The 244,846-nt window shown below is 45.7% G+C and overlaps 4 protein-coding genes, 2 non-coding genes and 5 pseudogenes across 7 annotated transcripts; 7 read left to right on the forward strand and 4 right to left on the reverse strand.

Annotated features, from left to right (window-relative positions):
* Positions 1–7,071: 7,071 nt before the first annotated feature.
* LOC118574587 lies at positions 7,072–33,439 on the reverse strand (annotated as a pseudogene).
* On the forward strand, positions 9,738–9,900 carry LOC118574931. Its single transcript, XR_004943805.1, has one exon. It is a non-coding gene; the product is annotated as a U1 spliceosomal RNA (small nuclear RNA).
* A 32-nt stretch (positions 33,440–33,471) lies between the features above and the next one.
* On the forward strand, positions 33,472–55,223 carry Utp14a (UTP14A small subunit processome component). The gene is made up of 15 exons (XM_036175353.1): positions 33,472–33,580; positions 34,942–35,017; positions 36,149–36,219; positions 37,151–37,215; positions 39,825–39,967; positions 40,192–40,347; positions 45,474–45,593; positions 45,689–45,783; positions 46,327–46,450; positions 46,536–46,613; positions 47,282–47,669; positions 50,357–50,751; positions 51,497–51,690; positions 51,806–51,905; positions 54,832–55,223. The coding sequence occupies exons 1-15, from the start codon at positions 33,555–33,557 to the stop codon at positions 55,099–55,101; spliced, it is 2,301 nt and encodes a 766-aa protein (XP_036031246.1). The 5' UTR covers positions 33,472–33,554; the 3' UTR covers positions 55,102–55,223.
* Positions 55,224–69,239: 14,016 nt separating this feature from the next.
* On the reverse strand, positions 69,240–69,700 carry LOC118574403 (annotated as a pseudogene).
* A 253-nt stretch (positions 69,701–69,953) lies between these two features.
* On the forward strand, positions 69,954–70,054 carry LOC118574887 (annotated as a pseudogene).
* Positions 70,055–77,289: 7,235 nt separating this feature from the next.
* Positions 77,290–77,390, forward strand: LOC118574883 (annotated as a pseudogene).
* Positions 77,391–99,048: 21,658 nt separating this feature from the next.
* LOC118574588 lies at positions 99,049–99,580 on the forward strand (annotated as a pseudogene).
* Positions 99,581–108,355: 8,775 nt separating this feature from the next.
* On the forward strand, positions 108,356–180,531 carry Bcorl1 (BCL6 corepressor like 1). The gene is made up of 17 exons (XM_036174673.1): positions 108,356–108,433; positions 109,714–109,793; positions 117,113–117,209; positions 129,549–129,678; positions 139,314–139,404; positions 139,665–142,892; positions 143,001–143,060; positions 148,258–148,423; positions 149,796–149,876; positions 151,806–152,195; positions 154,959–155,179; positions 159,857–160,078; positions 162,462–162,628; positions 163,768–163,913; positions 173,253–173,330; positions 174,406–174,556; positions 178,587–180,531. The coding sequence occupies exons 4-17, from the start codon at positions 129,593–129,595 to the stop codon at positions 178,867–178,869; spliced, it is 5,370 nt and encodes a 1,789-aa protein (XP_036030566.1). The 5' UTR covers positions 108,356–108,433; positions 109,714–109,793; positions 117,113–117,209; positions 129,549–129,592; the 3' UTR covers positions 178,870–180,531.
* LOC118574052 (signal recognition particle 19 kDa protein-like) lies at positions 146,864–147,680 on the forward strand. 2 transcript variants are annotated; one of them, XM_036174672.1, is made up of 2 exons: positions 146,922–147,038; positions 147,108–147,356. In XM_036174672.1, exons 1-2 carry the CDS (start codon positions 146,922–146,924, stop codon positions 147,354–147,356), a joined length of 366 nt encoding a protein of 121 aa, XP_036030565.1. The 2 variants fall into 2 exon arrangements, with proteins under 2 accessions (XP_036030564.1, XP_036030565.1); XM_036174671.1 differs by having other exon boundaries at positions 146,864–147,680.
* Positions 180,532–187,376: 6,845 nt separating the features above from the next.
* Elf4 (E74 like ETS transcription factor 4) lies at positions 187,377–226,560 on the reverse strand. Its single transcript, XM_036175130.1, has 9 exons — positions 226,387–226,560; positions 196,970–197,245; positions 194,015–194,186; positions 193,592–193,684; positions 192,024–192,215; positions 191,170–191,253; positions 190,892–191,084; positions 189,957–190,334; positions 187,377–188,703 (listed from the first exon to the last, which is right to left on the reverse strand). The coding sequence occupies exons 2-9, from the start codon at positions 197,039–197,041 to the stop codon at positions 187,938–187,940; spliced, it is 1,950 nt and encodes a 649-aa protein (XP_036031023.1). The 5' UTR covers positions 197,042–197,245; positions 226,387–226,560; the 3' UTR covers positions 187,377–187,937.
* Positions 189,479–189,585, reverse strand: LOC118574854. The gene has a single exon (XR_004943752.1). It is a non-coding gene; the product is annotated as a U6 spliceosomal RNA (small nuclear RNA).
* Positions 226,561–244,846: the final 18,286 nt, after the last annotated feature.

A 244,846-nucleotide genomic window follows, 5' to 3' on the forward strand; every position in this document is an offset into this window, starting at 1 on the left:
GCACACACCTTTAATCCCAGCACTCTAGAAGCAGGTGGATCTCTGTGAGTTCAAGGCCAGCCTGGTCTACAAAGTGAGTTCCAGAACTGCCAGGGTTGTTACACTAAGAAACTCTGTCTCAAAAGACAAAAACAAACAAACAAAAAAGCTAAGTTTTCTGTGTTTTCTTTTTTTAGCTTGGATTCCAAAACAACCAATAAAAGAGTGTTTAGCTTGTAATTATGTAAATATTTCTCAGTATAAAACCTAAGATTGTGTCATGATTGTATTTTCCTCTTTTGCAGTTCCAGCGATACAGCCTCCTCTGCCTTATCTTGGCTACCTTTCAGCTTCTTTTTCATTTTGTTTATGTTTATTTTTAAATGTATTTCATTTGTTATTATTGTGTGTTTGCATACATATATGGTATGTGTGCTTCAGTGTGGACACATTCCTAACACAGCACATACAGAGGACTACTTTGTGTAGTTGATTATCTCCTGTGGTTACCTGCACAAGACCTGCATAAAATCAAGCTGGTCAAAATTCCAGCATGAAAGAATACAACCCTAGCTGAGGAGCTATTTGCAGTTAATGGTTATTCAGGGAAGGAATAACCATTATTTTTCTTTGGAGGTATAACCACTGGTAGTCATGCTCTGGATAGATCTACACTTTTTTTTAACTTAATGTGTATAGCACACAATTGCATGTCAGCACATAGATATTTAATTGTTAAAATTACATTTATTAACTGAATGTGGTAGTGCACAACTTTTTTTTTTTTAGACAGGGTTTCTCTATGTAACAGTCCTGGCTGTCTTGGATCTCACTTTGTAGACCAGGTGGGGCTCAAACTCACTGAGATCTACCTGCCTCTGCCTTCCAAGTGCTGGAATTAAAGGTGTTCACCACCACTGCCTGGCTGGTAGTGCATACCTACCAGCACTCAGGAGGCAGAGGTAGGTAGATCTCTGAGTTCAAGAATAGCCTGGTCTACAGAGTGAGTTCCAGGACAGCCAGGGCTACACAGAGAAACTCTGTCTTCTGTGATATTTTGTGTTCTGACAAATAAAGCTTGCCTGGAGATCAGAGAAGCAGAGCAGCAGCCACTAGAAACTTCTTACCTCCAAGAATCCTCAAACCAAATGGAGAGCATGAGATCTTATCTCCACCCACCTCATATTCCTGTCTTCACCTCCCTAGTGCTGGGATTAAAGGCATGCACCACCACCACCACCACCACCACCACCACCACCACCACCACCACCATCCCGCTCTGTTTCTCTTTTTAGACTGGTGCAATCTTGTGTAGCTCAGGGTGGCCTTGAACTCCTGATCTTCCTGCTTCCTCCTCCCAAATGCTGGGATTAAAGGTGTATGCACCACTGCCTAATCTCTATGGGTAACTAGTAGCTACTGATCTCTGATCTCCAGGAAAGTTTTATTTGTCAGAACACAAACAAAGTATCATATAACACTATCTTGAAAAAATACATTTTTGTTTATGTGCATGCTTATGCATACACACACACACACACACACACACACCACAGCGCATGCATAGAAGTCAAAGGATATCATGAGGAATAGGTTCTCTCATTTCACCATGTGGGTCCCAAGTATTGAACTCAGCTCATCTGGTTTGATGAGAAGCACCTTTATCCACTGAGCCATCTTGCCATCCCTGGAGATTTAATTTTTAAGGAAAATACTTTTGGGTTGATGAGATAGCTTAGCAGGTAAAAGAGCCTGTCATCAAGCCTGATGACATGAGCCGAATCCTTGGGATTCACATAGCAAAAGGGCAGAACCAACTCTCAAACACTGTCCTCTAACCTCCACATGTGCACAGACTCTGACCTACAGACTAACACCCACACATGAACCGACTGATGTAAAAAAAATAATTTAAACTTAAAAAAGTTCTGCCACATAATTTCTAACTCTCCCCAGTAACTATAATGCTGAATATCAATTTTTTAAAAACAGAATTCTCCCCTTTCCAGCTGGAGCCTGTAATATGATACTATATTGACCTCCTGGTCCTCCTGGTCTTGAGAATAACTAGTAAACCTCTGACCATTCCAGGGAAATGTCCTCATTTTGATGTACCTTCTCCAGGCAAATTTAGGATATTGACTTTCATTGACCTTCCACTGATAAGCTCATCCTGCTGTCATCTCCCTACAGATCTTTTTTTTTCATTTGTGTGTGTGTGTGTGTGTGTGTGTGTGTGTGTGTGTGTGAGAGAGAGAGAGAGAGAGAGAGAGAGAGAGAGAGAGAGAGAGAGAGAGAGAGAGAGAGAACACATGCCAATGTATAGAGGTCAGAGGACAATTTGTAGAGTCAGTTCTTCCTCTACATTCAAGATGGTTCCAGGGATCAAACTCGGGTTGTCAGGCTTGTGCAGCAAGTACTTTTACCTGCTGAGCACTCTAGCCAGCCCTTCCCATCACATGTTGTTTCTAACCTTGAATTCATTTGCACATAAGCTAAGCTGAAGAGTAATTGTCAATGGTAATATGATTATGTTTTTTAAAGGATTACAATTATTTCATTTACCTATAGAAATTTAATCACTGTCATTTTAAAATTCAAAATTTTGAAATGTATGAGTAAAAATTTTACTCATACAGGGTTTATTCCCATCTGACAACTTAATTAATTTGTGTATACACATTGAATATTGGCTACAACATAAAACTACATGGCTAAACCAACCAAAATTTTAATTTCTCAGGGTTATAAAAGCTAGACATCCCAGGTCAAGGTGCTACTCAATATGGTTCTTAGTGAAAGCTCTCTTCCATCTTGCTGAGCTTTTGTGACCTTTCTTTCCTTTGTGGTACTTTAAAAGACAGAGATCTCCTACATAAATTAATACATTCCTTGTCAATAAGAGTATTTTTGGGGGGTGGGGTTTGAGACAGGGTTTCTCTGTGTAGTTTTGGTGCCTATTGTGGATCTCACTCTGTAGACCAGGCTGGCCTCGAACTCACAGAGATCCGCCTGGCTTTGCCTCCCAAGTGCTGGGATTAAATGCTTGTGCCACCACTGCCCAGCTCAATAAGAGTATTTTAAAATTTATTTTATATTGATTTATTTTAATGTGTATGGGTGTTTTGCCTGCATATTTGTATGTGTACTACTTGCATGCCTGGTACCTGTGGAGGTCATATGAGGGTGTCAGATCCCCTGGAACTGGAGTTACAGATCAATGTGAGCCACCATGTGGGTGCTGGGAATTGAACTCAGGTCCTCTGGCAGAACAGCAAGTGCTTTTAACCACTAAGCATCCCTCCAGCCCCTGCAAGATTGTTTTTAAAAGACATAGACATGTAAAAGGGCAGAAGGAAATTTACATATACTGTAATATTTATGCACACCACTAAAGCTTTTTTTTTTTTTTTTTTTGGTTTTTCGAGACAGGGTTTCTCTGTGTAGCTTTGCAATTTTCCTGGAACTCACTCTGTAGACCAGGCTGGCCTCAAACCTCACAGAGATCCACCTGGCTCTGCCTCCTGAGTGCTGGCATTAAAGGCATGTGCCACCACCACCTGGCTAGCATCTATTTTTTTTAAGGTAACTGGGAATCTGAACACTCAGTGGCAAAATGTTAGAGTTCTGTCTGGTGAGGACATGCCTGCATAGCCTCCTTATAAGTTCTATATCTAAATACAGTGATGTGGTGGTTTGAATAGGTATGGCCTACATAGACTCATGTATTTGAATGCTTGGCCCATAAGAAGTGGCACTATAGGAGGTATGACCTTGTTGGAGGAAGTGTGTCACTGTGGTGGTGGGCTTTGAGGTCTCATATGTGCTCAATCCATGCCTAGTATCTCAGTCTCCCCCTGCTGCCTGTAGATCACAATGTAGAACTCTCAGCTCCTTCTCCAGCACCATACCTGCTTGAATGCCAACATGCTCCCCACCATGATGATAATAGACTAAACCTCTGAAACTGTAAGCCACCCCAATTAAATGTTTTCCTTTATCAGAGTTGCCATGGTTGTGGTGTCTATTCACAGCAATAGAAACCCAAACATAGATAAGTGACATTGGGCATTAAGATGTAAACCATGTGAAGGGTGGGAGTACAGTTCAGTCCACAAAAACTGGTTTAAGAATAAAGCAGAATTTCTCACTTGTTAATAAATTAGCAGGTATCTGAGATGTATATGGGGTAAATGTGTCTACCTACAAATATACCAAGAGTTAGAACTGGCCTAGCAGACAAATGAGTAGCTTGCTTTATAGTGATGGGAATGATGCATAGAATGCATTTAGATTATCAAGAAGAATGATGTCAGAAATGAATAGGCCAATCACCTGGTAGAAGGGGCAAAGAGGACAGCAGCATCTGTTACTCACAAGCTTTAACCAAGGCAGCAGTGAAAAACTAGCAAAGGCTTTTGTCAATGCAAACCATTCAGTAGGACTAAGTAGGTTTTTTATGAATCCCCATTCTTCATAATATCAGCTGGGTCAAAGCTCTGCCCATCTGACTGGAATACCAACATCACCTAACCTGTATCATCCTGATTACAGGCTCACAGAAAAATGGCAACTATGTCCATTTAACTCACTCACTATGGTATTGTTGGACAGAAGTGCATTTAAACGCTTTTGATGGTGATGATTATAGAGCAAAATGAAATATAAATGGCTACTGGCAAGTTTCATTGTAACAACTTTTATAACCCCATTATTAAGGAGATGAATATCTTCATATTCCTAAACAAGAGGTAATCACATGTCTAAAGCCTCTTTGCCCCTCACTTATTTTGTTAAAATGCTATTCTCATTTATTTTCCATCTTTCCCTCTTGGTGTGCATTAGTTACTATGGAAACATCAGGATATCAGAGTTTGAGTATCTCAACATCCCCAAGATCTATTAGAGTATGAAAGCAATTTCTATCATTGTACTGGGGGAGAGAGTCATTGCCATTACAAATGAATGCAGGACAAAAAAAAATCCTATTACCAGACAACCAGAGGCTTTATTCAGACAACACCAGATAATGGCTAGGGCTCATCATACCTGTCCACACTGTGTACCAAGACCCAAGTAGGGACTGGAGAGATGGCTCAACCATCTCTAAGTATACTTGCTGCTCTTGCAGAAGACCCCAATTGGGTTCACCAGCATCCAGAGGATCCAAAGCCCTCTTCTTGTCTCTATGGGCACCTGCAGATGATGCATATACAAGCAGGCACACATATTTATGCATTAATAAAAATAATTTTTAAAGATTCCCCACTACATTTATCAATGATGTCTCCCCCCCCAAATAACATCTTTTTATAACAACATCAGCCTTGACTCTTTTGACTCAGAACTTAAGAACAGTTTTAAAAATTAGTTGCCAGGCATGGTCATGCACACCTTTATCCTAACACTCAGAAGGCAGAGACAGGCAGATCTCTGTGCACTTAAGGTCAACCTGACCTACATAGTGAATTCCAGGCCAGCCAGGACTATATAATAAGATATTGTTTCAAAAAACTAGTGAAGGATTGACCTAGGCGGTGGTGACACACATATCTTTAATTCCAGCACTCGGGAAGCAGAGACAGGAGGATCTCTGTGAGTTTGAGGCTAGCCTGGTCTACAGAGTGAGTTTCAGGACAACCGGAGCTACACAGAGAAACCCTGTCTTGAAAAACCAAAACCAAAACAAACAAACAAACAAAAATTAGTGAAGAGTAACTGGATCACACTATGGAATTAATTATACATAGACTATGAAGCAATTAACTTTATTATGAAAAAACAAAACATACACATTAACACATACATCAAATATAAAGTCCATATTCCAAACACTAGATTTACAGTTCGGTAGGTAGATAGCTAGATAGTTTGAGTAAACTGTTCTTTCTGCATTTCCTCTTACCAGAATATGTGAGAATCCCAGAAAAACTCTATCATTTACATGATTTCATCACTCTTTAACAGATGCTCAAATATGTATTTTGCCCTCAGACCTCTATCCATTTGCATGTACTATACATCTCTGCCACAATGTCTCACACATTCTTAAAATTGAACCCCTCCATCTGTATTTTTTAAAAAGGCTTTTCAAGGTACCCTAGAAATTATATATGTGTGTATAATATATAACATTGTAGGCAATTGACTCATACAATTATGGACTCTGATAAGTCCCATTATACAGCATCTGCAAACTGGGGACCCAAGAGATCCAATGTGCAGTTCCAATCCAACTCCCAGGTTTGGGAACCAGGAGAACCAATGGTATAAATTCCATTCTGGGGGCTGGAGAGATGGCTCAGTGTTTAGGAGCACTTGTCACTCTTCCAGAGAACCCCGGTTTGATTCCCAGCACCCATATGGTGTCTTACAACCATCTGTAATTCCAGTTTCAGGGGATCCAACCCCCTCTTCTAGCCCTCAAAGGCACCAGGCATACACGTGCTACACAAACATACATGCAGGTTAAATGTCCATCCACATAAGACAAAAATGAATAAATACAAAAAAATGTAATCTTCTTCCAAGTGCAGTAGACAGGTGTCACAGCTTGAGAACAAACAGGAAAGTGAATTCTCCTTTCCTCCAACTTTTGTTCTCTTAGACCTCTAACAGACCAGAAGGGCTTACCCTCACTGAGAATGGCAACTTGCTTCACTCAGTCCATTTTATTCTAGTTAACTTCAAATATTCATTCCATCCAAAACGTTCTCACAGTCACACCCAGAATAATATTTAGTCAAAACCCTGAGCACTTGGAGTTCCAATCAAGTTGACGTGTACAGTTGACCATCTTACCACCTTCCCTACTGGCTGTGCTACTACTCTACAGGCTTTCCTCATTTGCAATCCTGTAGAAACTTAACCACTCAATCTACAAGCCTCCATATTCACAATATTAAATCAGTAACTATGCTGTGCAAAACTTACCTCTGAACAAATTCTTCAGCTGGGTTTTACTTGGGGTTTCGATTGCTGTGAAAAAATGCCCTGACGAAAAAGCAAGTTGGGGAGGAAAGGGTTTATTCAGCTTACACTTCCATATTGATGTTCATCAGTGAAGGAAGTCAGGACAGGAACTCAAAGAGGTCAGGATCCTTGACCTTTAGTTGTTACAGCTTGCTGAACCAAAGCAGCTGAATCTGAAACAAGTTCAGTATCTTTTCTTTCAAGAATGAATGTATCTTTGTGGACTTGATCAACGGAAAAGGCAACATTTGTCCTCATCTGAACCCTGCAGATACTTTTTTCACCGAAGAAATTTCAAATTCCAACAAGAGACTCTACCCTGAATAATAATATTGATAGAGAAGTAAGTTTACATGGACCTCACCTTGGAACGGAAGTCCAGTGCAACACCATTGATCATATTCTGTACATGGCCATAGATAGCCAGTTCCTTTCTCTTTCCCTATCATTTGTCAACCCAGAGCCTCTTCCTGCTCTTCAATGAGACTGAGCTCTATATTGCTATAATTCAAGATCCTCCAAAGGCTTCCTCTGAGGCAGTTCACTGTAACTTCAGAGTGGTGGCAACAGTTTCTGGAATATCCATGGTGTGATTGCTGAGAATGGTTTCCATTCTCTCTGTAGATATGGCAAAAAGCACACACTAATCATTTATGAGCATAAATCAATTTTTTTCTGGCAAAGGCAGACTTACTTCCGATCAACCATTCCATAGAAAATGAATGTAGAAGATGAATGATTAGGTGTGGAGGGGCTCTCGTGCAATCTCAGAAGCCAGGCAGTTGAAGTAGAGGATCTGGAATACCTTGTTTCAAGAAAAAAATGCTGGAAAGCACATTTTTTTTTTTACTTGATCACACTGGAGGGCCTCCAAGATAGTGAAGAATTGACAAGCTGAAACTCTGGACAGGAAGGAAATGTAGAGCAAGAAATAGATGAGCCAGATAGAGATCTGGTTACATCTTTGCTTCTAAGCAATTTGTCAGTTTGAAATCTGTAGATGAAATGTTAAAAGCCTGTGAAGAGATGGTGAAAAATAACAGTGTTAGAGACTCTCAGAGACGTAAATAGAGTTGAAGATTCATGAAGGAAGAGTAATCATAGTAAATACCACAAAAGTCTCAGCCTATCCACTCCCAACCATTAGAATGTTATTGTTGGGATAAGAGTGAATGGGAACTAGATCAGCCTTATAAAAACTAAAGGCCGGTTCAAATCTCCAATCAGATTAAGATGGTGATTTATCCTTGCCTTGTATTCTTGCCAAAGGAAGAAAAAATAAATACCATCTTGTAGTTGGAGTTTTCCTGCCTGGCCCAGAGTCAGGACAAATCTCTCTCACCCGCCAGTCCCACAGTCTCTCAGACCTAACCAAGTAAGCACACAGAAACTTACATTGTTTAGAAACTATATGGCCGTGGCAGGCTTCTTGTTATCTGCTTCTTCTATCTTAAATTAGCCCATTTCTGTTAATCTATACTTTGCCACATGGCTCGTGGCTTACCAGTGTCTTTACATGTTGCTTCTCCTGGAGGCAGCTGGCGGTGTCTCCTCCCAGCCTTCTACTTCCCAGAATTCTCTTCTCTCTTGTCCCGCCTATACTTCCTGCCTGGCCACTGGCCAATCAGAACTTTATTTACACAGAGCAATATCCACAGCACCATCTAGAAGAAAAGTGTATCAACTGGTAGGTCTTCTACATTTTATATTGTGTTCTACACTTAATTACTAATAATGGCCCATTCAAAAAGACAACCACTAGCCAAAACCAAGAGAAAATGGGCAATAAGCATAGACTTAAAGAAGATCCAGATATTAAAATTCTCAATAATAGATTTTTAAATAATAACAATTAACATATTCTTGACAGAAGGGGTAATTTCAGCAATGTGTGATTGTTACATACTGTATTAGTTACTTTCCTATTCCTATGGTAAAACACCGTGACCAAGGCAATTCAGAGAAGAAAGAGTTTATTTGGGCTGTGGTTGAGAGTCTGTCATGGTAAAGAGTCATGGAAACAAGCAGCAGCTGTGGTGGCTGGAGCAGAAGTGTAAAGTAGAGGAGGCAGGGGGAGTTTGTGCACTAGGAATGGCATGAAGCTTTAAAACCTCAAAGCCCACCCTCAGTGACATACTTCTTCCAGCAAGACCACATCTCCCCAAACAGCGCCATCAACTGGGGACCAAGTGTTCAAATACATGAGTCTTTGGGGAACATTCTCATTCAAATCATTGTACACGCACAAGTATTATATTAAGGAGCCGGGTTTCTTACTGTTAATCCATTGAGAAGATCTAAGAGTAGCAACATACTAATAGCAATGAGAATACTTGGCCCCTAAATCAACATTCTCCACCCAAAGGAACCAAGAATCTTTGCTGGAAACACTAATTCCAAAGTGTTTAGGCACCAAATAAAATGGGCTTGGAACTTCTTTTTGTCCCTAAAAATAAAGAATTGTTCAAAGAATTATGGGAGCCGGGCAGTGGTGGCTCATGCTTGTAATCCCAGCACTCGGGAGACAGAGGCAGGTGGATCTCTGTGAGTTCGAGGCCAGCTTGGTCTACAAAGTGAGTTCCAGGAAAGGCTCCAAAGCTACAGAGAAACCCTGTCTCGAAAAAGAAAGAAAGAAAGAAAAGAGAAGAAAAAACCAAAGAATTATAGGAACATGTTAAAAAGACACAGGAGCCAACTTAAAAGGGTTCCCTCAAGTAAATTTGAACAGACTGAAAAATATTAAAGTAGAAAGCCATGAGTCCACATTGACATGAATGAATGATGAGACACTTAACTTGCAGGGGAGATACCATGATTATAAAGGTTATTTTCTTGGGATGAAGCTCATCTGTTGCACTCTGGGTGTTCTGTCCCCTGCAATTTCCTCAAATGTGGAAAACTTGACTGTATAATTTATGGTAATGGGGAAATATGCTCATACTCTCCCTCAAAATAAAGACAGTAAGTTTTGTGAGTATATGCGTGTGTGTGTGTGTGTGTGTGTGTGTGTGTGTGTGTGTGTGTGTGGTGTCACTCATTAGCTGTAGAAAGAGATGATTGATAGACAAACATAGAGTCAGTTTCCTTCTGCCAGATACTTAAAGTTAACAAAGACAAAATAACTTTACAGTAGAGAAAATCCAGAAAATGTCACCTTAACCAAATGAACAAAGAGAAAATCACCAATAAAACACAGTGGACTGAAGCGATGGCTCAGTGGTTAAGAGTACTTGCTTTTCTTGCAAAGGACCTGCATTTAGTTCCAATCATCCACATCAGGTGGTTCACAATGACCTGACTCCGGTTCCAGAGGATCCAACACCTCTGGCCTCCAAGGGTTTTATCCCAACACAAACACACACAACTACACATAATTTTAAAAATAATAAAAATAAATCTTAAAAAATAACAGTGAAATAACATGGCCCCTGGTAAGATACCATGAAAGAAGAAAGCAATTCCACAGACTTGGAAAGAACAATACTCAACTTCATATGGAAAAACGAAAAACCCAGGATAGCTAAAAGAATCCTGTATAATAAAGCAACCTCTGGAGGTATCACCATCCCTGACCTCAAGCTCTACTATAGAGCTATAGTAATAAAAACAGCTTGGTACTGGCATAAAAACCGACATGTGGACCAATGGAATCGAATTGAAGACCCTGACATTAATCCACACACATATGAACACCTGATTTTTGACAAAGAAAGAAGAAAGCATTATTTCTTTGGTGCTAATGCCCAAATTTCATAGCTAGAATATAATCATGAGGAAATGTCAGAAAGACCTACGTTATGGGGCATTTCACAAAATGACTAGACTATTATCTTCAAGTATTGAAAATTGAAGGACATTAAAACAAAATGCAGTACTTGTTTCTGAATTGGATTATCTGGCTTAAGGAAACTACTGAAAAACTGGCAAAACGTGCATAGGATGGTAGCAGTAGCAGTGTTATAATCTAACGTTGATGGTTATATTAGAGCTTTATAACAAAGCATTCTTATATTTTAGAAAATACACATAGAAATGTCTAGAAATAAGAGGGTATGGGATGGGCAGTGTTCTTTGTATTGTGCTTAAAACTGTTCTGTAGGTTTGAAACTCTTTTGAGGCTTATTAAAATGTCCTATAGAGGAGGCAAGATGGCTCAGGGGTAAAGGCACTTGTTTTTAAGCCTTAAGTCCTCAGTTTGATCTCTGGGACCCACACAGTAGAAGATGAGAACCAATTCCCACAAGCTGTCCTTTGTTCTTTACAAAGGCACCATGGAGCATGCACACAAAAACACACACATGCTAAATAAAAATAAATGTAGGGTTGGGGATTTAGCTCAGTGGTAGAGCACTTGCCTAGCAAGCACAAGGCCCTGGGTTCGATCCTCAGCTCAAAAAAATAAAATGTCTTGAGCAGTATTTTAAATGATGAATTAAAATTTATGACATCAAAATATATTCCTATCAGAACCTCCCACTAAAATACTTTGTGTAATTATAGTTGTAGCTACGGAGTCATACTTCTTAGGCACACCTGTGACCTTGGGTGCAAATTACAATACCAAAAAAATAAGTAATTAATTAACAGAATAGGTAGAATATTCAAAAGAAGATAAGAAGTAAGGATATGGGGAGAAACAAAGAACAGTCAAAGAGAAAACACAAAATAAAATGATAGACTTATAATTGATATAACTATATCAATACTTATATTAAGTATAAATAACCAAGTAAACTGCAAAGACTGTTGGAATACTTTATTTTAGAGACAGGGTTTTATTATATAGTCCAGGCTGGTCTGGAACTTGCAATGTAGACCAGGCTAGCCTCAAACTCACAGAGATCCACTCTAAATCCTGACTGTTGAGATTAAAGGCATGCACTACCACACCTGGCCCAGACTCTATTTTAACAGGAGTATTAGCTACTTTTCTATTGCTGTGATAAAACATTGTGGTCAACTTACAGAAGAAAGAGAGTTTATTTGGGCTTATGGGAGTAGAGTGATAAGCATCCATCGGCTGGGAGGCAGCAGGCATAGCAGCTGGAACAGCAAGCTGAGAGCTGACATCTTGAACCATAAGCAGGAAGCAGAGAGAGTACACTAGGGATAGCAAGGGGCTTTGAAACCTCAAAGCCTGCCCCAGTGACACATCTCCAACAAGGCCACATCTCCTAATCCTACCCAAATAGTGCCACCAACTGAAGACCAAGTATTTAAACATATAAGCCTATAAGGGTTATTCTCTTTCAAGCCATCACAAATTCAATGATTGATGACTTGCTTAGTATGCATGAAGTTCTGAGTTTGATATCCAACAAAATAAAAAATACACCCTTTAAATATGTAAACATATACATTGAAAATAAAACTTAAAATGTATACAATGTAAGCAACAAATATATTAAAGGCAGTGGCTGCATTAATATAAGGCATAGGCACAATGCACTTCAACACAAGAGTATAATCAGAGATCAAAGATAAGAAGAACCATTTCATGACAGTCAATTTATCAGGCTACAGAAGTGGCTCAGCTGGTGCTTTAGGATTAATATTGCTGTGATAAAACATCATGGCAAAAAAGCAAATTGGGAAGGAAAGGGTTTATTTGGCTTACACTTCCAAATCATTGTTCATCACTTAAGGAAATCAGGACAGGAACCCAAATAGGGAAGGAACCTGGATGCAGGAGCTGATGCAGAAGATATGGAGGGGTGCTGCTTAATGGCTTGCTCATTATGGCTTGCTCAGCCTGCTTTCTTATAGAACCCAGGACTACTAGACCAGGGATGGTACCATCCATCATGGGCTTGGCCCTCCCCCATCAATCACTAATTAAGAAAATGCCCTAAGCCGGGAGGTGGTGGCACATGCCTGTAATACCAGCACTCAGGAGGCAGAGGCAGGTGGATCTCTGTGAGTTCGATGTCAGCCTGGTCTACAGAGCTAGTCAAGGACAGACTCCAAAGCAACAGAGAAACCCTGTCTCAAAAAAAAAAAACAACAACAACAAAAACAAAAACAAAAAGCAAAAAAATAAAACCCCAAAAAAACAAAAAAAGAAAATGCCCTACAGTCAGATGTTACGGAGGCAATTTCTCAATTAAAGTTCCCTCCTTTCAGATAACTCTAGTTTGTATGTCAAGTTGACATAGGACTAGCCAGCACAGTTAGCTAAGTGTCTACTACACAAGCATGAGGATATGAGTTTGGGCCCCTGAGAGGACCAAACAGATGCTATAACAGGCTGCTCAGTCTTCTCTCAGTGAAGTTTCCTCAATTTCAGTTTTCTGAGATTGGACAGTTTCTGAGGTCTAAGAGCCACAAACAAAGGGCAATTAATCACTGGTGCCCCTGGCAACAGAGACAAGGGAGATAGGACACACCAAGCCTGGGCCACTGAGCCAGCCCCCATAGTCAGTGCATGCCTGGGCAGCCAGCCTCCATAGCAGTTCAAGGACAAAGCCAGGGACTTGTCCACGCCTGCCCCCAAATGGAAAACTGTAGCCTGGCCAGCCTATAACTATCCCTGGACAATTAGAACACACTGATATGATTGCCATTTGCTTAAGACAATCATATCTAAAGTGACCTAACTGCGTTAGGACCTCCTCTTGGCTGTGCTTAAAAGGAGCTCATACATCTCTCTCAGGGTCTTCGCTATCTTGTCTTTGTGTGGGATGGCACGCCCCAGCATGCTGGAATAAGAAACACTCTTGCTGATTGTATATGTGGGTGGTGGTCTTTTGTGGGACTTCTCCAGGACCCTAAAAATCCCCAGTACCCATGGAAAGAGTCAGGTACAGTGGTGTACCCCTTTAACTCCAATTAGCCAGTGAACCTAGCTAATTCAGGGAGTTCTGAGTTCATTGAGAGATCCAGTCTCAAAAAAAGGAGGTTGATACACAGGCAAGATGTTCCCACTTAAATAGAGGCATGATTTCTATGCGGATAATCAATGACTCTCTGGATAGATTTGAGGCCAGCTCTATGGAAAAGAATTTATCCCTGGTATAGTAAACCTGGCCAAAAAAACCTCTATTTAAGGAGATGGGGAGGTCCTAGTGTGGAATCAACTACTACTATTTTGCTAAATGGATATGTTGTGTCTTTCAAATTGCTTTCAAAATATTTGGGTTTATGTTCATAGAATGATGCTACTCTTAGCACTAGTCAGAGAAACTTGGTTTTGCAGTGGATGGAACTTACTGTAAAGATTCATAACTGGTCCAGGTGCTGGGAAATAACTGACCAGTGACTGCTAAAAAAGGGTAGGAACATTACTGACTCAAAATATTAAGCAAAATATCTGATCAATAAATTGACTGACCACAAAGCTTAACAACTCAGGAGCAAGTCTGTTGTGTGACACTATTTCTGATGTGAACAAATATTTATTCACCCCAGATAGGGAGCCTACAACATACCAAAGTACAGATACCACCAAAGTTCAACTTGGTGAATCAATGAGTCTTACTGGGGTTACTTACAGGAACATGGGTGAGGGGTTACTTACAGGAGCAGAAATGACACAAAGACAGTTGGATCACCAAAGCCCACTCTAGTATGAGTGACAGCTAGAAACTGGAGCACACTGCACAGCCTTTGGGCAGTTCAACAGGTTGGGCAGTGTTCTTTCCTGGTTCCTCACTTGGTCTGACCCTGTTCAAGGTTGCTCAGCTGGTTAAGAGTCTTTCAACAGTCCTTACAGTTTATATGTATTGCGGAGATAGAGGCTTAGTGAATCTGGTCAGCTTCAGGGACTTCCTGGAGGTATTGAACTGTTTACTTCCTGAACTTAACAACTCCCCTGAATATTGGATGTTCACACATATCTATACCTGTTGTTTCACCTCCTGTAAACATCCTGTGTCTTAGCAAGACTTCCTCCAAGTTGGAAGGTTTTGGTCTTGGAGGAAACTACTACACAACAGAGCCCTTGGAAGTTAAATTTAAATATAAAACAAGATTTTGTTAATTAAGCAGAGATACTTGTCACATACTGCAGAGGAATTAAAACTACTTAGTACAAGCATATCACCAAACAAAAACAGTTAAAAAATGTTAAACAGAAAATAAATAAAAAATAAATAGATAACTCTATATACCTTGAAGCAAGAGGAATCTGTAGTTGTTACCAGCACTTGGGAGTCTGAGGCAGGACAATTGCCATGGGTCCAAGGCCAGTCTGAACAATATAACAAGTACCAGTCCAGCCTGGGTTATATGACAGACTGTTGGATGGAGGCAGTTCTTCAACTGAAATTCCCTTTTCCTAGAGGTGTCAAGTGGACGATCAAGATTAGCCACCACATAAGGTTCATTTATGGACTCTCCACTCATTCCATCCATGTTTCTTTCTTTGTGTCGTCATCACATTATCTTGATTACTGAGGGTTTATAGTAAGTTTATTACTATGAAAGTGCAGGTGTCCCATCTGCAAAATCATTTGGCTATTCATTTTGTGATTTTATGTAATTTATATATCACTTTGATGTAAATTGCTGTGTTATCAAAGCTGTTTTTCAATTCATGTAGGTGGAATTCCTCTCCATTTCTGTAGATTTCCTTAAGGAATGTTTCATTCTTTATTTCTTACATTTTCTTATTTATTTGTGTCTATATGTTTGGGTATGGGCCTGCCACAGTGCAAGTGTGGAGGTCAGAGAACAACTTTCTTGAATCAGTTCTCTATTACACCATGTGTGTCCCAAGGATTTAACTCAGATCATCAGACTTGGCAGAAAGTGAGCCATCTCAGTGTGAGGCACACATGGGCTGCAAAGAGGATGCCTAAAGGAAGTTAGACAAATAGAGCTTAAGCTTTAAACTGTTTCAACAGAAAGTAGACACAAGTGATGCTAGAAAAAGTTAGTTTAAGCTGTTTAGTAGAAAGTAGATACAAAGGCTGGCTGAGAGGAAGCTAGCTTGGGTTGTTTTATGAAGATTAGATAGATATAAATGGTGAAAAAAGAAGGTTAGCTCAAGTTATTTATGCTAAGATAAAATACTAAAAGCAAGAAATGATGTCAGGACATAAACAACTTGTAAATAGGGTGACCTTTAAAATGATTGGTTGGTTCCTTCACTTCCTCCTAGGCTTCTGAGGTTTTCTGGTATAAAAGAGGCTTACTGCCTATCAATAAATGAGTTCTTGCTTGACTTGATTTCCTGTTGTGTCTGATTGTCTCCAGGTAAGAGGGAGGCTGGGGCAGCGCCCACTTACCTTTCCTCAGTTCCAGGCCACCTCTTCACAGGTGACCTAAGTTCCCAGTGGGGCAGGTCCCCACATCATAGCCCTCATAGTTTTTGTATACAAGTCTACATTACTTTTTTTGCTAAATTTATTTTAAAACATTTAACTTATTTTGGTATTATTGTGAACAGAGTTGTCTTTCTAATCTTATTCTATAGACATATAATTCATTTTTATATTTAGCTTTTCCTGCACATCCTTTTTTGATAAATTCTGGCTCTTTATATCAATGATCATCAACTAGAAATAAAGTTGGTTGGACTCCGTTCTTTCCAATCTAAGTGGGTTTTATTTCTTTTCTGTTCTGGAAACACTGGCTTAGAATCTATAGTATATGATGCTGAAGAGGTGACTCATGTTTAGGAGTATTTGCTGCTCTTCCAGAGGAGCTGTTTGGTTCCCAGCATCCACATCAGGCAGCTCACAACTGTCTAGAACTCCAGCTCCAGGGGATCCAATGCCGTCTTCTGGCCTCCATGGGCAGTGGATGCATGCAGCGCACAATCAAACACATACAACTGGAACAAATAAATTTCTGTTGTTGTTGTTGTTGTTGTTGTTGTTTTTCTAGACAGGGTTTCTCTGTGTAGCCTTGGTTATCCTGGAACTCGCTCTCAAACTCACAGAGACCCACCTGCCTCTACCTCTCAAATGCTGAGATTAAAGGTGTATGCCACCACCACCCAGGGATCTGTGGTTAGTACGTAAAGTGAATAAAAAAATTTAAAAAAAAAAAGAAAGTATCTGTGAATAAAAATAAATATATAATGTTTGGGAATATTTTTTTAAATGTACATACAATACAAGTAGCAAAAATGAATAACATAAACTTGTTTCCAGTCTTAGATGAGAACACCCACTCTTTCATCACTGAAAAGGCTGATAATGCCATAACAGTTATAGACATTGCTTATGGTCATTCGCACTTTGAAAAACTTTCTATAATAACTTGTTGAGTATCTTTGCAAATTGTGGTAAAATACATGTAACATAAAATTTGCCACATTAACTTTTTCTGAGATATGGAAAAATGAATCTTAGGTTTTGAGAGCCTTTCCATGAAGCCCAGTCTGATATGAAACTTAATATGTAAACCCCCCATACACACACACACACACACACACACACACACACACACAAACAAACAAATTAAAGAAAATTTAAAATTATAAAACATAGGCCAGAGAGATGGCTCAGTGATTAAGAGCACTTGCTGCTCTTGCAGAGGACCTGAGTTTGTTTCTCAGGTTCCATATGGTGGCACATGACCATCTGTAACTCCAGTTCCAGAGGATGTAAAAACCTCTTCTGCTCTCCAAAGGCACATACACACATGCAGGCAATACATTAATATACATAAAAAATTAAATAAATCTTTAAAAAATTAAAAACCCAAAACAGCATAGTTAACCAGGCATGTGACATGGGCTATGTAGTAAGACCATATGAACACAAAACATAGAAACCAAAAATGATTATCAGATAAAGATGCCTGCCACCAAGCCTCATGACCTGAGTTCGATCCCCAGATCCTACATAGGAGAGAGGGAGAACTGACTCCTGCAAGTTGTCCTCTGGTCTCTATAGATATTCTGTGACTTCTGCCCACATGTGGGTTAAATAAATTAAGTAGCACAAAAAGAAACATATCTTAAATATTAAGACATATGGATTATATTTTTAAAAGATGACTAAAGACTATCAGTCTAACACTAATTTTTAAAAATCTCTAGAAGTGATATCAACATCAAAGCAAATTGAAGAATTAAGAGGAATGTCAAGCTTCAGGCTGGCCTGGTTGTGTAGTGAGCAGTTGTCTCAAAAACCCAATGGGGGGGAGCTGGAGAGATGGCTCAGTGGTTAAGAGCACTGAATGCTCTTCCAGATGGACCTGGGTTCAATTCCCAGCACCTACATGGCAGCTCACAACTGTATGTAACTCCAGTTGCAGGGACACCTTCACACCAATGCACAAAAAATAAATTTAAATAAATTATTTTTTTAAAAAACAAAATAGATTTCAAACTCCAGAATATCACCAAGGACCAAATTTAGAATTTGTGATGCTAAAATGGCCAACTCAAGAGAACATAAACTGAAATATTTCTATACTATTATTTGTTTTCTGTTACTGGTTAACAAATTACTACAAACTCAGTGAATTAAAGCAGCATGTTTTAGCCAGGCAGTGGTGGCACATGCCTTTAATCCAGCATTCGGGAGGCAGAGGCAGGAGGACCTCTATGAGTTCGAGGCTACCTGGTCTACAACTAGAGTTCCAGGACAGCCAGTGCTGCACAGAGAAACTCTGTCTCAATAATAATAATAATAATAATAATAATAATAATAATAATAATAACAATAATAATAATAATAATTTTAAAGCAGCATGTATTTAATATTCTTCTGTTTATATGGATCAACAGCCTAACCATGTCTTCTGAGCTAAATTCTCTACTCAGAATTTATTAAGGTTACAATCAAGGTGTCAGCCAAGTTTTGCTCTCCTACAGTAGCTAAACCAGGAAAGAATGTATTTTCAGGTTCCTTCAGGGAGTTGGAGGATTTTATTTCCTTGTAACTGTAGGACTGAGAGCCACACCAACTTGGCCTATTTACCAACTTAACCTAATAGGCATTTCTAGAACACCCCCACAACCCCCCAAAACCCCCCCCCTCCCTTCCCCCCCCCCCCCCCCCCCCCCCTTGTACAATCTTTCCTCTCCTTCCTCAACAAGATTCCCCAGCCTCAGCCCAGTGCTTGACTGTGGATCTCTGCATCTGCTTTGTTGACACTCATGGGAGGCCTGCCCCTTTCTGAACAGAGTTGGAAGAGGGGTGGAGGCACAGGGGAGGTGGGGGGAGAGAAGGAGGAAGGGAGGAAAGGAAGCTGCAGTTGGGAAGTAAAAATAAATGAAAAAAATTAATTAATAAAAAAGCCATATACTCTATAGGTACAGAAAAAGCATTTGAAAAGCCAAGGGGGATTAAAGGCGTGCACCACCACAGTCTGACCTCCTTTGTTCAACATTGTACCACATGCAGGTTCTAGCCACTACAATAAGGAAAAAGAAATAAATAGCTCATCATGAAGATTTAAAAGGAAAAAATAATGTTAGGGATTAGCTAAGAGACAGAATGTTTACTGTGCGAGGCCTTGGGTTCTTTCCCCAGCATTGCAAAAAGAAAAGGAAAAAAGAAGAGCAGATAAGAGAAGACAGACATGAGAGGGGAGGGGAGGGGAGGGGAGGGGAGGGGAGGGGAGGGGAGGGGAGGGGAGGGGAGGGGAGGGGAGTGGAGTGGAGGAGAGAAGAATAAATATATTGTTTTTTTTTCTTTTTAGAAGACATGATTATGCATAATAGAATCCTGGACAGAATATCTAAAAGAAGACAGTAGATCATGACTGGCCATGAAGACACAGACCTTTAATCCCAGCACTCGGGAGGCAGAGCCAGGCTCTGTGAGTTTGAGGCTAGCCTGGTCTCCAAAAAGCGAGTTCCAGGAAAGGTGCAAAGCTACACAGAGAAACCCTGTCTCGAAAAACCAAAAACAAACAAACAAACAAACAAACAAAAAAGCCAGTAAAAAATACTAGAAGACCTAATAAGCAACCTTAAATTATTTCAGGATAAGGCAGGAATAGAGTCACATACCTTTAATTACAGCATTCAGGAGGCAGAGGCAGGTAGATTCCTGTGAGTTTAAAACAAGCTAGCCTGTGTAATTAATTCCAGACCAGCCAGGGCTATACAAGAGCCTGTCTCAGAGAGAGGGTAGGATTGCAGGATAAAAGGTTGATATGCAATTGAAAATTTTGTTTCTATGCATACTAACAGCAAACAACTGGAAATGTAAATTTTAAAAGCAATGCAATTTTAAAGTGTAAAAATAATAAAATGCAAACAAATCTACAAGACCTGGACCATGAAAGAGTAGTGCAATTAAAGAAGACCCAAATATATATAGGTCAATTCATGGTTCAGATAACTTGATCTTGCTTAATAGAAATTGTATCCAGGCTAGATAGAACTACACAGTGAGACCCTGTCTAAAAAACCAAAAGAAAAAATTTATGTCCAAATTAATCTAGAAATTCAACAGAATCCTGATGAATACTCCAAAGCTTTCTTTTTAAACCTGTATTGAAATGCAAAAGCATGAATAACAAAATAATGGCAAAGCACAGAAAAATCATAGTATTCTGTTACATGAAAGGAAGAGCCAGACATCTTAACAAGAATGGCTAATTTTAGGACGGAGACAGGAAAAATACAAGCTCTTACAACATTTTGTGGTGCCAGAAAGTAAGGAAGCGCCCAAACCAAGAAAGACCACTTTGATGAGAGTTCCTGTCTCAAAGAGACAAAAGGACCAGCAGAAAGCATTCTTAGTCATCAAAGGCAAAATAACTTAAGCAACAAACAGTGTAGTGTTGGATTATAATCCAACACTAAAATAAATATTCATGGGTCCATAGTGTTAGAAATTAATAACAAGATAAGGTACTAAACCTCACATTTTTGGAAGAATCCCAAATAATTTTTAGCAATAGTCAATCCTCAAAGAGAGGTAGCATTACTGGACTGTATAGACAGACATCCTTCCAAACAGTACAACAAGGAAAACAAGGGGGGAAAGCCAGTTAACAGTGGATAAAATTTGACAAATTACTACCCAAGCCAGTGGTCAAGGGCTCTCTCGGTAGTGAAAAGTCAAGCTGTAACTGTACCGTGGATATAATAGGATGAAATGGCATTCTACTTCTGTAGTCTAGCAATCCTGGAAGCTATGCATGAGGAAAACAAGAGCTAGGATGTCACAAGCCTGCAGTTACAGGACTCTACAAGCTAACGCGAGAAAGAGGATCACATACTCAAGACCAGGTAGGCTGCATAACAAGTTCTCGCCAGCTATACTATATAGTTAGACTCTATTTCAGAAACAAGAAGAAAGCAACAGCTAAATTCCAATAAAGAGATATTCTACCAAATACCTCATCAGTACTCCTGGAAGTGTCAAGGTCGCTGAAAGCAAGGAAAGTCTGAGAGACTGTCACAAAAAAGAGGAATCTAAGGACATCTGATGACTAAATAGAGTTGGCATTCTGGATAAGAGTCTGGAACAGTAAGTACCAAGTGGTGCATGCCTTTGATCCCAGCACTTGGGAGGCAGAGGCAGGGGAACCTCTATGAGTTTGAGGCCAGCCTGGTCTACATACAGATTTCCAGGAAAGCCAGAGATACATAGTAAGACCCTGTCTCAGAAAAAAATTAATTAATTAAAAATTTTAAAATAAACAATAAAAAAGTGAAGCATAGTGGTGCATTTCTTATTGGTGAACCATCTACTACTGTATAGTTATGTCACATTTTATTTATCAAGTCACTGGTCCTCACACGAATTAAAAGTTCAATCCCACATATGAGAAAAAAATGCTATATTTATTTTTTGGTTTATTTCACTTAACATAATGATCTCCAGTTGCATTCATTTCTGCAAATGCTGTGATTTTATTCATTTATATACATGAATAAAATTCCACTGTGTTTATAACACATTTTTTTACCTACTGATGGACATCCATGCTTGTTGTACACACACGCTCTGTGTGTGTGTGTGTGTGTGTGTGTGTGTGTGTGTGTGTGTGTGTGTATGGGCTATTGTGAATATTGCATCAGTAAACACGGTTATGTAATTAGTTCTAAGACATGCTGACTTACTCTTTTAGGTACATATCCAGGAGTGGAATCTCTGGGTTATTTGGTAGTTCTATTTTTAATTTTTTGAGGAATCTCCTTATTAATTTCCGGAGTGGTTGTACCAGTTTGCATTCCTACCAACAGTAAGTAAAGGTTCTCCTTTCCCCACATTCTTACCAGCATTTCTCTTTTCCAAAATGAGTGGCTTTCATTACTTTTCTTTGCCTTATTGCACTAGTTAGAATATCCCAGACAAACTTGAATTGAAGTAAAGCAGACATCTTTTCTTACCTTCAGTTCTTTTGGAGAAAGATTTAGTAGTTCACCATTAAATATGTTCACTGTTAAGATTTTTCTTTTCTTTAACATTTTATTTATTTACTCTCTCTCTCTCTCTCTCTCTCTCTCTCTCTCTCTCTCTCTCTGTGTGTGTGTGTGTGTGTGTGTGTGTGTGTGTGTGTATGTGTGTGTGAGTGTATGTGTGTGTGTGAGTGTATGTGTGTGTGTGTGTGAGTGTGTGTGTGTGTGTTCACATGCACACTTGCAGCATATATATGGCATTGGTGTGGCTGTCAAAGGACAACTTTTCAGGAGTCGATTTTCTCTTTCTACCTGCTGAGGCAGATCTCTCTCGTTCTTCTGTAGCTGTGCTGTGTACTCCAGGCTAGCTGGCCAGTAGAAGGGCTGGGACTGTAAGTGACTTTTTCTTAAAGACAGCACTAGCTGTCCTGGAACTCACTCTGATATCTATATCTATATATATATATATATATATATATATATATATATATATATATATATATATATGTTTGGTTTTTCGAGACAGGGTTTCTCTGTGTAGTTCTGCGCCTTTCCTGGGTCTCACTCTGTAGCCCGGGTTGTCCTGGAACTCACAGAGATCCGCCTGTCTCTGCCTCCCAAGTGCAAACGCGTGTGCCTCTGCCGCAGCTGCCACCACAAACTGACTTAGAAGTGACTTTTTTTTTTGGAGCTGAGGATCGAACCCAGAGCCTTGTGCTTGCTAGGCAAACACTCTACCACTGAGCTAAATCCCCAACCCCTAGAAGTAGCTTTTAAGGGGGGATCTGGAAATGGTGAACTCAGGTTGTCAGGCTGTGCTGTAAGCACTTTTACTGGCTGAGCTGTCTCCCTGGTCCTATAATATGTTCACTGATTCTTTTTCTGAGGCAGGATCTTACCTTAGCCCTAGACTGATCTGGAACTCACTATGTAGATCAGGCTGGCCTTGAAATTATAGTAGTACTTTCTTGTCAGGTCCACCAGTCCACAAATAATGACATGGAGACTTATTATTAATTATGAAAGCTTGGCCTTTAGCTTAGGCTTGTCTCACTAGCTCTTATAACTTAGATTAATGTGCTTTTATTAATCTATGTTCTGCTACATGACTCCATTACCTTTACTCTATACCATAGGTCTGACCTCTTCAGTGTCTCCCTGGCATCTCGCTGGCATCTTCTACATGCTTAGATTCTTCTCTTTGCATTCCTATCTTTCCCCAGAAGTTCTGCCTATTATCTCCTGCCTAGCTACTGGCCATTCAGCTCTTTTTTTTAAACCAATCAGAAGGAGCCTTGTCAAAGACATTATCTTCACAGTGTACAAATATTCTGCAATATGAAATTGTGACCCTGTCTTCTGCTACCACACCTGGCTCTTTCAGAGATTAAAAAATAATTATTTTATTTTATGTGTATGTGTGTGTGCCTAAGTGTATGTTTATGCACCACATGTATACCTGAGCCTTTGTAGGTCAGAAGAGCTTGTTGGATCCCCTAGAACTGGAGTCCCAAATGGTTTTGAGCTGTCACATGGGTACTAAGAACAGAATCAGGGTCCTCTACAAAAGCAACAAGAGTTCTTAACTCCTCTTGCATGGATCCTTATTATTAGATTTTATATTCCCATCTTGTCAAAATTTTCTAAATACCATGAATGGATATGAATTTTTCAAACATTTTCAGCATTTAATAAAGTGAATATTTGAAATTTTACTTAATTTTCTTTTTCTTTCTTTCTTTCTTTCTTTTTTCTTTTGTTTTGTTTTGGTTTGGTTTGGTTTTTCGAGACAGGGTTTCTGTCCTGGAACTCACTCTATAAACCAGGCTGGCCTCGAGCTCACAGAGATCTGCCTGCCTCTGCCCACTGAGTACTGGGATTAAAGGCGTGTGCCACCACTGCCTGACTTAATTTTCTTAAAGTGATTAATTACATTGAGTGATTTCTTTTTTTGCAAAAAAATTGAGGTCCTGAGTTCAATTCCCAGCAACCACGTGGTGGCTCACAGCCATCTATAATGGGATCTGATACCCTCTTGTGGCATGCAGGTGTACATGCAGATAGAACACTATATGCATAAAATAAATAAATCTAAAAAAAAGAATAGAAAATTCTTAACTGCCCTGGCCATCTCTACAACCCCACACTCTATTTTAAAAAAAAAATTGTGCGGGAGTTGGGGATTTAGCTCAGTGGTAGAGCACTTGCCTAGCAAGTGCAAGGCCCTGGGTTTGGTACTCAGCTCTGGCAAAAAAAAAATTTGTGCTACAGAAGGAACCCAGATGTCCTCATGCATGCTAGATAGGGGCTCTATTATTACTTATACTCTACCCCCCCACTGATTATTATTCCTTTTAATATATTTCTGCATCTGACTTCCTAATATTGTAACACTGAATTGATACATTGTTATTAATCAAAGTTCACACTTTATTCATATTATTTTAGTTTTTGCCTATTTATTATATTCATATCTTCTTAGATTTTATCCTTTTTCTGTTCCAGAATCTTTAAACATCACTTATCTATCTATCTATCTATCTATCTATCTATCTAACTATCTATTTTTGGTTTTTTGAGACATGGTTTCTCTGTGTAACAGTAAGAAAGGAAGTGCTCAGAGCCATGATGTCTTCCAGGCCATGCCTGGGTCTGTGGTCCAGCTGCAGCTAGGGTCTATGTTGATATCTGTGGCCCTCACTACTTGGAGGCTTCATTAGGATTGCCTTCATATATTTTAGGAAGTTTCCACTGCTGTCTCTCCACATTCCCTCCCTCAACCCCTCTCTTCTCCCCACTCCATGCCCTTCTGGCTTTTAGAGTCTCCATTCTAATTGGTCTGTCTTTATATTCACTTGGTCTTTTCCCCTTGTAACTTTTGTTGTTGTTGTTGTTGTTGTGGTTTGGTTTATTGTGGGTTTTTTGTTTTTCTTTTTTTGAGACAGGGTTTCTCTGTGTTCTCTGTGTAACAACCCTGGCTGTCCTGGAACTCACTTTGTGGACCAGGCTGCCCTTGAACTCACAGAAATCCGCCTGGCTCTGCCTCCTGAGTGCTGGGATTAAAGGCGTGCACCACCGCCTGGCCCCCTTGCAGCTTTGAATATTCTTTCTTTGTTCTGTATGTCTAGTCTGACTATTATGTGCCACGGGGACTTTCTTTTCTAGTCCAATCTATTTGGTGCTCTGTATGCTTTTGTATCTTCATAAGCATCTCCTTCTTTAGGTTAGAAAAATCGTATTGTATGATTTTGTTGAAGATATTTTCTGGGCTTTTGAATGGGAAATCTCTTTTTTTCTATTCCTATTATTCTTAGGTTTGGTCTTTTCATAGTGTCCCAGGTTTCCTGGATGTCTTGTGTCAGGAGCTTTTTAGATTTAACATTTTCTTTGACCAATGTATCCATTTCTTCTATCATATCTTCAACACCTAAGATTATCTCTCTTCTAGCACTTATATTCTGTTGGTGACGCTTGCCTCTGTAGTTAGTGTTCAAATTACTAATTTTTCCATTCCCTCAGTTTGGGTTTTCTTTATTGATTCTATTCCCATTTTTAAGTCTTGAACATTTTTTTAAAGATTTATTTATTTATTATGTATACAGAAGAGGGTGCCAGATCTCATTACAGATGGTTGTGAGCCACCATGTGGTTGCTGGGATTTGAACTCAGGACCTCTGGAAGAGCAATCAGTGCTCCTAACCTCTGAGCCATCTCTCCAGCCCCGTCTTGAACAATTTTTATTTCCTTCCATTGTTTGTGTTACCCTGGGTTTCTTAAGAGATTTATTAATTTCCTCTTTAATGTCCTTTATCATATTGATAAAGACTGTTTTAAGGTCTTTTTCTTGTACTTCAGCTATTGGAATATTCAGGGCCTGCTGTGTTAGGGTTGTTGGACCCTAGAGGAAACATATTGCCTTGGCTGTTATTGATTGTGTTTTTATGCTGGCATCTAGGCATCTGGGATTAGGACGATTATAGGTCTAGGTCCTAACACCTGGTTTTGTCTTTGTTGGATGGGTGTTTTCTTCCTTGGTTTCTGTTTCTGCTCTGGAATTTAGAAGAGTGTGTGTGTGTGTGTGTGTGTGTGTGTGTGTGTGTGTGTGTGTGGTGTTTGTTTTTGTTTAGAATGGCTGTGTGTTTCCAGGGAGGAAATTTGCTGTGGACATGATAGGTGTGGCCCACTGGGGGCTCCAGTTAAAATGTGTTTCAGGACATTGAAAGCTGATAGGAATGGGGATAGGTCAGGGCTCTCAAGCAAGTGGTTCACAGGAGGGAGGAAAGCAGAGTGTTCCACCAGGGTCTGCTTGTTTAGTCCCCTTAGAATGGGTGTAGAGAGTGGAAAGGACACCCAGAAGGTCTGCTATGGAGCTGGGGGTGACACTGGGGGATTGTATCTGGAGGGACAGAAGAGAGGGATCTGCAGTCAGCCTACCTGTGTCCATGGCAGGAGTGGCCTGTGGGTTAGCAGGGGGTGTCTGCTGGAGTTGGGAGCTGGAATAAAGCAATGAGTGGAGGGAGGGAGGTTAGGAGAAGATCTGTGGGAACCACAGGAGATGGGGCAAGAGGACAGGGAAGGCTGCAGCAGGTATTCTCTTGCAGAGCTGGGCATGAGACTGGGGAATTGGGTCTGGAAGGACAGATGGAGAGGTGAAGGTCTGCAGTCAGCCTACCTGCTTCCCTGCCAGGCATGGCCTGTGGATTAGCAGGGGGTGCCTGCTGGAGTTGGGAGCTGTTTCCCTAGCCTGCTCAGCTGCTGTGTTTTCCTGGGGGAATTCCTGCTGCTATTGGAGGCTGGGAAAATGGGATGTGTTGGGGGAAGAAAGGTTGGAGGAGTGATCCACTGAGGTCAGAGAGGAAGGAAGACAACAGCAGGTGTTCTGCTACAGCACTGGGGATGAGTCTGGGGGATTGGATCTGAAGGAACAGAAGGAGAGTTGAAGCTCTGCACTCAGCCTACTTGCTACCCTGGCAGGAGTCAATCTAAAACAATTTTTAAAACACTGAGTTGTACACTTAAAACAGAATGAGCTGTAGTATGAATCTTAAAGGTCTTATTAATAAAATCAAACCTGAGGCCAGTTATTGGGGTGAATGCTGGAAGATCAGAGAAGCAGAACAAGCCACAGCTATCTCACCTTGCTAGTTCCTCAGGTGATCCTGTTTCCTCAGGCTGGAAGCTTCTGAGTCCTCCTCCACATGAATCTCAGCTGAACTGTGCTGCTCCAAAGCCTGACTGCTAACCAGCCAAATGCTTAACTAACTAAATGTTTAACTAACTTAGTTCCTGGTCCTCAGGCCTTATATACCTTTCTGCTTTCTGCTATCACTCCCTGGGATTAAAGGCTGGGTTTCTGAGATTAAAGGCAAGTGTCACCAAGCCTAGCTGTTTCTAAAGTGGCCTTGAACTCAGATATCTGGCTAGCTCTGTCTCCCAAATGCTGGGATTAAAGGCTTGCACCACCACCGCCCAACTTCTGCTATGGCTTGCTCTGACCCATTTTCTAGCCACCATTTCTGGCTCTGTTCTAGTGGCTGTCTGTTCTCTGACCCCAGATAAGTTTATTAGGGTGCACAACATTGCGGGGAACACAATACCACAATGAGCTGATACTTGCAATAAGCTGAATTCACAGCAAATTTTAAAATCTCAGTTGCCAAGCCATGTTTTGTGGTGCACGCCTTTAACCCCGGCACTCTGAAGGCAGAGGCAGGCCAATCTCTGTGAGTTTGAGGCCAGCCTGGTCTACAGAGCGAGTTCCAGGACAGCCAGGGCTATGCAAAGAAACCCTATCTCGAAAAACAAACAAACAAAACCCACACAGTTGTGCTATATTACAAATTTTGCTTCTGCCTGGGTCTTCTTTGTGAAACATAAGTCAAATGAAATATAAATCTATTTGTTGGGTGGAGGTATACACACACATACACACACAATGATTTTTGTTATTTTCACTTGTTTGTGAATTTGCTTATATTTTTATTCACTGGCAATCACTAATAATTTAAGAAAGAGCAAACATTTCTCACTAATTACATATCTTCCATAACTCCTATACCCCGTTACACATTTTACCTCTACAATTAAGTACGTAACTCTTGTAATAGTTTGAGTGACATGTCCCCCATAGGCTCAGCTATTGGAACACTTGGGCCCTCATTCGAGGTACTATTTTAAAAGTTTTAGGAGGTGTGGCCCTACTGAAGTAAGCATGTCACTGGAATGGCATTTGAAAGTTTACAGCCTTGCCCTATGTCCAATTCACTCTTGTTTGCATTAAAAGATGTGATCTCAAGCTGGATATGGTGGTTGTTGCCTTCAATTCCAACACACAAAAGGCAGAGGCAGTCAGATCACTGTATCAGGCATAAATAGTCAGTTCCAGGCTATCCAGAGCTACATAGTGATACCCTCAGTGGGGAGGAGGGAGGGAGGGAGGGAGAGAAGGAGGGAGGGAGGAGAGAGAGAGAGAGAGAGAGAGAGAAAATCCCTCAGTCAGTTTCCTGTTCCTGTTTCCATGCTTGCCACTTTGTGCCATGCTTTCCTGCTAGGCTTGATTCTTATCCCTCTGGAACCGTAAGCCAAAATAAACCATTTCTTCTATAAATTGCTTCTGACTATGGCATTTTATCACACTAACAGAAAGGTGACTAATATAACTCTCAAACTACCAAAATATAAGACTGAATTTTCAGTCACACTCCACAATTGCCTCTGTCCATCCCCTCACTATTTTCTGCAGCTGACAGTAAGCAGCCTATTACCCAGTCACTTGATGAAGCCAGTACTTTTGCCTTAATCTTTCTCTTTCCTCCCACATTCTTCTGATAGGTCCATCAATGACTCTGTCTCCAAAGCTGCCACTTATTCCAAACCACCACCTTCTCTTGCTGTCTGCACAATAGATTCCTGGCTGGTCTCTGATTATTTTTCTTTCTTTCTTTCTTTCTTTCTTTCTTTCTTTCTTTCTTTCTTTCTTTCTTTCTTTCCTTCCTTCCTTCTTTCTTTCTTCCTTCCTTCCTTCCTTCCTTCCTTCCTTCCTTCCTTCCTTCCTTCCTTCCTTTCTCTCTCTCTCTCTCTCTCTCTCTCTCTCTCTGGTTTTGTTTGGTTTGTTTTTTCAAGACAGGGTTTCTCTGTGTAACAGAACCCTGGCTGTCCTGGAACTCGTTTTGTATACTGGCCTCAAGCTCACAGAGATCTGCCTGGGATTAAAGGCGTGCCACCACGCCCAGTTTTGTCTCTGCTTCTGTTCTTGCCCATCTCCAATCCATTCTTCACATGGCAGGAAAATGATATTTATAAAATTCAAAATGTCACTCTCCTACATAACTACATATTTGTGACCCATTTTACTTGCTGTAAAATTCAAATTCTTTCATCATCTATGGGGTCCTACATGATCTGAACTCTATCGCTCCACCCTTGCCTGTTATTCCCTTATTATTCACAGTGGTGTAGCCTTTCTGTTTCTAAAATACTGTAAGGTCTTCACAAGCCTGAGTGGCTGTATGTACATTGTTGATTCTGCCCTGAACATTCTTCCCCATTCTTTGCAAAACTGGTTCCTTCTCATCCTTTAGGTTTTAGCGACAATATGGCATTGACATTCCTAGAATTCTACATTAGAGGAAACTGGAAAGGCCAGACATGGTGGTGCATGCCTTTAATTCCAGCATTAGGGAGGCAGAGGCAGGCAGATCTCTGAGTTTAAGGTTAGAGTGAGTTCAGGACAGCCAAAGCTACAGAGAAACCTTTTCTCAAAAAAAAAAAGAACCAAAAAGTAGATGTTTTCTAAAATGCTCATATTCATATTGTACATAAAATATCCTCTATCCATTCAATCATAATTTGAAGTGTCTTGGGGAAATGGCAAGTAATTCAAAGAGGATAGACTAAACTTGTACTTTATTTTTATCTCTTTAATAATAGTCTCTTTGCATCTTTTAAGTACGTAATTGGATGGAGAGACTAGCAACTGAAAAACTGAAACAATTGTCATTATGATAGTTAACAATTATTGCGCCTTTGCTGTATGAGCGGCTAACTCTAAGAGTTTTTCAGTTATTTTACTGTTTCACGTACAAGTTGATTCATTTAGTTTTCACAACTACCTAATGTAGTATTATCCCCATTTTTTGAGAAACTGTCTCATGTAACTCATGCTGGCCACAAAATTCACTATGTCGGTGAGGATGAGCTTCAGCTCCTGGTCTTCACACCTCTACTTTCTTTTTGTTTTGTTTTGTTTTGTTTTTGTTTGCTGGAGCTGAGGACTGAACACAGGGCCTTGCGCACATGTCTGCCTGGCTTTATTATCCCCATTTTAAAGATAAGAAAATAAAGACACAGAGGGTCTTAAGAAGTACCAATCTTAGAACAAGATCAGCAGGTAAAGGTGCTTTCCGCCAAGTCTGACAACCTGAGTTCAACCCTGGAATGCACATGACGGAAGGAGATCTGACTCCCACAAATTGCCCTCTGACTTCCACCTACAGCATGTCATATGTACCCCTAACAAACACAAAATATTTATTTTTTTACAAAATGTATTTTTAAAGATGTTAAAAAGTAGTTATCAAGTTAATAAGCGACAGAACCAAGTTTCTTTTTTTCTTTATTTTAAAGTGTCTTAATTTATTTATTGAACAAATACAAGTGCTAACCTTGTACAAAGCACTTTGAGAATCCTATCACTGAACAAAATAAACTTTAAAAAATGCTTCTCTTGTTATAGGAGGTAGACAGAAAACACACAAAACCAGTATATCATACAGACTTTTTAACATAAAAATAGGATATAATTCAAAAGTCCAGGGTTATATAAAACTGGAAAATATTTTCTCTGTAGAAAATAGTAAAAACGGTAACATTTCCCAATAAGCTGTTTTAAGCCAAATAATAGCTGAGGTATACATATAAATATTGATTAGATTCTGAGATACAGAAGAAACCTACCTTCATCTGTTCAGAGAGCTGTGTTTTACTTAAGTTGTGTAAGTGAGGTTCCTATTCATCTTCCCCGTCACTGTTTGATTTACAGCAGACATTTTTCTATAGGCTAATCCAAAGTCTAAAAAGATTTTAGCCTCCCCTCCTGAAAGTACAGCCAGCATTTTCTTTCATCAGCTTGATACGGTACAAATTCTTATACTAATAGTGAAATGTTTCACTAAAGTTTGCCCAGTGATTGGGCAAAGAATTGTCAGAACCAAGTTTCAAACACAAATAATCTAGCTTCAGAACTCATATTTAAAACGCTACAATATTTCCCCTTTTAATAAGATTACTGCAATACCACAGACTTGAAATTGCAAGAATCTAAAATAATGTAAAGACAATAATAACAGAAAAGTGGGGACATAATTGAGAGAATCAGGAAGTAAAGGTGATGGTATTGGGGGAATAACCACGGAATGGTGAGTCTAAGATGACTCTCAAACATCTAACTTGATTGGAGAGTTTATTGACTAATTATAGAAATGAAGAATATAAGAGAATCCTGGTGGGAAAGACAGAAATCACTCGTCATTTCTATTGTGTTTGTAGGAACAAAGAAGGGAACCAGAGATACTGGTCATAGTTAAGAAAGACATCTAAGCTAGAATTGTAGACCGGAGTAGACACACTACTTTTAAAAGCAATTTGTCCCAGGAAGAAAACGTATGGAACAAAGAGGGCTGAAAGTAGAATACTAGGGAACATCATCATTTAGGGAATAGGTCTATTAGAAGTATCCAGTAGAGAAAATTGAAGATGATCATAGAGCTAAGATACCAGGAGAGAATAGTTAGGGAACTCTGGGATGGAGTTTTAACAACATTAAAAGTGTGCTAAAGCCCACTGGAAAATGGTATTTATGAAGCCATAGAATATATCTGTTTTATTCACCAATATATCAACAACTCCTAAAAGCCTAGCACACAGTCAATGATTTAAAAAATTTTACTGAATGAATAATGAAAAACAAAAATGACTATCAAATCCCATATCAAATTCTAGGAAGACAAAGACTAAGAAGTATTATTTTACTTGAGAATTTTAGCGTGCCACTGATCATCATAAGAAATTTCAGTGGAACAGTTGAGAAAAAACAAAATGGAAATGACCTAAAAGAAATGGCAAGAATGTTTTCATGTAAGAGGTCTCAGACTGGAAATGTAGCTCAGTGGACAAAAGCATTTCACCTCAAGCCTGACAACCCAAATTTAATCCCCTAAAGGCAGACGGTGGAAGGAACTCCCACAAGTTGGCCTCTGATTTTCATATGTGTACAGTGTCGTGTACACACACACAAACCACACACACACACACACACACACACACACACACACACACACAAGTGCACTAATACACAGGTTTATAAAAAACAGAATTATTGTGCCAGATGTGGTGCCATAAGAATGTAATTCCAATAATTGGGAGGCTAAGGCAAGAGAATCACCAATTTAAAAAAAAAATGTTCGCTAATACTGTGAATAGGACCTTGTGCCTCATGCCTGTGAGGCAACACTCTGCCAGTGAGCTACAATCCTAATGAAATAACCTTGTGTGTGTGTGTGTGTGTGTGTGTGTGTGTGTGTGTGTGTGTGTGTGTGAGAGAGAGAGAGAGAGAGAGAGAGAGAGAGAGAGAGAGAGAGAGAAAGGGTCTCACTTTGCAGCCCCTGATGAAATCTAAGATATCTTCCTGCCTCTGCCTTCCCAGTGCTAGGAATAATTTAATAACTCATTCTTGAATGACATCTTGTCGCATAGAAAAAAGGAACAGTTGGAGTGCAATCACAGGTACACAGAATGAAAAATGATTCCCTTAAGATGGGAGGAAACTTGCTATATTCATGTCCCCTCGATCATTCTGGCTCAATGCGGTGGGGGGAGGGGCCGGGTATTCGGGAGTTCAACACAGCCTGGTACTGGCCAGTGATAAGTTTGTGTGACACTGTCCAACAGGGGTTGGACCTGGAGGCTTTGTGGGGGTTTTTTTGTTTGTTTGTTTGTTTGTTTTTTTAGCTTTCAGCAGGGCTAGGACATCCTAGCCCTCACTTCACTCATCTTGGACAACAAAAAAAACGAAGCGCATGAGACTCGCCACAGCTAAACTACAGACCTTCGACGAGAATTGAGAACGCAAAGGCCCGCCCACCGTCAGTGCCGCCTACGGCAGGCAGCTGGGTTTTATGCCAGCCAATCCTAAAAGGATTTCAATTTTCACCAACCTCTCCCTGGACGGAAATGACGCCTATCTTCGTGCGCGATTGGAGGAAGCCAAAATTGCTTTGCCGCTTGCGAGTAACTTGCTCTCTTTCGGGCTTCCGCTCTTGATCCATGTGAGAGACAGCCTACGGTGATGAACGCGACCAAAGCTGCGAAGGGGTAAGAAGTAAAAGGGAGATCCCGGGTCTCTGTAAGGGCAGAATTTCCGGGGTTTAGGGAAGTAGAAGTCACCTTCTAACAATCAGTAGTTAGTTAGTCGCCTTCCAAGACCCTGCCAGTAGTAAATGTAACTGCGATTCATCCTTTAAAGCCCGTTAATTTAAGCTGATTTTGCTCCTCTGTTTGTCGGCTCTTTAAGTGCTTCGCTGTTAGGTCTGATAGTTGCCCATCTGTCTCTTGACAAAGTTAATATTATTGATTTCCCTTTATTTGTCACGTGCCCATTTTCTGCCTCTGCCACGCGGGACCTGCGCAGGCAGTGCCAAATTGTTTGAGAGTCATCCCTGTAATATTTCATGTGTTCCCCCTCAGCGTTAGAAAATCTCAATGTAGTTCATTTGGTAATGTTTGCCTAATAAATACCGAGATTCACTGTTAAGTAATAGTAGGCTCTTTTTAAATACGAATCTCCTTAGTTAAACACCCGAACTCAGTTGGTTTCGATCATTCCGATATCTCACCGCTTCTGGGAACAAATGATCAAGATTACATTTTGAATACGCTGCACTTATCAAAGCACCTGACTGGTAGAAGATGCATAGAAATGCCAGCAGTAGCCTCATTGAGGAATGCAGTGCCAATCACTAACGAGTGTTGTCTTTTTTTTGCGGATTTGAATAATGTCATTGGTTACTGTTATCTTGGAGGTGCTGCCTGACTTCGGTCTAAATGTAAGACCTTGACAAATTACCAAAGATGCTCTTACTGTTGCGCTTTTGCACCTCTTCTCAGATAAGGTTATTCAGATCTGGGAAAACTGAGACAAATTACCGAAGGTGCTCTTACTGTTGCGCCTTTGTACCTCTTCTCAGATAAGGTTACTCAGAACTGGGAAAACGGAATGAATTGGTCTAGAGCAGTGGTTCTCAACCTTCCTAATGCTGTGAACCTTTAATACAGTTCCTCGTGTTGTGGTGACCCCCAACCATAAAATTATTTTCATTGCTACTTCAGAACTGTAGTTTTGCTACTGGTCATGAATCGTAATGTAATTATCGGTGTTTCCCAATGGTTCCGTCGGACAACTTGCGGCGGGTCACGACCACGTGCTGAGAACCGCCGGTTTGGATTTTTTTTTGGGGGGGGGTGGTTTGTTTGTTTGTCTTTGGTTTTTTGTGAAAGTGTTTCTCTGTCCTGGATCTCGCTTTGTAGACTAGGCTAGCCTCGAGCTCACAGAGATCCGCCTGGCTCTGCCTCCCGAGTGCCAGGATTAAAGGCGTGAGCCACCGCCGCCTGACGGAACATCATTTTAATAGGGTTATTTGACGCGCTAATATTTCTATGTTGCCTTTTTAAAACAGCCTTCTGGCTTTGTGCCAGCAGGAAGAACTAATGGATTTGCCAACCAACTACCCCTTGAGTGCCAGTGAAGATGAGGTGGGTGTCAAGTGTTGAACTGACTCAATTAGCTCGAACACCACATTCCTGGGGAGGAAAGGATTGGAGATAGATAGATAGATAGATAGATAGATAGATAGATAGATAGATAGATAGATAGATATAGATATAGATATAGATATAGATATAGATATATGTGTGTGGAGGGGAGGTAACTAAAACTCCAGCATATGCTATCTGAATTTTAAACCTAATTCCCTGACAAAACTACTTAAATTGTGTTTCCTCTTGTGTAAATAGTACCAATTTAATGATAAGGAAAGACCAAGGATGGTGGTAGTCATCCTGGAAGTTGGGAGGCTGAGGCAGGAGGATCTTAAGTTTGAGGCCAGCCTAGGCTTTGAACTGAGGGTTTCTCTTTGTTTTTAAGGTATTTTATTGTGAAGATCTGTGGCACACACCTTTAATCCAGCACTCCGGAGGCAGACTCGGGTAGATCTCTGAGTTCAAGGCCAACCTGGTTTACATAATGAGTTCCAGGCTGGCCAAGGGTACATAGACCCTGTCTCAAAAAGGGGGCTGGAGTACTTTCTCCTGATAGAAAGCCACTTTGAGAACTGTAGTTATGACTTGAACTGTTAGTCAGTGTTTCTGTATGAAAAAAATACTTCATGCAGAAACAGCATATTAAGCTGATTTCTTTTCTTTGTGGGACACTTCGATACAGAGTTTCTCTGTAGACAATAATTAAAATATCAGATACTTGTATAGCCACTAAGTTGACAAAAAAAAAAGACCATGGGGTGGGGCAGTTTTGAGACAGGGTTTCTCTGTAACTACCCTGGCTGACCTAGAACTCAGGCTAACCTCAAACTCTCAGAGATCTGCCAGTGCTGGGATTAAAGACTGTTTTCTTAAAATCAGTTAGGATATTAGCCAAGGTACTAGGATCTAAGTTACTAAGAATCTACATTCCTTATAAAGATAGTGTTTAGATTTTGAAACAATTCCTAATTCCAATTCCAGCTTGGATCAGAATGGTCATATAATATCTCATCTGATTTCCCCTATTCTCTACCAACCATATCCAAAATTTTTATGTGGACTTGTTTCCAAGTTGTCTTTTTCCTCCTCTTATTATCCTAATGGATTTTCCTTTTCTGAGTCTAGGGGGACAGTGATGGAGAAAGAAAGCATCAAAAACTTCTGGAAGCAATTGGTTCCCTTAATGGAAAAAATAGGTAACATCCCTGTCTGTTTGGACAGCTTATAATTAGGTCTGCCTGCCCTCCTCCTCTTTCTTTTCTTTCTTTCTTTCTTTCTTTCTTTCTTTCTTTCTTTCTTTCTTTCTTTTCTTTTCTTTTTTTCTTCCTTTCTCTCTCTCTCTCTCTCTCTCTCTCTCTCTCTCTCCCTCTCTCTCTTTCTTTGTGTGAGGATATACATATGCCACTTAGCACAAGGGGAGGTCAGAGGACAACCTGTGGAAGTTGATTCTTTCCTTCTACCATGTGGGAGATTCAGGGATCAAATTCATTTTGGCTTGGCAGCAATGGCCTTCACTTCTTGGCCCATTTTGCTGTCCCTATAACTAGCTGTTTCTATGAGATGACTCCTAAGATTCACTGGATGATCCTGGTACCTACCTGTGTGTAACATATAGTAAAAAACTATATGATTGTTGTTGGCTGTATTCCTTATTGCTGTTACTGTATTAGAACTCATACATTGGAAATTTTATTTAATTCATACCTACAGTCTTTTGAAGCATTGAACACATGTTAATTAATCCCATTAAAGAAGTTAATTAAAATTTTATCTCCATGGTCAACCATTTATAAGTGGCAGGTCCTGGATTCAAATCCATGTGTGCTTAAATCTTTTTCGTTGTACTACATTATATTTTTTAAGGGCTGAGTCTATATAAAAAGATGAGACTACTAAGTCTAAGTTTAGGAACAGTTTGGTTGCTGTGACAAAGGTGGACCATAAAACCACAGCTGCCTTTGAAGAAGAAAGCATTGTGCTTAAAGATGTAGCTCAGTGATAGGGCACCTGCATAGCATATATGAACCCCTAGATTCCAGAATCTTAGAAAAAACAATGAACCTAAGTGTTTGGTTCCCCCATGCAAATGTATCCATTTCTAGTATATCATTTTCTCCCTAATTTCAGGTGGAAATTACCTGAGAGATCTGAGGCTAGCCTGAAAGTGTCCGAGTTTAATGTTAGTTCTGAAGGTAAGTTTTAAAATCTATTTATGCATGAAATCATAAATATGTACCTATGAGAATGCATTGAGGGTAGTCAGGTGAAGAATGCTAAGGTCAGTATTGCCCGTGGCGCTCAATGGGATGCCCGTTGTATAAAGTGACTTGAGTGATGGTTCCATGCATCTTTTACTAGCTTAGCTGCCATGTTTGTATAGCTTTTAATGTTCGAAATTGCCTTTGTATTTTAGTTCTCTCATGTTGCTTTGAGTTAGGACAGACAGATATTCAGCTTTGTTGGGGCCCTATTAGAACTGTTTGCTGTTGGTGAACCAATGGGTCTATATTGGGGTAACAGGAATGTGGGTGAGCGGTAACTTATAGGAGCTAGAATGACCCCAAAACAGGTGTATTACCAGCAGCCCATTTCAATACTGGTCAGGACTCAAGAATGCTGTGCCCCTTGACCTCTTGCAGGAATTGACCAAGGAAATCTCTGTAGCTGGTTGCTCAGATATCTTCCCCAACAGTTGTTAACTACTTCTATAAAGTTGTGTAGTGGGGGTGGACTTGGATAATTTTGCAAGTTTCAGCTTCCTTAGGAGCCTTCCCCCTCCTGTGGGAATGTTTCAGTTTGAAAGGAAGCAACTGCCATGTAACAGCCCCTCCCTCCCTCTTTCCCAGTGTTCCTGGGACTTGAAGTGGGGAATACAGATAGCATCTATGACTAAGCGTTGTACCATGGCAACAGTCACTTGGGTGATTAAGTCTCTGGTCCAACATCCACTGCAACAGGATGTCTTCCTCCATGACCAGTTTAAAGTTGACAGTAAGCTTCTCCTCTAGCACTTCAGAGTTTCAGGTTTTATGTTGTAGTCTTGAGTGTACCAGGAGTTGTTTGTTTGTTTTTATTTCTGGCTTTCCGAACATCAGCATCTTTGCTGTGGTTCTCCCCAAGGCAGCATGTCACAGGGCAAAGGTTCAAGGTAGAGAATCCCAGGCCTCCTCAGCTGAAAGGAAACATGGTGACAAATCCTTACATGACTGGCAATAAGGTGTCAGACATTTTTTTAGCCCCATCGCCCCCTGTCTAGGATAACTAAAGAATGGACACATGTTGAGTCTTGGAAAGGCACAAACCTTAGGAGTATCTAATTTTTTTTTTTCATGTATCCCCACCCCCTGAAGAGCCCATGGTAAGCCCTGAGTTGGGAGAGCGTTAAAGGACAATATCACCCCTGTTGCATATACCACCACACTTGGTGGAACATGTAATGCCTTTTATTCTCAGAACTCAGGAGGCAGAAGCAGGTGTATCTATGTGAGTTCAAGGACAGCCTTATCTACATAGCAAGTTCCAGGCCAGCAAGAGTTACATTCTGAGATCCTGTTTTCCCCCACCAAAAAAAAAGGTCTATTAAGTGGCATAGTTACTGTCTAGATACCTTTTTTTTCACCCTTTTCTGAACTTAGGCAGCTTGAAAGAATTCTGTGCTTCTAGGAATCACCATTGGAACCTCAGAGCAGTTAGCAGTGTGCTACCAGTAAGCTAATTGAATTGATTCAACAGGTATTTATTGAGTGTCTGCAGTGTGTCCAGCAAAGTAGCTAAATCAATAGCAGGTGCTATTCTAGATAGTAAATCAACAGTGAAGAATAAGGCATGACCGAATGGGCTCTGCAGTCTGGTAATGAAGGGAAGAACTAAAACAGGATGATGGCAGCAGTGGTCCCTGTCTTTAATCTCAGTACTTGAAAAAAAGGTAAGAAGATCAGGAATTGAAGGCTAAGCTTGGCCACACAGTTCAAGGCCACCCTGGTCTACTTGAGACCCTGTGTTAAAAATGAAACAAAAACCATATGGTATAATGACTTAAGTGAATATTTCAGATTGGTTGGTCATGACAGGTCCTTCAAGAGGCAAAGTTGAAGGAAAAGAAAAGCCAACCATACAAAGGTGGGAGAAAGCATTCCAGTCAAAGTAACAGCTAAAGAAATACAGAGCATGTTTCAAAGACTTGGGGAAAGGACATACATGACTAGAGTGTAGTAGACTAATGTTTGTTAGAGGCAGATAAAGGCCAAATCCTATTAGGATGTGTCCTTTAGGGCTATGAGATTCCAGGTTGAATTCATCAGCATTGAATCATTTTCTGCAGGATTATGACATATTGAGATACAAAAACTGACTGGCTGCTATGGGATGAATGAGTGAGTAGAAGTAAAAAGACAAGGACAAGCTGGGTGGTGGCTCACACCTTTAATCCCAGCACTCTGGAGGCAGAGGCAGGTGGATCTCTGTGAGTCTGAGGCTAGCCTGGTCTCCAAATCGAGTACTGGGACAGCTAGGACTACACAAAAACCCTGTCTTGGGGAGTTGGGAGAAGATAGGAAAAGAGTAAACAACTTGCTTTTTGAATAACTGTTTTTCTCCTTACTTCTACCCCTAACATATTTGGAAATGTACAAGATTAGTGGTGTCACTATGGCTATGGATAAAGGATTGAAATAAGAATTATTTGTACTTCCCTGTACATTTTCGAGACTATCAACACATTCTATTCAGGCCACTCCCTACATTATATTGACATTTTTTGGTCTCACTTCCCAAACTGACCAGAAAGTTGGCCTTTCCACAGGCTCTGGAGAAAAATTGGCCCTTTCAGATCTGCTTGGGCCTGTTAAACCTTCATCCTCATTGGCTACTGTAAAAAAGCAACTGAGTAGAGTCAAATCAAAGAAGACTCTGGAACTACCCCTTAACAAAGGAGAGCTCGAACAGGTAAGTTACATGGAAAGTGGTCAGTTGAAGGAGGAGAACTTGAACTGAGAAGGGGAGGTAAAGTAGGGCAGTGGAAGTCTTCAGGAGTAAGCAAGAGTTCATTTCTAAGCATCTGATTATTGGGGAGGGGGTGACTAAGAAACTTTGCCTCCTGCTTTCTTATTCCTTTGAGTTCAATGTGGAATTTCATGGCCCTTTCCTTTTATGTGCATTGCCTGGTTTAGATCCATAGAGAAGTGGCATTCAGTAAAACTTCGCAAACGCTCTCCAAATGGGATTCTGTTGTTCAGAAGAACCGGGAAGCAGAGCAGCTGGTTTTCCCCTTGGAGAAGGAGCCATCTTCCTTTGTTCCCATTGAACATGTGTTTAATGACTGGAAGGTGGGTGCAACAAAATGGGAACAAACCTTGAAAGCTGAGGTGCAGCATGCAGAGTCAGAACCTTCCAGCGGTGTGGATGAGTAAATTAAGCCTGAATGCCAGCTTATGTCATTGTCCTTTAGTGGTCAGAGGAAGAGAGAAGAGACAGTATATCTTAACTGTCAGTCAGGTAATAGCCAAGCTACACAGGAGCTCTGTAGTCATTCTGTCTGTGCTTATGGATTTTAAAAAACATGGTTTTATAAGTTTTTTGGTTTTTTGTTTGTTTGTTTGGTTGGTTTTTTTTTGAGCTGAGGAACCTAGGGCCTTGCACTTGCTAGGCAAGCGCTCTACCACTGAGCTAAATCCCCAACCGTAGCTTTATAAGTTTTAGTGTTAAAATATGTGGTGACAAAGATTGGGATATGGTGATACATACCTATAATCCCACTTGGGAGGTGGGAGCAGAAGAATCAGGAATTTGAGGCCAGCTTGAGCTAGCTACGTGAGACGCTGTCTCAAAAACAATTTTTTTTTTAAAAAAAAGTGTGTGTGTCTGCCAAGATAAAGGGAACATACTGTGTTTTCTTTCTTTTATATGATTTATTTTTTTATTTTATGTTCTTGGTTGTTGTGCCTGCATGTATATCTGTGTGATGGTGTCAGAGCCCCTGGAACTGGAGAGGTGTCAACTGCCATGTGGGTGCTGGAAATCGAACCCAGCTCTTTTTTTATTTGTTTGTTTTTTGAGACAGGGTTTCTCTGTGTAGCTTTGTGCCTTTCCTGGAACTCGCTCTATAGACCAGGCTGGCCTCGAACTCACAGAGACCCGCCTGGCTCTGCCTCCCTAGTGCTGGGATCAAAGGCGTGCGCTGCGGCCACCACCACCCAGCCTCGAACCCAGCTCTTAACCACTGAGCCATCGCTCCAACCCCTGTATTTTCTTTCTTATCCACTAGTTCTATTTTGTTGTGATGCTACCACCCAAAAATACAGTGCTATTTAATGATGAGAACTTTAGCAAGTAACCCATGACACTGACCCCTGCCACTATGCATAATCATGGGTGGGTTTTAATGCACCAAGTCTTCTTTATGATTAGGTATTCTTCCCATTTTAGTGAAATGATGCTGGTAGTAAATGGTGGGGTTTAAGTAGAATGGCATTTACACTCTTGGCAAAATTGGTCCCTAGAGTATCGACTTTTTACTAAATAAACAACTCCTTCAAAGCAGCCAGCCTACTTTTCTAGTATACCATTGGTATGGAGTCTCATCTAGAATGGTCTGTCTTAAAGAAAAATAGTCAAAGAAAGCAGTACCTACACCGTAGATAGATAGATAGGCAGACAGACAGACAGACAGATCTGACCACAAAGGTGTTTTGTTTCTCTGTGCTTTCTAAAAAACCAGAAATGATAGTGTCTTACGTCAGGAAGTTTAGCTAATTAAAGCTAATTAAAATTACATTGCTTGCCACCATAACTAAACAAATGGTCACTTCTTAAGGGATTCGGCTCTGTTCTCTGATAGTATTTTTTTAAGTCACTGCCATTCTCTTTCTAGGATTCTTCAGAAATCAGGTATAAAGTGGCTGCAGGATGAAGGGGGACTTTAGGAAAAAATTGAAGAGGTAATAACAATTTACAGGCTTCAGAAATATGAAGTGGTGCATGTCTACAATTCCTGCACTTAGGAATGTAAGACTCAGGGAGTTCCGGTTGAAGGCAAATTCAAGGGACATAGAGCTGGGCATGATGGCCTAGGCCTGTAATCCTAGCTGTTTGGGAGACGGAGGTGGAGGCTTGAAAGGTTCAGCCAGCCAGGACAATTAGCAACATTCTGTCTCCAACTAAAAAAATGTAAAGTTGAGGGTAGAAAAAAAAATGGCCAAGTTACATTGTGTTTTAAGCTTTTACAAAAACGAAGCACATCTCACTGTTATCTAATGAGGAACATGCCTTGGAAGAGCTGGTCTCCGCTGTGGTTTCTACTGTTCCTCTTCTTCTAGGGCTGCCTGTCTCAACGTTCATTAGCAGTGGGCCCCCAAATTGCCTCATCCTAAGCCCTCATAGCCTTCGACCTGTCTGGCAACAGCATTGGCATACCACATTCTTTTATTTATTTTTGGAGCTGAGGACCGAACTCAGGGCCTAGCAAGCGCTCTACCACTGAGCTAAATCCCCAACCCGGCATACCACATTCTTCAATACTCTCCTTGGCTTCTGTTATCCTTGCTGCTTTATTTCTCCAGCTTTTCATGGGCCTTTTAGCTCTTCCTCCGTGAGTGGGCTGTCACTCACAGTCTCTCCCAAACTCTACTCTCACAGCCTGTGTAACAAAACAGGCATCCCCTGCATCTCCATGTGACCTGCCCTACCAGAGCATCACATTTCTAGATTCCCAAGCCTTAAAGCACCACCTTTATTCAGTTAACAGCCTAACTCCCTATTCGGTCACCTGGATTGAAAACCTGGATCATCTGATCCCTACCCGTCCCCTTAGCTGTCCCCTCCCTAGCACATGTGGTGGGCTAATCTTACAAAGTCTTTTATGGCTCCAGGTGCCTTTTTCTCTTATTTTCATTTTCACTGCCCTTGTGAAGGTCCTCACAACCATCAGGATTTCCATTCTGAAACACAAAATTACTTGTCACTCTCCTACCTGAAATCCATCATGGGCCAGTGAAATGAATGGCTCAGTGCTGACAACTTGTTCTGTCCCTAGGACCCACATGGAAGGAATTAACTGACTCCCAAAAAATGTTGTCCTCTCACCCCCATCTATGTACCATGGCATGAGCACCTACACACACACACACAGTCAATCAATCAATCAATCAGTCAATGTAAAAATTAAAGTCCACCAAAGGCATTCCACTTAGAGAACAAACTAAAAACGCCTAGTGTTTTTGCTGTGCTGAACAACACATTGTTCTCTTACATACTACTTATTTCCTGGTACCTGTGCTTTTGTTTATGCTCATCTGTTTGGACTTTTCCACTCTTGAAAGAATTGTGCTTAAGCCTCAAAGCCTACATCTAAGAGTTATTTCCTTCCCTCTCTAACCCACCCACCTCCTAATCAGAATTAATGGGTCCTATATGCTTACCTTTATAGAATAACATTTAACCCATTCATGTTACATTGTTAGTAGCATGTGTATCTGTAAGCTCTATGAAGACAGGATCTATCTTAATTAATGGTGTTGTCCTAGCACCCCTCACAAGTGCCTGGAATGTAGCTGAAATCAATAAATGTTGGCAAATTGAATTGAATTTGAAGGGCGATTACAACATTGTAATATAAATCACTTTGTAGCCTGTGATTGATCACTTCTGCAGATACTAAAAATGGAAGAACATGCACCTTTACCATTCAGTAGAATAGGTTTATGGCTAAATCAATAGCACCGTGTAACATGTGATGATGTGTATTTATGCATTTGCTCAGATATTTGTAAGTTTAATACTGACCATGATGCATGTGGCTACTGAGGAAAAACATGCATAATATGTGAGGTTTGAAACTGGCAGTTGCCTAAGGCTGTCTTTGTACTGTGTCGGGATGGACCATGGCCTGATTGGCCTGATTATTTTAGTCATCCTCACAGGGTCAGTCAAGCAGCAAATGGGATTTTTGATAGACACATGAAATAACTACTGCACACTTTATTTCATAGATACCACCTGTCATACAAAAGTTAGAAACTGAGTAGAGTTAAATTGGAACTCCAAGAAAGCTGGATGATTATGTGAAAGGGAAGGTAGATGATTACATGAAGGTCATATTTATTTTTAAAAAAGCAATGTCTCTTTATGCTCAGGAAATTAAAACTCATACCCTGCCATATAACAAATTACTAGGCAAAATGTACCTAAGAATGACTGTTCTTGTCTTCTTGGTAATGAATAAAAATATGAGAGCCAGGCATAGTAGCACATATCTGTAATGCCAGCACTTGGAAGGCTTAGGCAGAAAGATTAAAGTTTGAGGCCAGCAAGACCTTATATCATGAAAACAAAGAAGAGGAGAGCTTGAGAATTATAGCTCAGTGATACAGCACTTTCCTCACATACACAAGGCCCTGGGTTCAATACTCAGCACTACCAAAATAAATAAGTACGTTAAAAATTAGAGTTCCCTTCTCGATTGGTTTTCCACTTAATATCATCAATGGCAAATAATGCTTAAGATCTAACCTCTCCTTCCCTGTAGAACTATTCTTTAAAGGATGCTTATGATAAGACCCTGAGATTCCCAACTAGAAGGTAATTGATTGGTGTTTGCTTCAATATATTTCATATGTAATGTGGGTATTTTTTTTTTTGAGTCAGAAGCTTGCTATATCACCCAGCCTGGCCTTGAACTTGCAGCTATCACCCTGCCTTTGTCTCCCAAGTATAGGGATTATAGGCATTCACCATCACTTCTGAAAGTTTTGAACTTTTAAAATTAACGTGACAATTTGGTATTGCTCTCTTCCCAGCATTTGACTTAAGAGTATCAAACTTAGATTCTTAAGAAAATAGAGTTCTGTTTTCTCACAATTGATAAGAGAAGATGATCCCCCCAAGTAATTTTTTTTGGTTTTTGTTTTGTTTTGTTTTGTTTTGTTTTGTTTTGTTTTTGAGACAGGGTTTCTCTGTAATTTTGGAGCCTGTCCTAGATCTTGCTCTGTAGATCAGGCTGGCCTTGAACTCAGAGACCTGCCTGGCTCTGCCTCCCGAGTGCCGGGATTAAAGGCATGCACCACCACCACCACCTGGCCTTCCCCCAAGTAATACTAAAGAGTACTTCAGTTCCCTTGTAAAAAGTTGTCCTAACCCTGTCTCGGGGAAAAAAAAAAAAAAAAAAAAGGTGTCTTAATTAGAATTTTTTAAAAATTCAAGCTAAGTGTAATAGTACCTGCTTATAATCACAGCACTAGGGGAGCTGAAACAGGAAGACACCATGACTTCTGGGACAACCTGGGCTACAGTGAGTTCCAGGCTAGCCACGTCTAGATAGTAAGGGCTTATCTAAGGAGGAAAGGAAGGAAAAAGAAAGAACAAATTTTTAAAATTCAGAATAAAATAAGGCATTGTCTATTCCTCTGAACAGTTAGATAAGAACCTAAGGTTTTTCCTGTTTTGTTACCTCCTTAAGGCAAGAACCCCTCTGGAACAGGAAGTTTTTAACCTCCTCCATAAAAACAAACAGCCAGTGACAGACCCTTTACTGACTCCTGTGGAAAAAGCCTCCCTCAGAGCCATGAGCCTGGAAGAGGTAAGTGTTATAGACCATTCCACATACCCAGGCAAGCCATGGTTCTCCCAGCATGACTTCAGGTCAGGAGTTACTGTAAATGTCATCTGTTGTAGGCTAAGAATCGCCGAGCAGAGCTTCAGAGGGCCCGAGCTCTGCAGTCCTACTATGAAGCCAGGGCTCGAAGAATGAAGAAAATCAAAAGTAAAAAGTAAGGAAACTGTGGATCTTATAGAAGAAAATGGTGTGGTTAATCACAAATTATTTGGAGAGAACTTTTACCATGACAATTAGAGTCATGTAAAAGGAGTCCCAAGTAGGAATGACTAGTCACCTTTTCCTAAACCAACCTCACATAGTTGAGCCTGCTTCAGCAATGCCCTTTCCTCTGGCTTTAGCATTTATACTTGACATTGACATGAGGACTGCTTGGTTACTCTCTCCTTCCAAAACATCATGCAGAGTGAGCTCCGAATTTCCACAGCTGTTGAATCCAGTAGGACTTTTCTTTTGCCTTTTTGCCTCTTTGGAACGTGTTCTGTCCCTTCTTTGACCTATAGAAACAGGAGAGTCTGCTCTGCAGAAGTCCAAATGGTCGGAGAGTCTCGTCCGTCTTCTCAGGTTCCGTATTAACTGTGGTAGCCATTCTAGCACCTGCTTAAGGAAATCCCTTGGATACCGTGGGCACTTTTGCATGTGGTGTTCAGTGTTTCAGCTAAATCTCAGCTCCCATACCTCCTCTCTTACCCTGTAGATACCACAAAATTGTGAAGAAAGGAAAGGCCAAGAAAGCCATCAAAGACTTTGAGCAACTGAGGAAGGTCGATCCAAATGCTGCATTGGAAGAACTGGAAAAAATTGAGAAAGCCAGAATGATGGTGAGATTGCCTTTTGCTTCTCACTCCTTTGCCAATGACTATCCCTGGAAGGGGTTGAAGATCTCATTTTGTCCTTCCTTTCCAGGAGCGAATGAGTCTTAAGCATCAAAACAGTGGCAAATGGGCCAAGTCGAAGGCAATTATGGCAAAGTACGACCTGGAGGTAAGAAATGGACCAGACAACAGGAGATGGAATTGGAGGAAAAAAGAAAATCAGTACACAAGGATGGTAGCAGAAATAGAATTGGGGAAAAGCCACAAGGATGCATGAAAAACCAGGAATATAAAAAGATACCAGAAAAAAATTCAGGCAGAGAGGAAAATGACCAGGAAAAAGATCAAAGGAAAATAACATCAAGACAAATCTAATAAAAGAGGGAGGGAATTTTTTTATCATTGTATTTCACCTGTCGCTTCTTTAAGGATAATTTGTCTTTCTGTTTTATTCTATGGCTACTAAAAAAAAAATGTATGTGTACTCTTTTAACAGTAGATACCAGTAAGAAATAGCAAGTGAAATGGGAAAACTGGGTTTGTAACTCAATGGTAGAGCACTTACCTAGCATGCTAAAAGCTTAGGGTTCCAGCCCAGCACTATGAAGAAAAAAAAGTAAAGGCAGTAGCTTGAGCTTAATGTTGTGACACATAACTTACAAACCCAGTGCTAAGGCAGGACCACCCATTGCAAGGTCAGACTGGGCCACCTAGTAAGACCCTGTCAGCAAAAGGAAAAGAATGAAAGAATGGAGGCCACTTTGAGAACTGAGGGGAAAGCTATTTACTGTGGTCACTGACATCAAAGTTCCTGTGCTGGGGGGCTCCTTCCTCTAGGCCCGCCAAGCTATGCAGGAACAGTTGGCTAAGAACAAGGAACTGACGCAGAAGCTCCAAGTTGTTTCAGAGAGTGAGGAAGAGGGAGGCGCTGAAGAGGAGGAAGCCCGAGTTCCTGATGTAGCGAATGAAGTACAGATGAATGCTCATGGACCCAATCCGTGGATGCTCGGGAGCTGCAATCGTGATGCGAAAGAGGAGGAGATCCAGGCAGACACGGAAGAACTGCCTGAGCCTGTGGCCCATGAGTTTTCTGAAAATGAGGGAAATGAAAAGCCAGTGGCAGAGGAAGATGTTCTGTTGAAAGAATTTGAGGAAAGGAGATCCTGTAGGAAAAGAGCTAAACTCAGCCAGGATGCTGAACCAGTGGGTGGCCAAGAAACAAAAGGTGAGCTGTGATGAAGTGGAAGGGGCAATTTCTTACTGCTCTGGATGGACTGAGAGAAAAAAAGAAATGTCCACCCACACATGCTACATAGTGATTAAACTCTAGGGATTTCAAGAGTGTGTACTAGGTCCCTGAAGTGAAATTAGATTCATAGTAACCATTTTTTTCCTAAGGCATTTGATAAGCAAATCCAATGTGCTTGAATACATTTTCTGCTCTTGGGGCTTATAATCTTCAAAAAGACATTACTAAGTTAGCCTTGAAAAGGTGTGGCTTATCATTCCTGGTACCTACAGACTTGAATCTAGTAAGATGGTAAGTGTCAAAATCTATACATACTTTCAGACATTAGGTAGATTTGTAGAAAATTGTTAAACTGTTCTAAGTGTCTGGAGTCCAATTTTTGTTTTTGTTTTTTGTCTTGCTTATAAAGTGAGAAAGTGGCATTTTTAGCACTTCATAATGCTAGATTCTTCTGTGTCTGTATTTGGGTGACACATCCCCAGAATGAATTGTTCTGTAGGCTACATGTAAGTTTATTTATTGTAGTGCTAAAGTACTGGGGATGGGGTTCAGGGCAATATTCTAGGCAAGTACTGCCTTACTGCCTGATATCTTTGGTCTCTCCACCCACCCTTTGGTTTTTGGTTTTTGTTGTTTTTTCTTAAACAGGATCTCATGCAGCCCATGTTGGCTTTAAACTCACTATGTAGTCAAGGATGACCTTGAATTCCTGATGCTCTTTCGTCTACCTTTGGAGTGCTAGGATTACAAAAGTGTGTCTTGGGCTGTGATGGTGAATGCCTTTAATCCCAGCACTCGGGAGGCATAGTCAGGTGGATCTCTGTGAGGTCAGAGGCCAGCCTGGACTACAGAGATCCAGGACAGGCTCCAAAGCTACACAGAGAAACCCCCCTCTGAGGGAGAGGGGCAGAACTGGTTATCTGGCACACACGTTTAATCCTAGCACTCAGAAGGCAGAGGTGGGAGGATCTCTAAATATGAGGCCAGCCTGGTCTACAGAATGAATTCCAGGACAGCCAGAGCTACACAGAGAAACCCTGTCTCGGTGGGCAGGGGGACTGGTTATCTAAGACAAGTCTGCTACATGCCTACAATCCCAGCACTTAGGAAACTGAGCTAAGAATAAGAAGTTCATGGCCAGCCTAGGCAACATAGCAAATTTGAGGATAATCTGGGATACCTTGTAAGATTCCTAAGGAGGGAGGGGTGCTGATCATTTATCTGGCAGAAAGATAAACCCATCTAGTGTCAGGTAACAGATCACAGAATTTCAAGCCTGGATAACAAATACAGTGAGACCCTATCTCTCACCATTTTTTTTTAAAAAAAGGAGGGAGCCAGATGCCAATCATGGTGGCACATACCTTTTTATATCAGGCAGAGGTGAATATCTCTATTCATGGTCAGCCTGGTCTACATAGCAAGACCCTGTCTCAAAAAAAAAAAAGCAAAAATAAATGAATTATAAAAGGGGTGGTCATCTAGCTAGCTAAATATTTTGAAGCTGATGGTTGTGGTATGGTTGTATAATGGTAGATTTTTAAGAATCAATAAGCGCTTCCCCAAACTTTATAAGGCATATTATAAGAAGTAATGCCTTAAAATATGAGGAAGTCATGGACGTTCCCCCCCCACACACACACACACTATCAAAATGAGCTTGGAAATTTACTTTTGAGAAAGAGTGATGTACCTGTCTCAAGGCCAGATCTGAAATGATACAACAGCTTCAAGCCAAAGCGAGAAAGCAAGGCCCACAAGGAAGGGAGACAACTTTAGTTATCAAAAGGGGCAGTTTAGAAGAACAGTCTGTTGCTGTTGTTTCCCTCAAGGCTCTAAGACTAGAGATTTTGGCAGCAACTGGAAAATGGAAGCTTACCTCTACTCAAAAAAGCAGCTACTTCATTTTTTCTTGGCTAGGTCACATACAACAGGTTATATCATCTGCTTGAGATATGTAGTGAAAGGGAGAGACATGTTCAACATATGACATGTACTTATGAAAACGCAAGTTTAACTAGTTCAAAAGTATGAATTGAGGCTCGCATAGTTGTACACGCCTATAGTCCCAGCACTTGGGAGGTAGGGATAGAAGGATCAGGAGTCTCAAGGTCATCCTCAGCTACATAGCAAGTTCAAGGCTAATATGAACTACATGAAAACTTGTCTCAAAAAATACGTACATAAATAATCAAAAGATTATAAAATGAGGGTTCTTGGGTCAGTCAATACAAAACCCTCCAGAGGAGTTTTTTTCCTAGGCCATGAAGCCTAAAGTACAATACTGTTTCATTCAGATGTGGTACCTGTTAAAATGTCACCTCCACCTTTTTTTTTTTCTTTTTAATTTGGAGCTTTGGGATAGGAGTGGAGCTTGGTGGTGAGTGTTTGCCTGGTATGTACCAGGCCTTGGGTTTGTTCTCCAGTACCACACTTTTAAAAATAAATAAAAAGAACTTCCAGGGATCTTTCCAAGTAGAGTTGACTACACAGGGAAGTTAAGCCCCAGTCCTGGTCATTAGCGGTCACCTGGGAAATAGGACCCCATTTGTCCTTATTAGAGTTATTTCATGGTACTCAGCACTCAGTAGTTGCTTGACAAATTCTCATTAACTGGGAAACTTCCAAGCTTCTTCTCTGACAGCTTTGTTTTTCCCCTCCAGATTCTACCAGCAAGGAGGTATTATCTGAATTGAGGGCATTGTCTCAGAAACTCAGTAAGGAAAATCATTTATCCAAGAAGCAAAAAGAGAGTTCAGTAAAGACTGTTCTCCTGGTCCAGGAAGAGGAACCTGCCCCAGAGGAAGAGGAGCCTCTACTGCTGCAGAGGCCAGAGAGAGTACAAACTCTGGAGGAACTAGAAGAGCTAGGTAAAGAGGACTGTCTTCCAAATAAGGAGCTCCCTAGAGCTGCAGTAGAAGGGGAGCAGATGAGAAGGAACCCCCAAAATCAGTTGAAGGGGAAGAAGAAAGAGCAGATGATCAGTTTACAGAACCTCCTGACTACAAGAACTCCTTCTGTGACATCAGTGGCGGTTCCCACAACAGTAGAGGATCTGGTGAGCAGAGCCAGGGTCTTGGGCTTGTGGGGCTGGAGCTGGAACAGAACAGGTCCTTCTTACAGCACCATCTGTGAAGGTTCATTTTGCCGGGAATACATTTCAGGAGTTAAGAGGTCCAGATTACCATGGTGCCAGGCTGGGCCCAAGTGTCAGTTTAACAGATACAGATATGTGGACACAGCTGAGCCACACAAGCAGCCTAAATTCTGAGCCACTAAAGCTCCCTGGGGTGACTGTGAACCAGCCCTCAATGGAGGCGGTAGTCACTGAAAGCTGACTAGATCTCGGGCATAACAATTAAGTTCAGTTACTGAGTTACTGCCAAAGTTCCGTCGCCTCAATTCCAACCACCAGTGGTCTGCCCTCAACCCCAATCCCAACCCCAAATTAAGTAATTAAAACTAGCAAGACAAAACACCCTATCCGCTTTCCCTGGGACATAAACTGCTGGAAGTTCATTCTGGCCTCACTTGGAACTTCTGCTGTTGACCCAGGCCACCCTTTCTCCCACCCTAAAACTTCCTTATTGAAGGTTTTAAATGGTGTCATATGATGATGAGCTAAAGATATTCACTCCAGAGAAAGAAATGGAGCATGATTGCATGATTGGTTCCTATTGCGAATCAATCATCCTTTTAGCTCTTCCCCCTAGGGGGCGCTAAGATGCCACAACCCAGGATTCGGTCTTGTCATGAAGCTCTGGAAAGACAAGTTTCAGTTCTTTGCACTTGTTTCTTCCCAGGAAGATGAAGTGGAGAGAGACCAAAAGCAAATGATAAAGGAAGCTTTTGCCGGGGATGATGTCATCAAGGAGTTCCTAAAAGAGAAGAGGGAAGCTATCCAGGCCAATAAGCCAAAAGACCTGGACCTGACCTTGCCTGGCTGGGGAGAGTGGGGCGGGATGGACCTGAAGCCCAGCGCCAAGAAAAGACGCCGGTGAGAGGAGGGGGAAGCCTGTCAGAAGAGCACAGTTTCCCCAGCCCACCCTGAAGTGTGCTTCCTGCACTTTTGACTAAGTCCTGAATACTCCTTTTACTATTTGGCTTTCCAGGTTTCTTATTAAAGCCCCTGAAGGTCCTCCGAGAAAAGATAAGAATCTGCCCAATGTGATTATAAATGAGAAGCGCAATATCCATGCAGCAGCTCACCAGGTGAGGTTCAGAGCACTCTCTAATTGTCTGATCTATCTCCACTACCCGCTCCTCTTGCTTGTGAGAACTGTTTTAATAATCGGTGGGGATTGTGATATTTTCCTTTTTTGGTTTGTTTACTTTTGCGTTTTTTGAGACAGCTTACCTCAGGCTGGCCTTGTACTCTTAATCAGCTGTGCTGGGCATGACCTGCACCATTAATTCCTGATCTCAGCACCCCTTAACAGCATACCTGGCTGGGATGTATGAGGATCAACAGAACAAGATTGTCTTTTCTACTGACTGGCTGTGAGAGTAACAAAGCCAGGCAGGCTGTGCTGTTCTAACTACTGACCGGGTTCAGGCTGAAAAGAGATTCTCTGCAAGCACTAACAGAGCCTCTAAGTCACAGTTTCAACTGGTGCTCTGGATCATTCTGCTCTAAATGAGTCTTGCCAAAGTAAAAATTAACCATTCTGCTGTAGGCTTGGATTTGTAGTCAAGGTAACATGCAGAGACCAGAAGGTTTGAGCCATGTGTCAAGAAAAGTGGTGATGAACCAGTATCTGTCCGCAAAAGTGAAGGGATTTTCAATTGAAACATATGCTAATAAGCAAGGGATGAGCTGGGTATGGTGGCACTGCCCTTAATCCCAGCAGAGGCAGGTATGTCTCTGATCTACAGAGCGAGTTGGACAGCCAGAGCTACATAGTGAGACCCTGTCTCAAAAAAAAGCAAACAAGAGTTTATAATGAGCAAGGGATGTTTGCACTATGGGAAACTAGAGCATAGTCATTGTCCTCTGGAATATCACAGGCAATACTGAGTGCTGTTGTTGTAGAGTCACATAAAGTAGAAAGGTTAGAAAATGGGCAGAAGATCCAGAGAGAAATTGGACTTCTCTTGGGGTGAGGACATGACACACAAAAAAAGTCACTGAACAGCATAACCTGCGTGTTCCCTTCAGTCCTGAGGTTTGCCCCTCATGAGTACAATATTGAAATGAGTTATACTTGTCCTTCTAAAAGAGAAAAGAACTATGTACTGGGTATAAAACAGATGAGGGTTGGGGATGTGGCTCAGTTGCTAGAATACTTGCCTAGCATGCACAAGGCATAGGTTCAGTTACTAGCACTGTGTAAAGCTGGACATAAAGCACACCTTTAATCTCTAATCTTAGCAGGCCGGAGGTGGAGACAGGAAGATCAAAAGTTCAAGGTCATCCTTGGCTACCCAGTGAGTTGGAGGCTAGCCTGGGATACATGAGGCCTTCTCAAAAAAAATCTTGAGATAATAAACAGTTCAGTCATATTCTGTTTGATATTAGTTTCAAGCCAATCATTGCAGAAACTGTTGCCAATATAATCCCAGCTGAGACTATGTAACTAGACAATTGGGTATAAATGAGGAGGGAAGGAATACTCTGATAAGACTGGTAAGGTGGTTCAGTAGGTAAAAGCATTTGTTGCCAAGCCTGATAACCTGATTTTAATCTTCAGGGGCCCACATTGTAGGAGGAGAATGCTCCAATGGTCCAAAATTACAGATGACAGCTAAGAGCATGCTTCTCCGAAAGGCTCGCCCAGAGCCTTTCCATGTTTATTGACTATTGTCACAGCAAATTATGAAATGGTTTTCCAGGAATCTTTCTTGACTTTTGATTTGCTTTTTTTAAAAGACAGGCTCTCATGTATAGCTTAGTCTGGCCTTGAACTCACTATGTTCCTGAGCATGGCCTTGAACTTGAACATCTGTTTTTCCTGCCACCTCCTCCCAAGTGCTTAAATTACAAATATATGCCACCACATCTAGCTTATATGATCCTGGCGATTGGACCCAGGACTTTGTGTGTGATAGACAAGTACAACCAACTCTGTCTCTGATAAGTGAAACCTGTGAAAAGGATCGTTCAACCCACAAAGGGGCCATGAGACAGGTTGAGAACCACTGAATTAGCTAGCCACTACAGGAGCAAGAGAGTGAAGTGTGTCAAGACAGGAGAGGGCTCCTGACTGACCTTATTTTTTCATACCCTCAGTAACATGTACAGATAGAGTATCAACCTAAACAAGACATTTACTTAGCCTAAAGGGAAAGGAAGCCTTTTTCTTTCAGTACTGACATTGGGGAAGTGTTTACAGATCTGAGGTAGCACCCTGGAATGGAGAAGAGCATAGAGCAAGGACCAGGAACCCAAGGGTTCTGTTCTCTCACATTGCTTACTTTATATTGCTTACTTTACTTGGGCAAATCATTTCCCCTGTCTGGACACAAGTTGCTGCCAAGGAAGATAACTGATGCTATCAAGTAGGGCCAACCAGCTCTGCATCCTCTGAGCTCAAAAACCTAGAGGCATTCTAGATTCCGAAACATCTTTGGCTTCCTTAAAACATCAATCATGAAGAGGAAAGGAAGGTAGATCTGAGTAGTTCAGGCCAGCCAGAGCTACATAGTGAGACCATGTCTCAAAAAGAAAAAAGAAAAAAAAAAAGGAAGAAAGGAGAGAATAGAGAGCAGGAAGAGAATAAAAGGGTCAGAATCCATAAGGATGCACAAATACTCTGGGTCTTCTTGAAGTGACAGTGTTGTCTACAAGCACCCACTGGTTAGCAGCCTTAGAATTACTATAGCCAAACAGGAGTAGTCTTCTGGGTTTTCAGTCCTAAAACCATTGGCTAAGGCTGAGAGTATGGATACCAAATAACCTCCAACAGATTAGCAGTCCTAAGATTATATGGGAACACTGGGGTGCTTTGACCTCTCCAAAGCTTACCTCCCTTGTGATTGTCACATAAAACTAAACTATGTACACCAGCCTGGCCTTAAACTTGTAATCATCCTGTCTCAGCCCTGGCAAATGCTGAGATTACAAGCATGAGCCATTATGCCTTCTCTAGGCTACCTTAAACAACTATACCTCACACTGAATCCTTCCCTTGCCTTCCAGGTGCGGATGCTTCCATATCCATTCACCCACCATCAGCAGTTTGAAAGGACCATCCAGAATCCTATAGGGTCCACATGGAACACCCAGAGAGCCTTCCAAAAGTTGACTGCTCCCAAGATCATCACCAAGGCAGGCCATATTATCAAGCCCATAAAAGCAGAGGATGTGGGTTACCAATCTTCCCCAAAGTCTGATCTGTCTGTCATGCAGAGCAATCCAAAAGGACACTCCAAACATAAAAAACAGCTGAAGAAAAGCTCTATAGATTGAATTGTCAGAGGAATGTCCTGACTATTCCGCTGTTTGTCCTTGCTGCAAAATGAATTCCAAAACTGGCTTAATACACTGTGTAATTAAGCCATATCTTGGAAATAAAGAATTTTTTACCTTTATAACTTGACTGCGTCTGTGTTATCTCCCTGTTGAATCATTTTTTTTTTAAGTCAGACACTTTGGAAACTCAGGCTTTGTACTTCTCTACTTACCACTTTGTGTTTTGCTTTGTTTTGTTTTTTAAAGGTTTATTTATTTATTATATACACAGAAGAGGGTGCCACATCTCATTACAGATGGTTGTGAGCCACCATGTGGTTGCTGGGTATTGAACTCAGGACCTCTGGAAGAGCAGTCAGTGCTCTTAACCTCTGAGCCATATCTCCAGCCCCTACTTACCATTTTGTAAGGGGACCTTCACCTCCTTTCTTTACCAAGACTTGTAGCTAGCTGGTCATGAAAATGAAGGAAATTTATCCACATCTCTGGTTTTACATACATTACCCATCAATCATGACCCACTGTAAATACCAATTTATATGAGGCATTGATAAAGTACTATGTGGTTTAGCCTCTGAATCTAGAAGCAGCATGTACAAACCACAACTGGATCCTGCCCTTGGAACCAAGCTAAAGTGGGGTCTAACCTCAGGAGTTGTAACTATCTGTGAGCTTCCCAGCTCCTTCAGGTTGCTGTGCAGAGTATCATTTTGGGGAGATGTAGCTCAGTGGGGGATTTTGTTTCCTCCAAGAAACATTCTATCCTGCAGGAGGCTCCAGTAAGCATTAAGGTAACAACCCAGAATAGCTTTAGGAACTCCCTGCAACAGACCAGATTTCACTAGGCCCCCTACCTGCCAGAGTAAGTAGTAAAAGCTGGGAGTCCCTCTCTGATGGAGAGAGGCAGGCTGCTCTCTCCAGACTCAGACTAGACCATCTGCCTGGAGGAGGTTTACATCAACTGAGGCACCTGGAAAAGACACGCTCCAGCTTCTTGAGCTACCTGCAGGCTGTGCAGTGTGCTCCAGCTTCCCAGCTTTGTGAACTGTCACCCATGCCAGGGTGGGCTTTGGTCCTGTAGCTGTTTTTGAGTCATTTCCCTTCTGTAATTAATCCCAATAAAACTCATTGGTTCCCCAAGTTAGTCTTTGGTGGTATCCCTGCTTTGGTCTATCTCAGGCACCCTAGCTGGGGTGAGTAGACATGTGTGCTGGTTGTCTCCCCAGGAAAAGTTGTGTCACAACAGGAGTGTACCAACCTACATACCTAGAAGGCCCAGGTTTGATTCCCCTAAAAATGGGGTCATGGAGGCAAGCATACCAGGTCTGTAGTGTAATCCCCAACACTCCAGAGGTGGAAGCTAGAAAATCGGTAGCATTTTTGTATGCCTCTGTAACAAGACAGTGAAGCTTTATCCTCTCTTTACAAGTACACGTGCAATTTCAGAAGTAAGCCTGTTTCCTTTCCAACCCACCCAGCCAGTTCCTCACCATTGATTCAAGCACTATTTAGCCATATGGTAGCTAACATGGACTTTTGCCTCCTTTTGTATCACAGTACCTGGAAGGCTGGAGGTGTAGCTCAGTGGTAGAGTTAAGTGCTTAGCATGCCTCAGGCCCTGAGCCACACTGCACTTCATGTCCTCCCATGGAGGCTCATCCCTCGTAACCCTATGGTAAGTTTGTATCACAGGATGTAAACGTTGAGAATGTGCTGATAGTCATGAACCCTTCTGAGGAAAACACAAGAGTACACTATTTTGCATAAAGTTTCAGCTTTGGACATTTATAATCACTGGACCTATTGCTACCGTGGTTTTCGGTTTTTATAACCTCTCCTCTCCATCTGAACCACTTTGCCAAGCACGCTACTCCAAATCAGTTCTGAAATGTTAAGAACTGGACAAAAGATTTCAGTGTAGAGTGATTAAGTCCTGTGTTATACAGTGAATTAATAGGAACTAGTACCTTAGGCTAACTTGAAAGCCAAAAGTCACAGTTGTTTGTTTTGTTTTTTGTTTTGTTTTGTTTTGTTTTTCTGAATTTCTGAGTGTTAGCTGTGTGGGTTCTTACCAGCAGTCTTCAGGAAGTACCTGGAACTGGCTGTCAAGGGAAATGAATATAATGAGTAGTGTTCTATGCCCAAAGGGCATTTTTTAAGTTATGCACTGACTTGAGATTGTCCATAATCGGCTCCGCTAGTTGACACTTAAATCAGTAGCCAACGGAGGGAAATGAGGAACCTCTACCTCTTCCTGCCTCCATTTAAGATACCTCAACATTCTTTCACTCTTAAGCACAAAGCTGCCACCTCTGTGCAACCCACTCCCCAAATCGAAGCGCCACCAAAAGTGGACAATTCCCCGTCTACATTCTCGGGACCCTCCTGAGCGCCTTTTGCGCTGCACAGCAGTAGAGTGATGCAAGCCACCCATCCTTCCAAGTAGAGGGCAGACACGGGAACATGACATTATCGACGCCCACTCCCCGTCTTCCAAGCCCCCAAACAGATTCGATTGTTGTTTCGTGGGGCTTTTTTTTTTCCTTTTCTTCCTCCGAACCTCCGAAGTGTTCTTCCTTCCCATTGGCCAAAGCTGCCCCTTGACGCCACCCAGGCTTTGCTTGCTGATTGGTCGGCTCTGGATGTGCCCAAGCCTTTTTCCCAGGGTGTGGCGCCCCCCTCCCGCCCCCAACAGGGTTCTGACCCCTGGCTCCTCCCTTCCCCCCAACCCCCCTTCTCCGTTCCGAATGGTACCGCCCTGGCTCGGCTCCCCCACGGCCAGGCCGCTGCCCTTAGGGCCCCCGGACGGGGCGGGGCACACTGGGGACGGGCAGAAGGCGGTGGTGGCGCCTTCCTGCCGTGCCCGAAGCCACCTCCGCCACGGTACAGCAACCCTCCTAGGTTCCACTTTCCCCTGAGCAGTTTTCGCACTGCCTTGGTAGCCCCGTCCCGTCTGTTGCAGCCCCCACTCGTCTTTTGGTCATCCCAAAGGGCAGCGTTCAATCCCAGTCCTCCGCGCTCCACACGCCCATCCGCCTCCACCCTTGGATTCTCGAAAGGCTCCTTTCTCCCGGAGTCTGTACACCCTTCCCCTCCCGGTCCCTCTTTCTAGCGGACTGTCCATCCATCCCCGGGACCTCCCTCCCTGTGTGTGGCCGTTCCTCCCAGCGGCCTCCACTTCGCGGCGTCCCCTCCCCTTCGTAGCCAGCGTGGTGGAGCACTCCTGCACCCCCCTCTTCTCTGTACCCCCGCACTCTCTTATGTTGTCCCTTCACGTCCCACTCTAAGCCCCTCCCACGCCACCCCCACACACACTCACACCCCTCCCAGCGAGGCGTCCCCCAGCACCCCTCCCCTAGCCCCGCTTGTCTATGCCCCTCCCACACACCCGGTCCTTTTGTCTCCTCTTTGGTCTCTAAGTCCCCCGCCCCTCCCTCCCGCCCGCCCTCGCTCCCCCCGAGCACGCTCTTATCTTCCCCAGGTCCCGGCGCCCCGCCCACTGGCCGCGCCCCGCCGGTCCCCTCCCTCCTGCGGCCCCATCTCCGCCCTCAGCGCTCCGCCTTCCCCCACCTCTCCTCCACCGCCCCCGGGGGCTCGGGCCCTCCAGCCGGGCCCACCGCCCTGGTTCCCTGGTTCGCTCCTCCCGCCAAGGCTGCCGCGGAACCCAGACCCACCCTTCCCGGGCCAGCAGTTCACGCTCCCGCGCGCTCTCCCCACACATGCACTCCTCCCTCCGCCCTGCCTCGCTACCTCGCCCAGGCCCCAAAGCCGTCCTGCCCCGGGCACCATGCAACCCGCCCTCGGGGAAGCGTCTCTCTTTGCTGCCCGCCGCGGGCACCTCACGAGCGGACCCACAGCCCAAGAGCGGGAACCCAAACTGGGCGGGCCCGAGGCGCCTCTACATAGCCTGGCCCTTGGAACCCGCCCGGGACTTGGCGCCCGTCGGAAGTGTATAGAAACCGGCTGAGCGCCACTCATCTGGCCTGCCCGGCGCGCCCAGGGAAGACGATGCGACCAGAATGCCAGGGATGTCCGCCTAGAGCTTCCTCCCAGCTTCTGCCCCAAACCTGTGCCTTCAGTATGCTGCTCCCACCTGAGGACTCGCGCTCAGCGGGCCGAGGTTGGGACGCTGTGTCCAATACACCCCAGCATCAGGGGCTTTAGTTATGGACAATCTGGCCGTGTTAGTGAGAGCCAGTGATACGTCTTGACCACCCAGGGAGACGGAGAATTCACATCCCAGCCTAGTGCTTGAGGAAGGGGGCACCTCCCTGCCCGAGTTCTGGCCCATCAGAGACACCATGCCTCTGGGCTTTGTATCAACCTTCTGCAGGCGGAGGGCTTGGAACTAAACTCTTTCATCTCAGGTGAGGGATGCATCCTAAGTAGAAAGCCCAGCCACAGGCCAATAACTACTTAAAAACATGTCTGTTCCATAATGCCCACGTTGACGGTATCTCCCGCCCGAACCTCTGCTGCCAAGACCTTATTTACTCACCAGACTGGAAGCTCTTTGAAGGAGGTCCCTGTTCCTTACCCTAGCTCACTCAATGGATCTCTTGTGATTGGCAGATAACTGGATGTGTTTGTTAACTGTCCGCCTTTTGTGACTTAAGGTTGTACACTGGCGAGGGCCAGGACCAGATCGGGATTATTAGCTTGTGCCAGGCACAGCATGGTGCCCGAATGGTTTTTGAAAGGGCAATCAATGGTTTTTGAAACTAATGAAAGGAATTATGCTGGAGGCAAATGCCTACCTCTGGATCCCCAGAACTGTGGATGCACCCGAGGGAGAAACTAAGGAAGTTGCTTTGAGCTCCTCTGCAATCCAAAGCAAAGCTGGTGGTGCAGGTATAGCTCCAATCATCAACTGAACACAATGGGTGTTAGTACTCTCCACCACTGGGAGTGGGTTTGCAAGGAGACATAAAGTCATCAATTCCAAGTTTACAACTGAAACCAAAAACAAGTAAGTAGCCAGGGTTTTCTCACTATGAAACAAACTGTCCCATATAAGGAACAAACCTGTAGCTCTTCATCTACTTGTCCCAAGGTTGAGCTGAACCCCAATCTGTCAGAAGAAAAAGGCTGCAAACAGACTGGATTCCATCAACACCAATTACCGCGGGGATGGGGGCCAGGGGGGACAGTGAAAAGACCGTTTCCTCCCCATTTATAGATATATTCACCCTGTGCTTCGTAGCAGCTCATTTGTAACCTGGTCACTTTAGGGTTAGTAAAACTCCCTGCCCACCTCATAACCCCACCCCCAGTTGGTCTGTGTTCTCTGTCCTTCCTCAGCCCTACACTGTCTTCACCCAAGCCAGCCTGCTCTAAATGGACACGGTCAGTGATCCAAGCAGAAACTGAAACAGTAACAATCAGACAGTGTCAAGAGACTCCGGCAGAGATGCCTCGGATGGCCCGGCCTCCTCCTCTGCCTTGGCACAGATGTTCTCATTGTCCAGGAAAGAAATACCAAATTCCCTCTTCAAGCTGGAGAGGGGATATTGCAAGGCTTATCCCCAAGGCCCAGCCCAGTTCCCCTGCCCCCTGATTATTCATCAGCTTGAGACTGTCACTATCTCCTTTCCCCATGCTAGCCAAGATTTTTCTCCCCCTCACCAGAGATTAAGGGGAGTGGGACCGGAGCTGCATGAGATTACTGAACTGTTCTGCAGTTCTCTTCAGGGACTGTTAGCACATCAAAATACATATTTGGAAAATGCTCACAATTAACACTGGGGGAAAAACAGTAAACACAGTGTCACTTTGCCAGGCTCAACAGTTTTGTTTTGTTTTGTTTAAATGCTAATGGCCTCGAATGGGGAGCAGCACCCATCAGTTAAATAAACAAGCCATTAGACTGTGACTAGAAGTGTCAACACATGACTAATCTACTAATTGGGAGAAGCCATAGAGGAGTGAGGAACAAGGCAGCAAAGGAGGCTGGAGGCTGTGTAGTGGACAGCTCAAGCACTTAGCTTGTGGGGCTTAGAGCCAAGAAGACCTGAGTTTGAATCCTGCCCTCAAACAGTTCATAGCACTGTCTTCCATAGTTTTTTGTTTTGTTTTGTTTTGTTTTGTTTTGTTTTTTATTTCCTCCAAGCCTCTCTTCCCCATTCTGTATGGTACCCATATTACAGGATTGTTAGAGGCTGAACTGAGATGATACCAGTAAAGCTGTTGATACTGGGCCTGCCATATCATCAGCATTCCATGCCTTGTTGGCTACACCTGATAACGTGAGGTAACTTGCAACAGTGAGCACTTTTTAAAAAATGAAAAGGAATTGACATTTTGTCTGTAGGTATGCATGTCTCTTGTCTCCAGGTCCCCATACCTCACCATATATCTGACAAGGGGATGCTTTTGGTTGATTCTAACATGTTTGCATTGTTTGATTGAGAGTTTTGTTTTTATTTTTGAGTTAGGATCTTGTATAGTCAGTGTTCTCAAACTCACTATATAGCTGAGGATGGCCTTGAACTCTTGATCTTTCTGCTTCCACCAACCAAACACTGAGATTTTTAGGTCTGTATCACCAAGCCTACCTGATTCTAAGTTCCTTTCTTTGTTTCAGTCACATTACATAGTCCTAGTTGGCCTGGAACTTGCTATGTAGAGCAGACTGGCCTTAAACTCACAGAGATCCACCTGCCTCTGCCTCCTGAGAGCCAGGATTAAAGTCGTGGGCCACCACCACCCAGGATGTATGTGTGTGACTGTACATGCCTCATCATATGTGTGGAGGTCAGAAGACACCTTGAGTCAATTCTTTCCTTCCACCTTGAGGGTTCTGAGGATTGAACTCAGGTCATCAGCCTTGGTGACAAGCACCTTTATCCACTGAGCCATCTATCTTATCAGCCCTGTGTTCTTGCATGGACACTCACATTGCTTTTTCTCTTCTTTTTCTATTCTAGGAGATTTGGGGATTCATTCCTTCTGTGTGATTAATAAATTAAGCTGGCTGTGCATTAACCTGCCTTCCCCTTGCTGGGTCTTGTAGTTGTATGATAATGACTACATCTTTTTACTTGAAAAAAAAAATCCTGTCTAATGGTTCAAGCCTAGAATTCCAGCACTTAGGAGGCTGAGGGAGGAGGATCATTCTGGAGCCAGCCTGGGCCAAAGTGAGACTCTGTCTCAAGCAAAAAATAACAACAGGGATGGAGAGTTGGTTCAGCACCCGTATGGCAGCTCATAACTGTAACGTCAGTTTCAGAAGATCTGATACCCTCACACAAACACACAAGCAGGCAAAACACAAATGCACATGAAATAAAAGTAAATAAATTATTTTAAAAAACAATGACAACAAAAGTCTCTGAAAGTACCCAGAAAGAAATAATAGATTTGAGGGCATTTTCTGGTCTATTAACAGGTGAAGGTGGTATGGAAGAGAAATTTGACCCTCTGGTCCACAATCTTCAATGGTTTATGTAGTTGATGTTTGTTTTTGTCATTGTTAGAATTGTATTGGTTTGGGGAGTTTAGTGGTTTTTCTTTATTTATCGGAGGGACGTGCCCTGGAGGTCAGAGAACAACTTGCTAGAGTAGGTTCTCAGCTTCCATCATGTGTGTTCTGAGAATCAAACTCAGATCGTCAGGCTTGGCAGCAAGCACCTTTACCTGCTGAGCTTTCTTGCCTGTTATTTTAGTTTTCACTTTTTTCTTTTCTAAGGTTTTTATTTTATTTCATGTGTATGAGTGTGTCACTGTATGTATGTATGTATGTATGTATGTATGTATGTGCATGCATATGTGTGGATGTGTGTGGAGCAAATAGTTGTGAGCCTCCATGTGGGTACCTCAGGAACAAAACCCAGGTCCTCTGGAAGGGCAGCAAGTACTAGTAACCACTAAGCCATCTCTCTAGCCCCTGTTTTTGCAACAAGGTCTCAAGCAGCCCAGGAAGGCCTTGAATTCCATATGTAGCTGAGGAAAACCCTGAGCATTTGACCTTCTGCCTCCACCTCCCCAGTGCTGGGATTACAAATTTGTATGCTCCCATACCTGGTTTGGTGAAGTACTAGAGCTAAGAACCCAGGGCTTCCGTATGGGTTGGATAAGCACTCTGTCAAATGAGTAAACATCCCCAGCTTCAGAATCTTCATCTGCTTCTTTGTAAATTCTGCCTTGCATTTAGAGTCCTGAGTAGACAGACTGTCATCGACACCCATGGACATTCTCCCCAGTTCTACAACTGGACAACCCCCACTCTTCTTCAGTTACCCTTACACCTAAGCCTTCAATCAGGCTCCCTCCTGGCTCCACACTTTTGCATTTGCTTTTTTTTTTTTTTTTTTTTTTTTTTTTTTCCAGAAGCCTCACTCTGCAGTCCTGGCTAGTCTCAAAGTCTCCAAAATCCTCCCACCTCAGTCTTCCCAGTGCTAAAATTACAGGCATGCATGCTAAAGTCCTGGCTCTGAGAATACCAAGCAAAAGACAGTGGATTCACTCGGAAGCTCTCCACAGGGATTAAGAGGTTTATGTGTTCTCCTTCTTCCTTCAACAATTCAATTGCACTTCTCCAAGCCCAAGTTCTGTTCCAGAGTCTCAGCTGTTGGCAACTGCATTGCCTATTTGGGCCACCCAAATTAGCCCCTCACCTTGTTCTCTGCCAATCAAATTCTCTTCCTTAAAGGACCAGCTAAATTGACTATGGTGCAGAAAGCTGCCCATAGTCCCCAAGGTGAGTTCAGCTTTTCACTCCCTAGTAGTTCATAACAGGGTATTCCCCCCTTAGAGGGCCTCCTTGCCAACTATCTGGCATATTTTTTTTTCTGTTAGACACATGTAACCTTCTTGAGGACAAGAAGCATTTCAGAGGACATGGTACCACACGCCTTTAATCCCAGCACTCAGGAGGCAGTGAGCCAGCCTGGTCTATGTAGTGAGTTCTGAGCCAGCCAGCCAGTGCTGTTACACAGAGAAACGCTGTCTCAAAAGGAAACAAAATAAAATAAAATAAAATAAAACAAAACAGGAAGACAAAGCCACAACTTGGTGGGAATTGGAGGGTGTTATGGTTTACAGGACAGGCTCCTAGGGGTGACATGGGATGATGGCATCAGGAACTAATAAAAAGTTGGTCATGTGGTACCAGGCATGGTGGTGCACACCTTTGCTCTCAGAACTCTGTGAGTTCAGGGTCAACCTGGTCTACATAGCAAGTTCCAGGCCCATCACTTATGAAGAAAAAAGAAGTTATTCATGCTTTCATTCGCCAATATTTCAGGTGTTCCACAGGTTATCTCACTTCACATTCATCACAACTATGTAGAACAGGTAGTTATTTTCTGTTTTGTTTTTTCTAGACAGAGTTTCTCTGTGCAGCCCTGTCTGTCTTGGAACTCGCTCTGTAGACCACGCTGGACTTCCAACTCAGAGATCAGCCTGCCTCTGCCTCCTGATCCCTAGGATTAAAGGTGTGTGCCACTACTGCGTGGCAAATAGGTACTGTTATTGTGCCCATTTTACAGATGAGTAATGAGATTCAGAGAAATGAAGGAATTTACTTTGGGTTGCCCAGATAAGACAATAGAAGATCTGGAATTCAAATCCAAGTCCAGGGACCTTCACCTTATATCCTGCAGCTTCCAAAAGTGCTCAAATGAGCCCACCACCTTCTCTGCTTCCATTTTACAGCATACAATACATATTTTGTGCATGCCCTTGGAAGTTTGGTACACACACACACACACACACACACACACACACACACACACAGTGACCTGCATGCTCGCACCGTGATTATAAAATACTTGTGCTGATTTCTTTTTATATGAAAATACTCCTAAATCAACTCAACCTGGTGAGGAGTAGAGGATAGATGGGCACAGCCATGTACTGCTCAAAAGGGATATAGAATTTCTTTTCTCATGCTCCTAACTGTAGAGCAAGTTTTATAACGCTACAGTGACCTTGGAACTTGCAAACCCCCCTTTTCAGTCTAACTGGCTTCTTGCTATCTGTCTCATTCTCTGCAACTTCAGTTGTCTTATCTGGGTATTTGTTTGTTTTTGTGCCAATATCTCCAAATCGCCACGCCCCCCACACATACACACATGTGGATTCCTTATGTTCCAATAGCCTGTGGTGCCCACCCCCACCACTCTCCATACTTCAATTCTCCAAGTCAATGTTCCAGTTTCTCCTCCTTCCAGAAACCTTCCCAGACTCTGATCACCTGCCAGCTTTTTGATCTGGTCTGATTTTGCTATGTGTCCACATCTGGCCCGGACCCTAGACCTTCCTGGTCAACCTCCAGAGTGCTGAACTTACAGGTGCGTCCTCACTACAGCCAGCTCTGATGTTTCTTTTAACCCAAATCTCGACTGTCATCTTCATTCTGGGCTTGCACTCACCCCACCCCTTCTCTCATTGCTTCTTGGGAGCTGTTTCCTTGACCACACTTGTCCCTTAAGTTTGAAGTTCCAGGTAGAGAGAAATAAAGGCAAGTCTTTAGGAAAGAAAGACTTCATCAAACAAACCCCTTTCTCTTGCCTATGAACCTTGTGTTCCCTCTAACCTCCACACATATGCGGTGACATGAGTCTCAATACAAGTGAACACAGATAAGTAAATGAATGTGATTTTTTAAAAAGGCCTAGACCAAGCTGGACAGTGGTAGTCACACCTTTAATCCCAGCACTCGGGAGGCAGAGAAATCCTGTCTCAAAAAACAAAAAGAGATAAACAAACAAAAAAACGGCCAAGACCAATTACCACCTTCAAATGCTACTATGTAGGTTCAGTGGATTAAAGCCAGATGTTAAGCCCCTGTGTGCCAACCATTTCACTGGCCCCACGGTAGCCTCCTTGCTCTAGTGTCTTGTAGTGCAGGCAAAGTGAGAATGCAGATAGCAGAAAATGCTTGAAATGTTTCTGGTTTCAGCCTTAGCTAGGAAGTTAGTTGTCAGTAAGGAGAGTTCCAGTTCACCTTTTAATCTTTTGTCAAGGCATTGGAAAGTGGGTAATTGGTCGGTTGTAACTCTGGCTTTGATCTGGCCACTCTGGTTAAAAGATGCCCTTCCACTTGCATATAAGAAAATGCCACCTTTGAAAAAAAAAGGGGGGAAAGCTATGTACACTCCTAAAGGCTCAGATACCACTGCAGAAGAGACTGAAAGAATGCCAGAGTAGCTGGGGTGGGGGGAGTGGCATATGACCCTGAACTGGACTTGGAAAATGGAGGCAGTAAGATCAGCAGTTCAAGGCCCACCTTATCTACATAGCAAGTTCACTGCCAGTTTGAAGCGTATGAGCTGTCTCAAAAAACGAACAAAGGTACCATCTTTGACCCTTAAAGAGGAGCTGATGACCCATATTCTGCTCCCTCCCTAACTACTCCACACACTTTCTTTTGAGTCAGGGTCTTATTTTATTTTATACTGGCTGAGCCAGTACTCACCATGTAGCCCAGGTTAGCCTTGAACTTGAAATACTTCTGTTTCAAACTTTTTGGGATTACAGGTGAGTGTGAGTACCATCACATCAAGCTCCCCATTTCCTTCCAACCACAAATATTTATAATATTGGAGTAAGGAGATGAACAAAGACTTTTTCCACAGCACAGACAAGGGGTTACACTTAGATCAGGTCAGGTTCTAGAAATGGGTCTGTTTATATACTTGAGGACTCCACTGTGGCCTAGAATAAGTTGAAGGTTCAGTCTGTTGTTAAGACCAGGATTAGAAGTCAGGGTGGCTGGCAAGTAAGTCCCTGGGGGCATCCCATTCAAGATAACAATCATAGGGCTAGGAATGTGACAAAGTAGTGGAGTGCTGCCTAGTACAGACAAGGCCCTGGGTTCCATCCCCAAAGTGACCAAGTGTCAGGAACTGTGTTTACTTGGGATCCTTTGTTCTGCGAGGCAGTGAAAGGTTCATGAAATCAGCCTCAGGGCCAACTTCCATTCCAGACTTTGGCATTACTTTTCTCCTGGGGCATTAGACAACTCATTTCTCCTCTCCGATGCAGAGTCCTCATGTAATCAATGATAAAAAGCAGTCTTAATCTCTAGGGCCCCATAAGAAAAGAATTGGGAAAATGTAAAGCAGTAAAGCGAAATGAAATACTGGTTTCCTCCATTAAAAAATGTTCTATGGCTGGGCGGTGTTGGTGCATGCCTTTAATCTCAGCACTCAGGAGGCAGAGGCAAGTGAATCTCTTTGAGTTCAAGGCCAGGCTGGTCTATAGAGTGAGTTCCAGGACAGGCTCCAAAGCTACACAGAGAAACCCTGTCTCATTAAAAAAAAAATGTTCTAGAAAGGACCGAGGATCTGGCTCATTTGGCCAAATGCTTGCTTAGCATGCATGAAGTCCTGAGTTCCATCCCTAACACGGAATAATACAAGTATAGTAGAGCATGATTGTAATCCCAGCATGGAGGTGGAGGCAAGAGGATCAGGAATTCAAAATCATCCTCAACTCTGTAGTAAGTTTAAGGACAACTGGGCTACATGAGTTCCTCTCTCAAAAATGAATATATTTATGGGTATATATGTATGTATACATATGTATGACTGTCACATGCTCATTGCAGAAGTTTTGAAAATACAGGCAACTATAAAAAATCATAAAACTTGTTTGTAATCCTACCAACATAGAGTTTACTACTGTTAACATTTTGGTATTTTATTTATATCTATTACATATTTATTTTTCTTATTTTAATTTTGTATTTATTGATTACATGCAAAATTACCAATAGCATGTTAAGTATAGCACATTGCTTTTAACATTTTTCTCATTTTAAACGTTTTATTACATTTATTTAGTGTGAGTGTAAGCACATGTGTACGCATGGATACATGTTACTGTGTGTGTGTATAAATCAGAGGACAATGTGTGAGAGCTGGTCCCCTCGTTCTACTGTGGGTATTGAACTCAGGTCAACAGCTTTGGTGGCAAGTGGCTTTATTCACTGAGCCATCTTGACAGCTCTTACTATTTTCTTAATTTTATTTATTTTGTGTACATTGATGTCTTGCCTACCTATAGCTCTGTGTGAGGGTGTTGGATCCCCTGTAACTGGAATTACAGTTCTGAGCTGCCACGTGGGTGCTGAGAATTAAACTTCCTTTGGAAGAGCAGCCAGTGCTTTTTTTCCCACCTGAAATTTGAATGTGAAGATGCCTTCACCTTTATTTTTTTTTAATTAAGAAAAATTTTAATTCATTTTACATACCAACCACAGATTCCCCCTCTCTTCCTTCTTCCCACCCCCAGCCCTCTCTCTCCATCCACCCCCTCCTCCAAAAAGGTAAAGTTTCCCATGGCGAGTCAGCAGAGCCTGATACATTCAGAGGTCCCAGACCCTCCCCTGCATCAAGTCTGTGCAAGGTGTCCCACCACAGGTAATGGGCTCTAAACAGCCAGCTCATGCACCAGCCAGCAAGCACTCTTAACCTTAACGGCTGAGCCATCTCTCCAGCTACAACAGCTCTTATTTGATTGATTGATTGAGGAGTGAGTGAGTGATTGTGTGTGTTTGAGTGTGAGCACCATGGCACACTTGCAGAGGTCAGAGTGCAAGTTGCTGGAGTTGATTTTTTCCTCCTACCATGTGGGTTACAGGGATCAGAATGGAACTCAGGTTCTCAGGCTTGGTAGCAAGTACCTTTACCCACACAGCCATATTGCTGGCTCTATGTTTTGTTCCTTTGAGACAGAATCTTGCTATGTATCTATACCTAGCTGGCCTCAACCTTGTAACCCTCCTATCTCACCCTCCCAAGTGCTAGTCTTCTAGCTGTATACCACCACACCCGGTTTACTATCTATTTTAAATGAAAATGGAATAATGCTGTACATACCTACTTTTTTTCTGTTTTGTTTTGTTCTGTTCTGTTTGTTTGTTTGTTTTTCTGAGACAGGGTTTCTCAGTGTAACATTCTTGGCTGTCCTGGAACTCACTCTGTAAACCAGGCTGGCCTCAAACTTAGAGATCCACCTGCCTCTGCCCCCCCCCCCCCCGCCGCCCCCAATGCTGGGATTAAAGGTGTGTGCCACCACTGCCAGGCTACTCTGACATTTTTTTTTTTTTTTTACTCCTCAGAAATCTTTATTCACTAATGGGGTGATACTTTCCCTTCCCAAGCTGCTGCCTTTCCCATTCAGGGTTTCATTGAGCTCAGTATCATCTATCCCGTTACAGGGGAAGGACCTCATCCCTCTCGGGGTTGCTGGTCTTTGTTGTCAGGAACACGGTGGGGAGGGACACTGACCATCAGCACTTAGAGCTCCATGACATCCCCAGCTGGGGATGCAGGGTAGAAGGGACTGGGGGTATCCCCCAGCCTCAGCAGCCTGAGGGCCTCAGGGATCAGGCTCCCAGGATAGCGCCAGAGAAGCAGCTCTGGGCAAGGGCTCCTGAGTGGTGGCAGGGCTCGGGGAAAGTCACAGGAGGACTGCAGTAGGGGTGGTCATTATGTAGGCTGAGTCGGGAGAAGTGGGTGGCCATGTTCTCCTCAGACAGAAACTGCTTGTGCAAGGGTTCCCTGGCGTCCAGGCTGCGAGTCACCCCAGTGGTGGCCTGTGGGTCCCGACTCGGGGGGCCTCGTTCCAGGGGCTGTTGTAGGATCATTACGGTTCGGGGTCCCTTTTCTAGTGGTCCCTGAACCTAACTGTATAATTTAAATGAACTCAGTTGGCTTAGGAGGGTACCTCATAGGTGGAATGCTTTCCTAGCAAGGGGAGGCCCTAGGTATATTTAATTAATATTTTTAGATTTGTTTTTATGTTTTATGTGTATGGGCTTGGGAGGTAGAGGCAGAAGAATAGCCATGAGCTTTAAGCCAGTCTGAGATAAAGTAAGACCTTTCTCAAAAAAAGTAACATTTCTTTTGGTAGCACATATCCTAAAACTGCAATGATAGAGAAGATTAGCACAGTTCCTATGTAAGGACATCACAAAATTTATGAAGAGTTCCACATATGTATATACTTCACAGAAGTCTGTCTACATTAAAAGAACTCTTTTTTTGTTTTTATTATTGTTTTTTTAAATTTTATTTATTTACTTTTTGGTTTTTTGAACAAGGTTTCTCTATGTAGTCCTGGCTGTCTGGAACTCACTTTGTAGACCAGGCTGGCCTCGAACTCACAGAGATCCACCTGCCTCTGCCTCCTGAGTGCTGGGATTAAAGGAGTGCTCCACCACTGCCTGGCCGGAACTCTTTTTTTTATATATTTATTTTATTTTATTTTGTATGTATGGTTGTTCTGCCTCCATATATGTCTATGCACCAGGTGTGTGCCTGGTGCCCATGGAGGCTAAAAGAAGCTATCAGATTCCAAGGTACTGGAATTACAGACAGATGTTAGCTGTCCTGAGGGTGTTAGAAATTGAACCCAGGTCCCCCAATCTGTAAAGACAGTTGTTAGCTGACAGGGCAGCAAGTGCTCTCAACTACTGAGACATTTCTCCAGCCCGAGTTCCATTTATTTTTAAGAAACAAATTGATTTTTTAAAAAGGTTTTCCTAAACACTCTGATACTGTGTTTAAATGAAACAAATAAATATTAGGATGTATAGTTCAGTATTTAAAATTGCACTTCTTGGGCTGGGAGTGCAGCTCAGTTGGTAGTCCTGCCCTGGCATGGATAAAGCTCTGGATTCTGCCCCTAACACTGCACAAACTGGGGGTGGTATTCCACGCCTGCAACCCCAGCACTTGAGAGGGGGAGGCAGGCACAACAAGAGTTCAAGGTCATCTTGGTTACACAGCAAGTGTTAAGATCAGCATGGACTACAGGACAGCCTATCTCAAAAAGCCAAAAGAGAAAGGAAAGGAAGGACAGAGGATAGGTCATGTTGAATTTTTCTTCTAGTTTATTACTCATTTGTTTTTGTTTCATTTTTCAACTTTGTGGTTGTCATGTGATTGTGTGTGTGTGTGTGTGTGTGTGTGTGTGTGTGTGTGTGTGTATGTGTGTACTAGAGTATATGTGTGTGGAGGTCAAAGAACAACTTTGTGGAGTCAGGTTTCTCCTTCCACCTGTGCGAGGGTTCTAAGGATTGAACTTGGCTCATCAGGCTTTCCAATCAAGTGTTCTTACTTGCTTTTGCCGAGTCATTGCACTGGATTTCTTTTGAATTTTTTTTTTTTTTTGAGACAGGGTCTTGCTGGTCTCAAATTCACTGTGTAGCCTAGGTTATCCTTGAATTCAGGATAATCCTCCTGCTTCAGCTTTTTTAATGTCGGGATTATAGGCATGTGCCACCACTCCCAATTTATTGGCTATTAGAATTTATTATATGTTGGGCAGAATGGCACACACCTTTAATTCCAACATTCTGGAGGCGGGGTCTGAAGGATCTTTGAGTTCGAGGCAAGCCTAGTCTACAAAAAGTGGTTACAGGACAGCCAGGGCTACACAGAGAAACAAAAAGCTTAATTTTTTAAATTGCTAATTTGTGTCCTTTGACTGCTTTTTTTCAAGACAGGGTTTCTCTGTGTAGCTTTGGTACCTGTCCTGGATCTCACTCTGTAGTCCAGGCTGGCCTCGAACTCACAGAGATCCGCCTGTCTCTGCCTCCCGAGTGCTGGGATTAAAGGTGTGTGTCACTGCTGCCCAGCCTTTGAATGTTTTTATATGAGGTGCTCATCTTTTCCTGTAAAATTCTAAGTCTTTCAGGATTTTATTTTATTTTTTTTTATTAAGACATTCTGAGCTGGGGAGAGAGCTCAAAAGTTAAGAGCTCTTGCTACTTTTCTAAGAGGACCTGAGTTCAGTTCCCAGCAACGATGGCAGCTCACAACTGTAATGTCAGTTCCCAAAACCCATGGCAAAACATGAATGCATATAAAATTTTTTAAAAATTAAAAAAAAAAGAAAAGATGTTTTAGAGCAAGAAAGATGTTCAGTGATTATGAGTACATGCAGTCCTTGAAGAGGTCCCGAGTCTGGTTCCCTCCACACATATCAGGTGACTCACAACCATCACCTGTATGAACTCTAGCTCCAGGCAGATCTGGTGCCTCTGACCTTCAGAGACAGTCACATACGTGTGTACATACCCACACATGCGTCATACACATAATTTAAAAATTAAAAATGCTTTATGTTTTGGCTGGGTGGTGGTGGTACACACCTTTAATCCTAGTACTTGGGAGGCAGAGGTAGGCAGATCTCTATGAGTTCGAGACCAGCCTGGTCTACAGAGCAAGTTCCAGGACAGGCTCCAAAACTACACAGAGAAACCCTGTCTTGAAAAACCAAAAAAAAAAAAGGTTTATGCTTTTACATAGCCAAACCTACTTCATCCTTCACTGTTCCTTCTTTTACCTTTAAACCTAAAACAACTTGCCCTACTTCCAAGATCAGATCACAAGTACATCACCTATTCTCTTCTAGATTGTTTATGGCCTTGTTTTTGTTTTTGTTTTTTGTTTGTTTTTCAAGACAGGGTTTCTCTGTGTAGCTTTGGCTGTCCTAGAACTCAATCTGTAGCCCAGGCTGGCCTGGAACTCAGAAATCTGTCTGGTGAGGCCATTCTTGATCACTTTAGTCCATAGTAGACAACAACAAGCTTTTATTTAACACAGAGTCTTAAGTAGCTCAGACGGGATTTGAATTCACCAGGCAGATAAGGGTGACCTTGAACATCTGATCTTCTTGTCTCTATGTCCTAAGTGCTGGATTGCAGGCATGCTCCACCATATCTGGTTTATGGGGTGTTAGGGATCAAACTTAAGACTTGTGATGATAAGCAAACACTCCAGACTAAGTTATCTCCAGCCCAAGAATGGCCTTTAAAGTCAAAGGAAGCTGGAACCAAGTCTCTGCTTCATCCTTTACTTACTTCCTAGCTGTGTGATCAAAGGCATCTTCAACTTTGTCTGTAATGGGATAGATACCAGGCCTACAAGATGGCTCTGAAGGTAGAGGTACTTGCTACCAAGCCTGATCTGAGTTCAATTCTGGGGACCCACGTGGTAGGAGAAAACTGACTCCCAAAAGTTGTCCTTTGGTCTTCACATATGTGCTGTGGTACATACACCTCCATAAACAAACAAACAAATAACTAACTAAATAAATGTAATTTTAAAGAGGAGATATGAGCTGAGCATAGTGGTACATACCTGCAATCCCAACACTAGGGAGGTAGAAGCAAGAGGATCAGTTTTTCTCCTTCTTCTTCTTCTTCTTCTTCTTCTTCTTCTTCTTCTTCTTCTTCTTCTTCTTCTTCTTCTTCTTCCTCCTCCTCCTCCTCCTCCTCCTCCTCCTCCTCCTCCTCCTCCTCTTCTTCTTCTTCTTCTTGGATCTGAGGATCGAACCCAGGGCCTTGTGCTTGCTAGGCAAGTGCTCTACACTGAGCTAAATCCCCAACCCCTCTTTTCTTCTTTTTTGTTGTTCTTGTTGTTTTATTTTATTTTATTTCTTTTTTTGTTTGTTTTGTTTGTTTTTGTTATTTTTGTTTGTTTTTTTTTTTTGTTTTTGAGACAGGGTTTCCACATGTAAACAACCCTGGCCATCCTGGAACTTACTCTGTAGACCAGGCTGGCCTTGAACTCAGAGATTTGCCTGCCTTTGCCCCACTAGTGCTACAATTAAAGACATGCACCACCACTGCCCAGTGAGAATCAGTTTTTCAAGACATTTTTCAGCCACATAATGTTTCAGGGCGGCCTGGGCTATGTATGAGACTGTCTCAAACTCACACCCCAATTAAGATATTAATAGTTCCCAATCTATGGCATTGTTTTGTTTGTGTTTTTTAACAAAAACATCAACGTTTAATCCCCCCCCCCACACACACACACTAAACATTGACACGAGGTTGATTTCCCCTATGACATTATTTCTTATAAATATGACATTGCTTTAATGGCTAAATAATGTATGTAGAATAGCCAACCAGACACCTCAGACATAGTGTTTAGGAAACATCAGCAATCTGGACGTGGTTGCTCATATCTGTAATCCAACCACTCTTAAAAGACTGAGGCAAGATGATCTAGAGTTAGTTTGAGGCTGGCTTTTTTTTTTTTTTTTTAACAAAGTCTTACATAGCAAGACTTTATCTAAAAAAGGGAGGGGGCAACTGGCTCTGGCATGGTGGCATCCAATCACTTAAAAGACTGAGGGAAGACCACTCAGAATTAGTTCAAGACCAGTTTTTTGTTGTTGTTGTTGTTTTGTTTTGTTGTTTTGTTTTGTTTTTTGTTTTTTAGACTATGTAAGACTTGGTCTTTAAAAAAAAAAAAATAGCAGGGTAGTGGTGGCACTCCTCTTTAATCCCAGCACTTGGGAGGCAGAGCCAGGCAGATCTCTGTGAGTTCGAGGCCAGCCTAGTCTACAAAGCGAGATCCAGGACAAGCACCAAAACTACACGGAGAAACCCTGTCTCAAAAAAAAAAAAAAAACCACCGGGGGGCTGGAGAGATAGCTCAGTGGTTAAGAGCACTGACTGCTCTTCAGAAGACCTGGGTTCAATTCCCAGCACCCCCATGGCAGCTCACAATTGTCTGTAACTCCAGTTTCAGGGGACCTGACCCCCATGGCAAAAAACACCAATGAACATCAAATAAAAATAAATAATTTTTTTAAAAAAATGAAATTTAAACAAATAAATAATCTTTAAAAGGCAGCAACAGGCCCTGGCATGGTGGCACACACCTTTAATTCCAGTGCTTGAGAGGCAGGTGGATTTCCGTGAGTTTAAGTTCAATGCCAGCCTGGTCTACAAATCGAGTTCCAGGACAGCCAGGACTACACAGAGAAACCCTGTCTCAAAGATAGAAAAAAGAAAGTATATGTGTTGGGGTGTGTATATGTACATGAGGTGCTTTCATAGATGGCCTCAGAGTCTACTGGAGCTGGAGTTACATGTAGTTGTGAGCCACCTGATGTAGGTGTGGAGAACCAAACTCAGGCCTCGTGCAAGAGCTGTTTGTGCTCATAACCACTGAGCAATCTCTCTAGCACTGACATTCCTGGTTTAGATTGCTCACTATTCCAGTGCCCTGATGATTTAAAGTAAATCCCCTGACAGCTAGGTCAAAACGTGTCACCCAGAGCTTGCCTAGCCCAATGCTATAGTTCCCTCTGGACTTTGGGACTTGAGCATTATCTGTGCTTCAGGGGAGAACATCAATAAATCCTGGTGCTATCTGTGTCCAGGTATACAGAATAGCAGCAAGTCTTTGGAGGGGACCCTAATGTCATGGCATCCTAAGCAAGTTAGGCATGTGACATGGACTGTTCCCTTGTTTTGTTTTGTTTTATTTTGTTTTGTTTTTCGAGACAGGGTTTCTCTGTGTAGCTTTGCTCTTTTCCTGGAACTCACTTGGTAGACCAGGCTGGCCTCGAACTCACAGAGATCCCTCTGGCTCTGCCTCCCAAGTGCTGGGATTAAAGGCGTGCGGCACCAACGCCCAGCTATTCCCTTTTTTTTTTTTTTCTTTTTTGAGCTGAGGATCGAACCCAGGGCCTTGCGCTTGCTAGGCAAGTGCTCTACCACTGAGCTAAATCCCCAACCCCTCGACTATTCCCTTTTTCTGAGGCTGACCCTTTATGATTTTTTTTTAAATTTTTGTTTGTTTGTTTGGTTGGTTAGTTAGTTCTGTTTTGAGACAGGGTCTCATGTAAATTAGATTGGCCTCAAGCTTTGTAGATGAAGACAGCCTCAAACTTCTGATTTTTTCTGCCTCCAAATCTTGCTAGAATTAGAGGTGTGTGCCACCACGCCTGGTTCTCTCTGATGATGGTGTTAGAACACAGGACTTCATACATATTAGAGGAGTACATTACTAACTGAGCTATTTCTCGGCCTTGATCTTCACAGTTTTGGTCACAATGAGATCCCAGAGAGCTTTCGGCAAACTCTTCATATGCTTTCATTAGGATTAGATGCTATAGCTTGCAACCAAGAGCTTGACTGAGCAGCTCAATGGTAAAGCACATGATCAGTATGTGTTCAGCCTTAGGATCAATCCCTGGAAGAAATCACTAACTGGTTATCATTATGCCACTTCTACGATTTTCTTTGGTGATGACATGAGGTGCTAACTTGTTTTCCTCAAATATTCACATATCCTCAAACCATTTATTAAGTAATACATTCTTCTCCTCTGATTTGAAATGGGTGAAATTTCCCCTTAAAAATCAACTCTTGCTCCAGGATTGTCCCTTTGACTCCATTCCTCCTAGAACTCCGGTGGGTTGTTCTTTTCTGGAGCCCAGACCTACCTGCTCCAGACCAAAGCTTCTGGCTAAGGAAGCTTCTGGCTACAGTCTCCATTGTCCTGAAGCTGGAGGGCTGCCACTCAGGAACAGGCCTGCTGAGCTTCATGCCCCCATAGTAAACCATCTACTTGATGGTTCTTGGCTCAGGTTAGAGAAACTCAAATGCATACTTTCCAAGAGTTTACTTAGAAATGGTCCAGGAAAGCCCTAGCTTTCTTCTCCACCCCATCCCTGGCTCCTTATATTTCTTAAACTCATCACCACTCAGCTGGTATACAGTATCCTTCCTCCTGACCTGGGCCCCTAAGGCCTAACAGTGGCTATAGTGCTTACTTACCTCCTGGCCTACTGTTTAGGTGACAGCAAAACTGAGTTTGAAGCTGGACCTGGTGGCACACAGTTGCCTCTCTAGCATTCTGAAGACAGAGGCAGGAGGACCTCATGTTCCAGGCCAGCTTGGAGTAAATAGCAAGAAGCTGACCCTGACCTCACATACACAGCAAAATCAGAGTTTACAGGCTGGAGGTATAGGTCAGCTGGTAGAATACTGGCCTAGCATGCATGAAGCCCTGGGTTCCATCTCTAGCATCATATAAAAGTAGGCATGCTGGTGCACACCTGTACTCCTAGAACTTGGAAAGGAGGAAGAGATAGGAGATCAGAACCTCAATAATACCTTTGATTACATATAGTGAGTTCTGGCCAGTGTGAGATTCATGCGATCTCTCTCAAAAACAAACAGGTGAGTGTTGCCCCAGCATTGGAGGTGCTGACTCTACCTGGTCGAAGAAAAACATAACTAGCCTCCAAAGACTTCTTCAAGAAGATTTCATTTGAGCATGGGCTCAGAAGACAGGCTAGAGCCTGGGAACAGAAAACATCATGAGCTGAAAGAGGGGATGGTCCTCTGAGGCTAAAGTTACGTTGGTGTACACATGGCACCAAAAGAGCTGAAGATGCCTTAGCTTTCTTTAAGTGTAAGGACAATGTTCAGCAGTACATGCACCAAAATTGGAACATGGAGATGAGCATGACCCCTGTGTAAGAATGACAAGCAAATTTGTGAGGCATTTGGTATTTTTATTACTTTGTATGCTAGGTAAAAATTAACTTTTCAAAGTGTAAGGACAGACATCTGTGGAAATGCCTAAGTAAAAGTAGAGATCCCAATCAATTCCTTGGGAAATAATTGAATATGAATGTGGAGGATGGGAAACATGTGGTTCTGTAATTGTCTTTGGCAAGGACCTCTGTCATTAAGGGCATTGCTGAGGTGGTCATGGATAAAGAACAAAGGAAACGTAGGCCTGGGAGCTTTGAAAAAGCAACAGGAATCTACACAATGAACCATTATGTGATCACTAAGATAATGTTTACAAATATCAAGGAAATTACCATTGCAATTTTAGGTTAAAAAGCAAGCTATAAAATTATGTATTAAGTTTAATCACAAACTATCTATCTGAGGAAAATATGCATTTTTTAAAAATGACTGGGGGGGCAGGGATGTAGCTAGTTAGTAAAGAGTTTGCCCAGCACGCACAAAGCCCTGGGTTCAACCCCCAGCACTATATTACACCTGTAATTCTAGTAGTGAGAAGGTAGAGGCAGGGGGATCAGAAGTTAAAGGTCATCCTTAGCTACATAGTAAGTTCCAGATCACACTATCCTAATACAAGACTCTGCCTCCCCCACTTCTCTAAAAAGAAAAGACAGGAAGTAGTAGTGCACACCAACAATCTCAGCACTGGGGAGTCTGCCACAAGAGGGTGGAGAGTTTGGGGGTAGCCTGAGCTACACAGTAAGACTCAAAAAATAAAATGGAACAAAGCAAAAACTGGAAGAAAATGCACTAAAATGTTGACAGCAGTTGATTGTCTTTGAATAGTGGCCACATAATAACATAGCTGCAAAAAGTAAGAGAACTGGGTCCTGTGTTTGGCTTTTTCGACATAAATTCTCAACATATCTGTACATTACATATCACTATTATCCCTACTTTACAATGAGAAAACTGAGGCTCCCTAACTAAAATCCACATAGCTAGCTGAGTGTGATGGCTCACTCCTCCACTTTCAGCATTTGGGAGGCTGAGGCAGGCAATACAATTATGTATTGCCATAAATTCAAGGCCAGCCTAGACTGTACAGTGAGTTCCAGGTCAGCATGGGCTAAAGTAAGACCTTATCTCAAAAATGTAAACACATATACAAAATCTACATAATTCACAAGTGGCCAAAATAAAATTATTGATTATATTTGGCTGAGGCTACAGCCTAGTTGGTAGAGTGTTTGCCTGGTTTGCACAAAGTTCTGGGTTCCGTCCTCAGCACTGCATAAAACAGGTATGACATTGCATGCCTGTAATCCCAGCGCTTGGAAGGAAGAACTAAGAGGATCAGAAAGTCAAGGTAATTCTCAGCTACATATGGAGTTTGAGGGCATCCTGGGCTATACAGTGATTCTCTGCTTCAACTAACAGCAACAATGAACAAATGGAAACATTCTCTCCTGCTCTATAGAATTTGCAATCTCTTCCTTTAAAAAGATTATTTTTGAGACAGGTTCTCACTGTGTGGTCCTGCTGGCCTATAACTTGCTTATGTAGACCAGGATGCTCTTGATTCATAGACATCTGCCTGCCCCTGCTTCCTGAGATTTAAAGGCTTGTGCTGCCATACACAAGGTTTCAATGTCTGTCTTTCTTTTCCTTTTTCTCTTTCTCTCTGTTTCTATTTTTTTGGGGTAGGGTTTTTCCCAAGATGAGGTTTCTCTGTGTAACAACCCTGGCTGTCCTGGAACTTGCTCTGTAGACCAGGCTGGCCTCAAATTCAGAGTTCCTCCTGCCCCTGCTCCTCCCCCACCCCAAATGCTGGGGTTAAAGGCATGTGCCACCACTGTAGGCCTCAGTGTCTTTCTTAGTGGAGCAGAAGGTCCTGGTGGGAAAGGACGCTGTGCCTAGTCCTGAGTACAAAGGGATACTCTGCGCTGAACAGACATTTGAAGAGAAAAAAACAGATAGGACAATTGAGTAACAACCACAAAATGTTTGATTGTGGTGAGGGGATTGCCTTTCCACTAGAATATGGGAAGGGATGCCATTTGGTCTGCAGCCTATTTTGTAATTTGGTCCCATTTGCCCTAAGAAATCCAGCCAGCCACTTCTCAAAATTACATCTCTAGCCTTGAAGATGGCATTTTATAAGGCAAGACCTAAAGCTGGTAGCTGTCATGTCCTCTTCTGCAGTGAAATACACTCATGTTTGTAAGACCTCAACTTCTAGTACAGTTGGGGGTCGGCCAGAAGAAAGGCTGTAAGGTTTGAGAACTACAGGGGTTCTTGGAGACCTTAGTAAAACCCCTGTGGATAAATAGAGAGAAGAACACATTTTTGCAAATTAAGCAAGACATCCGATAAAGTAATTCATATGATTAAGGTGTCAAGAAGAGAGGAGTAAGATATCCAAGGAATACCTGGCCTGCTCATAAGGACCTAGAGTCGGAATTTAGAGACCCTGTCTGGTTGGTCAATCCCAGAAAGGAATGTTAAGGCCATGTGTGCAATGAGAGAGGAGGGCAATGCCAGGGCAGAGACTTAAGTGCCTTTGGGCCATACTCACTGAGTGGGTGGTCACCTTCTCTCCTTGTGGGGCAGGGGGACTGGGGACAGACAGGATATTGACTTCATTTCCTCCTGGCCCACACTTCCTCAATGGAAAAAGCAGGCCGAGCAACATTTTCATTGAATTGGTAGCACTTTGGAAAATTATAGCCAATTCCCAGTAATCAGCACCAACCAGGGGCCAGCAGTAGGGTCTGCAATTAGATAAAGAAAAATAGCAATGTTTACAGTTCAATTTGTTTTAAAACGACAGATTTCCCTTTATAACTGTGAACCAATGAAGGTTCAACTAGAAGGGGTCTGTCTTTGCTATAGCCCTTCTGCTCACCTTCTCTCCACCTGTCTCTACATCCATCCTCTGTACCCCAGAACTCTTCTTAAGCCCGAATGCCTTGCTCAAATGCTACCTCCTTCTAAAAAGCCGTCCTGTTCTCTGTTGCTTCTCCGTTCTCCCTGTTCTCTCTGGCACTTGGTATAGCCCCTTTCACAGGCAACTTTTTCTGCCTGTCTGTGGCCCGTCTTGCCTCTTTTCACAATGAAAGCTTCCAGAAGGCAGGCTGCAGGGTTTTGTCCATTTCTGCAAGTCCTTGCACTTAGCACTCTGCCTGGCACAGTTAAACTCCTACCCAAACCTTCGCTTGTTGTTGCTCAGTGAACCCTGGGTCTCATGTCCCAGTGGGCTTGAGGGGTACTTTAGGTCAGGGGGATTCCAGATTCCACGGGCCCGGAGGAGCCCCCCCCACCCCCCCGCGCAGATAATAGAGAATTGCCTGTATTTTGCAAACTGAAAAGGAGTGGTATTTACCGGGCCCAATTACAGCCCATTTTGTTGTTCTGGGAGTGGGAAGTGTCAAACCTAGCCCAGTAGACAGTGTGATGGAGAAGAAGAAAGGGCTTCTTAGGCTGGCGAACAGACCCTGCAGTCCCCATTTGGTCACTGGGCCCCCTAAGTGTGAGACCAGAGAGTTGAGGTGAGGAGAAGGAAAAAAGAGGGAGAAGGCCCGCGGCATGGAGCCCCTCCTTTCTGCTGTTACTCCTTTCTGGTCTGTGCCTCCATGCCGGCCCCCCTCTGGGCTCTTGGGCTCTTTGTTGGTCTGTCTGTCCGCTTTTTTCTTCTCTCTCTCTCTCTCTCTCTCTCTCTCTCTCTCTGTCTGTTCACGTGACCGCCTGCTCGCAAAGGCTCCGATCACCTCTTCCTGAGGCAGCACCTTTCGGCTGGTAACAGGAGATAGTCGGTGTCGGAGGCAGGATGGGTTTCCTTCCTCCGCTTTTTCCTCGGTGCGTTCTCCGGGTAGCTCTGGAGGCTTCTTGCTGCTTGATCTCCGGCCCTCCACCTCTCCAGCCTCTCCCAGCCCCCATAGTGCTCTCGCCCTCTCCATTCCCCTCCCCCGCGGGCCCTCCCTAGGCAGCCAGCCCCCTTTGGGGAGAAGGCTTTTGCACAGCCTGCACCGACTCCGGAGCACCCCTTTGCAGCGACCCACCACGTGGGCCCTCCCTCCTCACAACGGGCAGCCTTCTTGTTCTCTCCCCAGCTGGAGGACAGGAGTTCAGTCCTTCTGGCAACGTTTCTGGCCCGGTTCGCGCCAATTGCCCTGCTTTGGGTGCTGAGCCTCTCGGTGCTTCGAATACCAAAGAATGCATAGAGCACTGGTCTGGGGAGATGCTCCTGAGTGCACTTGGTTCCTCAGGCTGGAAAATATCCGGCTTAAGGGAGGAGACTTGGGCTCCAGTTTCAGAACGCTCCTAGTCTTGGGTGGGGAGGCTTGGGGAGGGGTGTGTGTCAGTATCTCCAGCCTCAGGAGCCTTGAGTCTGATGGGAGATATGTACACACTGTGTCTCCACGATTCAGTCCTAACCGAATAAGGATGAATTCAAAAGTAAGATGATTGAATAGCGACCCGTTCCTGTAATTCCAGATCTCCGGAGGCTGAGGCAGGTAGATAGAGTTCCAGGCCAAGCTGAGCTACATAGCAAGACCCTGTGTTTAATAATAGTAATACTACTACTACTAATAATAAGAATTATTATTATTATAATAACTGGGATGAAAATGCCTTGTAAAATGAGAGCCGAACCTATGTATTGGTGAACTCTTGACAGAACCATATATTGTGTTTCCCTGACATTATGCCCAGCACTTACTGAGGTAACCTACTTCAACCTACCGCTAGTGACATCACTTGAACCCACTACTACAATTTGGAATCAAAAGTGAACTCCCATTATATAGATGGGTAAAATTTTAATCAAGTGCATCAGGCAAAAACATTTCCACAGCTGCTTCTCTGTAAATGGAAGCTGTTAGCTTAGAGGCTACTGCCAGGGTGCTTACCTGGCACTACAAGACAATAGTAGGCATTTTAGATACTATGGTGGGACTATTTATCTGAGACACACACACAGCTGGCCACTTCATGTTATTTTAGTCAATAAATCTAAGTCCCCTCAGGGGATATTGCCTGTAGCCATAACTACACTTACTCTACATTGGGGCATATCCCTGGCCAATCCCATATCAAATGACCCAAATGCTGTATGGAGAAGGTACCAGAAGGAATTCCATCTCTCCAGGATCGTGGGGAGATGACTTGTGAAGTGCCCAGGCCTGATATGTACCAAGTGGAATAGTATTTGTTTGCAACAAAAACTAATAAAAATGGTCACCACAGCTATTTTTTGAGCTCTTCCAAAATGCCAAGTGTATAGCACATATTATATTGAATCAAACAACAGTCTCATAGGGTAGGTACTATTATTGTTCCCGCTTGGCTCAGAGAAGGCCATAGAATTTAAAGAGGTTGCATGGTTGACTAATGGTAAAGCTGAGTTTGGAATCCAGGTGCAGCCAATGCCCAGCTCCAGGTGTTTAACCATTATACTATCCTATCTGTTTCTTACATGGAATGATTCTAAGACTCTCCTAGAAGGAATATCGTGAGTTGGGGGCATTTTCTGGAAACTGGCCATTTAAAATGTGCTCAGTAAGCCGAGTGGCGGTGGCGGTGCACGCCTTTAATCCCAGCACTCAGGAGGCAGAGGCAGGTGGATCTCTGTGAGTTCGAGGCCAGCCTGGGCTACAGAGTGAGTTCCAGGAAAGGCTCCAAAGCTACACAGAGAAACCCTGTCTCAGAAATAAATAAAATAAAATAAAGTGTGTTCAGTGGAGGAGGGCACAGGGGACAAAGTAATCTTGCTGGTTCCTTAAATGTCATAGATCTTCTAATCAAAGTCCAGACTCCTAGATTCCTTACCTAGACATTCTACCTGCCCAGGCCCAGAGAAGTCATCCCACTTCTGGTTTCTGTCTTCTGGGTAGGAGTGAGGTTTGCAGGATGCCAGGCCCTGGATGAGCTTCTGCGAGGCAGTGTTGTGGGGATAGGCTTGATAATAGACCCCCACTGCCCTACCCCCAGTCTTCCCCAAAGGGAGGACAAATAGGTCCATTGATTGGAAACGCTCCCAAAGGGCATTAGAGTAATGACTATGGACTGTGTGATGCCCACACCCCCTTTGACCTCCTGACTGACCCCTGCCCTGGGAAGTTCCAAAGGCCACAAATCTCAGTTGCTTGTGGGCCATGTGGTTTGTGGCTGCCTGTAGTTTTGGAGGGGTCCAGGAAGCAAGGGAGGTAGGGGACACTGTTTCTCACTGTGCTGGATTTTCAAGAGAACTAGCAAAGGGAAGTCAGTGCCCCTTCCAAATCCTGCCAAGGCACACTGCAACTACTGATGTGGCCTCCATCATTTATTTTTGAAAGCAGCAGGGCTCTGTGCTTATTTGCATAAATGTTTTCACTGCCTGCCATATATTGGGTTGGGAGAAGGGTACCAAGACCCAGAACAACATGCATAACAGATTTGTAACTAAGCAGCTTGGTCTTGCCTCTGAATGTGTACTCTAACCAAGCAAGCAAACATGGCCACTCACCCTCTGTGCTTACTTTCAAAAGTCTCCCAAGGTGCAAAGCCCACCATCCAGGCTATGTGGCAGTTCTTACCACTAAAAGAGTCCTTCCAAGCCGGGTGTGTAGGTGGATAGGTAGATAAGGCAGCATTTTGGCCAAGAAAAGCTTGGAGGTCTAAACTCCTGATTTCTAGCATTAGAAAAAGAAACATACATTGAGTGCTTTCGATATGCCAGCACTATTGTGGTCACTAAGCTGAGATGTCAAGACCATCTCCATCATTTGAATACTCATGACCTAAATCAGGTGACAGAAACAATAAAATATGCCACCAGAACTAAGGTAGCAGAGGATTAATAAAGTAACATTTGAAGTGGGGATCTAGAGAGACTGGGTGGGGAATATGGCTGCTTAATCTGATCCTAAGCATCAACCCCATTCCTATTTTTAAACTACGTTTAATATCTATTATTATCTTCCTGTGTGAGCTCAGCAAGAGATTAAGCCCTTTGGGTGGCCTCAGTTTCTTAACTTTCAAAATGGGAGCAAGGGACTGAGTAAGGTTGCTTCCATTTAAAATCTGGAGTTGGAGGAGCTCAAGTTCAAGGCCACTCTGGGATCCGTGGTGAATTCCAGACCAGCCTGAGTTACAAAGCAAGACTCAGCCCAAACAAACAAACAAACAAACAAACAAACAAAAACAAATAAATAAAAAATAAATGCAGTAATAAATGAAGCAGGCCCCGTATGTCTTGCGTACCCTGTCTCCTATTTTGCCTGACCCCATATTCAACATCTATCCCTGAAGTGAGTTGAGGGAAAGCATACCACCAATTTCCTTAAGATTCCAAGTGAACATATTGCAGAGCTAAAGAGTAAGGAAAATTGAGATTGAGAGGGTGACAGGAGTGTTACAAGGGAGGTTCGGTTGTGCACACAGTGTGTGTGTGTGTGTGGTCCCAAAGGAAGACAAGAGGTAGAGTTCGGAATTAAACTTCTCTTCTGATACATTGTTATGTATCAAGTCATACATAACCTTTCTAAACCTTTCCTCTCTACCACCGGTAAGGCAACAAACTTCGGCAATCTATCTCGAGGACCTGGGAACGGAGCTGCCCTTTCCGACCTCTTCCCCTCATTGATTGGCATCGCCTTTATTTCTCGAAGGAGTCCAGTGGAGCATTTGCCTGCATTTTTTCTGTTATTAAATTCCAAACCCACTTTGGGGGAGAAGATTGCCAGCTGCATTAAAGTTTTGTCTTCGCTGAGCAAGGATAGACTTCCTTTTACTGGCCCTAAACTACTCTCCCTTCGGAGCTTCAGCGGGGCTAGAGAGCTCCGGTCCTGGACAGGGCCAAGCAGGCTGCCCTGCCCCTTCAGGATTTCCTGCACTTGGCAAGGCGAGGTCGGCTCGAACTTCGGCCTGCGAAGAAAGCAACTCCTCTTCCCTTTAAAAAGCAGAAACTCCTAGCCCACGCCCACGCCCACGCCCCTCGGGCTGCCCCCACCCCGCTCAGGCTCCTCCCACAGCCCTCGGTGTCGGGGGCCTCCTCCCAGCCACCTGCCCGTTGCCCATCCCACGAGCTAAGCGTGACCGCGGGAGAAGGAAGCGGAGCTCGCGCCTACACCGGCCCGGTGCCGGCTGCTGCGAGCAGCTCGCCTACTCCGGCGGTCTGGGCTTACCCAGCATGCACTTCCAGGCCCTGAGCTATCGGAGCCGCAGCCCTTAGGGTCAGAGCGGGCCTGAAGAAACAGGAAGTTTGGGACGGTCTTAGTCTTGGGGCCCGTGGCAGGCCCTTCTCTGGGCTGCTTGTCTCCCCCCACCCCTCCCTCTCCCTCTGGCGCACTTCCCTGGGGTCCATTTCGGGGGCTGGCCTGAACTCCAAAAATCCAGATGTGTTAGGGGGTCATTCAAGGCACAATCTCAGGGTTCTCTTTGCGCGGTAGCATCCTTCGGCTTCACAGATGGAGGGATGTACAGGAGTGGGGAGAGAATGCTCTGGTCCTGATAAAGTGGTAGAGTCCCGAGGGTGGGGAAGGGCAGAGGCATTTTGGGTGAGGGTAGGGACCGGAGATTCATTTTCCGTGGGCCATCTCTTGGGTCAATAGGGCAATGGTTAGAACTTGCTGCAGAATCCAGAGACTGTCCCTCCTGCCCTCCTTGGAGTTATAGTTAGCTTCCCTCTAACCAGTCCTCCATACTAATTAGAGCCTCCCCAGCCTATCGGGGACTATCTCACAATTCACTGCCATTCACTAAGAGTGCCTGGCAAGTTACAGGGGATCCCTGAAGCAGCCCTATTCTTAGTGCAGAGAACACAAAAGACATGCTCATTGAAGATGATTTCCATCCACACATTATTTGGACAGGCAGGAAGGACTGGATTCTCAGTCCCTGGGCCTCCCTCTCAGTCCCCACCCCTACCTCCATATTAGCTAAACTGTGACACAAGCAACCTCAATTGTCACCACCATCCCCAACTTGAGCTTCTCTCTGACTTAGAGCTGAGAGGGGTATGGGTGGCAGTTGGTCCCAGGGAGCTGTTTTGATACCAGCATGCCATTTGGCCAATCCCTTTCTGCTTGTGCAAAGAAGCCATTTGTGCAGACACACTGGTTCTCTTCCCATAGCCTCATTTTTCCATCCGGGACTTCTTCCTTGCTCATTAGAAGTTTCCAAGTTCTCATGGGTGATTTCCACTCTGAATCTTCCTAGCTTTGTGAGAGGAGGGGGCCAGGGTGTGATAAAGGCACAAGTCTTAATGGTTTGAAAGTAGGAATGTGAAGGTAATAACTCAGGAGTTGTAGAATGGTTATAAAGTGAGACTGAGGGTTGGGGATTTAGCTCAGTGGTAGAGCGCAAGGCCCTGGGTTCGATCCTCAGCTCCACATTCTATATAAATAAATAAAGAAAGAAAGAAAGAAAGAAAGAAAGAAAGAAAGAAAGAAAGAAAGTGAGACTGTTCGATCCTTAACTCCACATTCTAAATAAATAAATAAATAAATAAATAAATAAATAAATAAATAAATAAATAAAATAAAGTGAGACTGTCACAGGCATAGTTTCAGCCCCAGATACCCCTGGGCAGAATTAATTGGTCCTTTCTCTGTGTTCCCATGATGAAGTCTTTTTACCTCTATTATCACACTGTATTGTAATTATTTGTTTATGTGTTTGTCTGTCCCATAGAAGGTGAGCTCCTGGAGGGCAGAAACCATACCTTACTTATCTATATCTCTGCAGTTCCCTGCTAGTGAGTACCTAGATCACTAAAGGGCTGTGGAATAAATGGACGGGATTCTTTTAGATGGAAGACTCTTGTTTCTCTCTCCTATTCTTTGATGCAACTTAAACATGCATCCATGGATACACTCACTGATGTAACTGCACCCACAGCTGATACACAAGAACCACTACACCACACTGTATGGTGTCAGTATAAGATCACTCCTTATCAAGTAAGCAGATGTTACCTCACATCAAGTAAGTAGCCTTTTAAAAGTCCTGTCTTCAAACCTAACCATCTGACAAGTCAACAGTCAGCAGTCACAACTGCTTTGGCTGATATTTTTTTCTGTTGGCCTGGCTTTTAAAGTAGCCACAACTCTAAGTGTCAAAACACTGAACATCGGAGCCAGAAGGACTTTCTGAGAAGCTCTAGGAAAATCTCTTTTGCAGATGAGAAGTTTCTCAGTCCAAAGTGAGGCTAGAACCAAAATATCAGTCCTACGTTCTCCATACCCGGAGTATACACATGTATGACAAGCGTTTGTATGTAAACACTGCCCAGAATCTGCATACAGGGCTGCTGACATTCATAACTGTAGATATACCTGAAACCTGTGTCATCATCACACAGGATCTACCAATGGTGTCTGAGTGTAGGAGGAGGTCGGGCTCTTGGAGATCAAAGAAGGGAGGGCAGGGGTCATCTGGGCCAGGCAGCCCTTGCCAGAGTGCAAAGGGGATAAAGAAGAAGCCTACAGGTCAGGTTTGCAGCTGTCACTGAGTGTGCTTGGTTTGCCCAGCTCTCCTCTGTGCCCCCACCCCCCCCTCTGCCCCTGTCTGCAGAGGGTGAGAGAGAAAACATTCTCTGCTCATTCCAGCCAGCATGTGCTTGCTGCCTGTGAGGTATGTAGCGAACTTCCAGCTGCTGTCTTACACTTGGAGGCCCTGACAGGTCAACCCCTCCCCCCAAATAAAACTCATTACCCACCACCACTGGTCTTTCTTCGCCTGGCGACTAGGGCTCAACAGGCAAGAAGACAGCATGACATTACTTCCCTCCAACTCCTTAGGAATTTTTTTCTTTCAGAACCAACTCCAACTAGAAAGTCTACACAGGCTTAATCCCTACCTGTGTGTGATAGCCTCTTGCAGGCTGCTCCATGGGATGCTCTGTACCCTCATCACTGGGGCCTGTTCATATTTCCCCATTGGAGTCCTCTCATTCTCTAGCCCACAGAATGCCATTATCTGTTCCTTGCTTTTGCATAGTGCTTTACAACTTTCTTTCGAGACAGGGTTTCTCTGTGTTGTTTTGGTGCCTGTCCTGGATCTCGCTCTGTAGCCCAGGCTGGCCTCGAACTCATAGAAATCCGCGTGGCTCTGCCTCCCTGAGGGCTGGGATTAAAGGCGTGCGCCACCGCCTCCCCGGAACTTTACAGCTTTCAAAGCACTTTCCTATACATGTCTTATTTTACTTTACATTTGTCACAATCTCTAAGGCAAGTGTTAGTAGCTTCATTTCAGTTAGAAAGATAAGCAAGCTGCCCAAGGTCACATAACTAACATGTGAGGGTGGGACAGAACTATGTTTTCATCTTTGCTACAAAGTATATAATATCTCAACCACTCAGCCATTCAGCTGTCTGGTTCCCTAAGAGGAGTTGAAGGGAGTGTCATCCTTTATTCTTTGACAATCTCAGGATGTCTTAAGGAGAACATCCTCTGCACTCATATGGCATTGGAAGGCCTGAGTGGTCAGTCGGCATACAAACGGATAGTGGATCCTGGAAATTCCAGGTAAAGAGGAGGTGTATTTGCATAATGATGTTGTGCACCACCAGGGTCTTCGGTAACACTCATCTTTTGCCTCTCTTCTGCACTCTAAATTGCTCAGGACAATGGTCCTGGCCTAGACCAATTCTTCATGTAGACCCTCGCTCTCCAGTCGGCCAGTTAGCATGATTAGAGCTGAAGACTAAAGTTAATATTGGTACTCATTATATACAGATCAAAGACACTATGATCTAGATCTTTCCTTGCAGGGACAAGTTATGCCAATAGAATGCCTCGTGCCCCTTTAGTTCTGGCGGGCTCAAACAGAGGGCACCTTCTCCAGTCCTTTTAGGAATCTTAGCTGATTTCCCTTAAAGGCCGCTGCTAGTCAGCGCTTTCCGCCCCTACCAAACTCCTTCACTGTACCTGGGCCCCGCCCCGACTGTCCTCAGGGGTGGAGCCAGCCCTAGGGCAAGCTAGGGCAGGAAGTGGTTGCAATTACACACTCTTGCCCTTACCGGGAGCGACACTGCTAACTGGACTAGCCCCAATCATCCAGGACAGGGCTGGAAGAGAGTTTGGCGAGGGCGTGGGGGGAGGGAATGGGCGGGGTGGCTCCTAGGCTAGAATTAATCTTCTTTCTCGAGGGAAGAGTGTTTCATCATATCCAGGGATATAGGAAGCGGGTTGTGAGTCTTGATCCCTCCTACCTCCCTTGCATGGCAGCTGCTCCTCACTATTGTCGCTTTTTAACCTGGCTTCTACCTAAAAGCAAAATTCTTCAGCTGCTTGGACTCCCTGCTCCAAACTGCCAAGAGCTCTGATTCTTCATAGCTGGAGAGAGGACAGGCTTTGATCTTCTGCTACTGCAGACCACAGCCCAGTGGTTTTATATCTGCCTATCAGTCCCGCATTCCCATTTCTTAGACACTTTCATCTGGGGACAGGGCTGAGCCAGGTGAAGAGTTGAACTGGTGTGCTCACAGCCATGGGCTGAAAACAAAATGTAGAGAAGGATGGTTGGTTGGTGGGGTTGGAGGAGCTTTGCCTGAGATAGCTTTGGAAAATTCTGGGTTTGGGCATTCACTGAAAACATCTTTAGCTCTGAAAACGGGCTACATTAGAGGCATGCAGATAAAGCACTGCTCAGTGAAGAAACTAGACAATGAGCCAGACACTTGCTGTGATCCTGGAAGCAACTCCAGGATCAGGAGTTCACTGTCATCTTCAGCTTCATAGCAAGTTTGAAGACTGCCTGGATTATATGAGACCCTGTTTCAATAACAGAAGAAACTGGACAGTGACCAAGATAATGGAGTCTGTGAGGGGATAGGAACGGTTGAAGTAGCTTTTAAGCAAGACCTGAAAGTTGAGCACGCTGTGTGAAGTTGGGATCACTTTGGAGGCTAAGGCAGTGTGATTACAGTGAATTCGAAACCAGCCTGATCTACATAGAGACATAGAATCAACAAAGTACATGACACAGGAGCATGAGGATTTAAATTCAGATCCTCAGTACCCATGTAAAAAGCCAGGTTCCTTTGTCTATAATCTGTAATCCCAGTGCTGAGGAGGTGGAGGCAGAAGATTCCATGGTGCTGGGCATAATTTGAACACCTTTAATCCCAACACTCCCAAGGCAGAGGCAGTTGGATCTCTGTGATTTCAAGGCCAGCACCATCTACTAAGTGAGTTCCAGGACAGCCAGAGCTACATAGTGAGACCCTGTTTTGAAAAAAAACAACAACAAAATGTGGTAGAGAATTAACTAAGGAAGAGAGAGGAAGACACTCCATGTGAACCTCTGGCCTCTAGGCACATGCACACATATGTTTTCACACAAAACAAACAAACAAACAAACAAACAAACAAAAACCTGAAGTTCAGAAACTGAGTGGATAGGATAGAGACTCCTCTGCTTCTTAGTAGCATCTTCTGCAAGCCTGAGTTCCCTTGGCACAGCTGTATACTACAAACATTGTGGCACACACCTTTAATTCCAGCACTTGGGGGTGGGCAGTGGCAAGCAGACCTCTGTGTTTGAGACCACCCTAGTCTACAAAGTCAGTTTGAAATCAAACAGGGTTACATAGCAACTGTCTCAACAGCAAAAACAAAATGCCTACATTAGCCATACCTCTGCAGCTTCTGAACCCCATTCCACATTCTCTTTAAAGCTTCATGACATTACCTTACCTCAGGAAATTCTCTTTTCCTTGCCCTATTGAAACTGCTCTTTCTCCCCAGCCAGGCTTGCCTAATTTCCTGAGGTAAGCTAGGGCTTACTTTGGGGCTGCCTGAAGAACAGGGCCTCCTCATCCAGACTGGAGCCAAAGCCAAGGCTTTGCATTCCACTTCAGGGGGCTAGCTGGCCAGCATCCCTTTCCCTAGAGTTCCAAGGCCCCCCTCCCCATCTGACTAGGAAGCTGAGTCACAGGCAATTGCAGGTTCCACAGACAGCACAGCAAAAGAGAGAAGAGAAAAATAAAAGGTGAAAAGAAGAAAAACCCAACATGATGTCTTTTAGCAGAGGGCAGAAGGGTCTCTTGGTTCCACCTTAGTCTTGCTTCACTCTCAGCTGGAGATACTGATCAGAAGGCTATCTTTGAATATGAAGGATGATGACAGGACACAGGATCAAATAAGGGAATTGGAATGGAAGTGTTTTGTAAACTATTAAGTTCTATGGAAATGTAAAGGATTACTGTTATTGTTACTATGCATTATAAACTTTAGTTTTTCTCCCATGCATCTGGTTTATTCAGTACTCTCCTTAATATGTGAGCATTGAAAGAGCCAGTTTGAGCCCTGAGGCTTTGGGGTATAGTGTGTGTGTGTGTGTGTGTGTGTGAGAGAGAGAGAGAGAGAGAGAGAGAGAGAGAGAGAGAGAGAGAGAGAGAAGGAGAGAGAGAGAAAGGGGGGGGGGAAGGAGAAGAGGGGAGGGGAGGGGAGAGAAGGAGAGGAGAGGAGAGGAGAGGAGAGAAGGAAGGAGAGAACGATTTGCATAGACCCCCTTCACTCAACATTTGAACCCTGGTAACGTGTGGTTGTGTGAATAAGAGGGAGGAACTTGAAGAAGACATCGCAGATCACACAGCAAGGGAGGTCTAGGAGATAGTCTTGTTCAACACTCAGCTTTGAACAAGCTGAGACCATGAACTCAAGCGCTCAGTGTCCGCTGATTGAACCACTGATGGAAGGAAATCAGGGGAGGACATTCCAATCCTCTGGCCTCTTCTGTGGTTGCCACAAGTAACAATTTTGTACAAATGAGTCTCGGCTCTTTTCAGCTGAAGGAGTGGTGTCCTACCAGCCCAGTCCCTCAAGATTGGCATGCCCCTGGAAGTCTGAAACATCCTTTGGTGTCTGCCATGTCAAGAGGCCTGGTGTTCAGGGGCCACTCACATTACATACACCATGACTTGGAGACTCTTTAGAAGGTCCCCTAGAATTCTCAGAAGCATTCCAAACATTAATCAACAAACAGGGTTGTCAGTAGAGAAGCCTTTTGTCACCCTCAGAGCTCGACACAAATAGAAGAGAATTTTTTTTTTTTTGCACATGATGGGTTATTTGGATTTTGACTAAAGTTTACTGTATTATAAAATGTGTTTGTGTCTTCTCTATGTGTAAGTTTATTTTCTTAGCCTACAGATAGACGTCTCTCTGGTCAAGTGGCACATACAAGGAATCATTTAGACCTCATAAATCCAATAATTGGTGAGTAAACTGGAGTTTCCTGCCCATCTTTTTGTTTTGTTTTGGAGGTAGGGTTTCATTGTGTAGTCCTGGCTGTCATGGAACTCACTATGTAGACCAGGCTGGCCTTGAACTCACAGAGATCTGCCTGCTTCTGCCTCCCAAGTGCTGGGTTAAAGGAGTGTGCCACCACCATCCGGCCTGTTTATCTTTTCAAACATACTTTTATATAAGTGCTCCTCACAGTACTATACCACTCCTAAGTCCTTCTGAATTGAGTTCAGTAGAATAGAATAAAATATACAGTAAGCTCAGAGGAATCTGCATTTCAGGCTTGATTGGGAGGAAATTTTACACACAGACAAACATAGTTTATGTAGGTCCTGACATGTCCTTCCACTCTCCATTTACACAACGTCCCCATAAGCACCTGCAAACCACAAAGGTCTCTTTCAGTATTCAATCAACAAACATGTGTCTAGCTCTTTTCCATCTGTGCCAAACTTCTCTTAGGCCCCAGGGCTATCATAGGGAAGAAGTCTTCAGTGCTCACCATTTACCTTTCACCTCTCAAGCAATGTTTTGTAGAATATTTCCCCCATCAAGGCCTTCCTTGATGTCTATTTTATTCTACTGAATTAAGTCAGGGCTAGCTACTGGATTTGAATCCACTCTGTTTGTCTGGTATCTAACTGGTTAACAATAGATATTTCTGGAGAGGATGATGCTCAGAACATCATTCCTATGTATCACTAACCTCCAGAGAAGATGTAAGCCAGGATTTTCCCCTCTTGGGTCCACACCCTTGAGAAATCAGGAGAAAAAAATAACATGTGATTGGTGTTGTGTTGGAATAGTATTCTCACCTAGGGCTCTGTCAGAGAGAACACCAGGTCTAAAAGGCCTCTGCAAGACATCCAGATTAGGAAGCAGCCTTTCAAGGGACAGTTAGGAGCTGTTATTGGTGTCAAGTTATTAGTGAAGTTCTAGTTAACTATAACATTTGGGCACTTAGCAGATTTGGTGGCAAACCATTTTTATGAATTTTAAATTATGTGTAGGTGTGTCTCTGCATGTGGGTATATGCACATGAGTGCAGGTGTCTGTGAAGGCCAGAGACATTGGATCTCCTGGAACTGGAGGTACAGAAGATGGTGAGCCACCATGTGGGTGCTGGGAACTGAACTCAGGTCCTCTAGAAGAGCAGCCAGTGCTCTTAACCTCTCAGCCATTTCTCCAGTTCCTCTGGCAAACCATATTTATTCACTGAGCCATTTCATAGCCCAGATTTAAATTGTTTCTTTTTTCTAAATGTATTTGTTTATATTTTAGTTGTATGTGTGTCTGGATGTATGGATGTATGTGCCTGCAGGAATCCTCAGGGGTCAGAAGAGGGCTTCAAACCCCCTGGAATTTGAGTTACAGCCATATTTGCGCTGGGAAACAAATTTGGGTCCTCTGTAAAAATAGTAAGTGCTCTTAACTGCTGAGCCATCTCTCCAGTGCCAGGTTTTTAAGAATTCTAAATAACTGATTTTGGAATTAAAAAATTATTTATCAATTTTACATGTTCTAGTGTGTATGTCTGTGTGAGAATGTTGGGTCCCCTGGAGCTACAGACAGTTGTGAGGTGCCACATGGGTGCTGAGAATTAAACCTGGGTGCTTTGGAAGAGCAGCCAGTGCTTTTAACTGCTGGGCCTTCTCTTTGGCCCAATAGAATTTTCTTATTTAGTGAAAGGTAGCCTCCAATTCTTTTCTTTCTGTTTTTGTTTTTTGTTTTTGAGACAGGGTTTCTCTGTGTAGCCCTGGCTATTCTGGAACTCCCTCTCTAGAGCAGATTGGCTTCAAACTCAGAAATCCACCTGCCTCTGCCTTCTCAGTGCTGGGATTAAAGGCGTGTGTCACCACCACCATCAGACAATAGCCTCAAATTCTTTATTTTGTTTAGCTGCTTGAACGTCTTTGAAACATGCCTGAACCCATATTCAGATTGTTAGCACAGCCTACAGAGCAATTTTAGAGTGTTTCTTTGATTATTGGGTGTCTTTCAGAGATTTGAAGCCTATGGGTCTCAGAGTATTCTCGATCCATAATTGCTTGTATGTATGAATATCTGATGATTATGTCTCAAGTTTCATAAAACATAGTAAAATTATACACAAACTTTCTGGAGTTAAGTGACTTCAGTGTACAAGCTTAGTTCTAAAGAAGTTTTATTTGTATTTTTGTATTTTATAACTGTTTTCTGGGAGGGTTTTGGTGATTTATTTATTTATCTATCCATCTATCTATCTATCTATTTATTTATTTATTGGTTTTTCAAGATAGGGTTTCTCTGTATCCTTGGCTGTCCTGGAACTCCCTCTGTAGAACAGGCTGGCTTCAAACTCACAGAGATCCGTTTGCCTCTGCTTCCTGAGTGCTGGGAATAGAGGTATGTGCTACTGCCTGGCTGGGAATGTAATTCTGTTGGTAGGGTTCTTGACCAGCATAAATGAAGCCCTGGGTTCTATTCTCAGCACTACACAAAACCTCATGTGGTGGTGCATGTCTGTATTTCCAGAATATGGAAGTGGAGGCAGGAGGATCAGAAGTTCAAAGTCATCCTTGACTTTATAACAATGTTGAAGCCAGGCTGGATTACATATGAGAACCTTCACTCTCAGAGAGAGAGAGAGAGAGAGAGAGAGAGAGAGAGAGAGAGAGAGGCAGGAAGGATGGTTCACCATCCTTGTCTAGTCACCAGGACCCATAGTCGCAAGGAGATAGCTGACTCCTGCAGGTTGACCTCTGACTGCTACATGTGTTTAATGGCATGTGCACCCATACAAATGTACACACATGCACACACAGAAATAACTTTAAAATGAAAAAGAAGCTGGGCAGTGGTGGTGCATGCCTTTAATCCCAGCACTCATTAGGCAGAGGCAGGTGGATAGCTATGAGTTTGAGGCCAACCTGGTCTACAGAGTGAGTTCCAGGACAGTCAGGGTTGTTACACAGAGAAACCCTGTGTCAGAAAAAAAGGAAGAAAAACCCAAAACAAAAAAGAAGGAAGGAAGGAAGGAAGGAGAGAGAGAGAGAGAGAGAGAGAGAGAGAGAGAGAGAGAGAGAGAGAGAGAAAGAAAGAAAGAAAGAAAGAAAGAAAGAAAGAAAGAGAAACTCACTAGGTGTAGCACTCAGGAGAGCTCCTGTCTCCAAATCAAGCTGGATGTGATGGTACACATCTATAATCCCAGTGCTCAAAAGGCAAAGGCAGAAGAATCATTGCAAATTCAAGGTCAGTGAGTACTATGATGTCTAGGACTACGTGATGAGACATTACCTCAAAAACAAACAGCTGGGTGTGATATCTCATGCCTGAGGTAGAGGCAGTAGGATCAAAAGTTCAAGGCCAGCTTTCAATACTTAGTGAGTTCAAGCCCAGCCTGGGCTATAAGAAGCTCTGTCTCAAAAAGACCAAACAACTGGACACATTTACATGTGCACCCAAACATGCATGCACAAGCATGAACACACACACAATAAAAATCAAACAAACAAAGCAAAAAACAATAAGATACTATGAAAGCCAGGCATGATGGCACTATACCTGTAATCATAGAACCAGGAAGGTTGCGGCAAGAGAATTGGGGTACATAGCCACTCTCAGAATAGCCAGGGAAACATAGACAAACCCTGTCTCAAAACAGACAAACAAAAATAAAAAGAGCAAGCCTATAATCCCAGCACTTGGGAGGTAGAGGCAGGAGGATCAGGAGTTCAAAGCCAGACTTAGCTACATGAAACGGAATCTACTAATCAAAGAACAAAACCCCAAACCAACAGATACAAAACCTTACAAGCAGGAAATAAATAAATCAGTGTCTATGCATACAATGGAATATTATCCAGTCATATAAAAATTAAACATTGAGGGCTGACTAGATAGCTCACAGGCTAAGAACGATTTCTAGCAATCACCTGCAACTCCACGTCCAAGGGGTCTGACAATTCTGGCCTCTTCAGGCACCTGAATGTGTGAAGCACAGACACATTCTTTCAAAACAAGAATGAAATACGGATACATACACCAACATGGATGAATCTTAAAAACGTGATGAGTGAAAGAAATCCAAAGCAAAAGGTTATCATGAAATACCAAGAAAATGTAAATCCTTAGAAACAGAAAGAAAATTAATGGTGCTGATCAGAGGCTTAGAGGAGTGGGATATGAAGAGCCACTGTTGAGCCACCAACACAGGTGGCACAGACCTTTAATCCCAGCACTTGGGAGGCAGAGTGAAGTGGATCTCTGAGTTCGAGACCAGCCTGGTCCATGTTTCATGCCAGACAGGGTTATGTATTGGGACCCTGTCTCAAATAGAAAGATAGATAGATAGATAGATAGATAGATAGATAACTTGATTCAAATAATAATTTAATTTTTTAAAAAATAAAGAAATAAAAGAAAAATGCTCAGTGTCACCCAAAGTGCAGTCCATAAATGTCAGTGTGCCAACTGAGCCTACTGAAGTGGAATATGTTGGTGCATAGCCATAATACCAGAACTGAGGAGGCTGAAGCAGAAAGATTGCCTTGAGTTTGAGGTTACCCTGGGCTACATAGTGAGTTCCGGGCCAGTCTGGGTTACAGATAGAGATCCTGACTCTATCTGTAAAAAACAAAATAACAGGGTTGGGGATTTAGCTCAGTGGTAGAGCGTAAGGCCCTGGGTTCGATCCTCAGCTTAAAACAAAAACAAAAACAAAAACAAAACAAACAAACAAATAAAAAACCCAGAACAAAACAAAATCCCATAAAGGAGATTACTCAGTTGTTGAAGTGCTTACCATACAGGTATAAGGACCCAAGTTCAGCCCCCAGAGCCCATCTACCAAGCTGAGTGTGGTAGTATGCACTTGTAGTTCTAGTGATGGGGAGGTTTAGAGAGATGGATCCCTGGAGCTTGCAGCCAACCAGTCTGGCCTAGTCAACAAATTCTGCGTCAAGGTCCTGTCTCAATAAACAAGGTAGACAGCCTCTGCAAAAGAACACACAAGGTTCTTCCTACATACACACTCACAGCTGGAGATGTAGCTGAGTTGATTGTTTGCCTAGCATGCAGGAAGTCTTAGGTTCAATCCCCAGTACCCCATAAACCGAGTATAGTGGCTCATGTCTGCAGTCCCAGCACTTGTGAAGTAGAAGCATGAAGATCAGAAGTTTAGGATATTCCTCAACTATCTGGAGTCTGAGGACAGCCTGGAGTACCTGAGACCTGGTTTCAAACAAACCAACCAAAAAAAAAAAAAAAAAAAAAAAAAAAAACAACCAAACAAACTAAAGGCACAGTTGATCATAGAGAGGGAACCACCTCAGACCAATTCAGTACAACATTGACTGGGGAGAGGCCTTTGGAATCTGAATTGTTTTGGTGCTGAGTTTCAAAACCAGAGCCTGGCACACACTAGGCACATGCTCTACCACTGAGGTACACACCTCATACCGATAATTTGGAATTGTATCAGGTTCCCTGTCTTCACCCCTTGGTGACTATGATGTATATTAAGTTTTGAGAAAATTTGATGTAAAAATATAGACTGGATGTGTACTTGAAGGTAGAGTATTCATTATCTAGATTTTGAAAATAATTCCAATTCCAGGTTTTTATTTGTTTTTGAATTATCTCCTTACTTTACTCAGAAAATGGGTGATGAATTTTTCTAGTATCTCTTACAATTCAATGAGAAAGAACAGACAAAAGAATATGTACACACACACACACACACACACACACACACACACACACACACAGGGGTGGGGGGGGAGGGATAATATCTTTAATGAGTTATCCAAAGCAGCAAAACTATGTGCTTATCCAATGTTATTAACACTGGAAGCTCTAGGCAGGGGGCTTGTGGAAGACACAGGAAAACATGGATTTTGCTCTCCAGATACTTAGAGATCCTTGTGCTGAGTGTGGTGATTTATGCCTGTAATCCCAACAATCAGGAGACTGAGTTAGGAGGCTGATTGCAAATTTGAGGCCAGCCTGGGCTACAGACTGAGACCTTGTCTCACAAAACTAACAACAAAGAACCAAAAAAAACCAATAAATGTCTAAGAGATAAGATGGTCACTGAAAAGCCTTGGCATCACCATGTAGGTACTTGGTTTGACAAATGGAGTGGAGGGTTAGTAGGAGGCATGGCAGACAAGATTTGAGGGCACCCATGCCCACATTGCCCTCACAGAAAAGGACTTATCTATCAGTCAATCCCCAAACATTCATAGAGTGCTCCCTTTTAGCTGTGGGTCAAGAGTTCCAGAATGGCCTTGCTCACTCCCTCTAGCCCACCATCCCTGGCTGAGGCACCTGTTCCTGGTGGTGCAGAGCGCTGGACCCAGCAGCACCAGTGGGGTGCAGGAGCAGAGCAGCTCCCAGGAGTCTAGCTTCTCAGCGTACCTAGTGGTGAGCATCGCCAGGAGGGGGAGAAGGCAAGGATAGCCCCCCCCCCCCCCCCAGTAATGGCGTCCACAGAGCAACAAGTCATAAAAGATCTCGCTGTGCAAGTGAAGAAAAAGAAAACAAAAGAGGGAAGGCCTCCAAGCAAAGTGAAGAAGAATTTCACCACTTGGCGGCTGGAGAGCTGGCTCAGAGGTGAAGAGCACTGGCTGCTCTTCCAGAGGTCCTGAGTTCAATTCCCAGCACCCACATGGTGGCTCACAACCATCTGTAATGAGATCTGGCGCCCTCTTCTGTATACACAATAAATAAATCTTTAAAAAAAAATCTCACCACTTGGAAGAAGTTGAAAACAAGAATCCTGGGGAAAGTATCAGAAGGGGACCAGTCAGGCAACTTGTGCCTAATTTTCCCTGGGCCATACCAAATAGACTTGCCGATCACAATGAAGAGTGAGAGAATGTTGGGAAATTTGTAGGGCAGGTGATGGAAGTCAAGAGGAAGACTAGGGAGCAACAGATGAGGCCAAACGGGCCTTTCCAGACACCGGAACATGACAATCACTATGACTTTGCCTCATGCCTTAAAAATTGAATGTTTTCTGCCGGGCGGTGGTGGTGCACGCCTTTAATCCCAGCACTCGGGAGGCAGAGCCAGGCGGATCTCTGTGAGTTAAAGGCCAGCCTGGGCTACCAAGTGAGTTCCAGGAAAGGCACAAAGCTACACAGAGAAACCCTGTCTCGAAAAACAAACAAACAAACAAACAAAAACGTTTTCTCTGAGCTCATAAATGGCTACTCTGTTACAAGCTTGTATTTAGTGAAGTACTTTTTCTGTAAACTTTTGGTGTTTCCACTTAACAGTTTCTACTTAAACATTGTTTATTGTTGCATTTAATTTTTTTGTTTATTTTTGAGACAGTGTTTCTTTGTGTAGCTTTGCACCTTTTCTGAAACTCACTCTGTAGCCCAGGAGGGCCTTGAACTCAGAGAAACCCGCCTGGCTCGGCTCCCGAGTGCTGGGATTGCACCACCACCGGCGGGCACATTTAATTCTAAACATTCCTATCAGCATGGCAATTTAATCCATTTTAGAAAGAAATTTTTTTTTCATGATTTGAAATTAATAAAGAAATTTAAAAGTAAAAAAAAAAAGAGTTCAAGAATGAATGAGCTTCTCAGAGGCAATGGTACTAGAATAAAACTTTAATGGGAGTAGGGCTTAAAGCATCTGTGCAGGTAGACAAGAGGTTGGGTGTAAGCTCATGATGACCAGAACGGTATATATGGGAATACCAGAAGCTATAGGCTTTTAAAAATGGCTAATGCTTGTTTATCAGGGCACTGAGTTCTAAGATTATAGAGGAGATTCCCTAGGCAAAGTGGTTCATGCCTGTAATCCTAATATTCAGGAGGGAGACAAAGAGGATCAAGAGTTTGAAGGCAGCCTGTGCTACAACAGCAACCTCCAGCGGGCCAGCCTGGGATACCAGAGGTTAAGACCGCCTCAAACAACAACAACCACCACAGCCACAACCACAACATCACCCACCTAAACCTAGATAGAACCATTGCCACAAAAAGAAAAATGGAACCATTTAAATTCTGGGAAATTGGCCGGGCGGTGGTGGTGCACGCCTTTAATCCCAGCCCTCGGGAGGCAGAGCCAGACAGATCTCTGTGAGTTTGAGGCCAGCCTGGTCTACAGAGCGAGTTCTAGAACAGGCACCAAAGCTACACAGAGAAACCCTGTCTTGGAAAAAAAAATTCTGGGAAATTAGGTGAGCACTCACTCACATAGGCTCCCTCTATGAATGCATTTCTCAATATTCTTTAGTACCTTTGTAGGGAAGAGGTAGTAGTTTTGGAAATCGCCATGCAGATCAAGTTGACCTCAAACTCAGATGTTTGCCTCCTCAGTGCTGGGATTAAAGGTGTGTGCCACCAAATTTGACTCAGTAGTATCTTTATGGTAAGTCTTGGTCAGTTTTATCCCACTCCCATTGCCAAAAATATACCTTTCTTATTAAAAAAATTTTAATGGGCCAGAGAGAAGGCTCAGTGGTTAAGAATGCTTCCTGACCTTCCAGAGTTCCAGAGTTCAAGTCCCAGCACCTGAGCCAGTTGACCCACAATTGCCTGTAACTCCAGCATGCGCGCACACACACACACACACACACACACACACACACACACACACACAAATAAAGATAACTCCAAATAAGACCTATCATTATTATTGTTGTTATTATTTTATCAACACTATTATTATTATTATTATTAGTGTCTGTGTGTGTGTGTGTGTGTGTGTGTGTGTGTGTGTGTGTGTGTGTGAATGCAGGTACATGTGGCTGTCAAAGCATAACTTTTGGGAGTCTGCCCTCCTGGGGTTTGAACTCAGGTCATCAAACTTCATGCAAGTGCCATTTTGACAATCTCCCTGTTCTGTTCTTTCTAAGAAAGATTTACTTTTATTTTTAATTAGGTGTATGTGTGTGGGTACATGCACATGTGAGTGTGGGTACCAGTGGAGTCCAGAAGAAGGTGTTGGATCCTCTGGAGTTGGGGGTCATTGTGAGCAACCCAGTGTGGGTGCAGGTGCTGGGAACCAAACTTAGATCCTTTGCCAGGACAGAAGAGCAGAAGCACCGTTAACCACTGAGCCTTTTCTCCAGCTCCTTTCTTTTTGCTTTTTTTCCTTTTCCTTTTCTTTCTTCTTCTTCCTTTCTTAAAATTAGATAGGATTTTACTGTGTAGGCCTGGCTGGCTTGGAACTCACAGAGAGCAGACTACTTCTGTCTGCCTCATGAGTAATGGAATAAAAGTTGTACACCACCACATCCAGTACATCTTTTTCTTTATGTTCAGGCTGTGTGCTTAGCTCTGTGCTCAAATGAAACAGATATTCTCACATTCTTAGTGCCTGATTTTACTATCTTATGTGCATGAGTGTTTGCCTGAATGTATAAGTGTGAGCCATATGCATGCCTGTTGCCCCAAGAGATCAGAAAAGGATGTTGGAAACCCTGAGACTGGGTGCTGGGAATTGAACCTGGGTCCTCTGCAAGAATAGCAAGTGCTCTACCACTGAGCCAATTCTCTTGACTCTTCTCTTGACTCTCAAGAGCCTTCCATGACTCTTCCTATTTGAAAAAATGATCATGGGGCCCTAGAGAGCGGGCTCAGTAGTTAAGAGCACTTGTTCTTGCAGAGGACCTAGGTTTGAGTCCCAAAACCAACATGGCAGATCACAACCACTTGTAACTGCAGTTCCATGGACTCTGACACTCTCTTCAGACCTCCTGGGCATCAGGAAAGCATGTGGTGCACAGATAAGCATATAAGCAAAACACTCACACACACATACAAAATAAAATGTTAAAAATCTATTCTTTTTGAGACACGGTCTCTCTGTGTAGCCCTGGCTGTCCTGGAACTTCCTCTGTAGACCAGACCAGCCTTGCCTCCTGAGTGCTGGGATTAAAGGCATGTACCTTCGCTGTCCAGCTTATAAATCTAAAAGGAAAAAAAATTACAACAATATCATGGGCCAGGTGTGGTGGCATATGACTTCAATCCCAGAACTCAGGAGGCAGAGGCAGGCATAGGTCTATGTGTTAGTGACCAGTCTGATCTACAGGGAAAGTTTCAGGCTAGCCAAGGCTACACAGTAAGACACTGTCACAAAACTGTCATGGCGTATCCAGTAGCTGTCAGACTATGTTTTACGTGCTTAAAAATAAATAACCCATTTGATTCTTACATCATTCAATAGGTACTTATATGTTCACATTGTCAAGAAGACAAAACTGAGAGAGAAAACTTCAATATTCAAGATGTTACCACCAATATATGGCAGAGTGAAAATTCACAATACCTATATACTTGTTTAACTTCAGAGATTGTGTATATAGCCACTAAATGGGAAGAGAAAGGTACAAAGAGACTTGGTAAGTGCACTTCCTGTTCTTTCCAGAGGACCTGAGTTTGATTCCCAGCACCCACATAGGGTGCTTAGTTCTAGGGGATCCAATGCCATTTTCTGGACTCCAAGGGTTCCTGTACTTAAAGTGCACATATCCAAACACACACACACACACACACACACACACACACACACGCATGCACGCATGCACACATCACACATATACACATAATTAAAAAACTCTTTTTAAAAAAGATATTAAGATTGTTGGGCAAGGTGTGCATTCCTACGGTTCTAGCACTTGAGATGTGGAGGCAGGATCAAGAGTTCAGGGGTCATCCTCAGCCTGGGTATCGTGAAACCCTGTCTCAAAACAAAACAAACTAACAAAATGTCTTTTTGACTAAAAGGAAGTCAGCTCTCTCACTGTAAGGTAAGGAAATGGATTGGGTCTCACCCATTCATTGACTTAACAGGCATTTGTTGAAGTCTTGTGGAATGCCAGAGTGAGAGATGGTGAAGGTAGAGGCAGAGAGCTGATACACAGATGAGAAACACTGGTGCTTCTTCATCCAAAGACTTTTAAGATGTATTTGGAAAAACAAACAGAGAGAGGTGCTAACTAAGAGGACAAGCTAAGTATGGTCGCAGTGGCCTGTCAGGAGCAGCTCATGAAAGAGCAGTATAAAAAAGAGAAATTGCAACAAGCCTCCCAAAAGTGTGTGTACCGCCTAAGAAATGGCAAGAAGGTCAGGTTTAGGCCGAATAGAGGGCTTGGGAGGAATATGGAAGTAAACGAGACCACAGTCTAATTTAGAGAACCCTGAAAGCCAAGGCAAGGCTCATAGACTTTATTTTGTCTTTAGTGAGTAGCCACGGCTAGTTTTTTGAGGAACATTCATCATTTCTTTTTTCTCAAGATTTAATTACTTTTTAATTCTATGTATATGTATGTACCTCTGCACACATGTGAGTGCTGGTGCCAGAGGGTCTCAAAAGACAGTGTCTGATCCCCTGGAACTGGCATTATAGATGGCTGTGGCTGCCTGATGTCGTTGCTGGAAACTGAACTCAGGTCCTCAGCAAAAGTAGTATGTTCTCTCTCTCTCCCTCTCTCTCTCTCTCTCTCTCTCTCTCTCTCTCTCTCTCTCAAGATTTATTTGTTTTGTATACAATGTTCTGCCTGCACATCAGAAGAGGGCACTACATCTCTTTATAGATGGTTGTGAACCACCATGCAATTGCTGAGAATTGAACTCAGGACCCACTGGAAGAACAGCCAGTGCTCTTAACCTCTGAGCCATCTCTCCAGGCCCCATCTTTTTTAGGATCCTTTTTACCTTTAGCACTACCTGTTTTTAGGTGTTCTGTTTTGGTTTTGTGTGGTTTGTTTGCTTGTTTGAGACAGGATTTCTCTGTGTGTAGTCCATGCTGTCCTGGAACTCTTTCTGTAGACCAGGCTGGCCTTGAACTCAGAGATCTGCCTGCTTCTGCCTCCTGAGTGCTGGGATTAAAGGCGTGCACCACTACAGCCCATCAGTTTTTTCTTTTTCCTGACAGGGTCTCAAGTAGCCCAGACTGGGGCCTTGAATGTATTCCTGCTTCAGGCTCCTGAATGTTGGGATTACAAGCCTGTGTTACAAGGTTTTGCTTGATTAAGAACCATGTTAGACCAGTTGGGTGGCACATGCCTTGAATCTCAGCACTTACAGGGAAGGCAGACAGGTCTCTGTGAGTTAGAGGCCAGCCTGGCCTACATAGTGACCTCCATGTCAACCAGGACTATACAGTTAGATCCTGTCTCAAAAACAAACGAAACAACAAAACAATTAGTTAATCTAGCATTAGGGGAAAGAGGGAGAGGTAGGAGGATTGAGTGGCTTGCCCTGGTGAGGTCTGTGAGGTGATCTTAGCCTTCTTCCTCATTTTCCCCACTTTTGCAACAAAATCTAGAAAGTTTGTTGGCTGTTTACAGAGTTAAGTTTAACCAGACACAATGTCTCTCTGTTTAGACTAGGGGTGCAGAGAGGGCAGAGACCTGGCCTTCCTCAAGCATGTTTGTTCTCAGGGAGCTAGCACTTAGCCAGCAGCACTCAACCTGCTGCAGGGGTGCATCTGCAAGCATTAAGTTTGCTTGCACCTGGGCTTGTTATTTGTTATTTGCTGAGATTTGCAAATGACAAATCGGGGCAAGAAACCCTCCCCAACGCTACCTGCCCCTGGAACACAAAGTGAAACAGGATGGAATGTTGAACAAGAAAGTGAAACACAGATGGAACATAGAGTTTGGAGAGAATGGAGGATGGGCAGTGTAAAGTGAAACGGTGGGGAACCCAAATAGTAATACATTAGTGCCTACTAAGGCTTCGTATGTACCGCTCCCTTAATCCATCCCCTTTCAACTCGGGTGACTTAAAATGAACTGTTCTGCTGTCCTGAGATGCTGCTTTCCACACCTGACTTAACCTTCAATTGACTGAGGTGCTCAAAAGGAAGGGACAACCAGAAGCTCCCAATTTGCTTCATTCTGATAATTCTGAAGATCTCAATCAGCAGGATTCTTTTTTTGTCATAGGGCTATGCTGTTTTACTAGAGAGACAAGGCATTTGATTGCAGAACAAAGCAGAGAATTAACATAATTATCCTTGTGGATTTAGTCCAAGGTTGGTTTGGAGGCCCAATTACCCTGGGACCCTCAAATGTCCTCCTTTGTCTGCTAAGTGTCAGGAGGGCAGGACCCAATCCAGTGTTGTTCCTAGGTCTCTATGCTACACCTAGATAGCCTGTGGTGGGTGGGCCATTGTGGATACTACCTCTGGCTTGAGTGCAATGGTTGGTGCTCATAGGGTGTCCCTGTGAGGGGGAATATAGCATGTACATTGGTTCTGTATTTTAGAGTTGGGGGAAGGGACACACCACGAAGTACATGGCATCAGGCTGGCACTACTTCTTGGTCAAATATTAGTCCCTGCTGCTAGTTATCAAGACAGGACACGGCTCTGGTTGTTATATTTCTCCTAAACAATCTTCTTCCTATTGCACTTAAGGTAGCTTTCTGAGTGTCCTGTCTGGGTCAGTAGATGGTAGGGATGGGAGAATCCAGAAAGATGATCTTCCTGAAAAAGGCTGTTTTGGCATTTAACAAAAGTGTTATATTATATTGAAAGGAACTATGGATGTGGAGGCCGGACTACTAGGATTCTTGGCTCAGAAACTCACTAGCTGTATGACCTTGAGCAAGCCACGCAGAGATACTTAAGAGACTCAGTTTCCTCAATAACAAAACCAAGAGTTGTAGTGAGAAACAAATAGAATAGCATAAATGAAAGGGCATTATAAACATTTTGATGCATATTCTTATGATTATGTTATAGTGCTAGCCTCAGACAAAATAATCATTGATATCTACATGTTTTAAAGGTTTCCCACAGCTCTCCCCACACTGATCATTGGCTTCCCATCATCTCCTGTAGGGCAGGAAGTCTGGCCCCCAACAGGAAAGGGCTCAAAAAAGCTACAGTTTCACCCAGGAAACAACCATCTTCCCCCAACCTTCATTTTGCCAGATAAATGATGCAGCCAAATGGTAAGCAGACTAGTGCAAATTGATGTGTCCATAATCCATTTCATCCTCAAAATGAGGAGCAGAGTAACACTAAGGTCCTAGGGCCTTGAGATTAGTGGCAATTTAGTAATTACCAGAATAATTAAAATCAGTGAAAATAGTCAACTTAAAGCAGGGTCTGCAATATCAAGCCACATGGAGGTGATTTCCCAGTTAAGTAATGCTTATTAAGTTCATATGTTGATTAACTTAAATATATTTCTGAATCTTCATTTTGGCTTGGTGCAGAACACTTTTTAAGTAGGTGTGTGTATGCGTATTGGAGGACAGGTGTGGCCAAATAGAATAACTAGTGAAGAGATTCCCAAAGCAAAATATGATGGCCCTACTACTTTGCTGGCAACTAGTGTTGAGGTTGGTGAGGACAGGCGATAGGGTAACAAAACACCAGGTCTCAGACAATCACAAGCCACCATAGCCTCAGCTGCTCTTACACTCATTCACATCTTTTAGACCAGGTGAGGGAAGCATGGCAGGCAAGTCTCAACTGCCATCTGTGAAGTCTTTACAAAGGAAAGAAAAGACACCCTCCAGCTTAGGGTTGGAACCTCTCGGCCTATTGGGGTGGAGGGTAGGGAGAAGAGAAAAATATTAATTTTGCAGGGCTTCCTTCTAGTTCAAATGACTCTCCGGCTTCCTTATCATAGATAAGTATATAGTAAATAATATCAGTATATCTGGACATAAAGATTATTTTTTCAGATTCTTGTTATTTATTTCACATTCTGTTTAGAATCCTCTAGGACCTGCTGGACATCCCCCCCCCATACCCTCTGGGTTGAGACAATACCTTCGAAGTCCTCACCACCAAATCAGGGTTGGAGCTGCTAAGGCTGAAAGCAAGTCAGCCAGCAGCTTCATCTCCTTCGCAAAGCCTGTCTCCCTGGAGTTAATGTAAAGTCATCAGAGTTTGAACATGGACCACAGGCTTCTAAGCCCTTCAAGTCCCAGGGATGGCCTGCGATATAAACACAGGAAGGATTTATCCCCTTGGCCAGGCGGGCAGTCTTTAGGGTAAAGGGGAAGGGTCAGGGGGCTCAGATTGGTGTCTTGAGAGCCCAGAGGAAAAGCAAGCCAAAACCAAGTCCTTGGTACTCTTCTAGTCAGGTTTTCCTCTGCAAGTCTCGCAAGCTTCCCTCTTTATAGACCTTCCGTCCCCCTTCTTCTCCACTCAGGTCTCCCCGACAACCCAGACGCTTCCACACCCAAGCAAGGGATGTCCACTGAGGGGGACCCACGATTTTTGCAGCCTGGGAGGTTGCCACCAAGAGTGGGCCGAGCGGGAGTCGCGAGGCGAGGCGACAAGACTAGGCATTTTTCTTTCCCTAGCACCTGTCCCACTTCGGCGCCCGGGCTGGGGCTTCGCCTGAGCGCGGCCTGAGTTCTGGAGCGCCAGAACCACGCACCGAGGTCGCCAAGGGTGGGGGACCGGAGGAAGGGCGGGGTGTCTGGCGGGGGCGTTCCCCTCAGGCAAGACCCCCGCCCTCCTACAGAGACTGAGTCAAAAACGGGGAGAGCATGTTACATATAAAACCAGAGCGAAAACGATCGCTCTCCGACCCCGAATGGCGTTGCGGCACCCCCCCTCCCTTCCTGGAGCGGAGGGCTGGCCGGGGAAGGTGGCTCAGTTCTTCCTCCGTGGCCAGTGCGGGGTCTGCGGCTGCCCGGCGAGGTTCCGGCTTCCCCGGGGCTGGTAGGGGGGAGCCCCGAGAACTGCAGGCCCGCCCCCTTCTTCCTCCTCCTTCCCCTCCTCCCCCACGTGTCCTCCCGGAGCCCAGCGGCCTGATCCCAGCACCCCCCCCCTCGCCGCCACCTCCCTCTTACTCCCGCTTCGCCCGCTTCCCGGGCGGTGTGGAGAAGAGCAAAGTTGCGACAGCAGCCAGGGGGCTCTGCCCAGGTGAAGGGGGCGCTGTGACGGGGGCGGGAACGGCGTGGCCCTGCGGCGGGGCTGGGGGGGAGGAGGATAAAGAAACTTGCTTTCCGCAGCCCCCACCCTGAGCGGGTTCGGATCTTGCGTGAACCGAGCCCTCGTGGAGACGCTGCAACGCCGCCAGGACCGAGGCCGGCACCCCGACCCGGACCAAGACCGGGACCGCGCGCTTGGGCGGGCTAGCGAGGGCAGGCAGGCCGGCACCCAGGCAAGGGCGGGGTGGGTGACCGTACACCGGACCGAACCACGGACTCCGGTGGCGTGGGCGCGGGCCGAACCCGGACCGGGCCGAGTTGGGTGGCGAAGTAGGACGTGGATTCGGGGGGCGGGGCGCGGCGGGAGGGGGGAAACCAGGCCTGGCCTGACTGGCCTGGGCGTGGGGGCGGGGGGCGAGTTCGGGGCACTTGCTGGGCTCTGGACCGAGCGCTAGGGCGGGGCGGCGCTAGGGGCTGGGCCCGACCGGCGAGGAGAGGGCGAGGGGAGGGAGGGCAGGGGGTGGAGTAGGGGCGTGGAGTTGCGAGCGGGGTCTGGCCTCGGCCGGGGGCGAAGGTAGATCTGCGGGGCCGAGAGCGGAGGGAGGGAGGCCCGAGGCAGCGCGGCGGCGGCGGCGAAGGCCAGCTTCCGCGGAGTTTGTGCCCGGGCTTCCCGGCTGGGCTCCGGCCGCCTTATGCGCACAAATGGGGTTAGGGGACTGACTGGTTGGTAAGCAACTCCCAGTGTTAGACGGTGTTCCCTGGCGATTCCCGGAAAACTGAGGAAAGACGCCGTCTGCAATTTGCCGCACCCCCCCACCCACCTCTTAGCATCTGGATTCTGCTCTTTGGGGGCCATGGACCCTCCCCACCACAATCCTTTCACTCTTTCAGCACCCCTTCCGTCTCCCCCTCATCCTTGGCCATCTGAATCTCCTAGGGCTATGCGTTTGAGGGGTGCAAGGCGTCGGGGGTTGCACTTTCCCTTCCTTGGGGGTAGCCTAGTTTGTATCATATTCGTGTGAGGTAACATCGCTTGGCGTCGTGGGGACATTGGGGTTTAGATAATTTAACCCTCCCTTCCAAGCTCTTTGATGGTGTTTAAGGAAAAGGACGGATCCCTGGATTTTCAGGACTAGAATGGGGTTTGAAGACTGGGATTTACTCTAAGCTCACTTCCACTACCAACCTCTTTACTACGAACCATTTCTGTAGGGACTCCAATGTGGAGGGTGGGATACTGGAACATTAATGTGCTTCTCTGCCTTTCTACAGGGTCGGCGTGGCGAAGGACAGCTAGTGTCGGAGGAAAAGTAGACACCAGTTCAACTCCGGCCGCCCCCACTATTACTTCGGTGAGGGAGACAACGCTAAGGGGATGCTGGTGGGTTGGGGCCCAGTGTAAGAGTAGGGGTGAGTGGTCGTCCCCAGAGGGATTCTTCACTGATGGGGAGAGAAAGGCGAGCCCCAGCTTCAGGGAGGGTTCCAGGGAACGAGATGGAGGGTGGCGACAAGGGGGGGGGGTGCGGGAAGAATGGAAGAGTCACACCCTGCTTGCAAGGGGAGCCTCCCTCAGGCTCCTGGGAAAAGGGGACTGAATACGTGTGCTCTGTGGTACCGGGGCAGGGGAGGTCTGGGGATGGTTCAAAGAGTGATTTGCACACTGGTTCTGTCAGTAGTGGCCTGAGAAAGTGAGGTCGGGGTATAAGGTGGAGAACATTGGAAGGAAGGCAGACAACCAACCCTCTGGCCTTAGCGCCCTGATCATCTCCCTTCCTCAACCTCCCTCTTGAGGGGCGTCGGGGTGGGGGGCGTGGAGCTCTTGGAGCCCCGGGGATTGAGTGCCTCCACCTTTCTTGGGAGTCTATCTTTTTGCCCAGCTTGTTACAAGCTACCACTGCCTCCTTCTCCGGAATCCGCTCGGTTCTCTCAGCGATCCCCTCCTCCTCCTCCTCCTCTCCCCTCCCCTCCCAGTGTCACCGGGGCTGCTTGGCTCTGCCCCCTTCGCCGCCGCTTGCTCCCAGCTTTAGTCCCTCCCTCTCATGCTTGCTCCCTCCCTTCGCCTCCTCCTCCCCACCCCCCCCCCCGTCTAGGCAGCATTCTGGGAGTTGTAGTATCTTGCAACGCTGGCTGGCGCCGCCCGCGAACAAGGCCGGACTCCACTTCCCGTCGAGCTCTGCGACCGGCACCCACTCCACCAGGCTTCGCTCACACACACAGACACACACACACCGCTCTCCCCCTCACTCTTTCGCTCGCCGCGGCGCTGCCAGTGTGTGGCTCTGTCTCTCCTCGGCTTTGCTGAGCCCTCCCTTCTTCCTCTCAGTTCCTAGAGTCCGACCGCCGCCGCCGTGAGAGGAGAAGGAGGTCGGTGGCGATAAGGGGCGGAGGGGGGCATCGGATCCCAGCAGTGTTAGGCGGGTGGTGGTTCAAAGAGGGTGAGAGGGAGCTCGGGTGGCGGCCTGAGCCTCCCTGCGGAGCCGACCCGGGAACAGGTGCGTCTTTTTTCTCTCTCCCCCAACCCCTCCACCCCTTTTGACTCCCCGGCTTTTTCGTATTCCCCCACCCGCTTCTTTCTATCCTAAGCCTTTCCCCAACCCTGTCCGTTCTTCTCCCCTCAGCCTCTCAGCTTGCCCCCCGGGGGCGCCGTCCTCTCCGTGTCCCCGGACGTAGAGCTCCCTAGAGCTCTCTCTGTCCTCGCCCCTCCCTTCGGGACAGCTCCCCTCCACTTGCCACCTTCGTACCCCATCCCTGCCCTGCCCTATCCTCTTCTCAACCTCCTTCTCTTTTAGCCAGGTGAGACTTGTTCAGCACGATCCAAGAGAGTCTTCCTCTCGGCTGGGCGGGGGTCTCCATGGAAACGGGGGTCGGTAGATACTGGAGGGGGGAACCATAGGAATTACCCCACTCCACAGAAAGGGAGGTGGAGGCTATGGTCTTGGAACTACCTGGCTCAAAACCCTGATCCAAGGATCCGACGATCCGAAGGGAACCTGGCCAACAGGGCAGGGCGAGAAAGGGCTTGTTATTTGGGGGGGGGGTGTCCGTGATGAAGTCTTGAAGAGACCGGGAGAAAATGCCCTCCAACCTTAGAGGTGGAGGTGCGACGGGTGCTTTCTCAGGGTTGCTTTCTCCCCTGTTCTGGGGTGCAGGAACCGTAGGGTAAGGGGTACCCCTAGGTGGCGGCGGGGCCTGGGTTCGGGAGTGGGAGTGCTGTGATGGGGGCAGGGGCAATTATCCGAGTCCCTGGAAAAAAGGCGGGGGATGACTTCGGAGCGCCCAGGCTCCGCTGCCCTCGCTCTAGGGGCGGGGGCTACCGGGCCAGGCAAGGCGGCGAGGGTGTTCAAATTGAAGGAGGATGAGATGGGGGCAATTCATACTGGCCCCGGCAAGCCTGGTGGGAGACCCGGCTTGCAAGCCCTCAACCAGCTTCGCGCCAGGCCTGGAGGCAAGGGGTGAGAGGAAAGCAGAGGGCTGGAAAGGAGGGAGGCTCCGGTTACGGGGCCAGATTTCGGGATCAGGGGCAATCCCCTGGCCCTTGGAGAAGGAGGGAGAGGGATGGCTGCGAACCCCAGGGTTCCCCCACCCTGGTTCCTAAGGGGCGTGAGGAACGGACAGCAGGCCCAGTGGAGCTGGATTCGAGCTGATCGTGGCCAAGGATTGTGGGGGCTTAGTGGTGGTCTTGGGGGGGAGTAGTCCGGCGGCGGGGCGGGCGGGCGGGGCGTGGGGCTCCGGCGGGCGGCGGGGCGGGGCCGGGGCGGCGCTGCTGCCGCCGCTGCCGCCGCCGCTGCTGCTCCTGCTGGGGCCGCCACCGCCGTTGCCGCCGCCGCCGCCGCCGCTTCTGGGCGGGGAACCGAGGCCAAAGAGAGTCCCGTGCCGGGGCAGAGGGCGCAGGCGGCGCGCGGTGGGGAGGGGGCCTTCCCGCGGGCGGGGGCAGGCTGGGGGTGGAGTCCCCGACGGGGGCGGTACGATCCAGGACGACGACGACGAGGAGCCCCGGGGGCCCGGTGCGTGGAGGACGAGGTGCTGGGAGAAGGAAGGGGGGGTGGGTCCCGCGACGGGCCTCGTGGGCTTGGCTCCCGGAGGTTCGGTTTTGGGACAGAGCCCTATGGGGGCGCCCAGAGGCCAGGAAAGGGATAGAGAGGTGAACTGGACGGTGGAGGGGGCCCTCCTCGCCAGGGTCCCGTAGTGAGGAAGGCTGGGCCGGAGGGACGTCCGGGCAAGGCTGGGAGGAGCCGGCCGCACCAAGGCTGGGGTTTTCGTGTTATGGAGGTGCAGGAGATTGTTGTATCGAAAGATGTGGTCGAGGGGAAAGGCGGGAGGGAAGCATGCTGCAAACCCAAGAGGCCCAACACCACAGGCCAGTGGGGGTGCCCTTCTGTTCCCCCAGAAGCACTGTTTTTGTTGCATTGTTTTGAAATTCTCAAGGTTGCCAGATCAAACTGTCAACGTGGTGATACTTTCTCATTCTTGACGTTTTCTAGAGTAGACAGTAAGCACAGCCTTCACTTGGTGAGCATTCTTATAGCCCAGCGTTTTGTGGCTCTTTGCATGAGTGTGGGAAGGGGGCCTGTAAAGCAAGCCACAGAAGAGTACTTTCAAGGCGATTTGGAGGTCGTCCCCATGACACAGGGGTAGAGTACAGTTTCAGGTAGCTTTGATCAGACTTCTGGGGTACACTTGAAGGCTTCAAGGATTAGTCCCATGCTTCTTTCAACTTAGAAGGCTGTTTCTCAGAATCATACTGCTGAAGCATTTCGTGGAGAAAGAAATTGGACATGAATTTGGAGTTGGGAGTTGATTAGTTCATGATAAAATTCTAAGGATGGAAGGGAGTTATCTTTTTTAGTGGCCATCTTGTGTTACTCTGTTTAGTATGTCCTGTCCTTGAATGTTGGGATTGAGGGCCCTTTCTTACTGGAGACACTGTAGGTGGCATAGCCAAGGATGTTTGGGCAGAGTTTTAGGGTACTCGAATTGAACATGATGTCACCATGTGGTACCAAAGATGACAGTCTGTAGGAAAGAAACTTACAAGATTCCACTGGGGATTAAACGAGATAATCCCATTCCAAGAATCACCCAGAGGCTCCAAAAGGAAGTGAAAGGTTGAGGAACCTGTAAAATTTTGACAGAAGCAAAAGTCGCAAGAAAGACTGAGGGAGCACCAGGGGACTTGATGAATCAGGTTAAAAGAATCTGAAATTCCATGATGTACTTGAGGACTGACATGGCCATGTTGAGTAGTTTATGAAGATGTTGGTAACAGATACTTTTTGCACCAGAGGAAACTGTCTTGAGGTGGATCTGGGAGATGAGAGCCACAGGTCTTGGCACACAGGCTTACTGAAACTGACTTTGTAAAAAGGGATTTTTTCACATATACTTAAGCACAGGCAGTAATAGAAAGAGAGGCACTTGGCGGGGGGGGCAAGATATAACCACATGTGGGTATGGGCTAATCAAGGGAAAGTCACTCTAAAACTTACTTTGAAAAGTTTGACTCTTGCTGGGTGGTAGTGGTGAGCATCTTTACTCCAGCATTCAGGAGGCAGAAGCAGGCAAATATCTGAGTTCGAGGCCAGCCTGATCTACAGAACAAGTTCCAGGGTGGCCAGGGCTGCAGAGAAACACTGTCCCGCGGGAAAATAAGTCTGATTCTCTTACCAGATTTGCAGGCAGAGTAAGTTTCTTTTTGTTTTGACTCTGATATGAAGAGAACTAGATACCTACTTGATAGAGGAAGGGGAAGGGATGCAGAAGTCTGGGTTACATAGACTAGTTCTCTGAAACAGAGCAATAAGGAAGGGCTGGTTAATTGTTGGGATAGGGCAGAGGAAAGCTAAGTGAGTTGTAGCCAGCTTTGCTGTTGGAGTCTGTACTTTTCAAAGTAAAGGGAAGTTCTAGAAGATAAGGGGGCTGTACCAAGGGCACTCTTAGGGATCTGGATATTTTTAAAAAATTTGCCAGGGAAGGTGTGTGTGTGTGTGTGTGTGTGTGTGTGTGTGTGTGTGTGTGTGTATAGGGGGGCAGTAGGAGGAGATCCTTTTCTTTCTCACTGCCTTAGAGGTTCTTGATAAGCAAAGGAGGCTTCTCTGGGGGTGTGTATCTGTGCCTTATTCGTGATGCAGTCTACACTGGCAGGTAAATGCTTGGTAAAGGTGGCAGAGGATCTCAAGGCATGATTAATCTGCACTGTGGGCTTTAGGGAAGAGCTTTGCTGAAAGAAACAGAATCATAGGAGAAAAAAGTTTTACCACCAGACGGAAGGCAAAAGAAGTCAGAAAGCAGGTCGGTAGGGCAGTGAAGGGGGAAGGAAGGTGACCATCACTGTTCCTATGTCAGGTCTAACTAAGGAGAAAGCAGTACCTTGAAATCTCCAGGGCAATGTTTTCCAAAGAAAGTTTGAAGAACCCTTAGGGCTCTTTACACTTTAGTGCTAGAATTGCTAGAGCAAGAAGGAAGATCATGGATAAAAATAGGGCTAGGGAGAAACTGGCATTTAGAGGGAAATAGAAATATATTTACCCATAAAGAAGTAAAGGTAGTATACATGTTAAAAATGTAAAATTCACAATATGGGCTGGGCATGTAGAATGCTTGCCTAGCATGTGTGGTGGCCTGAGTTCAAGCCTCAGTGTTGAAACAGAAAACAAAAATGCACAGTGAGAAAAAAGAGAGTCATAAAGAGCGATAGGAGAGAAGCATTCAGATGCTATATGGAGCTGGTGTTGAGAAGTGTAAAAATCCTCTTTCGATAGCCACTACTGTGGGAGGGCCCAGGAAACCGAGGGCTGGAATTAAGTGAAACATTTCTTAGGAAATCCTGATGAGTATAAGGATTCTGAATGGGGAAAGGGAGTCTTGGTCTCAAATAGAATGGAGAATAGGAGAAACTGGGAATACACCTGTTTTTCCGGTCAGTAAGTGGGAGGAATCCTGGTTATAAGGAGATGAGTGATAAAAATTCCAGAGTGAAACAAGGATCTGAGATAAAGGATAAAGAACAAGGATCTGAGAGAGCCTTGGGCCAGAACTGGAGGGTGGGGTTAAGGGCACCAAGAAGAGACTAAACAGGGTTGGACTGGACTACATTTACACTGGTTTGTGAACTCTAGGTGGAGCTGTCTGGGATTCATTGGGTTGGCTGTTAGATACATAGAGCTCTTTCCCAGGGCCAGCTAGCCTCTGACAATCCATGGCAGGAATTCCATGTTGAGTTTGGGTGGGAAAATGAACACTAGAGGGGAACTGAGAGAGTAGGGAACGTGAAAATTGTTGACGAATTAAACTGAAGGGGGAGAAAACACTGATGAGGATGTGAAGGAAAGGGGGGTGCTTAGACCCGAGGTTTTTTTGTTTTTTAAAGGAAGAAAGGAAATTTCCCTTTTTTTTTTTTTTTTTTTGTTTTTTTGTTTTTGTTTTTCGAGACAGGGTTTCTCTATGTAGCTTTGTGCCTTTCCTGGAACTCACTTTGGTAGCCCAGGCTGGCCTCAAACTCACAGAGATCCACCTGGCTCTGCCTCCCGAGTGTTGGGATTAAAGGTGTGCACTACCACCGCCCGGTGAAAGGAAATTTCTTAACGTTAGCACTGGAAAGCAGTTTGAGACTGTGTCTGCTTGAATGTTCAGTGTCAGGACAGTTAAAGAGAGAAGAAATAAGTAATCTACTTTTTCTGTCACTAGGATTCTAGGGCAGTATTTTATATAATCATTTATATGAGCCAGGCATTATTCATGCCAGTCTGTAAAATGTAGGAAACCATCTTCTTTCTAAATCATATCCTTTCCTGCTATTCATAACTTTAAAATGGTCTTTTATGTTGAAAATGTTCTTTAGTGAACTAAAGTTGTGTTCTGGTCAAGAGGAAAACTTAACTCTGTTTCTTCCCCCACAATCCCAAATAAATTCTTGTAGTTTTCCTTTTTTTTTGTAAAGCAATCGCAACTCCTTCCTCATAAAACACATAAAAATGGATCATTTTTAGCAGAGTATGTATAGATTTGTTAAGGAACAGTGAAGAAAAAATTCCTGAGTGTGTGTGTGTGTGTGTGTGTGTGTGTGTGTGTGTGTGTGTGTTGGGGGGAGGACTCCAAGGGAAGAATATCCTGTATCTTTTTTTGGTTTAGGGGTTTTTTGTTTTTGTTTTTTTTGTTAGACAGGGTCTATGAAGACCAGAGTTTCCTTGAACTCACAAAGATCTGCCTGCTTTTGCCCCTACCTCCCAAGTGTTAGGATTAAAGGTGTGTGCTACTATGCCCAGCCTCTTTTTAAAAAAATAAATAAATTGCAGGCTGAATGTCAAGGTTGTATTTTCCCTGGTAAATGAAATGTGATGAATTTGAAGATGTGGCTTATTATTTATAAAGTGCGGTAATTTTTAAATTTCCCCAATAGAGTTAAATGTACATTTGCAGTCGAAGAGTTTAGGGTGGCTAGAGATTTGGGAAGGACTGAATTCTATGGAGGAGTAACTTTGTGTTTGAGGCTTCTTTACTGACTGTCTGCTAAGAAAAAAATTTGCTTACTTCATTACTAAGGTGTGTCTAGAAATCTTGGTGTTGGTTCCATTTAAGGGTACAGTAGAATTTTCTCAATGAAGGGGTATGAGAATAACAAGACTTTTGTTTTTCTAAGTTCTGTGAAATGTATAATACACAAATATAATCCCAGGGAGAAGATGCACTGAATACTTGGATCTATGAGACGATTGAATATATTTTCTCATGAAGAGTCTTTGCTCAGTTGAACTTGGTTCTACCATGCCCAGGTGAGCTTGCATCCTAATTAATCTACTGCTTCAGAGACAGACCTGTGTTAAAGTACTTGTTCTTCAACTTCTTCGCAGTATGGCAGGAAGCAACTCCCTAACTTTCTTGAGCCCCAGTGTTCTCATCTAGACAATGGAGATGATACTAATATTATAGAATGGTTAGAATTATATAAGATAAAATGTATGTAGTAACTGCTAATATACTTAACACATGGGATCTATTTTTAAAACTAAAATTTCTTACTGTGTCTTATGACAATACTTACTATATACAGTGGCAGAATGAAAACAAAAATTCATTCTGCTTCCCCCCTCCTATCTTAGCCCTTTGTCTTTTTTCTCTACAATCCTCTTTAATTAGTTTAGTATACATTCAGCATTTACTATATGGTAGGAAGTAATACCTTACCTCATTGCTGCATCTACCTCTGAGATGGATGTGGTAGTTGCTTTAACAGCTGTGCCATGACACTACTTGCTATTTCAGGAGAGGAACTGAAGACTATATGCAGTTGAAACTTTAAGGGATCTTTGGGGTTACAGGTAAACTTGGTTTTAAAAAAAAGGCCTTGGGAGATGGTCCATTTGGTAAAGTGCTTGCTGCTCAAATATGAGAACCTGAGTTCAATGTTTAGTGCCCATGTAAAATCTGGGAATTGTGATGCGCCTGTAATCCTAGGGCTGGAGAGGCAGAAACAGATCTCTGGGTCTACTATTGACATCTAGCTTCAGTGAAAGACTGTCTCAAAAAATAAGGTAGAGAGCAATTGAATATGACACTTGACATTGACCTCTGGCTCTTAAACACATATGCATGTGTGGTGAATGTATGTGCACATGATCCCACTTTTTCTTTATTTATTTTTAGATTTACATATTTCAAATAACCACTTTAAAATATTTATGTTTTAGAGATTTATTTATTTTTGTTTTATGTGTATGAGTGATTGCCTGAATGTATGTGTGTGCACCATGTGCATGCCAGGTGCCCATAGTATCAGAAGAGAGCATCAGAATCCTTGGAATTGGAGGTACAGATGGTTGTGAGATACCATGTGGGTGCTAGAAACTGGGCCCAGGTCCTCTGCAAGAGCAAAAAATGCTCTTAACAGCTGGACCATCTCTAACCTTTTATTTATTTTGAAATTTTATTTTGTATATATGTGTGTTTTGCCTACATACATGTCTGTGTGCTGTTTGCATGCCTGGTATCTTGGAATTAGAGTTAAAGACTATTGTGAGCTACCATGTGGGTACTGAGTATTGAACCTGGCTCCTTTAGAAGAGCAGCCAGTGCTCTTAGCAACTGAATCATCTCTCTAGTCCCCTTTATTTTATTTTTAATTGTGTGTGTTGTGTTTGGTTATATGTATGTGAGTTCAGGTGCCCATAGAGGCCAGAGGTATCAAATTCCCTGAAGCTGCCTGATGTCAGTGCTGGGAACTTAACTAGGGTCCTCTACAAGAGCAATATATACTCTTAACCACTTAGCCATGTCTCCAGCCCAAAATACTGCTTTCAATAAAGGGCTTTTAAATTATGGCTTCGTAGGCTTTCTAGCTATCTTTGGAAATTCTAGGAAAGCTGATAGAACCTGGAGCTGATGTGCTTCTATGATAAAGATGCTCATCAATGATTGTATGGGTGAGAATAACACTGAAGAAAGCTCTGGGTTCCCTAAAACAAACTTTTCGGCAAAGGAAAAACAGTGGCCTTCAAAGTAGATCTCCTGTGTGCAGCTGGAGTGGACTTTGGTGTCAACAACTGGGTCTCTGTTAGCTATGCCAATATAGGGAGAGACTGATGACAGGCCAATTGAAAACAGCAGATTGGCTGACAAATTAACAATTTCTGTTTGACTTACAAAGTTCATTGTTATTCTCTACCTGCCCCCGTACCTCTGAGATTTACCTGCCTATTTTTATTCTGTTTAGGCAAATATTATAGTTGTTCCCTGAACACACATCTACCGGTATTTCATAAGTTACCTGAGTTTAAAAACTAGCTGTGGATGTATCACACTGAGATAGTTGGAAGTTGACTTTATTATTTTGCTTGGCATAATTTTATTTTAGTTTTGTGATTATCTTTATTACAGAGATAAAGCAGAAAGAAGGTTGATGTGAGAGCAAGGGAGTAAAAGGAATACTTTCATCCAGTGCTGTTTTGTTTTGTTTTGTTTAGTGTGTGTGTGTGTGTGTGTGTGTGTGTGTGTGTGTGTGTGTGTGTACATACATGCATGTGTGTGCATATGCATGACAGCTTGCAGTAGTTGGCTCTCTCCTTCCACCATGTGGGTCCAGGGATCAAATTCAGGTTATCAGGCTTGGTGGCAAGAGCTTTAACCCATTGAGCCATCTTACTGGTCCTGTTTTGTTTCCTTTTATTTTTGAAACAAAGTTTCATTGTATTGTCCAGGCTAGTCTTAGGAGTTCAAGTGATCTTCCTGACTCAGTCTCCCGAGTTACCAGAGATTGCAGGTGCATACCATTGTGCTAGACTTAACTAATATCTTCTATCTGGGGTTCCTGGTCTCTGTATGATACAGAAAAGGTTTAGTTTTCTCCAGTAGTTTAGCAAGCTATTTATTGAGCCCGTTTTGTGTGCCTTATATCATGCTAGACCTTCTTGGGATGGCACTAGTATACCTGTGGATGGGTAATAGAGAGAGTCATTATGGAATTTGAAATTCTTTGAGCAAAAACTGTGTAATAAAAGGGAAAATAAAACATAGCTTCAAATGAATTATATACATGATCTATATGTAGTCATAGCAGAGTCTCCTCTCCTGTAAGAGAACAGAAAAAAATTATCTGATAATGGTCTCTCCAAATATGTATGTATGTCTGTGCATGGTCTAGGATTGTTTTAACAAAGCAAAACTTGGATGATGAGAACTTCCCTTTCCATGAAAAAGTCTGTACCATAAATACAGTATGCTAAAATAGAGGTACCTGTCATAGTCTATAACAGGAAGGACATAGAAACAACGTGACAAAAGTGGTTCAAATCTTCATGTTGGATATGTGAAAGATGCACTAGAAGTTCTCAAGGTGCTGCTAAAGATCAAGATAGAGAAAAATCAATTCTTATTTTTAGATTAACAGAAATGACAAGTCTCACAAAATCACTATTTACATGGCTGTCTTGTTGAAGTGGCTTTGAGTTTTAAAAGAAATAACTAATTTCACAATGCTGACTTAAGTTTTCTAGCTATCTGTGACATATAAAAGTTGTGCAAAATCTTTTTAAAGGTAATTCTCTCTCCCTCTCTCTCTCTCTCTCTCTCTCTCTCTCTCTCTCTGTGTGTGTGTGTGTGTGTGTGTGTGTGTGTGTGTGTGTACATGAGTGCAGTGCCTACAGAGGACAGAAGAGGGCATTGAACTCCTTTGACATGCAGTTACCAGGCAGTTGTGAACCATTTGACATGGGTACTCAGAAAGGAACTCCAGTAGAAAGTTTTCTCTCTCTCTCTCTCTCTCTCTCTCTCTCTCTCTCTCTCTCTCTCTCTCTCGTTATTGTTTTTTTGAGACAGGGTTTCTCTGTGTAGTTTTGGTGCCTGTCCTGGATCTTGTGCTGTAGACCAGGCTGGCCTCAAACTCACAGAGATCCACCTGCCTCTACCTCCTGAGTGCTGGGATTAAAGGCATGCACCCCCATGGCCTGGTGAACAGAAAGTAGTCTTAACTGTTAAGCCATCTTCTAGCCCCAGTTGTACAAAATCTTACAGCGAGAGCCCAAGTTTAGTATAAGGCTATTAATACAGTGATATATTTTCCTTAGATAGAGTAATTCAGTTTCTTTACAGCAGGAAATAAAAATGAGTGCTGTGAATAATAGGGAAAAATCAAGGCAGAAGGTAGATAAGCTAAAATAATCTCATGTTATGAAAATGTAAGTAAACCATGAAAACTTTTGTTTTGGCTCACATCATCCTCAAAATATATTACCTCTGGTTCTTGTAAGTGCTTCTGTGTTATGCTCAGTTCTTGGTAGAGACTACTATATGTTATTTGGGAAGTGTAGTGATAAATGGACATTGTGGGATGGTCTTGAGATAGGGAGAATTGGAGGAGGGAAGTGTTCTGTAAGGTTTCTACCACAGTTTAGGCTGTGGGTCCAGTAATGCATCACTGTTCCAGGTGACAGAACAGTGATTAGAATACTCTGTTTAATACTGCTGCTATCTGACTGCATTGTTTTGTTTTGTTTTTTCATTTTTTGAGACAGGGTCTCAGTATGTGTCAAAGATTGTCTGAACTAGCTATGTAGCCCAGGCTAGCCTGAAACTAGGGATACTCCTGCCTAACTTTCCTAAGTTCTACACCTATTGTCTTGAATGGATTATGGATGTTCCTAAATATCAAGTCACCCCTAAAAACATGGGTGTATATAATGCTCTTAAAATTCCATGTTAGTGCTCTCAGGAGCTCTGTAGAAAATTGTAAGTCTTGGTCATCTAGTTGCTGAGATGACTATCTAGCCTCCCAAGGTGACTACATTGACAGTAACTAAATTCATCAGAATGAGTAAGCGCCATCTGTATAGTAGACAGTTAACATTCCTTTGTATCCAGTCTCATAAATGTGTATAGGCACAGTTTTTAAACATGGTGGCACCCAAGGAGTCTGTGAAGCTATCCATGCTAAAATCATATGCAGGCAATTCCTTAGCCTTCTTGTTAAATACAAGAATTAAGATATCTTGGAAGAGCATGCGGTATGCCTTGTAAGTCTGGACTCTGATGGTAGACACCAGTGGAAATATTCAGATATGACAAAACAAGGGAGCTAGAAAGGGTTATTAGGATAGATTGAGTCAAAACCAACCGCACAAAAAGTTCCTATTCCTTGTTTAAATTACTGAGTTGATCTTTGTCTGTCTGCAATCATATATGGTGGTAGAAGGACCTGCTTTATGTGAAGGGAAGCAAAGTAAAGCAGTTAGGACATGTCTATACCACTTGAGTTTCAGGTACTGATAGCTGATAAATAGCTAGAAAAGGTGAGGGGATATAGATATGAGGGACAGGGAATAGAATATTAGAATGCCCTTCTATGGAAAACCACTGAAACAAGACAGCTTAAATGGGGAAAACATTCTCATTGGTGTTAAAGTTTGGGGTATGTAATTAATGGGAAAGCATAAGTGTTAATATCCTGTTCAATACATACGGAAGGAGGTAGGGCAATGATGCTGCTTTTTCCCAAGTGGGGTAGTAGGGTTAGCCTTTCTCTTGCTTCTTTGAAGGCTTTTTCTTCCTTATGGGAGTGTTACCCTACCCAAAACTCTGCGTTTCTATTGGAACAGTAGGACCCAAAGTTTTCTTCATTAGTCACCACTGACCCAACCCTCCTCCTTAAATTGTCTACTGGCCACACCTGTAGTCTAAAGGACAGATTTAAGGCCAGGCTTCAAGATGAATATTCAAGGCCAGAGTCAGCTACATAGTGAATTTGAGGCCAACTTGAGTATCATGAACCTCCATCTCAAAACAAAACAAAACCTACTCTAACTCAATAAACAAACACAAACCCATCATCTACCCTAATGTAAAATATTTGTCATATTCTTGCTCTGTCACCTCCCTTAATGTTCTTTTCTTCCTCAAATGCAGTGATGACCATGCATTTACTTTTAATTGTTGTGAAATCTTGTTCTGGCATCATCGTTTCAAAGCAAAATTATGCCTTTTTGTAAAATCTTTACATTTTAGAGCTGCCCATGGTGCCCCAACCATGGATTGGGCTATAACTTGTTATATACACCTTTTATCCCCTGTTTTGACAACATATTCTCTCTAAACCTTTTCTAAAAAGCTACAGTGCTTCCCCACAGTATTTCAGTTTGGCCCATGATGGTGAAATATTTCAGGTTCCCCTATTTCACTTTTCCCGTTTGATTGCTGTATGTCATGGGCTTCTCTTTTATGCCTTCTATACCTGCTCTTATCTTCCAGCACATTTTCTTTCCTTTTGGAGTTGTTTCTTTCTTTTTTTCCCCCTTCAGATCTCTACATCATGGTATTCCTTCTAGTCCCTATTCATTGTTAGCTTAGCTGCTATTTTCACCATTTTAAAGTTATTTCTCTCCCATTACTCCATTCTCATTTTGTTTTTCCCTATTCTAGTGTGGCCATTATGGCTGATTACACACTCTGTGTAGCCTACTTACTAGACACATTTCCTAGGATCTCAGTCAGTCTATCTCCTTCTATCTACATAGGCCTCCTAAATGGCAAAGTTCTATTTTTTTTCCGGACACACTTGCTGCTTTGAGCTTGTGAACATGTGCTCTTCTTTGTCCTTATCATGAGTTAGATAAGACTTTTGATGCTGGGTGGTGGTGGCGCACACCTTTTAATCCCAGCACTCAAGGGGCAGAGGCAGATGGATCTCTGTGAGTTCGAGGCCAGACTGGTCTACAGAGTGAGTTCCAGGAAAGGCACAAAGCTACACAGAGAAACCCTGTCTTGAAACAAAACAAAACAAAACGACTTTTGAGGATAGTTTACAGTGGTCCCACTCACTGCTTTCTAGGAAGTGACCAGCATTTGAATCATGGGTCATGCAGCTGTTCTTAACAATTACATGGTTGTGACACCTGGGAAACTCCTTTGTGCCTCTGATTCCTTGGTCATTTGGGATTACCAGGTTTCTTCCAAGTTCCTTTTTGGAACTTCACCTTCTAGATTATGGTTCTTATGGGGAAGGGCTGAGAAAGAGAGAGAAGTAGGTGGAGAGAATGAGGATATCAATGTGGGTGCTTCAAGTGAAAACAAGTTGGTGTGAAAAAGTATGTGTGCCATGTGTGTTTGTAAGGTTTTTTTTCCTCTTCACCTCCCTGGGTGCTTTATAGTGAGTGATCACTAACTTGATTGGACAGGATGTAACAAAAACAATATCCTAGGCTTACTGAATCAGAATATGTGGAGCTGAGACCTAGAGATGCTGTTTGAAACCAGCTTCTCAGTGATCCTGGCTTGGGAAACACTGGTTTGCATTGACTGTTCTGGTCCTAATCCTCCTTTGCCAGCAGAAGCCTGTTCTTTAGTGTATCATTTGATGCTACCATTGGCTTTTTCTCTTGCTACATGAATCTTGCCTTCTTATATAAGCCACTTAGTTCAGTATCCTGCCTGTGTGTCTGCTGTTTGCTAATCCTTGAGCACCAAGACTACTGCTAACTAGCAACAGTGGACTTCAGATGGCCAGGACTGCTGCTCTGGTAAAATCCCGAGGAACGTTACAAGGCCAAGATTTAAGAGGTTGTTCAATCTTCAAGATTTCATGAAGGCTAGACGGACGGGTCAGTGGTCAAAAGTGTGTGCTACTCTTACTGATTCCCAGCACCCAATCAGGTGGTCTACAACCACCTCTTTAACTCCAGCTCCAGGGATCCAACACCTTCAGGTGTGTGTGTGTGTGTGTGTGTGTGTGTGTGTGTGTGTGTGTGTGTGTGTGTATACGCACAGAGAGAATAAATTAATTTTAAAAAAGACTTCTTCTAAGTGGAAGCATCAAGTGTCAGTTTTGCTCTCTAGGCTGCCATACGCTACACCATGAGCATGTTTGTTTTTAGCTTCTGTTTTGTTTTGCTTCTACCTTTCCTCTTACGTTTTTGTTGGGCCTAAAAACTAGGAGATGTTTAGTATGTTGCTCTGTTTCCAAACATTGACTTCTGTCCTAGACCAGCAAACAATTTTTGAAAATACAGAAATCATTTTGAGTGAAAATGATGTGGTCTCTGAAGTACCTGCTGCTTACAGATACTTAGCTACTAAAGTGTGTACATGGTGTTGAAATTCATCTTCCAGCAAGAATAGGCCCTTCCATTGCCTGATTCCTCTAATGTTTCCTAGAGAAGATGAAAAGTATCTGGTGTGTTGGCCAGCAAGCAGGATCATTGTTTTTTGTTTTTTTTTTCTTTTTCTCTTTGTTTTTTTTTTGTTTGTTTGTTTATTTGTTTTTCCCAGATACAGTTTCTCTGTGTATCTCTAGCTGTTCTGGAACTCACTCTGTGGACCAGGCTGGCCTGAATTTAGAAGTCCACCTGGCTCTGCCTTCCAAGTGCTAGGATTAAAGGTGTGTGCCACCATCACCCGGCACACCATTGTAGTTTTTTTTTTTTTAATTTTTTCAAGACAGGCTTTCTCTGTGTAGCCCTGATGTTCTGGAACTCACTCTGTAGACCAGAGTGGCCTCAAACTCAGAGAGATCCACCTGCCTCTGCCTCCTGTGTGCTGAGATAAAAGGTGTGCACCACCATTGCCTGGCCAAACCATTGTTTTTTTAATCTAGGAATATTCCAAGATATTCTAACAAGTGACTAAAACTTTATTAGCAAAGATATTCAGGGAATAGAATTTTTTATTTTTGTATTATTATTATTATTATTTTTTTGGAGACAAGGTCTTTCTATATAACCCAAGCTGGCCTTGAACTCATATTTTATTTTTATTTTTATTTTTTATTTTTTTTGGTTTTTCGAGACAGGGTTTCTCTGTAGCTTTGGATCCTGCCCTGGACTAGCTCTGTAGCCCAGGCTGGCCTCGAACTCACATAGATCCACCTGGCTCTGCCTCCTGAGTGCTGGGATTACAGGCGTGCGCCACCACCGCCCGGCCAACTCTCAGTCCTATTTGGTTTACATGCACCACAAAGCTTAGCAGATGGGGTCTTAGTTAAAAATGTATCTAAAATTACCCTAATATTAGTAATGGTAAAAGATAACCTTCAAGCCTGCCAGTGGTGGCACATGCCTTTAATCCTAGCACTTGGGAGGCAGAGGCAGGTGAGTTCGAGACCAGCCTGGTCTACAGAGCAAGTTCCAGGACAGCCAGGACTGTGGAGAAAACCTGTCTCGAGCTCCCACCCCAAAAGATAACCTTCAGAGAAAAGTAAAGCATTATGACTCCCTCAGCAGATTGAAAAATGAACACACAGTAAGGATTTTTTCTCCTTCATTAATGAGAAAGCTACACATGCTATAGCTAGTGTAAAGAAAAAGTCACAAATCACAAATTCATGTGGAGTAAGGGAATGGGATTGGAAATGGAGGTAAAACTGGTTTTTCCACAGTGGTGGGGGAGGTGGAGGCAGGAGGTCAATCCCAACTTTATGGGACCATGACAGAGTTTATATACCCATGAGCTACTTGCAATTTAGAGGTACAAAACAGGACATACATAGTGAACTGAGGCAGAATCAAGCAGCCTTGAAAGGTGTACTGTAGATAATGTATGGACTTTTTGTAGTAAGCCAGCATGGTAGCTACTTTTTCATTTTGGTTCATTTTGCTTCTTGTGATTTCTCAGGGTCATTCCCTCAGTCTAGTCTAGAATTCAGCCCCATATAACACACATTTACTGAATCCTTACAATGTGTAAAGTATTACAGAGAAACTAAAGACAAAAACTGGTAACTCTAGCAAAAAATATCCTGTGGTGGAGAGACAGACATGCCATGTCCCCAGCAGAGGAGGACATGTGGTGGGACAGAGAAAGAAGGAAATGTTTGAGGAGAACCAGAAAGGGAGGGGTTAACCGTTCTTGCTCTGAGGCTAGGAGAATGACACAGTGACATTTAAGCTAGGCATTGAGGGATGATAGTGAGGGGAAGAAGGGGTATGGGGGAGGCCCTTTCAAAGTGCAGGAGCAGCAGCAGAGTCCTGAAACTGGATGTGCAGGAGCTGGGGGTGACAAGGATTACAGGCAAAGGGCAGAAGCGCATGCAGAGGAGTCTGGAGGCCAGATCCTGAGGGCCCTGAAGGCTGTCCTAGGAATTCTGCCTTGAGAGCTAGCTTGATTCTGATGGCTTTTGACGAGAGTAGGGAGGTCTGATCGAAGCAGCATTTCAGAAGATGAATTGATTGTGGAATCAAGAGATGGGAGGCTGAGAGAGCAGTTAAGAGGCCAGTGTAATATTCCTGGGGTGAGATGATGGAGTACTACCAGGGCAGTGGCAAGAGGGGTAGAAAGAGGAAGGGAGATGGCTTTATCAAGACTTGACACCTCATTTCATTGGGGTGATGGGGAGATGAGTTGAAGAAATTCAAGTGAGAGGGCAGTAGTGCTAGTAACTAAGGAAGCATGCTGTGATGGCCTGGTGCACGGGGTGAGGAGTCATTTATGGGGACAGATAATGAGTCTGGTTTGAGATATGTTGGATTGAGAGGCTTAGTTAACAGCAAGTTGCTGGCATCTGGAATTCTGCTCTAGGCCTAGGGGGAGAGGTCAGGATTAGAGAGAGAGATGTAGGAGTCACCAGTGCATCCAGGGCTGAATTGACATTGTGACTGCCGAGAGAGATGGAGGGCAAGACTGGCATGCACAGCAAGGAGAGACCCAGAAAGAGACCCCAAATGAAGAAGGCAGAAAGATGGGAGGGAGACAAGCAGAGGCTTGGTGGAGTAGTGGGGTGGGAAAGGATGGAAGGGGGAGCAAGGGAGAGAAGAAGGGAAGGAGAATCAGAGTGAGGAGGAAACAGGGAGATGCTGAGGATGTGATAAAGTATCGGAGAGTCTGAGAAGGCAGGCAGGAAGGAAAATGGAAGAGGTTGTGCTCCGAGAGTTGTCAGGAAAGAGGAGGGGCCACAAGATATCTGAGAAAGTAGGAGGGAAAAATGAGAGTGAGGAGAGAGCAAGAAGGAGAAGAAAGAAAGGAGGAAGAGGTAGTAAGAGAAGGAAGGAATCATGTGAAGGCTCATCTTCAGTGAACAGCCAGGTTTCTGGGGTGGAGAACAGAAGAACCACATACAGAGAAACCAGCTAGCACTGAGCCAGGAAAGGCAGGGAAGGGGTATAAAGAAAAGGGGGGGAGGACACCAGAGCCCCTTGGCTTGTGCAGAGGTGGGATAAGATGAAGTCAAAGAGAACAATGGGTACATACATCTCTACTGTTCTTTCCTTACCACCTTCCTTGAATCCAGCCATCATGATGATCTGGCTCTTGGTTGCTCTGAGCAGGCAGCCTCCTGCTGCTTTGAGAACTTTGCTTTCCTCTGTCTGGAATGTTATTCCCTCTAGGTATCTACGTTGCTCACTCCTTTATATATACCCTTTAGGTTGTTGAAATGTTTTCCTCTTGGTTAAGCCTATGTTGATCATCCTATGGTGATCACAGCCCCTCCACTTATTCCCCCTGACATTGTACCCATGCTCCTTAGTCTGTGTTGTATAGCTTGGGATGTACTATGACAGAACAATTTAATAAGCTTATCATCCTTCTGGTCACCACCCTTGTAGAATGTAAGCACTCTATAGGTATGAGTTTTGTCAGGTTTTGTGAGTTGTTGAATCTCTAGTACCTAGGACAAATGTTTGTTGAGTGAGTAAGTGAATTATGTTGAATATGAACAATTTGTGAAAATTGAAGAGGATAAGTGGAGCAAATCTGTGATGTGACTGTACATTTCTGTGACTTCTTTGGAACACAGACAACAGCAGAAAATTCTGATCACCATAGGGCTCTGTTCAGTTGAACTTTGGTGAATGATGATTTTAGCTAATAAGTTAACAAAACAGGCTCACTGGATAAAGCTATTTTCCTTGATACCCCTTTTTCTGTCAAAGAGGTAAGGACTGTGCAGTGGTTGTCAATAGCAAGAAGTAGTAGACACTGGCTCATGAAAGGGTTAATGAGCCACAGCAGGGCAGACAGACTAATAGGAAAGGACAAGGACAGAAGTGCATAGTTCTTGATGGAGGCTTGTTTTTGTTCATTTGTTTGTGGCCAGAGTACAAGTAGTATTGCACCTAATTTGGAGGGAGCTTTCTACACCTTACATAGATGCATTGTGACCAACTTGGAAGCAGAGCAGAGTACTTTTGAAAGGCTTATAAAGAAAGTGTATGCTTCCTCTGGAGAGCTTAAATTGGCTGTGTCACTCAGATCCTTCCCTATCTGTGGATTAGAGAGCAGCTGTGAAAAAGACCCCCAGTCGTCTTTCCCTGCACTTGCTGCTCAGGTATGGATGCAGCACTCTGACTGGGGCTGCGTAGGCTAAATGTATGTCAAAAATATACTGTCCCGCAACTGTATGCAGTAGATTGAATTTCCTCTAACATTCAAGCATATGTGTCTTTGAAGATAATTTAAAAATCACTCAGGGTGATTGACAGTGTCCTCGTCTGCATCCTGAAACGTGGATTACTGGAAAGCTGGTGTGATCTTTTCCTTATTTGGACCTTCATTTTCTTTAACAGGCTGCCTTGTAACAGTGATCACTTTAGCATTTTGATGCTATGATTACCTTGATTTCAGTGTTTCAGTGTAAAAGGTGGTTACAGTAGCTGTGCTTGTTCTCATTTGTAATTTTTTGGTATTCTTTTTCCCAGGGGGAGTGGCCACAACAGATCCTATCTGGCAGTGAGTGGCTGTCATGATCTCTACAGCACCGCTCTACAGCGGCGTGCACAACTGGACTAGTTCTGACCGGATTCGCATGTGTGGAATCAACGAGGAGAGGTAAGTTTTCAAAGGTGGCATCCAGTAAGCTGTACCTAGTCACAGGTTGGGGGTAGGACCTGGGGACAAAATTCTTGTTTGTTTCTAATTTTCCTCAATCATGAGGGTCACCTGCTCTGCCATACTGTCCCTGTACCAGTAAAAATGAGGGAGCCCTCAGATGACCTTTGCCACCTAGTATCTAATCATCTGTCTAGTGATTAAGAACTGCCAGATTGTAAAGAAAAGCTCAGGTGCTTGCCATTTCTATATCTTATGTCAAAGTTGGGGGCTCAAAACTCCATGTGAGATATTTTCATCTCTTGTCCAGGGCTTGGAAGAAAGTTGGTTTGATCGTGTATGTGTGTGTGTGTGTGTGTGTGTGTGTGTGTGTGTGTGTGTGTGTGTGTAATTTATTTATTTTATTTCATGTACAGTCGTGTTTTGCCTGCATGTATTCTATGTGAAGATGTCTGATTTCCTAAAACTGGAGTTACAGGCAGTTATGAGCTACCATGTGGGTGCTGGGAATTGAACCCAGGTCCTCTGAAGGAAAAGCCATGCTCTTAACTGCTGAGCCATCTCTCCAGCCCCTCATCATGTAGCTTTAAGGTGGGAACTGGTCGTCAGAATTCGGGAGGCCAGTATTTCCTACCTCAAAAAGCTAGCAAAACATTTGTCAGGAAGACCTTATGAAGAAGTATCAAAGGAAGATGAGGTTGCTGATCATAGTTTTAATATAAAATTCATAGTTTGTGAGGCCTGCCTGGTTTCTGTGTTTTCAGTTTTCAGAAATTTCGTTGACCAAGACAGGCCTTCTTAAAATTTTACATCATATCAAGGGTACCCAATTGTCCTTCAGAGTTTATATTTTATAACCCCTGGTCAAATTGCTCTGTATGGTGGTTATGAGACCTCTTCCAACTTCAAGACATTGCTCGGTCATGCTTGCTGGTGTGTCAATCTATTGACTATTTAAATTCAAATATGCCAGAGGGATTACAATAGGACTTTCCCTCCAATTTAAGATCCGGGGTCTTCAAAAAGAAAAAAAATAAAGAGCCTGGTTTAGGTCTGTTGAGATGGTTCACTAGGCAAATATCCTTGTGGCCAAGCCTGATAACCCGAGTTTGATTCCCAGAACTTATTAGATGTAAGGAGAAAATGAGTCTCACAAGTTGTTCTTTGATCTCCACATGTACACACCAGTGCTACATTACACCCAAAATAAATAAATGAATGTAAAAAAAATAGATCTGTAGTTTCCCAGGTAAATCTAAAAAGCATTCATGTGTTGGGAGAGGTAATGTTGATAATTTTGAAGGGAAAAAGAATGACTATCTTTGCTTTTATATGCTATGTTTTTGTGGCTCTAGGGATGGAACACTATGACTCATGAATGATAAGCATGTTTGTACCACTGAGTTACTCCCTCAACTTCATGTTTGGTTTGTGTTTTTTTTTCTCCCATGACAGGGTTTCTCTGTATATTCTTGGCTGTTCTGGATCTCACTCTGTAGACCAGGCTGGCCTTGAACTCAGAGATCTGCCTGCTTCTGCCTCTTGAGTGCTGGGATTAAAGGCATGCTTTGTTTTTAATGATTTTTTCTTTATTTCCTAACTAGATAATTGTGTATTTGTCTGAGACTAAGGTTAGGAGAATAGACCTTTTTCTTTTCTTTTCTTTTTCTTTTTCTTTTTTTTTTTTTTTTGAGCTGAGGATAGAACCTAGGGCCTTGTGTTTGCTAGGCAAGTGCTCTACCACTGAGCTAAATCCCCAGCCCCCCTTTTTCTTTTCTTAATCCATTGGCACCTGCTATTTTAATGGTCCCTGTGCTGAGGAATATGTTAGAGATTTAATTTAGAATACAAAAATCAAAACCAATGAAAATAAGACGAAATTCTTCTGGGAGACAGGAGAAAGGAAAAGGATTTTCCTTTGTGGATGAGGTCTGTTCTCAGATGATTCTTAAGAGGTGACCTTTGGCAAGGCAAGGTGGTGGTCATGATTTGTGAGTATGCCTTGGTGTAGGCCATGTTGTTCTAGTTATAAGTAGTTGAGGCTGGTTTAGAGCTGTGGGCCTGAGCCTTCAAGAAGCTAGTTCGCAAGCTAGGTATGGTTACTCACATCTATAATCCCAGTACTCAGGAGACTAAGGGAGGAGGACTGTGGATTTGAGACCAGCCTGGATTACCTATTAAGTTTTAGGCTAGCCTTGGCTATATAAGTGAGACTCTGTCTCAGTAAGACAGGCATTTTGTATGCTAACCTGAGAAGTTAAAAAACAGTGGATAAATTACCTTGGTTCACTGTCTATGCTACAGGCCTTCCACGAAAGGAGTCAGAAGTAGATGTGAAATATGATTTTCTCTTTTTACAGACCTTTCTTGGGATGCTAAATTAGCAAATACGCCCAGTGGTTAAGATGACCTTTTAAACATTGTCATTTCTGATCCCATCCACCCTTTGTCACCTTCTTACTACAGTCTAGGTTATGTTACAGCTGATTTCCAAAATGTAATGGCACCCCATGTGCTTGCTTTTTTGAAACTGTCTCTTTCTCTCTGTTGCCCAGGCTGACCAGGAGCTTACTATTATAGCCTAGGTAGACCTCTAACTTGTAGCAGTCCTACTGCTTTGGCCCAACTGCTAGGATGTCATGTGTGAGTTACCATGCTTGGGAAAGCATATATGGAATATGGCTTTTCTCTATAAATATATATATTTTCTATGTGTATGGGTGTTTTGCCTGCATGTATGTCTGTGCACCATGTCTATGCCTGGTACTCATAGAGATCAAAAGAGGGCATCAGATCCCCTGGAAATGGATTTGCAAATGGTTGTGAGCTGCCATGTGAGTGTTGGGAATCCAATCCAGGTCCTTTGAAGAGTAGCAAGTTCTCCTAACTGCTGAGCCATCTCACCAACCCCTACCCTTCCCCTTTTTTGGAAACAGGATCTTGCTGTGTATCACGGGAAGAAAGTCTCTGTCTTAGCCTCTCAAAGTACTGTGATTACAAGCATGTGCCGCCAAGCCCAGCTTTACTCTATGTAAAAACCACCTTCCCCATTCCTTTCCAACTTGTAGACCTTACAGATTTGAGATATAAAGCTGTATTTGGGGGTCAACTTAAAATCACATTGTAGCCAGGCAGTGGTAGCGCACGCCTTTAATAATCCCAGTACTCGGGAGGCAGAGGCAGATCTCTGTGAGTTTGAGGCCAGCCTGGGCTACCAAGTGAGTTCCAGGAAAGGCACAAAGCTACACAGAGAAACCCTGTCTTGAAAAAAAATCACATTGTAGAAGTCTGCCCAGCTTCATCAAATATGGTTGAGGAGTACAGAACAGAAGGTGTTGCCTTTTTGACTGTTCCAGGTGGTTGGTCAGCTTTAGTCAAACCTCCAGCTAAATCAGCTTGCTTGCTTCTAGCATTTAATTATTTATTCAATACAAGAGCAAACTGGTAGTACAGCTTAATGCATTGCTGGTGAGTGCTATAGAGTGGTGTGAACAGGTCCTATGGAGTCTAGTTGCAAGAATGATGCATTTCCAGGGAAATCTCAGAGGACAGGCTGGAGAGAGGATAAGGAATTTGGTGTGAAGGCCAGTGTCCATGTTTCCTTGAGTGTTTGGGAAAGGCCTTGGCTGGAGGGAAGGGGGTCCTGCAGGAGCAATGGGACTTCAAACAGGAAAAGTCTTGGGCTGCTAGGTAAGGGGCTGGCCTCATACATTCTAGGTTGGATATTTCTCTTAGACATTGTCCCAGGCCCAACAGGAACTTTGGTCCAGTGTGACGGGTCCAGGTGTTAGCCTTTAATAATTAGGAAAATAGCCTTGAGACATGGTGGCTCATTTTGGTTAAGTGCAGCAAATCCTTGAGCATACCAGCTGTCTTCCAGTGGGAAGAAACAGTAGAACTGATTTTCAGTCCTGATTAGAGTCTCTATGTTTCCTCCTCACCTATATCCTCATAACCTTGCTCAGTTGACCCAGCTTCCTCCCCCCACCTCCTGCCTTTCCGATTCCAGGCTCCTCTCTCAGTGGAGCGCTTTTTAAATATTTGCTCAGCTTTGCATCCCCCTCCGAGGATTTGAAACATCATCGCACACATTTTCCCAGAGCTTGGAGGCTGGTGCTGAGGCTTAGGCATGGCTGCAGTAGCCAGAAGTGCTGCTTCTGCTGTCACTACCAGTTTCTCTGCCTGGCTCTAGGCTTCCCTGGTAACCATTGACTTGCAAGAACATAGCTTCTGCTTCAAAGCAGGATTTCTGCCCAAGGAGGAGCCCACCAACTGGGGAGGGAGCTTGGTCAGGAGGGAGAAGAATGTAAACAAATAGTGCCTTCCTATGTGGGGTTTTGGAGGGAGGGACTGCTGTTTCCCCTCACCACCACAGCCCTCCCCCTAAACCATCCCTGGTGATTCTAGTTGGAACACGCTTCTTCAGCCCAAGGCTGGGTACATAGAGGTCCTGCTTTTCTGGTCTCTCAGGAGTTGATGTGAAAAGTGTGTTTTCCCTTTCCTTGGGGCCCTCCCCTTCCTCAAGACCCCCAACTGCCTCCAAAGCCTTTGCCTCACAGTCATTCTGTTTGTACCAACAGTTGTTTCCAGCAGTGGAACCCTCCCACTTCTGCAACCCTAGCTGCTTTTTAAAGGGGACAAGCCTTTCCCCCTTGATTAGCCCCCTCTGGAGCACCGAAAAGATGGGGAGAGGCCTGCTTTGATCCCCATTGCCATTTTTGCTTCTCTTGCCCCAGGTACAATTTGGGAGTCCCTGTTTCAGTTAGAGGGAGGGAGTTATTTTCAGGATACTCCTTACTGGAGTTGGTTGCAGGCACCCCAAATACCCTTTAGACTAGAGTGGTTGGTAAGGCAGGGGCTGACTTTTCTTCATGGGCTGTATTGGATCTCTGGCAGGGCTCCAACGATGGCAGGCAAACCCAAACAAAGAGCAGGCAGAGAGCGGTCTTGTGCTTTGCCCACCCAGAAAACTTGCTGCAGCTTTGTTCTTTGACCCCCCACCTCCTCTGCAGCCACTCCCACCCAGGCAGCTGCCCTATTGAAATGCTCCCTAGTACAGGGGCAGTGTGTTCCTGCTGTACTTAAAGCATCAAACTTGGAGTGGGTGTTTGTCCTCCAACTTTAGCAGTCTGGTCCTTTGGCTTATTTGTTTGTTTGTTCTGTCAAATGTAATGTGTTTGAAGATTCTTACCTGAATTTAGAGAATTCTTTGTGAGCAGGTGGTGGGGATACAATTGGGTTTTTCTCCTTTGAGACCCAGCTTTCTGGCCTTAAGCCTTTACTTATGGCACATACCAATGTGAATGTGGAGTCTGTGGCTTTCAGAGGCTCCTTTTGGGAAGGGAGAGAATGTGGTGGTACAGAGAGGCTGAAGGGAAGGTGTTCCCTGTATATTCTGAAGAAGGGAAGGTGCTCCCTGTGTTTTCTGAAGAGAAAGTGCTCCCTGTGTATTCTGAGAAGGGAAGGTGCTCCCTGTGTATTCTGAGAAGGGAAGGTGCTCCCTGTGTATTCTGAGAAGGGAAGGTGCTCCCTGTGTATTCTGAGAAGGGAAGGTGCTCCCTGTGTATTCTGAAGAAGAGAGGGTGCTTCCTGTGTATTCTGAGAAGGGAAGGTGCTCCCTGTGTATTCTGAGAAGGGAAGGTGCTCCCTGTGTATTCTGAGAAGGGAAGGTGCTCCCTGTGTATTCTGAGAAGGGAAGGTGCTCCCTGTGTATTCTGAAGAAGAGAGGGTGCTCCCTGTGTATTCTGAAGAAGAGAGGGTACTCCCTGTGTATTCTGAGAAGGGAAGGTGCTCCCTGTGTATTCTGAGAAGGGGAGGTGCTCCCTGTGTATTCTGAGAAGGGAAGGTGCTCCCTGTGTATTCTGAGAAGGGAAGGTGCTCCCTGTGTATTCTGAAGAAGAGAGGGTGCTTCCTGTGTATTCTGAAGAAGAGAGGGTGCTCCCTATGTATTCTGAGAAGGGAAGGTGCTCCCTGTGTATTCTGAGAAGGGGAGGTGCTCCCTGTGTATTCTGAGAAGGGAAGGTGCTCCCTGTGTATTCTGAAGAAGAGAGGGTGCTCCCTATGTATTCTGAGAAGGGAAGGTGCTCCCTGTGTATTCTGAGAAGGGGAGGTGCTCCCTGTGTATTCTGAGAAGGGGAGGTGCTCCCTGTGTATTCTGAGAAGGGAAGGTGCTCCCTGTGTATTCTGAGAAGGGAAGGTGCTCCCTGTGTATTCTGAAGAAGAGAGGGTGCTTCCTGTGTATTCTGAGAAGGGAAGGTGCTCCCTGTGTATTCTGGGAAGGGAAGGTGCTTCCTGTGTATTCTGAAGAAGAGAGGGTGCTCCCTGTGTATTCTGAGAAGGGAAGGTGCTCCCTGTGTATTCTGAAGAAGAGAGGGTACTCCCTGTGTATTCTGAGAAGGGGAGGTGCTCCCGGTGTATTCTGAGAAGGGAAGGTGCTCCCTGTGTATTCTGAAGAAGAGAGGGTGCTCCCTGTGTATTCTGAGAAGGGAAGGTGCTCCCTGTGTATTCTGAAGAAGAGAGGGTACTCCCTGTGTATTCTGAGAAGGGAAGGTGCTCCCTGTGTATTCTGAAGAAGAGAGGGTACTCCCTGTGTATTCTGAGAAGGGAAGGTGCTCCCGGTGTATTCTGAGAAGGGAAGGTGCTCCCTGTGTATTCTGAAAAAGAGAGGGTGCTCCCTGTGTATTCTGAGAAGGGGAGGTGCTCCCTGTGTATTCTGAGAAGGGAAGGTGCTCCCTGTGTATTCTGAAGAAGAGAGGGTGCTTCCTGTGTATTCTGAGAAGGGAAGGTGCTCCCTGTGTATTCTGGGAAGGGAAGGTGCTTCCTGTGTATTCTGAAGAAGAGAGGGTGCTCCCTGTGTATTCTGAGAAGGGAAGGTGCTCCCTGTGTATTCTGAAGAAGAGAGGGTACTCCCTGTGTATTCTGAGAAGGGAAGGTGCTCCCGGTGTATTCTGAGAAGGGAAGGTGCTCCCTGTGTATTCTGAAGAAGAGAGGGTGCTCCCTGTGTATTCTGAGAAGGGAAGGTGCTCCCTGTGTATTCTGAGAAGGGAAGGTGCTTCCTGTGTATTCTGAAGAAGAGAGGGTGCTCCCTGTGTATTCTGAGAAGGGAAGATGCTCCCTGTGTATTCTGAGAAGGGAAGGTGCTCCCTGTGTATTCTGAGAAGGGAAGGTGCTTCCTGTGTATTCTGAAGAAGAGAGGGTCCTCCCTGTGTATTCTGAGAAGGGAAGGTGCTCCCTGTGTATTCTGAAGAAGAGAGGGTACTCCCTGTGTATTCTGAGAAGGGAAGGTGCTCCCTGTGTATTCTGAGAAGGGAAGGTGCTCCCTGTGTATTCTGAAGAAGAGAGGGTGCTCCCTGTGTATTCTGGGAAGGGAAGGTGCTTCCTGTGTATTCTGAAGAAGAGAGGGTGCTCCCTGTGTATTCTGAGAAGGGAAGGTGCTCCCTGTGTATTCTGAAGAAGAGAGGGTACTCCCTGTGTATTCTGAGAAGGGAAGGTGCTCCCTGTGTATTCTGAGAAGGGAAGGTGCTCCCTGTGTATTCTGAGAAGGGAAGGTGCTCCCTGTGTATTCTGAGAAGGGAAGGTGCTCCCTGTGTATTCTGAGAAGGGAAGGTGCTCCCGGTGTATTCTGAGAAGGGGAGGTTCTCCCTGTGTATTCTGTGAAGGGAAGGTGCTCCCTGTGTTTTCTGAGAAGGGAAAGTGCTCCCTGTGTATTCTGAAGAAGAGAGGGTGCTCGCTGTGTATTCTGAGAAGGGAATGTGCTCCCGATGTATTCTGAGAAGGGAAGGTGCTCCCTGTGTATTCTGAAGAAGAGAGGGTGCTCCCTGTGTATTCTGAGAAGGGAAGGTGCTCCCTGTGTATTCTGAAGAAGAGAGGGTGCTTCCTGTGTATTCTGAGAAGGGAAGGTGCTCCCTGTGTATTCTGAGAAGGGAAGATGCTCCCTGTGTATTCTGAGAAGGGAAGGTGCTCCCTGTGTATTCTGAGAAGGGAAGGTGCTTCCTGTGTATTCTGAAGAAGAGAGGGTGCTCCCTGTGTATTCTGAGAAGGGAAGATGCTCCCTGTGTATTCTGAGAAGGGAAGATGCTCCCTGTGTATTCTGAGAAGGGAAGGTGCTCCCTGTGTATTCTGAGAAGGGAAGGTGCTTCCTGTGTATTCTGAAGAAGAGAGGGTGCTCCCTGTGTATTCTGAGAAGGGAAGGTGCTCCCTGTGTATTCTGAAGAAGAGAGGGTACTCCCTGTGTATTCTGAGAAGGGAAGGTGCTCCCTGTGTATTCTGAGAAGGGAAGGTGCTCCCTGTGTATTCTGAAGAAGAGAGGGTGCTCCCTGTGTATTCTGGGAAGGGAAGGTGCTTCCTGTGTATTCTGAAGAAGAGAGGGTGCTCCCTGTGTATTCTGAGAAGGGAAGGTGCTCCCTGTGTATTCTGAAGAAGAGAGGGTACTCCCTGTGTATTCTGAGAAGGGAAGGTGCTCCCTGTGTATTCTGAGAAGGGAAGGTGCTCCCTGTGTATTCTGAGAAGGGAAGGTGCTCCCTGTGTATTCTGAGAAGGGAAGGTGCTCCCTGTGTATTCTGAGAAGGGAAGGTGCTCCCTGTGTATTCTGAGAAGGGAAGGTGCTCCCTGTGTATTCTGAGAAGGGAAGGTGCTAGCTGGAGCCAGGTAGAGTTCTAGAACTGTTCCTTTGGAGAGAAAGAAGTGTCTGTCTGTTGTTGTTGTATTGGTTTGTTTTGCCATTTTTTTAAATTAAGTCAGGGTCTTAGTATGTAGCTTTGCTGGCTTGTAATTCCTTTTGTAGACCAGAGTCTAGGCTGGCCTTGTACTCAAAGAGATCTACCTGCCTCTGCCTCCTGAGTGCCAGGATTGAAAAAGATGTGCATCACCACATTCACTCCATTGTTGTTGTTTAAGACAGGGTCTCCTGTAGCCCAACTAGCTTTGAATTCCTTACTTTCCAGTCTCCAATTCTTAAGTATTCAAATTACAAGCACATGACACATACTTGGCTAAAGTAGTATTTTTAAAGAGCCTCTTATTGTCAGTGAGCAGATAGCCTCAAATCAGTGTTGTATGTGCTGGTAAATGTGAATGTATATGGGCTACAGGCATGCCAGGCCCATCGGATGAACAGGTGATTCAGATTTGGACTAGACACAATGAGAATGATGGTTTGCTTTGGAAGAGATTTACCCTAACATGGCACTTTCCATACAGACTTAAAAGAAGGTGGGATTTAAAACAAAATGAATTTGCATGCCTTTTGAGGCTTTTAGGTCACATCCATCTGTGTTTGGGTGATGCCTTGCATATCCTAGATTGAATGGTCACCTTGGTGGGTAAGCTCAAGGGAAAAGAAGGTGCTAAGATGGGGTTCGTCCACACTTTTGTGAGAACACTAGAAAGCAGAATAAGTAGCCCCCAAATTCTGGTCAGACAAGGCTCCTATTCAAGACCTTGCAAAGCCACGTGTGGAGGCTCTGCTTCGTCTCCTTGTGCCTCCTAGTACCCTGCTAGCTATCCCCTGAAGCTACCATGGGAAGTGAGACAGGAGGGTTTTGTGGGAAGCCAGGTAGGCAGGACCTTCTAGAGAAAGTGTCAGTGGCCTAAGTCTGAGCCTTATGTCCCTTTTCTGGTTGTGTCTTTCCTTCCAGAAGAGCACCTCTTTCTGATGAGGAGTCCACGACAGGTGACTGCCAGCACTTTGGATCTCAGGAGTTTTGTGTCAGTAGCAGTTTTTCCAAGGTGAGAAGCTGTGTGTTGTCACATGCTGCCCATCAAAGGGTGAGCTTTCTGGGGTCATGTGGCTGGCTTGGCCATTCTGAGAATGGGAGCAAGAAGACAGAAGTTGTTCTAGATGAGATAGAAATTGGTATGTATGTGCCCTGTCCTTTGCAGTTGGTTGAGTTGCAGAAAGGACCAGCAGTTACTTCTCAGGGGCTGCAGGACACTTGGATCAGCTGTGGGGAGCTTGCTAAGATGGGCATGCTGTTCTTTCATTGCAGGTGGAGCTCACAGCAGTTGGAAGTGGCAGCAATGCCCGGGGGGCAAACCCAGATGGCAGTACAACAGAAAAACTTGGGCACAGGTCAGAAGATCAGCCTGATGATCCCCAGCCAAAAATGGACTATGCTGGGAATGCAGGCGAGGCTGAGAGCCTCCTGGTGCCACTGAACAGCCCAGGAGACGGGCTTAAGCTGCCCACTCCTGATAGCACTGAGGCCAGCCATAGCAGGGCCAATTGCTCTTGGACTCCCCTAAGCACCCAAATGAGCAAACAGGTTGACTGCTCGCCAGCCGGGGTAAAGGCTTTGGACTCTCGGCACAGTGTTGGGGAGAAGAACACTTTCATTTTGGCAACTCTGGGAACTGGAGTCCCTGTGGAGGGAAGCCTGCCTCTAGTTACCACTAACTTTAGTCAGCTGCCGGCACCTATCTGCCCTCCTGCCCCTGGGTCGACCTCTGTGACCCCGTCGGTTCCCGATCCATTCCAAGTTCCCCTTTCTGTCCCAGCCCCAGTGCCCCACTCAGGACTAGTTCCAGTCCAAGTTGCCACATCAGCTTCAGCTCCTTCTCCTCCCCTAGCACCAGTGCCCGCTCTAGCGCCAGCACCACCCTCGGTGCCTACTCTCATCTCCGATTCAAACTCTCTCTCGGTGTCAGCCTCTGTCTTGGTGCCTGTACCAGCGTCTGCTCCCCACTCGGTCCCAGTGCCACTGTCAGCTCCTGCTCCTACTCCTCTCACAGTCTCTGTTTCTGCACCTCCCTTGGCCCTAATCCAGGCTCCTGTGCCTCCTTCGGCTCCCACTTTGGTCCTTGCTTCTGTCCCAACTCCGGTTCTAGCTCCCATGCCAGCATCCACGCCTCCAGCAGCTCCTGCCCCTCCATCTGTGCCAATGCCCACTCCAACCCCATCCTCTGGCCCGCCGTCTACCCCCACCCTTATCCCCGCTTTTGCTCCTACACCGGTGCCTGCACCCACCCCGGCCCCAATCTTTACTCCAGCCCCCACGCCCATGCCGGCTGCCACACCAGCTGCCATCCCCACCTCAGCACCCATTCCAGCCTCCTTCAGTTTGAGTCGAGTGTGTTTTCCTGCAGCTCAGGCACCAGCTATGCAAAAAGTCCCCCTGTCTTTTCAGCCAGGGACAGTGCTGACCCCTAACCAGCCGCTGGTATACATCCCACCTCCGAGTTGTGGGCAGCCACTCAGTGTGGCTACACTGCCAACCACTCTGGGAGTCTCTTCCACGCTCACGCTCCCAGTCCTGCCATCTTACCTCCAGGATAGGTGTCTGCCGGGTGTGTTGGCCTCCCCAGAGCTCCGCTCTTACCCATATGCATTTTCCGTGGCCCGGCCTTTGGCTTCAGATTCGAAGTTGGTCTCTTTAGAGGTGAACAGGCTCTCTTGTACTTCCCCATCCAGCAGCACTAACACCCAGCCTCCTCCTGATGGGATCCCTGGACCTTTGGCAGATACTTCCCTCACCACTGCTTCTGCCAAGGTGCTTCCAACTTCACAGCCTTTGCTGCCAGCCCCCAGTGGGAGCTCAGTCCCACCACACCCCTCCAAGATGCCAGGTAGCACCGAGCAACAAACAGAAGGCACTTCCGTTACCTTCTCTCCTCTCAAGTCACCTCCTCAGCTGGAGAGAGAGATGGCCTCTCCACCTGAGTGCAGCGAGATGCCTCTTGACCTCTCTTCCAAGTCCAACCGCCAGAAGCTTCCATTGCCGAACCAGCGTAAAACACCTCCCATGCCTGTGTTGACCCCTGTGCACACCAGCAGCAAGGCCCTACTTTCCACTGTACTGTCTAGGTCTCAGCGCACAACTCAGGCTGCCGGCAGCAATGTCACTTCCTGCCTAGGCTCCACTTCTTCGCCTTTTGTTATCTTTCCTGAGATGGTGAGGAATGGAGACCCAAGCACCTGGGTAAAAAACTCCACTGCTCTGATCAGCACCATTCCTGGCACATATGTGGGAGTGGCCAACCCAGTGCCTGCATCCCTGCTGTTGAACAAGGACCCCAACCTGGGCCTTAACCGAGATCCTCGCCATCTCCCCAAGCAGGAGCCTATCTCCATCATTGATCAAGGAGAGCCCAAGAGCACTGGTGCCACTTGTGGCAAGAAAGGTAGCCAGGCTGGTGCTGAGGGACAGCAAAGCACAGTCAAATCCCGTTATACCCCAGCCCGCATTGCCCCTGGGCTGCCAGGGTGCCAAACCAAGGAACTGTCCTTATGGAAACCTACAGGGCTGACAAATATGTACCCACGGTGTTCCATCAATGGGAAAGCCACTAGCACCCAGGTCCTGCCTGTTGGCTGGTCACCATACCACCAAGCATCTCTGCTTTCTATTGGCATTTCCAGTGCCGGGCAACTAACCCCCAGTCAGGGGGTGCCTATCAGGCCCACCAGCATTGTTTCTGAGTTTTCTGGTGTGTCATCTCTTGGCTCCAATGAAGCTGTTCATGGACTTCCTGAGGGGCAGCCACGGCCTGGGGCCCCCTTTGCTCCAGAACAGGATGCTGTCACAAAGAACAAAACTTGCCGAATTGCTGCCAAGCCTTATGAAGAACAAGTCAATCCTGTCCTCTTGACTCTCAGCCCTCAGACGGGGACCCTGGCGCTGTCTGTTCAGCCCAGAAGTGGGGACATTGGAGTGAATCAAGGACCTGAAGAATCTGAGAGCCACCTCTGCTCTGATAGTACCCCTAAGATGGAAGGCCCCCAGGCAGCCTGTGGCCTAAAGCTGGCAGGAGACACAAAGCCTAAAAACCAAGTGCTGGCTGCCTATATGTCCCACGAGCTGGTCTTGGCCACGCCCCAGAACTTGTGCAAGATGCCTGAGCTGCCTTTGCTACCTCATGACAGCCACTCTAAGGAACTCATTTTAGATGTGGTTCCAAGCAGCAAGAGGGGCCCCAGCACAGACCTTTCGCAGCTTGGAAGTCAGGTGGATCTGGGGCGGGTGAAAATGGAAAAAGTGGACGGTGATGTGGTCTTCAATTTATCCAACTGCTTCCGGGCTGATGGTCCCTCGGCAGTTCCCCAGAGGGGCCTGGCTGAAGCTCGGGCAAAAGCTGGGCAAGCTCGAGTGAAACGGGAGAGCGTTGGGGTCTTTACTTGCAAGAACAGTTGGCAACCAGATGAAGAGACAGAATCTCTGCCACCCAAAAAGTTGAAGTGTAACAAAGACAAGGAAATTGAGGAAGAGCCGCAGCAGCAGCAGCAGCAGCAGCAGCAGCAGCAGCAGCAACCACAGCAACCTCAGCAGCTGCAGCAGCCACTGCAACAACCTATGCAGCAGCAGCAACAGCAGCAGCCGCTGCCTCCTCCTCCACTGCTGCCACAGCCGCATGCTAAGCCTATGGTTCGGAGTTCCCTGGGATCCAAGGTGGGTGCCAGTGTATGGCTGAGAACTTCTGATGGTCTGCTTCACTTGTGGGTCTCTGCTGCGTTTGACCCCTCCCTCCCCACTCCTAGACAGTGTTCTTGCTTAGCCGTGTGAACAGAGCTGATGAATGGAAGGCTTTCCCCTTTTTAACTCATGGGCTCTGTATGTTATTTTTACCTGGAAAGGGCCTAGCTCAGTCCATGGGATGTAGGAAATGATTTCATCCTTGGGGCCAGGGAAGCCATTGTCCTAGATAAAGTTGGAAAGCAGAAGAAGGTATTGGTGAAGGAAATCACTTAATCACAGGCTTTTCCCTGAGGAACAATTCTTCCTGGTCCTTTAAAGATGATGGACTACTGGCCTTGGCAGTTTGGGGCCCAGGGAAGGAAGGAACTTTTTGATAGGATCATTTTGGCCCCACTTCTTCCTAGTTCTGTAACATTGATTAAGATTGCTACTTAATGTCTCTTACACTCAGTTCCTTCATCTCTGCAATGAGACAAATAATAGTACTTATTCAGAGGGTTGTTGAAAAGATCAAATGAGATGTTGATTGGAAATACCCAGAACAGGCAAATTGATAAGAGGGAAAGTAGCCTGATAGGTGCCTAAGGCTAGGAGATTTGTTGAGTAACCAATTAATGGGAGTAGGGTTTCCATTCAGGGTGATGAGAAAGTTCCTGTAGGAGGCCAATGGTGATAGTTACACAATTCTGTGTTTATACCAAAAACACTTGCATTGTACATGTAAGTGAATTGTACAGCATAGCTCAGTAAAGCTGTTACAATTAATGAGATGGTGTATGAGTGCTTAAAATAGTACTTGGCACATAATTAAGCACTCAGTTGATGTCAGTGGCTGCTTTTGTTTTTAGTATCACAAATAGAATGGCTCCTGCCCTCATGGAGTTTATGTCTTGCCGTGTTGACTTAATGACAGGTAGGCATAGCCCTTCCTCTAGGAGATGACTGCTTCAGTAGGCCAATTGAGAAATGAATGGAACAGAGAATAAAGTTACAGGATAAGGAGAAGGCAACCAGCACTTCCAGTTTTTTTTTCCTTTGGAAACCAAATAATCCAGGTGTTTTGTCAGGTCCCATTTTGTTGAGAAACATGTGATTGATAACTAAGCTAAGCTGAGGTGTTAATTCAAAACAGCCCACTGCTGGGGGTGGCCAGGAGGCAGACTAGGCTCCTGTTACTTGCTTGAATTATGTTTCTTTCAAAATTTTTATTACATTTATATTTATTCTGTGCTCATGTGCATATATGTGTGGTACATGCATGCTGTGTGGAGGTCAGTGGACAATTTCAGTTCTCTTTCTTCTGTGTGGGCACCAAGGATTGAACTCAGATCATTGTATGTAGCAGCAAGCACCTTCACCTGTTAATGCATCTTGCCTGCCAAAGAATTATGTTTTATTTTGATGCTGCCCGTACTTTATTCTTATCTTTTGAAATGTATACCAACACTCTGTTAACCTGAACACTGATCTTGATTTCTCCATCCTCCCAACTTCTCGTGTAGTTGGAATGCATCATATATTTTTACTTTCACTGCTGCCATGGCAGAAGATACAAGAAGAAATCTCTTCTAGATGTTCTGTTATGTCTACCTTAGGAAGTAAAAGTTAATGATCTCTACTCAAAAGAGGCAGCTAAAAACAATATTTAGAAGTAAATAGGACGTGTTCAAATTTTATGTGCATTTAACTTTATTTCTCTTGGCTTAAAATAGTTGTTCTTTGGATGTACCTGAAGGTCACATTTTAAGTAATCATCCTCATCTTTCTCTTTTCTCCCTAGTTCTTTGTTTCCTAACACGTTGGTTCATAGGAATGGCAGTAACGAGTTTCATTCAGCTTAGTCCTCTGCTGAGTAATGGGAATGGGTACTTCCTGTGCCTGGAGAATTAAAGGTTCTTTCTCCTCAAATATCCCATCAGTAAGATAGCTGCCATCTTGTTTACTGGAACTAGAGTTTGGTAACCGTACTGGAAGGTGATATAGATGTGATTATGGGGAAACGTGTTAGTCTTCATCCCAGTGACTAAGTATTTGAGAAAACAATGAGAGAAGAATAGTTTGTTTTGGCTCACCGATTCAGAGATGTCAGTCCGTCATAGTGAGAAGAGTGTAGTGGAGTAGAACAGCAGCCCATGGCAGCCAAAAGAGAAGGGAGGAGGGAGAGAGAGAGAATGAAAATGCTTATACGAATGAATGCATGTCTTGCAGTACTGGGCTCCTATTTTCCTATTTTGTGTTTGGGTGTGCTCATTGTGAGTATGTATACATGTATGCAAGTACCTGTGCAGGCCCAAGGTCAGCCTTGGGTGTGATTCCTCACTAGTTGTCCACTTTGTGTTTTGAGACAGTGTCTTTCTCTGGAACCAGGAGCTCACCAATTAGACTAGACTCATTGAGGGACCCACCTAGCTCTGCCTCCCCAGTGCTGGGATTAAAAGCATGCACTACCACACTTAACTATTTTTCTGGTGATGAAACTCAGGTCCTCGTGCTCTTGTAGCAAGTACTTGCCCTTCTGAACTGTCTCTCTAGCCCATCACTTTTCCCTTTTTTATCTGGGTCCTTATCCTATGATATGATGCTCCCTACCTTTAGGCAGATCTCTTCCATCCTTAGTTAATTCCCTCTGGGAAAAAACCCAGATACCCCCAGAGTTATATAGCAGTTTGTCAATCCAACCAAGATTTACCACCATATAACTTCAAGTAGGATTTTTGTTGTTTGCTTTTTTTTTTTTTTGAGACAGAGGTTTTCTGTATAATCCTGGCTATCCTGAACTGGCTCTGTAGACCAAGTTGGCTTTGAACTCAGAGATCTACCTGCCTCTACCTCCTGAGCGCTGGGATTAAAGGCATGCCCCACCATGCCCAGCTGACTTTGAGTATGTTTAACGTTTCCTGTTGTCTTAAAACTTAGTTTCATATTCCCTAGATCTACAGTACTAGAAACATCTATCTTATCCCATTTCTTTTTTTTTAAAGATTTATTTATTTATTATGTATACAGAAGAGGATGCCAGATCTCATTGCAGATGGTTGTGAGCCACCATGTGGGTTCTGGGAATTGAACTCAGGACCTCTGGAAGAGCATTCAGTGCTCTTAACCTCTGAGCCATCTCTCCAGCCCTTATCCCATTTCTTGTTTAGTGTCATGGAGGGACCTCAAAGCTTGTGGAAATCTGTGGCTTTGGGATGGAGTTCTACAGTGTGTAAGCTGATAACCCAGCAGTAGGTGAGAATGGGACTGAGCAGAAACAGTTGATGAAAAGGCAGCAAATAGGGAAGGAGATTCTTGAAAGCTGATGAGAAGAGGCCCAGCTCTATCTTTCTTACTGCAGATGTAAATGAGCTACCTTGCAGGGTGGCCTGGTAAGTGACATCCCTTAAGTTAGTGTGGATGCTAGACTGTGTGGTCCAGGAAAAGTCAGTTGACCTCTTGTCTTAGAGTCTCAGTTTCTTCATCTGTTCATTGAGGTAGTTGTTATGATAAAGCAAATGGTAGCATTCAAAGTGATACAGAGCTGGGTGGTGGTGGTGCACACCTATAATCCCAGCACTCGGGAGGCAGAGCCAGACAGATCTCTGTGAGTTTGAGGCCAGCCTGGTCTACAGAGCTAGTCCAGGACAGGCTCCAAAGCTACAGAGAAACCCTGCCTCGAAAAACCAAACCAAACCAAACCAAACAAAAAAACAAAAAAACAAAACAAAACAAAACAACAACAACAAAGTGATCCAGAGTGTAAAGCAGCCTTTAATATATACTCAACTTTGCGAGTCAACTTCCAGCTGGTGTTCGGCCTGGAGCACTGGTGGGGCAGTGGGGACTACTGTAGAGATGGCTTGTGCAGCTGCAAAGTCCCTAGCTGACCAGGACAGGTTTATTTGTATCTACCCCGCTTACTTAAATAATAAGAAGACCATAGCAGAGGGGAGGCGGATTCACATAAGTAAGGCTGTAGAAAACCCTACTGCTATGATTCAGGACGTATGCTCAGCAGTTGGACTGAATGCATTTCTGGAGAAAAACCAAATATACTCCAGAGAATGGATGAACCATGATGTTCAGTACAGAGACAGAGTCCAGGTACAGCTCAAACAGGAAGATGGCAGCCTCTGTCTTGTACAGTTCCCATCATGGAAGTCAGTGATGCTGTATGTAGCAGAAATTATACCCAAGCTAAAAATAAGGACACAAAAAACAGACAGTGCTGACCCCAGTCTTCTGCAAGGAGAGGGGAGTAAAAAAGGGAAGGGGAAGAAGAAGAAATGATGTGGTGTGAATGTGAAGCATGCAGTTCTGCTGTGAGAGACCTGGGCATCTTTGTGTTTGAGGGAGCAGCTTTTTGTGTCTGTCATTTAACTGAACTATAAACAGTGCGTCTCCCATCTTCATCAGCAGTTAACAGTGAGATAAGTTTACACCCAAAGTCTGCATCTAGCTTTTATACTGTAAAAAGGAAAGGGGTGTGTGTGGAAGAAAGAAGACTATTTTTAACAGAAAACAACTGTCCCGTAAGTTACTTGAAATCCTGTATCTGTTTGTTCTCTGTGTAAACACATATTTCAGGTAAATAAGTTGAATAAAATTTGAAATACAAATGTGAATGGTATAGCAGGCCTGGCCCTGTCCATTGTGTTCATAGGGAGATGGGAATCGCACCTCCTGGGTAATGTTCTCCTTGCTGTAGTTGAATCCATTTTCTGGCATTAACTGACACATGAGAAAAGTTTTTCTTGACTATTCTCAGAATTATTTTCAATTGATAGTAATACCATTCACAGTGTAAACCATGTAGCTATCCAATTTACAGAAGAGACATTTTTGTTTAATGCTTATTGCTTAACTTGTGTATGGGTATGCACAATATGGGGCCTGACTTTGGACCTTATAAAACAACTTTGGATGTTTGTTCAGGGGCCATGAATACAGATTCTGTAGATATCTTTAAAGTTATGTGGATGCCTCAAGGGACCAGCAAGGGCATTTGACTCAGTCCAAGAGAGCCTTTATAGCCCACTGTATCCTATAATACCATGACACACACACTGCCAGTCCTAACTCTGGGAACTTCATATCCATGTGTGAGTAACAGGCACATAACTTGACCTTGGAAGAGGGTTCTTAAGAAGCAAAACTGACCTCAGATCTGACTCTTTCTACCTTTGCACAGTGCCGGAAGCTGCCTGGAGACCCCCAGGAACCCATCAAGAAAAGCCCCAGAGTGGCTTCAGATTCAGGAAAAGAGCACAATGGAGTCAGGGGAAAGCACAAGCACCAGAAGCCAGCAAAGCCAGAGTCCCAGCCTCCAGGAAAACGAGCTGACAGCCACGAGGAAGGTAGGCCCCAAAAGCTATACACGACCTTGTAGCCTGAGCACCAGAGGGATCCAGTGGAATTTTGGTGGAGAGAGAGTAGCTGAGAGATTGAGTAGAAAATGGATCCTTCTATGCTGTGGACTAGAGCTAGAATTGGAACCTCTGAAGTCACCAGCCAGGGAGGATGGATGTATTCTGACCTAATGTGTTAAGAGTGGCACACATTCTGAAGTCTTAACATTGAATAGGTGGCAGTCCCACAATAGAGTCATCAACCCATTTCCACAAGGTGGGATTAAGGCTCAAAGAAGAAGCAGTTGTAAGAATACTTAGACAGCTTGGGTGGTGGTGACGCACACCTTTAATCCCAGTGCTTGAGAGGCAGAGGAAAGTGGATCTCTGTGAGTTTGAGGTCACCCTGGTCTACAGAGCGAGATCCAGGACAGGCACCAAAACTACACAGAGAAACCCTGTCTCGAAAACCAAAAAATAAAAATAAAAATAAATAAATAAATAAAAGAAAGAATACTTAGACAAAAACAGCAGAATTGGGATTTGTAACACTATTTTCTCTACCTTTTGGTATGTTGGGAAACTCCCATTGTAAAAAGATAAAAATCAGCCGGGCAGTGGTGGCACATGCTTGTAATCCCAGCACTGAGGAGGCAGAGGCAGGTGGATCTCTGTGAGTTCTAGGCCAGCCTGGTCTACAAAGCTAGTCTAGGACAGGCTCCAAAGCTACAGAGAAACCCTGTCTCGAAAAAACCAAAAAAAAAAAAAAAAAAAAAACTGACTAGTTTGCTTGCTAGAAAGGTTTACAGATGTCTCAAACCCTTTTATCAGTTAAGAATGTTTGGGTTGGGTATGGGGTATATTTGACCTGTATATTCTGTTGTAGATGACCCAGGCATTCCTGGCTGCAGTAGTCCATGTTTATGACCTTGCTCATTGGACAGGACCTAACTCCTCTACTTTGCTCTTGTATACCTGTTTCCATTTGACCACCTCCTGCCTTACCTTTCTAAGGTCCATTGAGGTTGCTCTTGTGTGGAATAGGCTACAGCTCAGTTAGAATGTAACGAACATACAACAACCTTTGAGTTATGTAGGCAGATATTCTACTTTGGGACATGCTGGTGAATTGATTGGGTGCATAGGCTTTATTGATGCCAGTAAAAATGGCCCATCCCCCAGTTTTCAAAACCACCATTCCCAAAGAGATGGGTAGTGGTGGTAGCATAAGGAGAGTCAGCTGGGGTAAGCCAGGGTAACTGCAGGGTCAACCCAAACCTTTTGGTTTTCTCATTGGAACATCGCCATGTCGCCTTTCTGGTTTATAGATTTCTAATTGTGATATTCCTGCCTTCTGCCCCCAAACCACATGTCACTCTAGGTTCCTTGGAAAAGAAAGCGAAGAGCAGTTTCCGTGACTTCATCCCTGTGGTTCTGAGCACTCGGACACGCAGTCAGTCTGGTGAGTGAGACCAAGAGTAAAAGCTTGCCTTGGCTTCTTTGAAAAGGTAGACAATGGGCTTGATTTTGCCATTGGTGCAGGTAGATAGTTGGCATTTTGCTTCCCTGTGCTAAAATGATAGGCTCCTTGCAGGGACAAGAGAGTCCTGGATAGGGGCAGAGGGATCATCTACAGTTGTAGGTGGTTTGCTTAGCTATGTTAGATTAGGGATTTGACATTATCTCCTGTTTAGAGCCAGTGATGAAAAGGGGAAAGGCCCCTGCCACTCAGGAAATTTTGATAATGCCTGTCACATAGGGTGATGGGATTAAAGCCTAAAGGTTGAATGTCTGCACTTGAGATGGGCCCCAATGATCATAAGATGCATCTGCAGCTCCTTTACTGATATGGCAGAAAAGAGGAAGAGGAGGAGGTGGCTCCCACCCCAACTAAGAGGAGAAAGGTGCCATTGAGTGTTCTGGGCAGGCACAATCACTTTTGGTTCATTGAACTTGTCTAGGGTCTAAAGAAGATAGTCGTTTCCAGCTTGTGCTCTTTTTGGCTGGCTCTCTGTTGGTACACAGGACAGAGATGGTTGCCTGCATTCATTCAGATTTCCATGCAAATTGGAAGAATGGAGAAGCATGGCCTGATGAAAAGTCAATGATCTTACGTCCTGTTAAGTGCCACCTCAGCACATGGCAAGCTCTATGGTAACTGGGGCTTATAACCTGGAGGCCTCACAAAGTCCTGAAGTGTCCTCTGAATCATCAAAGAGCGATTACATTATGGCCAGTCCCATTTTTGTGTTAAACACATTGTGCTGTATTTGATTCTTTGGAAATTGGTGATTTCTGTGTGATTTCTATGGTGATTGTGTATTAACCATAATATTAGATTAACTAGAACACTCTGTTCCCTGCCTGGTCCATATAATGCAAAGTTTAGTGGGCTAGTTGCTGTCTTTAAGCAGTCTGACCAACTTGAAGCTTTGGTCAAGGGTTGTTTTTTCCTTCCAACCATTTCTGTCTTCTGCTGACCTCACTGGGGTCTAGGGATTGTTGAGTTAATAGCTGAGCTTTGGGAGAAACATGGTAGTGTTGCTTCTAAGAAAGCTGTTAGATCTCCTGTAGTGTAAAACCAGGCCAATTTAGAATTGTGCTTTTATTGTTAGCAGTGTTAAGGGTAAGTGAGGAGAGAGAAAATAGCCTCTTGGCAAGGTGGCCCAGGAGAGTAGGAAAGATGCTGTTTGTCCCAGGGTGATGAGGAGTGCAAGGGGTGTGCTTTCCCAGCAGCAAGGAATGGTGGCAGTGGGTGGGCAGAAGGACTAGAAAGAAAACTCCACCCTTGAACTTCTGGCTACTCTGTAGGGGGTGGGATCAGTTTAATGGAAGTGGCCTGCTGTGTTCTACTGGGACATGCCTGAGTCAAACCATGTCATAGGAAAGGGACGCCTTGCTTCTTCTATGTTAGGGACACTCTTCTTTTGTGATGATTCTGCTTGACCAGGGTAGCTCTGTTGGCTCTACTGGTGGAACCACAGAGTTATGGGGCCTAAGTTGTAATACCAGGCTTCCTTACCTCCTTGCCTTCAGCTCAGATGTCTTTACTGAACCGCAGAGAACTGTGGCTCTCTTCTGCCCTTTATGCTATGTTTAGCTCCTGGTAAACACTTAGCAAGAGTTTGTGAAATGAATTCAAGTAGCACTGTGCCGTGGATGAGTAAGGATGACTTCTAGTACTTCGTAATTGTGTGGTATTTTGGACTCTATAAAGTAAGTACTTAAGACTGAAAGACTTCAGTCCTGTGAGGTAAATGTACCAGTAAGAAGTGACAGAGCATGAACTTGAACTCTGTTCTACGAATCCTTCCCCTAGGACGGTTGTGTCTATACCATACTTAATCCCTTGAAGAAGCAACTGAAAGTCTTCTGTATTTCTCATCCATAGGAAGTATCTGCAGCTCTTTTGCTGGTATGGCAGATAGTGACATGGGAAGCCAGGAGGTCTTCCCTACAGAGGAAGAGGAGGAGGTGGCTCCCACCCCAACTAAGAGGAGAAAGGTGAGAAAGACCCAAAGGGACACCCAGTACCGCAGCCATCATGCCCAAGACAAGACCCTGCTGAGCCAAGGCCGCAGACATCTGTGGCGAGCCCGAGAGATGCCCTGGAGGACAGAGGCTGCTCGGCAAATGTGGGACACCAATGAAGAGGAGGAAGAAGATGAGGAGGAGGGCCTGGTGAAGAGAAAGAAACGGAGACGACAGAAGAGCCGAAAATACCAGACTGGGGAGTACTTGACAGAACAAGAAGAAGAGCAGCGGCGGAAAGGGAGAGCAGGTAAGGTTGGCCGTGGGGCTGCTAGTTCTGTTTTCAAGTCAGCTGGGAATCCTTGGCCCAGTGGCATTCATAACCCCTCTTCACCAGTTGAAGGCCTTAGGACTGATAGGAACTGGTACTGTGGTCTTCACCTGTCACAGGAGGTCACTCAGATCCACCTTGAGTATGTGGCTTTGAATCTGAAAGGAAGGAATTCAAACTAGCCTACAGGTAAGCTGAGGATGTGGAGACCCTTGCCCTCTGGTTTCTTATAGACATCTGAACCTGTGGTCCATGCCATTGTGACATTCTTGGCATGGGCCAGTGTCATACTAGGGAGTTCTGGTTAGCTTGAAAGAGTCAAGTCTTGGAGGTTCTCCCTTTTGGAATCTTGGGTTTAAAGAGAAAGAGGAACCAGGTGTGGTGCCTGTCATCCAAGTGCTTAGGAGATTGAGGTGAGAGGACAGTGAGTTTGAAGCCACCCTGGGCTGCATAGTGAGATCCTGTCTCAAAACAAATAAGGAGGGCATTGGCTGCTATACTTAGGATGCCTCTGCTCATAAACTAAAATGAGATGTAGTTCTCTAAAGGCAACAGAAAAGTTTGAAATATGTAAAACCTGATTTTTTTAGTTAAAGCCATAAGGAGTTTTTTCAAGTCATAGTAAAGTTTTGAGGTGACATAGGTATTTGTTGATCCTGAGCTGTGAAAGCAGGCAGTTCAGAAAGAAAACCTTCAGTGGCCATGTCAAATGCTTTAAATATGATCATAGAGGGATAGACAAGAGGTTCATACCAGTATCCTTCATTAAGTACAATTCAGGCCTCTTCCCATAGTGGGTTTCTAATAGAACAAAAAGCCCATCTCTAGATTCCATAGGAACACGTTTGTCTTTCCTTATTCTCTGACCGCTCTTCTTGAAGCAACAATCGTCTCTTATAGTATATTCACTCTGAGCTGCTGATAAATATGTCCCCTTACTAGCTAAACAAAAGCAGCTCACATTGAGTAGGCAGTAGATCCTGGGTATACTATAATGCAAAGAAGGCTTAACCTCATTTCTGACTCATTTAAGTGGAGATATATATGATGCCTATCCCTACACTTGAGGGTAATTGAGCTCTTTTACATTGACTATCTGAACAAGTGGGGCAATTTTCCCCTTCTTTTGCCAGAACCATAATGGATTGGTCATGAATGAGCCTCTGCCTCTTGTAAGGATGATAAAGTTATGTATTACCCAGTCCTCTCTAATGAAGGCAGCTTTCCTAGCTTGGAAGCTTCTCATAGAACTACTAGCTTTTTCTTTTTTTGTGCGTGGGGGGTCTCTATTATGTAGCCCTGGCTGTCCTGAAAATCACTATGTAGACCAGGCTGGCCTCAAGAGACTCAGAGATCTGCTTGCTTCTGCCTCCCAAGTGCTAGGATTAACAGCATATGCCACCACTCCCAGCTTGAGTTATCAGGTCTTTCAGTCAGAAGGACCTCTTTTGGAGTTTCCTGGTCCCATTTGCTACACTTTATAGAAGAAAATTTTTCTTGGCGGCTGGAGAGATGGCTCAGAGGTTAAGAGCACTGACTGCTCTTCTTCTGGCCTGCTGTAAACATAATAAATAAATGAATGAATGAATGAATGAATGAATGAATGAATGAATGAATAAATAAATAAATAAATAAATCTTTTTTAAAAAAAGAAGAAAATTTTTCTTGTATCACCTCAATTAATTCTGCTACCATTTCTGGGACTTGAATGATATTCTCCCAATTTATAGATAGGGAAACGGAGGTTCAAAGGGATTATGGATTGCTTCTATTCCATTGCATAGTTAATGGTAAGCCAGAGATAAGAATGTAGTAATTTTTAATTGGTTAGGATGCTTGCCTACAATGCACAAAGGCTTGGGTTTGATTCCCAGTACTACAGAAATTGGCTGGGGGCCGAATATGCCTGTAATCCCAGCACTTGGGAGGTGGAGGCAAGAGAATCAGAAAGTCAGAGCCATTGGCACATGTTGAGTTCAAGGCTGACTTGTTACATAGTGCAGCAACAAACAAGAGAGACCCTGCCTCAATGCAAGGTAGAAGGAGAAAACTGATACCTGATGTTAGCCTCTGACTTTCATATGCTCACTGTAGCACACTTGTGCCCACACTCACACAACTGCATACATACACACCCACACATACAAGCCATACACCTATATAAGAGGTTTAGGGCAGACCATATGGTGTGAGGCTCATGCTAGTAGAGTTTGTAGAAGAGCTTTATGAAATTACAGTTCTAGACACGTGGTGCCATGTACCAGTGATACCAATGACTTGATTTCCAATCAAGGAAAGCAGTAGCTTTCTGCCATTAGACATTAGTCAAGTAGGCTCATAATACCTTCTGGATTGGGGAATTTCTGTTGTATTGATCTTGGTGTCTTCAGACAGTAACAAACAGGATAGTTGGGTGGGGAGAACTGAAATCATAAACTCAGCCTTCTACTTTGATCTTATATCCCACTGTACTCGATACTTAAGCAAAACTGCTAAATTGGTTTTCATTTTGGAGAAAGAAAGAGGATGGAGAAAAGGCTGAAAAGAGATTCTGGTTGGCTCTGGGCTATGGGGAGATCCTTTTTAAATGACCCATATTTGGAGGGGCCAGCCAGATGGACTGCCCTCTGCTGGCAGGGCTGAAAACTGCCTCCTGTAGATAGAAGAGGGATTTGTATGGTGAAGCAATAAAGGATGGTGTTCCTTTTCTCTTACAGTCATTCTTTCCTGTTTCTTATTCAGATTCAAAGGCCCGTAAGCAGAAGACTTCCCAAAATTCAGAGCACTGTCTCAGGAACAGGAACCTTCTCCTGTCCAGCAAAGCCCAGGGGATCTCGGACTCACCAAACGGTTTCCTCCCAAATAACCTGGAGGAGCCAGCCTGCCTTGAAAATTCAGAAAAGCCTTCAGGAAAACGAAAGTGCAAGACCAAGCACATGGCAAACATCTCAGAAGAGGCAAGGGTGTGTGGCCACCAAAGAGATGAACGTGGGGGTGGGATATGGGCTAGAGAGGCAGACTTTCTACTCGATGCCTCTGGCAGGAATTTCCTCAGGGAGGGTGAAGGAAACAAGTAGATAGAGAAGTCAACTGATGTGTATGCAAGTATTTGAAACTAGTTCCAGAAGGGTTGGGGCAGGTTTAAAGAGTGGAAACTAAAGTTATAGTTAACTCTATGGTTTGACCCCTGATTTCTTTTCCCCAACAATCTTTGTATCTCCTTTGAGTTAAGATATGGTTAAAAGATGTGGCAGGGTGCTAGCCTGAGTAGGTTGTTAACATCTAATCAAGAAGCTTTTGTCTGAGCTTAACTCACTAGACACCAGTCACGGAGCTCCCTGAGACAATAAAGGTAGAAGCCAACTTGTAGAATCCAGGATTTGGTTCTCTAGACCAAGGTTTCTTGAGGGTCTGGGTTAGCTGCTTTTTTCCGCTCTCTCCCCTGTTCCTTTGCCTCTGGAGGAAGCCTAGGTTGGCTACTCACCAGTTAGTCTGGCAAGCATTCTTTGACTCTTTTTCAAAATCACCTGTTCCTTTGGTTCTGATGTTTATAACAGTTGGTGTTGGTGTCAGATTCTTCCAGGTACCACTAAAGAAAAAATAAGACAGTCCTCATGCTGGGTGACTTTTACATTTGAAGGAAGTGAAGGTCTAGTGTGCACCTATGATAGATATCTGTCATTGACAACCCAAAATAAAAAGGCCACATTGGGCTGGTTTGGTTAGTTAGATTCTTACCCTTCTGTCTAGCTTTCAAGTAGGAATTCCCAAACAGTACTAGCAGAGAAAGGATGGATGCTTGTCTTCCCCCACCCCTTCCTCCTTCCTCCCTCATGAATCCTTGTTGCAGCTTAGACAAGGCACTCAAGTCTATTTTGCTCATCTTTTAAAATGGAGCTGATGCTCCTTGCCCTTTCTGTCTCACAAGGGTGCTTGCAGGGAACAAAGGAGGCAATGTCTGTGACAGGCTTTGATAACCGTAAAGTGTTTTCGGAGGCTTGGTATGCATCCTTGCAGTTCAGCAGAGACAGGGGTGAGAGAACTGGAGGTACAGCATGACCAACTGTGGCCTGGCATGGCAGGCTAGCCAATTCCCTGTAACACTTCGATTATGAGAAAGATAGGGGCCACTGACGAGTACAGAAACCTGCTGTGAACTAAGTGCCTCTTTCCTGTCGTCGCTCTTTTTATTTAATGTATGTGTTTGTGTTGTGTGTAAATGCACACTCATGCCATAGCACAAGTGTAGGGGTCAGAGGACCACCTTGACAGTAGGTCTTTGCCTTCTACCTTGTTTGAGACAGTCTCTTTCTTGTTTTCCTGTTACATACACTGGGCAAGCTGGCATGAAATTTTCTGTATCCACCTCCCGTCTTCCCACAGAGTGCTGGGTTTATAGGCACTTGTAGCACAACTCCAGCTTTTATATGGGTTCTGGGGATTCAAACTCGGGTCCTCATGCTTGTATGGCAATTGCTTTTACCCACTGAGCCATAGCCCCAGGCCTCCTGTTCTCACTCTTAATTCCTGAGTGTTTCTTGGAGGTAGGCGCTTGTATTCCAGTCATTTAAAGGACTTGTGAGAAGTGACTCAGTGGTCCTGTTTGCCAGAGTCAGGACATGAAAGAAATTTGTCTGCCTTGGGAGGAGCCCTGGTTGTCAGTGTGCCTTGCAGTCTCTGACTAGGTGCTTTCTGCCTATTTCTGGGACATCCCTGGGAAGTAGGTGAGTAGGCAGAAAACACTGTCACCTTTAAGTAGTTCTGAGAGAGGTAGAGGTCCCAGGATCCTACCTGCTCCTCACCATCTTTCCTGGACACTCAGATGGCCCCATCCCACACAAAGGTAGCCAGCCGCTTGACCCTCAGCAGCACAATCTTATGCTTCAGTCTGGTTGTTCTGTCTGGCGATATGTCTGCTAAAACGATCTCCTAGAGGAGGTTTTGTCTCTCCCCAGGGCCTCCCATCCTCCCTCTCGCCTTTCTTTCTCTCCCAGTCATCACCACCTGCTCCAGTTGCCCCCATGGCACAGGGCTTTGTAGTAGGAAGCAATGCAGGGGGAGGATTGGGGGACGCTCCTGCAACACTAAAGCAGGGGCTCAGAGCCAGGGGGAAGGAGAGAGGGGGAGGGGTCCCCCTACTTGTTCTCACTCCTCCCCCTCCCAGGCAGTCTTCTTGCCTGCTCTAGCAGCCTGGCCTCCAGAAAGAAATGTACCCTTTGGAGCCTGGCTTAGCTTAGCAAAAACCTGGGTACATGACCCTGTGTCTTCCAGTCCTGCCATTGTATTCTCCATCTCCCTGGTGAAAACACAGTACCATAGCCTCATGGTTGGTGCTTTCTTGCTAGGGCTTGTACAGAAACTAATCATTACTGCTTGTGATTTTCAGATTTACGGGAGGGCACAGATTCCCTGGACCTGCATAGTTTATCTGCTAGTGTTCTTTTCTTTCTTTTTTGGTTTTTTGAGACAGGATTTCTCTGTGTAACTTTGGAGCCTGTCCTGGACTAGCTCTGTAGCCCAGGCTGGCCTCGAACTCACAGAGATCCACCTGCCTCTGCCTTCCGAGTGCTGGGATTAAAGGCATGTGCCACCACTGCCCTGGCTAGTGTTCTTTCTTGACTTTATGTAGCTTTCTAGGTAACTTTTCTGACTTCCCAGGAGTTTTACATGGATAACTTGAATCAAGTCAATACATAATTGTGATTGATAACATACCCAGCTCTGACTTCAGTGCTGGAAGCAACAACAACAAAAGAGAAGGTGACAGTATGAACTGTGTCCCTAAGGAGCTAAAGAACTAGTCGGAGAGCCAGGTGTAGGGGGTAAAGAAGGGTTGCTTGATCCCCGAGTCATGAGACACAGTCCTAAAGGACATTTAAAAAGAAAAGAAAAGAAAAACAACCTTACTAGGGGACGCAGACATCTAGAAAACAGCAAAAAAATAAGGAAATGAGCTGCCAGACTAGATGATTCTAAGTAGGCTCTGGATGTGCAGAAAGAGGGCAGTGGGGCTACAGTGTTGTAGAGTAGTGTGGAAGACACAGGTTCAATGAACACTTGATGCTCTGAGGGCTGAGTACATATACGTGTTAGCCCCATCATGCCACATAACAGATCACTCTAAAACCCAGTGGCTTTACACAACAATAAGCATGTATTGTCTCACTGTTTCTGGAGCTCAGGAATTCGGGGCAGCTTAGCTGAGCCTAGTGTGGGATTTTGCATGAGGTTGCAGTCGAGATGTTAGGGCCACATCTATTTGAAGCCTGAGAAGATGTACTTCCAGTATAGTTCATGCACATGGCTGGTGTGATGATGCTGGCTATTGGCAGGAGGCCTCTTTTCCTTTCCTCATGGATCTCCCCAAAGAGCTACTAGCTTTCACCACAGAAAACTATTTGAGAGAGTTTCATACAGGAGCCACAGTCAATGTCTTTGGGGACCTGGCCTTGGAAGTCACCACACACACACACACACACACACACACACTTTTGCAGTTTCCTGTTGATTACCTAGGTGAGCCTTATCTCATATGGGAAGGGATCTACACAAGAGCTTGACTGTCAGGGATAGCGTCGAGTCCATTATGGTGGACCTACCCTTAGTCTTCTTTCTGGCTTCTAGTGGATTCATGTCTCTCTTGTCTGCGGGGTATACTTAAACTCTGCTAACACCTCCTGAGTGTCATTCAGTTTCTTACCTTAGACTCTCAGCTACGTGCAGCTGAGGCTGCTCCCATCTTTGAATAAAGTGGTTCTTTACATACAGTTACTTCAACAGTTATTCCTCATCTAGAACCTGAGTTTAATATACAAGTGACCTGTGCCCCCACAGACCAAGGAGGGTATAGGAAAGCAAGCATGGGAACCTTCTATGTACCTTCAGATCAAAATGGGGCAAAGGGAAGCAACCGTGGGTCACCTCTGAGGACAGAACTCTTAGAATATTGGTAATCCACAGCCTTTGTAGTAGTTGCTTATCTCAAAGGCCCTCCAAGGGAGAAAGTAATGCTCAGAGGAGTTAGGCTCTGCTTCAGGTGTTGTAACTAGTGGATGGCAGAGGCAAACTTCAAACCTGTCTGGTTCCAGAGCCTCACAGTCCACTGTCGTAGATGGGCCTGAATGTAATCTTAGGTCATGGTATGATGAAAGACAAGGAAAGCCTGTGAGGTTGGATAAGGGGACAGGTTTATACAATGAGAGTGAAGGTATTGAACAGTGTGATGAGGCAGACTGCTGTCTCTTGTGTTTCTTTGTTCTTATTACTTACAGACACAGCTTATCCAGAACCTCAGCCACAAGTAGAGGAGGCATGCCAAGTGCTTTAGAGAAGCTGGGCTGTCTCTACCCAATTTTCAGGCCTCCTGCCATGCCATGGTTTATGGGGCTGAGGATCTTGTACTCTGAACATCCACCCAAGGAAATGTAGAAGCTTTCCTCATTTGGCAAATAACCTCACATGGTTAGTGACTAGCCTAGCCTTCAGTCTCCAAGCTGACAGTAGACTGGGCCACTTGGCATACTGTCAGTAAAGCACAGCATGAGTGTAGATGTAGTGAGGTGGCTTTGACAGCCAGATGGCATGGTCATGATGAATCAGATATGTTGCCTAGCCTGACATAGGACTTCACTTCTTTCCAGAGCAAAGGTCGTTGGAGCCAGCAGAAGACACGATCTTCTAAATCTCCTACTCCAGTGAAGCCCACAGAACCATGTACACCCTCTAAGTACCGAAGTGCTGGCCCAGAAGAGGCCTCAGAGTCACCCACTGCCCGACAGATCCCTCCAGAGGCACGGAGACTCATAGTGAACAAAAACGCTGGTGAGACCCTCCTGCAGCGAGCAGCTCGCCTGGGCTATAAGGTGAGTAAGCTCTCCCTAGCAGGCAGGCAATGACAGGATGACATTGGCCTGGACCTCAGGGAGCAGCTATGCCATTGGCTCCTTTGGGGCCTAAGTCTGGCTGGTCTCCCTCTGCTGTCCACATTGCCTCTGAGGCTGTTCTGCCCCTTGTCTTATCTCAGTATGTGGGAAGGTAAGCTCATTGAAAAGTCAACTCAGGATAAATGCAATTGAAATAGTACACAACAGCATCTGCTACATCCCTAGGTTAGGAAGGGGATTTGTCTTACCTTACTTATGTAGTGGCTTCCCCAACCAAGAGGGACATACGGCCATTACTGTTCACACTTTATAACTCCTGTGGTTTCTCTTCATTTTGGCTTTCATGTAGAAGGGACAAGAGCATGTTCACTAAACAAAGCCAGAGCTAACCCCACTTGCTTATACGTGGGAAGGAGGGCAAACAAAGCAGTAGTCATATTAAGAACTTTGATGTAAGCCTATTCAGGTATGTCTTATTGCAAAGAAAAACCTAGAGTTAGCAATATTAAATGATATGGCAAGATGTGTATAGTGGATTACCCAGGTGGTAGCCCCAACTCCTGGGAGGTAGAGGTAGGCAAATCAGCAGTTAAAAGCTAGCCTCAGCTACATAGTGAATTCAAAGCTAGCCTTGGCTACCTCTGCTATCTCAAAAAAAAAAAATACAAGATAAATGGTGTTCAGTATCCTTCATGACAGTATTTTTGTCTGAGTTCAAACAAGCCTTTTGACTCCCAAGTGCTGAAGAGTGGAAGGACTCCCCCATTTACCTTGATGAATTTCCCTGAGGCTGAATGTTGGTATACATTTACATCCCTTTCCACTTTTTTTTTTTTTCAGAGCTGAGGACCGAACCCAGGGCCTTGCGCTTGCTAGGCAAGCACTCTACCACTGAGCTAAATCCCCAACCCCTCCTTTCCACTTTTTGTTGACACACAGATACCCTTGAATATGTATCTTCGCCTTTCTCCATGATGATTTCTTCTGGATTTATTTGCGGATGTGGGTTTAACTACATTACAGTTTGCCTTCTGTATTAGGCTTTCCGTACCTATGAGTGTACAGACTGCTCTGCAGCTTTCATGGTGCCCCATCAAGCAGCCAGTTTACCTTTGTTGAATATTTAGTGTGGATGTCTGTATGGCTATCAGGGAGACCTGAATATGTACTGATTACCAGTCTCTGCGGAATCAACAAACAGGCGAACATTGGAGAAGCCAAGACCAGAACTGGAACTTGGTCTGGAGAAGAGTGGGCATCTCTGTTAGTGAGAGTGTAGGAGGTCCACATAAAGGCAACAGGATGCTTTCTGTGTGCAGGAAGCAACAGGCACAGCCAGGCTCTTAGTCGTTTTCTCCACCTGAAAGTGTTGACAGCAGAACAATAGTGGGTACCATGACCTGTCACCCAAGAGCACTGCCAACCCCCATCCCACTTTATCCATAGCCTTGTCCTAGGCTAGCAGGAGTGCTTCAAGTCACTTGAGTTCCACCTCTGGTCCTGTCACCTTGTCGCCTCAGCCCCAGGAAGGTAGGCGTGATCTGAGGCTGAGGGACAGAAGTGTACTGTGGGGCTAGAGATGTAGTTCCGATGCTTTGCCTAGCAAACCCAAAGCCCTAGGCTCAATTCCCAGCACTGCATACACTGAGTGGAGTGCTCCATGTCTGGAACCCAAGTATTCAGGAGGCAGAGACAGGAAGAGCTGAAATTCAAGGTCATCCTTGGCTACATAGGGAGTTTAAGGCCAGCCTGGAATACAGTGAGACTCTGTCTCAAAAGAAGAAAACAAAACGGAGTTGTGCTTGGTGCAGTGACTGGAATGACCCTGTCAAGAACAGACCTCACTGGGCCTTTAATCCCAGCACGTGGGAGGCAGAGCCAGGCAGATATCTATGAGTTCAAGGCCAGCCTGGGCTACAGAGTGAGTTTCAAGAAAGGCTCCAAAGCTACACAGAGAAACCCTATCTCAAAAAAAAAAAAAAAAAAAAAACAAAAAAAAACAAAAAAAAAACAAACACCAGACCTCCCCATCTGTGTCTTTTAAAGCTCAAAAGGTGGGTTCTGGGCAGCAGCAAGGCCCACTCTGAGGACCTCACTCCAGTGATCATCACCTAGATGAGTAGTACTCTTGGCCATAAGAAATGTCTTCCTCATGCCAAGGGAACAGCTCAGAGCTGGGGCCCTGGCCATGGAAGCTGAGGACTGGCTTTGTTCACAGAAGATTTTGAAATGTGTCTTTTGCTCCCACATATAAAGGACAGGCTCTGGGACTTGTCAGACACTGACAGAGTGGTAAGTCTAACAGGGAGGATTCCAAAAATTAGACTTCTCTTTGCTCACAGAGCTGTCCCCATCCCCACAGGACGTTGTTCTCTACTGCCTCCAGAAGCACAGTGAGGACGTGAATCACCGTGACAATGCGGGCTACACAGCCCTGCACGAGGCCTGTTCCCGGGGCTGGACTGATATCCTGAACATCCTGTTGCAACATGGGGCTAATGTGAACTGCAGCTCGCAGGACGGCACAAGGCAAGAAAGCTGTTCCTCTGCCAAGTCTCAAAACGCAGTTCAGTCCTTCACTGTGGAGGTCTCACTCCAGCTGGGATGCTTGCAGCTTACCAGCTGCTGGTGTCAAAAAGGCCTTTCCAGGAAGCCTTTGAAAGGATTTCTGTGGGCTAAGGGGAGCCAGCTTAGAGCAGGAGCTGATGAGTTCCTCGGTGGTCAGTCCATACTGGACTAAGGGAAGGCTGAACTTGTCCAGGCTTCATCCTGTCCAATGCCAGGTCCATTCAACCTTCCTGAATATCATCCTGGTGGGCCACTTGTCTCATGTGGAATTGATGTCTTAGGATCAAAGCAGGAAGCTAATCTTATAGTGACATTCCAGATTTGGTTTTTGTGATTTGGTCTCTGTGCACTTAAAAAAATAAGCTACCTGGGTCTGTGAGGTTAGCCTGGTATGTAAAGGCACTTGCCACCAAGCCTGACAACCTTGGCTTCCCCATGATGGAAGGAGACAGCTGATTCCTGCAGGTTGTCTTCTGACTTCCACACACATATTCACGCATACGCACACACACAATAAATAATAAGTAAATGCAATGGCATATTAATGCACACACATACACAAACATAAACACTCACTTTGTTTTGAAGAAGTTACACCTACTCTCCTCAGAGCACCTACTTCAGAAAGGTTCCAAAGGATGCTGCATTCCAAGTAGAAGGACCCAGATCAAAATGTATAGGCTCTGCTTGGCTGCTACCTGGTATAGAGCCTCCCTACACATCCCTGCCCTTGAGCAGTCATCTGGGTCCTTCTTAAGCAACCACCCACATCTGCTTTAGTTTTAACTTCCACCTTGTTCTCTGCTGAAGTAGTAGATCTACACTGGGCTCTAGATACTGTCTGAAGATGCAGGGGAACATAAAGGAGAGAGATATGGGAGAGAAGAAAAGGAGATACAGAGAAGATAAAGACATGGCTAGATAGGATAAGAGTTGCAGGGAGTGGCTTCTCTTCCCTGAATCTTACCCACATTGCATTGAGGATATCCTGAGGTCACCACAATATCATCTCCCCCTCCCCACCCTCCTAATTTGGTAGGCTGAAGCCTAAGAACTCCCTGCTTGAGTACCGTCTCACTGACTCTATATGACCTCCACAGGCCAGTTCATGATGCTGTGGTCAATGACAACCTGGAGACCATCTGGCTCTTGCTATCCTATGGAGCTGATCCCACACTGGCTACCTACTCAGGTCAGACAGCCATGAAGCTGGCCAGCAGTGATAACATGAAGCGCTTTCTCAGTGGTAAGCATGGACCAGAATTACAGCCAGAATCATCAAGGTTGGCCTTGGACTCCTCAACCTGTGGTGGTGGTGGTGTGGGGGGGTGTCTCTTCAATGACTCTGTCCTAGACAGCCCCCATGAAGGGGTGTCTACCCTCCTCACATATTCCTTCAGGGTCTTAGGAATCTCTAGTTACTTTTAAAAGCCCCTTGCGGGCTGGAGAGATGGCTCCGAGGTTAAGAGCACTGACTGCTCTTCCAGAGGTCCTGAGTTCAGTTCCCAGCAACCACATGGTGGCTCATAACCATCTGTAATGAGATCTGGTGCCCTCTTCTGGCCTGCAGTCATACATGCTGTATACATAATAAATAAATAAATCTTTTTTTAAAAAGCCCCTTGCTGTGAGTGTCCACATCACTACCTCTGTTAGGCCCTAACCTCCTACAGGGACTCATTTCACCACTAGGTGTCTGGAGCAGGCCTCCTGATGGGAGATTGGCTATATACTCTTAGCTGGGAGCAAGATACGTTGACCTGTGCTATGAATGGAATGTCATTGGTAGAGAACAGATAGTCCCCTTTTGCTCTTTCTGCAATCTCTCCTTGATTGTGATTAAAGTGGTACTTCTGAGACCCTTTCTGAAGCTTTAGTCCTCAGGCCCTTTTCCCATGGTAACTTTGATATTTCCTGTGCACTCCATTATTCCCCTTCTCTACATTCTCTCTCTCTTCCCCACCCTCCATCTTCTAGGGAAGCGTCATGTTCAGGCCCATAATCAGGAGCAGAAGCCACCACATTGATACTTTTCTCTAGAGGGTAGCACTGTGTGTCTGCAGGTAGGTAGGTTGCTCTGACTGATTAGGCAGGTAGGATGGAGGAATGAAAGAGGGGAATCCAGTTTGAGTATGCTCAGCATCAGTCCCTTCTGACTTTATCACAGGAACCTTTAACATTTTGAGACGACATACGTGGCTTAGTCCTTGAGGTTGCCTGAGTGCTGGGTGCTGCAGCTATGACCCTCCTCACAGGCTTCAGCTGTGCTAGAACAGTCTGTTCCCTCCTTTCCCCTAAGCTTTGGCCCCATTAGTCACCAACTGTCCCCGCAAAGGATGCAGTATTTGGTTCCCAGGTAGGGAGTCATGCTTACTTAAGAAAGGTTCGCTAAGTAGCTACTAATGGAGGAACTAAGAGAACCTGTACTAAAGGTTCCCACAGAAGGGGAAAGAGATGAGGAATACTACCTTTATATTGTAGAGGCTGCAGGGAGGCAAGGGTTACCTAGGGAAGTTTTGCCTTGAGCTCAGCCAACCTCCAGGCAGGTCCCATTGAACTTAACTAACCCTTGAAGTATAGGCCTCAGGGCCTCCAGCCTGACTGACCTTGGACTGGGGGACTGGAGGCTTCCTTTTCCAGTTCTTTCCCCCTGGCTCTAGGTCCTTGAGCATCTGTTCCTCTTGAGACACAGCCACTTAAGGATTGCTTTTCATTAATCACTTAACTTGGACCAATGATGACTGGTACTCACTTTTGCAGAGCCACCCCAAGGGTACAGCATCTGTAGCATCCTCCCACATGCTCACTCTGTCTTAGATGCACTCTGGATTCCGAGAACCATGTACAGACTAACATCTAGAGTATGCCAGTATAATGAAGGCATTTCATAAAGCTTTGCATTTCATAACTTGTCTAATTGGAGGGGAACTCTCTGGCTAGAAAGTGCCCTCTGCAAAGGAAAGGTCAAGTAAATTAATACCTCTGGCTACTTTATTGACTAAATGAACTCTCTTTTCGTTCCTGACCTCTTCTCGAAAACTCCAAAGGAGTCTAAATGTTGACACTTTTTTTTGAGACAGGGTCTATGCAGTCATGGCTGTGTTAGAACTTCCTATGTAGACCAGACTGGCAGAAATCCACCTGGCTCTGCCTCCTGAGTGTAGGATTAAAAGCGTTCACCTCTACACCTGATTGACACTATTTTTATTGGCTAAAAATGAGAAATAAGCACTTCTTCCCCTATATTTCTATAAACTCATACCAATCTCCTAGGTATTCTTTTTAAAAGACTTTTTGAGCCAGGGTCTCACTATGCGGCTCTGATTGGCCTGGAACTTGCTATGTATACCAGGCAAGCCTCAAACTCAGAGGTATGAAGCTTTCTCTCTCTCTCTCTCTCTCTCTCTCTCTCTCTCCCTCTCTCTTTAAGATTTATTTATTTATTATGTATACAGCATGTATGACTGCAGGCCAGAAGAGGGCACCAGATCTCATTACAGATGGTTGTGAGCCACCATGTGGTTGCTGGGAATTGAACTCAGGACCTCTGGAAGACCAGTCAGTGCTCTTAACCTCTGAGCCATCTCTCCAGCCCGGAAGCTTTCTCTTAAATAATATCTACCTGCCTTTTTCTCCTGAACGCTGGTATTAAAGGTTTGTGCCACCACATTCAGCTAAAAAGATTTTAAATGTGTGAGTGTGGGAGGAGGTGCATTCATGAATGAATGCCAAGGCCTACATGTGGAGTTGGGTGGACAACTTCAGGAGATGAAAGTTAGGTCATCAGGCTCCTGCAGCAAGCACTTCTATCCACTGCAACTTCTCACTGACATATAGCTAGCCTTTTGACACCCCATTCCCTAACTAAAGTGCTAGTTCATGTTATAAAATCCATAGGAGACTTTCCTAAACTCCAGTACTCTTGCCTATCTGGGCATCTTCATTCAGGTCTTGTCACATGTTTCTCAATTCATGGGTAGGGAGGTCATGCTCCAAGGGAGTGTTAATAGACTGGAGCAACTTCTCCATGTAAGGGCAGCACTCTTGTTATTAGGGAAAGTTCTAGCAACCTAGACTCAGACCTTGACATGATCCTCCAGTAGAGGCAGGCATTTGTAGGAGCCAGCAGGCCCCCCAGGCAGAGAGGACTTAGGCCCCAAAGCCCTTTTGATGACGAGTGACTGAACAGGTGATAGATAGCACCTTTTTTAAAAAAAAATGAAGGTGAGACAGCTGTGTGTGGTGTCACACACCTGAAGTTGAGCACTGGCCAGAGGCAGGAGGCTAAGGTAGGAAAATTGCTGGGGTCATGAAGCTGTCCTTGGTTACACAGTGAGTTCCAGGCTAGCACATACTACTTATGTGAGCAACAAGACCCTGTCTTTTAAAAGGCAATGGAATTCATCTAATATAACAAAGTTCAAGTGACTAATTCAGTGGCATTGAGCGCATTCATGATAGTAATCATTGGGGACTCTGGATGCCTCAAACTGAGCAGTCCCTCTCTTCTCTTTCATCCCTGGATAATAGCTCACCAGTTCCCCAGGAACCACAAGGTAGGGTTGAGGTCATAAGGTAGGAGAGTAGGGAAGCACTCTTCCCATGCTAGCCCTCATATCTAGGTGCATATTTGTGGAATTTGGACATGTTTATTTATTTGGGCCTTTTGAGATGGAGGTTGTTTTGGTTTTTGTTTTCAATTCCCGCTCACCTGTCTGGCTGCGACTTTTAAAAGTGCTCTCCTTTTCATCTTCAAGCACTTGCTTGGCCAGGTGCTCCAGAGATGAATTGTCTCATCCTCCCCTAGCAGAAGCAGAAAATGAAGCAAACCCATGTAGGATGCTAAGGGCTCCATTTTCTGTGGTCATCTGACTTGTACTTCATGCATAGCTTTTCTCACTATGTAAGGCTCCTCCAGTTCTGAATGGTTTCTAGGGACTGAACTCTTCTAAGTCCCCAAAGGAACATCACTATTTACAGTGTTCCTTTAAGTAAAGGAGAGGGAACTGACTTGGGTTATAAATGTGGGTTTCCTTAAGTTGGATTGACTCCAGCCAAGGCCCATTTCTCCTGAGCTCATGGAGGGTAGTGGAACACTACTTCATTTCTTCTTCTGCCCATCCATTTATTGAGCTTCTGTTAGGTTCTGGGTGCTAAAGGCCAGATAGGAAACCCTTTCTTCCTTGTAGAGCTTGGAGCATGGAGCTGTCCAAACCCCCAGGAGATCTTTGAAAGGCTTCCCCCTTGCGCCAAATTATAGGCCTGTTACTCATTTACCTTTGACCCTTTGGAAAAATGAGCAGCATCCAATCTGGCTGAGCAAGAAAACAGACCCCATTTTTCCTCCTCTGTGGGGAAGAACACAGGTTGGCGGGAACCTGTGCAGTTTGGGTTAAGGCACTAGAAAAGTTATGGGACTTCTTTGCCTTTTGCCTTTGACCATTCAAGGTCCCTGGAGCACAGATTTTTGTTTTTCCTGCCAGAGACCTCTATGGAGTGACCCCATGTCGAAGACATCTCAGTTCTTAGCTTTTTTCCTTTCATGTCCTCAGCTGGGGACTTCACTGACCGGGAGGGTGTGATGGGATGCTAGGCTCTAGAGAAGCTACTGGCTGCCACTCCATACATGGGAACAAGGGACTGGGTACCTACCAGTGAGAGACTGAGGGTGCTTTCAATCAAAAGGCGTTGAGGTAAGATTCATGTCACATAAAAGTAATGATCACAAAGTGATCACTTCAGTGGCTTTTAGTTCGTTTATAGCATTCTCTAGCTACTACTTTTGTCTAGTTCTGAAATGTTATCATCATCCTGAATAGAACTTTGGACCAGCTAAGTGTTTATTTCCCATCACCTCTTCTTCTCTGCTCCTAACACTTAACACTCTGCAATCTTGTCTCTCTGGATTTACCTATTCCAGACTTCATGTACATGGAACCCTACAATCTGCGGCTTCTGTGTCTGGCATAATCATGTAGTATAGTGGTTTCATGGTCCATCCATATTCTAGCATATTTCAGTACTACATTCCTTTTTAAAATTCATTCCCCACTCTGTGTGTGGGGGTGTGGGGGTGTAGGGGTGTCAGAGGATAAGTTGTAGGAATTGAGTCTGTCCTTTCACCATGTGGGGCCCTGGATTTGAACTCAGATCATTAGGCTTGAGGTACGTTTACCCATTGAGCCATCTATCTGACCCAGTTTCTTTTTAATTTATCTATTTTATGTGCATTGGTGTCATGTCCCCCTGGAACTGGCACTACAGACAGTTGTGAGCTGCCATGCAGGTGCTACGAATTGAACCCAGGTCCTCTGGAAGAGCAGTCAGTGCTCTTATCCCCTGAGCCATCTCTCAAACCCTACATTCTTTTTTTATGCCTGACTAATGACCTGCCATTGAGTGTGTGTATATGCCATTTATATTATCTGCTTATTCATGCATAGCCATTTGCACAGTGTCCGTCTTGTAGCTTGTCAGTGGTGCACATGCACAAATACTTGTTTTCATTACTCTTTGTCAGTTCTGTTGCATGTGTACCTAGAAGAGAAATGGGTAGGCCCAGGGCACCTTCTCACACAAAGGACAAGATCTTGAAAGTTCGGTGGGGGTGGAAGAAGAAATTTAAAAAGGAAGGCCACTCATTTTGGTGGCAGTCACATCTGAGGAGTGTGCATTAAAGCTACACCATCAAGTGACTCCTCCTATGTGTCTGTCACTCACATGCCTGTTACAACTTGAGCATCTTTGCTCATGCCAGTTAACTTTGGGCTATCTCAAAAAGGCAAGTTCACCTGGCCAAGACGAAGCTTTGCAGGCAGTGGAGAGAATTAGAGGAATGTGCCGTGGGCTCTGACGGCAGTTCCTAGTGAGGAGCCCCAGGAATGTGAACTTGGCCTGCTCTCATGGAATCTTTGTGTGACTTGGGGGTAGGGGAACAGGGGCAGCAGAGTGCTTATGTTTTGGCATGCTGCTTAAGCAAGCACTTTGGTGTCTCACTTTATAGTAATTCTCTCCTTTTCCCTTCTTCCTCCTCCCCTCCTTCCCTAGTCTATTAAGTGTTTCCTAGGTACCAGGCCCTGGACTTCCAGCACAGGAGATACAATAGTGAACAAAATAGACCTAGCTCGTCCTTTTTGAAAAACAAGGGCCTCCTTTCCTTTATTTCCCACGAGACAGGACTAGGTCATTCTAGATAGACATGGACCCAGCAGAAGCTTCTGGAAGGATGTAGCAGGAATCTTAAAAGTCTTATTAATAGAATCAAACCTGAGGCCAATTATTGGGGTGACTGCTGGAAGATCAGAGAAGCAGAACAAGCCACAGCTATCTCACCTTGCTAGTTCCTCAGGTGATCCTGTTTCCTCAGGCTGGAAGCTTCTGAGTCCTCATCCCAATGGCTCTCAGCTGAACTGTGTTGCTCCAAAGCCTGAACGCTTAACCAGCCAAATGCTTAACTAGCTAAATGCTTCCAGTTTCTGGTCTTCACGCCTTATATAATCTTTCCCTTTCTGCCTCCACTCCCTGGGATTAAAGGCTGGATTTCTGTGATTATAGGCATGTGTCACCATGCCTAGCTGTTTCTAAAGTGGCCTTGAACTCAGAGATCCGGTAGCTCTGCCTCCCAAGTGCTATGATTAAGGCGTGCACCACCACCGCCCAACTTCTGCTATGGCTTGCTCTAACCCATTTTCTAGCCACCATTTCTGGCTCTGTTCTAGTGGCTGTCTGTTCTCTGACCCCAGATAAATTTATTAGGGTGCACAATATTGTGAGGAACATAATACCACCACAGAAGGAAGTCCTGTCTCGGGTAGTACAGTGTATAGAAGAGTGGGGGCTGTCAGCAGGGCCTCAGGTTTAATATGTGGTGTGCAGAGGTCTACTCTACACAACTTAGTTCCAATGGGAACAGCTCTTCATGTCCCAGAAAATGGCTAAGAAAGGAGTGCCTTTGGTAACTTGCATGAACAGATAGTTCTTGGCCCAGAAGGGAGGCAGTGTATGGTAGTGGTACTTTTCAGTGGAGGAAACAAGCTGCACTCCTTGGGGAAATAATTGCCTACTTCCTCCTGGGATTGGCTTTGCAGGTTGTCACCCTTACCTCCTTGTGTTCTTTGGACTCTCTTCTTTCTTTCTTTCTTTTTTTTTTTTTTAGCTGAGGATCGAACCCAGGGCCTTGAGCTTGCTAGGCAAGTGCTCTACCACTGAGCTAAATCCCCAACCCTGGACTCTCTTCTTTCCTGTTGCCTAGGTGCTACTTGAGAGCTGGTGACAGTCACCCACAGCTTAGTGAGCCTGCTAATTGTACTATTGGCACACTGGCAACTTCTGAACTGTGTACTCACAGACAGTACACTTAATTTTGTTAGGAAAGCCAGTAGGTCTGCTTTGTATCTGTGTGGGAATACGAGGTGAACCTGTTAACTATCTGATTCCTAGCTAGGAAACAAGGAGGCTGAGGGTGACCTGGGGTCCATCTTGAGAGCGAGGAAACAAAAGGTAGGTTTTTAAGTTTTGTTTTTTGTTTTTGTTTTTTTTCTGAGATAGAGTTTCTCTGTGTAGTTTTGGTGACTGTCCTGGATCTCGCTCTGTAGACCAGGCTGGCCTTGAACTCACAGAAATCCGCCTGGCCTCTGCCTTCTAAGTGCTGGGATTAAAGGTCTACGCCACTGTCACCCCGCAGTTTTTAAGTTTTAATTGTGGTAGTACATACATAGAAGATCTTCAACTTCAATCACTTTAGACAATCGAGTGATGGGATGTTGTCGATTCATAGTGTCATGCTACTATCACTATATCTGGTTTCAGAACGTTTTTTATCATCATAGAGGGAAACCCCAGCTCTATTCTCAGTACTGCCCTCCCCCAACACTGACATACTCAATCTGCTCTCTGTTTTTTGGTTTGTTTTTTTTTGGGGGGAGGGGGTTCAAAACAGGGTTTCTCTGTGTAACAGGTCTAGTTGCCTTGGAACTCACTCTGTAGACCAGTCTGGCCTTGAGCCCAGAGATCTTCTAGCTTCTGCCTCCCAAGCACTAGGATTAAAGAAAGGCATGCGCCACCACTTCTTACCCTTAAAAATGGGAAGGTTTTCCATGGTTTTTTGTTTGTTTGTTTGTTTTTTAATTTTTTCTGCTTTCTGTCTTACTAGCCTTGCCTACTCTGGACATTTTCTTGAGATGGAATTATATAATATGTGGTCTTTGTAACTTATTCTTACACTTAGCATCATGTTTTTAAGGTTTGTCTATGTGGCATTGGTACTCTGACCTTTTATATGGCCTTTTGTGTCTGGCTTCTTTTAGTTACCATCTATGTTCCTTTTTATGGATTAGTAATCTTCTTCTTTATCCATTCATTGGGCATTTGGGCTCTTTCCAGCTTTTGACCATCGTGAATAGAGCCATGTCCATTCATGAGCATAAAAATTTTGTTTGTACAACTGTCTTCAGTTTTGTTTTTTTTTCAAAAAGTAATTTGTGTGTTTGCATGCATGCATGTGTAGGTATATTGTCACCCTATGTGTAGAAGTCAGTGGACAAATTATGGGGTGTTGGTGCTCTCCTTGCACCTCGGAAAGCAGAATCTGGTTTTGTTGCTCTATACTCCAGCCTGGCTCATCTGTGAGCTTTTGCTTGATTCTGTCTCTCTCCATGTTGGGCCTTGTCATTGGAGTTCTGGGACTATAAATGCTTACTAACAGAGCCAGTTTTTGCCATGCCTTCCAGTGAGCGAACTCATGTCACCAGGCTTGTGACACCTGCTGGGCCATTCTCTAGCACCTTGTCCTGAGCTCTTTTGGGTAGAAGCAAAAGGGATTTGGTTTGGTTTTGTTGAGACAGGATTTCTTGTAGGTGGCCCAGGCTAACCTCAAACTTGATTCCCTTGTCTCAGCCTTCTGAGTAGTAGGGATTACATGTGTGTGTGCTGCCATGCCTAGCTTTACTTGTGTGTGTGTGTGTGTGTGTGTGTGTGTGTGTGTGTGTGTGTGTGTGTGTTTGAGCTGTAAATTAAACTTAGAATCTTTCTCATGCTAAGCATGCATTCTACCACTGAGCTACACCCATAGCTACTTATCTTACTTTAAAGAAGATAGGTCATGATTAATACTGTGATAGGCGTAGGATTATGCTTGTAGAGGAATGTCCTGTGCCTTTAGAAGCTGAGGTCCCCAAGCTACATGCCTCTGGCTGATGTGTAAAAGAGTTAAGAGGCCCAGTGGGGACTACAGACTGAGCATGTCACAGCTTCTTCCAGTCACCTGTTGACATACAGGAATGTAGAGGCAATATTGCCAGATCTTTGGGTTTTTATCTATTTTCTTAAATGAAAAACTGGGCATCTAACTTTTAAGTGAAATCTCCCTGTTTTAAAATACTGGAGGCTGTTTTTTTCTTTTCTTAAAAACTAGGCCATACATTGGTGGGGCTTCTGCCTTCCTGCTTGCAATCTGTTGTGAGCAGGAAGTGGACTTCATTCCTGTCACCCCTGGCCCCTCTTGTGGCCTCTCCCCTTCCCCTCCCCAATCCCACAGGATAATCCTCGAGATTTCCTCCTTGTCTCACACCTTCTCTTCTTTCCTCAGATCACCTCTCAGATCTTCAGGGCAGGGCAGAAGGCGATCCTCGAGCATCCTGGGATTTTTACAGCAGTTCTGTGTTAGGTAAGCTCTAAGTGGGAAGAGTCACGGGAGACTGGGGATGGGTCACCAGTACTTCTTGGAGGTAGGTGTCCCACTTCCTCACCTGGCAGTAGCTTACAGGCCCTTTCAGTCCTTCCTCTTCAGACTCCAGTCACTAGTATGAAGCCTGAGATGCCACAAGGATTTGCATAAAATCATCCTCCCCTGCCTTCTACCTCTCCCCACCTTGGGTGCTGTGTAAATCCTGGTGTTAACCTCTTTTGATACTGCTCACTCTGTAGAAAGTGTCAAGCCCTCTTGTGGCAACTTTTATTCCCTCTCTCTATGCCCCTGTGATGGCAACCCTTGTTTTTGTTTTATTTTCTTCTCTGGGTTTGGTTGTGTTTTCTTTTGCTTTGTTTTTGAGACAGGGTGTTACCATATAACTCTCGTTGGCCTGGAACTCAGAGATCCTTCTGCCTCTGCCTTCCAAGAGCAGGGATGAAAGGGGAGAGCAGGGATTAAAGGTGTGGGCCACTACACAAGGCTCAGCCCTTGTTTTTGAGATTGTTGGTGTCCTGAGCCCTTAACCCTCTGGCCCAAACATCACACAGCAGGAAGATCAGCACACCTTCGTCTGTGATCATCCAGCATTTGTCTAGTGTGAGCCAGGGGCTGAAGATTGAGAGCAGGTTGGGTTGAAATGCTGTGTGCCACACCCAAATGCTTGGGGAGGCAAAGAACCTTCTGGGTCCCTGCATTTGAGATCAGGCAGTGAGATGACCAGAGGATAGGTGTTTTGCTTTACTGTAGTCTTTGACTAGTATCTTCTGTCTTCCATCTGGAAGAGCTGAGCTGTCATCTTTTCAGAGTTCTTTCACTTTTTCTAATCAGAGGTTGGAGAAGGATAATGGACTTCAGGCCACAACACATTTCCTTCCAAGAGCACAACTTTCATGTGCCCTCTCAAGGATGTGAGCCATAGTCAATCCAGCCAGGACTCGTGGCCTTGCATTTATCTCCTAAGCAGCCTCTTTGTATCCCTTTATCTGGCTGGGGCTTTTTCCTCCCTTCAGTTTTATGCTTGTAGCTGATCCCCTGGCTACTCACTTTACAGAGAAAAAGGACGGGTTTGCCTGTGACCTCCTCCATAATCCTCCTGGGAGTGCCGAGCAAGGAGACGATTCAGAACAGGATGACTTCATGTTCGAACTCTCAGACAAGCCTCTTCTCCCTTGTTACAACCTCCAAGTGTCAGTGTCCCGTGGGTAAGTGTCTGAGAAGTCTACAGAGACTGTGTCACAGTGTCCTGGCAACCCCTGGCCTGCCTCCCAGGGAAGGAGGAGCTTTATGAAGGAGGCAAATGCAGCCTGGGGAATGAGTGCTGGACCAGATGGAGTGGAATTTACATCCAAACTCAGAGTTCACAGATCTCTAGTGCTATACCTCGGCTATCAACTCGCATGTGTAGGCCCCCAAATCTGAAGAATTTGTTGCTCTGTTACTATGTGTAGGCGATAATCTGGGAAATATTTGGGATGATGAACTATTAGAATCTCTGGAACATTTTTGTGGTTTCTTGGGATAGCTAGACAGAATATTTGCAACTGAGATTCTTGGAAAAGCCAAGGCATATGGTTGCCATAGCTTGGGATCCACTAGGATCCTTAAGCAATCCAAAGCAAAGGCTCTTCTAGCCTTAACAGCAGCAAGGTGATCAGCACTGCTGGTTCAGGTGACTGTGCCTACTACAGAGGAGCCTCATTCTTTGGAGACTAGAGTATAACCTGACACCTGGTATTAGACTGAGCCCAACTGTGCTAGGTAGGTGAATAAGAATGCCGGATCAGGAGATTGAAGAGATGGCTCAGCCATTTGGAGCACTTAGGGCCCTGATTTGAATCCCAGCACCCACATGACAGCTAACAGCCATCTATAACTCCACTTCTAAGGGATCCAGTGCCACTTCGGGGCCTCCACAGACACCAGTCACATATGTGGTGCATATGCATGCATGCAGGAAAACCCTCATAATATAAATACATTTTTAAAATGCAGGATCAGTTGCCCTTTTGTTCTTAGCCTCCTTGTTCTTCTGGGCGGCAGCTGATCCCAGGGTGGGAGGCTGGGCCTCTGGGATATAGTGTTGCACAGTTAATTAATTCCTCCAAAGTATTCAGCACCTCCTTCTCTGAAACAGGAGCTTGGGCCACAGGCAGTAAAAGGACCAGAGTAGTTTGCTTTAGGTACAGACAGAACATGGACAACCAAGGGCCACATGCCACCCCATAAGCCAGGGGGTATGGGTGATTTGCCTGCAGGTATGTGTGTGCCTATTGCCTGCAGAGATCAGAAGAGGGCATTGCATTTCCCAGAACTTGAGTTATAGACAGTTGTGAACTGAGTCACATGTGTGGTGGGAATTGAACCCAGGTCCCCTGGAAGAGCAAATAGTGTTCTTAACTGTTGAACCATCTCTCTGGCCCTTTTATCCTCATTCTTTGAAAAAGATTGTTCAAGTATATGGTATTGATTGTCACTTTCTATTAGCCTAGAACACTCCATTCCCTAATTGTATAATGTGATAGCCTTTACTATCATGTGGAAGAAATGTTGAATTTTAGGGAAAAGGACTATGAGTCTAAATAGGTGAGGGTGTTTTGTTGTTGTTGTTGCTGATACAGGGTCTCTATGTAGCCCTGGCTAGCCTAGAATTCACTAGGTAGCCCAGGCTGACCTCAATCTACCTGCCTCTGTCTCCCAAGTGCTAGAATTAAAGACTCAAGCCACCATGGCCAGCTACATAGGTGTTTTAGATACTGTATAGAGTGATTGATTTCATAACCATGTTTTATGCATTGGATCAAGCCTTGAGATCCATAGCACAGACAAATCTAGCCTTTGAACAACTCAGCTGAACTACAGACAGGTAAGTATGCAATTAATTTTAATAAAAGACTAAATGTTCTAAGCAGGCTTATTACTGTCAAAAGAATGTCGAGTGAAAAATAAAAAGTCCAGTCTATCTTGAGCTCTATTCCTAGGCACCAGAGAAGACCACAGTTTATGTTGATTTTGTAGCATGTTGGAACTCTACATACTAGGGCTGAGAACCAAGTGTCATGAGGCCATAGAAAGAAGATGGACTGAACACGGAGTTTCTTTCAGGTTTTGTAGGTTTGAGATGGAATCTGAGCTGAGCTAAAAGAAGGACAGGCATAGGGACGGCATGGGCAAAGGCATTGCTACAGAAAGCACAAGGCAGACGTGATGCCAGCACACACCTTTAACTCCAGCGCTCAGGTGGTAGAGGCAGGCCGATCTCTATGAGTTTGAGGCCAGCCTGGGCTACAGAGCGATTCATAGGTGAGCTAAGGTTATATAATGGGGTCCTCTGTCTCTCAAAAAAGGAGAGCTGGAGAGATGGCTCAGAGGTTAAGAGCACTGGCCTCTAGGACCTGTGTTCAACTCCTGGCACCCACATGGTAGCTCACAATTGCAACTCCAGTTACAGGAGATCCAAAACCCTCTTCTGCAGGCAGCAGGTGTGTACATAAAGCACAGACACGTATATCTATATCAGACAAAACATCTATAAACATAAAATTTTTAAAAATGACCTGTTTCTGGTAGGATAGGTGCAACATGGTGAGTGTACGTAGGGGAGTTGGAGACTGAGTTGAAGAGGTTGAATTGGGGTCATCTTTGGACAGTCTGTCTTTTTTTTCCCTTTATTATTATTATTATATTTGTTTTAATTTTACACATCAGCCATGGGTTCCCCTGTCCTCCCCCCTCCCGCCCCCACCCCCACCTTCCCCCCAGCCCCTCCCCTCCATTCCCATGTCCTCCAGGACCAAGACTCCCCTGGGGATTCATTCAACCTGGTGGATTCAGAACAGGCAGGTCCAGTCCCCTCCTTCCAGGCTGAGCAAAGTTGGACAGTCTGTCTTAATATCATGCTAAAGAATTAGAACTTGCTGGGTGACCTGGAACTTACTTTGTAGACCAGGTTGGACTCAGATTCACACAGATTTTCCTGCCTCTGCTTCCCAAGGGCTGAGATTAAAGGGGTGTGCCACCTGTCTGACTATTATTTTATTTTGAATTATGTGTGTATGTGTGAAGTTGAATGTGGGTATGTGCACATGAGCGTAGATACCCAAGAAGGCCAGGGGTGTCAGATCTCCTGGAGTTGCAGTTATAAACCACCCGATGTGGGTGCTGGCAATTGAATTTGAGCCCTCTAGAAGATGACTGTCGACTCTCAACCACTGAGACCCAAGTTGGTATTTTTTTTGCTGGAAGCATAGAAGAGCCATTGAAGGCTATTCAGTGAGAGAATGGAGGATCAGATTTTTATTTTTCAAAACAGGACCCGAGGGACTCTTTGATGTGTTCTTGGGTATGTCTTACTTTCTGCTCAGCACCTCTTTTTTTTTTTTAACCCTCGAACTTAAGCCTGTATTAACATAGCTTTAGTAGTCCCCTCCCACTTCAAGAGAAAGGACTCAACAGGGACAGATGGAGCAAGTGTAAGGCTGGTGCCGTGTAGCACAGACCGGAAGTGGCAAAGGCTGGAGCTGAGACAGGAGAGTGGCTATGAGGAAGAACTGTAAACTGGGACCACTAACTCGGGGAGAATGGAAGTTCATGGATGTGCTTGGCTGGCAGCAGCCTCCACAGCACCCTCCCAGCTCTGCTGAGGCTGCTGCCTAGTCGGATGTGCTCCACCAGGGCAGACTGGCTGTAACGTGAGCCCTGGGCCTGCAGAAACACTGGTGCTGCTGCTGGACTGGAGGAAAAAAGTTGTCTCATACAGTCCAGAGCCAAAGAGAAATGCCTTTCTCATTACCCGCATTGAGGCCTTTCTCCACAGCTCCACCTCCACGAGGGAAGATCTAGGCGAACAAGTGAGGAAGGGTGACGTCAGGAGAGAGAAGCCAGGCAGGGTTGCCTGGAGTCGGGGTCAGGAACAAGCGGTCCCAGCAGATAGGGAAGGCCAGGCCACCGGGTAGCAGGCTAAGGCTGCCAAGGAAAGCAAGCCCTGAGAGAGCTGTTTCCCCAGGCTTGCCCTTTATGGAAGAGCTAGCCCATAGGGTGAGTGAGTACTCACGGGTGTTCAGCTAGAAGCTGGGGCAGGTATTGTGTTGTTCCAGCCTCATCCCAGAAACTTGTACTTTCCTGGGAGATGGCAGCAAGTCTCAGAAATATGGGAGTGGGGGCTCTCTTGGTGCTGCTGGGGCCCCCACCCTTCCTCCTGAGCCTGCTTCCCTAACTCCATCTCTATCTCTCCAGACCCTGCAACTGGTTCCTCTTCACCGATGTCCTCAAGAGGCTGAAGCTTTCCTCAAGAATCTTTCAGGCCCGCTTCCCGCACCTTGAAATCAGCACCCTGCCCAAGGCCGAGTTCTACCGGCAGCTGGCCTCAAGCCAGCTGCTGACCCCTGCTGAGAGGCCTGGGAGCCTGGAGGACAGACCTCCCCCAGGCTCTTCCGAGACTGTGGAGCTGGTGCAGTATGAGCCAGAGCTGCTGCGGCTCCTAGGGTCTGAGGTGGAATATCAGTCTTGGAGCAGCTGACGGAAACAGCCCTCCCCCGTTCTTCTTCCTCCTCCGAGTCCACCCTTCCCCCACCGCCCCTGTCTCCCCCACCAAGCACCAGACTGCAGAATGAGGCAATAATACGGACCAACAAGAAGCCGCCTTATCAATGCCAGCATTAGTGACTGGATTTTTTGTTTTGGTTTGTTTTTTGGGTTACAGTTAGTTCTCATCTCCCTGTTGTTGTTGTGGTTGGTGATGGGGGTGGAAAGTTGAACTCCACTTCTGAAGACAAGAGGTCTGGAGATGGTGGAAGGTGGCACCAGGGTCCCTTGGACTGGCTTCTATGCTTACGACCAAGACCAAACATGGAACTGGGTGGCTGTGGCCTGTCCTAAGGAGAAATGAAAAAAAGCCCAAATGTCTTGAGTGCCCTCCTTATCTCCCTGTCCTCTTCTGTCTTCCAGAGTATTTATTTTATTAGTATTTAATTTGTATTGTTTCATTGGTTTCTGAGAAGTCTGTATCACTGTGACGATTTGAGACAACTTGTTGTATTGAGGGACTTTCTTTACCTCCTTTCCTTTTTCTTTCTGGATAAGCTTTGGGGATGCTCCCTCCCTCTAAGGAAATTATTCCCAGGTTGTCTTTCCCCACTTAGGGAGGGAGCAGGGTGAGGAAGGATGGGGGGACATCATCATATGACTAAACATCCTGGCTGCTGCTGGCCCAGAGCTGGGGGGCTGGGGGCAAATCCCTGGCCTTTGGTGCTCCCCCACCCCCTGCCAGTTTTGTCCCACCCTGCCCTTTGTAGCAGCTCTGCCATCTTAAGATTAGTGTTTACTGAGGGGAGGGACTCCTGAGATACTCTAATAAAGGCGGGTTGAGATTGGGCCTGAGGGGTGAGGCTGCTTCCCTCACACTGCTCCACTCAGAGTGCACAGTGTGAAGCTATTCTGGCATCTTTTGCCCTATACCCATCCCCTCCTTGCCTCACCCTATCCACCCTGGGCTCCCCATCTTGAGATACTGAGCCTTTTCACCTCCCAGCCTTTGCCCTGCCATCCCAACCACAGACTTCCGGCCCCCTTCCTCCTGCTCTCCTCCTTTGGAGTCGGCTAAGGGGCCTGGGACTGACTAGGCAAGGGCAGAGACCAGTCTCTAGTCTGGCTCCACACCCACTTGGGGACTTGGAGCTGAGTGAGTGGTTCATGGGCCTCAGAAGCCTAAGTGTTAGATCTGTTGTAGGAGAGTGAGGGGAGGAGCTTGGGTCGTCTCCACCCTCCGCACCATCGGCCGGCCCACTCTCCTTCTTTTTCTACCCATTGCTATTTTTCCGAACAATCCTTGGAGAGAGTATGTACCATCGGAAGGCAGGAGGGCCTTGCTGTGGTTGGCTCTGGATGGAGATGGTACAGTTTTATTGTACAGGTGCTAAACAACAACAAAAGAAGAAAATGGAAAAAAAAAGACAAAAAAGGAAAAAAAAAAAAAGCCAGTTTGGGGATGGGACAATCTGTTCTCTGGAGGCTCCTGACCCATTTAGGAGCATTGTTTCTTTTAACTGTGTGTGATTTTTGTTCCCATGGGGATTTTCTGGGCCCCCTTCTGTAGGACAGTCCCACCATCCTGCCCAATTGGTTTTGAATGATTGTTTTCCCTTTTTAACAACAACAAATTATATATATATACATATATATATAAAGTTGAGGGGGTTTGGACTTCAAGTCTCTTTGTTTTGTTGGGATTTATGATACTGTGTGGTTTGTTTTGTTTTCTGTTGGCCTTTACTTTGTTTTGCATTTGGGTGTGTACTCTGGCTGCCCTTTATGTTTCCTTTTCAGCAGCTGGCTGTGGAGTCAAAAACACTTGCATACTGAAAAACCTGCGTCGGGGCCTTTGTCTCCTGTCTTCACTCTGCTCCTCTTGGTGGCCTTTGGGGAGTTAAGTGGTCCCAGGGATACAGTGGGTAAAAGCAAGGCAAGAGAGAGCTTTGGGTCATTAGGTCAGGGTGGGAATCTGGAAAGGAAGGATGGGCACGTCCCAGGGCCCCTGCCCACCTGAGGGTGAAATGGTCCAACTCGGGGTTGCCTTCACCTGAAGATGTGGGAAGAGCATTCCTTGTTTGCAACTGGAGTAACAGGAATAGGGGAGAGGCCCCCTGTGGCTGCTGGGTGGTGGTGTGGTCCTCCCTAATCCAGCTGGAAATCATCTGCCCGCTGATTCCTCTTCATGCTGGGACTACCCACCTGGCTGCACTGTGTAATTCCCCAGCCTGCCCTTACCCCTGCCAGCCTTCACTGCTGTCCCAGTGCCTTACCTGCCTAGCTGAGCAGGGCTGGTTCTCCATGGTTCTAGTTTCCAATGACCTAGCTATAAATGCAAGACCCCTGTCCCTTGTTTTACAATTACCCCCACTTTCCGATAAACACAAGTTAAAATTCTGTCTGCAGGCCCCAGAATGTCTCTTCGAGTGAGAGATTTTCTGAAGGTCTGGATCCTACAAACTTTTAAGTTCTGTGTCTTCGGGGCCTCTCACTGTAGCTTGAGTGGGCAGGCCATAGGAATGATGTGTCTGGCTTCTTGGAGTCCAGTAATTGTCCAGGAGTAAACTTAAGCGCTCTCCTTACCCACACCTCAGGGACTTGCTTCTGCTTGAGTCTGCCCAGATACAGGAGCATCCTTTTAGAGGCACAACACTAATCTGCCTCACTGCTCCCCGCCCCCAAACACACTTTCTGATCACAGGTCATCCCAAACACCCCATAGTGTTTCCAATTTCAGGTCCATCCTCTTTGAAACTTGCAATAAAAAGGCAAGCATACCTGGTGGCACATGTCCATAATCCCAGCTTGAGGGGGTGGGGCGTTGAAGCAGATGGATTGCTGTGAATTCTAGGTCAAGCCAGGGCGATATATGGCAAGACCCTGTCCCAAAACAAGGTGTGGTAATGCATGCCTGTATCCCACTTCTCTGAAAGACAGGCAGGAGGGTTTGAGGTCAGCTTGGGCTACACAGATGAGACCTTGTCTCCACAAAAAGGAACTTGGAGTTCAGAAGTCAGGCATGTCAGGAGGTCACAGAAGCCATGTTGTGGTTTTAACAGTATTCAGATAGGCCCAAAATGCTGTGGGAGCTCAAAGGGCTGGAAAAGGGTACCTGGATGATGGGAACACATGGCCTGGGAGAGACACAACTGCTGTATAAATAGTTATCAGGGAACGATGTTTGGATTGAGGGCACAATCTGAGCAAAGGCTTGGAGAGGAGAAGTTTTAAGAGTCAACAGCAGTTTCATATCTTCATGCTTATGGGTTTTTTTTTACCCCCACATTAACTGGAGACCATTGTCAGGTTATGAGAAGCAAGGCTGGAAGCATGGACTGATGCTAAAGCTGCAGCCGCTTAAATCTGGGGTTAGACAGTTGTGAGCTGCCATGTGGGTACTGGGGATTAAACCCGAGTCCTCTGGAAGAGCAGCCAGTGCTCTTAACTGTTGGGCCATCTCTCCAGCCCCAGCTGGTGGCCTCTTAATGAAAAGTTCTTTGAGTGCTTTCCTGTGTGGAATAGGGAAGAGCTAATAGAGCTTGTAGGCTACTCTGCACCTTGCTTGAGAGCCTAATCTTTCCAGTGGGCGCTCATGAGTGGGGATAGATGAGACTTTATAATAAAGAACAAAATAAGACTTTTGTTGAAGTCAGTTCCTCTGTGCCGAGGTCAGTTAATGTTGATCTTGCCAGGATGGTCCTCTTCTGGTGTTGAAAGCACCCCAATCAGCTTCTGGATTTTCATGCCTGGTCCCTAGATGATAGAGGTCATGTAGAGAGGTGAACTGGGCAGTTAAGATGCCGCTTTCATAATCTGGTCTAATCAGGAAGTCTGTTGGGCATTTTATTGTGTCGGGTCTTGATGTGTCAGGTATGCCCAAGGCATCCTGGACCACTATAAGGGAGTCACCAAATGTTCAGGCATGCTGAATTCAGAAGGAGGGCAGGCCTATGTTTCCCTCTTAGAGGGATAGTTTCTACTATTAGGCCCCACCACCACCACCACTGCAAGGATGTGTCACTGGGTGCATGATCCTCCCAGGCTCAGGGACCCTTTTCACCGAGCTTGGGTTCAAGCTGCAGACAAATGCCTCGATCATTCTCCCATTTCAAGAGAGAAAGTGGTGGTTCGTGAAAGTATCGCTAAAGGCAGGCCAAGGAGAGGAGCATCAGATCCGGGGCCTGTCGAGGGATTGGTGATGGCCCGGAAGCTTGCTTTTGCCGCTCTAGGGAGAGTGCAAGGAGCCAGCGGGCCAGCACACTCTTGCTCACCTGCGAGTATGCGAGGCTGGGGGTGGCCAGGGAGCGGTTGGCCAATGAGGAGGAGGAGACGTTCAGTGGACTGCTCAACTCTCCTTAGGAAGGAAAGGGGACCGAGGATAAAGTTCGAAGCTCCAGAGCTAGGAAGGTTGTCGGCGGGAACCAAAACCTCCCAGGGAGTTAGAGAACATGTTCAAGGGACGGGAAGACGCCTGCTTAGCCTGCTCCTCTGGAAGCGGTGGGCCACGCCCTGGCCGCCCCTCCCTCCGGGCTCCACCTGGCTGGCCCACCGTCGCCGGCTCCACAGCGCCACCTACTGGATATTGGCGAGAGGAGGCTGCTGAGGCTAGGAGCCCCAAGTTTGCTCACCCTGGGACCAGAGACTCCAAAGCCCTAGGCAACTGCCTTTCTGAGTACAGTCAACAAGCTTGTGACCATCAGAAAAACTTGTCCCCGCCCGAGGAGAGTGGGTGGGTGACATTTCTACCTCAGTTCCACCCAGGGATGAGGAAATAGTGCTGATGCAGTCGCTGGAAAGGAGACCGTGGCAGTTGTTCCAGAGTCGTCTGTCAGCAAAGCATAGTCAAAAGCAACTCTGAGCTCCTGGTGAACCCAACGGTAAATAAACATGTGGGTAAAGGGCGTAGCTGCCTGAAATGTTGTATGATGGGTCAAAATGCTGTAGTAAGGGCCGCAGATGTAGCTCAGTTGGTAGAGTGTTTGTCCAGCATACAGGAAGCTCTGGGTTCCATCTTCAGCACCAAATAAATGGGTTTTGGCAACAAATGTATGTAATCTCAGAACGGGGGAGGTCATGTTTGGTCACATAGTCAGCTTGGGCTCCATGAGACGCCCTCTCTTTCCCCAGTGACATCGAAACAAAACATTGTGATAGGACCTGTCCTCTTCCCGCTGTCATGTAGAAGGGTACACAATTGGAATCTGGACTCATTCATCTTTTCAATAAACATTTATTGAGCACCTACTGTGTGTCAGGCACTGTGGCTAGGTGCTGGGGATACATCATTGACTAGCACACAGCTCCTGTCCTGGAGGAGCTCACAGTCTATTGGAGGGGAAACGTACATGAACACAATTAAAGAACTACATACAATGTGCTACAATAAGAGGTATATACAAAGTGCTGTGGGAGCCAGGAGGAGGGAAACACACAGTGCTGGGAGGTGCAGATCTTCACCTGACTCCTGACTCCATTAGGCCATCACAGAAGCAGGGCTATTTCTGCCACTCTGCTTAAAGTAAATCTTTCTCCTGAGGTTCTCCTCTAGTCTCTTCCATAACTCTCGTCAGCAAGGGTTAGTTACCTGGTTAGCTAGTTTAACACTTTGTGTAGAAAAGAAACCGGACAGAGAGGTGTCTTTAGGATCAGAGGATGTTCAAAGTAATATAAATCTTGGGTGTTAAGATAGGGGACGGGGTGTACCGTGGGGGCACTGAGCCAGGAATGGCAGGCCCAGGGCAGTGAAGCACCCGGGGTAAGTGTCTGAGAGGGGAGGACAGGGGTCACCTACCTCTAGGCCCCCACCTCTCATCAGATCAAACAGTAACTAGTCATTGATGCTCATCTGCTCTGTAGTCTGCCCCATTTTGTGGTGACACAGTGATGCCTATCCCTCATAAGATAACAAGCACACACACACACACACACACACACACACACACACACACACACACGAGACTAAATAGGTCCGGATCTAAACTTAAGGTCAATGTAACAGTTTGTGATTACGATAGAGATGCCACAGGCTGTTTATAATCGCCTGCCCATCAAGTGGCAGTTACAAGTTTAAGAATTAAACTTAAGAACTGGCTGCTTCTACCGAATTCAGTCTTGAGACACAATTTTTAGTTGTTAGTGAGGAGAGAAAACATTTTGGTTGAACAGAACCCAGGAAAGAAAATGATAGGTGGGAATTTATGGCAGTAATAAGTTCAAAGAGCATGGAATCCTTTTGGAGTAGTACCTTGGAGTAGGGTAGGGAATATTAGACAGGACCCAGTAGTGAAGGGCCACTGGCTTTGAGCTTTGCTTCCTGGTGAGGCTGACACCAAACTTCAGACCTTTCTAGAATTACTGCCCACAGCTCTCCAAGTGCTCCCCAATTCCTGCAGGACCCCTTGGGCCATGTCACGACTAAGAAACTAAAGGGTTAATGCTAGGCTTCTAGAAAAGCCTGCAGGGTGAGTATTTGAAATATTGGCCCTACCTGAGGGCCAGGACTCATGGAAGGCCTTTTAGCAAAGAAGGACAGAATAAGTGGCCTGCGAAATGGGACGTGCTGAGGAGTCACATTGGACAGGGTGCTGATGTGTTGGGAAAGGACAGGCTGCATGCTCTAGGAATGAAGACGGGCCAGATGTCAGGAGACGAGGAGAGGGACAGACAGGGTCAAGTGCAGGTAGCCACCAGACATCTCGGAGATCTCCAGACTAGGTCAGGAAGCAGCTCACTAGAGCTGTGAACCACCGACTTAGAAAAGTAGGCTCTGGCTTGCAAACTCATTTCGAAGACCTGGCCCATGACCATGGTGGGACCCTTGGAGAACATGCACATATAAAGAGGTGATGAGGAGCCCGCACAGAAACAGGAAGGACAATAGGTGGAGGCATAGCAACTGTGGGCTAACAAGGACCGAGAACCATGGAGAAGATGCTTGGACTACAAAACGTGTTGATGGCCCTAAGATAATTTCCTTGGAGTTAGGAAGTGTATACAGACATTACATTCCAGGTTGCTGCAGGACCACCCCAACTCCCACTGTGCCTTTGTGCTCATTAAAACTGGCTGAGCTGGGGGTGTAGCACAATTCATAAGCATGCTTGTCTAGCCTGCACAAAGCCCTGGGTTTGAGCCACAGAAGCACACGAACTGGGCATGGTGGCACACACCTGCAATTCTAGCATCACAAGGTGGAGGCAAGAGAACCAGAATTTCAAGGTCATCTTCACCTACATAGCAAGTTTGAAGCCAACAACGACGATATGAGATACTGTCTCAGAAAGCTAAAACCCAAATACAACTACAGCGACAACAATGCTGAACTTTTCTCAAGATGCTTATTTCCAACAATCAAGAGATTGCCGTCATAAGCTGATTTTATTAGCACAGACATCTCAGTGCCAATTGCTGGGAATGTAGCAAATGCACCTGCATAACCACAGATGGTTCCTTCCCCCAGGGAAGGAGACAGAAGAGCAGAGGAGAATGATGACCAGCCAGGGAGGTAGTTAGGTCAAGTGGGTGCTTTGGCACAGAGGACATAGCAGGTCCTGGAGCACTGGTTCACATTAACCAAATTCACCAGAGGCTAGAGTTGCTTCTGGGCCCGACATCTCTAAGCACTGCCCCTAAACCTAGTAGGAGAGAGGCAAGCAGATTCAAGGAAGGGAGATAGATGGAGGCCCTCGGCTGAGAGGCTGACTTAAGAGAGATTAGGAGAACCCTTTGCAGATCCAGAACAGAAGCAAAGAGTCGAGCAGTGCCGACGGGAGCTACAGGAACTTAGGTGTGCTAGCTCTGTCTTCTTGGTGAAGAAAGAACTGGGTTAGGTGGGCTAGCTGGGGATGAAAAGCAACGGTCCGCCTGAAGTCTTTCACAGCCACTGTGCGAGGGACAAGGTGCGGCAGAGAGCAGAACTGTGGCTGGAGATGGGGTGCCACCCCACTAGCCTCAGCAACTCGTGCCAGGCAGAACATCTCAGGGCAAACGGAATGAGGAGGGAGCCTGGGATACGGAATGAGGAGCACTGTGCCGAGCAAAGCTATTGTCAAGCACAGGGCCGATCTTCCACGAGCAGCCAAGAGCCCTGGCCACAAGCATTTAGTCCATTCAGGCCTGGCTAGGGGCTTTATCATTGGGGCTAACTATAGGTAACCTTCCCACAACCTTCAGGGAAGTACTCCAGGTTCCAGCCTAATGGCAATGTGACTATGACAAGCAATTGCTCCCACGGCTAGGTGTCCTCCTTTCCCTCTGCTATGCTGTCAACACACATGGCCTCTTGTCCTTAGCAATGTCCTCTCAGCATGTGCACCCAGTGAAGCTCTCCTACCCAGACCTCTTCCATCTCCGTGACATCTCTCCAGACTGGGGGCATCCAACCGCCACTTCCTGGTCCCAGAATGGCATTGTGGCTAGCAGAGAGAGAGGGAGGGAGGGAGGGAGGGAGGGAGGGAGGGAGGGAGAGAGAGAGAGAGAGAGAGAGAGAGAGAGAGAGAGAGAGAGAGAGAGGGAGCGCTTTCTCTTAAAACTGCCTCATGTCTGTGGCTGACCTAGGAATGGACGGACACATGCACACACACAAGCACACACACTTACTTGAAGAAAAGACCTGACATCGACATCCCACCCTCCTCAAAGAAATGAAGACACAGATCCACGAGTGCACACAAATGCGTACAAAGATATTCACATATGGGATGGTAAGTTCCCTGCGTAGGGAATAGAGATAATGAAGTATGACCAGGCTTAACTCTTCTCATGCAGCCTCTGACCAGCTCTGGCCACAAGCTGTTTCCTGGCTTGGGGCTTTCCTTCCATCACCAAGCTAGCCCATTATCCTTCCAAGAGTCTATTTACTTCCTAGTGCTCTTGAAGGCCATGGTCTGATGCCAGGGATACTTGAGCTGGGCATAGTTTGATCATGGTGATGTCAAAACAGGCCTGGGGACTTGGTATCAAATGTATCCCACCCCACTAGATGTAAGGGCAGGTACTCTATTACGTCCACATGAACATGCTTCACAACTGCCTGGTTGGTCATACTTTTGATCCCTTTGCTTATATGTCATGAGGCTCCATCTTAATGAGGGAAGTGGGGTTGAATGGGGAGAAAGGGGCTGGGGCTGGCGATCTGCTCAGCAGGCTCCCAGATGTGGTCACACTAGGCTCAGCTACAAGCAGGGCCCCTGAGCCTGATGAGAGCTCCAGTTCAGCCACTGGGGTTAGCCCAACAGTGGGGCGGCTGGGGGGACCCCTTGAAAGCACCTGACCCTGAAGTGGCTGAAGATGGGCCTGATCTCTCAGGAGCTCTCTCAGGGTCTCTTCAGGAACCAACAGCCCCTCCACGGGGGGCCCAGTCACCACACCCTGCACATATGAGGGGGACCTCAAGGGCCCCTCCTTTACCCCAGGCACTGATGTGCCACCAGAAGTCCTAATAAAGGCAGCAATGACAGTCCCAGGGGGCTGAGAGCTAGGCCCTGCTGACCCAGCACTTATGACCTGGGATGGTACTGGGTTGCTCGGATGGTTAGCCCCAGCCAAAAGTTGAGGGAGGCCACTGAGGATCAATGGGGCCCCTTGGGTTGCCACCTGGTTCTCCTGGAAACTGGTGTTCAGGGGGAAGGAGGCCTGCAAAGTGAAGGTGTCCTTGAATGTTGACACCTGTGGAACACTCTGGAGAACCAGGTGAGTAGGAGTAGTAGTACTGGCAGGAGGCCCATTGGTCAGCACCGTAGTCAGCGGGATGGTCTGCAGGGTGACGGTGGAGCCCGGCCCCACAGGGGCCGCTCCTAGGTGGATGTTACTGGGCCCTGAAGAAGTACTGAGAAGAAACAGAAAACAGAGCTGATTAAGGCAGGAAGCACCCTAACTGGCTAGGAATGAGGGCACAAGAGGAACGGAGCTATACATATGCTGTGCCTTTATTACCCTAGCTAATATTTATTAATTTGTATAGGTCAGAGATTATTCTAGAAGACTGACACTGTTTAAACTTCAAAACCACCCACGAACCGAATAAGCATCATCTACTTGTACAGTTTGAGGAGACGGAGGTACACAGTTCACAGCCCAGAGCTAGTAAAGACTAGAGCAAGGACTTGGCATACAAGCCTTGAGAAACCTAGAGCTCATGTTCCTCCACATTCTACTCGACTGCTTCCCCTCCTCTAAGGACTGTCCCCATGACCCAAACCAATGGAGCAGGAGGTGCAGACATGGCCCCAAATGCAATCTTTCTGGAGAGAACTGTAGGCCCCTTAGCATCAAAGAGAGTGAGTGCTTGTCAAGAGGCATGGAAGGCAGTGTTATTGTCTGCAACAAATGTGATCGGTGGAGAAGGGCAAGCGACTTCAGTGGCATGGGTCCAGATGTAGAAGCCCCAGATGGCTTCTGAGGGCACACTCCGGTGTCACGACAGCAGCCATATCTTCCGCTAGAGGCCCCTTCCCCACGTGAAGTGTTCGCATTGGATTACTCTGGCATGAGATCTCAGGCAAGTCCTGTGTCTCTCTCTTGCTCGCTAAGATTTAGTTTTTAATTGTATCTTTAAGATTAAAAATTGACTTCATGAATTTTTATTTTTTTAATTTTTCTATTAAAAATATGAACGCTTCACAAATTTGCGTGTCATCCTTGTGCAGGGGCCATGCTAATCTTCCCTGCATCATTCTGATTTTAGTATGTGTGCTGCCGAAGCAAGCACAATTTTTATTTTTGTGTGCATGCGTGTGCATGTGTGTGTGTGTGTGTGTGTGTGTGATGCCCAGTGAGACCAAAAGAGGGCTCCAGGTCCTCTGGAGCTGGAGTTACAGGTGGTTGTGAGCTACCCAGTCTACATGCTGGGAAGGAAACGTGGGTCCTCTGCAAGAGCAGTTCATGCTCTTAACCACTGCGTCATCTCTCCAGCCCCATCACTCCCCTCTTGACCAGGAAGTGCCCTGCTTGCTTCTCAGGGAGTTCTGTTAAGATCCCACAAAACTGGAAACACAGCAGAGGTTCACGGGAAGGGGACAACTGGCCCCTCCACACAGCATGGGGCACTCAAGAAGACTCCAGTTACTTTGTTGGCCTTACCTCACAGTTTTGGTGAGCTTGGCCTGGCTCTGTAGTGGAGAGATAAGCATGGTGGAGGTAGTGGGAACCTCCTCATCCACAGACAGCCCTAACTCCAGGTTTGCGGATGGCTGGAGACCAGTGTGGTGAACCTTTGGCTTCTCCCAGGAAGGGCTATCCTTGTCCTGGGAGGAGGCTCTTGTTCCAACCCTGGAGCTGGCTCTACGGATGGTGCTGGTGGAGGGTGTGGAGGAAGTAGAGGCCTGAGGAGGGGCTTCCGGTGTTTCAGCACTCTCCTCCTCATCCTCGATCACCACCAAGTCCTTAGGCATCTCCTTAAACTGGTAGACCAGCCTCTGACCTTCCACTTTGGCCAGGATTCCTCTTTGGTAGTAATATCTGGAAGGACAAAAAGGGGATTTGCCAGAGTTGAAGAAGTCTCTCCATCTGCCCCACATGCTACTCTCTAGGGCAGGGTGAGCATGGGACTGAGGCAGGCTGAGGAGGAGAAGTCCGGGGGTGGGGTCGGAGGAATGGCCAACTCTTAGACACAAAGAGTTTTGCATGACATTTTAAGTTTTTATAGTCTAACAGATCATGGGGGTCTTCAATGCCAACCCCCATACTGCTTGGGGCCTGAGGACAGTGGCTGAGTGAATGGAAAGGAGTGAAGGATGGACCATGGAGATTCAACAATTCCCTAGCCTGAGAACCCATCTGGGACAACTCAAGGCCATCTCTGGCTTCCGTAATGTGAGGAGATTGGGTGTGTATGGAGCTAAAGCACCCTTTCAACACAGAGATACAAGAGGAGTCTTGAAGAAGACAAAGGGAGTATTGATCCACATCCTAGAGGGGACTTGGTCAGGCCTTCCTTCAGGTGGGAGAGCCTCCTTGGGCATAGGAAATCTTGGTAATCCCTCAGGGCAGGAATCCCATGTCTCCACAATTCCTACCTTAGAGCCCGGCCCATGGTCTCATAGTTCATGTCAGGCTTGTTTTTCTGTTTGCCCCACAGCTTGGACACAGCCTTGGAATCCACCAACTTGAAGATGCCCTTCTCTCGCTGGGTCCACTTGATGTACTTGGGGCAGGTGTTCCTGTCTTGCAGAAGAGCCAGGAGGAACTCCCACAGGTAAATGGTGCTGCCTGCAGAGGGGTAGACAGTGAGGGGCAGCTCGGGCCTCTGAAATTAAGGGGCACCCTGCCCATCTCATCTGAGCCCCAGCTCTACCTTTGCCATCCTTGGATTTCTTCCGTATGGGCATGCTGGGGTCAGTGACAGGTGAGGTACTTCGGTTGTTCTTTGTCTTCCGGCCTGTGAGAAGAAAGTGGGTGAGCAGAAAGCTGAGGTCAAAGGTAGCTGGGCAAGCTAGGTCACTAAGGCAGGAGGTCCATCCAATCCTCCAGATCCACAGCCACCAGGTATCTGCACCATCCGTTTCAGTCTCTAAAGTGAACTCCACATCAAGGTTGCCACATGGGGTGATGCAAGGTTTGCACAAATAGGTGCCTTTAGAAGAACAGCTAGGCCAGAAATTCCTGACCTAACTTTTGGGATGGGAGACAGCCTAAAGGTGTTTTTGTGGTGCAGGTCAGTGTAGTAGAGATAGGAGTAGGCATTCTGATGCAGTATCAAGCAGCCATCCCCTAAGTAAATCAATAACACAGGAGCTTGGGAAAGCACAAAGTCCTTGCATAGATGGCCTGTTTCATAAGTGCAATAGACTCTAGATAAGCATACAGCATGACTCATTTTTATGTGAAGGCCCCCAAAGTCCAGGAACTAGCCAGGAGTCTAGGCCTGGTGTCCCAACACCCAACCTAGGAGCCAACCAACTGAGACGCCAGAGGAGTTTATGAATGTGCTGAACAGATAGGAGAATCATGAGAAAGGCCAGGCTTTGGGATGGACCCCTAATGAAGTCAAGACTTACAGAACAGTGACCTTTAGTTCATCCCTGCTGGACCAAAGAGATATCATCCACTTCATGCCCCTGTGAGCCTCAAGCCACTCAGTCCTTGGGCGTCCCAGTCCCCCAAGGCTTTCCCTACCAAAGCCGAGTAGAGACTCTCCCATGGCCTTACTTCTCTTCCTTGACTTCCCCGTCTTCTTAGGACTTTCCTCTCTAGAAACCCTCTCCTCCAGAGACTGCTCCTTCTGGTCACCAGTATCGTTGGTCTTCTTTGGCTCTTCAGGTTCCGAGGCAGAAAACAGGAGGTTGGGCAGACTGATGGCCTGCACAGAGTCTGAGTCTTGAAGTATTTCCGGTGTGCTGACTGCAAGAAGAAAGGGCCGTGGTGGGCAGAGCCAAGGGCAGAGAGAGCCCTCATCTGTTTTCTCTAGTGCTGTGGCTCCAGAGGAAACTGCTCGGCATGGGGGATGATGGGGACGCCATTCTCTGTAGCCCCAGTCATAGGCTACACCTAAAGCTGCCTCTGGGGTCTCACCCCAAAGGGGGAAACATCTGCGGAGCTGTAGACATTGATCTGCCCCAATCACCATAGCTACATTTATCACTCACTATCAGTAGTGGGGAAGGTCCAGGCTGCATTTGGAGAAATGACTAGAATGACTTAGTCATCCACTCATCTGACAACCAAAAGGACTTCAGAAAGCATTAAGCCAAGTTCCTCTGCTTCCTGAATAGGAAACTGAGAAATGGCAAGTCATGTGCCATGGTCACACAGCAACAGGGGTACATGTTGGCACTCAGTAAATATCTGTTGAGTCCTGGCTGAATATTAGTGAGAGGCAAGGGGGGAATTTTCTTTAGCCTCAGAGATTATTTTTTTCCTCAATTATATCATAGTACCACCCTGGGCAAGGGCAATTGAGTGGAGGGACTCTTTTGAAGCATTTGAGTACCTTTTGGAGAAGGAACTGAGAGGCGCGCTGCCTTGGGGCGGGGGTCTTCTAAGGAGCTAAAGGCCATGGAGGATCAACAGGCATCTGTACCCTCTTAGAATCTGGCCTTCAAGAACAGGCAGCAGGGCTGTGAGATGGCTCTATGGGTAAGGCACTTGCTGCCAAGTCTTAAGATCTGAGTTTGATCCCCAGGACCCGCATGATGGGAGGAGAGAATCAACTCCCAAAATTGTCCTCTGACCTCCACACTCACGTCATGGCATATGCATACGCCACTACACAAAATATAATTTAAAATTTAATAAACAGGATTGGAGATTTAGTTCAGTAGTAGAGCACTTGCCTAGCAAGCGCCAGGTCCTGGGTTCAGTCCTCAGCTCTGAAAAAAAGAAAAACTTGAATAAAAATATTTCAAAGGATTATTCATTCTGTTTTTCTCAGATGTACAGGACTTTAGAAATGGCAAAGACAGTTGCTCAACAATGTGAAACCACTCACCGTTGCTGAGGTGTACCATTCAAAATGACGAAGGTGATAGATACATTTTGTTGTATGTATATTTGTCAAAAAATTGGTGAAATAACACCAACATTTTCCTGGCCATCTTGCCCTTGTCTCCAGTGCCTTTCTGACCCTCTCCTGTCAGCCCGGAGCCTGAGTTTCTTCCCATGTATACTGATGGGTGGGAATACCTAGACCTAATGCGCATGTGCCTGAAAATCAAATGCGAAGATGCAAAGAGGGCTGTGTGTCACCTTAAATTCAGGTATTTTGACTTCAAACTTACAGATCTGCTTCTCATCCAGGACATCGTTGGGAGATTCCACATTGAAGAGGACTTCAGTAGATGACACATTTTGTGAGGTGGACACATTGTCATCTGGTTCCAGGTTCCAAGGGGTGAGGGGAGAAAGGAGAGTTCTGTTAGGCTTCAGAACAGTTATAATGAGGGCCAACCCGAGGAGGGACTCTATGGTACAGCTGGACAGACACCAGATTCCCTCCCACCCCACTCCCCTCTCCAACCTGGGTTCCATTCTTTGTGCCACCGCATCTGATGAATTTATGAATGGATTGAGATGGTTCCCCCTCTTTTGTGGGAAGTCTTGCCCATTATGTGGGGTTACTAGCAGCCACGGTGGGCTGCTGTTCCCTGAAGGCAGAATTCCTTTCTCTACCATACACCTCCCCTGACCAGAAAGAAACAGACCTGCCAGCAAAATACCGCCTTCTAGGATCTGATCTTGTGTCATGCACAGGGTCCTATCCCTTATGATGCCATTGTGGACGTCATCCAGATCCAGTCCCGAGTACAGATGCAGTAATTCAGGATAGGGGACTTGCTCCACGATCACAGCTGGGAACACGGAAGGGTCTTCCAGCTATGGAGAAGAAAGAGGTCCAGGTCAAGGCTCACCCACTTTTTCCAAGAAGCCCACCCTATCAGAGGCCAAGGCCAACCTCATTCGGTGTCTTTTAAAATTACATCTTAATTTGATTCATTTTAGAGATGGGGCACACCACAGCATGTGTGTGGTGGTGGTCAGAAGACAACTTGCTGGAGTTGGTTCTCTTCTTCCATTACATGGGTCATTAGGCTTTGCAGCAGGCACCTTTAATTGCTAAGCCATCTTGCCAGCCCCCTAGGTGATGCTCTAAGTGGGATCTTGATGAATAGAGATGGCTTTACCTCTGTGGGACCTGCACTCAGCCAAGTATTTTGTGTATGTGCAGTACTGGGGATGGAACTCAAGGCCTTGTACATGCTAAGGATGCATGCACTTTACCAGTGATCCTGGGCAAACATTTTTTTTTAATTTGCTGGATTAGACCATGCTCTGAGGTTAGAGCTGAGTCTATGAGAAGAGTCACTAGTGGTGAGGGGTTGACTGATGGCAAGTACTCTGAAGCGGCATGTGACTAGTGGTCCTATATCGCATTACACAAATAAAGGACATTTCTAGCATCCCGTAAAATTGGATTGGATTGCACTGATCTTGAGCCAGATTGCCTGGATTTTAAACTGTCTGTTATTTCCTAGTACTATGGCCCTAGGAAAGCTCCCTAACCTTTCTCTGTGTCAGTTGCCTTATTCATAAAATCGGGTTACCTGTATTATTGATCCCATAGATTGTTTAACCAGATCGGTAAACATAATGCATTCACAACAGGTCCTGGCACAGAATAAGTTATCATTAGGTAGCTGGAGCCTCTAGGAAACACATGTTTTGGTTCTTTGAAAAATTTCGGTGTTACCTACATGTGTCTCTGTGCACCATGTGAGTGTCTGGTAGTCACAGAGTCAGAAGAGGGCTGCTTGGAACTGGGGTTACAGCAGTTGTGACCTGGCAGATATGGGGGCTGGGAGCCTCACCTGGGTCCTCTGCAAGAGCAACAAGTGCTCTTAACTGCTGGACCATCTCTCCAGCCCCATGTTTTGGTTCTTAACCTAAGTACATTCATGTTCCTTTCTAGTCAGTCAGTCAGTCTGTCTGTCTGTCTATCTATTTATGACTTATGAGTTCTTTTATATTTCTGACATTTAACAGCAAAGATCGTTTTCTGTGGAATGAAAGGCAGGTGAAAATGGAAAGGTATGGGGTGGAGACTGTCCCATGAGGAAGCTAAGAAGCTGACCTTCTAAAGGGAAGATTTGCTGAGGGGTTATATCCGAGAGGTGTGGAAAATGAAGGGCAGGGTCGGGGTGGGGGAGATGATAGAGGGAAGGAAGGGGGCAGGAGGGACGGATGGACGGAAGGAAGCAGAAAGCAAGGAAGAAAGAGAGAGAGAGGTGATTAATTTTTTTGAGGTAGGTGAGAACAGATAATATGAAAGGGTAGGAGTTACCTAGGCAAGGAAGAGGGATACTTCTTTTTCCTAGGCCAATGGGACAGAAATAGTAACAGAGGATGTTAGAGCCAAAGGAGAGACAATAGGGCAATTGAGGGCAGCCTCGGCTTTGAGTGTGTCTTGGCTGGACCAGAGGCTATCCAATGCTGAGGGTAGGCTGTCCAGCTGAGGGGAGAGGGATGCTTGGAGTATAAAGAACAGGAATAGCTTTTGAGAGGACTGGAAACAAGTGACGATTATAAATAGCACTGAAAATCCAGGCAAGGTTAAACTTTTCTCCCCTTCTTATCTGATGCCTTCCATGAGACTGCATACCCCAGAACAGACAGACAGACAACCAAGCTCAATTACTTGGTTCAAGAACCAACAGGCCAGAAAGTGCAATTGTGCGCAAAGCCCACTAGAGGGCAGCCTTTGGTAAGACCAGTAAGAAAGTTTTCTACCCTCGCATAGCTAGAGAGCATCCGCATCCGACGCCCTCAGAGCTCTGGAAATACTCAGCTGGATCTTCTCTTGGACAAGATTTAGGATGTAGCAGCCAAATAGGACAGGGAAAAGACTTGGGTAGGTGACACTGGGTCCCAACTGAGATTAAAACCCAGGATTGTTGATTTCCACTCTCCTTCTCCTTGTTCCACGCCTGGCTGCCTCCTGTTGTTTCTCCTTCTTGTGAAAGAGCCGAGTGGCAGGCTGTGGGGCATCTAGCAGGACAGAAAATGCACCCTCCAGCTTCAGTGAGACACAAGGGACCAGAGTACCAGGATCCTATTCCCACTTTGGCCATATCCTGAATCCTCAGGCTCAGAAGCCATTTATGGGTGAGCCTACCAACTGTCTAGAGCCATGCATCTGAAGATGCGAAGACTCTGCACGCTGTAAGTCCAGCTGGCAGTGCCCTGTTTGGCATGTAATTGTCCCAGCAGTTTTCTTCCTGTGACACTGGGGATGAAGGGAAGTAGCAGACACCCTACACAATGTTCAGTAGTATGTAAGTGTCTGCTTGGTCCCATTTGCCAATGGACTCACAGCTCAGCCGATTGGCCTCACAATTACTTGGCCAGCATGGTGAGTGCATGGGCTGTAATGGTGTTTAGCCAACCAGCTCCCTGAGTGACCATCCAATGACACTTAGGAGTAGCTGGTGTACAGGCTGGCTGGCAAGCAGGTCCAGTGCTCTAACATAGCAGGTGCCTGATTGGTATTTGCTGACTAGTTCACTGTCAATCCCCCTAGTCTCTCAGGCTGGCTGTTTGTGTGTCTATGTCCTTCTGGCTGCTCATATTGGCTGACTGTGTTTTATTCCCAGAGGCCATACCTGGTGGATGTCATCCATCCCGTTGCTTGCGAACTCAAACACCAAATCACTGGGCTGCAGGGCAACAGCCATACCGGCTTGTGCCAGAGCTGACAGTGACACCCCCCGGCTCCCTGGAGCTGCGGTGCTTTCTCGATGAAGAGATGTTATTCGGGTACCTTCGGATCAATCTAGTGCCTTCTCTGAGCCTCCGTGGAGGATATTCAGAGGTGGAGTGGGCGTGGCCTAAGCCAGGCTTAAGACTGCATGCTGGGCTAAGCCAACCGCCAGAACAACCTAAGGAGAAGGGAGACGTGGAGACAGTGAGTAAGTCAACTTCCTTGAGCTCTGTGGCCAGATCAGCTGGTGAACTGGAGAGGATCTGCTGTGCCCAGACAGACTTCCAGCAGAGCGACAGCAGAAAGGGACCTGGCCTGGCACAGGGCAGTAGCAGCAGGAAAAACCTCCATAACTACCCTGGCTTGAGAAAGACTCGCGTAGGGGTGTGTGTGTGTGTGTGTGTGTGTGTGTGTGTGTGTGTGTAGCCAGAGTGCTCCTGGGCTTAGTGTACTTAGAAGTGAGGACCAGCTGGCTCAGAGCAGTCTGTAGAGGAAGAACTATCTCCCTGGGTGGGGAGGGGAGGGGTGTCTTGGCTGGTCATATGCCTTGCATGCTTATAAGCAACCCCACCCCCGCTGCCCACCACAGGGTGGCCTCCCCTCCTGTGCTGCATGTGGCTTTGTGCTCTTGGCTTAGCTTTGCTTTCAGTTTCAAGACTGGAACTGTCACCCTGCCTGGGAACTTGCGAGGAGAGCCCCGGCTGGGGGAGGGGCCAGCAGAACCTTCCTCATCCTCTATGGCTGGCCCAGCCCCTATATTCCAGGAAACCTCGGTCTGCTGAAGTCTCTCCCCAGTGCCTCTTAAGCTAGCAAGGCGTTGCAGCTGTCTGTTGCTTCCCTGCCTCTACTCCTCCACTGCCAGAACCCTGTCTTGCATGATCACACCCATGGCCAACTCCCAGAGACCTGATCTCCACAGACTCCGTCCGTCTGTCCGACAGCCTGCTCTGCTCTCCCACCGGGGGACACACTGGCCTTTGCTCTTGTCCAGGTACCAGGTCTTTTGCCCTTTGGGTTCCTTTCAGTGTGTGATGTGTTTGCAATGTGTGGATAACTCCAAGCGGGCCGATTCAACCACGGGAGCCAGGAGAACACAGGCTACCCACAAGAGCACCATCCCAACTCCTTGCACTCTGTTAGTAGTGTCAGGGTGACAAATCCTTATCCTGGCTGGGAAATAAATGAGGAACAGCTGGGGGGGGGCAACGAGGGGTGTCATAAGTGACCTCTCTGATGACCGCTCTCCTCCACAGGAGACACCCAAGCCTCTCCCACTTCCTTTCCGTTAGCCCACAGGGCTAGCCCCGCCCAGTCTCCGCCCCCACACCTTTCCACCTACTCCATCAAACAGCCTGCAGAAGTTGCTCAGCTCAGCTTTACCCATCAGAGTTGAATTTCCCTTTGGATGGAAGAGAGAAATCTGCTAGGTCCATCCTCAGTTGAACTGTAAGGGTAGGAGGGTGGTGGTGGTGGTAATAGCCTTGCTCTGGTTCTACGATTCCACCTTGCCCCACCCAAGCCTGCATGTGACCTTATCCCTAAGTGGCCTGCAAGACCTACCAGTACCATTTGTGCCTGGCTCCCTAGCCTCAGTGCCCTCAAGGCCAGCATTCCGATGCCCCTGCCCTCCCACAGGCCAGTCTGTCTGCCCTTAGGAAACGTTCTCATAGTAATCAAATGAAAGGCGATCACTTTCATCTGAACCCACTTTGTCTCAGCATGAAACTTCTGCATCTGCTCCTGCGCCGCCACCCCCCCCACCTCACCCCCCACCCGTCATTCACTGGGGCCCCTCCTTTCGGGTTTGTCTTCTTGTTTTCTCTTCAGACACCAGCGTTTCATTTTCAAAAGTTCTGCTGGTGCTATTTGCTTAGGAAACCTCAATGCATTTTCCTTACCTCCCCTATGTGATACTGGCTTGCGCTTGGTTTATGGAATGAACACAAGAAAAAAGGAGTAGTAGTGGCCGTGCCCCATGCCCGTAGTCCCAGGATTTGAGAGGCTGGGGTGGATGGATCACTGGGGTTTCGAGGCTAGCCTGCACTAAATCTTTGAAGTACTTTCCATGAAAGCATGAGCACCCAAGCTCAATGAAAAAAAAGTCAAGCACAATGGAGCATGCGTATAATCCCAGGCTCCGGTAGTGTGCCAGGCAGAGTTCTGGGACCTGCTGGCAAGCTAGCCTATTCTGTGAGTCCTAGGGTAATGAGAGACCCCCTCTCAAACAAACACCAAGGAGGACAATTCCTGAGAGGTTGACCTCTGGGCTTCCATGGGCATGATATACACACATGTGGGTTAGCATCATGCACCTACATGAACACACTGCCCCCATACACATACACATGAAACCAAGCCGAGCAAAATAAATAAATAAATAAGAAGGAACAAAAGAAAAAAACAAATGAGTGAATGAATGGTACTGACCTGTGAGCATCTACTGAATATTTTTGGAGCTGTATATAGTTAAATGCACACTAACTGCAGTTGAGAAACGTGCAAGCTCAGAGGTTGCGCTGATATTATTTTGGCATTACGGAGCTGCACTATTTGTCTGCTATGAGTGTCCACACAGACCACAGGTATAGATGCATATTCAGGGTGTGTGCATGTGTGCCAAGTGTGGGGACATATGCGTGAGAGGCTCTGTGTGTCAAAGGGCTGCTCTGGTCTGGCCAGCTTGCAAAGCCACAAGCTCAGTCATAGGTTCCTCCTCCTGCTCCTTCAGGCCAGGTAGCCTGAGCTGCCCGGGTGAGAATGGCTGGCGAGCTCCAGCAAGTGCTGTGGAGGGGATGGGGGTGGGGGACCAGGCAGGCCAGGCTTCTGCTGGTCAACAAGGATGTTTGACTCCGTGCTTCCCAGAGAAGAAAGGCCAACCCCAGCATAGGTGTGGAGCCTACGGGCCCCCGCAGGTAAGTGACCCTCAACCCTAGGTCCATCCACTCTGCTAAGGAAGAGTTGTTGGATTGCAAAGCTTTAACCAGCAACGGAGAAAGAAAGCTGGAACGAGTTTGCAATGAGAGGGGCAACTACAGTAGTGTTCTTCTACGTCCCGCACGTGCAAGTATCTAAACGCCCATCTAGTGCTGGAAGATCTTCGAAAACCATCTCTGGTGATCCGGCTCTGCCTGGAGCTAAGGCAGACAAGTGGGGGGGGGGGGGCGGCAAGGCTAAGAAACCTACCGTGGAACTTTTCAGTCCAGAAATTTCCCCCTCCCCCTTCAAAAGTTTGAGGATTTGAAAGTGAGAGGTGGAGAAAGGCTCATTTGCATGTCACTCACTCTCCCCTAGTCCCTCAAAATAACCTCCCTCTCCCAGGAACTTGAAACCAAAGAAGCCGCCACCACAGAAGGCACACCCTATTGGAGGTGGGCGAGAACCACACGAAGGTTCTTCTGTCCAGGGTCCTCTCAGGGCCCTCTGGCTAGGCCACAGCCTATAAATCCCCCCTGGACACTGCCTTACTAGTGAGTGGAGATCGGAAGACACAGAGGGCTCCAGGCAAAGCCCATTTTCCAGTCTGGCTTCCTGGAGTGGGAAATGATGCCAGGCTGCTACATGGAAAGCTGATGTGCATTGCTAGAGTGTGTACCAGGAGAGGGGGCACAAGGCCCGGGCGCCTGTAAACACACACCTCTGCCTCTGAGGTTCCGGCTGCACTCCAAACCCAAAGGGGCACAGGCGTGGTCTAGGCTGATTCTGCATCACCACAACCGGCCCAGTCAGCGGTACCGACCCTTTCTTCCTGGGACTGTCACTGGAACAAGCGGGGTCCAGCGCCCATCCATCTAGGCCTCCCCGATGTGAAAGCCATGTCCACAATCTCTACCAAGTGAGTTTAAAATCTAGGCTTGATCAGCTGAGTCAATGGCTCTCAGAATTGCTGGTAACACCCATGGCATTTTCACACATGCCAAGAAACGGGGGCCAGATGGTCAGCTGGGTCACACAGCACAATTCTCCTCCAGTTCCTCATCCTCTCGGAGCCAACTGTCACCCCTGAAATTCCTCATTCTCCATGAAACCTTTCTGGAATTCTTTGGAAAGGAAATGACAATTTCCTTCACCGTCCCTCCCCCAACAGCCACCAACAAAATGGAAGCTGCCTCAGGGACAGAACAGCTGTCCCCTCTACGTAAATGCAGCCTTTCCTCCGGCTAAGCTCGGAGGAGATAGCGCCTGCTGGATTATGTGACCGGTGGCCTGTATTTAAGAGCCAGAGGGCCAGAGTCCTGAATCAAGTGTGCAGTCCCGGACAGAGCAGAGCTAAGCCATCTCTGCAGAACTCACACCCGCCACCTTGTCCCAGCTAGGGCTGCACTCCAATCAGCCAACTGAACCCTCTTTCTTGAGCAAGTGCCCAGTAAAGTGGCTCCAGCCACAGCTGTGTTGTCAGCTCCTTCTCCTTTGTCCCTTTCTGTCTACTGCCCCCTCCACTGGCGATGAAATCAGGAAGGGGGAGGGGAAAAGAAAGGTTTTGCAAGGTTGGGGTTTCTCTACACTTATTTGCAAAAAATCCAGGTTCCTAAACTGGGTGTGGTGGGGGCATGCCTTTAATCCCCATACTTAGGAGGTTGAGACTTGAGGACCCTGAGTACAAAGCCAGCCTGGGCTACATACCTTAAAAAAAAATCAAGGACTAGAGATGTAGCCCAGTTGGTAGAGTGTTTACCTAGTGTGCAAGCTGAGTAAAACTGGGCATGGTGAGACACACCTTTAATCTCAGCACTTGGGAGGCAGAGGTAGGTGGATCTCCAGACCAGCCAGGTCTACACAGTGATTTCCAGGCCAGGGCAAAAAAAGAAAAGCTGGGGTTATAATTCCCAGCACTGCATAAAAACAGACATGTTGACACTTGCTATCCCTGCCCAGGGGAGGTTGAGATAGGAAAATCAGAAGTTCAAGGCCTAGGTTACATAGCATATTGATGCCACCCTGTGCTAGACCCTGTCTCAAAAAACAAAACAAAAACCTTCCCCAAACAAAACAACACATCAGTAAAAATAAATGAATAAATAAATAAATTAATTAATTAATAAAGGAGAGACATATTAAAAACAAAACAAGAAAACCCAAGAAGGAAATAAGTATGAAAACCAGAAAGCAGTCACACAGAGCACAAGCTTCAGGTGACCTCCAGAGGACAAGGGTGTCGCACCCATTATGTCCCCCACCCCACCCCACCCACCATTATGCCCCCCACCATTATGTCCCCCACTCCCCCACCCCAGGGTTGTGGGAGCTGGAGGGTTCCAGTTGTTGGCTGAGAAGAAACTCCTCTCCTGGGTTGGGGGCCCTTGGCAGTAGAGTGCTCTGTCGCCCAACAGCGTCACCCCGCCCAGCCCTTTGGGTTGTGGTTATGTAGCAAGAAAAGCACTACAGAAGCCCTAATATAGGAGAGGAAGGGGAGAGGCGGGGTGGGGGGGGGGCTGACAAAAGGAACCAATTTCCTCAGTCACTCTGAGAAAGCTCACGGAGCACCCTCTGGAGGGGCCTGGGGCCAGCACATCCTTGTCTCTAGTGCCTTAGGAAAAGAGGCAGTGGTGGGAAAGCAGACTGCAGGAAGGGAGCAAGGCTGAGTGGGGAGCAGCTAGTGCACTCCTGAGGATCCACATGTTGACAGTTACAGCCTAGAAAGTGCAGTGGACGTCCTCCAGACCCTACAGACGAGAAGGGGCAACAGAGGTCCCTGCAGACCCTAAGAGCATGCACCTTTCATGTAGAAAACCTAGATCTATCTGCCTTGGAACTTGGGCAAGTCACTACCCTATGCAAAATGGGCCTACCTAACTAGTCCTAGGTAGGGGCTGTTGCCAAGGGTTCTAAATGAGTGCATGTAGGCAAAAGCACCCTGGTATGTCCCAAGCAGCACATGTCCTTTATTTTATTTTTTCCCCTTCTTTCTCTTTCTTCTGTCCCTTTCTTTTGAGGTGTTTTTTTAGTTAGTTTGTTTTGTTTTTGTTTTGTTTTGTTTTCTTGACACAGTGTTTCTCTGGGTAACAGCCCTGCCTGTCCTGGAACTCACTCTGTAGCCCAGGCTGGCCTCAAACTCACAGAGATCCACCTGTCTCTGCCACCTGAGTGATGGAATTAAAGGTCTGCACCACCACTGCCCGGCTCTTTTGAATTTTTGAGATGAGGGATCAGTGTGTAATCCAGGCTGGCATCTTACTCAAATAAATCCTCCTGCCTCAGCTTCCTGAGTACTGGGACTATAGGCATGAGCTACCATACCTGGCTTTAAACATATTTTTCAATTTCATGGTCTGATTTACTATTTGTGGGGCCTGGTCATTCAGCTTGTTAATTATTCAGAATGTTTAACCAGATGGAGAGGAAGAAAAGGAAATGGGTATAGTGGGGTGAAATGGAGGTCGAGGGGCCACAACCAACAATTCATGGAGAAGCCAGGCACAGTGGCACACCTACCTGTGCTCCCTGCTACTTGGGAAGTGGAGGCAGGAAGATCTGAGTTGAGGAGTTCAGAATACCTTAGCAAGACTTTGTCTAGCCCCCCCCACTCAAAAAATAAATAAATAAAATTTATGGTCGAGCCGGGCGGTGGTGGTGCATGCCTTTAATCCCTTAACTTGGGAACCAGAAGCAGGCAGATCTCTGAGTTCCAGGACAGCCAGGGCTACACAGAGAAACCATATCTCAAAAAACAACAAAAAAAAAGAAAAAGAAAAAAATTATGATCGAGGAAGGTAAGTAGTTGGACCTGGGAGAAGAGGGAGGATTGGTTGGGAGCTGGGTAAGTCAACAAGATCTAGATCCAGACAGTGGAATCTGAACTTAATATGGAGAGCAACTGGGGGGTCCTGCTGAACCTTGAGGAAAGGCAGGGCATGGGAAAGGAATTCCTTAGGAAGAGCAGTTTGGTCTGGTTACAAAAGAGTCCCCCGATGGGGGAGATGGAGCTGGCCAGGCAGGGCAGCTGAGCCCAGGAGATGGATCCCACAGCCACCTCAGGGGAAAGGAGTCACAGATTGAGGGCCAATACATAGCTACAGAAACCCCGACATGTGGAATCTGTTGTCCATGGAACAATGTTAAAAAGATACAGGGCCAGGGAGATGGCACAGTGGGATAGAAAGACTTGCCATGAAAGTCTGTCGATCTGTGTTCCGTCCATGGAACGCATGGTAGAAGGAGAAAACTGATTTCCAAAAGTTGTCCTCTGAACTCTACATTTGTGTCATGGCATGTGCATGCCTGTACATGCATGAATACACAGTAATAATAACAACAATGATAATAACGATGTTAAAAGATATGGAGTGATCAGAGAAGAAATAAGGCCAGGCAAGGAATTCAGCCTGGACCCTTTGAAGCAGGGATTATTCTGAAAAACATCAAAGTTAATGGGAGAAAAGATGCAGATGGACATTTTCAAAGCTACTGTCTTTTTGCTTGTTTTTTGACTCAGAGCTTTGCTGTGGAGTCAAGGCTGCAAACTCATCATCCTCCTGCCCCAGCTTGACTAATGCTAGGCTTCCACATCACTTTAAGCATCTATCTTATCTAGGCTCGGCCACGGGGCAGAAGGAACCTATGCAGGTCCTCACTGGCTATAGGAGTCACCTGACCTGGTGCAGAGGATGAAATACAAGGTGGCAGAGAGTTGCACATACTGAATGGACAGCAGTTTCGGACACCATGACCAGTCCCTAGGGAGTCCTGCTTGTTTCCACTGTTGGGGAGGGGAGGGGGAGAGAAGGGAGGAGGAACAGAAGCACGGAGCAAAGACTAATTAAATTCATTAGTGGATTTTTTAGAAGCTGGAGTAATCTGTGACTCTGCACCGACAGGATATTAAGTCAGATAACTTCTTATTGAAGGGACAGTGTTCTTTGTCAAGGCCCCTGGCAGAGTGTGTCCTAGAAACTGATATGGAGGCTCTTTGCTTAGCTTTGGGCCCCTGACTAGGAGGGGCTGTGGTGGGTATCCTTCCTGGATGACCTCTTCCTCTATTGACCATCCAAAACAAAGGTCAGAGTGCAGGGATCCAGGCACAAGGCCAGGGCATTAGACTCCCTACACAGCCTCAAAAGCTCTCTCATGGACAACATCTACCCCGTTTTGCCTTTTCACCCCCCCCCCCCCCGCTCCCCCGACACACACACACTATTGAAGCGTCTGCTGAAATCAGAAAGTTAAAAGACCACTCCTGTGTCATTCTTGAGGGGTGGGGGAGTACTCGCCCAAGTTCACACTGACTTAACCTTCCTCCTCTCCTCATCCTCTCTGCATCCTCAACAAAGCTAACCCTTTTCTCTGGGAAGAACAGCAGTGACATCACTGGTGGAGTGTTTAATCCTACACTCGAGAGACAGAGGCAGGCAGATCTCTGTGAGTTCGAGGCCAGCCTGGGCTACAGAGTGAGACCCTGTCTCAAAAGTAGAAAAAGAGCCAACAGAGGCTGGCAAATAACAATGAAACCACCCATACGCAGAACACATTTAACTTTCACAATGGCTCCCTACTTGCACACCTTTGTTCACACTGTCCCTTAGGCCAGCCCCGCCCCACCTCACGTCCTTCAAGATTTAAGTCAAATGTCACATTCTTTCTGAAGTCTTCCCTACTTCCTCCCCACCTGGTATACTGTGCTCCTGACAGCCTAGCTTCACTTCTTAGATCCGAGCAGCTGTTGAAAACCTTATCAAAGACGGGCCACAAGAATGGAATTTTATGACACACGAAAATAATATTACATTCAAAGTTCAGTGCCCATCGACAGAGTTTTAGTGGGACATGGCTATGCTTATTAGTTTGGTCATTACATGGGCCCCAAAGCCTGACATATTTGCTATCTGGTCTTTTACAGAAACCTTTGCTGATCCCAGGGCTAAACACTCCACCCCACTTTGGTGTGAATAAATTTGTCAGGCTCATTTCTGAGAAGAATGTCACAGAACCCTGGAGGGGGAGGTGCCTGGGGGAGGTGTAGGATGCTCAACACAAACTCAGCAGATTTTCATCAAAATGAGAGTCGCTGGGTTAGAGCCCAGAGTGCCGGCCTCGGCTCTTCCCATATGTGACCTCAAACAAGACACTTCTGCTTTGTGTGCCTCGGTTTCCTCAGCCGCATACTGAGGGCTTGGTGCTGGCGGAGCTGAGGCCATGACTAGCCCTATGTACTAGACGTTAGGGGTCATAGTCTCTGACTTGCTGCTGCTAAGCAGGCATGGGCCTGATCATTTGCTCTCACAACAAGGACTCACAAAGGGTTCCTCTGCCCAGCTGTGGTTTTCTGCTGTCCTGGCGCGTGGGGTGGGGTGCCTCACCCCATACCTACCTGCCCGGCCGGCCTTTCCTTTCTGCTCATCTGTTGGCCCTGGTCTCTAATTCCCTTCCCTGCTAAGTGAAGAAGCTTTCTCCTTTCCCCCCGCCCTCCACCTCCAGTGGGCTGCGTGGAAAGCCTCCTCCTTTGGAGAGATGGGAGGCAGGGAAAAGGACTGGTACTTCTTCCTCGTCTCCCAGGGCTCACAGTAGTCAGGCAAGGGCCAGGACACAGGCGCCTCTCACTGCACGCACCCCTGCTCTGTGAGAGGAAGCAGCCCCTCTCTACCACTTCCTGTCCCGGGGGTTTCAGCAGTTTCCCCTTCGGGGCCTGGTGGCCCTTGCAGCCCCGCCCCTGCTCTGCACAGGTCAGAAAGTGCACAGAGGGGAGGATCCGTCACAGGAAGGCAGAGGAGACAGCTGTCTACACAAGGGGACGCCCAGCAGCAATTCCAGCAGCCTGCCTTGTGGTGGGAGGGGGCCAGCCCGGGGAACTGTTACCTGGTGAAGGGACAGCTGTTTCTACAACTGCTCTTCAGAGATCAGACCAGCTAGGCTCTTCAGAGATCAGCAGGGGGGGGGGGTCTGGTCTTTGAGGACTTGGGATAAATCTTGGACCATGAGGGCCAAGGCCAGTGCCTGGTAGAGACTAGTTAGTGAGGGTAGCTAAGATGGAGGGACAGTTTGAAACAAGAGGATCTGGGAAGACCAGACCAAGGACTGGGGGTTGGGTTACTTCAGAAGAGCAGGTGACACTGAAATCAATGTGACGTCATAATGTGTCAGGGCTTATCCTTAGTGCCAGTGGACAGAGGTAACAATGAAGAAATAATATACTGTCTTTGGGTCAAAGGGCAGCAGCCATTCCTGGGAAAAGGAAAAAGAACAGTAAACTCAAGAATCCATGATGGCTGCTGTTTTACTGGTAACTTACACGGAAGTACCTCCCAAGAAGTACTTCTATCAGCAGGGTTGGGTACCTGTAGCCAATCTTTAAGGCATATGACCTACTCCGAGATATCCCCAAGGCTGGGGGCCAGCAAAACATTAGCAGCCCAAGGTCCTGCTGTCTGCACAGCTGCTAGACCTTCAGGCCCCAGGCTACTACTGCAGGATGATGGTTCTAGAAGCACTGGTGCCTGATGTGACAAGCTAGCAGCAGATGGACACCACTACTTGAATCTCCCCAGGATAATAGTGCTCAATTAGGCTGAAGTAGCTGTGATGAAAGCTCTGGAGACTTCTACAGGTGATGTTCATCACTGACCAGCAGAACACATGTAAATCCTGAAACCCTACTCAGCTCTGACAGGCCAGCTTCCTGCACTCTTGGTCAACCTGCCCAGGCCAGGCCTCTTGTCAAAAGAGCAGGGCCTTTCAGACCCATGAGATGGCGCATCAGGTAAAGAGCCCTGTTCCCAACACTGATGATTTGAATTCAGTCCCTGGAATCCACATGGTGGAAAGGAGAGAATGGACTCTTGGAAGTTGTCCTCTGATCTCCACATGTGCACCGTGGCACACACATGCCCACACACATTCTTAGGCATATGGCATAAAAAATAAATGGGCGGAACAGATGGCTCAGTGGTTAAGAGCAGGTACTGCTCTTGCAGAGGACCAGAGTTTGAGTCCCAACACCCATGTTAGGCAGGCAGCTCACAACTAACACAAATCCTTACATATACACAGAATTAAACATTAAAACCTAGGAACAGGAACGATGACTTAGTAGTTAAAAGTACTGGCTGCAGAGGACACGGCTTTGGTTCCCAGCACCCACATGGTGGTTCACAACCATCTGTAACTCTGATTTTCAGAAGAGCCAATGCCCTCTTCTGGCCTCTTCAGACACAAGTTCCACAAGTAGTACACAGTCATACATGCAAAACACTCATTAAATAATTTTTTTTAATTAAAATATAAACAAATACATGTGATTTCTAAAAATTAATAAGGGGAGAGCAGGGCCCTGATTTTTCTTCTCTACATACTCCCCAGGACCAAGCACAACCGGTTCCCCCAAGACACCACCCCACTGTCCTTGAGGGGGGATGACTGTTTCTTCACTCCTGTGTTTTGCGGTGAATGCTACTTCACAGCTGGCCCAGGGATGCCAAGAAAGCCTCAGAGGCAACATCTGGATGTGCACCTGGGCTCCTGCCAGTCCCTCCCTACATCTGCAGTGCAAACCCAGGGCCAGGGTTTGGTTACAAGCTGACTCAAAGCTGGAGGCACGTGTTTGGAAAGCACATCAAGCCTGGATGGAGGGTGCTGGAAGCACTTGAGGTCGATGCCAGCTCAAGGCAAGCACTTGTGGAGTTGGCACCAGAGCAAGTACTGGGGCCTGGGTGGCGGGTGTGGCCACTGTGGCCTCAGTCACGGCCTGCTGGAGGAGGAGCAGAGGGGTGTGGGTGCTTGTTTAAATGTGGGCAAGATTTTCTTCTGCACTCTCTGATAGCACCTCAAGTCATTTCCCCTGCTTCTGGGGAGAGGGGCCAAACAGTAAAAATTATCGAATGACAGGGTGGAGTACATGGCAGGTGGCAGGGATTTACAGTTCTGGGCTATGGACTATGGGGCTGCTGTTACAAGGAGCAGTCCATGACCATTACCCCCCTTTCATCCTGCTGTCTTCCTCTGCAGTACTTCAGACTGGACCCAGGGCTTTTGACATGCTAAGCAAGTAAGTGTTCAACATTCCAGCACTTGGTGTCTCTCTCTTTCTCCCTGCCTCCCCCAGACAGGGTCTTACTATATAGTCCGGGCTGGCCTGAAACTTGCTATGTAGACCATGCCAGCCTCGAACTTACCGAGATCTGCCTGCCTCTGCCTCCCAAGAGCTCGGACTAAAGGTAAGCTCCACCACACCAGGCCGTGCTTGGCTTCAGGAGAGGGGTCTCAATACGTAGCTCGGGCTGCTCTGAAACTCAGCATCTTCCAGCCTTGGTCTTGCCAGTGCTTGAATTGGAGGTATATGTCACCATGCCCAGGTTTCCTTTCATTTTTTCTCCTTCATTTTTGCAAAGTAGCTCACCAGTAGAAGGGCTAGCGCTGAGATCAGGGTTTTTTGTTTGTTTGTTTGTTTGTTTGATGTCTGCTATCCTGTTTGAAACTTTGTTAGAGAAATCTATTTGGGTGATACTCCTACTTCAACAATTCTATTAATAAATATGTATGTATGCAGAGTCTGACCATACCTGGCTGGTCTCGAACTCACTTCATTATTCAGGCTAGTCTCAAACTTGTGGTGATCCTCTGGCCTCTGCTTCCCAAGTGCTGGATTACAGGCCTATACCAACAACCTGGCTAAGAGATCCACTTTACAAACTGCAGAAAAGCTCATAGGAGATTAGGTGACATGGCCAAGGTCGTATAAGTTGTCAAAAATGGACGCAGAACTCAAATCCAGGCTTATGTGACCTTCATCTCAAAGTCTGTACTGTCTCCTCTACACATATTGCTTGCCATCTGTTGGGATCCTTCTACAGGAGCTGCTCAGGCCCAGGACCTCTTAAAGCCTCAATTTCCACTGGAGGTCACTCTAATAAGCCAATCCTTAACTTCCCAAAGTCTCTGTCAAAATGGTGGTAACATGAACTTCAATAGCTTGCTTCAAGCTCTGCTCAACTTCTGTATCTCAGTGACCCATTCTTACCAGAAAATTTGGTCTCTAGACCTAAAGCAGTCAAGAAATGGTCCCAGCCCCATAAACATACAGTTACAATCAGCTTACACATAATATTAAGTCTAGGTTCTTATCTTAGGGTGTTGGTTCATGCGTTTATTCAAATATTTATGGAAAATCAGCTCTCATATATGCCAGATCCACAGCCAGAGGCTTGATCACCTGCTCTGTTTGTTTTTGTTTTTTTTTTTTTTTTTCTGGTGGGGTCTCTGGATACAAGGTTCCAGTAAGCTGAGTTAGCACGTCTTGATCAACGTGGCTGGACTTTCACCTCAAAACATCTCTGGTAAGTATCCTTTCAGGACTGACACCCTGTGGCTTGAGGCAAATTGGGAATGACTCCAACAGATGTGATATTTCTTTGGGGGCGGGGATAACGAAAATACTCTAATGTGGATCCTACTGATGGACGTGCAATTCTGTGAATGCTAAAAACCACTGAAGTAGACGTTTCTAGTGGGTGAGCTTTATTGTTTTAAAAACGTGTGAGTGTGGGGGGCAGAAGACCGCTCTGTAAAGTTTGTTCCACCCTTCCATCTTTACCTGGACTCCAGGCATTTAACCTGGCTCTCCAGACTTGCACAGCAAAGGTTTTTCATGTTGCACCACCTCACAGAGCTAAGATCTATTTTTAATTCTTTTTCTAAATTGTATTAGTTCTTTGAGAATTTCATGTAATGTATTTTGATCATATTGACCCCTAACTCTTTCAAGATTCACCTTCTTTCCTACCTACCCAACTTTGACATTTTTTTTAACCCATCAAGATAAATTTGTGCTGCCCAAATATTCTTGGATGTCTCATCCATTACCAGGGACTAGTTACACTCTTAGACACTTTTTTGCTTGTTTGCTTGTTTTGAAAGAGTGTCTCATGTAGTTTGGGTTAGCCTCAAACTCACTGTGTAGCTAAGGCTGGCCTTGATCTCCCGATCCTCCTGCTTCCACTTCCCAAGTGCCAAGATTACAGGCACACATGACCATGCCTGGTGAAAACTATTATCTTTCTAAAATTTTCAGAAATCTCTGTGGCCCAGAGAAGGGTCTACTCAAGGCCACATCCAGGCAGATGACTTTTGATTTATGACTCTGAGGCTCTTTCCTCCTTCCAGGCATCCTGTAGCCTTCAGCAAGGTTAAATACAGGTCCAGTGAGTATGCAGAGAACATCCAGGCCTATGTGGGAAGGCTAGGGTCTGGACGTCCTGCACTAGGGAAGATGGTGGGAAGCTTTTCAGGGCAAGGGCTTGAATTTCAGGTCTGCTGTTCAGGTGACTAAGCCCCTGTGCCTCTGAACCCCAGTTCCCCCATCTGTAAAGTGAAATGTACAGGTCTGCTGATCTGTGCTAAAGGCCGCACCAGATCTGACCCTCTGAGGTTCTAATTAAAAGGCACCACAAGACAGAGCAAAGCGAGCATCAGCCATGCGACTCATCTTCGCGGAGGGCCGCGGGAGGCCTTTGACACAATTGACACAATCCTGGGTTCCAATCAATGTTCCTCACAGAAAGTGAAGGCGATGATTTTTCCCGTAAGAAACAAATTCTCAGAGACAATTGTTCTGGACAGTTTCTCCATGGGGGTAGTTTGGCTTTAATCGCCTCTCCACCACACACACACACCTTCTCAGCAGTGCTAGATGGTACAGCAACCCGTAATAGAGACCCATGAGCAACCCATAATAGAGACCGATTGATTATGTCCCTTTGAGATGTCAGGAACCAAGATCCTGGCTTAGTGCCCAGGCAAGCAGCCCCACCTTGTACTGAGTTTGCCTCCCTATCCCAGTGGCGGGAGCAGCCACTGGTGGCCACCTCTCTAGCCCCTACTGGACAGGATGTTTCCACATCAAGCCCCACTTCCTGTAGCTAGGCCTAGGCTCCAGTTTCCCCCCTTCTCTTGCCATCTGGTAGCCTGCCCTCTGCCCCCCCAACCCCCCACTTGCTGGGTGTTTACAGGCCTCCTTATCAGCCTGGGGAATCTGGGCCTCACCCAACCAGGTCCCCACCCAGCCCAGAGAGCCTGCCCAGAGCCCTACCTGCTCTTTCGTCTGCCCTAAGCCCCCTGGCAGGCAAGGGGTGTGGAGGAAGGCTTGCTGCCTGGCACTGGCCCTTAGTGCCTGGGGCCCTGCCTGGTGGGTTAAAACCTGACTATTCATAGTGCTTTGTCCAGCTTGCCCAGGCTGGGGAGGGCAGGCATTCTTCTTCCAGTTGGCATCTCTAACTGCAGGCTGTGGGGACGATAATAAAATGCCTGGAGTGCTGAGGAGAGTCACCCTGGCCTTCCGTGTCTTAGCCACCAAAAGAGAAGCCAGGGCATCGCTATACAGGAAGGCTCTGAGAAGTCCAGGCTCTGCTTCCAAACTTGAATGATACTAACACTCCAGTATGAATAATCAAAACTAAAGATGCAGCCCAGTGAAAGACTGTAGGCTGAGTTCGGTGGCAGGGGTGAAGCTCAGTGATCCTTTCAAACAGTCTTGATCCCAACCCAGGCTTTAGAGCCCCCTAGGTCCCAAAGTCCCTCCATACCAGTCCAAGAGCTAGTCATGGCCCCAATGCCAAAGTGAGACAAAGCGTCTCTCCCCAGAACACAAAGGCCTAGCAATTTGTTCTCAAACGTGTTCTAAACCGAGGAGAAAGAGATAGGAGTGGCTGTCAAATGATGATGTTGCAGGTGACAGTCCCCTTCCTAAAGGTCTCAAAAGTTCAGTTCAGTCCTACCCGTAGACAGGGCCCACAAAGACAGGGCCTTCTCTAAACTGAGCAAGTGGCACTGTAGGAGTCAAAGGTATGGTTCACACCCCACTCCTCTTCACAGGCTCCTCGTTTGTTTGTTTGTTTTTCCTTGACAAATGATTAAAAATATATATTTGGGGCAGTAGACTGAAACAGTCAAGTGAATACCAGACACACGCAGCACCCGGGCGGCACAGGCAGGTGGATCTCTTTGAGTTCCAGGCCAGCCAAGGCTACACGGAGAGATCCTGTCTCAAAAAGTCAATGTTGTATTTGAGGGCTGGGGTGGTTGTTCAAGTGGTAGAATACTTGTCTAGCATACATGGAGCCTTAGTGCCATTCCAAGCATCACGGAAACCAAGTGTTGTGGTGCTCACCTGTAATCGTAGCACTGAGGAGTTAGAAACAGGAGCATCAGAAGTTTAAGCTCATTCTGTCACATAATGAATTTCAAGCCGATTTGGACATGAGACCCTGTCTCCAAAACAAAAAAATTACTAGGTGCTGGGGGAGGGTGGTGGCACACACCTATAATCCCAGCACTCGGAAGGCGGAGGAGGGGGATCTCTGAGTTTGAGGCCAGCCTGGTTTACAGAGTGAGTTCCAGGACAGCCAGGGCTACAAAGAGAAACCCTGTCTCGAAAAACAAAACCAAAAACAAAACCAAACCAAAACCAAAAGAGCTGGGGAGCAAATGGTACATTGTAAAGAAATGTTATGAGAGCAAGTCTTCTAGCTCCAGAATCCAATTTAAGCTGTTTGCTGTGGCACTCTTGAACCTTTTTGTCCCAGCATTTGGGAAACAGAGGCAGGTGGATCCCTGTGCAGCTCAAGATCAGACAGGACTACATGGTGAGACTCTGTCTCAAAATACACACACACACACACACACACACACACACACACACACACACACTTTAATAGTTTGGTGTACTTGGGTGCTAACAGAAAAACTCGGCTAAAACTGTTTTGCCATTAGGGGCACTTGGTTCTTGAAATCTCAGGTTCCCACTCTCTAAGAGATTTCATGGCTCTCAGGACTCCTGACAGGCTCATTGTCTGCTCCACATTTCTTCTCTCTATCAAAAATTTTTGTCCAGCAGGGCGGTGGTGGAGTACACCTTTAATCCCAGCACTGGGAGGCAGAGGCAGGCAGATCTCTGTGAGTTCGAGGCCAGCCTGGACTACAGAGCGAGACCCAGGAAAGGAACCAAAACTACACAGAGAAACCCTGTCTCCAAAAAAAAAAAAAAAAATTGTCAAGTGAGCTCCTGGAGTTCACTTGAAGAGAGGGAGGGGGGAATCATAGGAGCAAGTGGGGGGTCAAGATCAAGGAGCAAGTGGGGGGAAACCACACAGACAGCTGACCCGAGCTACTGGAAGCTCACGGACTCTGGACTGGCAGCTGAGGAACTTGCATGGTACCGAACTAGGCCCTCTAAATGTGGGTGACAGCTGTGTGGCTTGATGTGTTTGTGAAGCCCCTGACAGTGGGACCAGGATTTATCCCGGGTGTATGAACTGGCTTTTTGGAGCCCATTCCCTATGGAGGGATACCTTGTTCAGCCTTGATGCAAGGGGGAGGGGCTTGGTCCTGCCTCAATTTGGTATGCCAGCCTGTGTAGACTCCCCAAGGGAAGGAGGCCTTACCCACTATGAGGAGTGGATGAGGGGGTTTGGGGGGAGGTGGGGAGAGCAGGAGAAGGAGAGGGAGGGGGAAGTGTGGCTGGTATGTAAAATGAAAAAAAAAACTTTAAATAAAAAATTTTTTTGGCTGAAATCCCATTTCTACAGAAACAACCTTTCCTACCAGTTAGAAGTGGAGGGAGGAGAAGAAGCTGTGGTCAGGATATGTTATATGAGAGAAGAATAAAAAAAATAAAGTGACACATTAAAAAATAAATAAATAAAACTTAAAAGAAAAAACTCATACATCAATTAGTGTTGATATGTTGGCAGCTGATACAGGGTCAACAGGTCATTTCTCTCCTGAACACATTTCTTTTTTCTTGACACCGGTTTTACTATGGAGTCCAGGTTGGCTTTAAATTTGCAATCTTCCTGTCTCAGCTTCCCAAGGGAAGAGATTACAGGTTTGTAGTGCCATACTTGATTTTCTCTCTGCTGCTTTCTTTCTTTGTTATTTCTATGTTGAGACAGCATCTAGTTATGTTGCCCAGGTTGCCTTAATATTCTGAACTGAGGCTCAAACGATTGTCCCTTCTCAGCCTCCGACACAGCTGGTAATAGAGGCATGCCCCAAGGCACTCAGCTTGTATTTTCATTTGCAGACACCACCTAGAACTACTAGGCTTTCACCTAAGGTGTCAGGGTAAGTAGAGGGGTGGGTCAGTCAGTAGGCGAGCTACAAAGGGCTTGTTGGTAGTGCTGACTCTTGTACCATCATCCCTTGCCAGTCATCTCCGCTATGAAGTATAAGGGGAGGAAGTGTGAAAGCCTGGAAAAAGTTAAAAACTGCTCCTCTTTACTGGGAGTAAGAAAGATCAAGTTCCAGTCTTGGTCCTGCCTCCACCTAACTCCTCCCTCGGCCTCTGAGATGGTGCCAATTTCTTCAGGACACACATTGAGATCTGTGGCTATGGCCACAACCAGCTGGACTCCGACTCAGCAGAGCCCTAGAGTCCAAACTCATCTAACTCGGTTTCCAAAGGTCCCTTAGCAGTCTGACCCCACCCTACCTACTCAGCCTCGTTCCCATGATTTCCCAACTCTAGCTGGGCTTCTAGCCCAGTGGTCTCCTCATGGTCCCCTGAGGGAACATTCCAGCCTCATTCATGGAATTTCTCAGGCTTGCCATCCCTTAGTGATCCTTTTTGTCTAATCAAACAGTACCCATCTAGCAAGGTCCCGAACATGTCCCCTAACCTCACAGAGCTGTTTATGTTCTAGTAATTACAGTCCACACCCACAGAGCCCCCCCCCCTTTTAACTCCCCAGAGCCCACGTGGTCTTGAATTGCTGATTATTTCTTGTATATCTTTTCTCTCTCCAGCAGGCAGTAAAATCCACAAAATCAAGCTGTACTAGATTTTCTTTTGTTTCCAACCTACATCTGAGTATCCATGAATTAAACCCATGTAAACTGTCAAAGCACAGGTTCTAACTGATTTTAGGATTATAGTCTAGAAGTATGGTTGGCCAGCCATTGGGAGACAAAGGGCCAGGAACTCAGATACCACTTTTCCCTTCTTGCTGCAAGCCCATTATAGCAACAAATGCCAGAGTGAGTTATTTCTCCAAGCACCATTGAGGAGGCAGTTGATAATCAGGTTATCACCAAAAGCATTAGCTTTTTTGTACAAAACCACAGTCCTACCCTGAGAATATTGGGTTCAAGTCACATCATTGGACCCTTGGGAACGGTGTCATGATTCTGTACCAGGTCTAAGATCCAAAATGATTTGAGAGAATGGGATATGAGGAAAAACTCTATGAAGTCAAACAATTTTTTGTTTGTTTATTTTGTGTGGGAGGAAGGGGTAACAATGTCTTGCTCTATAGCTCAAGCTAACCTCAAACATCATTCTCTGCCTCAGCATCTAAGTAGTTAGGGCTACAGGCATGTGCCACTATGCCCAGCTAAAATTTGGTTATAGGAAATCTGCTATCTTGGCAGACATGATTGAAAGGGGATAGGCAAGGCATGTATACAATTATGTATGAAAGAAATCTTGGATTTATTCACTAAAAACAGGCAGAAACAAAGTCCTGTTCTACAAATGCACAGTAACGTTAAGGTACCCTTTAGCGACAGAGTATCACTAAAAAGCATCATCTAAATAACAGTAATATGGAGCACACACCTGATTATAAGATTCAAAAGCAAAGCCAAGGGAAACTGTTTTAACAATTAATACAAATATGGTATATTTAAGTATTAAAATAAAATTATACAGACATTTTTAAACTTCATATGGTATTGCAAAGGACTTAAAGTAACCAAAATCTGGGCCAGCAAAATGGCACAGCAGGTGATGACCTCAGTTCATTCCCTGGAACCATCCATGGAAGGAGAGAACTGACTCCCACATATACTTGGTGGTGTGAGTCCGTGCCCACACTCACATATGTATCACACACACATACATACACATTCACACATGCACACACAAAAAAAATTTAAATGACTTCAAAAATAGTCAAAATAAGGCTGGGAGAGTTCTTGCCTAGCCCACACAAGGCTCTGGATCTCTATCCTGAAAAATTAACTCAAAATGTATCACAGACCAAAATTTGAAGCCTAAAATTATAAAAAGAAAACATATGATGAAATGGTTGTGATTTAAGCCTAGGCAAAGAGCCCTTAGATGTAGTACTGAAAGCATGATCTATAAAAGGAAAAATGAAGGCTTAGGACATAGTTCAACGGTAAGGCATTTGCGTAGTTCGAAAAGACCCGAGGTTCAATTCCCAGCTCAACAGGGAAAGAAAAACAGTGATCGGTTGCATTTTGGCTAGGATTGAGTGCAAAACTAAAGCCTTCTAGAACTAGACAGTGGCGTACAACTGTAATCCCAGCACTTGGGAGGTGGAGGCAGAGGGATCAGAAAAGAGACAATGTTTGTAAAGCAGGGATCAGATAGGGCTCTTGTAGCTAAAGAGTCTGCAACAAGACTTTCTGGGCAATAGACTTGAGCAGACACTTCACCAAAGAAGATATAGAGATAGCGAATAAGCACACGGAAAATGATCAAATTAGTAAATAATTAGGGAAATGTAAATTGAAAGCACAATGAAACACGATAGCACATGTGTGAGAATGGCCAAAAGTAGGAAAGGCACCCACCCTTACATACAAGTGTCAATGAAGACGAACAACTTGGACTTCTCATTCTTTGGGGTGGGGTGTGTAAAACAGTAAAGCCCCTTTTTTTGTTTTTTGTTTTTCGAGACAGGGTTTCTCTGTGTAGCTTTGCGCCTTTCCTGGAACTCACTCTGTAGACCAGGCTGGCCTCGAACTCACAGAGGTCCTCCTGGCTCCGCCTCCTGAGTGCTGGGATGAAAGGCTGAGCCGCACCCCCCCCCCCAAGCCATTTTGAAAACAGTGTAATAGTTTCTTTAAAAGTAGAACCGTCACTGCTGTTACAATCTAGTTACTTCTCTTCCAGGTATTTAACCAAAAGAAAAGGAAACACAGCCACAAAAAGATTTGCACACGTATGTTCAGAGCAGCTTTGTTTGCAATGGTTTTTAAAAACTGGGGGAAAAGCATCAAATGTCCACAGGCTGATGAACAGATAAACAGTGTGTGCTTTATCCATACAATGGAATGCTACTTTGCAATAAAAAAAGAATGAAACATCCGCTAGGTATGATGGCGTAATCCTTTAATCTCAGAACTCCGGAGGCAGAGGTAGGCAGATCTCAGTGAGTGAGAGCCGTCTGGTCTACATAGTTGAGTGGCAGGGCCAACCAGGGCTACAAAGTGAGACCCTGTCTCATAAGAGGAAGGGAGGGAGAGAGGGAGAGAACATGAGGGAGGGAGAAGAAACTCGGATATATACAAAAACAAGGAAGACTTTTAACATAAATATGCAGAGAGAAGCCAGACCAGAAAAGACTGCGTGATTCCAATTATATGAAACTTTAGAAAAGGCAAACTGATTTATAGTGACAGAAACCAGAGCAGTAGTTGCCTTAGGATGGGAGGTGGGATTGCCCAAGGGCACAAGGAAACTTCCCAGAAGCTCCGAATACGCTAGCTCTCTCTTGAATGTGGCGATGGTTTCACGGGTCTATACATATGTCACCTAGTATCAAATCGTACCCTTGCAAATATCTGCCATTTATTGTACACTACGTAAAGCTGTTAAGTAAAAAGGAAAGTAAAGGTGCCCTGGTTTGTACAAAGTAACAACGAGCAGGAGAACTATAGAAGTAACACTGTGGGCTGGCGGTGACACACCCTTTAATCCCAGCACTCCAGAGGCAGACGCAGGTGAATCTCTGAGTTTAAGGCCAGCCTGGGCCAAGACAGCCAGGGCCACACAAAGAAACTTTGTCTCAAAAAACAAAAGTAGAAGTAACTGTAAAAGCCAACACTACCTGTGGTTTTGTCATTATGCGTCATTTCTATATGACAACTGTGTCTGTTGCTTTGCCACAGTAGTGAAGACAAAAAAGGCAATGATCTCATGCTTCCCTAGAATATATATTCCCTGATGCTACCCAGTGGAGTCAGATTCTGAACCTGGGACTTATCACTTATGCCGATTGTGGTGGGCTTATGATGTTGTAGCTCTGGCTTTCTCATGCCAATGTTACTTTATCACCCAGCCTGGAATGCCCCTAGAACATAGCCAATGGTCTGTCTTCCCTCTTTTGAAAGGCCATCTGTCCTCTCACCTCCAGGAAGCCTTCCCCAAGGAAGCTAAGGAAGAAAAATGATCTTTCTCGAGGCAAGCCATTAGTCCCACATTATGCAATTTAGAACTATGAAATGCACCCACCTGCTAACAGTAAGTACACACATGTCCCTGACACTCCAGAATGGGGTTTGGAGTCTCTAAGAAGGGATCTGGGTCTTTTTCCCCTCCTTTTTTCTTTCTTTCTTCCTTTCTTTCTTTCTTTCTTTCTTTCTTTCTTTCTTTCTTTCTTTCTTTCTTTTTTTTCTTTTTAGCTCACTGTAGTGTTAAGGAACTGGTCACCTTGTGAGCTTGTAAAGGCATCTGCTTTCTGTACATGGACTTTCACAGACTCAGAAGAGTTGGACTATCACTATTATCCTAGAAAACACTGGAAAACCACAGATTATCACCTCAGTTTGCACCTAAGTACCAGTGTTATCAGGTTATCAGGTATTTAAGGAGGTTAAGACTAATTGTCGACTCTCTCATTGCTCAAGGCCTAGCTTTCTTAACTTGATGGGTGGGGACCAAGGGATCCAGCAGCACGCCTGCCCCACTTAGGGGTGGTCCCTGGCTAGTCTGCTGTATCCAGATACAGCAGATGGGACCTCCAAGTAATCTTGAGGGGCCTTTTCCCAGCAGGCACCCACCATCCCTGTCAACTGAAAGGTGGAAGAAACAAGTCAAGCAGTGGTGAGCACAGAGTTGGCCAACTGGCTTCCAGGGTTCTGTCCTCAGGAGGCAGACAACCAACTGATGATTGCTAAATAGTCCCCAGGGGTAGAATGTGATGCCTTCTCTCCAAGGAACAAACTTCCTCTGATTTCTTCTTCTTTTGTTAAAGACAAGGTTTCACTTTGTAGCTGAGGCTGGCCTGGAACTTGCTATGTAGGCCAGGCAAGCCTTGAACTCTCCATCTTCCAGCCTCAGCCCCAAAAGTGGTGAGACGACAGCTGTACATCATCACACCTAGCTCACTTCTTATTTCTTCAGTGGATATTCAAGATGAAAATGATGAAGACAGCGGGAAATGACAATAGTAATACAAATATTAAAAACAAGTCCCACTCTTTAAAATGTTGTTAAATTTTTATTTGTGTGCGCGTGCTCACACACGTGTGGGGGAGGGTGTCATGGCTCATTATGTGGAGGTCAGAGGGCAGCTTGCAGGGATGTCTCTCCTTCCACCATGTGGGCTCCAGGGACTGAGTTGAGGTCCTCAGGCTTGGCAGGAGCCCCTTCACCCACTGAGCTACCTTGGTGGCTCCAGCTCCACTCTTTAAATAAGATTTATTAGTCTTTAACCCGTGCTGTGTGCGTGCTTATGTGAGCGTGTGTGTGGTGGGAGGGGTGTCTGCAGAGCCAGCAGAAAGTGTCAGGTTCCTTCAAGCTGAAGATCCAGGCAGGTGCAAGCTGCCCAAAGTGAGTTCTGGGGACTGGAGCTTCAGCAAGCAGGCTCTTATCCCTGGAGCCATCTCTCCAGCCCCTCAAGCGCTACTATTAACTGCAGAACTGCCTACCACTCAAAACAGCTTTCTAGATAACACACACACACACACACACACACACACACACACAAACAGGCATGCGCGTACACGTCTGCACACGCTGCTTCCTCCATATTCCCTCTTTATCCTTCACAATGGCAGAGTCAACAAAAAACGTTAGCAGAAAAATCTGTAAAAGCATCCTGGTGTTTCCAAGAATGGGGTGGCATACTCTGTCGGCGCTTCTGGCAAAGTGGTTAATTAATCCAGGGATCTTGGCAAAATCCACTTTGTGACCAGGGAAGAGATTGTGTGACTGGCAACAATATCAGGCCAAGACTGATAATAATAGCAGGGAATACCCATTGGGTGGGTACAATGTGTGAGGCAATATGCTCAGTGTTTTACATACATTATCTCTTTTGTTACTCCTCCTGTGACACGGACAGTGAGACCCAGACAGGTTAAGTCAACGAGCCCATGTCTGTCACCCAGCTAGACCCTGGCATGTCTGGGATAATAATGCATATAGACTGCCCTCCCCTCCTCGAGACAGAAATGCTTCTTGAGGAGGATATTGTGTCAGACTAGAAGAAGACAGGAAGCTTCCAGAAGGGCAGGTAGACTAAGAGGCAGGAAGTATCTGCACTGGACAAGAAATGGCCTATCCAGAGGTAGGAACTTAAGCTTGTTCAAATTGGATCACCTACTGAACCTCTCAATAGTTTGTTCTGTTTTGTTGTGGCAGGGTCTCTCTACTACGTAGCCCTGGCTGTCCTGAACTCGATATGTAGACCAGGCTGGCCTCAAACTCAGAGACCCACCTGCCTCTCTGCCATCACACTCTTGTTTCTTGTTAGCCTCTTTGAGAAATGTTCCAGAACTTTCCTTGAAGACCCTGCTGCATTAAACACCCTTCTCTGCTGGCTAAGCTCCCCTTTCCTCTGGGAGCAGGCTGGGTTGGTCTCTCTCTCTCTCTCTCTCTCTCTCTCTCTCTCTCTCTCTTTCTCTCTCTCTCTGTAGTTTTGGAATCTGTCCTGGATCTCACTCGAACTCACAGGCTGGCCTCGAATTCACATAGATCTGCCTGGCTATGCCTGAGTGCTGGGATTAGCCTGGCCAGGCTGGGTCTCTTTATCAAGAAATTCACCGTATGACACAGTTTCCTAGTCCAAGTCAAGGCATTCTAGTAGGTCCCTTTATGCGTTTAAATGCACCGAGGAGAGGCAAGGCCAGAGAGGAGCAAGAAGAGAACAAGCCAATGCAGAGTGGAGGTAATCCAGGTGTTTTATCCAATTAAACCTAACAGGAGCCCAAACCCTCCTCCCGTCCAGCCACGGAAGACACAAAAGTAGAACAAACACATGGTGGATTTTTGGTGGCCAGGCACAAATGTGAGACTCTCTAGACTTCAACTCCCAGCTGACTGGGTGGGGGATGGTGATGAAAACCTCTGCTCTCTACCTCCATGGTTCCAGAGAAGTCTCAAAACCTGGGGAAAGGTGAGAGCTAGGCAGCCCATTTCTCCTGGGAACAATTGTGGCATGTCAGCTTTGATGTTATCTACCTCTTGCTACCCCTACTTCCCTCCCTCCCTCGTCTCATAGCCTGCCTGTGTTGGAGGGTGCAGTTATTAACGAGAGCCTCTCAGCTTGGGTGGCAGGGAAGCCTGACCATCCTTTGTGCATTATCAATACAGGCTGGCTCACTGTCCAGGCCGACCATTTTGTATGTCCTGAAGTGGAGATCGAGGTCTGCACGAAGCCACCCACACTCACTGACCTGCTCTTTTATGTGACATGCATTTGCCAAACAATCATCCAGGCTTCGAAGGTCAGTCCGTGGCCAGGGAATAGAGAGAAAGGCGTCTTTTCTCCCTTTTCTGCCCAGCCACATCTCCCCCTCGCTGCCCCCGCCCCCTTTCAAGGTCTAGCTCTCCCCCGAATCCCTCACAAAGCCTTCCCTCCCTCTACTAGCTGCTGCTGACCTCAGAGTCCTGGCCGTGCTGGCCTCTGCTCCAAGAAGTACAATTAGCACCTGACCAGCCCCTGGCCTGGCCGCTTGTCCTCGCCTCTGATTCTTTCAGTGTCTTAGTCATCTCTGCCCCGCCCCCTCCTTCCCTCAGCTCCCCCACAGCTCATAGCACAGGTTGGGCACACAGTAGGTGTTAATAAATGTCTGCTGATTTGAAACTCAGCAGCCCCTATGAGGTCAGAACCCTCATAAGCAGCCCGACCAGCAGTTTCTTGGCAACCAGCGCTGGGGCCCGCGCTACAGGGCATTAGCAACACAGCCGCTATTACAGGACACACGAGGCTCAGCAGCCAGAGATTTGCAGGCAGGTTGGTGTTGATGAGAAAAGCCCCTGACCCCTAGGAAAGCGCCCGTGGGATTCTGGGTACCTTTCCTGAGTGTCTTTTCTCCCCTGGAGAACTAGTTTTCAGTCTGAGGACCACAGAGGGAATAAATTGGCGATGAAGCCAGAAACCTTTTTGCAGCTTAGAAAACCAGGAGTGATAACCAAGGCCAGGCTGGGGTCGGGCGCAGAACAGAGGAGCGAGGGTTGCCCAAGGCTCTTCCTAATTCATCAGGGGACTATGGGATGTGAAGGAGGCATGCCAGGTGTGAGCCAGAGCTTTAGGGGTGTTTGGGAGGGGCCCTAAGTAATGCCATCCTGCCCTGACACCCTGTAAATCACAGTCCAAGTGCCTGCCACTTGCAGCCTGTACATGAGCCCACTTTCTCTTCCTTCTCCTTCACCAAAACCTTAGGGCAGGCTTGAGGGACAGACGACATCCAGACCAGAACCGAACCACGGTCCCCAAGAAAGGAGAGGCCTGGCTCCTAGCGCAGGAATTTGAGTTTGGCTTTACTTCCTTTTTATTTTGTACATTTATTTTGTGTATGGGTGTTTTGACTGCATGTGTATCTGTGCATCACATGTGTGCCTGGTGCTCAAGGAGGTCAGAAGAAGATGTCAGAATCCCTGGGACTGGAGTTACAGATGGTTGTGAGCCACCATGTTGGTGGGAGGATCAAACCCCAGTCCTCTGCAAAAGCAGCTAGTTGCTAGTGTTCTTACCTCCTGAGCCACCGCTCCAACCCCTTCAGGTTGGCCTTAAACTACATTATTTATACAGACAACTCATCCAATCTCTCTGGACTCCTCCTACCTCCTACCACCATTTTAGCCTACGTCCTCACTGGAAGGCAAGTGGCGTCTCCTTCACAGCCATATTTTCTCCCCTGACACGCAGCTGGGGCCAGCTCAGTACTAGGACCAGCTCCCAGCAAATGTCTGCCGACTTGAATCTTAGGCAGTGTATTAGTCAATATCAGAATGCCAATTCCTGTGTGTTGTGTACCACACAGTGTTCTAATAAGCAGCCTATATGTGTGAATGTATTTGTTCCTCTACAGCGTTATAAGGTAAAGTTTCTCTTGCCACGTAAGGAAATTAAGGCATACAACTGATGGGGGGGAGGGGACATAACTAGTAAATGACAAAGCTGGAGTTTCAACCCAGACAGGCTAGCTCTAGTGACTCGGGTCAGAATGAGAAAGCTGGGGAAGCCCAGGAGTAAAGGGTTCCCTGGGAAAGCCATACTCTCAGCCAGAGGCTGACTGAGCCTTTCTGGGTCCAAAGCACTAAATTTTTGAAACACTGGAATCATTTTTCACTGTGTTATCAGGCCCAGGACAGGTTCCAGGGCCCTCATGTTTAGGTCCCAATATATAGCAGAGGAAGCTTAAGCTACTGTGCCATCATCACTTAGCACTATGTGAAGAAGGCTGGATTTGGGGCCCCCAGATTGGCCAGGCATAGTTGCAAAGAAGCCACTCCTTCGGCTCACAAAGAGAGGCTGGCTGAGTGGTAATGGTGGGGCCCGCTTCACGGACACCCCCTCACACACACACACAACACATGGGCTTTGTACCCAGCACCAGAGACACCCGTATGCAAGGCAGCTTCTTATGGCAGCTCCAGGTTGTCACTGATCATCTTCGAACATCTAGAGAGAGCTCCTGTGAGCCTAGCTTTTTTTCTGCACTGGCTCAAGGAAACACATTATAACTGGGAAATCTGACTGACATTCTTACTTGGCTTACAAATATCCTGGGCATTTTCGATGCCAAAGTACCCCGTCTCTCCAAAGAGAAGAGAGATAGATAGGTTCCCTTCACCTCCCTCCATCCTGGCATTCAGGCCAAGCAAGGGTCAGCTCACAGGAGTTGAGTCCCTAATGGGTGTGCCCACCAGCTGTTGGAGCCAGCTGTGGTGGCTCAGGCCAGGGGTGGTGACCTCACTTCCGCTCTTACCTCCTCAGAACTCCTCCCATTTGAGGCCCCACCAGGCCAAAATCGAGAAGTCCAAGGTTAACTGTTACTCCCCACTTTAAGAGCTAATTAAAATGATTAGGTACAATGAACTGTCAAACATTAACTACAAGAAGCTGCAGGACCAGACAGGCCCCTATCTCAGGCAGAGGGATGAGGGGAAGGAACCAAAGGGTCATCAAATCCCTGTGCTCCTCAGCTGGGGTGCGGTCGTGGTTGGGGGTACCCAAGAGAACCCTGCTGGGCCCAGGTGCCAAAGGGTCAGGAGTTAACTCATCAGAAAGTCTAAATCCCAGGCCCAATCGCAACGAAAGAGCGGCAAGTTTAGGGGTACCGTGGAGGGGACAGGAATTCATAAAGTGGTTGCCAGCTCAGCAGTCTCTGAACCGCCAAAGCCAGACTCTGGCTTTGGGGAGACCTTTGCGCTGTGCGGTTGCTGAGTCCCCTCGGATGTAGCAGGAGAGGAAGCCAAGAGGCGGGAGAACCTTGGAGAGCGGGAACGCGGGAGCGGGAAGCCTGGCGGCTGGCTTACACGGAAACTCCAGCCCCTGCCAAGAGGTCTTTATTTTGGCAGTTCAGGTCTCCAAGTCATAGGTTTACGTGCGAGCCTGTGTGCAAGCGTGTGTGTGTTCGCGCGCGCGCGCACACACGATTGTGTGTGTGTGTGTGTGTGTGTGTGTGTGTGTGCGTGTGTCTAAAGTGCCTGGCTGTGAAAGCCCTGAGGGGCCACCGGTTCAGCTTAGCCCAGTCACTCCAGTCCGCTCAACCTCCTGCCCTCCTGCCCTCCCGCGGCGCTGAGACTTGGGGGGGGGGGGGGGGCGCAGAGCGCCGCAGTCACCAACAGCCCTTCCACGGAACCTAAGCTGCCCCGGGCTGGAGAAAAGTACCTTTCCCGCCCGGCTTCTGCCAATCAGTTCTATTTCTTGTCGGATCAGGAGCCCAGGCTCTGCACAGCACACACTCCATGAGCCGAGGCTGACGCACCCTTCTCAGTCCCCCCCCCCCAACCCTACTCCCCGGCCCCGGCGCCCTTCAGTCCACTCGGGCAAACTTTTCCACGTCTCTCTCCCCGTGTTCCAAGAAGAGGAGCCATCGACGTACCTGAGATCCGGCGCTTTGCCCTTCGGGTTCGGTCACAGGGCTCCTCGGGTGGGTCACCGAGCCGTCCCCTCCCCGTTCCAGGGGTAGAGACACAAGTTCCCACCCCCGCCAGGCCGACTTCTCCCCCTCGAAAGCGGGGCTCCGGCAAGTGGCGCCTGGAGCTCGGCGCCGCGGAAAGGAGAAGTGGAAGTTGAGCGCGGCGCCGGGTCGGTCCTCGCGGCCGCCGGGGGCCGCCGCCGCCCGCCCTCCCTCCCTCCCTCCCTCCTTCTCTCCTCGGGGCCCGCCTGCCCCCACCGCCCCGCGCCCGTGACTCACCTCGGCGCCGGGGCAGGCTGGTCCGGGCGGGCGAGGCGCAGGGCTCTCCCACACGTCGCGCCGCCGCCAATGGCAAAGTTGGAGGGCGAGATGCAAACACCAGGTGAGACGGCGGCGGCGCCGGGGCTGAAAGGGAGCCGGGGTGCCAGCTGTACGACGGGAGTATGGGGGCGCCGGGGGAGGCCGGGCCGGGCCGCGCCGAGGGAGCGGCAGCGGGGGGCGCCCGCGGAGGGGCCGCGCGAGCCGGCGGAGACCTGCGCCGAGGCGAGCAAGAGAAAGGGGAAATCGCACTGGAGACACACGTCCCCGCGGGCGGAGGCTGGGCCCGGCGCGAAGGAGGCAGGGCGAGGAGGGACTGCGGAGCCAGAGGGAGGGACCGACGGGAGGGACCACGGGCAAGCGGGCGGGGTGGAGGAGGGGGGTTGGGAGGGGCTAGGCACCGCAGTGGAAACAGCGCCCCTCCACCCTAACCCCGCCACGGTCGCCAACACGGCAGGGGAAGCCGTGCCAGGGGCCCGCGCGGGCTCTCCTTCCCCGCGAGGCTCGCTGCCCACCCTACCTCAGAGAAGACGGAGCCCCTCCCGAGCTCACGTCGCGCGAACCGCTTCTCTAGCTAGCACCCCCTACTCTGCTCATAATTGGCGGGCCCCGGGGCCCTCAGCTCTGACTGGGCGCTTCTCGGCGGGAAGTCCCACACAATATCCCGTGGAGATATCCTGGGGATTCTGGCAGGCCATATCCAGCCACTCACTCTCCCTGTACAATCACTTGATACCTCTGCTGCTCGCCCCCCCACCACTCCAGCACGCTACATTATCAAGCATCTGCTGTGTGCCAATCAGGCGGCCTAGCAGTAGGTGCTACTTAAAAACAGAGAGGGTACAGTTTGGAAACAATGTTAACTCCCACTCCCACCCCCACCCCCACCCCGTGGAGTCTCCGGGGAGACATTTCCTGGACTGGTGTGACTGGACAGTCGCAGGGACTTCTAGGGAAGTCCGACCTAGGGCACTTTGGAGGCCAACACAGCAGGTGTCCAGACAGCCCGGATTGGGGTTCAAGGAGAGAGCCCACGCCCCACAGCTCTTCAATATAAAGCCAAGCAATAGCGGTACTTGAGCTGCCTACTTCAACCCGTTTTCTGTTTTGTTCCCCTTTTGCCTCTTTTCTGCCTCTGTTTCCACCTCAGTCCACATCTGGTACTACAACCTGGGAAGGTGTCTAGTGGAAATTGTCACTTCTCACAGCTCTATGCAGGCTGACTTGAGGGTGGGGTGAGGGTGTGGGAGAGGCGCATGCGGAGAGGACGGAATGGTGAGAGAGCAGCAAGACTTGACCTTGGCAGAAAAGCTGTTGAAGGGGCTCCAGCGGAGGAGGGCCCTCTGAGAGGTGGCCAAAGGCTCTTCAGTTCAGGACCTACTCCCCCTCCTCCAAAAGCCTGCTTCATCAGCTTTGGGAAAGATAGTCCCTGGCACAGGAGTGGTGGTGGGTGACATCATCAAAGATGGTTGTGGATCACAGGCTAACAGTGAAAAAAAAAAATCGAATGGCTGCACTGAGGTACAGGCTCCTGAAACCTCCCAATTACCCAGACAGACAAGAACCAAGAGCAAATTTTCACTTCTTTTTCTTTTACAAGTGAACACATTCTCTTTAGGGGATTCTAGATGCTGGAAAAACACAGCTTTCTGCTGGACTTTTGCCTGTGAGGCTCTCCTTTCTAGTTTGGGGTAGGTTCTGCACAGCTTAAAAATGCACTAAGGCCTGCCGAAGTGGGTACAAAAATTAAAACAGTGAGATGCGGCAGGCCGGGGAGGCAGAGGCAGGTGGATGCCTGTGAGTAAGACCTGCCTAGTTTACATAGTAAATTCCAGGCCAGCCAGGGGTACATAGTGAGACTTTGTCTCAAAAACAAAACCGCAAACCAAACTGGCTGGAGAGATGGCTCAGTAGTTATGAGCACTTGCTATTCTAGTAGAGGACCCAGCTCCGGTTCCTAGCACCCATAATGGTGGCTCACAACAGTCCCAGTGGATCTGATTCTCTCTTAGGACCTCTGACGGCACCAGGCTCACATTTGGTACATAGAGGTACATGCACACAAAACACTTCAATACATAAAATAATAAAAGTTTTAAAAAAAATGAGGATGAGTTGGGCGTGGTACAGGCTTTCAATTCTAACATTTGGGAGGCAGAAACAGAAAGATCTCTGAGTTCAAGAACAGCCTGATCTATATAGCAAGTTCCAGACCATCCAGAGCTATACAGTGAGACCCTGTCTTTAAGAGGGCGGGGCTGGAGAGATGGCAGGCACTTGCTCTTCCAGAGTATGCAGGTTTGATTCCCAGCACCCACATGGTGGCTCACAGCATCTATAATTCCACTTCCCAAGGGATCTTATGCCCTCTTCTGACCTCAGAGGGCACCAGTCACTCACATGGTACACAGAATATATGCAGGCAAAACACTCATACACATAAAAATAAAATAAATAAATCTTAAAAAATTAATTGAGAATGATAAGAACCACCCCAATAAAGCTTCGGTGAGGACTGAGTAAGATAATAGTCTCCGTTTGTGTTCTCAAACCAGTTCTTGGAAGAAAAGGGACCAAGGCAGACGCTGCTGAGGACTTATGGTGCATTCCTTCCAAAAATATATGTAGTTTCAACCAAGGTTGAAGCCTCAAGGCAGAATGAGGCAAGCTCTTCCTCTTGGCCAGAGAAAGAGGTCAACACTGTGGACCACTCAAAGTGTCTGGCTGTATTGCCTGCTGGTGACCTGCAGCCCACAGCTTGTGGGCATCCCGTAAGTTCCCACCTTCCCCAGTCACGAAGAACTAGCCACAGCCTCAAAGCAAACCCCACCCCACCCACCCCAACTTGATGAAAATCTTGGGTTGATCTCACATTGGGAAGCCATGAGCCACCTGAATGACATCTCTGGCAGCCTTTCCCCATACCCCTGTTGCTCCTCAGCCTGCCAGCCCTTCTCTGCTTGCTTCCCCATGTTCCACGTACCCCTGGGGTACGCCCCCAGCAGGTGGGGCTAGCCAGACTGATTTCAGCATTCTCCAGGGGACAGCCACTGTCTCTGGCAATGGCTCATTCTCTGACTTGGCAGGTATTCCCCTTCTCGTATTGCCTGTAGATGCCCAGGAAGAGCCATCCAGCAGCGCCCTCTCGGTACCTCTTTCCTCTCTGTGCCCGACTGGCTTGCCCTGACTGGCTCTCAGGCCTCAGAACCTGAGCTGAAGGACCTCACCCCCACCCCGTCCCCCGCCAGTACCCCTTCTATTCTTGTACTCTGATTTTGCCTTTCTTCCCTGACGGCCTCCATTGCCCCATAGTCTGTTTCCTGCTGCAAATCACACCAGGTTGTTTAAAGGCACAATGATTTCTTATTTCCCTTCCTCACTTAAATCACTGGCCTCAACAAATTCTGTTCAAACCTGTGGCCAGAACAAAATGCCGCAATGCTAGTTCCTGTGGGCCTTGCTTTCTACCAGAGAAATATGCTAGAAAAGCTGTGGATCAATTAGACTTTTGGAAGGAAAAGCATATTCTGATTCGGGAAGAGAAGTTAGTTTCAGAGGACTCTTCTTCCCACTCTGAAGCTGAGAAGCCCTATTAGGCCTCTGTAAAGCAAACCATCATTTTTCAGTTACATTTAGCAACCACACATTTGTAGTCATAGGGTTTCCAGAAAGGCCTAGGTATCCAAATGACAGGCAGAAATCTTGATGCTTCAGATTATGGCTAATCAGCATAGGCAGTGTTCATTCTATAAAGCTTGTTGAGGACTTGGCAAGATGGCTCAATGGGTAAAGGCACCTGCTGTTAACCCGGAAAACCTGTGCTTGATCCCCAGGATCCACACGGTGGAAGTAGAGGAGAGAGAACTGATTCCCCAAAGATGTCCTGATTCCACTCACATATCATATAGCCTTTTTTTTTTTTTTTTTTTAGAGGCTCTTCCCATACAAGCCTGACCAACTGGGTTCAGTCTCTAGAACCCATACAAAAAGTCAGAAATGGGTGGTGCTGTAACCCCATGCTGAGACAGGAGGTGGAGATGGGGAACTCTGACTCAGGAAAAGCTCCAGGGCCGCCTGGATTCGCAAGGGCAGAACAACGAGACAGACCCCGCTTCAAAACAGGTAGAAGGCAGAAACCGACTCCCAAAAGTTGTCCTCTGATTCTCACGTATGCGTCATGGCCACACACCCCCATGCATTTTAAAAGATTAAAAACTTTTTAAAAAGGAGTACATGCTTGTTCTCCTGACAGTCCCCGGGACACACTGAAGCCCCTACAAAAACTTGAGGTGAACGCTGTGTCTCATTTCTTGGTAGGCTGGACAGCAGCTCCAGAGGCTGCTGAAGGGAGTTGGCAGCCTGATAGCTGATGCTATGAGCCTTGAGCTGGCACCCAACCTGTCAACCCCAGGGGCTGTGGCTAATAGCAAGGGCTGTCCCTGCCACATCCAGGATCCTGGTTGGTGTTTGGGAAACATACTCGTTTGCCATGGCACCTCAGTGATGGGAGCAGGGAGGTTTGGGAAGGGGGAGAATGATCCACCTGAAAGAGAAACAAGTGGCCTCAGGCAGAGCTCAGCAAATTAGGGCAAAGCCCCTCGAGTCTCAAATACTGCAGGTCTCCAGTTGCTCTGGGAATCTCCTAGAGGTAGTAGAGCAGTAAGGGTTCAGGGCCACTGGTGAATGCAACCAGAGTTTACCCTCCACTCCTCAACAGCTTCTGGCCTAACATTAGTCTGTGTCATCCTTTTAATAAAAATTATAATTCTTTTGTGTGTGCGTGGTATACGAGTGTGTGTGTTTGTGCATGCACATGCATATGCGCGCACGTGCACACACACACACTCATGCATATTGTGTTATCCCTTTGACTTCTGATGTGTCCTTAGAATGGAACTGGAGAGACTTGGGCCTCACTAAGTTGCCCATAACACAGTGTGAGTGGACCAGATTATCATAACATGGAAAAGTTGTTTTTATTTTGTTGTTCTTGCCAGAGGTGTGCTCTGCGGCTTAGAGACACAGTAGCCAAGAAGTTGGTATTCCCTCCCATGATGGAGAGGAGTATCAAGGAAGAGGAAAGGGCTCCAGTCATATATGAGACTGTACCTATTTTATGAGGTGAGTGTGTGCCCCTCCCCGAGTTGTGCAACAGTAAAAACAGACCTAGTGACATTGGGGAGAGAGGCTGCATAGGAACAGTGATTATGAAGAGCACTGACTGGATGCAAAGTGAGGGGTGGGCCCAGTTCCCAGAGATCCAGGACGGGAATGGGGATGGCAGAGAGGCTGGAGGCCATTAGCACCCACAGCATATCCAGTTGAGTGGTGGGCCCAGTTCCCAGAGATCCAGGATGGGGATGGGGAAGAGGCTGGGGGGCCATTAGTACCTACAGCATATCCAGTTGAGGGGTGGGCCCAGTTCCCAGAGATCCAGGACAGGGATGGGGATGGGAAAGAGGCTGGGGGGCCATTAGCACCCACAGCATATCCAGCTGAGGGGTGGGCCCAGTTCCCAGAGATCCAGGACAGGGGATGGGGATGGGAGAGAGGCTGGGGGGGCATTAGCACCCACAGCATATCCAGCTGAGGGGTGGATCCAGGTTGGGGGTAGTACCAAGAGGTGACTGATTCTGTTCTCATTGGATTATCCCTATCACACAGGAAATCAAGGACAAGCCTGAGACATTTGCTGCACAGATGCAAAGCCATAGCCCATTGAGAAGACAGACACTCCTCAGTTTTCCCACCCTGACACCACAGCAAGCTTTGGGTGTTGTTGTTGTTTAATGCAATATTTAATGTCTATAAAGGTGCACTATGAGTCATTTCATGGAATGTCTAGGCCCCTTTGCTGGCAGAAAACAAACTTTCCAGCCCTCTTTTGAGGAAGCCATCCAACTCAGCTGCTGCTGGTTTGTGTGTGAGAGAATGAGTGTGCCTGTGGGTCTGTGTGTGGCGTAGATCTCGGCTAGAGCCTTGCTTGCTTAAATGTGCCTCTGTATGGGTCTCATGGCTATAAGTGTGTGTGTGTGTGTGTGTGTGTGTGTGTGTGTGTGTGTAGGGCGTGTGCATGTGTGTGTCTGCAAGGCAATGTGGTATGTGAGCCTGTGTATCTGAGGGTGACTACGTGTACATTTTTTCCCCCGTTGCTGGCAGATTATCTTCCCATTTCTCTCTTTACAGAGTGAAGGGCTGACGGAGGGAAGGAAAGCAGTCCAAAAGGGGGGTAGCAGGGGAGGGGAGATGGGCTGGAGGCAAACCAAAGCAATTCCAGTGGACAGAGGAAAGTGTCAGCCAGGGATGAAACTGAAACCAAGGCTGCTCTAAGGCACTAGCACCCAGGGATCTTCCCTGGCCTTGACTTCCTCCACTCCCCTACTCCCCCAGCCGGTAGTGGAGATTAGTCAGCCCAAGATTCCCAGATTCCCCATCCCTGCAGGTTGGACTTGATATTGAGGCAAAGAAACTGAGCTAGAGTTTGGTCCATGGTTAGCACATGACCCCATTAAGCATCCATTAGCACATTAACACAAATTTGTGTATCAGATCGTCTCCCAGTCACCTCCCAGGGCATAGGGCCAGGATGGAAAGAGAGGACAACATAGTAACAACAGGGGCCCTAGGCTGACAAACTAGGAGTCGGGTTGGAGCAGACTCTGGAGGTAGAAAGGGAGGTGGCGAGCATCAAGTTCTGCTCATATGATCCTGTTCAGTCATGCTCTGGGAGAGACACCTTGAGGAGGGGGCTAGTAGAAGGGAGGGACTTCCAGGAATAGCTTAGCTGGGCACCAGCCCTAGGAAAGAGGCCGGGGTTCTGAGGTCTGGGCAAGAGACAGACTGTATTTCTCCTGGCACACAGTGAAACCTGGGAACGTTTAGGATCCTTTTCAATTTTTTTTCCCTCTTTCCTCCTCTTTATGGAAAATCTGTAGATAACTTTCTCAGATGACTGGACACCCTGAAAGCACAGAGCTGGAAGGACTGACAGGGGAGAAGAGGCACCCAGAATGCTGCTTTTACTATTTATTTATTTACTTACTTGTGGTTCAGCAAAGAGGGAGTTACTCTGCTCATGTATTTTATCTGTCAAGTTTTATCATGGAAACTGGCCTTCTAGCCTTTGGAAAGGATGAGGTTGGAGCCCCCCACCCCCACCCCCCCACCCCCCCCCCCACCCCCCGGCTCAAAGGTGTCTGGCCACAGGTAATTTTGAGGCCTTGATGGTTTAAATTTGCTACCTCAATAGTCACCACATAGCTATAAACTACAATGGGAGGTCTAAGTAGCATTATGGCTCCTAGTTCAGGGCCCATGAAGTTAGAATAAAGCTGTAGCTATGGGGCTGGAGAAATGGCTTAGCAGTTACATGCACCTACTGTTCTTTCTGAGGACCAAAGTTCACGTAAAGGGTGGACACTCACAACCAACTGTAACTCCAACTCCAGTGGATCTGACACCCTCCTCTGATCTCTACCAACAACTACACTCACACGCACAAGGCCACACGCAGACACACATATAGACATTAATTAAAAATAATAATAAATCTTTGAGAAATTCAACTATCTGTAGAGAGCAAAGCTGCTGAGTTTGTGCCCCAGAATGAGCCTCTTCTTCCTATATAGTCGCAGAAGCCTGAATCGATTAGCATGGAATCCCTAATGTTCGCCCCCCCCCCCCATCCAGTCTCAAGCTGAACGCGCATCTAGGTTGAGCCTTGGTCCCCAGCCTGCACCCCAGTCCTGACCAAAGTCTGGAGCTCTGTGGTCTCACGGGAGCCAGGCTAGAGTGGCTTTTCAGGGAAACCCACCCCTAGCGTCCGAGACGTGACTCAAAGTTTCCATTCTACTGCCCACAGGTCAAGAGCACCATCCCCAGATTGTAAAGAGGCTCTGAAACTGCAGTACCTAGGCTGAAGAGAGTAGCTGGGGCCTCGAGCTCTGCCAGGGGCCGGAGAGGTGGGCCGAAGGATTACGGAAAAACTCGCACTTTTCATTACAGTAGGAGCAGCTCTCCTGCTACGTGGGAAGAAGGGGGCCTTCTTTTGAGTCGGAATGAACGTCACAAGAAGCGGTGGGGCTCTAGCCACCCATCATGCCTTTCCTCGCCATCCCTTTTCTAGGCGCCAGGACCTCCCCATCCCAAGATCACCCCGTGGGGGGCTGAGCTCTCCCACCCACTCTCCATGAGCAGACGCCTCTGCAGCGCCACCTACAGGCAGAATGCGCACTGCGCCTTGACTCTGGCCGCCGCAGCTGCTGGATCCAACGCTCTTCTGTCCGCTAAACTCTCCAGCTTTCCTGGATGGCGCCTTGCCTTCCCGAGCCTCCCTTGACCCCAAGTGTGCTGGCCAGCCTGGCCCCAAGATCGAGCCCTGCCTGGCTGAAACAGCCCGGTGCTCTAACCTTTCCTCTCTTGCTGCTGTACGCTAAGCGGCCTCCTGCCCCGGGGCGCCTCTTCCTGGGAAGCAGTGAAGTCACGCTGGGCCCCCGATCCGCTGACTCAAGAGAACTAGAATCCTCCGCCCTGCCGGGCACACCCCTTGAAACTTCGCCTCAATTCTTTCTCTCTTGCTCCCGCCCCTCCATCTCCTTCCTTTCGTCCCGCAGGCTAGCAGGGGCGGCTGGACTCCTGGGAAAGGATTCATTCCTTGCGGCGGCTGGGAGCAAAGTGTTTAGCGTGTCCACGTGGAGACCTCCCGCACTCTGTTCCACCCCAACATACTCTTCTGAGGGACACACACACACACACACACACACACACACACACACACCCGAGAGCAGCAGCATGTTTACACACACACACACACACACACACACACACACACACACACACACACACACACACACACACACACACCCGAGAGCAGCAGCATGTTTACAACGTTGGGCAACACTCCCATTAGGTATCCTTTTCCAGTTAACCACCGCCTACGGGAAGGGCCTGCTGAAAGGATTGCTGGAGAGACCTCTTCCCTCTTAAGAGTTTCGGGGTTGCCTGGGAAATTCTCCTGAAAGCTGAGGTGTTATTGGAACCTCCTGTACCATTGAATGTAGCTTGCTGGGGTAGGGGTGGCCCAAAAGGGCTTGTGTCACCAAGGGGACCAGTTTGGAGTGCTCTGAGCTTTGAACTGTCCTGGGCCCATTAATCAAGTCAAGATGATTGCCTGATGTGTCACCTTGGTTGTTCCTTCTGGAACCTGGTACAGGACAGGTTCAGGTTGTGGTGGAGTAGACTTGGAGGTGGTTTTCACCACATCCTTTTGTACCACTATATGAGGATAGTGGAAGGCTAGGAAACTGGCCTGTCTTACTGGGTGGAAGCCAGAATCCCCCATCTGTTGCTTTGGTATAGTCTTTCAACAGGGAGCTGAAGGCCTTAGGCACTGGTAGGGTGCGGGTGTGAGGTGGAGTGACAGCTTCGAGCTGGACCTCTGATAGCTGAAACACAAAACTTGTCCTTTCCTCCTTGAGGGGCATTATCTTTGTTGTTGTTGTTGTTGTTGTTGTTTTGTTTTTCCAGACAGGGTTTCTCTGTGTAGCTTTGCGCCTTTCCTGGAACTCGCTCTGTAGACCAGGCTGGCCTTGAACTCACAGAGATCCACCTGGCTCTGCCTCCTGAGTACTGGGATTAAAGGCGTGCGCCGCCACTGCCCGGCTGATCTTTTATTTATTTTTTTTAATTTAAAGATTTCATTTATTTTACACATGGTTGAGAATAGCCATGTGGGTATTGGGAATGGAACCCTGATCTACAAGAGCAATGAGTGCTCTTAACACTGAGCCACTTCTCCAGCCCCAAGGGGCATGGTCCTTAAAACATAATTTCTTACTAGCAAATCACGGGACTAGGTTGTATACCCCCTCCCCTATACGCAGTTTCTTTTTTCACATGTGTATGGTTAACAGCTCAGCACAGAAGTTTACAAGCTTCCTGACTCACGTATCACGTTGTACTTCAGGGCATGGTACTGCCAAGGCCATAGTCAATGTGGAAATGGACATGGACAAACAGTAAGAGGGTGGTATAAGGGCAAGGTTTTGGGTTTATATGGCATGGGGGAGGTTTTCTGAAATGGTATATTCACATTGAATTGAGAACCAGCTTGGGTTATGGGAGCTTTCTACTGACCATCTGTGTAAGGTGTTTGCTGGGGATTGGAGCTCTTAAATGGCTGGGTGGGAAATGTGTGCACAATGTCATACCTGAGAAGAATTGCACTCAGCTTTCTGGGGAGGGGGGAGGGGGGGTTCTGGGTTTGAAGCCAAACACTGCTTTAGGGGCTAAAAGGATGTCATATTTCACAGAGACCAGGTTTGAGGCTGTTGGGGTCTCCATGAGAGAAAAATCAGACAGGATCAGGGCTTCCAGCTCCAGATGTAACTTGCTAGGTTAAAAAAAGACTCAAAAGCCATGATCTGAAATTAAAATTAAAAAGCAAGTGTGGAGATGTATGCCTATGCCAATAATGCTAGCACTCAGAATGCTGAGGCAGGAGGATCTCCATGAGTTTCAGGCCGGCCTCATCTAAGTAGTAAGTTCTAGGCCATAATGAGACCCTGTCTCTGAAACAAAACAACAAACCTGTAAGTCTAGTTCAGTGAAAGGGGAAGCAGAGTCATGGTGGGGAGGGCAGGTTCTCTTAGCATCTACTGTAGGCTTCAGGAAGGACAAGTGATAAAGACCATGGACAAATGAGACATGAAGAGACTTTTTTTATATGTAGGATGTCAGGGCAAAGGGGAGAGATGATCTAGCCTGTTACGTTCACACTATTTATGGGAAGGCCAGTGCCTAGGAGCGTGGTCACCCAAGGCCATGCAAGTAGTGGCTAACAGAACAGACACTCAAATGCACACACACTGTTTTCACTGTGCTCCGCTGCCTCGGTGGCAGGAAGAACGGCCAGGTTTCAGGAGGAAAGCAAGAGAAGGGAAGGCCCGGAGGAAAGGGAAGAGATGTGTAAGCACACTGAACAGAAGGACTTTAGACTCTGTCTTCTATTAAGCATAGCTTACTCCATGTTTTGTTCATAGGGAACGATAGAGCAGATGCAAACCAAATCGCTTTAGTCAGTGAAGTAGAAGCAGGACAATAAAGCGATGGGAGAGGCAATGAAGTTCCATTTGCCATCCGCACAGCACACTCCCAGCACTTGGGCTGCACTGACCGTCCCCTTTGCCTTGTCTGTGTCTGCCACCAGGTTATAAAGCCACTGAAGGCAGGGCCTACATATGACTCACGTCCTTATCTCCAGGACTTAACATAGTACCGTGATATGCAGCAGTTGTCAGAAAAGCTTGAACAAATGTTGCACAAGTGAATACACTTCTGCAGCTCTTTCCAAATCCAACAGCCATATTAATTGCTCCCATGCACTCTCTGTGGCTAGTGCTGCCAATGTCGAGACACTGTAGATGGGAATCTGCCTGGAGATGGACTCCTGAGCTTTCCTAAGCCAAGAGGCAGAACTTGAAAGCTCCTGGGGGACTAGGTCAGGTGATTAAGAAGGGGTAAGACTAGGCAAAACTCCCCTGGGTCTCTGGCCTGCTGAGGAGTTCGCTTTTTTTGTCTCCAAATTGTCAGTGTTTTCTAGCCAAGAGAATATCTTCATGGTGGAATGGGTTATGTTTACTGCTCATTGCAGCAAGAAAGGTCTGGCCATGGAGAGGCTCATAAGATGGTGTGCCAAGGGCCGAAAAGGATGTTGGTTAGGGAAGCTGGGCTTTGCTCTGGACTAACTGCTGTCAGGAATCAGGAGTCACCCCATGACTAGGTTTGGATTTATTGACTGATTTTTTTTTTTTTAATTTTTTTTTTTTTAGTCAGCCTCATTAGTAGCCCTGGTTTGCCATGGAACTCACTAGTAGACCAGGCCGGCCTCAAACTCAGATCCATGTGCCTCTGCTTCCCAGGTGCTGAGGTTAAGGGTGTACGCCACCATGCCCAGTCTGGAGGATTCTTCTTCTTCTTCTTCTTCTTCTTCTTCTTCTTCTTCTTCTTCTTCTTCTTCTTCTTCTTCTTCTTCTTCTTCTTCTTCTTCTTCTTCTTGTCTCTTTTGTTTACAAGATAGGGCTTCTCTGTGTAGCTTTGGTCATCCCAGAATAACACTCTGTAGACCAGGCTGGCCTAGAATTCACAGAGATCTGCCTGCGTCTGCCTCCCGAGTACAAGGATTAAAGGTATGTACCACCATTGCCCAAATTATTTGGTCATTTTTTTTCTTTTGTCTAGATTCATCATGGTCACACAGAACCTTGGGTGATGTCAATGTCCTGTGACTTAATGTTCAAAAGAATAATTGGATCTATGAATGTCAGGTCAGTTGCTAGCCAATAACAAGGCCTTCCTGGCAGTACCAAGCCAGCTTCTGGGTGTCAGAGGCACTTTTCCTTCTTAAACTGTCTGTTTTGAGATGATCTCTGGTTTATAACCAGAGTTTGGCAGTCCAGTATCTAAGTATTTAGACCCTCCCTGTACTATGACCCAGTCACACCCATATGTAAAACCAGCCAGGCAGGGAGACGTCATTTCTGGCTTGGGCTGTGTATATCTGTGTGTGGTACTGTGGATATGTGTCTGTGCCCACCAGAAATTTCCCGATAGGAATGAAGCCAGAAGTAGACCTACGTCTACTCTGGTTCCAGCAGGACTTGGCTTCTGCCCAGAGAGTGGAGGTGCTGGGATAGAATCCCAGCAAACTCCGGGACAGCAAGGGTGCTCGGTTTTAGGTGGAGTCTGAAAAGGGACAGAAGGGCCATTGCAGCAGCTGAATTTGAGAGGAGCAGGAAAGGGAAGAGGTGGCTGTGGAAGAGAAGGGAGAGTTCCTTTGTATAAATGGGTCTCTAGAGAAGCTGCTGGTTTTCCTTCAAGGAAGCAGCCTGCAGTAGGTCACTGTGTGTTCCCACCCCCATCCCTTTCTGTTCTAAGTCTCCTGTCTCCAAAACAGGCCTTGTTGATTAGAACAACAACAACAAAAAACCCCACATGAGTTGATCTCATCCTTCACAGAGGCTTAATCTGACCCCTTTCCAATCAAGTGAACCTCCTCTTAGTTCCATCTTGCCAGTCTTAAAATATTGGGACATCTCGTGTCATGCTTTAGGAGTAGCCAAGCAAAGGCCATCATCAGCATTAAGAGGTGCCAAGGTACCATCTGATAGCATTTGGAAAATGGCAAAAGGAACAGAGTTGAAGTCAAGAGGGTGGGCTCCAAATACTCAGTGTTCTGGCAAAGCTATGACTGTTCATCCCAGGGCGTGTCTTGCCCTGTCCTGCACTGTGGTGTGGCCCTGCTAATGACAGAGCAGCTACTTGAGGCTAAACCTCAACTGGTACTGCTTTTTTGTGAAGTCAGAAATCAGACTCTGATCTTCCATGGCCTAGGATCATTAAATGTATCCTGGGTAAGTGGCAACTTATGGCAGTGGGTGACGTGATGGGGGTTTGATCCTTTTGTAAACAATCTGAATTATAGAGATCTGAGCCTTTAAGAGACTCACTTTACAGCCAAACCTGTTGCCTAATATCATTCAATCAAGCAACGAAGGACTCTTTGAGCACTCTGCCTGGGTGTTCAGGGTTATGGCATGTGGTCATCATCTTGTGGTGGAGGAGGGCAGTATGTGCTCTGGGATAGCTTGCAATTCATTTCAAATGATATAAAGACCAGTAGCTATGGGTTGAGGGTATATAGATCAATGGCAGCTGAGACTTGGCTCCATATCTAGCATGGGGACTGGGGAAAGGAATATCTATACCCTCACTTGAAAATTATGCAATGTAAAAAAAAGAAAAAAGAAAATTATGCAATGTATATAGATAAACCAAAATCAAAATATTACAACTCATACTTTTTGTGATGTATTGGCTGTAAAAATTATTAAGAAAATTTCAAAGAGTTTTGTTCTGTTTCTCCTTTTTTTCTTTTGTTTTTTTAATCATACGGTCATTGGTGTTTTGTCTGTATATGTATGCTGGGCGTCACTTATTACAATCAATCCACGTGAGTCTATTATGGGTAACAGAATTTATTAAGGTATAAATAGAGGAAATACACTCAACAATTACAGAACTGACTAGACAGCAGAAGTCATCCTCTGATCTGACCAGGAGCAAATCCACCTCGTAGGCAGGAGCAGGGAGAAGGGGCATGTGACTCTTCTCCAATTCCTTATAAGAGGTCATAACGGCAGGAAGCACTGCCTCCTTTGGGCCTTATAGCCCAAGGTCTGGGTGGAGCAAATACCACTACAATGTATATACATAAACCAAAATCAAAACATCACAACTCATAATTTCTGTGAAGTATCAGCTATAAAAATTTAAATTTAAGAAAATTTAAGAGTTTTGTTCTATTTTTCTTTTTTTTTTGTCTTTTCAGTTTTTTTTTTAAATCATGTACATACATATATGTATGTCTGTGTGAGGACATCAGGTCCCCTGGAGCTGGAATTACAGACAGTTGTGAGCTGCCATGTGGACGCTGGGACTTGAATGTAGAAGAGGGGACAGTGCTCTGAACAGCTGAGCCACTTCTCCAAGCTCCTCTTTTTTTTGTTTGTTTGGTTTTTTTTTTTTTTTTTGGAGCTGAGGACCGAACCCAGGGCCTTGTGTTTGCTAGGCAAGCGCTCTACCACTGAGCTAAATCCTCAACCCCAACTCTTTTTTTTTTTTTTAAAGACAAGATCTTATTACATAGCCCTGGCTGTCTTGGAACTCACTCTGTGAACCAGGCTGGCCTCCAACTCATAGAGATCCACCTGCCTCTGCCTCTCCAGTGCTGGGATTAAGGGTGTGTGCCACCACTGCCTGGCTCTGTTCTGTATCATAGATGGAAGGAAGCTACAAATAACTGGCTGAAAGTTGAATAATGATTACTGAAAGCTGGGAAATGTGGGAGTGGAGAAAGGGGTTTTGATTTGATCAGTGTATGCCATTGCATGTATGTAAAAGCCACATTAAACCATTTGAACATGCATAAAACATGGTAACCAGGAACCAATAAAAATTCAAACAGAGCTGGTGAGAGTTCAGAAGTCAAGGTGCTTCCTGTCAAGCCTGGCAATCTGAGCTGGATTCTCAGGACTCACGTGCTGGAGAACTGACTCCTGCAAGTTGTTTTCCGACCTCAAACATGAGCCATGGCATGTTATATGCACAATAAATAAGTGTAATAAAGTTTTGAGCCAGGTGGTGCACACAACTTTAATTCCAGCACTTGGGAGGCAGAAGCAGGTAGATCTCTGTGAGTTCAAGGCCAACCTGGTCTACAGAGCAAGATCCAGGACAGCCAGGGATACACAAAGATACCCTGTCACAAAAAAGAATTTTGAAAAGGTAAAGGAACAATAAAGATTAAGATAATAATTACAATTGGAACTCAGAGCTAAGATAAATCATACATGGACACTAACTAGTCCAAGGCAGGGCTTATTTTGGGTTGAAAGATGAACAGGCTTTGGATAGTGAAAGGGAATGGGTATGGCATTTCATATGTGAAGGGGTGAAGCAAAGTTTAGAATGTACAATAAATCAGATGTGTGTGTGTTTGTATTAAGTATTATGACACTTCGGAACTGATGTGTTGATGACAAACAGGCACTTCATTTTTCCTTTTATTTTGAGGTAGAATCTCACTGTGTAGCATCTCACCTTCCCTAGCCTGGATTTCAGTACTGAGACCAGGCTGGCTTCAAACTGCCTGCTTCTGCCTCCTGAGTGCTGCGATAAAGGTGTGCACCATTATACACAGCTCCTTTATTTTTTCAAGTATTTGGTATTTGTATGTATTCATATTTGCGTATGTGAGGATACACAGGTGGGTGTGTGTGCCTGTGGATAAGCACGCATGCGGAGGCTAAGGGCTAAAGTCAGGAATCTTCCTCAATCTATCTCTATCATATTCACTGGGGCAGGATCTCAGTTGAACTCGGAGCTTGCTGACATAGTTAATCAATTAGCTAATTCGCTCCAGAAATTCTGCCACCACCTCAAGAGCACTGGAATTATTGCTATAGCTACCTAGTGTTTACATGGGTTCTGGGGGTCCTGGTCCTCGGGCTTGCTGCTTCTGTGTCAAACACTTTAATAGCTGAATATCACCCCAGCCCTACTGTACATTTTTTTGACAGGCTGATGTAGAACTTGCTCTGTAGACCAAACTGGCCTCAAAACTGCCTCTGAGTACTGGGATTAAAACCATGTACCACTGTGCCTAGCCACAGTCTTATGTTAACGCATTTTCCAATTATGGCCTCTACTTCGCTCATAGAAGGCAATGGACGTTGATTAGATGGAATAGGTCACTTCGCTTTTGGTTCTCTGCACTACAGTGATGCAAAGATAACAGCTGCTAGGGAATTAAAACGAACTGTAAATAGAAAAGCCAATCAAAATTTGATTTTTTTCGAGACAGGTCTCACTACATAGCCCTGACTGTCATGCATCCTGCTATGTAGACCAAGCTGGCCTCTAACCCACTGAGATCTGCTTGCCTCTCCCTCCTGAGAAAATATGATTTTGTTGTTGTTGTTTTCAAGACAAGGTTTCTCTGTATAGTTTTGATGCCTGTCCTGGATCTCGCTCTGTAGACCAAACTGGTCTTGAACTCACAGAGATCTGCCTGGCCTCCCAAGTACTAGGATTAAAGGTGTGCGCCACCACCACCTGGTGAAAATGTGATGTTTTAAAATGACTTGAAATGGCCTACCCCCATCTATGTAAGCAGCAGTTATTACTGCATAATGATTCCTATTTCAGAGGATACCGAAGAAGTTTCTACATATAAGTTGGGTATGTCATGCATGGGATCATGGTTCAGTAAACCTGTTTCCACATAATAAGAATCTGTCCTAATGCACACAATTCTTATAGTCAAAACATGGACTATTCTGGTATTCAGAAGGGAAACCAATTGTAAACTTCCTTTAATTTTCAGTTTTTTAAAAAACAAGCAAGCAGCAATTTTCTGCTTACAGACATATTCATAACTGCATTCTCAATTCTGTGGTGCCAAGGATAGAACTGGGGCCTTACACATGCTACACAAGCACTCTACCACTGAGCTGATGGACAGAGGACACTTATAAGTAGTAAAACAATTTTCTCTTGGTGGAAATAGAGTTTAAATTTTTACTTATTTATTTACTTTTGGTGCTGAGGATTGAACACAGTTCTGCCTATATGCTAAGCACACATTCTACTACTGGTACCATTAGGAAAATGAGATTCAAGTTTAATGTTACATATTTAGTTGGGCCTTGTGGTATAGTCCTGTAATCACTGCTACCGAGCAGGCTAAGGCAGGAGGATTACAAGTTCAAGGCCTGCTATGAATACAGAGTGAGTTCCAGGTCACCCTGGGCAACTTCATGAGGCTGTTTTGAAATAAATGCAAAAAGGGGTCAGGATGTAGCTCAGTTGTAATCTATTTGCTTAGAATGTAACACACACACACACACACACACACACACACACACACATGAGGTTAAGTACTTTAAAATGCCAAAAAAATCTTATTTGACTTATGAAGCATTTTAAAATTCATTTTTAACTTTTCTTCATGTTTATGGGTGTTCTGCCTCCATGTATGTCTGTGCACCACTTGAGTGCCTGGTGTCCATGGAAGCCAGAGAGATATTAGATTTCCTGAGACTAGAGTTACAACCTATTGGGAGCTTTCATGTGGTTCTGGAAATCACACAAACCCAGGTACTCTGGGAGGGCAGCCATTGCCCTTAACCACTGACCTATCTCTCCAGTTCTTTTCTTTTTTAATTTCACAAGATCTCACTGGATGGCCCAGGTTTGGCCTCAAACTTGCAGCAATTCTCTTGCCTCATCGTCCTGAGTGCTAAGATCATAGGCATGTACCATATCACAATTGGCTTCTAAACACTTCAATATATGTCTATATATATTCTTTCTGTCCCCCATGGGACCAATTCAATTCTGGAGCAGCTAGTTGTTCAACATAAAGCTGAGTTTATTCTCTATGTTTATTTGCTCACTCATTCAATGATAATTTATTAAGCACATATTATGAACCAGAGCTCTTTTGCTTCTGCATATATGACCATGAGCAAGACCTTAATGTCATGGTGCCCGCGTGCAGGAAGCCATAGGTCAGTTAGTGAGACATAAATAGGGTTGGGCTTGGTTGGGTCAAGAAGTCCTTCATAGAAATAGTGAACTTGCCTACAGAAGACTTAGGTCAGGTGAGGCACAGTAGTGAACACCTTTAATACCAGCACTGGGGAAACTGAGGTAGGCAGATAATGGAGCTAACACCATCTGCACAGCAAATTCTAGGCCAGAAAAACTACAGTGAGGCCCTATCTCAGAAACCCAATCTTCCTTTATGGGACTGAAGAGACACTTCAGTGGTTAAGAGCACTGATTGTTCTTGTAGGGGAGG

This window comes from Onychomys torridus, chromosome X (assembly GCF_903995425.1).
Source record: "Onychomys torridus chromosome X, mOncTor1.1, whole genome shotgun sequence".
Taxonomy (NCBI): Eukaryota; Metazoa; Chordata; class Mammalia; order Rodentia; family Cricetidae; genus Onychomys; species Onychomys torridus.

Coding starts and splice junctions, on each gene's coding strand:
- Elf4 (XM_036175130.1), bottom strand. CDS start 197,041: ATGGCTGTTGCCCTGCAGCCCAGTGATTTGGTGTTTGAGTTCGCAAGC. Junction 192,216..193,591: donor CCTGGATGAGAAGCAGATCT/GTAAGTTTGAAG, acceptor TTCTTCTTGCAG/TCAGCACACCGGAAATACTT. Junction 190,335..190,891: donor ACCATGGGCCGGGCTCTAAG/GTAGGAATTGTG, acceptor TTGTCCTTCCAG/ATATTACTACCAAAGAGGAA.
- LOC118574052 (XM_036174671.1), top strand. CDS start 146,922: ATGGCTTGTGCAGCTGCAAAGTCCCTAGCTGACCAGGACAGGTTTATT.
- Bcorl1 (XM_036174673.1), top strand. CDS start 129,593: ATGATCTCTACAGCACCGCTCTACAGCGGCGTGCACAACTGGACTAGT. Junction 149,877..151,805: donor TCGGACACGCAGTCAGTCTG/GTGAGTGAGACC, acceptor TCTCATCCATAG/GAAGTATCTGCAGCTCTTTT. Junction 162,629..163,767: donor AGCTCGCAGGACGGCACAAG/GCAAGAAAGCTG, acceptor TGACCTCCACAG/GCCAGTTCATGATGCTGTGG.
- Utp14a (XM_036175353.1), top strand. CDS start 33,555: ATGAACGCGACCAAAGCTGCGAAGGG. Junction 35,018..36,148: donor TGAGTGCCAGTGAAGATGAG/GTGGGTGTCAAG, acceptor TTCTGAGTCTAG/GGGGACAGTGATGGAGAAAG. Junction 47,670..50,356: donor GGGTGGCCAAGAAACAAAAG/GTGAGCTGTGAT, acceptor TTTCCCCTCCAG/ATTCTACCAGCAAGGAGGTA.